General features: G+C 46.2%; 1 protein-coding gene across 1 annotated transcript; it reads right to left on the bottom strand.

Moving 5' to 3' along the window:
- Positions 1-66,042: 66,042 nt before the first annotated feature.
- LOC122945382 (putative methyltransferase DDB_G0268948) lies at positions 66,043-210,192 on the bottom strand. The gene is made up of 6 exons (XM_044304455.1): positions 210,045-210,192; positions 157,718-157,881; positions 157,413-157,626; positions 156,934-157,037; positions 111,840-111,977; positions 66,043-66,130 (listed from the first exon to the last, which is right to left on the bottom strand). The coding sequence occupies exons 1-6, from the start codon at positions 210,153-210,155 to the stop codon at positions 66,043-66,045; spliced, it is 819 nt and encodes a 272-aa protein (XP_044160390.1). The 5' UTR covers positions 210,156-210,192.
- Between the last annotated feature and the right edge of the window lie 78,166 nt (positions 210,193-288,358).

The following is a 288,358-nucleotide window of genomic DNA, read 5'->3' on the forward strand; positions in this document are numbered from 1 at the left end:
GACTGCAAAAGTAGTCCGCATAGCGTTCCCAAACAGCTAGTCCAGCTGTTCCAGGTCTTCCATGTCGGACTTGTTCAAAATTGACAGGTGTGGTAGTCAGGTTTTGAAGCTGTTCTGCATCCAAGGGAACATCGTGGATCCTGGTGAAATTGTGTAAAACGACACAAGCTTGGATCACCAGGGTGACATTTTCCGGATCCATTTGTATTGATGACATGAATACTCTCCACTTAGCAGAAAGTATACCAAATGCGCACTCAACATACCGATGGGCACGAGTCAGTCGGTAATTGAATATGCGCTTTCGGTTGTCTAAATCGCGTCTGGGGAAGGGGCGCATCAAATTGGGTGATAATGCAAACCCTTCAGCAACAATTACAAATGGAACCGGGGGACCTGCTGATCCGGGTAGTGTTCTGGGCTCTGGTAGGGCTAACTGATTGGCGCGAAGTCGCTCACCCATTCTGGAGGCACATAAGATGCGGGAGTCTGATGTACTTCCATAGGCCCCGATATCGACAATTACGAACCTGTAATTACTGTCAGCCAAGGCTAACAGCACCACAGAAAAGTACTGTTTGTAATTAAAGTACCGCGACCCTGAGTGAGCAGGCTTCTTAACACGTATGTGTTTGCCATCAAGTGCCCCTACGCAGTTTGGAAATTGCACAGAATTTTGAGAACCCTCGGCGATATGTAGCTAATCTTCCGCCTTGGGGGTGGGCATCACCGCTTCCCGGAGATTTTGCCATAAGACTTTACAGGTTTGGATGACTATCCCCGAGATAGTAGAGACTCCCAGCAGGAACACAAAGTGAAACGAGGCGAATGAGTTGCCAGTAGCCAGGAATCTGTAAGATCTAAAAAAAATAAAAAATTACATTCATGTTTCCGGTAATGTTTCATCATTGAGGCTGAATTCAGAAAATAACAAAAAAAAAAAAAATTCACAATACATTATGAATAGACAGAATTCTGTTCAGGATGCATCAGGATGCCTTCAGTTCCATTACCGTCAGGCATTTTGGATGTAGAAAATACAGCAGCATTCTGTGGTAGTATCTTACTCCAAAATGCCAAAAAACCATCTATAAATCCTGAACACATAACAGAATGCCGGATCTGCCATTACTTTAAATTGCAATGAATTAACTGCTGGATCAGGCAGTAAATAAAGCTCAATGACGGATCCTGCTTTATAGTCTGCGCATGAGCATAACTTTTCAAAGGTCAAAAATGTATTGACTGATCCGTCTGTCCACATGAGAAGCACAGAGATGGATCCACATTTGCAAGGCATTTGTGAGATGGATCCATATCTGGATCCGTATACAAATGCATAATGTCCTCAGGCAGATTGCAGGATTCCCTCTGCCACTAGTGTAAAAGTACCATTATAATATCATAAATCCAGATTAATAATATCATAAACCAATTATAAAAAATAAAAAAAAATTACATTTATTACCTCAAAGTGACAATGAGTCTTTCTTCCGGTCCAATGCTGCGCCTCATATTCGTATCCTGAAAGGTTAGTTACGGACGAAGAGATGCAAGCAGGCGATCGAATGAATCTACAGACATACGACAGAAGTTTTGAAATTTGGTAGGGTCCTGCCGCAGGTCTGCATACAACGTATGGAAGTGTCCCTTCCTGAGCCTTTGTGAGACAATAGGATGCACCCATTGCCTCCTTCTCCTCCTTGGTTCTTCTTCAATAATTTGCGAATGACTACCAAAGCGCCGAGAAAGGAGCCAGCGTAGAAGCAGTTCACATTCAAAATAATTTGCCATGATTGTCGCACAGAAAACAGTAAGAATCTTATACCAGCAAGGCACAAGATACCCACTAAGCTGTATCCGACTAGCAAAGCACATAAAAATGGCCCCTGAATAACTGAACATGTGACTTTTCTACATTTGTTTCCTTGACAACTATGAATATATTATCATCTTTTAAACCTCCTTTTTTTTTTTCGTCCGTTTTTTGCGGACCGCAAAAAACGGATGAAAAACGGAAGCCATTTTTCCGCAAATCGCAGTCATACGGATCTGTTATTTGCGGACCGCAAAACGGAAATAAAATAAAAAGGTTGTGTGAATGTACACTTATTATAAGAGATTCTTACCACTGCTCCAGACCCCACTAGCTAAAGCACTCAACATACTCAGCACAGGGCATCCACTCCCTGCAGACATGTCACATGCTCATATCACCATTATACATAAGGAAGGAAAGGACCCCACCCTATGCGGCAACTATCGTCCCATTTCACTCTTAAATGTTGACCTTAAGTTGTTCGCTAAAATACTGGCCACGCGGATGGTCCCGCTGCTCTCTGATCTCATACACAATGACCAGGTGGGTTTCATTCCGTTGCGTGAGGCAAGAGATAACACCACTAAGGTTCTCAATCTGATTCATCATGCCAGAATCCGAGATACCCCACTCTGTCTCTTATCCACGGATGCTGAAAAAGCCTTTGACAGGGTGGGGTGGCCTTGGTTGTTCGCGGTGTTACGTTACGTCGGCATCACCAGTCCTTTGGCGTCATGGATCAGAGCCTTATATGAGTCTCCCTCTGCGGCCGCAAAGGTGAATGGTGTGTTTTCTCCGTCCTTTGCGATACGGAATGGGACCCGCCAGGGATGCCCCCTCTCCCCATTGATCTTTGTTCTTACTCTGGAACAGCTCCTGCGGACAATCAGACAGAACCCAAATATATCGGGACTCTCGGTTGGGGGTAAAGAATTTAAGATAGCAGCTTATGCGGATGATCTGATGTTTACACTGACTAACCCCAAGATTTCTTTCCCGAACTTGATGGCGGAATTTCACACATTTCACGGCCTCTCGAATCTGAAGATTAACTTTCAGAAATCAGAGGCCTTGAATGTTTCTCTACCGGACATGCTTGTGTCCAACCTAGTTGCTTCCTTCCCATTCAAGTGGGCCTCTGGTGCAGTGAAATATCTAGGCACATTTATCCCCTCGGATCTGAAGGAGGTGTACCACAAAAACTTTATCCCTCTCCGGGACCGGATCAGGGAAGATCTTAAGAGGTGGTCGAAAGGGCTGCACACATGGTTTGGACGATGTGCTATTTTCAAAATGAACATCCTCCCACGGGTGTTATACCTCTTTCAGACCCTCCCCATCAAACTCCCCTCTAGTTTCTTCAACAGGATCCATGGGGACTTATTCAGATTTATTTGAGCAAAGGGTAGCCCGAGACTCGCCAGATCTCTGTTACACATACACGTGTACCTGACCTGCGTAAATATTACTCAGCCTCCTTGCTCCAAAGGATAGTGGACTGGTGTCGGCACACACAGCTTAAGCAGTGGGTATCGGTTGAGCAACTCTGTTCGAACTGTCCGCTGGCCTCCCTGCCCTGGGTAGATTTGAAACTCCCCTCAGTTCTTTCTAATCATCCCACAATTGGTCCCACCATTTCACAATTCCATAAAGTCAAAGATAATCCTCTGATCTCGCCCTCCCCCTCACCATTATTCCCCATTTTGGGAAATCCCAATTTCCCAGCGAGTTGTAGGGGGGGACCGTTTTTGCAATGGCGGGCAAATGGTAGGTCCCGTGCTCCCTTTTTCAGAACCTCAGGCAGATGGCTCACCTATGACGAGATTTTGAAAATAACAGATCCCTGCCCTTTGGGATTCTGGAGATCCAGACAACTGACGCATTTTTTATCCTCTATTCTGGCCTCCACAGGGTTTGACAGGGCTCTTACCTCTTTTGAGAAAATTTGTGTTGGGTTGGGCGCCTACAGACATTCCCTATCTGAATGTTACCAGTTCTTGGTGGCCCCTCGGCAGGACTATCTACCACCATATGTGGCTAAATGGTCTCAAGACCTGGGAGTGGACATCCCCCCTGATCACTAGTCAAAACTTTTCTGCCTGCTCTACTGGTCATCCATGGCAAGTAGGTTCCAGGAGGCGGGTTATAAGATAATGTTCAGATGGTATTATGTTCCAACTAGATTACAGAAAATATTCCCATCCGCGTCCCCTGTTTGCTGGCGCTGTGACTCTGCCATGGGTTCCATGTCACACATTTTCTGGGAGTGTCCAAAAATTTGTCCTTTTTGGCAGTTGGTCCATAAAACGTTGTCCTCGATTTTCCGGTTTATGATACCATATACTCCTGGTTTCTTTTTATTATTCCTTTCGGATCTTCTAATGAGTGTGCTTCGTAAGTCCTGTCTGTGTTCCCTGGTGATCCCTGCGAGGTGGAAGCTCTCTTTGCCTCCGACAATTAGGTACTGGATCCAAAAGGTGGAGGAATCCCGAGAATGAAGGAACTTACCTCGCAGTTGCGAGCCAAGCATAAAGCTTTCCTTGATTCTTGGTTTTCTTTTCAGGAATCTCAGGAGTTTCAGAACCTTCTGGCCTAAGATACTGAACTTACCCTGTACTCTGCTGTGGTACCCCCCTCTATTGTCCCATTTTGTGTTCATTGTCTGTTCTCTTCTCCTTCTGTTGTTATTTGTTTAGTGGATACACCCTTCTATATTTTTACCAGAAATATGTTTTCACTGATTTCTCCCCACAAGGCCATTGATTAGTCAAAATGGATCCTGCTCTGACGAGGTCCCTCACTTTATTCTACAGTTGCCAGCAGGCGTTGTTATGATGACTGGAATATGAAGATAGTGCTTTATCGTTGATATACTGGCTGTACTGTACTGACTTTGCTGATGCACGGTTTGTCATCCGCATACATTTAAATAAAGAATAAAAAAAATAAAAAAGTATGGCTCTCAGAAAATGGAGACACTAAAACATGTAAGAAAAAACCGTAAGAAAATTAAATAAAAACGATGTAAAAAAGGTGTCACGGTGCGGGGACGGCCGTGGCGCGCTCGCATCATCAGCGCGCCCGGCGTCGCCCGTTCCCGTGGCAACCGCAAGGTCACGGGGCGCTCTTGCTGCTCACTCGGCGCTCGGCTGTATTGGTATTTTGGAGTCATGTGACGCTGGTCATGTCACATGACTCCACTAGCGCCCTATTTAAAGGGCTTCTGTCACCCCACTAAAGTGATTTTTTTTTTTTGGGCTAGTGAAATTAGTTATATTGCGATATATGACAATATAATTGTGTTACTTACTTTGATCCAGCAGTTTCTGCAAAAAACGAAGTTTTAATATATGTAAATTCGGTCTCTACCAGCAAGTAGGGCGGCTACTTGCTGGTAACTGCTGCAGAAATCCGCCCCCTCGTCGTGTTGATTGACAGGGCCAGCCGGGATCTCCTCCTCCGGCCAGCCCTGTCGGCATTTCAAAAATCGCGCGCCTGTGTTGATTCGGTGCAGGCGCTCTGAGATGAGGAGGCTCGTCTCCTCAGAACTCCCTCAGTGCGCCTGCGCCGATGACATCACCGAAATAGAAGACGTCATCGGCGCAGGCGCACTGAGGGAGTGCTGAGGAGACGAGCCTCCTCATCTCAGAGCGCCTGCGCCGAATCAACACAGGCGCGCAATTTTTGAAATGCCGACAGGGCTGGCCGGAGGAGGAGATCCCGGCTGGCCCTGTCAATCAACACGACGAGGGGCGGATTTCTGCAGCAGCTACCAGCAAGTAGCCGCCCTACTTGCTGGTAGAGACCGAATTTACATATTATAAAACTTCGTTTTTTGCAGAAACTGCTGGATCAAAGTAAGTAACACAATTATATTGTCATATATCGCAATATAACTAATTTCACTAGCCCAAAAAAAAAAATCACTTTAGTGGGGTGACAGAAGCCCTTTAAACAGGCAATCTGCGGGCCACAGATTGCCTGTTATTGAGGTCCTTCCTGTGTTTTACTTACCTGGTGTTTTGATCATCTACTCGTGTTTTGAATTCCCAGCTGTCTCATTCCTTGGTCTTGGCGTTCCCTCCTGGTTTTGACTTCGGCTCCTTCCTGACGATCCTCCGCTTGCTCCTCTGGTACCGTGCTGCTCTCTTGGTTTTGACTCTGCTTGTTTTACGTCGCTTGTATGTTTGTCCGTCTTCCCTGCACTTACCTAAGTTAGGGTTTGTCAACCAGTTGTCCCTTGTCTCTAGGACTTGGGAGGCAAGTAGGCAGGATCAGAGGTGCGGGTTGAGCTCAGTGGTCACTTTCCCACACCCTGTGTGCGTGACAAAAAGCTATTCTTTGTCACTTTACATCACAAAAAGTTGTAATAGCAAGCTATCAAAAAGTCATATGCACCCAAAAGTCATTCTAATCAAACCATCATCTCATCCCACAAAAAATGACCCATCACCCAAAAAGTAAAAAAAAAAACTATGGCTCTCAGAATATGGAGACACTGAAACATGATTATTTCTGTTTCAAAAATGCTTTTATTGTGTAAAACTTAAATAAATTTAAAAAAGTATACATATTAGGTATTGCCACGTAACAAAAAAATCCAGCTATATGGTACAATTGGTATGGTAGAGTTATACAAAACAACAATAGGTCCAGCAGAAAAAACTAACTTTTTACAAAGTTTACTTAATCTTATTAAAAATGGGATAAAGTCCCAATGATCCATATGTAAGGGTGGTCAATAGTGTATGAATCTTACAGACCAGACATACAAACAAAAATGTGACCTCACAGGTGCATGCAGGATGAGGAAAGGGGGGATGAGATAAGTGCGGATGTGGGGTTGGAACTGAACAGCCCTTTGCTTCCCCTATCTATCCCTTTGCCCAGGGAAGACCCTGGATGGTAGAGCCCCCCTGTCCTCGTGCCTAAAACTATATGTGCCCTGGTTGTCCCTATGCTATATATAGCTCAATGATATCCTAGCTGTGCTGGCAAAGTCCCCGTCAGAATATTCTAGCGTTGACCGACCAACACAGATAGGTATTACTTCAACAAGTTTCACCCTGTATAGAGGGCTCCTCAGAAGGTCGTGCTAATGAATCACTAAAAAGCAACAATGATAATAGATAGATAAACTAATATCACAGAATCATGTTAGTTGTGGTAATAACAATCGTGAACTCCACAACATCGCAGCAATGACGATCATACATTATAACGACGTCTTCTACAAATTACTGCAAATGTCTAGCCCTTCCTGTACTGTCAAGAGAAAGGCACTGGTATGAACCCTTAGATGATGGTTCCCCCAGTATCACACTCATATGACCATAATATCTGGTTAAGAATAGATTATGATGTTCTCAATAAAGGAACCGCAATCAGTCAAGGGCACCACTTTCTTAAGTTCACCACCCATCCTAGATGTAAGCTGCAGGAATTCTAATCAAGCATCCAAACGTGCTATCTCCATAGGATACGTCAGGGACACGTATTTCCTTGTGCTTTGACAACCTATAGATAGAAACCACACAGTGACCTAAGGGTTCACAAATAGTGTTGATCACGAATATTCGAATTTCGCGAATATTTCGAATATAGTGATATATATTCGTAATTTCGAATATTGGATTTTTTTTTAAATCAGTACACATGATCCCTCCCTGCTTCTAGCTTGTGGGCCAATGAGAAGGCTGCAGTATATTTGACTTTAGGAGTAGTGTTGTTTGCGAATTTTCGTAATGCGAACTTTTATTCCGAATTTTTCAACTTACAACTACTAGACAAAGAAGATTATAGCACTATATTAGCTAAATTGCTCTATATTTGTTTTTTGTTTTTTCGAATATTCGCTATATTGCTATAACTTCGTTTTTTCGAATATTCGTAATATTCTAAAACAAGAATGTATAGTAATATAGCGAATATTCGAAAAAAAAAAACAAATATAGAGCAATTTAGCTAATATAGTGCTATAATCGTCTTTGTCTAATAGTTTTCTTTTTTTTCTCATCTGAAGTTCAGATTGGAAAAAAATTACAACTATTAAAAAAATAAGATTATAGCACTATATTAGCTAAATTGCTCTATATTCGTTTTTTTTCGAATATTTGCTATATTGCTATATATTCTTGTTTTAGAATATTACGAATATTCGAAAAAACGAAGTTATAGCATTATAGCGAATATTCCAAAAAAAGGAATATAGAGCAATTTAGCTAATATAGTGCTATAATCTTTTTTTTTAATAGTTTTAATTTTTTTCCAATCTGAACTTCAGATGAGAAAATAATTACAACTATTAGACAAAGAAGATTATAGCACTATATTAGCTAAATTGCTCTATATTCGTTTTTTTTCGAATATTCGCTATATTGCTATATATTCTTTTAATATATAGCATTTTTTAAAATATTACGAATATTCGAAAAAATGAAGTTATAGCAATATAGCGAATATTCGAAAAAAAATATATATATAGAGCAATTTAGCTAATTTAGTGCTATAATCTTCTTTGTCTAATAGTTGTAAGTTGAAAAATTCGCAATAAAAATTATGAAAATTTGCATATTACACGATCATTACCTTGCCGATTTTTCGAGTAAAAAAATATTGTAGAATATAACGAATATTCTAATTTGCGAATATTCGATGAATATTCGATGAATATTCTACAAAATATTCATGAAATATCGCGAATTCGATTATGACCCCTGCAGCTCATCACTAGTCATATTCAGTGAAGCCCACTGTGCGAATCTGGATTCCTGGTTGGCCAACAAAGTCAGGAATCAAGGGCTCAAAATCCTCTGGGGTACTCCAGCCAAGTTCACCGGTAGAGGGCTCAGGTGAACTTGCCTGGTGGGCCGGAAAACTAGTACGCGGGTCCCCGGCATGGTGGGCTCCTGGCTCCGCCGCCTTGGGGGCTCATCATCATCACTAGATGATGAGGAGAACGAGGATGACAACAGGAAAGTGGGGTCATCCTCGTCCTCACTGGGGCTCTCGGAGTCGGAGAGCAGCTGGGCGTATGCCTCCTTGGCCGAGAACTTCCGGCAGGCCATCTTACAACGCTAAAGGGGAGTGCGTGTGTATGTAAAATTTTATTTAGTGTGTGGGGTGTGGTGTGTTTTTATGTATACCCTACTCTAACCCAACCTAACCTAACAGAATCCCTGAAAAATTGCTCACAGCCCCAAAACTCGCTGACCAGCGGTACCAAGCTGATCAGTGGTGGGGTGGGCGATGCGCTAACAGTGGCCAGGCGCTCTTTTACGGCTAAGAGTGCCGGCCACAGTCAGCGCACCTATAAAAAGAAAAAAAATGAGCTTGCGCCCCAAAATATGTGGGGGGCAAGCTGCGTCACCCCTGGGGGGACGGGGGTCGCACAAGGTGCTGTGGATCTCAGACACCCTCAGATCCGGGTGCTGCACACAAAAAATAACTTCTTTTTTTTCACTACCCCTGCCTAACCTAAAGCTCTCCCTAAATGTTTATATGCCAGATGGTACTTTATGGGGTCTCAGGGGCCACAGATGGTGGCGGATCGTGTGGGATGCAATTGGACCGACATAGGGCTCCTCTCTCCTTGCTCACACAGAAGTCTGTGGGCAGGGAGAGCGGAGCTCCAGGACGTTATCTCCAGGTCAGTCCCTTCAGCCAATCACAGGCGATCCTCACCCTCAGTCACCGCCGCCTCACAGGATCTACGGAGGGTGATTGGTGGTGTATATTACACCACCGATCACCCTCCTATTCCAGGTCACCGGAGACCTGAATGACCCGGAAATGCTGCAAACCGCAGGTCTGAATTGACCTGCGGTTAGCAGCGATCGCTGATACGGGGGGGTCACAGGACCCCCCCTCGGCATTGTCACAGGGTGCCTTCTGAATGATTTCAGCAGGCACACCGTTCCGATCACTGCCCGCCGCACAGCGGTGATCGGAAATACACAGGTACGCCCTGTGTCCATAAGAGGTTAAAGAGGCTCTGTCACCAGAATCAACCCTATTAGACCATACATACTGCCTGGTAGGGCTCATTATGCTGATTATGTATGATAAATCGCTGCAGAGATATCTGTGTTTTAATTAATTTGCAAATAAACAATTCGAGCACTCAGAGGCGGGGCTGAATATTCTGAGCAATGCTCTGTAACACCCCCTGTGCTCTGCACACATGTAGTGTCCCACTAGGTAGGGGTGGGCACTACACAAGGGTCAATTGGTGTGCGCGTTACTCCTACTCACAAGGGACAGAAATGTCATATTTAATTGTGCATTTAATGTGTTTTCTAATGTGTTTTACATGCAATGTTTCCCCTGTATGATGCAATAGCAGGCCTAGTTGGGTGTAGTTAGACATCCCAGACACTAGAGGGAGATAGGGAGCCCCTAGTATAAATGTCCAGGCCTAGACAGGGAGGGTTAGTGTGTGCAGAGTCAGGAGTCTGAGAAGACAGAGGTTAGAAAGCCTGCTCCTGACATGCAGCATGCAGCCTGCCTGAAACCAAGAGAGCCTTAGTTAGCTCTGAAGATACCACAGTTGCAGGACAGAACCTCCTGGGAGAAACCCACAGTCAATCACCAGCCAAGTCAGGAAGATCCAGGGAAAGATAAGTAACCCTGATGGGCAGATGCAAATAGAAAGGAAAGCAAGGATTTAATTAATACCAGAGGAAGATATAGTGACCAAGGATTTAAGCCACCCTTTAGGCATCCGGGCCTTGGGATATAAAGCCAGAACAGGAAATCTAGAAAGGACAGTGTATGCTATTTCTGAGGAAAGGTACAACCTGATTCTGAGTGCATTGTGAATTTACCCTCTGCGTATCTTGCATAATTAACCACCTCCGGACCGCCTAACGCACATGTGCGTTCCGGAGGTGGCAGCGCTGCGCACAGTCGCGCATATACGCGTCATCTCGCGAGACGCGAGATGACGCGAATATGCGCGCGCGCATGCGCAGTTCGCGCCGGCATTTCGCACAGCAGTATTTCGTCAGCAACCTGCCAGCCAATGATCGCGGCTGGCAGGTTGCTGATTTTTAAAAAATCCAATCAAAGTGCCAGATAGCAGATCATATTAGTAAATATGATCTGTTATATGGCTGCCTGCTCCTCTGCTGGTTCTTTTCGTCGGTTGGATCCAGCAGAGGAGCAGGCTTCACAGTGAGTACACCAAACACTACACTATAGCCCCTGATCACCCCCCTGAACCCCAATTAACCCTTTGATCACCCCTTTGATCACCCCTGTCAATCACAAGTGAAAAGAAAAAAGTGATCAGTGCAAACTGTCACTTTTATTTTTCACTGTTATTGACCGTTAGGTTTTAGGTATAGTTTAGGTCCCTTGGTTAGGTAGTTAGTAGAGTTGAGCGAACACCTGGATGTTCGGGTTCGAGAAGTTCGGCCGAACATCCCGGAAATGTTCGGGTTCGGGATCCGAACCCGATCCGAACTTCGTCCCGAACCCGAACCCCATTGAAGTCAATGGGGACCCGAACTTTTCGGCACTAAAAAGGCTGTAAAACAGCCCAGGAAAGAGCTAGAGGGCTGCAAAAGGCAGCAACATGTAGGTAAATCCCCTGCAAACAAATGTGGATAGGGAAATGAATTAAAATAAAAATTAAATAAATAAAAATTAACCAAAATCAATTGGAGAGAGGTTCCATAGCAGAGAATCTGGCTTCCCGTCACCCACCACTGGAACAGTCCATTCTCAGATATTTAGGCCCCGGCACCCAGGCAGAGGAGAGAGGTCCCGTAACAGAGAATCTGTCTTCATGTCAGCAGAGAATTAGTCTGCATGTCATAGCAGAGAATGAGGCTTCACGTCAGCCACCACTGCAACAGTCCATTGGCATATATTTAGGCCCAGCACCCAGGCAGAGGAGGGAGGTCCCGTAACAGAGAATCTGTCTTCATGTCAGCAGAGAATTAGTCTGCATGTCATAGCAGAGAATGAGGCTTCACGTCAGCCACCACTGCAACAGTCCATTGGCATATATTTAGGCCCAGCACACACACAGGCAGAGGAGAGAGGTCCCGTAACAGAGAATCTGGCTTCATGTCAGCAGAGAATCAGTCTGCATGTCATAGCAGAGAATGAGGCTTCACGTCAGCCACCACTGCAACAGTCCATTGGCATATATTTAGGCCCAGCACACACACAGGCAGAGGAGAGAGGTCCCGTAACAGAGAATCTGGCTTCATGTCAGCAGAGAATCAGTCTGCATGTCATAGCAGAGAATGAGGCTTCACGTCAGCCACCACTGCAACAGTCCATTGGCATATATTTAGGCCCAGCACCCAGGCAGAGGAGGGAGGTCCCGTAACAGAGAATCTGTCTTCATGTCAGCAGAGAATTAGTCTGCATGTCATAGCAGAGAATGAGGCTTCACGTCAGCCACCACTGCAACAGTCCATTGGCATATATTTAGGCCCAGCACACACACAGGCAGAGGAGAGAGGTCCCGTAACAGAGAATCTGGCTTCATGTCAGCAGAGAATCAGTCTGCATGTCATAGCAGAGAATGAGGCTTCACGTCAGCCACCACTGCAACAGTCCATTGGCATATATTTAGGCCCAGCACACACACAGGCAGAGGAGAGAGGTCCCGTAACAGAGAATCTGGCTTCATGTCAGCAGAGAATCAGTCTGCATGTCATAGCAGAGAATGAGGCTTCACGTCAGCCACCACTGCAACAGTCCATTGGCATATATTTAGGCCCAGCACCCAGGCAGAGGAGGGAGGTCCCGTAACAGAGAATCTGTCTTCATGTCAGCAGAGAATTAGTCTGCATGTCATAGCAGAGAATGAGGCTTCACGTCAGCCACCACTGCAACAGTCCATTGGCATATATTTAGGCCCAGCACCCAGGCAGAGGAGGGAGGTCCCGTAACAGAGAATCTGTCTTCATGTCAGCAGAGAATTAGTCTGCATGTCATAGCAGAGAATGAGGCTTCACGTCAGCCACCACTGGAACAGTCCATTCTCAGATATTTAGGCCCCGGCACCCAGGCAGAGGAGAGAGGTCCCGTAACAGAGAATCTGTCTTCATGTCAGCAGAGAATTAGTCTGCATGTCATAGCAGAGAATGAGGCTTCACGTCAGCCACCACTGCAACAGTCCATTGGCATATATTTAGGCCCAGCACCCAGGCAGAGGAGAGAGGTCCCGTAACAGACAATCTGGCTTCATGTCAGCAGAGAATCAGTCTGCATGTCATAGCAGAGAATCAGGCTTCACGTCACCCACCACTGCAACAGTCCATTGTCATAAATTTAGGCCCAGCACTAGTGTTGAGCGGCATGTCCCATATTCGAATTCGCGAAATTTTGTGAATATTCGAAAGAATATTCGTAAAATATTCGCGATTATTCAAATTCGTTATTATTTCGCATATGCGATAATTCGAATTATCGCATAATACATATGCTATGCAAAATTCACATGTGCGCTAATGAAATCGCCTTACGAAGATTCGCAACTCAATTCAATCACTAATGTATGAATGCAATGCCCTTTGCCTCTGTTCTGGGACAAGTGTAGATATTCGCATGTGCGCTAATAAAATCGCCTTACGAAGATTCGCACCTCAATCACTTTCTAGGGAATGTGAGACTTTTGGGAATCAATCGAGATACAGTGGGGGGTGATGACAGTAGTTGACAGAGTACAGATCAATGTAATCTGTAAGGTGGAAAGTAAAATAAAAAATACGAATATTCGTAAATCGACTTTTACGAAGTTCTACGTATTCGCGAATATGGTGCTATACTATATGAATGCACAGGCCTTTGCCTCTCTGTTCTGGGGACAAGTGTAGATATTTGCATTTGCGTTAATAAAATCGCCTTACGAAGATTCGCAGCTCAATTCAATCACTAATGTATGAATGCAAAGCCCTTTGCCTCTGTTCTGGGACAAGTGTAGATATTCGCATGTGCGCTAATAAAATCGCCTTACGAAGATTCGCAACTCAATTCACTAATGTATGAATGCAAAGCCCTTTGCCTCTGTTCTGGGACGTGCCGATATTCGCATGTGCGCTAATAAAATCGCCTTACGAAGATTCGCGCCTCAATCACTTTCTAGGCAATGTGAGTAAGATCTGAGCTGTTGGACCTTTGGGAAACAATCAATTATATGTGTACTGTAATTTTGTGGGGGGGGGGGGGGGAAACAAAAAACGAATATTCGTTTTTACGAATATATAGCACTATATTCGAAATATTCGCGAAATCGCGAAGTTGCGATATTCGCGAAAAAAATTTGCTTTTCGAATATTCGCGCTCAACACTACCCAGCACCCAGGCAGAGGAGAGAGGTCCCGTAACAGAGAATCTGGCTTCATGTCAGCAGAGAATCAGTCTTCATATCATAGCAGAGAATCAGGCTTCACGTCACCCACCACTGTAAGAGTCAATTTTCATAAATTTAGGCCCAGAACCCAGGCAGAGGAGAAAGGTCCCGTAACAGACAATCTGGCTTCATGTCAGCAGAGAATCAGTCTTCATATCATAGCAGAGAATCAGGCTTCACGTCACCCACCACTGCAACAGTCAATTGTCATAAATTTAGGCCCAGCACCCAGGCAGAGGAGAGAGCTCCCGTAACAGAGGATCTGGCTTCATGTCAGCAGAGAATCAGTCTGCATGTCATAGCAGAGAATGAGGCTTCACGTCACCCACCACTGCAACAGTCCATTGGCATATATTTAGGCCTAGCACACAGGCAGAGCAGAGAGGTCCCGTAACAGACAATCTGGCTTCATGTCAGCAGAGAATCAGTCTGCATGTCATAGCAGAGAATGAGGCTTCACGTCACCCACCACTGCAACAGTCCATTGGCATATATTTAGGCCTAGCACACAGGCAGAGCAGAGAGGTCCCGTAACAGACAATCTGGCTTCATGTCAGCAGAGAATCAGTCTGCATGTCATAGCAGAGAATGAGGCTTCACGTCACCCACCACTGCAACAGTCCATTGGCATATATTTAGGCCTAGCACACAGGCAGAGCAGAGAGGTCCCGTAACAGACAATCTGGCTTCATGTCAGCAGAGAATCAGTCTGCATGTCATAGCAGAGAATGAGGCTTCACGTCACCCACCACTGCAACAGTCCATTGGCATATATTTAGGCCTAGCACACAGGCAGAGCAGAGAGGTCCCGTAACAGACAATCTGGCTTCATGTCAGCAGAGAATCAGTCTGCATGTCATAGCAGAGAATGAGGCTTCACGTCACCCACCACTGCAACAGTCCATTGGCATATATTTAGGCCTAGCACACAGGCAGAGCAGAGAGGTCCCGTAACAGACAATCTGGCTTCATGACAGCAGAGAATCAGTCTGCATGTCATAGCAGAGAATGAGGCTTCACGTCAGCCACCACTGCAACAGTCCATTGGCATATATTTAGGCCTAGCACACAGGCAGAGCAGAGAGGTCCCGTAACAGACAATCTGGCTTCATGACAGCAGAGAATCAGTCTGCATGTCATAGCAGAGAATCAGGCTTCACGTCAGCCACCACTGCAACAGTCCATTGTCATAAATTTAGGCCCAGCACCCAGGCAGAGGAGAGAGGTCCCGTAACAGAGAATCTGGCTTCATGTCAGCAGAGAATCAGTCTTCATATCATAGCAGAGAATCAGGCTTCACGTCACCCACCACTGTAAGAGTCAATTTTCATAAATTTAGGCCCAGAACCCAGGCAGAGGAGAAAGGTCCCGTAACAGACAATCTGGCTTCATGTCAGCAGAGAATCAGTCTTCATATCATAGCAGAGAATCAGGCTTCACGTCACCCACCACTGCAACAGTCCATTGGCATATATTTAGGCCTAGCACACAGGCAGAGGAGAGGTTCATTCAACTTTGGGTAGCCTCGCAATATAATGGTAAAATGAAAATAAAAATAGGATTGAATGAGGAAGTGCCCTGGAGTCCAATAATATATGGTTATGGGGAGGTAGTTAATGTCTAATCTGGACAAGGGACGGACAGGTCCTGTGGGATCCATGCCTGGTTCATTTTTATGAACGTCAGCTTGTCCACATTGGCTGTAGACAGGCGGCTGCGTTTGTCTGTAATGACGCCCCCTGCCGTGCTGAATACACGTTCAGACAAAACGCTGGCTGCCGGGCAGGCCAGCACCTCCAAGGCATAAAAGGCTAGCTCTGGCCACGTGGACAATTTAGAGACCCAGAAGTTGAATGGGGCCGAACCATCAGTCAGTACGTGGAGGGGTGTGCACACGTACTGTTCCACCATGTTAGTGAAATGTTGCCTCCTGCTAACACGTTGCGTATCAGGTGGTGGTGCAGTTAGCTGTGGCGTGTTGACAAAAGTTTTCCACATCTCTGCCATGCTAACCCTGCCCTCAGAGGAGCTGGCCGTGACACAGCTGCCTTGGCGACCTCTTGCTCCTCCTCTGCCTTGGCCTTGGGCTTCCACTTGTTCCCCTGTGACATTTGGGAATGCTCTCAGTAGCGTGTCTACCAACGTGCGCTTGTACTCGCGCATCTTCCTATCACGCTCCAGTGCAGGAAGTAAGGTGGGCACATTGTCTTTGTAGCGTGGATCCAGCAGGGTGGCAACCCAGTAGTCCGCACAGGTTAAAATGTGGGCAACTCTGCTGTCGTTGCGCAGGCACTGCAGCATGTAGTCGCTCATGTGTGCCAGGCTGCCCAGGGATAAGGACAAGCTGTCCTCTGTGGGAGGCGTATCGTCATCGTCCTGCCTTTCCCCCCAGCCACGCACCAGTGATGGACCCGAGCTGCGTTGGGTGCCACCCCGCTGTGACCATGCTTCATCCTCATCCTCCTCCACCTCCTCCTCATCCTCGTCCTCCTCGTCCTCCAGTAGTGGGCCCTGGCTGGCCACATTTGTACCTGGCCTCTGCTGTTGCCAAAAACCTCCCTCTGAGTCACTTCGAAGAGACTGGCCTGAAAGTGCTAAAAATGACCCCTCTTCCTCCTCCTCCTCCTCCTCCTCCTGGGCCACCTCCTCTTCCATCATCGCCCTAAGTGTTTTCTCAAGGAGACATAGAAGTGGTATTGTAACGCTGATAACGGTGTCATCGCCACTGGCCATGTTGGTGGAGTACTCGAAACAGCGCAACAGGGCACACAGGTCTCGCATGGAGGCCCAGTCATTGGTGGTGAAGTGGTGCTGTTCTGTAGTGCGACTGACCCGTGCGTGCTGCAGCTGAAACTCCACTATGGCCTGCTGCTGCTCGCACAGTCTGTCCAGCATGTGCAAGGTGGAGTTCCACCTGGTGGGCACGTCGCATATGAGGCGGTGAGCGGGAAGGCCGAAGTTACGCTGTAGCGCAGACAGGCGAGCAGCAGCAGGATGTGAACGCCGGAAGCGCGAACAGACGGCCCGCACTTTATGCAGCAGCTCTGACATGTCGGGGTAGTTGTGAATGAACTTCTGCACCACCAAATTCAGCACATGCGCCAAGCAAGGGATGTGCGTCAAATTGGCTAGTCCCAGAGCTGCAACGAGATTTCGCCCATTATCACACACCACCAGGCCGGGCTTGAGGCTCACCGGCAGCAACCACTCGTCGGTCTGTTGTTCTATACCCCGCCACAACTCCTGTGCGGTGTGGGGCCTGTCCCCCAAACATATGAGTTTCAGAATGGCCTGCTGACGTTTACCCCGGGCTGTGCTGAAGTTGGTGGTGAAGGTGTGTGGCTGACTGGATGAGCAGGTGGAAGAAGAGGAGGAGGAAGCCGAGAAGGAGGAGGTGGCAACAGGAGGCAAAGAATGTTGCCCTGCGATCCTTGGCGGCGGAAGGACGTGCGCCAAACAGCTCTCCGCCTGGGGCCCAGCTGCCACTACATTTACCCAGTGTGCAGTTAGGGAGATATAGCGTCCCTGGCCGTGCTTACTGGTCCACGTATCTGTGGTTAGGTGGACCTTGCTACAGATGGCGTTGCGCAGTGCACACTTGATTTTATCGGATACTTGGTTGTGCAGGGAAGGCACGGCTCTCTTGGAGAAGTAGTGCCGGCTGGGAACAACATACTGTGGGACAGCAAGCGACATGAGCTGTTTGAAGCTGTCTGTGTCCACCAGCCTAAATGACAGCATTTCATAGGCCAGTAGTTTAGAAATGCTGGCATTCAGGGCCAGGGATCGAGGGTGGCTAGGTGGGAATTTACGCTTTCTATCAAATGTTTGTGAGATGGAGAGCTGAACGCTGGCGTGTGACATGGTTGAGACGCTTGGTGACGGAGGTGGTGGTGGTGGTGTTGGTGGTACATCCCCTGTTTGCTGGGCGGCAGGTGCCAACGTTCCTCCAGAGGCGGAGGAAGAGGCCGAGGCGGCAGCAGCAGAATAGGCCGAGGCGGCAGCAGCAGAAGAGGTAGCAGGGGGAGCCTGAGTGACTTCCTTGGTTTTAAGGTGTTTACTCCACTGCAGTTCATGCTTTGCATGCAGGTGCCTGGTCATGCAGGTTGTGCTCAGGTTCAGAACGTTAATGCCTCGCTTCAGGCTCTGATGGCACAGCGTGCAAACCACTCGGGTCTTGTCGTCAGCACATTGTTTGAAGAAGTGCCATGCCAGGGAACTCCTTGAAGCTGCCTTTGGGGTGCTCGGTCCCAGATGGCGGCGGTCAGTAGCAGGCGGAGTCTCTTGGCGGCGGGTGTTCTGCTTTTGCCCACTGCTCCCTCTTTTGCTACGCTGTTGGCTCGGTCTCACCACTGCCTCTTCCTCCGAACTGTGAAAGTCAGTGGCACGACCTTCATTCCATGTGGGGTCTAGGACCTCATCGTCCCCTGCATCGTCTTCCACCCAGTCTTGATCCCTGACCTCCTGTTCAGTCTGCACACTGCAGAAAGACGCAGCAGTTGGCACCTGTGTTTCGTCATCATCAGAGACATGCTGAGGTGGTATTCCCATGTCCTCATCATCAGGAAACATAAGTGGTTGTGCGTCAGTGCATTCTATGTCTTTCACCGCTGGGGAAGGGCTAGGTGGATGCCCTTGGGAAACCCTGCCAGCGGAGTCTTCAAACAGCATAAGAGACTGCTGCATAACTTGAGGCTGAGACAGTTTCCCTGGTATGCATGGGGGTGATGTGACAGACTGATGGGGTTGGTTTTCAGGCGCCATCTGTGCGCTTTCTGCAGAAGACTGGGTGGGAGATAATGTGAACGTGCTGGATCCACTGTCGGCCACCCAATTGACTAATGCCTGTACCTGCTCAGGCCTTACCATCCTTAGAACGGCATTGGGCCCCACCATATATCGCTGTAAATTCTGGCGGCTACTGGGACCTGAGGTAGTTGGTACACTAGGACGTGTGGATGTGGCAGAACGGCCACGTCCTCTCCCAGCACCAGAGGGTCCACTAACACCACCACGACCATGTCCACGTCCGCGTCCCTTACTAGATGTTTTTCTCATTGTTATGGTTCACCACAACAACAAATATATTATTTGGCCCAATGTATTGTATTCAAATTCAGCGGGATATAAATTTGAGGCCTAGTATTTAGGCGCTGGGTGACCGGTATGGATTTAGTGACAGAATTAGACTTGGAAATGCACAGAAGCGTGTGTGTGTGAAGTTATTCTGAATGACCCAATGTGCACCTTGAATATTATATACCCTTTTAGGGATAGATTTCAAATAGCTCTGATATAGCAGAAACCACTAAATTATGAAATTGCTAAATTGGGAATTGTACTTCAACCCAGAACAAAAAATGTGCTTTGACGGACACTAAATATCTTGCCCAGCAACAACAGTACAACGGTGGGTAACGAGAGATTTAGAGGGAATTAAATTTGAGGCCTAGTATTTAGGCGCTGGGTCACCGGTATGGATTTAGTGACAGAATTAGACTTGGAAATACACAGTAGCGGGTGTGTGTGAAGTTATTCTGAATGACCCTATGTGCACCTTCAATATTATATACCCTTTTAGGGATAGATTTCAAATAGCTCTGATATAGCAGAAACCACTAAATTATGAAATTGCTAAATTGGGAATTGTACTTCAACCCAGAACAAAAAATGTGCTTTGACGGACACTAAATATCTTGCCCAGCAACAACAGTACAGCGGTGGGTAACGAGAGATTTAGAGGGAATTAAATTTGAGGCCTAGTATTTAGGCGCTGGGTCACCGGTATGGATTTAGTGACAGAATTAGACTTGGAAATACACAGTAGCGGGTGTGTGTGAAGTTACTCTGAATGACCCTATGTGCACCTTCAATATTATATACCCTTTTTGGGATAGATTTCAAAGAGCTCTGATATAGCAGGAACCACTAAATTATGAAATTGCTAAATTGGGAATTGTATTTCAACCCAGAACAAGAAATGTGCTTGAACGGACACTAAATAACTCGCCCAGCTACAGCACTAGGGACAGATTTAGCTGGATATAAATTTGAGGCCTAGTATTTAGGCGCTGGGTGACAGGTATGGGTTTAGTGACAGAATTAGACTTGGAAATACACAGTAGCGGGTGTGTGTGAAGTTATTCTGAATGACCCTATGTGCACCTTCAATATTATATACCCTTTTAGGGATAGATTTCAAATAGCTCTGATATAGCAGAAACCACTAAATTATGAAATTGCTAAATTGGGAATTGTACTTCAACCCAGAACAAAAAATGTGCTTTGACGGACACTAAATATCTTGCCCAGCAACAACAGTACAGCGGTGGGTAACGAGAGATTTAGAGGGAATTAAATTTGAGGCCTAGTATTTAGGCGCTGGGTCACCGGTATGGATTTAGTGACAGAATTAGACTTGGAAATACACAGTAGCGGGTGTGTGTGAAGTTATTCTGAATGACCCTATGTGCACCTTCAATATTATATACCCTTTTTGGGATAGATTTCAAATAGCTCTGATATAGCAGGAACCACTAAATTATGAAATTGCTAAATTGGGAATTGTACTTCAACCCAGAACAAAAAATGTGCTTTGACGGGCACTAAATAACTTTCCCAGCTACAACAGGACAACGGTAACGAGAGATTTAGAGGGATTTAAATTTGAGGCCTAGTATTTAGGCGCTGGGTGACAGGTATGGGTTTAGTGACAGAATTAGACTTGGAAATACACAGTAGCGGGTGTGTGTGAAGTTATTCTGAATGACCCTATGTGCACCTTCAATATTATATACCCTTTTTGGGATAGATTTCAAATAGCTCTGATATAGCAGAAACCACTAAATTATGAAATTGCTAAATTGGGAATTGTACTTCAACCCAGAACAAAAAATGTGCTTTGACGGACACTAAATATCTTGCCCAGCAACAACAGTACAGCGGTGGGTAACGAGAGATTTAGAGGGAATTAAATTTGAGGCCTAGTATTTAGGCGCTGGGTCACCGGTATGGATTTAGTGACAGAATTAGACTTGGAAATACACAGTAGCGGGTGTGTGTGAAGTTATTCTGAATGACCCTATGTGCACCTTCAATATTATATACCCTTTTTGGGATAGATTTCAAATAGCTCTGATATAGCAGGAACCACTAAATTATGAAATTGCTAAATTGGGAATTGTACTTCAACCCAGAACAAAAAATGTGCTTTGACGGGCACTAAATAACTTTCCCAGCTACAACAGGACAACGGTAACGAGAGATTTAGAGGGATTTAAATTTGAGGCCTAGTATTTAGGCGCTGGGTGACAGGTATGGGTTTAGTGACAGAATTAGACTTGGAAATACACAGTAGCGGGTGTGTGTGAAGTTATTCTGAATGACCCTATGTGCACCTTCAATATTATATACCCTTTTTGGGATAGATTTCAAATAGCTCTGATATAGCAGAAACCACTAAATTATGAAATTGCTAAATTGGGAATTGTACTTCAACCCAGAACAAAAAATGTGCTTTGACGGACACTAAATATCTTGCCCAGCAACAACAGTACAGCGGTGGGTAACGAGAGATTTAGAGGGAATTAAATTTGAGGCCTAGTATTTAGGCGCTGGGTCACCGGTATGGATTTAGTGACAGAATTAGACTTGGAAATACACAGTAGCGGGTGTGTGTGAAGTTACTCTGAATGACCCTATGTGCACCTTCAATATTATATACCCTTTTTGGGATAGATTTCAAAGAGCTCTGATATAGCAGGAACCACTAAATTATGAAATTGCTAAATTGGGAATTGTATTTCAACCCAGAACAAGAAATGTGCTTGAACGGACACTAAATAACTCGCCCAGCTACAGCACTAGGGACAGATTTAGCTGGATATAAATTTGAGGCCTAGTATTTAGGCGCTGGGTGACAGGTATGGGTTTAGTGACAGAATTAGACTTGGAAATACACAGTAGCGGGTGTGTGTGAAGTTATTCTGAATGACCCTATGTGCACCTTCAATATTATATACCCTTTTAGGGATAGATTTCAAATAGCTCTGATATAGCAGAAACCACTAAATTATGAAATTGCTAAATTGGGAATTGTACTTCAACCCAGAACAAAAAATGTGCTTTGACGGACACTAAATATCTTGCCCAGCAACAACAGTACAGCGGTGGGTAACGAGAGATTTAGAGGGAATTAAATTTGAGGCCTAGTATTTAGGCGCTGGGTCACCGGTATGGATTTAGTGACAGAATTAGACTTGGAAATACACAGTAGCGGGTGTGTGTGAAGTTATTCTGAATGACCCTATGTGCACCTTCAATATTATATACCCTTTTTGGGATAGATTTCAAATAGCTCTGATATAGCAGGAACCACTAAATTATGAAATTGCTAAATTGGGAATTGTACTTCAACCCAGAACAAAAAATGTGCTTTGACGGGCACTAAATAACTTTCCCAGCTACAACAGGACAACGGTAACGAGAGATTTAGAGGGATTTAAATTTGAGGCCTAGTATTTAGGCGCTGGGTGACAGGTATGGGTTTAGTGACAGAATTAGACTTGGAAATACACAGTAGCGGGTGTGTGTGAAGTTATTCTGAATGACCCTATGTGCACCTTCAATATTATATACCCTTTTTGGGATAGATTTCAAATAGCTCTGATATAGCAGAAACCACTAAATTATGAAATTGCTAAATTGGGAATTGTACTTCAACCCAGAACAAAAAATGTGCTTTGACGGACACTAAATATCTTGCCCAGCAACAACAGTACAGCGGTGGGTAACGAGAGATTTAGAGGGAATTAAATTTGAGGCCTAGTATTTAGGCGCTGGGTCACCGGTATGGATTTAGTGACAGAATTAGACTTGGAAATACACAGTAGCGGGTGTGTGTGAAGTTACTCTGAATGACCCTATGTGCACCTTCAATATTATATACCCTTTTTGGGATAGATTTCAAAGAGCTCTGATATAGCAGGAACCACTAAATTATGAAATTGCTAAATTGGGAATTGTATTTCAACCCAGAACAAGAAATGTGCTTGAACGGACACTAAATAACTCGCCCAGCTACAGCACTAGGGACAGATTTAGCTGGATATAAATTTGAGGCCTAGTATTTAGGCGCTGGGTGACCGGTATGGATTTAGTGACAGAATTAGACTGGGATATGGCCAAAAAATGAACAGACTATTGCTGGTTAAATGCACTTGGTGTGACAGCTTCACCCTGATGTAGGCTTTAGCCAAAAAACAACCACACCATTGAGGGTTAAATGCACTTGGTGACAGGCGCAGCTTGCCCCTGATTTTGTATATGGCCAAAAAATGAACAGACTATTGCTGGTTAAATGCACTTGGTGTGACAGCTTCACCCTGATGTAGGCTTTAGCCAAAAAACAACCACACCATTGAGGGTTAAATGCACTTGGTGACAGGCGCAGCTTGCCCCTGATTTTGTATATGGCCAAAAAATGAACAGACTATTGCTGGTTAAATGCACTTGGTGTGACAGCTTCACCCTGATGTAGGCTTTAGCCAAAAAACAACCACACCATTGAGGGTTAAATGCACTTGGTGACAGGCGCAGCTTGCCCCTGATTTTGTATATGGCCAAAAAATGAACAGACTATTGCTGGTTAAATGCACTTGGTGTCACAGCTTCACCCTGATGTAGGCTTTAGCCAAAAAACAACCACACCATTGAGGGTTAAATGCACTTGGTCGCAGCTTGTGCTGGCGCACCACAAGACACAAAATGGCCGCCGATCACCCCAGAAAAATGAGACTGACAAACGGTCTGTGCAGCCTAAAAACAGTGAGCAATTGAGGATCAGCAGCTCAATGATCCACAGCTGCAGATCGATCAGTTAATCAAGTCCTTTGGAGGAGTTAATCTGCCTAATCTCGCCCTACTGTCGCAGCCGCAACCTCTCCCTACGCTAATCAGAGCAGAGTGACGGGCGGCGCTATGTGACTCCAGCTTAAATAGAGGCTGGGTCACATGGTGCTCTGGCCAATCACAGCCATGCCAATAGTAGGCATGGCTGTGATGGCCTCTTGGGGCAAGTAGTATGACGCTTGTTGATTGGCTGCTTTGCAGCCTTTCAAAAAGCGCCAAGAAAGCGTCACAAAAGCGCGAAGAAAGCGACGAACACCGAACCCGAACCCGGACTTTTACGAAAATGTCCGGGTTCGGGTCCGTGTCACGGACACCCCAAAATTCGGTACGAACCCGAACTATACAGTTCGGGTTCGCTCATCCCTAGTAGTTAGCGATCAGTTAGCGCCCAGCCCACCGCACCACAGTCCGTTATTCGCTGATTAGCGTATCGCTAATCAGCATTTGTACTTTTATAGTATCTGGAAGTGATCAAAACTGATCACGGTCAGATCTATAATTGTATTAGTGTCACTTTAGTTCGCCCTCCACCCAAAACGCAGTGTTTGCCCGATCAGGCCTGATCAGTCGCCCACACGTGCGTTCGCCCACACCCGCCCCACCGCAGTGACAAAAAAAAAATTTTTTTTTGATCACTGCACATTCACTTTACACGCACTGCGGCGATAAAAAAAATCAGTTTTGATATTTTTTATCAACCGCAGCGGCCTCCGGTACTTCGCTAGCCTCCCCTTTGTAAGACAGGCTTGCTTTTTTTTTCTTGGGTAGTCTCAGGGAATACCCCTAAATTTAGTTGCCCACATGTCTAACAGGGGGTATTCCTCTGAAGAGGCCTACAGGCTTCTGACCCAGTCGGATGAGGAGTGGGAACCCTCATCTGATGAATCCAGCGGGTCAGAATACGAACCTGTAGAAAGCAGTGGCTCTCTGACCCAAAGTTCGGACGAGGAGGCTGAGGTCCCTGATACCACCAGGCGTACCCGGCCCCGTGTCGCTAGACCGCAGGTTGCGCAGGATCCGCTTCAAGAGCAGCAGAGTGGGGCTGGTGCTGTCGGATTACGTGGTGAGGCATACACCAGCAGCCCAGCCCTCCCTGGACCTAGTACCAGCACTGCCGTACAACCTGGTGAAGTAGCGAGCACCAGAAGGGCAGTTGAAGCTGGTACGGTGGCACGTGCAGTAGTGACCCCGTAGAGCCCCTAGAATCCCAGAGGTGCTGGCAAACCCTGATTGGCAGTCCCCAACTTCAGCCGCACCTGTAGTTTTCCCTTTCACTGCCCAGTCTGGAGTTCGGGTTGAGACGGCTCAGATCGGTTCGGCCCTGGGATTTTTTGAGCTGTTCTTGACTGCGGAGCTTTTAGACATAGTTGTGGCCGAAACAAACAGGTATGCCACACAATTTATCACCGCTAACCCGGGAAGCTTTTATGCCCAGCCTTTCCGGTGGAAACCAGTCCAAGTTTCCGAACTTAAAACTTTTCTGGGCCTCCTCCTCAACATGGGCCTGACAAAAAAGCATGAATTGCGGTCATATTGGTCCACGAACCCGATTCATCACATGCCCATGTTCTCTGCTGCCATGTCCAGGGCACGTTTTGAGGCCATCCTGCGGTTCCTGCACTTTAGTGACAACACCGCCTCCCGTCCCAGGGGCCACCCTGCTTTTGACCAGCTCCACAAAATTCGGCCCCTCATAGACCATTTCAACCAGAAATTTGCAGATATTTATACCCCAGAGCAAAACATCTGCATAGACGAGTCCCTGATACATTTTACCGGGCGCCTTGGCTTCAAACAATACATCCCAAGCAAGCGCGCCCGGTATGGGGTCAAATTGTATAAGCTCTGTGAAAGGGCCACAGGCTATACCCACAAATTTCGGGTCTATGAGGGAAAAGATCAGACCCTGGAGCTGGTCGGTTGCCCTGACTACCTGGGGAGCAGTGGGAAGACAGTTTGGGACTTGGTGTCACCCTTATTCGGCAAGGGGTACCATCTTTATGTGGACAATTTTTACACAAGTGTGGCCCTCTTTAGGCATTTGTTTCTAGAACGGATTGGCGCCTGTGGTACCGCGCGAACTAGTCGTGCGGGCTTCCCCCAACGGCTCGTTACCACCCGTCTTGCAAGGGGGCAGAGGGCCGCACTGTGTAACGAAGAACTGCTCGCGGTGAAATGGAGAGACAAGCGTGACGTTTACATGCTCTCCTCCATTCACGCAGACACGACAATACAAATTGAGCGAGCAACCCGTGTCATTGAAAAGCCCCTCTCAGTCCACGACTATAACCTCCACATGGGAGGGGTCGACTTCAATGACCAGATGTTGTCTCCGTATTTAGTTTCCCGACGCACCAGACGCTGGTATAAGAAGGTGTCTGTATATTTAATTCAATTGGCTCTGTACAATAGTTTTGTTCTCTACAGTAAGGCTGGGAGAACTGGATCCTTCCTCAAATTTCAGGAAGAGATCATCGAGGTTCCGTGGCCCCAACCACCAGTGTAGTTAGCCGTCTACACGAGCGACATTTCCCCAATGTCGTTCCTGGTACCTCAACCCAACAGTCACCCCGAAAAAGATGTTGTGTCTGTAGCAGGAGTGGAATAAGGCGTGACACCCGCTATTTCTGTCCTGACTGTCCGGACCACCCTGCCCTATGCTTTGGAGAGTGTTTCCGGAAGTACCACTCACAGGTACACTATTAGCATAGGGATCATCTCACCAGGACAGGCACACAGGGCTATTAGGGCCCATTCACTCACTGCTGCTGCAAACGTCTCCATTCACATGGGACAAAGTGCATAACGCACTTCGCCACATCTTTGGGCGATTTGCGCTTTGCACATTGACCCATGGGGAAGAAGAGGTTTGTTCTATAAAGGTAAAAAAAAAAAAAAAACAGTAAGCAAACACGTTAATGTTCAGTTAAAAAAGTTAAAGTTTATATGTTCTGTTGCAAAGTTAATAAAATTATTGCCTGGTTTTTTCTTTTTTTACCTTCCAGGTGGACCAACCGATTGACTAGCTGCAGCACCGATGTGCATTCTGACAGAAGCATTGCGCTGCTGTCAGATTACACGCAAGTCGGTGTATGCGGCGCTGCAAGACGGGATTTTCTCCTCTGCAGTGACAGATACGTTTGCCGAGGCATACGAGCTGAGGAGGAGGCGGCGTTCCTATGCTTTGGCAAGCACTTTGTATATATATATATATATATATATATAAAAAAATAAAAAAAATCCCGGCAATGATTTATTCATCCACATCGATTGATGTGAATGGAGAAATCTGGTTTGCCAGGGCATACGAGCTAAGTGGGTATGGATGTAGGGCGGAGCTCCTATGTCCTGGCAGACGCCTTTCCCCTCCATTTTTTTTTTTTTGGCAGAGATTTTTTCATCCACATTGATCGATGCGAATGAAAAAATCTGTGCCGTTCATTTTTTTCTTTCAGCCCAGAGGCTGAACGGAAAAAAAAATCTCATTACCTGTATGCTCAATATAAGGAGAATAGCAGAAACTCCTAATGCTGGCCATACATGTAATGATTGCGGAGACCCTCAAATGCCAGGGCAGTACAAACACCCCACAACTGACCCCATTTTGGAAAGAAGACACCCCAAGGTATTTGCTGAGGGGCATATTGAGTCCATGAAAGATTTAAATTTTTGTCCTAAGTTAGCGGAAAGTGAGACTTTGTGAGAAAAAAAAAAATAATCAATTTCCGCTAACTTATGCAAAAAAAAAAAAATTCTATGAACTTGCCAGGCCCCTCATTGGATACCTTGGGGTGTCTTCTTTCCAAAGTGGGGTCACATGTGGGGTATTTATACTGCCTGGCTTTTTAGGGGCCCTAAAGCGTGAGAAGAAGTCTGGGATCCAAATGTCTAAAAATGCCCTCCTAAAAGGAATTTGGGCCCCTTTGCGCATCTAGGCTGCAAAAAAGTGTCACACATCTGGTATCGCCGTACTCAGGAGAAGTTGGGGAATGTGTTTCGGTGTGTCATTTTACATATACCCATGCTGGGTGAGAAAAATATCTTGGTCAAATGCCAACTTTGTATAAAAAAATGGGAAAAGTTGTCTTTTGCCAAGATATTTCTCTCACCCAGCATGGGTATATGTAAAATGACACCCCAAAACACATTCCCCAACTTCTCCTGAGTACGGCGATACCAGATGTGTGACACTTTTTTGATGCCAAGGTGGGCAAAGGGGCACATATTCCAAAGTGCACCTTTCGGATTTCACCGGTCATTTTTTGCAGATTTTGATTGCAAAGTACTTCTCACACATATGGGCCCCTAAATTGCCAGGGCAGTATAACTACGCCACAAGTGACCCCATTTTGGAAAGAAGACACCCCAAGGTATTCCGTGAGGGGCATGGCGAGTTCCTAGAATTTTTTATTTTTTGTCGCAAGTTAGTGGAATATGAGACTTTGTAAGGAAAAAAGAGAAAAAAAAAAAAAAAAAACATTTACCGCTAACTTGTGACAAAAAAATAAAAAATTCTAGGAACTCGCCATGCCCCTCACGGAATACCTTGGGGTGTCTTCTTTCCAAAATGGGGTCACTTGTGGCGTAGTTATACTGCCCTGGCAATTTAGGGGCCCAAATGTGTGAGAAGTACCTTGCAATCAAAATGTGTAAAAAATGGCCTGCAAAATCTGAAAGGTGCACTTTGGAATATGTGCCCCTTTGCCCACCTTGGCAGCAAAAAAGTGTGACACATCTGGTATCGCCGTACTCAGGAGAAGTTGGGGAATGAGTTTTGGGGTGTCATTTTACATATACAAGAGAGAGAGAAGAAAGCAACAAAGTTGCGGCACTCACCAGGATACAAAAAATCTTCTTTATTGAAACTTCCTTGGAAGTAGATACATCAGGGGTCCAGGGGCGGACACAGTGTTTGCAGCGGCGACGGCCGTTTCGCGCGTAAGAATGCGCTTCCTCAGGCCGCTCAATACGTCACGACGCAAAGGCGTCCTTTTATGGGGGCGGGCAGAGGACGGCCGGCGCCGCTACCCACAGCTGCGCGCTCCTGAATTCAAGTGACATATTAAAAACATACGTGCAGCAAAAGTAAAGTGCAAATATAATCGACTAAAGATGCGAAAATTAAAACATACAATAGTTCATACTGTGCATGATCATAAGTAGACGGCATAAACGTTGTTAGAGGGTAATATATATAATATTCTATAAATGGCAATTTAATACAGAATATGGGACTACAACTGGTTCTTGAGTAAATGAGGGCACGTTCCGTTGGATCTAAAAACAATTAATCTGCCTGAATCGTGATGAGACATAGAAAGATAGATAAATAAACCGCGACTCACGGACACGTGTCATCATACGTGCAGCGCTTCAAGTTGCACTCATCAATCACAGGAAGACAGACATGTCATTCCTGTCATTCATGCCAGCCGGGCCCATGGCGCCTGTCTGCATGATCCACCTTGCCTCCCTCTGCAGGAGTAGGCGGTGCCGGTCACCACCGCGAGCGATGGGACCGACATGCTCCACCCCGGCAAAGGAGAGGCACCGAGGATGTGCACCGTGGGCATTACAGACATGGTCCATGAGACGCGGACTACCTCTGCCTGAGCGTATGGAGCCTACATGCTCACGAATACGCTCAAACAGAGGACGTATTGTCTTACCTATATAAAAGCGCCCACAAGGGCAGAAGACCACATACACCACATATGATGTTCGGCAGTTAATAAACTCCCGTACTGTGTGTGTCACCCCCCCCCAGGAGTAAATACTTGCTACAAGTATTGAGTGAACAAAAAGAGCAATGACCGCATCTAAAGTTGCCTTTGGGCTTCCCTAACCAGGTCCCGCCCTTCGGTGTCGAATAGACACTCCTTACAAGTTTATTCTTAAGTGTGGGGCATCTCCTAAATGCGATCAGAGGTCTTTCGTCCGTAATACTGTTAAGAGAGGGATCTCCTCTCAGGAGGTCCCAATTTTGGTTTATCACCTGTTTAACGGTGTCTGCGGCAGTGCTGTGAAGAAAAGAGAATGCAAACCGTGATTGCACGGTGTTTGTGTCTCTCTCCCTTAATAGGGAGGTGCGGTTAAGTTTGGCGGCTTTGCGGAGAGCCGCTGAAACACCTTTCGACGGATAACCCCTATCCAAGAGCCTATTACGAAGTTCTCCAGCTTGTTTCTCTTCTCCCTGCGTTCATTTTACATATACCCATGCTGGATGAGAGAAATATCTTGGCAAAAGACAACTTTTCCCATTTTTTTATACAAAGTTGGCATTTGACCAAGATATTTTTCTCACCCAGCATCGGTATATGTAAAATGACACCCCAAAACACATTCCCCAACTTCTCCTGAGTACGGCGATACCAGATGTGTCACACTTTTTTGCTGCCAAGGTGGGCAAAGGGGCACATATTCCAAAGTGCACCTTTTGGATTTCACCGGTCATTTTTTACACATTTTGATTGCAAAGTTCTTCTCACACATTTGGGCCCCTAAATTGCCAGGGCAGTATAACTACCCCATAAGTGACCCCATTTTGGAAAGAAGACACCCCAAGGTATTCCGTGAGGGGCATGGCGAGTTCCTAGAATTTTTTATTTTTTGTCGCAAGTTAGTGGAATTTGAGACTTTGTAAGAAAAAATAAAAAAAATAAAATCATCATCATTTTCCGCTAACTTGTGACAAAAAATAAAAAGTTCTATGAACTCATTATGCCCATCAGCGAATACCTTAGGGTGTCTACTTTCTGAAATGGGGTCATTTGTGGGGGTTTTCTACTGTTTGGGCATTGTAGAACCTCAGGAATCATGACAGGTGCTCAGAAAGTCAGAGCTGTTTCAAAAAGCGGAAATTCACATTTTTGTACCATAGTTTGTAAATGCTATAACTTTTACCCAAACCATTTTTTTTTTTGCCCAAACATTTTTTTTTTTATCAAAGACATGTAGAACAATAAATTTGGCGAAAAATTTATATATGGATGTCGTTTTTTTTGCAAAATTTTACAGCTGAAAGTGAAAAATGTCATTTTTTTGCAAAAAAATCGTTACATTTTGATTAATAACAAAAAAGTAAAAATGCCAGCAGCAATAAAATACCACCAAATGAAAGCTCTATTAGTGAGAAGAAAAGGAGGTAAAATTCATTTGTATGGTAAGTTGCATGACCGAGCGATAAACGGTGAAAGTAGTGTAGTGCCGAAGTGTAAAAAGTGCTCTGGTCATGAAGGGGGTTTCACCTAGCGGGGCTGAAGTGGTTAATACCTGCCATTTTGTGGAGAAAGCCTACTTGTGAAGCTGTGATCTAAGAGACTGTGTTACCATCTGATGTACAAAGTTGGACTGTTTAGTAAAGCAACGTTTGGTTTACTATACTACCTGTGTACCTCAATTATTCCAACTATCAACCGGTGTGCCACCGTCAAAGGCACTGGCGTCACGAACCTTAAAGGGACCTTGCCCCAGGCACTCAAAATACCCGTAACATCCAGGGCACCTCATCCACCATCAGGCCTGGTCCCTACATACAGAGTGTGCCCCAGAGGAACCGTGTCTACCTCTCCTTCACCGCTACATGCCTGCCCAGGGTTCTCCAATACAGTGAGTAACCCTCGTGTGCCCATTACCATGACCTCACTTCGCTATACCCTGCAGGTCTGGCGTGTTGCACACACACCCCTCCCCCCATTGACTGACAGGGCTAGACAGCAGGCTGATGTCACAGCACCACGGGGACCCGATGGACACCCTGCAGCCAGCAGGATACCGCACATGCAGCCGTCAGCGCTGACCGTGGCAGTGCAAGGATTAATGAGCCGGTATCAGTGTTTTCACCGATGCCGATGCATACAGCAGGGGTCCAACTATCAGTGACTGCCGGACCCCTGCAGCTGATCGGGCAGGAGTAGCTCCTGTGGCCGCCCGATCAGAGTGCTGTACCTGAACGGCGTCGTTTTTTTTTTTTACTGTGTTTCCAGCGCCATACATGTACAGCGCTGGTATCCTACGGGTTAATGACATATTTATTATAGTATATGCTAATAAAGAAAAAAATATATGTCTTTCTGGGGACTTCAACATGCGAAGCCATTAATGTAACCTCCAAGCTATAAGATTACCACATAGGGACATTACCACATGGTTTTTCTTTATTTAGAAGCTATCACATAGTACTGCGATCTGTATGATCATATATTGTGTCTGTAGGTAAAGCAATAATATGTATATCGGCTTTCTGAGCAAATCTCAGTGTGGTGAAGCTATAGCACACTGTGTGTATAATACACATATATACAGTAGAAATGTATAATCCAGGACACAGCTCTGTATACAGGGCCCCTTTTACTATAGTGCTACCCATGTACTCTTCATAAAATAAAAAAGGACTACTTACATCACACAGCACTTGAATTTGTCTCTGATCTAGAGCTCAATAAAATATAAAATATTAATTTTATTAAAAGCCTGAGTGGGGTTTTGAACCCATGAACACTACATGCAAAGCAAGTGTCTTAACACTGAGCTATAGCTTTCAACCTCAAAGGTGATGATTTTTTTGATCTATGAGATGTAGTATACCAAAAAACAGTAAACCTAAAATCCTTTGTGACCCTGACAAGTGAAGGAAGTTTATCAGAGTCACACATCATTTAAATTTGCCTCTTATCTAGGGCTTGATAAAATATAAAATATTTTTAGATCCTGAAAGGGGATTTGAAAACAGAAAGCCTGGACATGGGGCAATGGCATTACCACTGAGCTACCAGCTTGCCTTGTATAAGCTTGGGATTTTTGTTCATCTATGTGATGTAGCATACAAAACCACAGTAAACCTAAAATCCTTTGTGACTGACAAGTGAAGGAAGTCAGATATCAGCGTCACACATCAGAGTCACACATCATTTAAATTTGCCTCTTAAATAGGGCTTAATAAAATGTAAAAAAATTTTAGATGCTGAAAGGGGTTTAGAACACAGAAAGCCTGGACATGGGGCAATGGCATTACCACTGAGCTATCAGCTATGCACTCATATAACACTGTAATGTGTTAGCTTACAGCATTTTAGGCACAGAGCTATAAGCTCAGCAATAGACATGCTTTGGTTGTGTAATTTAGCATACAAATACATAGTATATCTACAACTCATTCTCACTTTGACCCTGACCTATGAAGAGCAAAAGTCAAACTTAGATGTGAGAGTCAGAAGTGAGGGTCAGGTGTGAGGGTCAGGTGTGAGGGTCAGGTGTGAGGGTCAGGTGTGAGGGTCAGGTGTGAGGGTCAGGTGTGAGGGTCAGGTGTGAGGGTCAGGTGTGAGGGTCAGGTGTGAGGGTCAGGTGTCAGGGTCAGGTGTCAGGGTCAGGTGTCAGGGTCAGGTATCAGGGTCAGGTATCAGGGTCAGGGGTCAGGTATCAGGGTCAGGTGTCACATTGGCATTATTTTGATACTTGACTATGATATCTGACCGTGTCCTGAAATGAACACTGTATTTTTGTCCTTGGTTATTGTGGGCAGCTTGTAGCTTGTGATTTCAGGGAGAGAATAGGAGAGAATCTTTGATTCAGAACGTGAATCTAACTCAGCTATCGACATACATTAAGTTGTGTGGGTGCAGGGCACAATCTTTTTACCCTGGCCTGAGCCCAGTGACTGAAAAAAAAACCTTTTATCCGGTTAGGTGGGCGGCGGCAGCGGGCATTTTATGCAAGCTCAGTGCACCAGCACTGCATCTGAGCTTTTGTGACATTGAAATCCAATCTTTAAAAACTGCACTAATAATCAGGTTGTAAAAAATAACCCTTTTTGGCAATATACAACATATGGTGCATTTGCAGAATTAGTCAGTGTGCAATTTAAGCTAGAAATACAGCCCTAATTTCTGGGTTTTTTAAAACACCCTTTTTGTGCAAAATACACTATTTTACATCCCTAGCTGCATCTGGACGTGTGAAATTCAAACAATATATACAGCTTTGATATTCTGTTAGTAGAAAAACACACTTTTTATGCAATATACAACATCTGGATTAGTCAGTGTGCAATTAAAGCTAGAAACACAGCCATAATTTTGTGGGTTTTTTAAAACACATTTATTTGCCAAAATACACCATTTTACAGCCCTTGCAGCATTAGCACGTGTTAAATTCAAGGGTTATATACTACTGTCATATGTAGAGTTGAGCGGACACCTGGATGTTCGGGTTTGACGGGTTTGGCCGAACTTAAGAAAAAAGTTTGAATTCGGGACCCGAACTTGACCCTGAACCCGAACCCCATTGAAGCCAATGGGGACCCGAACCTTTGAGCACTAAAATGGCTGTAAAAATGTAATGGAAAAAGCTAGAGGGCTGCAAATGGCATCAAAATGTGGTTAAGAGCATGGCAAGTGCTTTGCAAACAAATGTGGATCGGGAATAGACTTTAAATAACATAAAATAGGTAAAAATAAAGGAGGCGGTGGATGTGGCGGTGTAGGTGGAAGCGTCGGTGGAGGAGGAGGTAGCCTACACTGCTTTTTGGTTTTAAATTTTATTTTGAAAATTAGGGTACACCCCAAAACATTGGGAAATATAACCTGTGATAACCCCCTCCAGTCATGCTAAACACACGTTCAGACAATACACTGGCTGAGAGGCAGGCCAGCACCTCCTAGGGGTAAATGGCAAGCTCAGGCCATGTGCCCAATTTGGAGACCCAGAAGTTGCATGGGCTGACCCCTGTCAGTCAGTTCGTGTAGGCGTGTGCACACTTACTGCCCCACCATGTCGCACGTCCCGTGATGTTCACGATCCAATTTGATATCTGCTCTATCAACTTTCGATGTTCTTTTATGCGTCTACCATGGTGATCACGGGTGGCGGGAAATCAGGGTTCCAGGCCAGAGAGGGAGCGTGAGAAAGAGAGACCACATCCAAGGGAGGATACATTTTTTCAAATTTAAAATTATAGAGTTGAAATATGGGAGAAATTATTAAAGCATAAAAGTGTGACAACTTTTCAAAGTTTAAGCATTGAATGAAAGGATGTGGCGCGCATTAATTACTGAATAATTTCTGAAATTTTATTCCCTGTCACCTATGCATAGCAGGTGTTTATTCAGGTCTAAAATTGTATAATGTCAACCCAAGAATGTAACAGAAAAATTACAGAAATTTATTAAGCTGTCAACTAGGTAGAGGGAGGGGTATATTACACCCAAAATGGTGAATATCACCAAAAAATGTAATGGAAAATTCACCACTAGGAAATAGTGACCATAAATTAATAACCTTCCAATTATCATTCAAAAGAGCGTTTCTACAGGGAGGAACAAAAATACCAAACTTTAAAAAAGCTAAATTTAGCCAACTAAGAGAGGCCATAGGCCGAACTAACTGGGACAAAGTCCTCAAAAATAAAAATACAGCCACAAAATGGGATAGCTTTAAAAACATCCTAAAATCTCATTGTGAGAGGTACATACTGTATGGGAATAAAAGGTTAAGGAACAAAAAGAAACCAATGTGGATAAATAGAACTGTAAAGAAAGCAATAAATGACAAAAAGAAAGCATATAATTCACTGAAACAGGAGGGTAGCACGGAAGCACTGAAAAACTATAAGGAAAAAAATAGAACATGTAAAAAACAAATAAAAGTGGCCAAACTAGAGACCGAGAGATTAATTGCCAAAGATAGTAAAACTAACCCTAAAATGTTATTTAATTATGTAAATGTTAAAAAGTATATATCTGAAGGTGTCGGCCCTTTAAAGAGTAATGAGGGGGAAGTCGCAGAGAGCAATGAGGAGAAAGCAAAGCTGTTAAATATTTTTTTCTCCAATGTATTCACTGAGGAAAATAAACTGTCAGATGACATGCAGAATGCAAAAATAAATTCCCCATTAAAAGTGTCCTGTCTGACCCAGGAAGAAGTACATCAGCGACTTAAAAAGATTAAAATAGACAAATCGCCAGGACCGGATGGCATACACCCCCGTATCCTAAAGGAATTAAGTAATGTCATAGCCAGACCCTTATTTCTGATATTTGCAGACTCTGTACTGACAGGGAATGTCCCACAGGATTGGCGCATGGCAAATGTGGTGCCAATGTGGTCCAAAAACAGAGCCTGGAAACTATAGGCTTGTCAGTTTAACATCTGTTGTGGGTAAACTGTTTGAAGGTTTTCTGAGAGATGCTATCTTAGAGCATCTCAACGGAAATAAGCAAATAACGCCATATTAGCATGGCTTCGTGAGGGATCGGTCATGCCAAACTAATTTAATCAGTTTCTATGAGGAGGTAAGTTCTAGACTTGACAGCGGCGAATCAATGGATGTCGTATATCTGGACTTCTCCAAAGCATTTGACACTGTACCACATAAAAGGTTAGTATATAAAATGAGAATGCTCGGACTGGTAGAAAACGTTTGTATGTGGGTAAGTAACTGGCTCAATGATAGAAAACAGAGGGTGGTTATTAACGGTACACACTCAGATTGGGTCACTGTCACTAGTGGGGTACCTCAGGGGTCAGTATTGGGCCCTATTCTCTTCAATATATTTATTAATGATCTTGTAGAAGGCTTGCATAGTAAAGTATCAATTTTCGCAGATGACACTAAACTGTGTAAAGTAATTTACACTGATGAGGACAGTATACTACTACAGAGGGATCTGGATAGATTGGAGGCTTGGACAGATAAGTGGCAGATGAGGTTTAACACTGATAAATGTAAAGTTATGCACATGGGAAGGAAAAATGCAAGTCACCCGTACATACTAAATGGTAAAACACTCGGTAACACTGACATGGAAAAGGATCTAGGAATTTTAATAAACAGCAAACTAAGCTGCAAAAACCAGTGTCAGGCAGCTGCTGCCAAGGCCAATAAGATAATAGGTTGCATCAGAAGGGGCATAGATTCCCGTGATAAGAACATAGTCCTACCACTTTACAAATCGCTAGTCAGACCACACATGGAGTACTGTGTACAGTTCTGGGCTCCTGTAAACAAGGCAGACATAGCAGAGCTGGAGAAGGTCCAGAGGAGGGCATCTAAAGTAATAACTGGAATGGGGCAATTACAGTACCCTGAAAGATTATTAAAATTAGGGCTATTCACTTTAGAAAAAAGACGACTGAGGGGAGATCAAATTAATATGTATAAATATATCAGGGGTCAGTACAGAGATCTATCCCAACATCTATTTATCCCCAGGACTGTGACCTGTGACGAGGGGACATCCTCTGCGTCTGGAGGAAAGAAGGTTTGTACACAAACATAGAAGAGGATTCTTTACGGTAAGAGCAGTGAGACTATGGAACTCTCTGCCTGAGGAGGTGGTGATGGTGAGTACAATAAAGGAATTCAAGAGGGGCCTGGATGTATTTCTGGAGCGTAATAATATTACAGGCTATAGCTTCTAGAGAGGGGTCGTTGATCCAGGGAGTTATTCTGATTGCCTGATTGGAGTCGGGAAGGAATTTTTAATTCCCCTAAAGTGGGGAAAATTGGCTTCTACCTCACAGGTTTGTTTTTTTGCTTTCCTCTGGATCAACTTGCAGGCTAACAGGCCGAACTGGATGGACAAATGTCTTTTTTCGGCCTTATGTACTATGTTACTATGTTACTAAACCTGTCTACTAGGTATAGCAGTGGTACATCACACCCAAAATTGGTGAATTTCACCAGAATATATAACTGACAATTTTTATTTTATTTTTTAACGGTTTACTAGGTATAGCAGTGGTACTATACACCCAAAAATTTGTAAATTTCACCAGAAAAATCTAACTGACAATTTTTTTTTACCGGTCTACTAGGTATAGCAGTGGTACTATACACCCAAAAATTTCACCAGAAAATGTAACTGACAAAGTAGTGAAATGATATTAAAAAAAAAACGTACAAATAAAAAAAAAATTTGATTTATGAGGTGGAGTTCCATATGGAGTAGGAGTTAGAGGAGGCAGTGGACGTAGCGGTGTAGGTGGAAGCGGCGGTGGAGGAGGACGAGGTAGCCAACACAGGTTTTTGGTTTTAAATTTTTTTTTATTTTTTAATAGGGTACACTCTAAAATAGTGTGAAATATCCAAAATACAAGAATGAGCAATTGCGCTGCAGGATAACAATGGCTGGTTATAACCGGTATACATGTCTATTCTGCACAAGGTATGGACAAGTCCTGAGGGATCCATGCCTGGTTCATTTTAATGAACGTGAGCTTGTCCACATTGGCTGTGGACAGGCGGCTGTGCTTGTCTGTGATGACGCCCACTGCCGTCTTAAACACACGTTCAGATAATACAATGGCTACAGGGTAGGCCAGCAACTCCAAGGCATAAAAAGCAAGCTCAGGCAATGTGCACAATTTGGAGACCCAGAAGTTGAAGGGGGCAGACCCGTCATTCAGTACGTGTAGGCGTGTGCACACATACTGCTCGACCATGTTGCTGAAATGCTGGCTCCTGCTAAGACGTTCCATATCAGCTGGTGGTGCTGGTTGTTGTGGCGTGCTGACAAAGCTTTTACACATTTCGGCCATGCTAACCCTGCCTTCTGAGCAGTGGCGTACACACAATCCATGGAGCCCCGGTGCAAAACTGATCCATGGGCCCCCCCCCCCGGTCTCGGGAGGGGCGTTTCCCCGGGCAATAGGAGATAATGGGGCCCCTGTGTCCCCACACGCCCTCACCCACACACAGCCCCACCCATAAATCGCGCCCTTACCTCTTACATCCAGTGAAGTCTACTTCGATATAGATGTTCTCTGTCCTCATCTTCTCCTTTCAGACCAGTCCACCATTTTTACGCCGTTTTTAATCTCTGCAGTTTGACAAAAAAAAAAAATCTTACTTTACTACTTTTCCATCATCCCACCATCTTCTGGATAAAACATCCTACTACCCCAGTACTGTGCCCTGTGGTCCCCAATAGTGCCCCCAATAATGTGCCAGTAACAAGTGCCTCTCTCCCCCCCATGTGCCAGTATCAAGTGCCAACCCTCCATGTGCCAGTATCAAGTGCCAACCGCCCCATGTGCCAGTATCAAGTGCCAACCCCCCCTCATTTGCCAGTATGAAGTGCCAACCCCCCTTCATTTGCCAGTATGAAGTGCCAACCCCCCCTTCATTTGCCAGTATGAAGTGCCAACCCCCCCTCATTTGCCAGTAAGAAGTGCCAACCCCCCCTCATTTGCCAGTAAGCGCGCCAACCCCCCCTCATTTGCCAATAAGTGCCAACCCCCCTCATTTGCCAGTAAGCGCCAAGCCCCCTCATTTGCCAGTATGAAGCGCCAACCCCCCTCATTTGCCAGTATGAAGTGCCAACCCCCCCTCATTTGCCAGTAAGCGCCAACCCTTATCATTTGCCAGTAAAAAGTGCCAACCCCCCCTCATCTGCCAGTATGAAGTGCCAACACCCTCTATTTGCCAGTATCAAGTGCCAACCCTCCATGTGCCAGTATCAAGTGCCAACCACCCCATGTGCCAGTATCAAGTGCCAAAACCCCTGTGTGCCAGTATCAAATGCTAAACCCCCCGTGTGCCAGTATCAAGTGCCAACCCCCCCTTCATTTGCCAGTATGAAGTGCCAACCCCACCTTCATTTGCCAGTATGAAGTGCCAACCCCACCTTCATTTGCCAGTATGAAGTGCCAACCCCCCCTAATTTGCCAGTAAGAAGTGTCAACCCCCCTCATTTGCCAGTAAGGAGTGCCAACCCCCCCTCATTTGCCAGTAAGAAGTGCCAACCCCCCCTCATTTGCCAGTAAGCGCGCCAACCCCCCCATTTGCCAGTAAAAAGTGCCAACCCCCCCTCATCTGCCAGTATGAAGTGCCAACCCCCCTCTATTTGCCAGTAAGAAGTGCCAAGACCCCCATTTGCCAGTAAGTGCCAAGTTGCCAACCCCCCCATTTGCCAGTAAGAAGTGCCAACCCCCTCCCCCTCATTTGCCAGTATAAAAAGTGCCTCCTCATGTCCCAGTAAAGTCCGGTATATAAAAAAAATAATAAACCCTTATACTTACCTCCTTAGCAGCGATGCGATGCAGCCTCTTCTGGCCTGTGCCCCACGCTGTACGGCTCAGGCGGCGCGATGACGTCATTGCGCCGCCTGCACCGCTCTGATAGGCTGCCAGCACAAGGCCCGCAGCCTATCAGAGGAACAGGGAAGGGAGACGCCTCCCTCCCCTGCCCAGCCGCAGCACAGCTATCTGTATCGCAGTCCTGAGGACGGCGATATAGATCACTATGGAGATGAACGCTTCCACAATGGAAGCGTTCATCTCCCTGTCACCTGCCGCTGCCGCGGGCCCACACTTGAGTTTAAGTGGCACTACTGCAGGGGCCAGGGGTCCACAGGTGGCCGGGCCCCCTGGAGTACCGGGCCCGGTCGCAACTGCGACCCCTGTATGTACGCCACTGCTTCTGAGGTGCTGGCGGTGCCCCAGCTGCGTTGGCAACCTCTTCCTCCTCCTCTGCCTTCACCTTGTGCTTCCACTGTGCCCCCGCTGTCAGGCGGGAATGCCACCAGTAGCGTGTCTACCAGCGTGTGCTTGTACTCGCGCATCTTACGATCACGCTCCAGTGACGGAATTAAGGATTGTACGTTGTCCTTGTAACAGGGATCCAGCAGCATGGCCACCCAGTAATCAGCACAAGTTAGAATGTGGCAACTTGGCGGTCATTGCGGAGACACTGCAGCATGTAATTGCTCATGTGTGCCAGGCTGCCCAGAGGCAACAAAAACCTGTTCTCTGTGGGATGTGTATCGTCTGTGTCCTCTGTATCCCCCCAGCCACGCACCAGTGATGGCCATGAGCTGGTCTGGGTGCCACCCTGCTGTGAACATGCTTCCTCCTCCTCTATCTCCTCCTCCTCATCCTCCACCTCCTCATCCTCCAGAACTGTGCCCTGGCTGGACAATTGTGTACCTTGGGTTTGTGGGTGCAGGAAACCACCCTCGGAGCCACTTGGGAATGACTGGCCGGAAACCCTACGAAATGATCCCTCTTCCTCCTCCTCCTCCTCCTGTGCCACATCCTCTTCCATCATCGCCAGGAGCGTTTTTTCAAAGAAGGCATAGAAGTGGGATAGTAACACTGAGAACGGCGTTATCGGCACTGGCCATATTGGTGGAGTACTCGAAACAGCGCAACAAGGAACACAGGTCTCGCATGGAGGCCCAGTCATTGGTGGTGAAGTGGTGCTATTCCGCCGAGCGACTCACCCGTGCGTGCTGCAGCTGAAACTTCATTATTGCCTGCTGCTGCTCGTACAGTCTGTGCAGCATGTGCAAGGTGGAGTTCCACCTTGTGGGCACGTCGCAGATGAGGCGGCGAGCAGCAGCAGGGTGAGAACGCCGAAAGCACTTTATGCAGCAGCTCTGACATATCGGGGTAATTTATAAGAAATCTCTGCACCACCAAATTCAACACATGTGCCGCGCAAGGGATGTGCGTCAAACCGGCTAGTCCCAGAGCTGCTACGAGATTTCGCCCATTATCGCTCACCATCAGGCCGGGCTTGAGGCTGACTGGCAGAAACCACTCATCGGTCTGTTCAAGGCCCGTCCATAGCTCCTGCGCGGTCTGGTGTTTGTCCCCCAAACAGATACGTTTTAAAACTGCCTGCTGACGTTTACTTCTGGCTGTGATGTAGTTGGTGGTGAAGGTGTTACGCTGACCGGATGAGGAGCTGGTAGAGGATGAGGTAGCAGAGTAGGAGGAGGAAGCAACAGGAGGCAAACTGAAGCGCCCTGCAATCATCGGTGGTGGAAGGACATGCGGCAAACTGATATCCGCCTCAGGCCCAGCCGCCACTGCATTTACCCAGTGTGCTGTTATGGAGATATAATGGCCCTGACCGTGCTTACTGGTCCACATATCGGTAGTCAGGTGCACCTTGCCACAGATGGCGTTGCACAGTGCACACCTGATTTTGTTCCCTACTTGGTTGTGCAGGGAAGGGATGGCTCGCCTTGAAAAGTAGTGGCGGCTGGGCACGACATACTGTGGGACAGCCACCGCCATAAGGCCTTTAAAACTATCCGTCTCCACCAGACGGAATTACAGAATTTCAAAGGGCAGTAATTTAGAAATGCTGGCATTTAGGGCTAGTGATCGCGGGTGGGTAGAGCGGGTACTTCCTCTTCCTCTCCAGCGTTTGGGAGATGGAGAGCTGAACGCTTCCGTGGGACATTGTGGAGATGCTTGGTGACCCAGGTGTTGGTGTTGCTGGCAGATGCACTGTTTGCGGGGTGGCAAGAGGCAGTGTCACTCCACAGGTGGATGAAGAGGCCGAGACTGGAGCAGAAGAGGAAGCAGGAGGAGCCAGAGACCTTTATTGGTTTTTGAGGTGTCTACTCCACTGCAGCTCGTGTTTTGCACTTAAATGCCTGGTCATACAGGTTGTGCTCAGGTTAAGAACGTTTATGCCTCGCTTCAGACTCTGATTGCACAGCGTGCAAACCACTCGTGTCTTGTCGTCAGCACATTGTCTGAAGAACTGCCACGCCAGGGAACTCCTTGGAGCTGGCTTTGGTGTGCTCGGTCCCTTGCTGCGGTGGGCAGTAGCAGGCGTACTGTCTAGAGGACGGCCGCTCGGCTTTTGCACCCTGCCCCCTCTTCTGCTGTGCTGGTGGCTCTGTGCGACCACCGCCTCTTCCTCCGAACTACATCGGTCACTCGCATGACCTTGATTCCATGTGGGGTCGAGGACCTCATCGTACTCCACATCATCTTCCACCCAGTCTTCACCCCTGCCTTCCTTGTCGGTCTGCACACTTTCGAAAGTGTGGCCCTGGGAAACCCTGCTAACAGAGTCATCAAAAAGAGACTGCTGCATGACTTGGGGCTCAGACTGCTTGGCTGATTTGCAAGGGGGTGAAGTGAAGACTGGACATCGGCTGCAGGTTCCAACTGTGGTCTTTCAGCAGGAGACTAGGTGGGAGACAATGTGAAGGAACTGGATCCACTGTCAGCAACCCAATCTACTATCGCCTGTACTTTCTCAGGCCTCACCATTCGTAGAGCCGCATTAGGCCCGCCCAAATACCGCTGCAGGTTCTGTCGCCTACTCGCACCTGAGGAAGGGTTTTCACTTGTGCGTGTAGCTGGTACAGATCGACCACGTCCTCTCCCTGCAACAGGAGCTCCACCAGCAGCACCACGACCTGGGCCACGTCCCTTATTTGACGCTCTCCTCATATTTCTCAAATTTAGGATCTTGCCCTAAATGGGTGTTTAATTAATAGTAGACTATAACAAAAGTATGTAAATGGTGTTTCTCACACGGCCTGAACCAGACTAGGCCTCAATAAAAGATTTGTTTGCCCAAATTGGCTGTATTTCAAATACCTGAAACCAACCCCTGTATTTAAAGGGTGTATCTCACGGCCTGACCCACAGTAGGCCTCAATTAAATATTTATTTAAACCTATAAATGCTGCTATAAAAACAACCATAGAATGCCCAGTAGAAATATAAATACTTTATTAGATCATCAATGGATCACCAAAATTCATAAAATATTTTTTACACAGATATGCTATGGAGAATAATCAGCAAAACAGACTGGAAACAATAGTCCCCCCCCGTCGGTGCCTCAAACACCCACCAAGCAGATGAAAAACATGTCAGTGTGATGTGCAGTGAGGTGATTCACCAGTAGAGAGTGTCAGTAAACATCCACTACAAGTGTCTGTGATATTCAACTCACTGCACAACCCAGGGAGAGGTTATAGTGTGAAAAAATACAGCAAAAAATGATGATACAATGGAGCACAAAGTCACATAACATCCATCAGATACGTCTAGATGCAGTCTGCCCATATACAATAAATCAAGGATACCAGGCTGTACAATCAAACTCCCACACAAAAGATATCCACTGGGGACGTGAACATACCCACAGACATGATGGAGGGTGGAAGCACCGAACACAGGGCAAGCAAATTAAATATTTGCTTGCCCAAAATGGCTGTATTTCAAATACCTGAATCAAACTACTGTATTTAAAGGGTGTATCTCACACGGCCTGAACCAGACTAGGCCTCAATTAAAGATTTGTTTCCCTGAAATGGCTGTATTTCAAATACCTGATTCAAACCCCTGTATTTAAAGGGTGTATCTCACACGGCCTGACCCACAGTAGGCCTAATATAAAGATTTGTGCACCAAATGGCGGTATTTCAAATATCTGAATATAACCTAAATGTATAAAAAGTGTATCTCACAATGACATATGCAGCAAAGGCTGCCAAATAAACTTTTTTTGCCCAAACGGGTGTTTGTTTATTAACTGAATATGGCAGCAGTATATAAGCCAGGAATTTCAAACGTCAAGATGCTGCAAGGCCTGAAATATTGTGTATTTTGCCCCAATACTAATGGCATGGCTGTGATTGGCCAGAGCAGCATGTGAGCCAGGCTCTATATAAGCTTGGGTCACGTAGCGCTGCACGTCACTCTGCTGTAACAAGTGTAGGGAGAGGATGCTGCTGGACTTGTGATTTCAGCGAGAGCATAGGAGAGAATCTAACTCAGTGATCTACAGACAAATAGTTGTGTGGGTGCAGGGCACTATCGTTTTACCCTGCCCTGAACTCATTGACCAAAAATACTAACTATTAGAATTCTGTTAGGAGTCACGACCATGACCAAGGGTCGTGACATACATACAGGGGTTTGATTCAGTCATTTGAAATACAGCCGTTTGAAATACAGCCGTTTGAAATACAGCCATTTGAAATACAGCCATTTTGTGCAAAGAAATCTTATTGAGGCCTAATCTGGTTCAGGCCATCTGAGATGCACCCTTTAAATACTGTCGTTCTTTTTTATTATTAATTAAACACCCATTTAGGGCAAGATCCTAAATTCAAAAAATATGAGGAAAGCGTCAAATAAGGGACGTATCCCAGGTCGTGGTGCTGCTGGTGTAGCTCCTGTTGCAGGGAGAGGACGTGGTCGATCTGTGCCAGCTACACGCACAAGTGAAACCTCTTCCTCAGGTGCGAGTAGGCGACAAAACCTGCAACGGTATTTGGTCGGGCCTAATGCTGCTCTACGAAGGGTGAGGCCTTAACAAGTACAAGCGATAGTAGATTGGGTTGCTGACAGTGGATCCAGTTCCTTCACATTGTCTCCCACCCAGTCTCCTGCTGAAAGACAACAATTGGCACCTGCAGACCATGTCCATCAGTCCTTCACCTCACCCCCTTCCAAATCAGCCAAGCAGTCTAAGCCCCAAGTCATGCAGCAGTCTCTTCTGCTTTTTGATGACTCTGTTAGCAGGCTTTCCCAGGGCCATCCACCTAGCCCTGCCCCAGAAGTGGAAGAGATTGAGTGCACCGATGCCCAACCACTTATTTTTCAAGATGAGTACATAGGAGGACCATCGCAGCACGTCACGGATGATGACGAAACACAGGTGCCAACTGCTGGGGCTTTCGAAAGCGTGCAGACCGACAAGGAAGTCAAGGGTGAAGACTGGCTGGAAGATGTGGAGGACGATGAGGTTCTCGACCCCACATGGAATCAAGGTCATGCGAGTGACCGATGTAGTTCGGAGGAAGAGGCGGTGGTCGCACAGAGCCACCAGCACAGCAGAAGAGGGAGCAGGGTGCAAAAGCCGAGCGGCCGTCCTCTAGACAGTACGCCTCCTACTGTCCACCGCAGCAAGGGACCGGCCACACCAAAGCCAGCTCCAAGGAGTTCCCTGGCGTGGCAGTTCTTCAGACAATGTGCTGACGACAAGACACGAGTGGTTTGCACGCTGTGCAATCAGAGCCTGAAGCGAGGCATAAACATTCTCAACCTGAGCACAACCTTCATGACCAGGCATTTAAGTGCAAAACATGAGCTGCAGTGGAGTAGACACCTCAAAACCAAGAAAAGTCTCTGGCTCCTCCTGCTTCCTCTTCTGCTGCAGTCTTCATCTACCTCTGGAGTGACAGTGCCACCTGGCACCCCACAAACAGGGGATCTGCCAGCAACACAAACACCTGGGTCACCAAGCATCTCCACCATGTCACACAATAGCGTTCAGCTCTCCATATCCCAAACGCTGAAGAGGAAGAGGAAGTACCCCCCTACCCACCCGCGATCCCTAGCCCTGAATGCCAGCATTTCTAAATTACTTGCCTTTGAAATGCTGTCATTCCGTCTGGTGGAGACGGATAGTTTTAAAGGCCTTATGGCGGTGGCTGTCCCACAGTACGTCGTGCCCAGCCGCCACAATTTTTCAAGGCGAGCCATCCCTTCCCTTTACAACCAAGTAGGGGACAAAATCAGGTGTGCACTGCGCAACGCCATCTGTGGCAAGGTGCACCTGACTACGGATACGTGGACCAGTAAGCACGGTCAGGGCCGTTATATCTCCATAACAGCACACTGGGTAAATGCAGTGGCGGCTGGGCCTGAGGCGGATAGCAGTTTGGCGCATGTCCTTCCAACACCGAGGATTGCAGGGCTCTTCAGTTTGCCTCCTGTTGCTTCCTCCTCCTACTCCGCTTCCTCATCCTCTACCAGCTCCTCGTCCGGTCAGCGTAACACCTTCACCACCAACTTCAGCACAGCCAGCGGTAAACGACAGCAGGCAGTTTTAAAACTTATCTGTTTGGGGGACAAACCCCACACCGCGCAGGAGCTGTGGATGGGCCTTGAACAACAGACCGAAGAGTGGTTTGTGCCAGTCAGCCTGAAGCCCGGCCTGGTGGTGTGCGATAATGGGTGAAATCTCGGAGCAGCTCTGGGACTAGCCGGTTTGACGCACATCCCTTGCCTGGCTCATGTGATGAATTTGGTGGTGCAGAGATTCCTTAAAAATTACCCCGACATGTCAGAGCTGATGCATAAAGTGCGGGCCGTCTGTGCGTGCTTTCGGCATTCTCACCCTGCTGCTGCTCGCCTGTCAGCGCTGCATATGCGACGTGCCCACAAGGTGGAACTTCACCTTGCACATGCTGGCCAGACTGTGCGAGCAGCAGCAGGCAATAGTGGAGTTTCAGCTGCAGCACACACAGGTGAGTCGCTAGGCGGAACAGCACCACTTCACCACCAATGACTGGGCCTCCATGCGAGACCCGTGTTCCTTGTTGCGCTGTTTCGAGTACTCCACTAACAGGGCCAGTGCCGATAACGACGCTTTTAGCGTTACTATCCCACTTCTATTCCTCCTTTTAAAAAAAAAGCTCCTGGCGATGATGGAAGAGGATGTGGCACAAGAGGAGGAGGAGGAGGAAGAGGGATCATTTCGTAGGGTTTCCGGCCAGTCATTCCCAAGTGGCTCCGAGGGTGGGTTCCTGCACTCACAAACCCAAAGGTACACAATTGTCCAGCCTGGGCACAGTTCTGGAGGATGACGAGGTGGAGGATGAGGAGATGGGGGAGGAGGAACCATGTTCACAGCAGGGTGGCACCCAGACCAGCTCATGGCCATCACTGGTGCGTGGATGGGGGGATACAGAGGACGCAGACTATACACCTCCCACAGAGGACAGCCTGGCACACATGAGCGATTACATGCTGCAGTGTCTCTGCAACTTACCGTTCTTAATTCCGTCACTGGAGCGTGATCGTAAGATGCGCGAGTACAAGCGCACACTGGTGGCATTCCCACCTGACAGCGGGGCACAGTGGAAGCACAAGGCGAAGGCAGAGGACGAGGAAGAGGTCGCCAACGCAGCTGGGGCACCGCCAGCACCTCAGAAGGCAGGGTTAGCATGGCCAACATGTTGAAAAGCTTTGTCAGCACGCCACAACAACCAGCACCACCAGTTGATATGGAACGTGTTAGCAGGAGGCAGCATTTCACCAACATAGTGGAGCAGTATGTGTGCACACGCCTACACGTACTGAATGACGGGTCTGCCCCCTTCAACTTCTGGGTCTCCAAATTGGGCACATGGCCTGAGCTTGCCCTTTACGCCTTGGAGGTGCTGGCCTGCCCTGCATCCAGTGTATTATCTGAACGTGTGTTTAGCACGGCAGGGGGCGTCATCACAGACAAGCGCAGCCGCCTGTCCACAGCCAACGTGGACAAGATTACGTTCATTAAAATGAACCAGGCTTGGATCCCACAAGACTTTTTGTAATTTTTAGTAATTTTATTTTAAGTTCTTTCCCTATCCACATTTGTTTGCAGAGCAGTTGCCATGCTCTTAAACACATTTTACTGCCTTTTACATCCCTCTAACCTTTTCAAGGACAATTTTATAGCCATTTTAATGCAAAAAAGTGCCAATTTTAGTGCCCTAAATAGAAAAAAATCTTATTTTCAATTGTCGGGTGACATTTTACCATTTACCACTGCTGTGCCTGAGTGACAGGGGCCTAAATCTCTCAAAATCGTCTCTTCTATTGCTGGGTGACTGCGGAACAGCACCACTTCAACACCTTTTGCCGTGAATGAACCCCTGCTCTGCATTGCTGACAGGGAACTAAATTTAGTGAAAACATCTGTTACTGATCGGAAGATGCGCGAATACAAGCGCACGCTGATGATAGCATTCCTACCTACTGACAGCGGGGGCACAGTGGAAGCACAAAGCGAAGGCAGAGGAGGAGGAAGAGGTTGCCAACGCAGCTGGGGCACCGCCAGCACCTGAGAAGGCAGGGTTAGCATGGCCCAAATGTGGAAAAGCTTTGTCAGCCTTGGAGGTGCTGACCTGCCCTGCAGCCTTTGTATAGTGTGAACGTGTGTTTAGCACGGCAGAGAGCATTATCACAGGCCGCAGCCAATGTGGACAGGCTTATGTTTATTAAAATGAACCAGGCATGGATCCCACAGGACTTGTCCGTACCTTGTGCAGAATAGACATTTATTCCAGCCTCGACCTATCATTCTTGTATTCAAGTGCACTTATTCTCTGTTTTATTTTGTTATATGTCCCAATATTTTGGGGGATACCCCAATTTAAAAATAAAAAATAACACAAATCAGTGTTGGCTACCTATTCCTTCTTCACCGCTTCTTCCACCTACACCACCACATCAACCTACACCGCCTCAACCTCCTATTCCTAGATCCAGATTGTTATTTTTTTTATTTTTCTGTATTTTATGTTATTTTAAGTCATTTTCCTATCCACATTTGTTTGCAGAGCAGTTGCCATGTTCTTAAGCACATTTTGATGCCTTTTGCATCCCTCTAGCCCTTTCCAGGACTATTTTAGAGCCATTTTAGTGCCCAAAAGTTTGGGTTCCCATTGACTTCAATGGGGTTCGGGTTACGGGGTCAAGTTCGGCCGAACTCGTCGAACCCGAACATCCAGGTGTCCGCTCAACTCTAAATATAAGCCCTGTATATACAGGGTGTATCTCACACGGCCTGACCCACAGTAGGCCTTAATTAAAGATTTGTGCACCAAATGGCGGTATTTCAAATATCTGAATATAAGCCCTGTATATACAGGGTGTATCCTACACGCCCAGATCCACACTAGGACGCAATTAAATTTGTTGGCCCAAAATGGCTGTATTTCAAATACCTGAATAGAACCCCTGTATTCAAAGGGTGTATCTCACACGCCCTGATCCACACTAGGACGCTATGAAAGAATTGTGCCCAAAATGGCATTATTTCAAATAACTGAATAGAAAGACAGTATGTAAAGGCTGTATCTCACAATGACATCTGCAGCAAAAGCTGCCAACTATTTTTTTTTTCCCAAACGGGTGTTTGTTTAATAACTGAATTTGACAGCAGTATATAACCCTGTAATTTTACACGTGCTGATGCTGCAAGGCCTGAAAATAGTCGTTTTTGGCAAAAAAGTGTGTTTTTAAAACCCCAGAAAGTGATGGCTGTATTTCTTTTTTTTTTTTTTTTTTTTTGAACAATAATTTTTATTAAGGAGTTTTAAAACAATAGGTTACATAGCAAGTGAAAAGCAATCACATGTGCATCATGTAATAGGTAACATTATGGCATATATGTAGCTAATATATAGATACATTGTTTTCACAGCATACGGTTGCAAATGTTAAGCTTGAAAAAGGTAGAAAAGCTATATGGGTACAAATAAAGGCGAGCAAAGAGAGAAGACAATGGAAGGGAGTAGTTACTTGGTAAAGCTATAGCTAAGATAAGCATGAGTCAAAAAAAAACACCTTACATTCTAATGGAGACACTAGGAGGAAGGTTACATCTTTTGTGGTTCAACCAAACTTCCCATCTCTTCAGAAATGTATTTTTCGTATTATTAGAAGATGCCCAAAGACCTTCATATAAGCAGCTATTATCTAGGGATCTGCAAATCCTACTAACGTTGGGAAGGTTCCCAGATTTCCAACAAGCAGCTATTTTCAATCGAGTTATAAATATTAAGTGACTAGCTATGAATCTAAAGTGATACGGAAGATCTATCAACCCTACAGACAACAGGGCAATCCTAGATGAAGGTTCAATGGGGTAGCAAGCTAATGATGAAATAAATTTAAATATTGAGATCCATAGAATTTTAACAGTCGGGCAATCCCACCACATATGTAAAAAACTACCTGGAATATGACCGCATCTCCAACACTCTAGGGATGAATCGGGAAAGATTTTGTTAAGATATATAGGTGTTCTATACTATCTATAGAGTATTTTTCTCGCCCCTTCTAAATGATCAGAGCATTTAGACAGCTTGGATACAGAGGTAAAGGCTTCAGACCACTCTGAGTCCGATAAGGAAGAACCCAATTCCTGATTCCAGAGGTCTAGGATATGCTGTAAGGGATTAGCGCATGACTCTTTCAGTAAGGTATAACCTTTAGTAATGCCTTTGTCCAAACTTTGGGCCATGTGCATCCATTGTAAGAAAGCTTGGTTGTTTGTATTATGTGTAAAACATTGTGGGGATTTCAGTAAGTGTCTTAATCTTAGATATTTGTAGAAATCTGAATTGGGGATATTAAAGTTTTTACGTAGTTGGGCAAACTCTACAAACACATCATCCTTCCATAGCTGTTTGATTTCAGTAATGCCCAACCCCACCCAATTGTCTAGTTTAATGTCTGGGACGGCTAGCTCACTAACCTTCAGGGGCATTGCGAAGGTAGAGGTACTAATTAATTTATCTATTCTAGCAACAGAATACCAGGTGTTTAGTATTGTTGTCAAGGTTAATAATGGGGAGTTATGTTTGATACCAAAAGCCGCAACTGCGGAAAGGCGCATATTTATATTGTGGGGACCCATAATAGTTTTTTCTAATGCTACCCATTTTTTTGTGGAGTCATCCTTGAGCAAATATCTCAGTTGGTCAAGTATAGATGAGGCATGATACTGCTTAATAGAAGGTACATTAAGGCCTCCTGTTTTGAGTGGTTTGTTAAGTATGAGGGTTTTCACTCTGGGTCTAAGTTTACCCCAAATGTGACGATTAATTAGTGATTGGAGCTTACTTATGTATCCAGAGGGAATAGATATAGGGATATTACGAAACATATAGATAATTTTGGGTAAAATAACCATTTTCACAGCAGCTATTCTCCCTAGCCAAGAAATGGAATCCATCCTTAAGCTATTCAAGGAGCTATTAATTTTATCATATAAGGGCCAAAAATTGACCTTAAATAGTTTGTTAGTCGGAAAGGCAAGTTGAATACCCAGATATGTCAAGGTCTCCTGTGCCCAGGGAAATTTATATAATCTGGAAATTAGACGCTTAGTAGAAGGGGGTAAACCCAAGTCCAGAATTTGAGATTTATTTACGTTTACCTTATAGAAGGAAGCTTTGCCGAATTTAGAGATGATGTCATTGATGGCAGGTAAAGCTATAGTTGGGTTTGATGTGATAATTAAGACATCGTCTGCAAAGAGACCTATGCGATGGTCTACTTCTCCTACTTTTATCCCTTTAATAAGCGAAGAGGATCTAATATGTTCTGCGAAAGGCTCCATTGCAAGCGCAAATATCAAGGGTGACATAGGGCATCCCTGTCTGGTTCCATTGTTGATATTAAAAGGGGCGGAAAGAAAACTGGACGAGTATATAGAGGCACTTGGATTAGAGTACAGAGACATTACTGCAGATAAATAAAAGTCCCCAAACCCAAACTTTTTCAATGTTGCGGAAATATAATCCCAGTGTATTCTGTCAAATGCCTTCTCTGCATCCAAGGATAGAAGCAGAGAAGGGGTTCGAGTATAATGTGCCACATCCAGTAAATCTATAAATCTTCTAGTACCATCTGATGATTGCCTATTAGAAACAAATCCTATCTGGTCATTGGAGATTAATGAGGGTAAGATATTGGACAGCCTTTTTGCTAGTATTTTCGCAAAAATCTTAATATCGGAATTTAAAAGTGATATGGGTCTGAAATTAGCAGGAGTGTCTGCTGGTTTACCAGGCTTTGGTAGAGTTATGATCAGTGCACTTAACATGTCTTTTGGGATTGACTTTTGTGCTGCTATTGAGTTAAAGGTTCTATTTAGGAAAGGGTTTAAAATATGCGAAAGAGTCTTATAATACTCATTTGTGAGGCCGTCTGGTCCAGGGGATTTGTTATTTTTGAGGGAATGGATTGCTTCTGAGATTTCTGATTGCGTAATTTCAGCATTTAGAGATTGATTTTGACTTGATGATAATGATGGGAGGGAAACACCGTCAAGGAACTCGTTAATATAATTAGATGTGGGTTGAAGAACGTCTGTTGAGTTTCTTAAGTTGTATAAATTTACATAGTAGTTTGCAAATTCATCTGCTATTTGTTTGGGGTTGAATAATTTTTGCTTTGAGTGTCATACAAAAAGGGGATTCTAGTTTTAACTTCTCTCTTTTTTATTCTCTTTGCTAGGATTTTTGAAGCCCTGTTGCCTTGTGAGTAATGGTCTGCTTTGATTTTACGTAAGTGGAATTCATGCTTCTCATGTAAGTAAAGGTATAGGTGGTGTCTGGCCGTTTTTAACTTGCTAAGGATTTTCAGGTCTAGAGAGGATTTAAATGTATCCTCAAGGGATTTAATATCAGTTAATAGTTTATCCAAGGTTTTCTTTCTATTTCTTTTTTGGATGGCCGCGTGTTTTAACAGTATCCCTCTTATGAACGCCTTGTGTGCACTCCAAAGTGTAGTATCTGATGTCAGGTTATTATCATTAGTCCTAAAGTATTCTTTAAGCGAATTTTCCACATCCACACGAATACTCGAATTCTGGAGTAGTGAGTTATTGAGTCTCCAAGGGGAATAAACTCTATTGTTGTACATATCATCCAGTATAAGGGTTGTAAATGCATGATCTGACCATGTTATATTAGAGATGGATACTACTAATACTTTTTGGAGAAGCCATTTATCTGAGATAAACAGATCAATTCTAGAGTATGCATTACGTGGATGTGAAAAAAACGAAAAGTCTTTTTCATTTGCATGGTGTACCCTCCAAATATCATGTAGACCTTCTTGAAATAAAAAATCTTGTAGACGAGAGGATTGTATTTCTAGCTTAAATTGCACACTGAATTAGGGTCCATTCACACGTCCGTTGTTTCTTTCCGGATCCGTTCCGTTTTTTGCGGAACGGAGGTGGACCAGTTGCATACCCATTCATTTTCAATGGGTCCCCAAAAGATTCGGACAGCACAATGTGTGCTGTCCGTTTCCGTTGTTCCGTTCCGCATGTCCGAAAAAATATAAAACTTGTCTTATTATTATCATCCGCAAAATCGGATCCTGGTACAATACAAAGTCAATGGATCCGCAAAAAACTGATGACATACGGAAACATTTTCAGGAACAACGAATCCGCAAAAAACCGACCGCAATTCGGGATATAGAAAATTTACTGACGTGTGAATGGACCCTAATCCAGATGTTGTATATTGCCCAAAAAGTGTTTTTTTGGTAACAGAATATGAAATCTGTAGATATTAAACTTGAATTTAACACTTGCAGATCTGGAAAATAGTTTTTGGGCACAAAATGTGTGTTTTTAAAAACCCAGAAAATGATGGCTGTATTTCTAGCTTAAATTGAAGCCTGCAAATGCACCAGATGTTGTAAAATGCCAAAAAAATTGGATTTTTAATGTCCCAAAAGCTCAGATGCATTGCTAGTGCACTGAGCTTGCATAAAATGGCCGCCGCTGCCCACCTAACTGACTTATTAAAGTTATTTTTTTTTGGTAACTGGGCTCAGGGCTGGATGAAAAAATTGTTCCCTGCACCCACAAAACACAATGTATGTAGAGCGCTGAGTTAGATTCAGATTTTGAGCAAAGATTTTGTCCTATTCTCTCCCTGAAATCACCAGCAGCATCCTCTCCCTACACTAAGCACAGCAGAGTGATGTGCAGCACTACGTGACTCCAGCTTATATAGAGGCTGGGTCACATGTTACACTAGCCAATCACAGCCATGCCATTAGTATGCATGGCTGTGATGGCTTCTAAGGTCAGACAGTTAACCGCTTGTTGATTGGCTGCTCTGCAGCCTTTCAAAATGCGCCAAGAACGCGCCGAACACCGAACCCGAACTTTTACTGAAATGTTCGGGTCTGGGGTCCAAAAATCCTAAAGTTCGGTACGAACCCGAACTTTACAGTTCGGGTTCGCTCAACCCTAGTTATATTCAGTTATTAAGCAAACATCCGTTTTGGCAAAAAAAGTTTATGTCATTGTGAGATACACCCTTTATATACAGGGGTTCTATTCAGGTATTTGAAATACAGCCATTTTGGGCAAACCAATTTAATTGAGGCCTATTCTGGATCAGGGCGTGTGAGATACACCCTTTATATACAGGGGTTACATTCAGTTATTTGAAATACAACCATTTTGGGCACAAATCTTTAATTGCGGCCTAGTGTGGGTCAGGGGAGCCTTTCAAAAAGCGCCAAGAAAGCGCCGAACACCGAACCCGAACTTTTACTGAAATGTTCGGGTTCGGGTCCGGGGTACAAAAATCTTAAAGTTTGGTACGAACCCAAACTTTACAGTTAGGGTTCACTCAACCCTAATACTAATGCATACAGTCACCTACCCGTCTCTGATTCACACAAATAAATCCCTCATAATCTATAAAATATAATGCAACATAATAGACATATTATTTCCAAAACCTGTATTTCTTACACAGTGATCCATAGATAATGGAGTCCATGGTCTGGACGGGATGGGCAACGGAAGTAGAGATCCGGAAGGCAGAGTATGTGTCACCTTAGTACGTGCACAGGTACTACACGCTGACACATAGTCCTCAACACACTTGCGCAACCCTGGCCACCAGAATCTACGAGAGAGGAGGTCGGCAATGGATCTACTCCCATTGTGTCCCGTAAGAACAGTATAGTGATGTTCCTCAAACACCTTGTGACGCAATTCCGATGGCGCAAAGAGTTTCCCAGAGGAACAAGGATCTGGTGCGTCTACCTGGGCCTCTAACACCTTCACCTCTAGGTCAGGGTAAAGAGCGAATATCACTACCCCTTCCGACAGTATAGGGCTCGGATTTTCAAAATCACCACCTCCAGGAAAACTATGTGACAAGGCATCTGCCTTGACTTTTGTAACCCGAGGACGATAGGTTACAATGAAATTGAATCTAGTGTGGGGATTCGCTCTGGTAGGCAGGGTAAGCGGACGCAGTACAGAGGCAAGAACACGGTAGTAAAGCAAAAGTCAGTGTTTATTCACACAACAAGGGAAAAAAATAACACAAACACTTGGCAGAGTCCTGGTGTTAATTCACACCACAGAAATTCCCCATGTTATTTCACATGGCCAAAGTCCACAGAACTCAAAACGAACACGTCACCTGAATATCCACAGCAGGCTTTAGGGTGCCTGGCTTCCAGCTGGTGGCTCTCATGCAGCTCCCCAAGACACAGAGCCTTCACAGCACCACTTTTACTTGGAGGAACATACCACACCCAGCTGAGCTGCTGGCTGGGTTTTTTAAACCCCAGCCCAAAACCTGGCCTGGACGTGGGGAACAGCCACCCACCCTGCTCTTTGGCTGCTCCCAATAAGAACCGGCCCGGATCGGCTTTTCAGCCACACTAAGAATAAACAGTGTCAGCGACCACTAGCTGCGGCTGACACATAAAATAACCGGTTCTTATCTCACCGAGGCCAGGAACCTCGGTGACACGTACCTGCCGTCAATGACTGACCCTTGCACCTTCCTACATACCTCCCCCCTTTGTTCAACCCTGAGGGGGTGAACACACGCCAGACAGTGTACTCGGGACAGGGCATCCGCGTTTCCCTGTAACCGGCCTGCCCTGTGTTCTACTGTGAATTTAAAGTTTTGCAGCGATAAGAACCACCTGGTGACCCGAGCATTCCGCTCCTTGGCCTGGCTCATCCACTTGAGAGGGGAGTGATCGGTCACCAGACGGAATTTCCTCCCCAACAGATAATAGCGGAGAGACTCGAGTGCCCACTTGATGGCCAGGCACTCTCTCTCCACTATACTGTACCGGGTCTCCGCTGGAGTGAGCTTACGGCTGAGGAAGACAACGGGATGCTCCTCCCCGTTGACTTCCTGAGACAGTACCGCCCCGAGGCCTACTTCGGAGGCATCAGTCTGGACCACAAATTCCCTCTTGAAGTCGGGCGTCACCAAAACTGGGGACCCACACAGGGCCGACTTCAAAGCGGAGAAAGCCTCTTCCGCCTGGTAATTCCAGCGGACTATCACGGACTTCCGTCCCTTTAAAAGCCCTGTCAATGGAGCCGCTAAAGTGGCAAAATGGGGAACGAACCTCATGTAATAGCCCACCATTCCCAGGAATGACCTTACTTGTCTAGAGGTGGCAGGTCGGGGCCAATTCCGTATCGCCTCTATTTTGCTCACTTGGGGTTTAATGACTCCACGTCCAATGACATACCCAAGGTATTTAGTCTCCTCTAACCCTATTGCACATTTCTTTGGGTTAGCTGTTAGTCCCACCTTTCTAAGGGAGTCCACTACAGCCTGTACTTTAGGTAGGTGACTTTCCCAGTCGGTGCTATGGACAACGATATCGTCCAGGTACGCCGAAGCGTATCGACGATGTGGACGGAGTATAATATCCATTAGCCTTTGAAACGTGGCGGGAGCGCCATGTAGACCAAAGGGTAGTACCTTGTACTGATAAAGCCCCTCTGGCGTGACAAAAGCCGTTTTTTCTTTGGCAGCCTCTGTCAAGGGTACCTGCCAGTACCCTTTGGTGAGGTCCAACACAGAAAAATACCGGGCTTGGCCCAACTTTTCAATAAGCTCATCCACTCGGGGCATGGGATACGCGTCAAATTTGGACACCTCATTAAGTTTGCGGAAGTCATTACAGAACCTCAACGTCCCATCTGGCTTGGGTATTAATACTATCGGACTGGCCCACTCACTTTTAGACTCCTCGATGACATCCAGCCGCAACATAAGTTGCACTTCCTCCGAGATGGCTTTTCGCCGAGCCTCCGGTACTCGGTATGCTTTTAACCGGACTTTTGCCTGAGGCTCGGTGACAATGTCATGTTGGATTACGGAAGTGCGTCCAGGGAGGTCTGAGAACACATCCGTGTTCCGACTAACAAACTCCCTGGTTTCCTGAGCCTGTTTAGAGGAGAGGCTGTCAGCAATTTTTATTGTGGCAACCGCTTCCCTTGCATCAGACTTAGGAGCCGGAACCTCTTGTCCAAGAAAGCCCGGTCGCGGGCTGTCTTCCGTACAGGTTTCCCTATCCTTCCAAGGTTTTAGCAAATTAACATGGTAAACCTGCTCCGGCTTTCGCCTCCCCGGCTGGTGTACTTTGTAATTTACCTCTCCTATTTTTTCACGTACCTCGTAGGGCCCCTGCCACCTGGCTAGGAACTTACTGTCCACTGTCGGCACCAGAACCAAAACCCGATCACCCGGGTTAAAGTTCCGGACCCGAGCCTGCCGATTATAGATCCGACTCTGGGCTCGCTGAGCGGCCTCCATATGTTCCCTGACAAGAGGCAAAACGGTCTCTATCCGCTGTTGCATTTTGGTAACATATTCCAGGACGCTTTTATGCGGAGTGGGTTGTTCTTCCCATGCCTCTTTGGCTACGTCCAACAAGCCACGAGGATGTCTGCCAAATAGCAATTCGAAGGGCGAGAACCCAGTATAGGCCTGGGGCACCTCTCGCACTGCAAACATGAGATAAGGCAGAAGAAGGTCCCAATCCTTTCCATCTTTGGTCACCACCCTTTTTAACATGGTTTTTAGAGTTTTATTAAACCTTTCCACTAGTCCATCCGTTTGTGGATGGTACACAGACGTCCGTAACTGTTTTATACGCAGCAACTTGCAGAGTTCCCTCATGACCTTGGACATAAAAGGGGTCCCCTGGTCAGTCAGGACCTCTTTAGGTAGCCCCACTCGGGAGAACATCTCCATTAGCTCTTTAGCTATAAGTTTTGCAGAAGTATGTCGCAGTGGCACTGCCTCCGGGTACCGAGTAGCGTAATCAAGGACAACCAAGATGTGTTGGTGTCCCCTGGCGGACTTTGGTACAGGACCTACTAGGTCCATAGCGATTCGCTCAAACGGTACCTCAATGATCGGGAGGGGTACCAAGGGACTGCGAAAAAGGTGCTGGGGGCTAGTTGCCTGGCAGGTCGGGCAAGACTTACAGAACTCGTCCACCTCTTTAAACACACTGGGCCAGTAAAACCGTTGTAGTATCCGGTCCTGTGTTTTCTGCATTCCCAGATGACCCCCAAGAACATGCTGGTGTGCTAACTCTAACACGAGTTTGCGATAAGCCTGAGGCACCACCAACTGTTCAATGGACTCACCTCGCAGCTGATTTACCCGATACAACATATCCTGCTGGACCACAAAACGGGGGAACACCGACTCTGCCCCTGGTTGTTGTGGTTCACCATCTATTATTAGCACATTTTCCCAGGCCCGGGATAAGGTTGGATCCTGGTGTTGCGCGGTACCAAAATTATCCCCAGAGACATTGAGGTCTGCCAGCTCAGGCCCCGGCGGCAAGTCCTCCATGTCTCCCACCATTACACTCAGTGGGGTTGTCTCCTCCTCTTCCACCGAAGTGGCGGTCACCCCTACCGCGGGACCTTTAGACTCAGGTTCCCAGGGTTCTGGTCTCCCGCCTGAGCCGGGCCATTCTGCTAGGGTTACACCTGTATCATGCATATCAGTCACTCTCGGAACCGGCCACAGTGCCGTGAAACCCGGGAAGTCTCTCCCTAGTATAAGTTCATAGTGGAGATGGGTTGCAACAGCCACCTCGTGGATCCATCTGCCGGAAACCGTAGACAGAGTCACTATAGCAGTAGGATAGTCTTTTAAGTCCCCATGGATACACATGACTCCAACTTTACGGCCGGTGTACTCAGCGGAGCGTACCAGGGAAGCCCTTACCAGGGTCACCAGACTTCCTGAGTCCAACAGAGCCTCCGCTGGAGTGTCTCCCACCTCAACCTGGCACAGGTGGTTCAGAGACTCCGAAGCACCCACTGCACACAGTTTCCCGGCATATAATGAATGACGGAAGCCACAGTTCGTGTCCATGGGTTCCCCCTGACGTGGACAGTCCGCTCGAACATGACCTGGCTCCCGACACCGCCAGCAGATTATTGGAGCAGGGTCCACAGGGGTTATATCCCGGGCAGGTTTGATGGGCACCGGTTGTTGGGTCCGGGGTGGAGAGTTACGGGACCTGACTGCCCCCCTCCCAACAGAACCCCCCTGTAAGTTCCGGGTGGCCTCATAGCGCTCCACCAGGTCGACCATCTCCAGCGCATTCCCTGGGGAGACCTGGCCAATCCATTGCTGGAGAGGGGGTGGCAGAGCCCTCCAGAACCTGTCTGCTAATAACCGGTCCAACATAGCAGTGGGGCTCAACACGTCAGGTTGTAGCCACTTTTGTAACAGGTTAAGCAAGTCATAATACTGGGGTCTCACGGGCTCCGCCGGGTTGAACCCCTACTGATGCACCCGCTGGGCCCGGACCAGTACATTCACCCCCAGTCTTGCCAAGATCTCCCCCTTTACCTTTGGGTAGTCGGCTGCTTGATAGTCAGGCAAGTCAAAAAACACCCGCTGGGACTCTGACGTCAGAAACGGAGCGACGATCTCAGCCCACTGGTCTTGGGGCAGCTTTTCCCTGGTGGCCACTTTTTCATACATCGCCAGGTAGGTCTCGACGTTGTCTGCAGGGGTCATTTTAGGGATCGCTGCACGTACTGCTTTCCGGGCATCATGTAAGCTTGGGGTTGCTCCTGCTGACTGTAATGCCATTACATGTTGTAGCAGCAACTGGTTGGTCTCCTGCTGCTGCTTATTAGCCTCGCGTTGCTGCAGGTTAGCTTCCACGAGGGCCTTCATAACAGCCTCCATTTTGTCTCTTGACACCGGTTTAAATCTAGCCGGTTTGATAAATGACATACATCCGTGAGAGAAAAAAAAATTTGGGCGTTCACGCCAGCCTCACTGCGCTTGCCCGCTCCAAGCCACCAATTGTGGGGATTCGCTCTGGTAGGCAGGGTAAGCGGACGCAGTACAGAGGCAAGAACACGGTAGTAAAGCAAAAGTCAGTGTTAATTCACACCACAGAAATTCCCCATGTTATTTCACATGGCCAAAGTCCACAGAACTCAAAACGAACACGTCACCTGAATATCCACAGCAGGCTTTAGGGTGCCTGGCTTCCAGCTGGTGGCTCTCATGCAGCTCCCCAAGACACAGAGCCTTTACAGCACCACTTTTACTTGGAGGAACATACCACACCCAGCTGAGCTGCTGGCTGGGTTTTTTAAACCCCAGCCCAAAACCTGGCCTGGACGTGGGGAACAGCCACCCACCCTGCTCTTTGGCTGCTCCCAATAAGAACCGGCCCGGATCGGCTTTTCAGCCACACTAAGAATAAACAGTGTCAGCGACCACTAGCTGCGGCTGACACATAAAATAACCGGTTCTTATCTCACCGAGGCCAGGAACCTCGGTGACACGTACCTGCCGTCAATGACGGACCCTTGCACCTTCCTACACTAGTCAAAAACAAAGACCATCTGGCCTGCCTCAGGTTCAGTCGTTTAGCCGACTCCAGGTAAGCCAGGTTTCTGTGATCTGTGAACACAGTGATCGGATGAATCGCCCCTTCCAACCAACGCCAAATGTCAACTTAATGGTCAGTAACTCTGTTACCCACATCATAATTAATTTCTCTCTCTGCAGAAGTTTTTTTTTTTTTTTTTGAAAAAAAGGCACATGGATGCCATTTACCAGGCGACAGGGCCCTGCGATAAAACTGCTTCTACCCCCACCTTGGACGCGTCCACTTCCACATTGAAAGGTTGTGATATATCTGGCTCCATCAATATTGGGGCAGAAGAGAAGCATTCCTTAATTGTAGAAAAAGATCACAACACCGAATCAGACTACACTGAGACATCTGTCCCTTTCTTAGTCATGTCAGTTAGGGGTCTTATTTTGTCGAACAATACATTTTTAGTATTAGTTGGTGAACCCCGAAAACCGCATGAGAGCCTTCAGATTTTCGGGTCGATCCCAGTCCAATACAGCACGCACTTCCTCTGGATCCATTCAAAAACCTGAAGATGACAGCAGATAGCCGAAAAACTGCACCTCGTGTACAGCAAAAACACACTTCTCTAATTTTTCGTACAATTTATTGTCCTTTAGGATGTGTAACAACTGTCTAATGTGATCCTGATGCGTTTCCACATCTGGAGAATAAATTAGAATGTCATCCAAAAATACACGACTACAAACCTCCCCACAAGGTGATGAAAAATGTAATTCACAAAATGCTGGAAAACTGCAGGAGCATTGGTCAACCCGCAAGGCATGAGCAGGTTCTCAAAGTGCCCCTCAGGAGTATTAAAAGCTGTCTTCCATCCATCCCCTTCCTTGATCCTAACCAGATTATATGCCCCGCTTAAGTCCAACTTGGAGAACACCTTGGCACCAATATTGGTTAAACATATCAGGAATCAAAAGGAAGGGGTAAGGATCACGGACAGTAATCCGATTGAGTTCACAGAAATCCAGACATGGCCGAAGACCTCCGTCCCTTTTTTTTTTTTTACTTGGAAGGTCTTATGTGTCCTTTAGCCAAACTTTCGGTAATATACTCTCTCATGGCCAGTCTTTCATGTTCAGAAAGGTTATACAACCTAGATTTTGGCAATTTAGCTCCAGGAATAAGATTGATAGGACAATCATATTCCTGATGCAGAGGTAAATCCTGGCATCCACTCTCAGAAAACATGTCGGCAAAAACACATATAAAAGAGGATAATGTCTTAGTAGTTAAACCAGAAAATGATGTATTCAGACAATTGTCAATGCAATAATCACCCCAATCCAGATTCTGTCTAGCTTGCCAATCGATGGTTGGATTGTGCTTGATTAACCACGGTAAACCGAGAACCACCAGAGCAGGGAGACCCTCCAACACAAAACACGAGATAAATTGTTGATGAAAGTCACCCACTCTTAATCTGATATCATGCACCACTTGAGCTAAACACTTCTGAGTTAGAGGTGCAGAATTAATAGCAAAAACAGAAATGTTTTTTTTCTAATGCACTCGGTGACAACCCGTGCATACGGACGAACTGAGCATCAATAAAGTTCACCCCGCCCTGCTGTCGATAAACACTTCAATCCCCACAGTTTTTTACTCTAGCGCCACCTCAGCAGCCAGGAGAAATCGGGTACTACCAGTAAAAAATAAATGCGCATTTTCTGACTCTCCTCCAAGAGTCAGATGGTTATTAAATGTGCCTCTTTTTTTCTTTTTGCCGTTGAATGTATCGACATACTCTGATAAAATGTCCCTTTTGTCCATATAAATACCAAAATATCAGAGGAGGATGATACATCATGTGATAGTACGTCCTGAGAGTGGGGGCCCCTAGATCTCTCTCAGGCGTCTATCCATGAGTATAGCCAGAGACATAGCAGCCTCCAGAGACACTGGGGTTTCATGAAAAGCCAAGGCGTCCTTCAGCCGCTCTGATAACCCTTGACAAAACTGGCTTACAGAGGGCAGGATCATTCCACTCCGTATCCGTAACCCACCTTCTAAACTCGGAGCAATAAATCTCAGCGGAACGATCACCTTGAGGAAGGCCACGCAGCTTGGTTTCGGCTAGAGAGGTCCGATCCGGATCATCATAGAGAAGACCCAAAGCTTTGAAAAATTCATCCACCGACCGGAGAGACTGCGATCCGATCAGCAGAGAAAAAGCCCATGACTGCGCATCCCCCTTAGGCAAGGAAATAACCACACCGACTTGCTGTTTCTCACCCCTAGATGAGTGTGGATGTAGCCTAAAATACAGTTTGCACGCCTCCCTAAACAAAATGAAATTATTACGTCCCCCAGAGAATCTGTCCGGAAGGGCAACTTTAGGTTCAAGACAGGCCTGGTAACCACCATCACCACTAGGACCAGCAGCCTGTGGTCTCTGCATCTGCGAGACGGTCGTGCGGAGGTCAGCTACCTCCAAAGACAGCCCTTGCAGCTGACCTGCAAGTGCAGCAATAGGGTCCATGGCTGCACACAAACAAAAAATGACGGTTTTGGCGGTTTATAATGTCACGCTTCGTGTGGGAAGGAAACGCCACACCGAGCATAAGAGGGAAGGGGGGAACAGAAAATCAGGTTTGATAACTAGGGAAGTAAAATAGACACCTCTTAGTGAAAATCCTAACCAAAATCCTGACTGATTACCAGTATGAACAGACCCCAGATGTAGGTGTGTTCATACGTAGGAATACATAGAGTCCTATCTAGCCCTATAGGACCCTAGTACTAATGGCAGGGATGAGACTACCTGTTCCTCCAAAAGGAAGGACGAACATCAGTCTTCTTCAGGCCTAATTTAAAAAAATAGGGAAATGCAACACACAGAACCCAAAGAAAATACAAAAGGGAAAGGAAAGACTTAACCTCAAAGGAGCAATGGAAGCACCAGGAACTCAGCCGAGATCCTACCACAATCTATCCAAAAGTCCAAACAGAAGCTATAAACAGCACAGCATTGTGGGATAAGCAACTATAAATAAGGAAGGTTAAATAACCACATTAGCAACACCTGAGGCAAGGGGTGTGGCCATTACCAGAAACAACACAGACACCTATTGATCCACAAGGAAACCTGTCAGATTAAACCACGTGTTGCCAGTCTCACTGATCTTCTGCCACCTGTCGGGGGTACGTCCGTGACATAAGCTAAAAGATTAGAGTGGTGATCCGTTCTTCTAAATGACAATGAAAGGAGCCTTAGCAATTTTGACCATGCAAGACTGTTGATGGCATTAGACAGTGGCAAGAAGGACAAGCATGCCTTTGTGGAGCTTTTATTATCAGGAGTAGTGTGAAAATAACTTTTATTCTGCCAGGATCTGCTCCTGCAATTGCCCAGGAGGTGGTGTTTCACTGTGAGGTGATGCATTCTCTTTCATAGCCTAATCCTCTACTCTGAGTCACATCTGTACCATCCAACCACCAGACAATTATAGCTGTTATTCCTTGCTGGGTCTGTGAAGCAGCTCAATGCAAAAGGCACTTCACAGTAAACATTCTCCTCCTGAGCACTTGGGGGAGCAGAAACTGGTAGAATGAAATTAATATTCAAACTACTAATAAAATAAAAGTACGGTAATCTATATATATAAAAAAGGACTTATATATATGTTTGTGTGTATGTATGTACCGCAATCACTCAAAAACGCAACCATCGATTTCAACAAAACTTGGTATACACATCCCTTGCTACCTGTAAAGAAATCTTGTGGGGGTCTCAGCTCTCTAGGATGTACCGTTCTCGAGATATTCCCAAAAAATGCACTCCATTAGCCAATATAAGTCTTTCTCTTCATATGCCAACTGCCATACACGTGGTCACATGTCCCTTATCAGCCAATAGAAGCTTGCAGGCCCTTACTCTTCACACACACACAGCTTTACTCCAGGTTTCCATAACAACCCAGCCAACCCAAGTCGCACGACACATAGGGAAAAACTACACTGCTAGATGCATCCATCTTCAATGGATTTTTTGCAACTGTCGTGTCGCAGTCGCAACATGTTGCATGTCGCAGTGCGACACCATAGACTATCATTATTAAATTTGTTGAGACAAAATGTCGCACAACACATGCCGTCATGTACCCCTAACCTTAAAGGGGCACGGCCCTGTGGAGGTCACTGTAAAGGGGCAGGCACTGTGGAGGCCACTGTAAAGGGACGGGCACTGTGAGCCCACTGTTAAAGGGGCGGGTACTGTGGAGGTCACTTTTAAAGAGGCGGGCACTGTGGAGGTCACTTTTAAAGGGGCGGGCACCGTGGAGGTCACTTTTAAAGGGGCGGGCACTGTGGAGGTCACTTTTAAAGGGACGGGCACTGTGGAGGTCACTGTTAAAGGGATCGCCACTGTAAAGGTCACTGTTAAGGGGGCGGGCACTGTGGAGGTCACTGTTAAAGGGGTGGGGTGCTGTATAGGTCACTGTTAAGGGGGCGTGCCCCTGAGAAGGTCAATGTCAAAGGAGTGAGGTCCTGTGAAACTCACTGTTAAAGGGTTGGGCTGCTATGAAGCTCAAAGTTAAGGGGACGAGCTGCTGTAGACAACCGATTGTAAGGTGGTGGGGCACTATGGAGGGGTCAATGTTAAGGAGAGAGGGGCAGTGGAGTTCACTGTTAAGAGGGCAGGGTGCTGTAGAGGTCACTGTTATGGGGGATACTGTGGATATCTTTAACGACACACAGAAACATCAAATGAAATGGATGAAGTATACCCGTGCAAAGCCGGGTCCTTCTGCTAGTGAACTAATAAAAGCTCCACAAAATGTCTCATTGGACTGCTCTCCTAGGAATGTAGCCGGTTTGCGATAGTCAAAACTGCTGACACATGCTCTTTAATTATATTTTTATTTTACTCATATTAATTCTGTTCAGGATAATATGAAAAAAGAAAACCTCTTATTTATACATTCAGCAGGTCTCCATCTTAATGTTTGCAAGCAAAGACACAGTAGTGTTTTACAAGCACATTCAGCCGGACAGAATCAGCCTCTTCACCAATTATCTCTCGGAATCTGTAACAATAAGATTTATTCAGCAACATCATAGAAATGGCATCAGTATCTTATACATGCTTATTAAACTTTTTACTGTGATGTAGGTCTTCCAAAAGAAAATGTATCTTTCTTTATACGTTATTTTTCATATACAAGCAAACTGCTTAATAGTAAATCTGTTTTAGTTGTTAATAGCAACCAATCTGAGCTCAGTTTTCATTTTTTCAGAGCCTTGGAAGAACTAAAAGCTGAGCTCCGATTGGTTGCTATAGGCAACTAAGGCTGATTTATTATTCAGTTTAATAAAAGTGGCCTATTGTGTCAGAAAGATGGTGTTCTCCCAGCAAATAGTGATTGTGGAAGGCTATGTGCGAAGCAGATAGATTAAGGAAACGCAAGAGACCTTTGCCGATAAGAACCCAGCAACAAAACCAGCTAAACATGGTATTATTCAGAAATGGCGCCAAACTGGCTCTGTTGCAAACATGAAGAAACCAAGACCTACATCGATCAGGACAGCTTAAGTTGTGCATAAAATTCAGCAGCAGATTGCATGTAGCCCCCAAAATTCAACTCAAAGACAGTCTCAGCAAGTTGGTGTATCACAAACGGCATGTCAGCAAGTGCAGAAATCTCTGAACCTGAAACCGTGCCGAATAACGTGTGTGCAGGAACCGAAAAAGTCTGACAAAGCTAAACGTGTAAATTACTGAACTTGGTTGCTGACAGACATTTGGACCCACTGCTGTACTTCATGACCGACAAAGCTTAGTTAAGTTTATCAAGTCACGTGATATCCCAAAATACGAGGTTTTGGTCTGCTGTAAATCCCCATTTGACTCACGAAACACCACTTCATGACCAGAAAACTGGCATTTGGGGCTTAGTGTCAGGAACACGAATGGTGGTCCCAATTTTCTTGTAATCAACGGTGAATGACGCAAATAAACCTGGACATCTTTGAACAGTTTTACAACAAACTAACACCAAAAGAAAAAATGACTTGCGTTTTCGAACAAGATGGGTCAACATGTGTAACACCCCAGAGTGGTGTCACCACTACTGCACCCTGCTACTATCTCTAATGGGCTAATATAATGTCATCTTATGTATATCTGTCCAGGTCCTATACACTGTGCATTCCTAATCTGTCTTAGATAGAATGGAACTTACCATTAGATTCTAACCCCCCTCTGGAGATAAGTGGGCTAGTCCTACTTCCTGCAGGAAGGGTGTGAACCAGTTAGAGTTAGTCTAGTTCACCCCCATCTAGGGGAAGGGTGTGCAGGGGCATGTCTCTGCTGGGCGTGCCCATGCCAGCAAGAGCACCCTAAGCTCTGCTGGCCATGGAGGCTGAAGCATAGAAGCCTTAAGAGCCCAGGGATTAGTTCCTCAGCTGAGACTAAGTCCAACTACAGAGAAGAAGTGCAGCATACAAAAGAAGCTGAGTTATACAGCCAGCCTGTCAGTACAGCAGAGTCAGAGAGAAAGAGTTGAGTTTGCCTGCCAGTTTAATGCTAAAGCCTGCTGGAACCAAGACAAAGACTGAAACTGTCTGGAGAAATGTTTATTCATGTAAAGCTGCCATTGAACTTCATCTCAAGGTCTAGACTCAAGTTATTTTTTCAAATGCCTCAATTATTCCCCCTATTTATTGCTTCTGACCGAAAGCCTGGGTTCCAGCGGTATTCAGGTAGGAGAACCGTGACACACTTAAAGAGACATATTAGGCCGCAACATACAACTCGACATTTTCTACACCTGGGACGCGTGATATAGAGGGCCCTGGGGGGGGGAAGGGGCGCCCGTTGCACATGTCGCATCTCACAGAACTCACTGGCACCGGTTCATGAACTGCTTACGGAGAAGCGAACTGTGAGCAATGGGTTATACCCACCACGTTCCCCAGATTTGTATACATGTGATTTTTATATATGGGGAAATTTAAAATAGAAAGTGTCCGCTAACCATCCACATCCCCTGGATGAACTCAAGGAGAACATTACAAACACTATCCGCAACATCACAAGCAGTATCAGCCAACAGAATCCGACCAGCCCAAAGATGAATAGACATGAACAGGGACCACTTTCAGCATCTTTTGTGACTTTTGGGCAATTAAAAAAACCAATCCACTTGCTCGTTCATCTGGTCATATCATCACTGCAGGCAGGCTACTTTATTGTAGGACACCCTGTAGTATTGTGCAACCTGATGATTTTCCTAGAAATTTACATTTGCAAACACAGGGTTTTTTAAGAGAGGATTTTAATGCATTATGTCCACTACAAATGGACAAATTCCCTTCTTCCCATTCTATCCCCCATTACATTCTTCCAGCCTTCTACTGTATGATATCACACAAGTTTACATATGGCCGTTTAGGAATTAGTAATTTCTATAATTAATTTAGTAGCCTCAGTGGTGGTGTGTTCTTAGGAGGCATATGGCTGCCTCAGTGCTGAAACAAACCAGTGGGGAATAGGTGCGTGGAATTTTTTTTACCCTCTGTTAATCTTTTTCTGGGTTCTAATTAACATTTGGTTTAAGGGTCAGAAATAGAGTTGAGCGGATACCTTGAAGTTTGGGTTCGATGGGTTCGGCCGAACTTTGCAAAAAAGTTCGAGTTCGGGACCCGAACTAGACCCCGAACTTTGGAGCACTAAAATGTCTCTAAAAAAGTCATGGAAAGGGCTAGAGGGCTGCAAAAGGCAGCAAAATGTGGATAGGGAACTGAGTTAAAATAACATAAAATACGTAAAAATAAAAAATAATAATCTTGATCTAAGAGGAGGAGGTCCGAATGGAGTAGGAGGTTGAGGAGGCGGTGGATGTGGCGGTGTAGGTGGAAGCGGCGGTGAAGTAGGTAGCCAACACTGGTTTTTGGTTTTGTTTTTTATTTTATTTTATTATTTATTAACAAATTTTTCTGTTTAAATTTGCTTAGACACCAAAACATTGGGAAATATAAAAAATAAAACAAAGATAAAGTGCGCTGGGGTACTACAATGGCTGGGTGGGGCCAGTATACATGTCTATTCTGCACAAGCTACGGACAAGTCCTGTTGGATCCCTGCCTGGTTAATTTTAATGAACGTGAGCTTGTCCACATTGGCTGTAGACAGGCGGCTGCAATTGTCTGTATTAACCCTTCCTGTCGTGCTATACAAACGTTCAGACGTTCCATATCAGCTGGTGGTGCTGGTTGTTGTGGCTAGTGTTGAGCACGAATATTTATTTTTTTCTCGAATATCGCAATTTCAAGATTTCGCAAAAATTTCGAATATAGTTCTGTATATTCGCGAAATCGAATATTCATGTTTTTTTTATTTTTTATTGTTATATTTTTTTCTTTCCCACTTCCCTAAAGTTGTTCTTACCTGTCCTTTGGATTCCTCTGGCTTCTTAGCTGTCCAGTCAGTGCCCATTGCCGCTTCTGCCGACTTCCGTGCTCATGGAGCGTCCCCATCACCATGGGAACGTCTCCAAATACTAGAATGTACTGTCGGATTTGAGAATTAAGTTGAAATCGCAATTCGATTAATTCAAGTTATAATAATCGAATTGCGATTTCAACTTAGCACTGCTATATTCTATATTAGCTAAATTACAATCTATATGGGTATTTTAAGAAATTTCGTAATATTGCACTAACTTCGTCTTTTAGAATATTCGTAATATTGCTCTAACTTCGTCTTTTAGAATATCCGTTATATTGCTCTAACTTCGTCTTTTAGAATATTACGAATATTCTAAAAGACGAAGTTAGAGCAATATTAAGAATATACGTAAAAAGTTGAAATCGCAATGCGATTAATATAACTCAAAGTAATCGCATGGCGATTTCAACTTAGCACTGCTATATTCCATATTAGGCTAGAATTAATTAATATGGAATATAGCAGTGTTAAGTTGAAATCGCAATTCGATTATTATAACTTGAATTAATCGGATTGCGATTTCAACTTAACACTGCTATATTCCATATTCGTTAATTCTAGCCTAATATGGAATATAGCAGTACTAAGTTGAAATCGCCATGCGATTACTTTGAGTTATATTAATCGCATTGCGATTTCAACTTTTTACGTATATTCTTAATATTGCTCTAACTTCGTCTTTTTGAATATTCGTAATATTCTAAAAGACGAAGTTGAGCAATATAACGGATATTCTAAAAGACGAAGTTAGAGCAATATTACGAATATTCTAAAAGACGAAAGTTAGAGCAATATTACGAAATTTCGTAAAATACACATATAGATTGTAATTTAGCTAATATACTGCTATAGTAATTTTTTTAATAGAGTACATATTTTACAAAACTTAAGTTCAGAAGAGGCAAAAAAAATTAGAGAAAAAAAAAAGGATTATAGCTAAATTACAATCTATGTGTATTTTACGAAATTTCGTAATATTGCTCTAACTTCGTCTTTTAGATTACAAATATTCTAAAAGACGAAGTTAGAGCAATATTACGAAATTTCGTAAAATACACATATTAGCCTAGCCATAGTCAATTAGCATAGGAACGTTGCCTTATACTATCAAAAGAAAAAAATCGCAATACGCGATTAATTAAATCGCATATTATTCGCGATAATTGGAATAATTACGAATATTCGATTTCGACGAATATAACACGAATATTCGTTCGAATATTTGCGAAATATCTCGAATTCGAATATGGTACCTCCCGCTCATCACTAGTTGTGGCGTGCTGAGAAAGCTTTTCCACATTTCGGCCATGCTAACCCTGCCTTCTGAGGTGCTGGTGGTGCCCCAGCTGCGTTGGCGACCTCTTCCTCCTCCTCTGCCTTCGCCTTGTGCTTCCACTGTGCCCCCTCTGTCAGGTGGGAATGCCAACAGCAGCGCATCTACCAGGGTGCGCTTGTACTCGCTCATCTTACGATCACGCTCCAGTGACGGAATTAAGGACGGTACGTTGTCCTTGTAATGGGGATCCAGCAGGCTGGCCACCCAGTAATCAGCACAAGTTAGAATGTGGGCAACTCGGCGGTTGTTTTGCGGAGACAACGTAGCATGTAATCGCTCATGTGTGCCAGGCTGCCCAGAGGCAACAAAAAGCTGTCCTCTATGGGAGGTGTATCGCCTGTGTCCTCTGTATCCCCCCAGCCATGCACCAGTGATGGCCATGAGATGGTTTCGGTGCCACCCTGCTGTGAACATGGTTCCTCATCCTCCATCTCCTCCTCCTCATCCTCCACCTTGACATCCTCCAGAACTGTGCCCTGGCTGGACAATTGTGTACCTGGCGTTTGTGGGTGCAGGAACCCAACCTCGGAGCCACTTGTGAATGACTGGCCTGAAACTCTATGAAGGGATCCCTCTTCCTCCTCCTCTTGTGCCACATCCTCTTCCATCATCGCCAGCAGCATTTTTTCAAGGAGGCATAGAAGTGGGATAGTAACACTGAGAACGGCGTCATCGGCACTGGCCATGTTGGTGGAGTACTCGAAACAGTGCAACAAGGCACACAGGTCTCGCATGGAGGCCCAGTCCTTGGTGGTAAAGTGGTGCTGTTCCGCAGAGTGACTTACCCGTGCGTGCTGCAGCTGAAACTCCACTATCGCCTGCTGCTGCTCGCACAGTCTGGCCAGCATGTGCAAAGTGGAGTTCCACCTTGTGGGCACGTCGCATATGAGGCGGTGAGCGGGAAGGCCGAAGTTACGCTGCAGCGCTGACAGGAGAGCAGCAGGAGGGTGAGAACGCCAAAAGTGCGCACAGATGGCCCGCACTTTCTGCAGCAGCTCTGACATATCAGGGTATTTTTTAAGGAACCTCTGCACCACCAAATTCAGCACATGTACCAGGCAAGGGATGTGCGTCAAACCGGCTAGTCCCAAAGCTGCTACGAGATTTCGCTCATTATTGCACGCTACCAGACAGGGCTTGAGGCTCACTGGCACCAACCACTCATCGATGTTGTTCATGCCCGTCCACAGCTCCTGCGCGGTGTGGGGTTTGTCCCCCAAACAGATACGTTTTAAAACTGCCTGCTTTCATTTACCCCTGGCTGTGCTGAAGTTTTTGATGAAGGTGCTACGCTGACCGGATGAGGATGCGGTAGAGGATGAGGAAGCGGAGTAGGAGGATGAAGCAACAGGAGGCAAACTGAAGCGCCCTGCAATCCTCGGTGGTGGAAGGACATGCGCCAAATTGCTATCCGCCTCAGGCCCAGCCGCCACTGCATTTACCCAGTGTGCTGTTAGGGAGATACAACGTCCATGACCGTGCTTACTGGTCCACGTATCCATAGTTAGGTGGACTTCGCCACAGATGGATTTGCGCAGTGCACACCTGATTTTGTCCCCCACTTGGTTGTGCAGGGAAGGGATGGCTCGCCTGGAAAAGTATTGGCGGCTGGGCACGATGTACTGTGGGACAACCACTGTCATAAGGCCTTTTAAAACTCTCTGTCTCCACCAGACAGAATGACAGCATTTCAAAGGACAGTAATTTTGAAATGCTGGAATTCAGGGCCAAGGATCGCGGGTGGGTAGGGGGGTACTTCCTCTTCCGCTCCAGTGTTTGGGAGATAGAGAGCTTAACACTTCCATGGGACATTGTGGCGATGTTTGGTGACCCAGGTGGTGGCGTTACTGGCAGATCCTCTGTTTGCAGGGTGGCAGGTGCCACTGTCACTCCAGAGGTGGATAAAGAAGCCGAGGCTGCAGCAGAAGAGGAAGCAGAAGGAGCCAGAGACCTTTCTTGGTTTTTGAGGTGTCTACTCCACTGCAGCTCATGCTTTGCACTTAAATGCCTGGCCATGCAGGTTGTGCTCAGGTTGAGAACGTTTATGCCTCGCTTCAGGCTCTGATTGCACAGCGTGCAAACCACTTGTGTCTTGTCGTCAGAACATTGTTTTTAGAACTGCCACGCCAGGGAACTCCTTGGAGCTGGCTTTGGTGTGCTTGGTCCCTTGCGTCGGTGGGCAGTAGCAGGCATACTGTCTAAGGGATGGCAGCTACGCTTTTGCACCCTGCTCCCTCTTCTGCTGTGCTGGTGGCTTTGTGCGACCACCGCCTCTTCCTCTGAACTACACAGGTCACTCGCATGACCTTGATTCCATGTGGGGTCGAGGACCTCATCGTCCTCCACATCATCTTCCACCCAGTCTTCACCCCTGCCATCCTTGTCAGTTTGTTTTTCGTCATCATCCAAGACGTGCTGCTTTGGTTCTCCCATGTACTCATCCTGAAACATAAGTGGTTGGGCATCGGTGCACTCAATCTCTTCCACTTCTGGGGTAGGGCTATGTGGATGGCCCTGGGAAACCCTGCTGGCAGAGTCATCAAAAAGCAGAAGAGACTGCTCCATGACTTGGGGCTCGGACTGCTTGGCTGATTTGCAAGGGGGTGAGGTGAAGGACTGATGGACATGGGCTGCAGGTGCCAACTCAGATTTTTTAGCAGGAGACTGGGTGGGAGACAATGTGACGCAACTGGAGGCACTGTCAGCCATCCAATCTACTATCGCCTGTACTTGTTCTGGCCTCACCATTCATAGAACCGTATTCGGCCCTACCAAATAACGCTAAAGGTTCTGTCTCCTACTCGCACCTGAGGAAGGTGTTTTACTTGTGCGTGTAGCTGGCACAGATCAACCACGTCCCCTTCTGCAACAGGAGCTCCACCAGCAGCACCACGACTGGGGCCACGTCCCTTATTTGACGCTCTCCTCATTCTTTGCGTTAACCCACCAAACTAACAGATGGTTTATGTCAGGCAAAAAATGTAACCGCCAATAGTCAACAATTAAGTTCACTGAGAGTAAGGCAGTGCCGGTGTCATGAAGAGGAAATATTTCTTGAAGTCACACAACAGTGTGACAGGCAAATTTTATACAATTACTTTTACGGTCACAAAAAATGTTAATGTGAAGAAAATAGACTTTATTCGGTTTTTACCTTTTTGTGAATTGATCGATCGCACACGCGGAATTCATGGAACTGTTTTGGGCAGGAGCCTCGTGTGTGGTCGGTAACTTTTGACTTCCATGTTTTTTAAGAACCCCTGAACCAATCTGGGTGAAATTTGGATATGTTGGTCCCCCAGATCGGGGCTATCAGGGGATATGTAAATTGTGGGGAAAAGGGTGTTCCAATGTTTGGGAGAATTGTGTGCTCTCTGCCTGGAGATAATTGGTTTATCCCTTAACTTATCTCAATAGCTCCCAGGCAGAGAGAGGGCGGGTGTTACTGTAAGGCCCCTTTCACACGGGGGCGTTGCAGATTGGGGCCGGATGCGTTCAGGGTGCGATCAGTGAAACTCGCACCACTTTGCAAGTAAGTTCACTCAGTTTTGTCTGCGATTGCGTTCAGTTGTTCAGTTTTTTCCGCGCGGGTGCAATGCGTTTTGATGCGTTTTTCACGCGCGTGATAAAAAACTGAAGGTTTACAAACAACATCTCTTAGCAACCATCAGTGAAAAACGCATCGCACCCGCACTTGTTCGCGGATGCAATGCGTTTTTCACGCAGCCCCATTCACTTCTATGGGGCCAGGGCTGCGTGAAAAACGCAGAATATAGAACATGCTGCGATTTTTACGCAACGCAGAACTTATGCGTGAAAAACAACGCTCATGTACACAGACCCATTGAAATGAATGTGTCAGGATTCAGTGCAGGTGCTATGCGTTCACGTCACGCATTGCACCCGCGCAGAAATCACGCTCGTGTGAAAGGGACCTAACTCTGTATGTTAATTGATTATTGACCTTTGTTTACTGTGGGAGATCCTCTTGCAGAAGGATTTCTCATAAAAGCCAGTGTGTTATCAATAAAAAGTTTTCCTGTTACACCCTTCATGAAGTCTAGGCTCATGGTTGGGGAATATTCCATTTGCTGGGGAGAATCATCTTGGAAGTTGCATTCATCGACCCGATCCCCCTATTTCCTATGGTAGCTATAATCACATATGCTCAGCTATTGGGAAAGGAATAGAAGGCTTCAGTACCATAACCACTGTAGGTCCTAACAGTTAAGTGGCAACCAACAATGTAACTGCAGTATTGAGTGGTTGTATTTCACTGTGACAAATGCAGCAAAGGCCCCAGATGTAGGGTCTTTCCAAAAATGGGTGTTTTTTTAAACCCAGAATATAATTGCAGTATTTCAAGCTTATATTTCACAGTGAAAAATGCAGCAAAGGCCCCAGATGTAGGGTCTTTCAGAAAATGAGTGATTTTTAAAACCCAGAATATAATTGCAGTATTTCAAGCTTGTATTTAATAGTGACAAATGCAGCAAAGGCCCCAGATGTAGGGTCTTGCAAAAAATGGGTGATTTTGTTTAAACCCAGTGTGAGGCAGGGACATGCCTCATGGTTGTTAGGGGAGATATATGGCAGGATTTGCTGTGTCTTCCCTCAGAATCGCCAGGTCTGAAGAAAGACCAGGTGCAGTAATCACCTGGGGATAAAGGAATCCTCAGAGTGAGAGGGGGTGGGGGACTTGCACACAGAAGGCTGGAGTGGCTCTGTGTGGTCTGAGTAGAGAGGGCTGAGAGACCTCTATCCCCAAGGAGACATTGTTGTGGGAGCAGCCAGGAGGCTGTGGGACATTGGCTGACAAAGCCGCATGGGTTCACAGGGTGTGGACTGTGACTTAGGTGAGTCAGGAACGTCATGTTTAGTTAGAGCCCAGCCGGGCAGGTGTTTATTTTGTATTTATGTTTGGTTTGCTGAGGGGCAATAAATGCACTGTTTGGACCTGAAACCTGGTGTCCTGAAGCCGTATCTGTGAGAATGACCCCGAAGAAGAGCTAAACCCCCACAATTGGTGTCGGATGCGGGCAGGTGTCCCTGCTGATAAGTAAAAGTGCTGGAAGCCTGCTAGTTTGCAGAGCAGAGACTGCTGGTGTTAAACTGGACGTTTTTTTTTCTGTGGTGCAAACAGTGCAGGACTTAAAGGGCCAGTAGTCGAGTAAAAGAGACTGATCAGTGGAAATGGCTGCAAAATGGTATAGCCCGTGGGAGAAATTCTGCGAGTTAGTGATCGGCGGAATCCCGCTGGGGGTCATTCTAGACTCCCGCCAGCAAGTGTCTCGGGTCCTGCCTGTAATTCTGGACTTTGTAACAAGGGGGCCAGAGACAAAAACTACGGTGTCACTGACCTTTGTGACGGACTATGGCTCTGTGCAATGGGAGCTGTTAAAATGTGAGACACTGGAAGTGGAGTTTGTACTGGGCAAGGACTTTCCATTGTTTGGGCAGTTGTGGAGCGGAGTTACTGATAAAAGGCAAGGATATGCTGTTGCCAAGGGCAACCGTCGGGAAGAAAAGGAGGTGAAGAGCGGTGCGGTTCTCGGGAGTGCATATCTTCCCTGCGACTGTGCCCGGAGTCCTAGAGAGGAAGTGCGGAGGTGCGGTAAAGCTGTTGCTAGGAGCAACCACAACCTTGATGAGTCCGCGGGAGAGAATGTCACTGCTTTACCAGAATGGTTGATTACAAAGGGTAAGACTGTTCCTGTTATTAACTGTGTGGCAGTCCCAGTGACAGTGAGCCAGCGGCAGGGGATATCTGCTGGGCCGGTAGGTGATAAGTCAAACAGAGAAAAAACTGTGTCTGAACAGGCGGATAAGCCTGCTGTGATTGCTCCCTCGCAGAAACCTGCAGGGGAGAAGGTTTCTGTGTTTCCTCAGTTGCCCATGACCAAAGCTAGTTTTGGGATGACAAGGATCCGGGATCCCATGCTAGCCCGGGTAAGAGGTAGCACAATATTGAAACCTGAGACTGGTAAAATAATAAAGGTGCTGGACAGTCGTGCGGAGAAGGACTATGCACTGATTTTCACTGAGCGTGAGACTCCAATGAGAACAGAGACTGATGAACTTGATGTTACAGATAAGCTTATGCATGAGGGAGTGTTGGGGTGCACTTTTCCCTTATGCTGGGAGTTGTGGAGTAATGGAGACACTTCTGCAGAGAGTGCAAAAACTCCTGCAGAACTTGTACCTGTACCTTTAAGTGAGGATCTAAGGGAGCTGCACTTTGACCTGCATGGGAAAAGCATATTGACCATTGGAAACAATGGTGCTGGTCAAATACAAAGTGATGGTGACAAAAGTGCGGAAATGCATAAGGAAAATGTGATGTCATATGAAATATGTGATAATAATGACATGCCTTTTCCTTTGCAGGCTGTGATTGAGGAAAAAGCTCCCCCTGTGGGTAAACATGTGTCTGATATAAAAGTGTTGATAAATGTTGAAGAAACACCGCTAGGAGACCCCATTGTAGACAACGTGGCGGGGCTAGAGGGTGTGCCACACGGACCAGAGGTGGATGTGCAGTATCCACAGGTTTCTATGATTAATAAAATGTCCCAGGTGGGGATTGACTCAGGGGTGCCCCTAGAGGCCAGGGTTAATAATGACACGAGCCGTATAAGTGGCCTATGTGCCGTGACAGTTAGCAACTCTGAGAGTGAGGCTACCATGTCAAGACCCAGCAAAACTAAAGTCGTTACTAGTAGCAACCAGGTGACAGTTATATCTGACGAGACGAGAGTTCAGTCGGGTGACAGTCTAGTGTCTGAAGCTCATATCCTGACAGTTGTATATGACCTGACAGGACAGTACAGCTACAAACTTGATGTTTTCGCTCGCTCTGCACAGTCCCTAGATACACTAGAGACGGGGCTAGCGGTTCTCGCAGAGCAACTGCAGGAATCTCCAGAGGAGTCATAGAAAGAGATGAATGAACTGAAGGAACTAGAGTCACTAATAGAAGCGGAAATTCTCCAACTTCAAGAGGAACTTGCAGTTTCTGAGCAATCCAGACTTCATGCAGAGCAGGAAAGAGATGAGCTGGCTGATGAGGTTCTAAACAGCGCCTCAGAAAAATCTGCTCTCTTGGAGGAGAAAAGACATTTGGAAGCCAGGATGGCTCAACTTGATCAAGAGTTATGTGATCGCATGGTGGACCTGGACCACCAAAGACAAACTGTGTCTAGATTGGAGAAGAAACAAAAGAAGTTTGACCAGCTCTTGGTTGAAGAGAAATACATATCGGCTCGATATGCCGAAGAACGCGACCGAGCGGAGGCTGATGCTTGGGAGAAAGAGTCCAAGACCCTCTCCTTGGCTAGAGCCCTTGAAGAAGTGCTTGAGGAGCGAAATGAATTAGAGAGGCTGAACAAGCAACTCAGAGCAAAGATGGAAGCTCTCATGAGCTCAAAAGATGTCGTCTATGAGGTGGAGAAGCCTAAGTGTGCTCCTGCACAGCAGGTGGAAGAAAGTGAGAAACCAGAAGAGGAAGATCCTCTGGAAGGTGCCAAGAAGTCAGAGCCTGGTAAGAGTGGGTCTGGAGATGGTGGTGCCAGGGTACTGGCCAAGGCAGAGAAGGTGGAAAAGGTATCAGCTGAACCAGTTGATGGGGCTGATGTCGATGCAGAGGCCAAGAGTCTCATGACAGTGTGTAACCAGGACCAGGTCGCAAAAGACATCCCCTCCACCTACAAGGCCTTCCAAGTAGCCAGCTGCCTGCTGGGGAAGAAATATGAGGAGACGGACGACGAGTATGCAGATCCGGGCTATTGCGTTGGGCTGTCTCTCCTGACTCCTCCCCAAAAGGAGACCAGTGTCCTGGGGAAAACGCCAGAAGACAAGAAGTATGCTGAAGACCCCAGTGCCTCCAACCTTGATGCGAAAGGGAAGGAGGAATTAAGAAACCAAGGATATGATGCCATGTCCCTGAATGGGGAGAAGGCTAATAAAGTAAAGGCCAAAGAGACAGAGGCCAAGGAAGCTAAGGCTGAGCTCTTGAAATGGGAGAAAACTTTGGATGTCCCAGAGACCAAGGTTAGGGCGGAAAGAGCGACTGCTGAAGTGGGAAAAGCCACTGAAGACGCAGAAGACTCTGAAGCTGGCTCCAAAACACCTGCTGAGAATAATAGTAAAGGGGTCCAGAGGTGTGGAAAAGGAGCGAGACATAAGAAACCCGCTCTGCTGAAGGAGCCCTGCAAGGCAAACGAGAAAGGGTTAGGACACGACCATGACTGGGACCAGTTCAGTCAAGAGTTGCCGCAGTCCAAGAAAGGACGTGAGGGGCCGGTGGAGAAGCCAGGAAATATAAAAAGACAGTACCTGCTCATGAGATGGACAAGAAATACCCAGAGGCCTTGTCAGCTCTGTAATAAACTCATGAGGGTGACAAACCAAGCGCTGTTGTCCTGGGTCTGGCAGAATAAGGTTACTTTCACACTTGCGCTTGATCGGATCCGATCATATTAATGCAGACGGAGGCTCCGTTCAGTACGGATCCGTCTGCATTAATAACTTAGAAAAATTTCTAAGTCTGAAAGTAGCCTGAGCGGATCCGTTCAGACTTTCAATGTAAAGTCAATGGGGGACGGATCTGCTTGAAGATTGAGCCATATGGTGTCATCTTCAAGCGGATCCGTTCCCATTGACTTACATTGTAAGTCTGAACGGATCCGCTCGCCTCCGCACGGCCAGGCGGACAGCTGAACGCTGCAAGCAGCGTTCAGGTGTCCGCCTGCTGAGCGGAGCGGAGGCTGAACGCCGCCAGACTGATTCAGTCTGAGCGGATCTGCTCCATTCAGACTGCATCAGGGCTGGACGGAGGCGTTCGGGTCCGCTCGTGAGCTCCTTCAAACGGAGCTCACGAACGGACCGACGAACGCAAGTGTGAAAGTAGCCTAAGGGGAAGACTGTAGGCCAGATTAATGCCAGTTCACGTGCATCTGGATTTGATGCTAGTGTTCACCCCTACAGGCTTGAACAAAGGGGGGAGGTATGTGAGGCAGGGACATGCCTCATGGTTGTTAGGGGAGATATATGGCAGGATTTGCTGTGTCTTCCCTCAGAATCGCCAGGTCTGAAGAAAGACCAGGTGCAGTAATCACCTGGGGATAAAGGAATCCTCAGAGTGAGAGGGGGTGGGGACTTGCACACAGAAGGCTGGAGTGGCTCTGTGTGGTCTGAGTAGAGAGGGCTGAGAGACCTCTATCCTCAAGGAGACATTGTTGTGGGAGCAGCCAGGAGGCTGTGGGACATTGGCTGACAAAGCCGCATGGGTTCACAGGGTGTGGACTGTGACTTAGGTGAGTCAGGAACGTCATGTTTAGTTAGAGCCCAGCCGGGCAGGTGTTTATTTTGTATTTATGTTTGGTTTGCTGAGGGGCAATAAATGCACTGTTTGGACCTGAAACCTGGTGTCCTGAAGCCGTATCTGTGAGAATGACCCCCGGAGAAGAGCTAAACCCCCACACCAGATTATAATTGCAGAATTTCAAGCTTGTATTTGACTGTCACAAATGCACATATGCTGTGCTGGTGCACTGAACTTGCATAAAATGGCTGCCAACGCCCAGCTAACTAACAGACGGATAAAAGTTCTTTTTCTGTGTCACTGGGCTCAGGGTAGGGTAAAAAAATGGTGCACTGCACCCACAAAACAAAATCGCTGTAGATCACTGAGTTAACAAGCACTTCTAATAAAAGATTCTGTCCTATTCTCTCCCTCACAGCAGCAGCATCCTATCCCTACACTAATAAGAGCAGAGTGACGTGCCTTGCTACGTGACTCCATCTTATATAGAGGCTGGGTCACATGCTGCACTGGCAAATCACAGCCATGCCAATAGTAGGCATGGCTGTGATGGCTTCTAAGGGCACATGAGTTAAACGCTTGTTTATTGGCTGCTCTGCAGCCTTTCAAAAAGCGCCAATAACTCGCCAAACACAGAACCCAAACTTTTACTGAAAGGTTCGGGTCCGGGGTCCAAAAATCCTAAAGTTCGGTACGAACCCGAACTTTACAGTTCGGGTTTGCTCAACCCTACCAGTATAAAATACCCCTTCTTAGTGCCCCCATAGTGTTCCTCTCCCTCCTTATGTGTCCCAGTATAAAATGCCCCTATACAGAGCACCCCAGTAGATGCCCTCCATAATGTGCCAGTATAATACCCTTTCCATGCCCCCAATAGATGCTCCCATAGTGCTCCTCTGCCCCTTCCCCATAGTGCCCCCCATAATGTGCCAGTATAAAATACCCTTGTAGTGCCCCCAACAGATGCTACCATAGTGCTCCTTTCCCCCTTTCCTATAGTGTGTCCCCATAATGTACCAGTATAAATACCCTCTTAGTGCACTCAATAGATGCCCCCATAGTGTTTCTCTCCCCCTTCCCCATATAAAATACCCCTTCTTTATGCCATTAGTGGATTCCCCCATAGTGTCTCTTATGATGTACCAAATAAGAAGTGCCCCTAGATGCCCCCATAGCACTCTTTTCCTGCATTGTGTTCTATATAAAAAAAATATACTTGCCTCAATGAGGCTGGCAGCGATGCGATACAAGCCTCTTCTGGCCTGTTTCTCGCGCTGTACGGCTCAGGCAGCACGATGATGTCATCGCGTCACCTGAACCGGCCTCTGATAGGCTACAGGCCTAGTGCCTGTAGCCTATCAGAGGAATGGGGAAGGGAGACGCCTCTCCCCTGCCCCACCGCACCATTCATCTGTATCACTGTCCTGAGGACGGCGATACAGATGAATATAGAGATGAGCGCTTCCACAATGAAAGCACTGATCTCCATTCCTGCTGCCCTGCTGCTGCCACTCCCTATTTGTCACCAAGGCTGTGCCTCCTGAAAAGATCGCCTCACTTAGCCTAATTAGCGGTGCAGCCCTGCACATAGCCGTATGAGAGCTTATTGTTTGCTGGAAAAGTTGTACTTTTACATGTGACCATTTTCTATTGCATATAATTAGAGATGAGTGAATCGAAATTGACGAAGTGGAATTCGATCCAAATTTCAGGAGAAATTTAATTCGTACCGAAGTTGAATTTCCTCACGCTTCATGGTAACAAATCGCATTTTTTTCCTAAAATGGCTGCTGGAACATGGAGCTAAGAACTCTGGGAACGAGAGATCACCCACAATGCCATGCATGCAGCCAATCAGCAGCCAGCCCATGTGATGTCACAACCCTATAAATAGCCTCAATCATCTTGGTTTCTGCCATTTTCCAGTGTACTTAGTGCAGGGAGAGACGTGACAGGAGCTATGACAGTGTTAGGAAAGACTTTATTCTGCAAAAAAAATGATTGAGAAGTTCAGGGAAAGATTAGTGTTGATCGAGCACCAAAGTGCTCGGGCCGAACACCTCAGGATGCTCGGGTGCTCTACCGAGCACAATGGAAGTCAATGGGAGAACCCGAACAGTGAACCAGGCACCCCCTGCTCTGAAGAGAGGAGGGTGTCTGGTTCATACGAACAGGTCTGAAATTGATGGAAACACCACTAAAATTGTTCGGGAAAAGCATGGGGAGGATGTCTGGATGCATCTTGGACTCCCAGGTCGCTGCTGGGATCGATGTTGTCCGAGCAGTACTGACAATAATACGCACGAAACCGAAGATAAAAACCGATTTTAGAGGAAAAGTTGTTAGGAAACATTCTTTCCTGTATATTTACTTGTATATAAAGTGCAAGTTCTGCCAAAGATTACAAGGAAGAGGCACTCAGATACAACCTGTATATCACATAAAGGAGGGCCTCATTCACATTGTGGTACAATTGTTCAGGTAGTGGGACTCCTACACTCATAAAGCCTATGCACTATGTGAAAGGGCTGCCAAAAATTACAAGGAACCGGCACTCCAATACACCCTTTATTACACATAAAGGAGGGCATCATACACCCTTGAAAAATTATGATTGATGGCCTGCTGGTGAGCTGACCCTGTAAAACATTATATGCGAGGGCCTGCAGGTGAGCTGACCCTGTAAAAGATTGTTGGCGAGGGCCTGCTGGTGAGCTGACCCTCTAAAAAATTATATGCAATGGCCTGCAGGTGAGCTGACCCTCTAAAAAATTATATGCGATGGCCTGCAGTTGAGCTGACCCTCTAAACGAAAAAATTATATGCAAGGGCCTGCAGGTGAGCCGACCCTGTAAAAGATTGTAGGCGAGGGCCTGCTGGTGAGCTGACCCTCTAAAAAATTATATGCAATGGCCTGCAGGTGAGCTGACCCTCTAAAAAATGATATGCGATGGCCTGCAGGTGAGCTGACCCTGTAAAAGATTATATGCGAGGGCATTATATGCGATGAATAAGCTTGTTGATATGATAAAAGAGGAGGATGAGAAAAGGAAGATTCAACCATATACCATTGTTTGTGGTGGAAGGTGCATGCGAATACAGTGTATTTAGTACATTATAAACAACACATTTAAAGTGCCTTTATGTTCCTCAGCTTTCCTCTGGTGGAGTCGAGAAGTCATGGACAATCCAGGCCTTGTTCATTTTTATAAAAGTCAACCTGTCAGCATTTTCATTTGACAGGCGGCTATGCTTATCTGTTATAATGCCACCAGCAGCACTAAATACCCGCTCAGACAAAACGCTGGCAGCAGGGCAGATCAGGACCTCCAAGGTGTAGAGCGCCAGTTTGTGCCACGTGTCCAGCTTGGACACCCAGTAGTTGTAAGGCACTGAGGGATCATTGAGGACGCAGACACGGTCTGCTATGTACTCCTTTACTTTCTTTCAAAATATTCCCTCCTTGTGACAGTAGGCCGCACATCAGGGTGAGTGTGCTAGCAGGGTGTCATGAAACTGTCCCAGGCTTTGGAGAGTATTGCCCTGCCTCTGTTGGAACTGCTGTGTGTTCCCCTTGTCTCCCCTCCTCGGTTGCCTAATGAACTACGGACTCTGCTACCAGCGTTGTCAGATGGAAAATTTTGGAGCAATTTTCCAAGGACCTTCTGGTATTTTCACAGTTTTGCTCGTCCTCTCCACCAGAGGAATGAGAGATGTTCTCTTTGTAGCGTGGGTCGAGAATGGTGAACAACCAGTAAGCCGTGTTGTCTAAAATGCGTATAACGCGTGGGTCGCTGAAAAGGCAGCCTAACATGAAGTCAGCCATGTGTGCCAGAGTACAAACAGGCAAGACTTCACTGACATCATCAGGAGTATGACTCTCAATCTCCTCATCCTCTTCCTCCTCTTCTGCCTATCAACGCAAAACAGATGGAATTAAACTTCCATGGGTACTACCCTCTGTAGCGGAGGAAACCGTCTTCTGATCCTCCTCCTCTTCATCGTGCAATTCGCGCTGAGAAGACGAACTGAGGGTGGTCTGGCTATCACACAGTGTAATGTCTTCCCCTATTTCCACCTCTTCCACATGCAAAACGTCGTCCTTAATTGTAAGCAGCGAGCGTTTGAGTAGACACAGAAGTGTGATGGTTACGCTGATAATAGTGTTATCGCTGCACACCATCTGTGTGGATTCCTAAAAGTTTCTTAAAACCTCACAGAGGTCAGACATCCATGCCCACTCCTCGCTTGTAAATAGCGGAAGCTGACTGGAAAGGCGACGACCATGTTGCAGCTGATATTCCACTACTGCCCTCTTCTGCTCACAAAGCCTAGCCAACATGTGGAACATCAAGTTCCAGCACGTGCTCACGTCGCACAACAGCCGGTGAAGCTGAAGCTGTCGATGACTTGCGGAAATGTGCACACGTGGCACACCTTCACCAGTAGCTCAGGCAAATTGGGGTAGGTTTTGAGAAACTGCTGAACCACAAGTTTGAACACGTAGGCTAGGCATGGGATGTGTCTGAGCTTGCCGAGCTCCAAAGCCGCCAAGTTACGGCCATTGTCAGACACAACCATGCCTTGTTCTAGGTTGAGTGGTGAGAGCAGGGCCGCCATCAGGAGGGTACAGCCGATACCCCAGTAAGGGGCCCGGACCCCAGAGGGGGCCTGGCCAGTCCAGAGCCTTTTTTTTCTTTCTGTGAGTCAGTCAGTGAGTGATAGGCCGCGTCGCTACAGGTAATCCGTATCCTGCAGTAACGTTAAATCAGTGCTCATCTCTTTACTACCTTACACTAAGATCCGGTAACAAGCAGTGCTGGCGGCGCTGACTCACTGACGTCACGCACCTGCTCCTCCCACTAGGCGGCGCAGGCGCGTGACGTCAGTAAGTGAGTGCTGCCGCCCGTACTGCCTGTTACTGGAGCTGAGTGTAAGGTAGTAAAGAGATGAGCGCTGATTTAAAGTTAAAGTTACTGCAGGATACAGATTACAGTTTATAAATGTATACTCCTGTGAGCGGCGGGGAGGGGGATCTGTGGATGTCGGCACTGTTATAGGGAGGGGGATCTGTGGATGAAACTGTTATGAGGTGGATCTGTGGATGACACATATAGCATAAGATGCTATATACGGCATGTGTCATCCACAGATCCCCCATGACAGTGTGTCATCCACAGATCCCCCATGACAGTGTGTCATCCACAGATCCCCCATGACAGTGTGTCATGCCACAAACCCTTGCACCAGTCCTGTTCGCGCGCCGCCGCCTGCCAGTCAATTCTGGTTTGCAGGTGCGACGGCGGGAAGTTGAAGCCTTAGCCGGACTAGGAGGAACCAGACCGAGGCTAGACCAAAGACCAGAGTCCACAGACTGGAGCGCAGACTGGGGTGGGTCCTTGGGGGTGGAGGGGGGGCTGGGAGGTGGACTCAGGACAGATTCTAAAAGGAAGGAGTAGGAGCGGGCCACGGAGGGGGGGGGGGCCCAGGCCTTGAGCTGTGTAAGGGGCCCCAACATTTCTGATGGCAGCCCTGGGTGAGAGCCACAGCTTAGTCTGGTCTCTTATCCCCAACCACAGCTCAGCGGCGGTGTGATATTTGTCACCAAACAGATCAGCTTAAGCACGGCCTGTTGACGCTTCCCCACTGCAGTGCTACACTGCTTCCAGCTACCGACTGATGGCTGACTGTTGCTGCACGAGGATAATTCAGAGGTGGAAGTGGAGGAGGAGAAGAAGTGGGGGTTGGAGCCACTAACGTAGGTGGTGGCGGAAACCCTGATGGAATTAGGGCCTGCAATCCTTGGCGTCGGTAGCACCTGTGCCATCCTAGAGTACGACTTGCTCCCGACCTCCACAATGTGCACCCAGTGTGTTGTCAGTGAAATGTAGCGTCCCTGGCCACAAGCACTTGTCCATGTGTCAGTGGTTAAGTGGACCTTCCGTGTAACTGCGTTGGTCAGGGCATGGTTGATGTCTCGGGACACATGCTGGTGTAAGGCGGGCACAGCACGCCGTGAAAAATATTTTTTTAAAGGGAATGTCACAGGTATTTGGGATGAGGAAACGTTATACAGGAGAAGTACCACTGGTAATGTCACTGTCAGAAGCGGACACTGTCTATTGAAAAAGTACACTGTATGACACAGATATTTTTTGGATGCGCACACTTTACACTGGAGATGTAGCGCAGCTAATGTCACTGTCCGCAGCGGACACCGTCTGCAGAAAAAGGACACTGGATGTCACAGATATTTTTTGGATGCGCACATTTTACACTGGAGATGTGGCACAGCTAATGTCACTGTCTGCAGCAGCCCAACTATCGCACGCTATTTAGTGTAGCATGCACTAAAAATAGATATTGCTGCCACACACAACAGTCTTTAAAAGCACTTTTGGGTCTGTAAAGTATTAGCTATTTAGCGCAGTTTGCGCTAAAACTAGATATTGCTGCTGCCACACACAACAATAGTCCTTAAAAGGACGTTTGGGTCTAAATATTCCTATATCACTCCCTACACTGTCTGTTCCTTCCTCAGCACAGCTCTCCCTGACTAAGATTGAGCTGAACACACGTCATCAGGTGCTATATAGCACATGATGACGCGTTACGGCCAGCCAATCAATTTAATGCCAGTAACCAACATGTGAGTGCAGTACTCACCTGCACGTTTTTTTAGGTGCGGGGAGGAGATTTGAGCATTGCTCTCGAGCACATGCGGTATTCGGCCGAATACCGCAATGTGCCGAGCATCGAGATGCTCGAGTCGAACTGGTGTTCGGCCGAGCATGCTCGATCAACACTAGGAAAGATCATTCAAAGTGTGGGAAAAGGATAGAAAGGCATTATCTACACTACAGGGAGAGAGCAAGGACCAATAGGGGAGTGTAAAGCATGGGTAATAGGAGCGATTACTATTACACTTTGTTGCACTAATTGGGGATCCAAATTGCACTATATGATAGCTCAATAATTCCAGCAAACCTTGCTTGTTATGTGGGAAAAGTGCAGTGTGATACAAACTGTTTTGGGGTGTATTAATAGGAAACAGAAGTACATGTTATTAGCCGTTCTGCAGTGAATTTACACTGGGATACAGCCATTGTTGGGGTGTATTAAATTAATAGGTAATATAGCTACGTGTCATTAGCCGTTCTGCTGTGAATTTACATTGAGATACAGCCATTTTTTGGGTGTATTAATAGGAAATGTAACTACGTGTTATTAGCCGTTCTGCGGTGAACTCACATTGTGAAACATCCATTGTTGGAGTGTATTAATAGGAAATATAACTACTGTGGGGGTCGCTCTGGTAGACACTGGGGAGCTGTGCAGGAAGCAGGGACACAGACAGGATTAAATCCGATTTAAGCATTTTTATTTCACACTTCTATATTTAAACATAAGCATAGCCTTTACTAATAAGCTTAAACAAATCTTGCTTTGTTGAGCAAATACCTAATACAAAAGACAACCCCTGACTATAAGTGGTATCGGCTACCCAGCCCACGGGTACAAATGGCAAGTATTGGGTGGCACATGCAATACCTTCTGTAGTTTAGCAGTCAGCTTCTCCAGGTATGGTCACACTGCTCAGCTCGAGACTGAGCTTTAAATTAGGCCCCAACGACCCATGTGACCAGCAGCTGTGGGCTATGGAAGCCCAGGACCGAAGCCCCGGTGGAGTGAGCGTCCCACTGCCAACCTCACTTACTCCATTATAGGCAGGTCCCAGTACGTATTTTACAATCTGTCTATGTTAGCTATAGCTAACTTAGACAAAACAGACTATCAACCCTGCTTATCTGGGGTCTGGGTTAACCTCTCGGTTCTCAGAGACACACCCAAGGCTTATCACTAGAGTTCAGCGTACCCGAACTGTAAAGTTCGGGCTCGTACCGAACTTTAGGTTTTTCGGCACATTTACGTAAAAGTTCGGGTTCGATGTTCAGCGCTTTCTTGGCGCTTTTTGAAAGGCTGCACAGCAGCCAATCAACAAGCGTCATACTACTTGTCCCAAAAGGCCATCACAGCCATGCCTACTATTGGAATGGCTGTGATTGGCCAACTGCAGCATGGGACCCAGCCTCTATTTAAGCTGGAGTCACGTAGCGCCGCCCTTCACTCTGCTCGGCTTAGTGTAGGGAGAGGCTGCAGCTGCTGTGAGGGAGAGATCAGGGAGAAATCTTATCAAGAACTGTTTTTTGTACTCAGCAATCTACAGCAAATGTGTTTTGTGGGTGCAGTGCACCATTTTGTTAAGCCTGCCCTGAAACAACTATTGATGAAAACAAACTTTTTTTTTCTTCAGTTAGTCAATATCCATACATAATCGGCAGCCATTTTATGCAATGATAGTGCACCAGCACAGGCTATCTGCAAGTCCAGAAATACAGCTTTTTGCTTACTGGGGTTAAAAAAATACATCTGTTAATTATAGTGCACATCTGGGATTACACGTGCATAAGTGATTGTCACATTTAGGACAGAAATACAGCTTTTTGGTTACTGGGGTGAAAAAACCCTCTAATATACTGCACATCTGGGATTAGACAAGCATAAGTGACTGTCACATTTAGGCCAGAAATATGGCTTTTTGATTACTGGGGTGAAAAAAGCCTCTAATATATTGCACATCTGGGATTACACGTGCATAAGTGACTGTTACATTTAGGCCATAAATACGGCTTTGGCATACTGGGGTGAAAAAAGCCTCTGATATACTGCACATCTGGGATTACACGTGCATAAGTGACTGTTACATTTAGGCCATAAATACGGATTTGGCATACTGGGATGAAAAAAGCCTCTGATATACTGCACATCTGGGATTACACGTGCATAATTGACTGTCACATTTAGGCCAGAAATACGGCTTTTTGGTTACTGGGGTGAAAAAACCCTCTTATATACTGCACATTTGGGATAAAACGTGCATAAGTGAGTGTCACATTTAGGCCACAAATACCGCTGTCATATAGAGTTAAAAAAATAAATAATTGAGTGCAATACCCTACATCAGGGTTTTTATTGGCGGTTAATTATTTTTAACAGACTTAACCACTTTTTACTTTGCTTTGTAAACGCTAACTATGAGGCAAACATCTAATAAGGGACGCGGTCATGGTCGTGGTGTTGGTGGAGCCTCTGGTGCAGGGAGAGGACGTGGCCATTCTGCCACAGCTACACGTCCTACTGAACCTACTACCTCAGGTCCCAGTAGCCGCCAGAATCTACAGCGATATTTGGTAGGGCCTAATGCCGTTCTAAGGATAGTAAGGCCTGAGCAAGTACAGGCGCTAGTCAATTGGGTGGCCGACAGTGGATCCAGCATGTTCACATTATCTCCCACCCAGTCTTCTGCAGAAAGCGCACAGGTGGCGCTTTAAACCCATGCCCATTAGTCTGTTACATCACCCCCGTGCATATCGGGGAACCTGTCTGAGCCTCAAGTCATGCAGCAGTCTCTTATGCTGTTTGAAGACTCTGTTGGCAGGGTTTCCCAAGGGCATCCACCTAGCCCTTCCCCAGGGGTGGAAGACATAGAATGCAGAAGATGCAGGGTACGATAAGGTCCTAGACCCCACATGGAATGAAGGTCGTGCAACTGGCGGGAGCAGGGTGCAAAAGCAGAACAGCCGTCGCCAAAACAGTTCACCTGCTACTGGCCACCGTCACCAGGGACCGAGCACACCAAAGGCAGCTTCAAGGAATTCCCTGGCATGGCACTTCTTCACACAATGTGCTGACGACAAGACCCGAGTGGTTTGCACGCTGTGCCATCAGAGCCTGAAGCAAGGCATTAACGTTCTGAACCTTAGCACAACCTGCATGACCAGGCATTTACATGCGAGACACGGGCTGCAGTGGAGTAAGCACCTTTAAAACCAAGAAACCAAGCCGCCACTACTTCTCCAGGAGAGCCGTGCCCTCCCTGCACAACCAAGTATCGGATAAAATCAAGTGTGCACTGCGCAACGCCATTTGTGGCAAGGTCCACCTAACCACAGATACGTGGACCAGTAAGCACGGCCAGGGACGCTATTTCTCCCTAACTGCACACTGGGTAAATGTAGTGGCGGCTGGGCCCCAGGTGGAGAGCTGTTTGGCGCACGTCCTTCCACCGCCAAGGATCGCAGGGCATCATTCTTTGCATCCTGTTGCCCCCTCCTCTTCTACCACCTCCTCATCCGGTCAGCGACAGACCTTTACCACCAACTTCAGCACAGCCAGGGGTAAACGTCAGCAGGCCGCTCTGAAAGTGATGTGTTTGGGGGACAGGTCCCACACCACGGAGGAGTTTTGGCGGGATATAGAACAACGGACCGACGAGTGGTGACTGCCAGTGGGCCTCAAGCCCGGCCTGGTGGTGTGCGATAATGGGCGAAATCTCTAGCCATTTTGACACACATCCCTTTGCCTGGCGCATGTGCTGAATTTGGTGGTGCAGAAATTCATTCACAACTACCCCGACATGTCAGAGCTGCTGCATAAAGTGCGGGCCGTCTGTGCGCGCTTCCGGCGTTCTCATCCTGCCGCCGCTCAGCTGTCTGCTCTACAGCATACCTTCGGCCTTCCCGCTCACCGCCTCATATGCGACGTGCCCACCAGGTGGAACTCCACTTTGCACATGCTGGAGAGACTGTGCGAGCAGCAGCAGGCCATAGTGGAGTTTCAGCTGCAGCACGCACGTGTGAGTCGCACTGTGGAACAGCATCACTTCAACGCCCTGTTGCGCTGTTTCGAGTACTCCACCAACATGGCCAGTGGCGATGACGCTGTTATCAGTGTTACAATACCACTTCTATGTCTCCTTGAGAAAACACTTAGGGCGATGATGGAAGAGGATGTGGCCCAGGACGAGGAGGAGGAAGAGGGGTCATCTCTCACTTTCAGGCCAGTCTTTTAGAAGTGGCTCAGAAAGAGGATTTTTGCTACAGCAGAGGCCAGGTGCAAATTTGGCCAGCAAGGGCCCACTACTGGAGGACGAGGAGGAGGATGGGGATGAAGCATCTTCACAGCGGGGTGGCATCCAACGCAGCTCGGACCCTTCACTGGTGCGTGGCTGGGGGGATACGGAGGACGCAGACGATACGCCTCCCACAGAGGACAGCTTGTCCTTACCTCTGGGCAGCCTGGCAGACGAGCGACTACATGCTGCAGTGCCTGCGCAACGACTGCAGAGTTGCCCACATTTTAACGTGTGCTGACTACTGGGTGGCCACCCTGCTGGATCCCCGTTACAAAGACAATGTGCTGTCCTTAATTCCCTCACTGGAGTGTGATCGGAAGATGCGCGACTACAGGCGCACGCTGGTAGACGCGCTCCTGAGAGCATTCTCGACTGACGCCGGGGGACAAGTGGAAGCACAAGGCGAAGACAGGGGAGGAGGAAGAGGTCACGCACGCAGCTGTGTCAGCGCCAGCACCTCAGAAGGCAGGGTTAGCATGGCCGACATGTGGAAAAGCTTTATTACCTCGCCGCAACAACCGGCCCCAACTGCTGATATGGAGCGTGTTAGCAGGAGGCAGCATTTGAACAACATGGTGGAACAGTACCTGTGCACACGACTACACGTACTGACTGATGGGTCTGCCCCATTCACCTTCTGGGTCTCCAAATTGTCCACATGGCCAGAGCTTGCCCTGTATGCCTTGGAGGTGCTGGCCTGCCCTGCAGCCAGTGTACTCTCTGAACGTGTATTTAGCATGGCAGGAGGCGTCATTACAGACAGACGCAGCCGCCTGTCCACAGCCAACGTGGACAATCTCACGTTCATTAAAATGAACCAGGCTTGGATCCATCAAACATACATTCTTGTACTCAAGTCAAGTGCAATGATTCTTTGTTTTCTTTTTTTTTATTTGTCACAATATTTTGTGGGCTACCTACCCCAATAAAAAATAAAAAAAAACATTGTTGGCTACCTCCTCCTCCTCCATTGCTGCCTCCACCTACAACACCACATTCACCACCTCCTCAACCTCCGACTCCATATCCACCTCCTTCTCTGAGTTGCAGGTTAATAATTTGTAATTTTTAGTTATTTTATTTCATTTTAAGTTATTTCCCTATCCACATTTGTTTGCAGAGCAGTTGCCATGCTCTTAAGCACATTTACTGCCGTTTACATCCCTCTAGCCTTTTCAAGGACTATTTTAGAGCCTTTTTAATTTAAAAAAGTGCAAATTTTAGTGCCCTAAATTGAAAAAATTCTTATTTTCAATTGTCGGGTGACATTTTACCATTTTTGGTGTATACAAACCCCTGCTGTGCCTGGGTGACAGGGGCCTAAATCTCTAAAAATCCTCTGTTCTATTGCTGGGTGACTGCGGAACAGCACCACTTCAACACCTTTTGCCGTGAATGAACCCCTGCTCTGGGAACTAAATTTAGTGAAAACATCTGTTACTGATCGGAAGATGCGCGACTACAAGCGCACGCTGCTGATGGCATTCCCACCTGACAGCGGGGGCACAGTGGAAGCACAAGGCAAAGGCATAGGAGGAGGAAGAGGTTGCCAACGCAGCTGGGGCACCGCCAGCACCTGAGAAGGCAGGGTTAGCATGGCCCAAATGTGGAAAAGCTTTGTCAGCCTTGGAGTTGCTGACCTGCCCTGCAGCCAGTGTATAGTGTGAACGTGTGTTTAGCACGGCAGAGAGCATTATCACAGGCCGCAGCCAATGTGGACAAGCTTACGTTTATTAAAATGAACCAGGCATGGATCCCACAGGACTTGTCCGTACCTTGTGCAGAATAGACATTTATAGCAGCCTCAACCATCCATTCTTGTACTTAAGTGCACTTATTCTTTGTTTTATTTTGTTATATGTCCCAATATTTTGGGGGATACCCCAATTTAAAAATAAAAAAATAACACAAGTCAGTGTTGGCTACCTATTCCTCCTTCACCGCCGCTTCCACCTACACCGCCACGTCAACCTACACCGCCACATCCACCGCCTCCTCAACTTCCTACTCCTAGATCCAGATTGTTATTTTTAATTTTTCAGTATTTTATGTTATTTTAAGTCATTTCCCTATCCACATTTGTTTGCAGTTGCCATGCTCTTAAGCACATTTTGATGCCTTTTGCAGCCCTCTAGCCCTTTCCAGGACTAATTTAGAGCCATTTTAGTACACAAAAGTTCAGGTCCCCATTGACTTCAATAGGGTTCAGGTTCGGGGTCAAGTTCGGGTTCCGAACCCAAACTTTTTTTTCAAGTTCGGCCGAACCCAAACATCCAGGTGTCCGCTCAACTCTACTTATCACACACAGTTTAACTATTTCAATAGCAGATATCAGTTGTCCCAAACCATACCCTTCTCACACTTCGTTATTAGCCATTCTGCGGTGAATTTACCCAACTGTAAAATAACCAGTCTCTACACCGTGTGACAATGGAAAAGGTTGGCCACAGCAGCCTCTTTATTAATGAACATGTTATAAACATCATGAACATCATGAAACATATTAAACCCAGACAGGTTGTCAGGAGAGGAGGTCATGGTTACCCTAATATCCCCAGTCGCAGCACACCGACTCGGGGATAATAACTTCCGGAAACCGATTCCTTACATAACTCGTTGTTGGTAAGGAGGGGGGGGGGGGGGCATCTCTCCACTGGTTCCCCAACTACTAGCTCAATCCCTTCAATGCATGACCTTCTCCTCACCAAAATTCCACACAAATATAAACAAAAGACCCACACCCACAAGCCATGTAACAAGAGGGAGGGCGGGTGGGCCGTTCCCAGGTCCTGCTCCAGACGACTATCTGCCCTTTGGCCGGATGTCACGTACCCCTCTCCTACTAACTCCTCCCAGGCCCATGTAACCTTGCTTGACCCAATCCCTAACCCCCACAGCCCTAACACCACTTCTTTTAACTATTAACCCCTTCCGTTCCTACTCTCCCCTGCAAACCCTCTCATGTCGGGCCTTCAGTAGCTTCGCCCTTTTTGGCCCTCACTTGACTAGGGTATTGCAGCGTAGGAGAATCTACCTAACTGTAAAACAACCAGTCTTGACACCGTGTAACAACGGAAATGGTTGACCACAGCAGCCTCTTTATTAAACATGTTATAAACATCATGAACATCATGAAACATATTAAACCCAGACAGGTTGTCATGGGAGGAAGTCATGGTTGCCCTGACATCCCCAGTCGCAACACACCAAATCAGGGATGATAACTTCCGGTATCTGGAAACCGATCCCTTAAACCACTCGTTGGGGGGGGGGGGCACCATCTCTCCAATGGTTCCCCAACTACCACCTCAATCCGTTCAATGCATGACCTCCTCCTTGCCAAGAAGAGCAGACACGACCCCTGGTGCCTGCGAATCCCGCCACACCCCGACAGCCATTTCCACCCCTTCCTGTAAACCGAGATTCCAAATGTCCATGCCCACCTCATTCAAATGTACACAATCTGATCTCATCATAGCTCGATCAGGCACTTCAAGGTCTCTGTGGCGAACCACCACCCCACCGTTACGGGAAACAAAATGGGACACCTTATTAATCCTACCCCTCGCTCTGTTCAGTTTCTCCACTGAACGAGCATATGTACCTCCATGGCAAACGGGCTACCATTTCCGACCATACCAACAAGATACCTGGAAACAAGGATAACAATCTCAGAATATCGAACTTGATATCCCAGATCAGCTGCCTGGAAGACCGAACGTCGAGGTCATTCCCCCCAGCATGTAAAACCAAGACATTAGGTGCCCTGTCTAACCGGGAGTAAAAATGCAACTCTGGAAGCACTCCACCCCATAACAAGCCTCACACTCCGATCCAACGCAGGCACACTCTGATCCAACGCAGGATTCCCCAGTATACATAGGAGTGGCCCACGATCCAAACTAGGCAATGTCCAGAGGCTAAAAAGAAGAAAAGTTAAAATTAAATCCAGGAACAGAATATAATGAATATACAAACTAGACAGACGCACATAGGACCGGAATCTCTCAGACTCCCACCTACCAATCCTGTCGTACAAACCCCATCTAGCCACTTCCGTGGTGGCCCCAATCCTGAATGAATGAGAATTATACTCCATAATATTCAGGCCATGCCTAGTAATACACTTTTTAAAAACCACCACAAATTGAAAACGGGAAAGGGCCCTACTGTCGTCATCAGTACAAGGAGCCCCAATGGAGTTCCGGTCGGACCGCCAAAAACTCCCGGACACATAGCACAGGACAGACGCACAAACCATTGATAGCAAACAGCTCAATCATACGCCCCCTTCCCTGCTGATCGGACTTACCGTATTTTTCGCTTTATAAGACGCACTCGATGATAAGACACACCCCAGATTTTAAAGTAGGACTTTCTTCGTACTACCTATTTAAGAAAAGTGCTAAACGCCTCAAAGTACAAACAGAAACTGGAGCAACCCATGGGCAGACATCAATCGACATAAAAACGGTCATCCCACATGCAACCCAAAAGGTGAAAACTCTCAGGATGCACTGGTAACAAACGGAAAGCCGCTTCAATATCAGTCTTGGCCATAAGGGCTCCCACACAGACATACCCAATCCACCACCCGGTCAAAAGAAACATCCAATTGACGGAAACCCCCCTCCCCCGATTAGGACAAATGATGGATCAGTCAGAATTTATTGGGTTCCTTTTTGGGCACCACTCCTAAAGGAGAGACCCGCAAGTGGGGCCACGGTGGGTCAAGAAACTAACCCGCCATTCGTCCCAAGGTCATCTCCTCTGCCAACTTAGTCAGCTGTCGGGCTGACTTCAGGTTCCGAGGATGAAAAACTGGTGCGTTGGGCACAAAAGCGAGTCCCTGTCTGGATAATCACTTAGAAACTGGAGCATCGCTTCGAGTCTCAGAGTCGTCGTCCCTTTTTCCAGCAGAATCGCCGGGACGAGGCCTTGCGTTGCGCATAAAACACTTTGCTTGCGCGTGCATTCCTCCGCAGGTCGCACACTCGTGCTTAAAACGACACGAGACCCCGAAGCTGCAATGTCCCACATTGAACTGCCAGCAATGACTGGGTCGCTGGTTAGCCGGGGACCCAGCCACTGAGGGTGAACCCCCGGCCCCTGAACGAAAAGGCTGTGCAGGAACCCGCACAGCCACCATCAAACGCATCCACAAGGAGATATCCTTGTGGTCCCACCGCAAAGAGGGACGGACTGCCTTGTGCTGCCGGAATTGCTCATTGTACCGGAGCCAGGCCACGCCACCATAAACCCGCTAAGCTTCGCCTTTCAAGTCCATGTAACAAAAAAGGGCTGAGCAATTCTGAGGAGCACGTTCACCAATAACACTGGCCAGTATGGCGAACGCCTGAAGCCAATTGGAAAAAGTGTGTGGTATTAAACGATACCGACGCGTTTCCTCCTCTTTCTTACTGTCGTTTTCCTCTGTCCAAATAAAAATTTTCAAGGGGGAGCAGGGTAAATATCTCGACATACTCGTCTTTCCATATTTTCTCCCTCACTTCCTGCTTTAAATGGGCCCCAAGCGGACCGTCAAAACAAACAAACTCCGCCATGGGCCGCATCCACCATATCCACTGAAGGGTTACTCACTCCCTTTGAGGCCCCTACCGATTCAAAATTAGGCTGAACCTCCCCACAAACACCCGCAGCAACTGCCGGAACATTAACTGCTGTGGCGGACCCATCCTAAGTGGTTCACCTCACCTGGTGCAGTACCCAACCACGCCGACACCGACGAAATCTGAGGCTGGAGAACATGGGGCCTAAAGCTTGAAATTCCAGCTAAAAATTGCGCAAAAGCCTCCCCAGTCTCACGCCAACTCCCCATTAAGTGTGGCGCAAGTGACAACCCCAACACATTCAACAAAGACAAAATAGAAGAGGATATATAAAGGGGAAGAGACACCCCAGCGGACTCACCTGGCTGACTCGGGACAGGATTCGGAACAGCCGTCAGGTCAGATGGCGGACGCAAAGGTCGCAGCTCTCCATCTTTCAGACTGTTGGCATCGTCGTCAGGCGACGTCATCTCCACAGCAACTGCACGGCGCTCCGCAGGGATGCTGGCAGCAAGTTGTGGTTCCTCCTGCCCTCTAGTGGTCTGTGCTGGTATTGCCACCTCCTGTGAACAGGAAGCTGAAGGAGGAGGAGGCAGCACAGGCTCTTGGAGGCAGAGGCATTGCAGGCTGCCCCCGAACAGGGAGAAGAGAGGGCACAGCAGACACTGGTCTAGGTGGGGATGTGGCTGTTAGGGGTGTATGCCGGCAATACAGAGGCACGGGGATCAGAGGACACAGAAGAGCCTTGGGCACCACATGGAGCAGGCCCCCGCCGTGTATGATGAATCCTCCCAGTCCTGGCTAAGGGAAAGGAACCAGGTCCTGCTCCAGACGACTAACTGCCCTTTGGCTGGATGTCTCGTACCCCTCTCCTACTAACTCCTCCCAGGCCCATGTGACCCTGCTTGACCCAATCTCTACCCCCACGTCCCCAACAACACTGACTTAAAGGGATGGAAGAACTATTACGGGCTAAACGTCACTAAAACCTGTCCCTAATCCCAATACCCACAAATGACACGGAGACCTTCTGTGGTAAAACGGGCCGTGGCATAACTTTATTAACCCAACATGTTCACATGTTTCTTTTAATCAAACAATTATGCATTTCCATAATAACATATATATAACATATATATATATATATACCCAACATAACATGACCACGGCCAACCAACCCGACACTGCAACCCCTTGCATTGTAGAAGGACCCCGGAAGGCAACCAATCAAGCTGTACTCTTACCCGTCATTTTCACTTGTATCGCCACCTTACCCCTGGCCGCGCTCACCGACCCAAGGGCACCAATATTTCTTAGTTCCAGTAAATAACCCTGTAGGCCCAGTTTCCCAAACAGGGGCACCCAGCGTACAGCTTCAAAAACACCTGAGTTGCACATTTTCACATGCAGTGCATCATTTTCACCCTTGAATTACCTTCCAGGATCCTTCCCCCTGCCTGCCACAGATGACCAGAGGTGACACCTCACCTATGGGCGTCTCGCCAAACTCTCAGGGCTGTCTCCAAACCCTCCTGCACACCTAACGCCCACAAATCAGCCCCCACATCATTGAGGTGAACACCATCAGACCGTAGGAACTGAGGCGAAGCCGCCTCCAGATCTCGATGACGCACCACAAAACCTCCCAAACGCTTCACAAAACGGCCCACCTCCTTATTCAGCTTAGCGCGGGCCCTATTCACCCTATCCACAGATCTCGCAAGCCGCCAACTCCGTCTGGCAACCACATCGGACCACACCAGCAACAAACCCGGGAAATCGGACAATAACCGCAACAGGTCCAATTTAATATCACGAATTACATCTCGCGAACTCCGAACACCTAAGTCGTTGCCACCAACATAAACCAATATGTCTGGAGGTCTATCCAATGCCACATTAGCCTGCAACTTGGGCAAAACCCGCCCCCACATAAGACCCCGCAAGCCAATCCACCTAACCTGCAACACGGCCGGATCAAAACCCAACTGTCTTCCATTCCGCCGCACATCCGCCCGACAAGCCCCCCAATACACGTACGAATGACCGAATATCCAAGCCAGACAACCGTCAGACCCTATAAGAAAACAGAACAAAAAGAAAACCACATTAACAGACCTCCTAAGAACCCCATGCCACAATATCAACTTACACAAGATGAGGACGAATATAGGACCGGAAGCAAGACGGCTCCCAGCGACCTATCCGCTTTATAACATCCTCACCCAAACCCCACCTGGCCGCTTCTGTTGCAGCACCTATGCGAAACGAATGGGCCGCATAATCCAGAGCCGGTAAACCCACCGCCGCCAAGCACTTCCTAAAAATCGCCACAAACTGAAACCTCGACAGCACCGACCCATCCTGGTGATCAGTCTTAGACCGGCATATCAAACAACACAAACCATCCTCACTCACGCACACATCCTCCCGCAGCAAACCTCCCCCACAAGTTTTGCTGCAAGCCAACAATTCGGAGATCCGAAAAGCCCCAAAAAATGCCAGCAAAAAGGCAGCACGGAACAAGCACACCTCAAAAATAGAACAACACACCAACGCTGCCCCATCCCATAACTTCCGCAGTACCTGAAATGAAACCGGGCGCTGCGTGTCACGACGCACAGCCCCGCGGCGATAACCCTTCAAAGCCTGCCGCACCAAGAAACTTCTGGACACATCCGGCAGCCCCCGGAGTCGCAACCAAAACCCCACAGCCGCAACGCGTTTAGACACCACCGAGAAAGAAACCTGGGAAGAAAAAGACTCGCCCAACCAATAAACCAACAACGTCTGAAAATCACCACACAGATCACTCCCACCAACCTGATCCAGCAACCACTCCCACAAGACCCATACAGCCGAATAAGCAGACCACGTGCTGGCACTCACGGACCGCCGGATCAATCCCCAGGACAACCCAAGGCCACGCGCCAGAGCCACTGGGGACAAGGCAACCCCCGGACCTCCTCTCCTGGAACCAGCTGCCGAAAATGATCCCACTGGAAACGAGAAAGGGAGTCCACAATTGAATTATCCACTCCAGGCACATGAACTGCCACAAAACAAGCATTCAACTCCAAACCCCTAAGAACAAAATGCCGCAGCAGCCGCAAAACCGGGGGAGAACTAGCCGTCTGTTTGTTGATCACTTGAACCACACCCAAATTATCACAATAAAACCTCAACCGCTTATTTCGCAACACATCACCCCACAACTCAGTCGCCAAAACAATAGGGAACAATTCCAACAATACAAGGTTACCCAACCAACCGGCCGACCTCCACTCCTCCGGCCAAGACCCAGCACTCCACTGCCCTTGACAAAAAAAAACATAACCGCAAGAGCCCGACGCATCCGACCAAAGCTCCAAGTCCACACTAGTAACCGGTTCCTCCATCCACACCGATTTACCATTAAAACCAGTAAGAAAACCCCCCCAAACAGCCAAGTCCGCACGGACTTCAGCCGACAACCGAACATAGTGACTCGGAACCGTTACACCCGCCGTCGCCATAGCCAGACGCCGACAAAAAACCCGCCCCATGGGCAATATGCGGCAGGCGAAATTCAACTTGCCCAAAACAGATTGAACACGATGAAGCTGCACCTTCTTCAATCGTCCTAACAAAGCCACCTCATTACGCAAATCCTCGACCTTGTCAGCAGGAAGCCGACACTCCATCGCCATGCTATCAATCTCAATGCCCAAAAACCGAATCAACGTGGAATGGCCCTCAGTCTTTTCGGGGGCCAAGGGAACCCCGAACCGAGCCGCAACCCGCTCCATAGTCCGCAACAAAATTGAACAAACCCGTGACCCCCCTGGACCCAAAAACAAAAAATCGTCCAGGTAGTGCAACACCGAATTCCACCCTGCCTCCTGTTTCACCACCCATTCCAAAAAGGAACTAAACGTCTTAAACAACGAACAAGAAATGGAGCAACCCATTGGCAAACAACAATCAACATAAAACTGGTCTTCCCACTTAAAACCAAGCAAGTGAAAACTGTCCGGGTGAATGGGAAGCAGACGGAAAGCCGCTTCAATATCCGTCTTGGCCATCAAAGCTCCCTGCCCCATCAAACGCACCCACCGAACTGCCGCATCAAAGGAAGTGTAAGAAACCGAACACAAGCCCTCATCAATGCCATCATTCACCGACCCCCCATGCGGATAAGAGAGGTGATGAATAAGCCTGAATTTATTGGGCTCCTTTTTAGGAACAAGCCCCAAAGGAGACACCCATAAACCCGGCAAAGGACACTCAACAAAAGGACCAACAACACGGCCCGCTGCCACCTCCTTAGCAATCTTCTCACTAACGACAACCGGGCATCACAAGGCCGACCTCAAATTACGGGATGCCACCACCGGCCCCACCGCAGTGCATGGGATCCTGAACCCATCCGTAAAACCGGCGAACAGCAAGTCCATCGCCTCCCTATCCGGGTAATCACTTAGAAAGGGGGCCATCTCGCCCACCTTCACCGGCGTCACCCCTCTTCTGCCCAGTCTCAGAATTCTTTCCTCTACCCCGTTTAAAACATCGCGACAAACTGTGGGCACCGCCGCAGCCTGAGCACTCGTGCTTATACCTGGCAGTCCGCGAAGAACTTGCAATATCCCTCATTATATAGCCAGCAACAACCCCTCCTACTGCTACCCTGGGAGTCCGAGGCCGAGGAGCCCCCGGCCGCTCCCCGAAAGGGCTGCTGCCCCACCTTTGGCGCCGACATCAGCCGCATCCACAAACTAATGTCCTTGTGATCCCAACGAATGTTAGGCCGGACCGCCTTTCTCTGCCTAAATTGCTCATCATAGCGGAGCCACGCAGACCCGCCATAAACCCTGTACGCCTCCCCAATCGCGTTCATGTAACAAAACAGGGCCGAACAATGCTCCGGCGCCTTCTCCCCAACAACACTCGCCAAAATTGCAAATGCCTGCAACCAGTTCATAAAAGTATGAGGAATCAACCTGTATCGCCGTTTTTCCTCGTCCTCCTTCTTGCTCTCATCCACTCTACCCCTGTCTAGATTAAACTTCTCCAAAGGCAATAAAGAAAAAATCTCCACATACTCGCCCCTCCAGATTTTTTCCCTCACCTCCATTTTCAAATGGGCCCCTAAAGGCCCCTCAAAACATACATAAATCTCCCCTCTTGCCGAATCCGCCAGCCTCACATCCTCAACGACCGCCCCTTTATCAACGCCCACGGCACCACCGCCAACCGCCCCTGCGGGCACTGCTACCGCCGTGCCCGGCAAACCAAACCCCCCAGTCGCCTACGGCAAACAAGGTGCAGATGCCCAGACCACCCAGACCGCCGCTGGGGATGCCCCAGTTCCAGAACCCGCCCCCACCACTAAGGACAATATACTCGCCAGCATTTCCCTAGCAAAATTCTCAGAACCCAAACCCGGCAAACAAACCCCACCCCCCACCCCAAGAACACATAAAGCCCCAGTCGTCTCCATACCTGGCCGTCCCTGGGTGGTCAGCCCAGCAGCCGCAGATCCTCCGGAAGTTGCCCAGGACCGCATCTCACCAGCAGGGGCGCAGGAGGACACTCCAGGCGCGGAGCCAGCGCTGACACTGCTCCACATCGCCACAGCCGCCCGCCGACCAGATCGTCCAACAGAGGTACCGGTAACCCGGCGTGCCCGTCGCCGCTCCTCCTCAGGCCGGACATCGCGATCCCTGAGCTGCCGACCTGCACCACCAGGCCGCAGCCGCGCCGCCGCAGCTCCCACCGCCACATGAAGAGGGCCCGCACCGCTCCCACCTGCAGCCGGACGCACCGCCGGCTCATCTGGCTCCACATCCCGGACAGGTAGGACGCGCCGGGCTCGCTAACCCCGCGGGACATCTCGGGGGGAGGACGCCGCTCCAGCAGAAGCACCCCCACGCCGATGAAGGGAAACAGGCCGGGCAGGGGACCCGCCTTCTCCCGCAGGCCTGCCGCGCCGGGCAGGATTCCTCCCGCTGCGGCGGGGTGAGGCAGGCAGCGCCTGCACCGCCGACCGCAGCTGAGGGTCCCCGGAGGGGCTGCTTAGGCGCCGACGAGCCCTGGGGGTAGCATCAGGGCTCCAACGTTCAGGGGGCGCAGATCTACGCGACCGAGGCCGCACAGGGGGATCCTCCGGGCAAACGACAGGGACACCTAACGTACCCATCAGATTCTGCTGCAGCCACTCCATGCCCCGTTGTTCGGCCGCAGCCCGAACCGCAGCCAGCATATCCTCCAAGGAGGCCATGACCCTTCAATCCAACTTCCACCAACTTCCCTCAGGCTACTAACTGGTCAGATGGACCTCCCACTAAAAACCCTGCACTTTATACTGCCCGGGAAAATGTACCTAAACACCACACCCCCTGCCCTGCGCCTGACCTCCCCAGACACACAAAATCATTAACCCTTTAATGCCCTATGTCTTCCCCCCAAGTCAAGCCGCACTTCACTACGGCTACGCCCCGCTCCATTGCTCTTCTTCTTTTGACTATTAATCCCTTCCGTTCCTACTCTCCCCTGCAAACCCTGTCATGTCGGGCCTGCAGTAGCTTCGCCCTTTTTGGCCCTCACTTTACTTTTAATTTAATTCCTTTAATTTACAGTATGTCAGATAGACATGTGACAGGCCCTTCAAAGGGAACGGCCAGTGGCCAAAATGTTTCTGCCACAGGAAGAAGTAGAAGCAGAAGAAGGGGGGGGGGGGGCAGCAGTAGTCGCAGCAAGGAGGTAAACATGGCTATTTGCCGAATCTGTGGTTAGAAGGTGAAGCGTGGCTAGGGTGCCATAGAGTGGCCTGGGAGAACTGTGGCTCCGATTACCAACACTGCCAGAGCAACCGCTACATCAACCAGTGGCCCGCAACCCTTTTTCTGCAGTCAAGGCTCCACTACCTCAGCCAAAGGGAGCTGTCTTTCCTTGCCATCATCTACTGGTCCTGATGCTCCTACTCCTCCTATTTCCCATCAGTCATTTAGTCAGCAATCGATCACTGAAGCGATTGCAAAAAGACAGTAGTATGTGTGCACTTGTAATATCCCAGAGGTGCATTACCACCTTTTAAACCCCCCACTATCTTCTATGGTTGATTTAATGTCATCATGCGTATTTATTCCAGGTCCTGCACATTGTGTATTTGTATTCCTGATTTTGTAACTGTTAAAATGTAATGTGCCTGGTTCACCAGCAGAGCTAGTTTACCTGGAATGGAGCTTTTCTTTCCATTCTAGTCCTCTCTAGAGAGGGAGGAGTTTTAGTTAGGGAAGAGCAGTTGAGAGTACCCCCTCTAAGGGTAAGGAAGCAGGCCCTCGTCCCAGCTGGACGGGCCCTGCTAAAGCCAGCAGAGCAACATCAGCTCTGCTGGACCTGGAGGCCCAAGCTACAAGCCTCAGGAGTAAAGAAAGAGAGAAAGTGTCAGACTACAGAAAGCTAAGTACAGAAGAAAGGAAAAGTTTCTATTTAAACCTGTCAGCACAGCAGAGCCAGAGAGCAACTGATGTAGCAAAGCCAAGTGTGCTTGCCTGCCAGAATTAATTCCAAAGCCTGCTGGTGACCAAGACAAAGCCGGAAGATTGTTTCCTGATGAACGTTTATGCAAGTAAGGCTATTTTTAACACTGGCGTTTCTGGGTCTGCTTGTGAGAACCATTTCAGGGCTCTCACAAGTGGCCCAAAACAGATCAGTTCAGCCCCAATGCATTCTGAAAGGATAAGGATCCGTTCAGAATGCATCAATTTGGCTGCGTTTTGGTCTCTGTTGCGCTTTTGAGGCGGACACTAAAACGCAGCTTGCAGCGTTTTGGTGTCTGCCTTATGATGCGGAGCCAAACTGATCCATTTTCACTGACACAATATGGTGCAATTGAAAACGGATCCGTCCCCCATTGACTTTCAATGTAATTTAAGACGGATGCATTTTAACTTTTTTTATGAATATTGCAAACGTAACCCTTATGAACGGATACAAGCGTTTGCATTATCGGTGCGGATCCGTCTGTGCAGATACAAGACGGATCCGCACCGAACGCCAGTGTGAAAGTAGCCTAAAGCTGTTGCTCAACGTTATACCAAGTCTGGACTCCATTTCATTCTCCATTCCTTCCACCAACTACCCCTTGACTTTGTTTTGCACGACTGCGCCTGGGATTCTAACGTATCAAGGTAGGAGCACCGTGAAAAGTGCAACACCTTTAAGGGACATAAGGCCCCCCTACACTACTCTGTCATTCCTACCCTGGGTACTATCCACATCACTAAAAGGGGACTCTGTCCCTTGTTTCTTCAATGCAACTGGCGTCACAACAAACACTTATACCATCTTAATGGAATCCCATGGACGTTAACCCCTGTGTGCTGCACCAGCGGCGCAGAAACTGAACGCGCTCCTGGCCAAGTGGCTGGTACTGCAGTCCCTCCCTTTCCAAGTGGTGTCCAGTCCTTGAGCCTGTCTGTGTCCGCAAAAGTTCACGGCAGCACCAACGTGTGGTGGAGCTATAACTACGGTCAAGGACAATATGTGTCCTTTACGGCCCACTGGGTAAATATAGTTCGTGCCCAGCCACACCAGCAACTTAGCTAGGTGACACCACTGCCCCCTCCACGTTCTCAAGCTGTGGGTCCTGCGCCAATGTCCGCCTCTGCCTCCTTATCCTCCACTGTGTCCTCAGCCTCCACTGCAGGGACAATTCACAGTGCTCCTCCATTATACCACATGTGCAGGGCCCGGCGGTGTCACACTGTTCTGCACCTAGTTTGCCTAGGCGAATGGAGTCACATAGGGGAGGAACTGCTCCATGTCCTCCATCAAGAAATTGAATCCTGGCTTTCTCCTCTCCAACTCAAAATCGGAACCATGGTCACCGACAATGGGAAGAACATGGTGTTGATGCTGCATCAAGGAGGGCTGAGCCAAGCGCCCTGTATGGCGCAGGTGTTTAATCTAATTGTAAAGAGGTTCCTGAAGTCTTCCACCCATCTGCAAGACATCTTGAAAATGGCCAGTAAAAAACTGCATGCACTTCAGCCACTCTTAAACTGCAAAGCACACCCTTCTTGAGCTACAAAGGCAGAATGGTGTTTCCCAGCTCTATATATAATCAGCTCCCCTGATTGCCTTGCGATGGAGCAGTCTTGGTCCCAGGAGTTCAGTGCTCCCAGGAAAAAACTGCCTCAGATGTTGTGGGCATAATTGACCATCTGAGGGGTTAAATGTCTGTCATCGGCATTATCGCCAATCATGGCCATTAGCCCCGGGTGTCTGCTGTTTAGAACAGCAGAAATACAGTGGCTATGGCACCGCTGTGCTCTGGAGAGGGTGCCATTCTTAAGCAACTTTAAAGGGATTCTGCCACCAAGATTAACGATATGTAGATTATATGTGCCCATTAGTCTCCATGCAGTGTTTACAATGATCCCTCTGTTTATGCTCTGTGTGCCTTATATTCTTATAAAAAGCAATCTTATTGATATGTAAATCACCTCTGTCAGGAGCCCAAGGGGTAGTCCCACGATCTCTTGGAGCCCAGCCGCGCCCATCGATCCGGAACCCAGCACCGCCTATTACTTAATTTATTCACTCCACTATCCTGACGGCAGTTCATCTCAGCTCCGTAGTCTCGCGCAGGCGCAGTGGACACTGTAGTCTGCGCCCGTGTGGACTACTGGCTCCGGCTTTGACTAGTCCACTGCGCATGCGCCGGCTCCCTCGTCGAAGCCGGTGCCAATAGTCCGCACGGGCGCAGACTACAGTGTCCACTGCACCTGCGAGAGACTACGGAGCAGAGATTACATGACGTCAGGATAGTGGAGTGACTAAATTAAGTAGTAAGCGGTGCTGGGCTCCAAGAGATCGTGATGACAGAATCACTTTAAAAGAGAGTATTCAAGATGCTAAACTCAGTTTTGTGTGGCTATAATTTGTGGCACATTTTCCAATTGTTACACAATGTTTGGTAAGCTCGATGCAGCTTTAAATGTCACACTTCTGTCTTGGGATGTTACTCCAGTTTTTCTGTCACTCTTTTGCTGGAGTAAGATTGTAGCAATTTTGGTGACTTAGTAATAGTAAATGTCATAGTTGAATCTGCCTTCACTCAGCTGGACAGGCTAATTACTCCTACTTTCCCACACACTTTTCAAAACTGGATTGAGTGGTGTAAAAATGTAAAATGTCACAATATTTTTGCTGAAATAAGCCCCGAAGTAACAAAGCCCTATCTTGAGACTTTTTGAGGGCAGAGTTATGGAGTGTAGGGCTTGATACATTTCCTCCAAAGTCTTTTGTGATTAAATAAACATGATTATCCCGGATTTACTAATCGTATAGATAAGGTAAACTTACACAGACTGTCTAGACCTGCACCAGACTTATCACAGGAGCTCAGGCTGGATGATAAACGTGGTGCAGACAGACACTTTTTTACTTTATTCCAACTATTTGATGGTTTACTTTGAGACAGCATTGTGGAGCAAAATGGCTCATATTAGCCTCCAACTCTTTTTCGTGAAGCTCTGCCTCCAGTCTTGTGCCCTTGTCTTGCAGGTCAGAAAAATGTGCAGAAATTTTAGATGAACCAAATAATGCGGCATTTCTAGGCAACTGTGTTTTTAGTTAGTGCCTTTTAATGAATTCACATATGTATGCTTCATCAGTAGTAATAACAATTATTTTTTTCTTTGTCATTCCTCCCAGAGGAGACCCATGACATAGGAAAACCAAAAAAATAAGTGACCAGTAAAATGAGATAGGTGACAAATTATCATTAAAAACATAAAATGTTAGGGGCGTTGCTAGGGTCTCAAAAGATCCGGGGCCCAAGTACCAATGACTATGGCCCAGTTCTCTGTCACCCCCCCACACACACCGCATTTTGCTGTACTTGCTATATAGCAGCACATTCCTGTCACATCCAGTGTCTTCAGGTGACATCTCCTCCGATGTAGATCTTCTCTCATTATTAGAGATGGGACGACGAATCCCTCGAATCCACGAATCCCTTGAATCTTCGTGGATTTGAATCCGACGAATCCACGTTGCATCTCCATAGTAATCTGTATCGCCGTCCTCAGGACAGCGATACAGATGCCTGTACTGCGGCGGGGAGGGAGAAGCGTGTTCCTTTACCTATTGCCTGCAGCCTATCAGAGGCCGGCACAGGCGGCGCGATGACGTCATCGCGCCGCTTGAGTCGCACAGCGCGGGACACAAGCCGGAAGAGGCCTGCATCGCATCACTGTCATAGACGTAAATATAAGTGATTATTATTATTTTTTAAATGGGCTTTTGTTACTGGCACATTGGGGGGCTTATTACTGGCACATGATGGGGGGGCTTATTACTGGCACATGATGGGGTGCTTATTCCTGGCACATGATGGGGGGCCTTATTAATGGCACATGATGGGGGGCTTTTATTACTGGCACATGATGAGGGGCTCTTATTACTGGCATATGATGGGGGGCTCTTATTACTGGCACATGATGGGGGGTTCTTATTACTGGCACATGATGGAGGGCTTATTACTGGCACATGATGGGAGGCTTATTACTGGCACATGATGGGGGCTATTATTACTGGCACATGATTGGGGGCTATTATTGCTGGCACATGATTGGGGGCTATTATTACTGGCACATGATGGAGGGTTCTTATTACTGGCACATGATGGGGGGTTCTTATTACTGGCACATGATGGGGGGTTCTTATTACTGGCACATGATGGGGGGCTTATTACTGGCACATGATGGGGGGGCTTATTACTGGCACATGATGGGGGGCTTATTACTGGCACATGATGGGGGGGGCTTATTACTGGCACATGATGGGGGGGGCTTATTACTGGCACATGATGGAGGGCTTATTACTGGTACATGATGGGAGGCTTATTACTGGCACATGATGGGGGCTATTATTACTGGCACATGATTGGGGGCTATTATTGCTGGCACATGATTGGGGGCTATTATTACTGGCACATGATGGAGGGTTCTTATTACTGGCACATGATGGGGGGTTCTTATTACTGGCACATGATGGGGGGTTCTTTTTACTGGCACATGATGGGGGGCTTATTACTGGCACATGATGGGGGGTTCTTATTACTGGCACATGATGGGGGCTTATTACTGGCACATGATGGGGGGGGCTTATTACTGGCACATGATGGGGGGGCTTATTACTGGCACATGATGGAGGGCTTATTACTGGCACATGATGGGAGGCTTATTACTGGCACATGATGGGGGCTATTATTACTGGCACATGATTTGGGGCTATTATTGCTGGCACATGATTGGGGGCTATTATTACTGGCACATGATGGAGGGTTCTTATTACTGGCACATGATGGGGGGTTCTTATTACTGGCACATGATGGGGGGTTCTTATTACTGGCACATGATGGGGGGCTTATTACTGGCACATGATGGGGGGGGCTTATTACTGGCACATGATGGGGGGGCTTATTACTGGCACATGATGGGGGGGCTTAGTACTGGCACATGATGGGAGCTTATTACTGGCACATGATGGGGCACTATGGGGACATTAGCTCAACTGGGGGCATTACAAGGGGGTATTTTTTGTTACTGTCACATTTTAAGGAGAATTATTTCTACTGGGGGGGGGCATTATGGTGGGCTTTATTACTCCCCATGGTTTGACCCCCTAGTAGCAGCACCAGCCTCTCCCTGCTCTGCTATACCTCTGCCCCTCCAAATCCTTATTATGAAATCTTTCTCATTAAGATGAACCACAACATCAGCTCCATCGAGCCCCCCAGCCAAAGTGTTGAAGTAGTGTCTGAGATCCCCAAGGGCCAAGCCAAGTAATTGTAAGTTTTCATGTGAAATATGTTTGTTATGTACAGGATTCAAAAATTGGATTCGTCCCACCTCTACCATTATCTTCTCCATTTCGTCCGCACAACTTCTTTCAGCCGCGCCTTGTCTCTGCAGAGTGTGACACACAGACATCTTAGCTTCCTCACATTTCTATCATCATCTCCCAACTTTGAGTCCCCACAGTGTTATCCTGCTGATCGCTGTGCTCCCCAATACTATCCTGAAGAAAAATGTGTGCCCCCATAGTAATAGTGCTCCCAGGGCCGGTGCAAGGATTTTTGCCAACACAAGCGAAGCTACATTTTGGCGCCCCCCTCCCCCCACGCTTCTCCTCTCTGTGGTCCTGGTATCTTCTCTCTGCTTCAGACAATGGCTGGTTTAAGGACCATATTTTTCGCCCTCTAAGACACACCAAGGTTTCCATTACACCTCAGGTCAGACCAGCAATCGGACCCCCAATGTTAATCAGACCTCAGCACACAGCCCCAATCAGACCCCCAATGTTAATCAGACCTCAGATCAGAACCCCATGTCAGACATCATCCCCCAGCCATCAGCCCCCAATGTCAGCCATCAGACCCCCATGTCACATTTCTCCCCCTCCATGTCACATTTTTCCGCCCTCCCCCAAGGTGCGCCCTAAGGCGGCCGCTTGGTCTGCCTTATGGTAGCACCGGCCCTGAGTGCTCCTTATAGTCCCACCAATAGTAGTTCCCTTCTAGAATGCCCTCATTAGTAAAACTGCCCCCTACAGTGCCCCCAACAGTGATAATGCTTCCCAAGAATGTCCCCATTAGTAAGACTGCCCCCTATAGTGCCCCCAACCTTGATAACCCTCCCCAAGAGTGCCCCCATTAATAGAAGAGCCCTCCAGTATTAATAATACACTCACAGAGCCCCAAGTAGAAATACGGCCCCCCTATTGTTCCCCCAGTGGTAATAAAGCTCTCTTCAGACACCTCAATAGTAATAAAGCCCCCCATAGTGCTCTTAGTAGAAATAAGGCAAATCTACAAGTCCCTCCTATAGAACCCCCAGTAGTAATAAGAACGCCTATAATGTCCCCTAAAATTATAATACCCCTACAATGCCCCCAGTATTTATACTGCCCCCTAATTTTATAATGCTCACCCTGAGTGCCCTAAGTACTTATAATGCCCACTGCAGTGCCAACCGTAGTTATATTCTTCCCTCCGCCATAGAGTCCCATGTAAATAACATCACACCATCTCTCCAGCCCCCTCCGAAATACAGTTCCATGTAAATAACATCACCCCCTTCCCAGCCACCTTCAACATACAGTCCCAAGTAAATAATATCACCCCCTCCCCAGTCGCCTCCAACATGAAATCCCATGTAAAGATCACCCAACATTCAGGCCCATGAAAATGACATCACTACCCCAGACCCCTGTAACATTCAGTCCCATGTAAATAACATCACTGCTTCCCCCAGCCCCCTCAGACATACATTCATATGTAAATAACATCACTCCCTCCCACAGCCACCTTCAACATAAAGTCCCATGTAAACATCAACCTGCCCCAGCCCCCTCCAACATTTAGTCCGATATAAATAACATCACTCCCTCCTACAGCCACCATCAATATACAGTCCCATGTAAATAACATGACCCCCTCCAACACACAGTCCCATATAAATAACTTCCCTCCCTTCACCCCTAACATACAGTCCCAGTTTAATAACTCCCAGCATTGCTCTGCCTCTTCCCTCACTTACCTCTCCTCATGTAGCAGTCATCAACACAGCTTGTTTCTCCAGGTCTTCTTCTCTTCACTGCTGTCACTGCACTGGTCACATGATGGTGACATCATCGCAGGTCCTTCTCAACCACTGCCTGTTTTACTTGTCACATGACCTATGATGTCGTCACAGGTCTTTTAGCTTTTCCAGTGCATTAGTTTCAATGTTGTAATGTCATCCTGAGGAAGGCAATACAGTTGTATCTAGCTGCCCCGAATGTTTTAACATAGCAACGCCCCTGGGGTATGGCCACACAGTCAGGATTCTGCATGTAGTTTTGAAAGTCAAAACAAGGAATTAATAAAATAAAAAAAATAAAAAATAAAAAGAAAGAAGTTGTATCTGTCCTTTATACTTTCTCTCCTTTTGTTATTCACTCCTGATTATGGCTTTCAAAATTTGGTTCAGGAAACCTGAATGTGTGGTCGTACCCTTGTAAGGAAACAGAAAGCACATATTTATACTGCACCTTTTTCCAGTCTGTATAAGAAACTGTTCTGCTTTTTTCGCATCTTTCTCCATGAATGCCTCATACATGCAAATTGACTGGATAAATCCAATAATTTCAGAAATGGACATCTGCATTGTGTCCGGTATATCCGTGATCCTGTCAGAAAAAAAAAAAAATGTGCTTGCAACATACACTGTGGTATCTTATTAAAAATAAAAATGAATGGTAAGAATTTTTTTAAAATAGTACAAACACAATGTTTTCCTTCAGCAGATTTGCAACTAATTAATTACCCTTTAAAGGGAACCTATCACCTCCAAAAATCATCTGAAGCTGCCAGCAGTACCTGAGAGTAGCGAGCAGTGTGTCTGACGATTGTATTCTTCCTGAAGGTAGATGCGGCAAAAGCTCTGCCCCTGTGACTGACAGCCGGCAGTTTGGCTGGCTTTGCCGAACTCTCTGCATCCATCCATCCATCACAGCAAAGGGGCAGGGAAGGGAACGTGGTTACCTTGACTTACCTTGACTTCAAGCATGTCTAAACAAGCGTGCCGGCAGGGGATAAAGGAAGGTTTTTCAGAGCTTTTGCCGCATCTGCCTTCAGAAACAAAACAATCGTCTGAAACACACTGCTGGCTACTCTCAGGTACTGCTGGCGGCTTAAGATGGTTTTTGGAGGTGACAGGTTCCCTTTAAGTGTGCCTTTGCATGCTTGTGAATTGGATTAAGAAATCTCAGGTACTGAAAATTATTTCCATTCATTTGAATTAGGGAGAAAGCACATGGATTTTTGCAAGCCCCGTTCGGGTGAGTGGAACTGATTTTCAGTCACGGAAATTTCTGCAACAAAATCTGCAGCGTGTGAAGGCTACATGTAGTCTAAATACTACAGATAAAAATATGTGCTTGCATTATAGCTATCTTAGTAAAAATTAAAATGGATAAAAATAAATATTTTTGAAAATGTAACAAGATACAATATTTCCCTTCAGCAGATTTATAAGCAATGAATTATGCTTTAAGGATACAACCACATGTTGTATAAATACTGTGGATTTTCTGCAGCAAATTTTCATTAAGAAAAACCACAACATTTGAAAAACCAGCAAAGTAGCTGACATTCCAGATCTCTCATCCATGTGCTGCTGAGAAAACCCACTGCGCAAGCTGACATCTACTGCGTGCACTGGTGAACTGAACAGTGCTACAAACAGGGTCAATGTTGAAATAGTACAGTAATAAAAATGTATCTGTTTATGTATCACATCTGTGTTATGTTAAAACCATAGAGAAAACTTTGAGAAGGACTTTTTGTCCCATCTAAAATAACAGATCCTCTGCCAGAACTGACAAAAATGGATGGAAAATGAGCACAACAGATGCTCAAAATAAAGGATTTTTTTTTTTTCAAATTATTCTGTTCTGATAGATCAGGAGAACAGAAAACATTTATTAAGACAGACATTTAGACTGTCTCCTACCACTGAGCACAAGCCTGACCAGGGTGCCAACCATTAACTTTTAATAAGACTGGGCATGTTTGCAGATGATTGACCGATGCAGACTGAAGGAGGACATCATTTGGAAAACAAGAAAATATCTGCACTCATGTGACAGACAGTACATGCTATGAAACACAAGTCACCTGTTTTGTCACTAAAAGTGGCTTTAAAAAAAGGTTTTGCATAAAACATTTAAAGCCTATGCAATGTTATGTTAACAACTATTGTGTGACCTTATGTGCTTTGGGTCAGAGAGGTTATCTTATCCCATTTTGACAAAAAACATAGTGCCATGGGTTCTACATGTAGAATAAGGCTATGTTCATGTGTCACATTTTCATATTGCATATGCTCCACAATTTTTTACTACAAGATAACGTACAAGATAACAGGTAAAGCGTGGCTGTTTTAGTTGAGCCAGCCAGTAGGTAAATTAACTCCTTTACCTTCAGCATCCACAAGAGGGCGCCACGCTGTGCAGCACAAGGGTCTAAGCCATCTGGCTGGGTGTATGTAAATTTTAATTATGCGTTACCAGCATCTGTAGTCGTGCGCATTACCACGTTTAAGTTTTGTCAAAGCTGGTGTTGGAGTTACTTTCCTCGTTCGTGACTTTGCTGTATCCTGGGGAGCCCACCCCAGTAGACGGCTTACATAGACACTCAAGCATGTGCAGTGTTGAATGCCAGAGAATTGGAACGTCACAGATTAAGCGGTGCAGCTGCTTCTCATTCAGACACTGCAAGTCCAGGAGAGTGTTTCTCACCACATGAGAATGGCTGAAAAGAGGGACAGTCTACTAGACACTGTCAGCACCTTGTGCAAGCCAGTGCATTTTTTTTTTTAAAAGACCATGCAGGGAAAATGTGTTTTTCCTCCAGGTTCTGGGCAGCCAGGAAGTTGTGCCCATTGTCACTGACCACCTTGCTCAATTGTGGTTGGCAGGGTGACAGCCAGCGGGATGTTTAATGCTCGGTGTGTCAACTCTTTCCCAGGCCAATCAGCTCAGCGTGGAAACACTTCACACATGTGCAAGGAAGGATGGGTAGTGTGAGCGACGCTGTGCCCTGCTGCTGTTGAAGACAGGACCGTATCCATGGAGGAGCAGGTGGACGAGGCAGGTAAGTGTCTGCTGTGGGAGCCAGCCCCATGATATGATGGGAAGGGGTCAAAATGACCTGGGTATGGTGCTTGGGTGCAGATTCTCCACTGCTGCAAAAACATTGACCCAGTGGGCTGTGAAAGGCATGTACTTGTCCCTGTCCATAAAAACTGCTCCAGGTGTCCACCGTGGAGTGCAGATGATGCACAGTAAGAATCGCAAGGAGTGGCCCGCATTCTCTGCCAAGTGAAAGTACAAGGCTCTACTACAATGGTACTACAGCCACTGCACTGCCAGCAACATGGTCACAAGCTAATTTCTGGTGGACAAAAGTTTTTTCATGGCCTAACATTTCGTTAGGAAAAGGAGAAGTCTTAGCAGGAGAAGAAGAAGGTGATGATGATGACAAAGATTCCGTATTGCTTGGGGATGCAGGTTGGCTGATATAAAGAGGACCAGGAGAAACAGGACAGACTTGTTCTGATTGGGAAAATACAACTGGCCAGCATTCCCAAAAAAGCAGATTTCACCTCAAGTGCTTCAATAGACCTCTGGTACCTAGAATTGTGTTTGAACGGCCATGGCTTATTTTGATCCTGCAGATCTTGCAACCACTGTGGTTTTGTGTGCATGCTTTGTGGAGAAAAAGCGCCATATGGGAGTTGCTCGCAAAAAGCTACAGGCAGCCAAGCTGGGCTTAGCTCTGGCACCTTTTGGGCCTAACCCACCCACTCAATCAGCGGCATCACCAGATCCCAAAGAAGACATGGCCCTGGCTATTCTTTGAGAGGTACTTTGCCTCAGCTCTTTATTGCTGCCGCCAACACCCATCTCTACTGATGTTTCCTTCTCCTCAGCACCCTGAATCAACTCCCAGGTAATGTCCACTGTCCAGCACACAATCATCATCTGAGTTCTCACCCTGCAGCTTTTATCAGACAGATATCATGATGGGCTTCTGGGCCCCCCTGTGTTTTCCCCGACTGCCACTGTCAATGCCCCCAACATCAATACAATGGCTACAGGTGCCACTATTACCACCACCATCAACACAAGTATGCATGGGATCACCAGCCTCCTCCCCAACCTCCTCCTTAAGGCAGCCCAAATGGTGAGGGCGCTCACAAAAGTTTTCAACAGGGAGACTCTGCCATAGGCCTCATGCACACGACCGTTGTTGTGTTCCATTCTGCAAAATGGGTTCCATTGTTACGTGATCCGTTTCAGTTTTTGGTTCTGTTGTGTTTCTGTGCGTCTTCCGTTTTTTTTGGCAGACCGTCAAAAAAAGGAAGGGAAAAAAAATATGTAATTTTAATATCTCCACCCAGGATACTGGTATATATGCTGGTCACCTGAGTTTGGTTTGGTGGCCATTTTCTGTAGTCTTTACAGGGTACAGAGGTTTGTTTGGTTGCGGCGTTTTTGGGTCCATCCGATTGTTTCACAACGCTACCAGAAAGGACACGTTCAAACCCTCTACCAAGATCTTCGGCATCATCCAGAGAAGTTTTTTTCCTTCTGTCGGATGTCAGTATCTACATTTGATCGCTTGCTTTCGTCTTTACTGTCCTTACCTTCACCAATATGAGGCGCAGCATTTCTCCAGAGGAAAGGCTCATCATCACATTGAGGTAAGCAATATCTTACTTATAGTTTAAACAGTAATGTGCACTGCTTCTTGCAGGAGGAACATGTTTCTGGAAATGGCTGGTTTCACACATGTGCTAATGTTTGCTGAAGTAACCTTTCTTTGTACTTAATGTTTTGCGCTAATAATAAGCTCTCTTTTTTTGTTTAAATCCCTGACACATAATATGGCAAGATTAAAGGTATTTTTTTTATTTTTTATTAGGTTTCAAATTTGTGGTCCTCTAACGTCATCATCAGAGTGTTCAAATTATCCTTTAAGTCACCCATACCTTCGGCATGGAAATGGCGTAAACACAGTTGTTGGAACTTAGATGTGGGAGTACTGCCCACACCCCAATTGCTGCTACTTTTTGTTTAATACACACATATTCACGTGATATATTTATATAAATACGTGAATGGACATAGATTGTTTAAACACACGTCTCGTATACAAAATTTTTGGTGATTCATGTATGGGATGTTCCCTTTTATTTGCTGCTTACTGATATGGTTTTTATTTCTTTTTCCTACAGATTCCTTGCAAGTGGGAACGATTGGGTTCGGATCGCTGAGGGATTAAATCTTTCAGCGCAGTTTCCCAACTGCATTGGGGCAATGGATGGCAAGCACATCCATGTGAAGAAACCTCCTCACTCAGGGTCCCGATTCTTCAATTATAAGCAATATTTTTCAGTAGTGCTTATGGCTGTTGCTGACAGTAACTACCGGTTTAGAATGCTTGATATTGGGGTCTATAGTGCTTCTAGAATGGGTGAGCGGCTTCGTGCCAACTAGCTTGCCCTGCCTGAGTCCAGAAGACTGCCCGGATGAGCTTGTCCGCCGACTCCATTTGTCATCGTGGCGGATGAAGGGTTTGCATTTACTCCCCATGTTATGAGGCCCTTTCCAAAGCGTGGATTGGATGTCAGGAGACGTATTTTCAACTACCGGTTGACTCGTGCCAGTCGGTATCTTGAGTGCACTTTTGGAATACTCTCTAGCAAGTGGAGGGTGTTTTTGTCATCGATACAGATGGATCCGGAGAATGCTACCCTGGTGATTCAAGCTTGTGTTGTTCTACACAACTTCACCAGGATTAATGAAGCTTCCTCTTCTGTTGACATGGAAGATTTTCCTACGTCATCAGGTTTGGGTTTGGAAAGGACCCTGCATAGACGACCTGGGACTGCAGGCATTGCAGTTCGGGAACTCTATTCAGACTACTTTTACAGCCCAGAGGGGTCCTTGCCATGGCAGAGGGACGCTATTTGTGGCAGTTTTTGAAATCTTCTGGGCTCTTTAGTTTTTTATTATTTTGCAGATAGATTATGTAAATGTATTGTGGTAGTTGAGTGTAGGGACTCGCAAGAGAATGAGGACCCTTGATGTGGGCATGCGGGCTGAGGTTTTTTGGCCATCACGTAGTTAAAAGTATTCACAAAATGGAGGGCACTCAGGTGGCTGGGTATATATATGAGAAGTCTGGTTGCATATATGGTATATAACCTGTTCTTTATTGCTTATTATATAAAATTGCACCATTCAGTATATCAATAAAGTAATAAAATCCCACTCAATATATCAATCGTGGTGATATAATAATCACAGATTAAGGTGAATATCAATGTATATGTCCTTATATAGCTGGAGAAATCCAAAAATAACGTACATTAAAAGGAGAAGACCTACTTATGCAGGTGATCAGTCTGCATATAGATCTTGTATGGGTGTGCACTATGAAATAAAATCAATTAAAACTTGTGCTGATGTGGGTCCGCTTGTATCCTAAAGGAGCAGTCACCTTGAAAAAGGGGGAAGGAGAAATCCTGTATGGCGTTGGTGCGCACGTGGTCCTCCGCGTCTTCTTCTGCTACGGCTTCCTGAGTCTCTGCGATGTTCCCCGCAATGCAGGAAGTGACGATTCTATGACCGGAAGTGACGGTCTGTTGTTCCGATCAGCTGACCGATTTTGTCAGCGAACTGTATGATGAATATTCACCTTTAGTTTTTCTTTATGTAAAGGGCTTTCTTAATTCAGAGTCCATGTACTATTCTTTGTCAAACCAAACGCGTTTCGGTGCACTCTTGCACCTTCATCAGTGGTGAATAGTACTACTGATCTCCTTCCTTTTATAGGGGAGGGATCATTGAGGTATCTGGGTTAGATTAAAACCATGGAATGGATGCAATTTAAACATACTAGGCCAATCATGGTTAACTCTCATATCAACTATAAGATCATAAAGTTGAGATCATAAAAATACAGTTATATAAATAATAGGTTCCAATCAATATAAATGATCTTAAAACTACTAGATGCCATAAAACAATTAATAGAATATATAGTATATATAATATAAAACAATGATAAGGTATATAATAATAGGGGTACATCGTTACCATAAAAATATATGTTCAACATCATAAATATCAAAAAGATATAACAATATAAATATCAGTATAAAAATCATAAAATTTGATAGAAAATGTAATAAATCATAACATGATTAATCAAGGATAATCTTCTTCTTGCTGGTCAAGACTTGGTCATATGTATGTATTGGTTTCAAATATATATATATAAATGTGTGTGAATGGGGAGAGGGGCCCAGCGGGGAGAGGCCGTCGAGATGCTGATGGACAGCCAGAACTCGACAGACTGTCCCCGGAGGGCACATCTCCCTATAAGAATCCAAACAATTCTAATTCTGCGTTTAGACCAGCGGGGGTGATGGTTTCAAATTCAAAGATCTTACGAGATTCTGCTCTGGACATGCTTGATATATGATTGCCCCCTCTCCAAGATTTGTGATTTTTTTCAAATGCTAACGTAGTTAAAAGTAAATATCAATACTAATGATGTTTTCCACAAAATGTCAACGACATTAACATTATTAGTATTTAGCGTAATGGTCCAAAAAATCTTCTAATACCTCATGTTCACATTACCCAAATACAGATTATGTTCCTCAAAATAAATAAAAATGTACATTGGGAACTGGTGTGCGTGTATATGTGTTTATGAAATGTGTTGAAGAACTGTAAAAGTTTGGTGTATTTTAAAAATTAACACAAGCCAATTAAAATTTTGAAATCAAAATTTTTATTTAGAAACATGTAATGAAATAAAGGATACACGAACAATCAAAAATTTTCACATTTTCAGAGCATCTGACATTAAATATCAAAAAGGTCTGGTGTAAACGAGCCATGACCATAGGATGATTGTGGCCGTACATGGCCAGGATCAGTGGCCCCAGTTGCAAAACTTTGTGGGTATGTAGGTGTTGCCGCCGGGTCTTGGGACCGTTGGTAAGTTGGTTGGGGGGGGAGATGGCCCTTGAGGTGGGTGTAGAGGCTGGTGGTAGCTGCGTCCATGCTGCTGTGGGGGGATATTCAAGATCTGCTTGCGCAGATCAGAAATTTGGGAGTGTATGTCTCCCTGGTAACGGGAGGCATACATTTTAAGAACAAGGGCCATTGAAGCCACACATTCGTGATGCCCATCACTGGGCACTGGCTTCAATAAAGGAGCAAGGCCCCTCAGCATTGACTCCTTAATGCCATCACTCCTCTTTTGGGCAAGGAATTCAATGACTCGGGCAGCTATCATCTCCCGAGTCGGTTGCCCAGAGGAAGATTGAGGGACATTGCGGCAACGCCTGGGCTGCGGCTGCTGGACTGGTGAAGGGCTCCGCAGAGATAGGGTGGACTCGGCCTCTGATGGCTGGTCCGGCTCCTCAGCGGGCTTTGGGGCAGAACTAGTTGCTGGGGTAAACACTGCCGGCGTAACACTTAGGGCCGTCTCGGAGTCTTCAGGCTCATTCAGACTGTCCACAGTACTGTATAGAAAAATGACATAAAAACATATATTACATCATTTGCCTACTACATTACAAAAGTAGTTAATGTTTTCTAAATAAAAACAACTGTGTGTGAACTACATATACGTTGTGCATGCATACATCACAGATTTGATCATAATTGTGGATTATCACCTTCAATGTGAATTTTCCTTTGAAAAAAACCCAATCATAAACATTTTTATTGTTAATTAGCTCACAACGCCAAATGTTAAACTATTTGTAAAAAATTGATTGCCGTTTGGATCAGTCCAGCACAAAACGAGGTATACACAAAAGCAGTGCTGATTTTCTGTCAGTCTCTTCTGTATCTGGCCTGCTTAGAACATCCTACCATCTGTATGTAATGTAAACCAAAAAGAACATCATTTCCTACTGAACAACATGGACCACGCATCACAAGGCCATGTTGGTAGTAGTAGTTACTATTCAGCTGTACGGACACTGTTGGAGCATCATTATACTCTATTAAAAGCGGATTCTGTATGTGTCATTTTATATAGTTGAACTTTGAAGACTCCATGTTCAGGTTTATAAGCAAACATTAAAACTATGTAAATGTACAATGACAGTACCAAATCCTAAAACCACCATAATACAATTAGCGTGTATGTTCCACAAATTATGAACATAACAAAACATACCCAAATGGGTACGCTATTCAGGGCCACAAAAAAGCAACAGACTTTTTCATACCTGCCTCATCATACAGCTCATCATCGGTGGTGGCCGGTGTTAATACCCCACAAAAATGATTTGGTTCACCGACACAAAGGATAGGTCAACAACTGTACAACGCCACACAACCCCTTACATTCTTTACCACTATGGCTAAACCAAAATTAGGAACTAATAATTACCAGGAAATAAGGTTTTTTGCACAACAAAAATACTTACGGCCTCAAATCCATCACCGGACGCAAAAACTGCAATTGTGCAGTGTAAAGATATGGCCTCTTTTTGGAGCTTCCTTCCCCACTCTGGCCTTTATTAGTCAGATCCCGGTGGAATTGGTCCCGGCAGCTGTTCCACCTTGTTTTCGTCTGTTTCACTGTAAAGAAATTAAATATAGCAATTACTGTAAAAAAATGTCAGCCCAAATTTTTTTTTTTATATCATTAACAATTGGCAAAGCGAAAAGTAAAAGCTAAATCAAGTTGACAACTCTGATGAATGTATGAATTGGCCGGATTATACAGCACATGGTACAGTACTGCAGGTGTGGGGATACTAATGTACAATAAGTTCATGAAGGAGGAGATTAGTCGTGCAAGCCATTTGGACTAAAAGTCTTTATAATATGACATGGTGACAACTATAGGATGCTCAATAACAAAAGGGACACGTGTCACGAAATAAAAAGTGCACATACAGGTTTTAGACATGACTACTGTTTGCTGGAGCAAAGGGAGGGTCAGCCATTTAATGCAAAAAAATGATGGGGTATGGTATTTAGTGCACGACTCTTCCCAAAACCATATACAGGTTTTATGCCAAATGAAGCAGGCCCACAAAATATACATTCTTCTGACCTCAATGAATTTATAGCTACATCATTTTAGGGACAGATAGGGCAAGGACAGTACAACGACATTGCTGTAACTTACCTAAAGCTGCACGGCCTCGGCCATCTGCTTTGGACCATTCGGCCCGCTTCATGCTACGGGCCACTTGCTCCCAAGCCGACTCCTTGGGAACTCGGTCCTGATAAATATTGGACCGGGTGTCCCATAGTTCAGGCCTCTCCTGCACCAAACAAATCAGTTTCTCCACATTCCACGGGGAATCTTAGTTGGCAAGAAATATACTAGCTAGCCACTCACTGCCACACCACTCTAGTGATTTGCTGTATCTTTTTTATTTTTATTTTATTGGCACAAGTTCTGGCAGACAGTTTTGCCATGGCAAATGATAGAAATAAAATGGATGCGGACACGGATGACAATCGGATGTGCCTCCGCGTTTTTTAGCGGTCCCATTGACTTGAATGGGTCCGCGAACCGTTTTCCGCGGGCAAGAATAGGACAGGTTATATTTTTTTGACAGACTGGAACCACGGATCATGGATGTGGATGGCAAACGGTGCACTAACCGCATTTTCAACGGCTCCATAGAAATTAATGGGTCTGCACCTGAAACGCTAAAATCGGCGGAACAGACGCGGAAGCAAACAACGGTCGTGTGCATGAGGCCATAGGCTGTGGTAGGGTTTTCTTGCCACTTCTTAGGAAAAAGAAATGCGCCCTGCTGGTAAGGGGCAGTGAAGACAGAGAATTTCACTGGAAGTCTTCTTTGGGGCTGCAAGGAGGAGGAGCAAGAGAAACGTTGTGACCCCTGGCTCCACGGCACGGTATCGGACTCTGAAGTCATCTCCACGTCATCCTGCTGCGACAGAGGAGAAGTGGGCCATCCAATCCACAATCTCATCCCCTTTCTCTTCAACTATAATGTTGCACCTTTCTGAAGCCAGCAGAGACAACCGTGGCCTACTAATACTATCAATACTTCTGGCCGGATAGATGGTGCTGCTACCCACATTTTAGCTCTGGGTCTTTCGTTTGGAACCCTTTCGTAGCCCATACATTTTTGGGCTTCTCAGATAATGGTGTGCACCACCTTGTGTATTGTTGTAGTAAATATATATATATGCTGCTAGTTTGAATATAATCAACAACCCCTTAAAAAAATTATAGAGTATAGGGAAACTGATTTGGGCCCAAATTTATTTCACTCCCAGATACTTTTGTGTGCTTGATTACAAATTCATGAAAAGGTAGGCTCACCTATTTCATCTATTTTTTTTTTATTCTATTGGGGATATACAGTGGGGCAAAAAAGTATTTAGTCAGCCACCAATTGTGCAAGTTCTCCCATTTAAAAATATGAGAGAGGCCTGTAATTTTCATCATAGGTACACTTCAACTATGAGAGACAGAATGGGAGGAAAGAATACAGGAAATCACATTGTAGGATTTCTAATGAATTAATTGGTCACCTATAGGGTTGAGTGAACCCGAACTGTAAAGTTCGGGTTCGTACCGAACTTTAGGATTTTTGGACCCCGGACCCGAACATTTCAGTAAAAGTTCGGGTTTGGCGATTTCTTGGCACTTTTTGAAAGGCTGCAGAGCAGCCAATCAACAAGCGTTTAACTCTGTGCCCTTAGAAGCCATCACAGCCATGCCTACTAATGGCATGGCTGTGATTGGCCAGTGCAATATGTGACACAGCCTCTATATAAGCTGGAATCACGTAGCGCTGCACGTCACTCTGCTGTGCTTAGTGTAGGGAAAGGATGCTGCTGCTGTGAGGGAGAGAATAGGAAAGAAACTTTAATCAGAACTCCAATTGAACTCAGCGATCTACATAGATTTTGTTGTGTGGGTGCAGTGCACAATCTTTTTACCCTGCCCTGAGCCCAGTGACAGAGAAAAATAACTTTAACCCGTCTGTTAGTTAGGTAGGCGGCGGCGGCCATTTTATGAAAGCTCAGTGCACGAGCACTGCATATGTGCTTTTGTGACATTGAAATCTAAGCTTGAAATACTACAATAATAATCTGGGTTTAAAAAAACACCCATTTTGCGAATATCCTACATCATTAGTCTTTACAGCATTAGTCAGTGTGCAATTTAAGCTAGAAATACAGCTATAATTTTCTGGGTTTTAAAAAACAACCTTTTTGGGCAAAATATTAAATTTTACAGCCCTTGCTGCATCTGTACGTGTGAAATTCTAGGGTTATATACTGCTGTCATATTTGGTTATTAAAAAAAACACCCTTTTTGGGCAAAGTACTTAATATTGCAGCCTTTGCTGCATCTGTTATTGTTAAAACAAGCTTGAAATACAGCTATAATTTTCTGGGTCTTAAAAAAACACCCTTTTTGGGCAAAATACTCAATTTTACAGTCCTTGCTGCATCTGTACGTGCGAAATTCAAGCATTATATACTGCTGTCATATTCCGTTAGTAAAAAAACACCCATTTTGGGCAAAATACTTAATTTGCGGCTTTGTCTGCATCTGTACGTGTGAGATACAAGCTTTAGATTCTGTTGTTCTATTCTGCTATATAAAAAACACCCATTTAGGACAAAAATAATAATTTTGCAGCCTTTGCTGTATCTCTCATTGTAAGATACACCCTTTACATACTGCTGTGCTATTCTGGTATTAAATAAACACCCATTTTGGGAAAAAATCTTAATTTTGAAGCCTTTGATGCATAGGTCATTGTGAGATACACACTTTAGATACTGTTGTTCTATTCTGGTATTAAAAAAACACCAATGTTGGGGAAAAAATCGTAATTTGCAGCCTTGTCTGCATCTGTAGGTGTGAGATACACCCTTTAGATACTGCTGTGTTATTCTGTTATTTAAAAAAAACACCCATTTTGGGCAAGATCCTAAATTTGAGAAATATTAGGAGAGCGTCAAATAAGGGATGTAGACCCAGTCGTGGTGCTGCTGGTGGAGCTCCTGTTGCAGGGAGAGGACGTGGTCGATCTGTGCCAGCTACACGCACAAGTGAAACACCTTCCTCAGGTGCGAGTAGGCGACAGAACTTTCAGCAGTATTTGGTCGGACCTAATGCGGCTCTACGAATGGTGAGGGCAGAACAAGTACAGGCGATAGTAGATTGGGTTGCTGACAGTGCCTCCAGTTCATTCACATTGTCTCCCACCCAGTCTCCTGCTGAAAGAGACAAAGTTGGCACCTGCAGCTGATATCCATTAGTCTTTCACCTCACCCCCTTACAAATCAGCCAAGCAGTCTGAGCCTCAAGTCATGCAGCAGTCTCTTCTGCTTTTTGATGACTCTGTTAGCAGAGTTTCCCAGGGCCATCCACCTAGCCCTGCCCCAGAAGTGGAAGAGATTGAGTGCACTGATGCCCAACCACTTACCATATGTTTCAATAGGAGTACAATCGCAGCACGTCTCGGATGATGACGAACCGCTGGGGCTTTCGAAAGTGTGCAGACCGACAAGGAGGGCAGGGGTGAAGACTGGGTGGAAGATGATGTGGAGGATGATGAGGTCCTCGACCCTACATGTAATCAAGGTCATGCGAGTGACCTGCGTAGTTCGGAGGAAGAGGCGATGGTCGCACAGAGCCACGAGCACAGCAGAAGAGGGAGCAGGGTGCAAAAGCAGAGCGGCCGTCCCCCAGACAGTACGCCTGCTAATGCACACCGCAGCAAGGGACCGAGCACACCAAAGCCAGCTCCAAGGAGCCAAGGAGTTCCCTGGTGTGGCAGTTCTTCAGACAATGTGCTGACGACAAGACACAAGTGGTTTGCACGCTGGGCAATCAGAGCCTGAAGCGAGGCATAAAAGTTCTCAAACTGAGCACAACCTGCATGACCAGGCATCTAAGTGCAAAGCATGAGCTTCAGTGGAGTAGACACCTCAAAAACAAAGAAAGGTCTCTGGCTCCTCCCGCTTCGTCTTCTGCTGCAGTCTCGGACTCCTCATGGAGTGACAGTGCCACCTGCCACCCCGCAAACAGAGGATCTGCTGGCAACACCAACACCTGGGTCACCAAGCATCTCCACAATGTCCCACGGGAGCGGTTCAGCTCTCCATCTCCCAAACACTGGAGTGGAAGAGGAAGTACCGCCCTACCCACCTGCGATCCCTGGCCCTGAATGCCAGCATTTCAAAATGACTGTCCTTTCAAATGCTATCATTCTGTTTGGTAGAGACGGAGAGTTTTAAAAGCCTTATTATGGTGGTTGCTGTCCCACAGTATGTCGTGCCCAGCCACCACTACGTTCCAGGCGTGCCATCCCTTCCCTGCACAACCAAGTGGGGGACAAAATCAGGTGTGCACTGCGCAACACCATCTGTGGTAAGGTGCACCTCACTATGGATACGTGGACCAGTAAGCAAGGTCAGGGACGTTATATCTCAATAACAGCACACTGGGTAAATGCAGTGGCGGATGGGCCTGAGGCGGATAGCAGTTTGGCGCATGTCCTTCCACCACCGAGGATTGCAGGGCACTTCAGTTTGCCTCCTGTTGCTTCCTCCTCCTATTCCGCTTCCTCATCCGGTCAGCGTAACACCTTCACCACCAACTTCAGCACAGCCAGGGGTAAACGACAGCAGGCAGTTTTAAAACTTTTGTTTGGGTGACAAACCCCACACCGCGCAGGAGCTGTGGACGGGCCTTGAAAGACAGACCAATGAGTGGTTTGTGCCAGTGAGCCTCAAGACCCGGTCTGGTGGTGTGCGATAATGGGCGAAATCTCGTAGCAGCTCTGGGACGACCCGGTTTTACGCACATCCCTTGCCTGGCGCATGTGTGGAATTTGGTGGTGCAGAGATTCCTTAAATGTTACCCCGATATGTCAGAGCTGCTGCATAAAGTGCGGGCTGTCTGTGCGCGCTTTCGACGTTCTCACCCTGCTGCTGCTCGCCTGTCAGCGCTGCAGCATAACTTTGACCTTCCAAATCACTGCCTCATATGCGACGTGCCCACAAGGTGGAACTCCACCTTGCACATGCTGGCCAGACTATGCGAGCAGCAGCAGGCAATAATGGAGTTTCAACTGCAGCACGTATGGGTGAGTCGTTCTGCGGAACAGCACCACTTCACCACCAATGACTGGGCCTCCATGCGAGACATGTGTTCCTTGATGCCCTGTTTCGAGTACTTAACCAACATGGCCAGTGCCGATAAAGCAGTTCTCATCGTTACTATCCCACTTCTATGCCTCCTTGAAAAAATGCTGCTGGCGATGATGGAAGAGGATTTGGCACAGGAGGAGGAGGGATCATTTCATAGGGTTTCCGGCCAGTCATTCACAAGTGGCTCTGAGTGTGGGTTCCTGCACCCACAAACCCATGGTACACATTTGTCCATCCAGGGCACAGTTCTGGAGGATGACGAGGTGGAGGATGGGGAGGAGGAGATGGAGGAGGAGGAACCATGTTCACAGCAGGGTGGCACCCAGACCAGCTCATGGCCATAACTGGTGCGTGGCTGGGGGGATACAGAGGACACAGACAATACACCTCCCACAGAGGACAGCTTTTCGTTGCCTCTGGGCAGCCTGGCACACATGAGCGATTACATGCTGCAGTGTCTCCGCAACGAACGCCAAGTTGCCCACATTCTAAATTGTGCTGATTACTTGGTGACCACGCTGCTGGATCCCCGTTACAAGGACAACGTACCGTCCTTATTTTCCTCACTGGAGCATGATCGTAAGATGCACGAGTACAAGCGCACGCTGGTAGACACGCTGCTGGTGGCATTCCCACCCGACAGAGGGGGCACCTCAGAAGGCAGGGTTAGCATGGCCGAAATGTGGAAAAGCTTTGTCAGCACGCCACAACAACCAGCACCACCAGCTGATTAGCAGGAGGCAGCATTTCAACAACATGGTGGAGCAGTATGTCAGTACACGCCTACACGTACTGAATGACAGGTCTGCCCCCTTCAACTTCTGGGTGTTCAAATTGGGCACATGGCCTGAGCTAGCTCTTTACGACTTTGAGGTGCTGGCCTGCCCTGCAGCCAGTGTATTATCTGAACGTGTGTTTAGCACGGCAGGGGGGCGTTATCACAGACAAGCGCAGTTCATTAAAATGAACCAGGCATGGATATCACAGGACTTGTCCGTTCCTTGTGCAGAATAGACATGTATACCGGCCATAACCAGCCATTGTTATACTACAGTGTAATTGCTCATTCTTGTATTTTGGATATTTCACACTCTTTTGGAGTGTACCCTAATTAAAAAAAATATATAATAAATTAAAACCAAAAACCAGTGTTGGCTACCCCGTCCTCATCCACTGCTGCTTCCACCTACACCGCTACGTCTACCGCCTCCTCAAACTCCTACTTCATATGGACCTCCACCTCATAAATCAAGTTTTTAAAAAAAATTTATTTGTACGTATTTTATTTTATGTAATTTAACTAATTTTTCTGTTACATTTTCGGGTGAAATTAACCAATTTTTGGGTGTGATATACCACTGCTATACCTAGTAGACAGGCAAAAGAAAATTAAATAATTTGTCTGTTACATTTTTCGGGTGACATTCAAGGTGAGCGGACACCTGAATGTTCGGGTTCGACCGAACTTCGGAAAAAAGTTTGAGTTCGGGACCCGAACTTGACCCCGAACCCCATTGAAATCAATGGGGACCCGAACTTTTGAGCCATAAAGTGGCTGTAAAAATGTCATGGAAAGGGCTAGAGGGCTGCAAATGGCGTCAAAATGTGGTTAAGAGCATGGCAAGTGCTCTGCAAACAAATGTGGATAGGGAAAGGACTTTAAATAACATAAAATACGTAAAAATAAAAAAATTATAATCTTGATCTAGGAGGACCAGGTCCATATGGAGTAGGAGGTTGAGGAGGCAGTGGATGTGGTCTCGGTGGAAGAGGCGGTGGAGGAGGAGGTAGCCTACACTGGGTTTTATTTTTCCATTTTTATTTTTAAAATTAGGGTACACCCCAAATCATTTTGAAATATAACCTGTGATAACCCCCTCCAGTCATGCTAAACACACGTTCAGACAATACACTGGCTGCAAGCTCAGGCCATGTGCCCAATTTGGAGACTCAGAAGTTGCAGGGGCTGACCCCTGTCAGTCAGTTCGAGTAGGCGTGTGCATACTTACTGCCCCACATGTCGCACTTCCCTGTGATGTTCACGATCTAATTTGATATCTGCTCTATGAACTTTCGATGTTCTTTTATGCGACTAACATTGCAAATACGGGTGGTGAGGAATCAAGTGTAGAAAGGCACAAGGGACTATCATAGATGGAAGATATGTGTCACCGAGGATCCTGGCCTCGGTGAAGTAGGAGCCAGTAGTGTATATGTCCGCAGCAGTTGCTGATGGACACTTTGATAGTTAGCATAGCTGTGAAAAGCTATTCCGGGCCGGCTCTTACTGGGAGCAGCCAAAGTGCAGGGGGGGTTGGCTGTTCCCCATGGTCCCGGCCGGGTTTTGACAGGCTTATAAAAAGTCAGCCAGCAGGGTCAGTGGTGTGATTACCTGGCTGATGGTGGAGCTCTGTATAGCCGTGTGTTTTTGGAGCCGAGTGAAAACCAGAGGGTCTCTGCCGAGAGACAAAGGACAAAGCAAGGTTCCCATCCACTCCGTGGGGAGTACGGTACTGTGCCTTAAAACTTTCTATCTGATTTTTCAGATTCAAGACTGAACTGTTTTTCTTTAAGTGTCAGCTGAATTAAGCTGATCACTACCGCCTGTTGAATTGTGGTGTGCCAACAATAAAATACATTTATTACTTTGATTTCCACCACTAAAAGGCTACTGTGTATTTATCTGAAGGCTACCATTTGGGAAATCCCTACAATTGGTGTCGGATACGGGCACACCCAGGATTGCTTGAAGCAGCAACAAGTTAAATGTCAGAACTTAGAAGCAGTTTTTTTCCCCTCTGGTTGGACTCTTAAAGGGCCAGTAGCCTAAATTACTGAATGGATTTTTTTGTTGAAAGGAAGTTTTTCAATTGATGTCCTGGGTTAAAGCAGAAGCAGAGCTTCAACAAGAGTCAATGAAAATGGAGGATCTTATCAAGCAGATGGTGCAGAGCAACCTACAGCAGCAACAGGCATTGGAGGAACAATGGCAGGCTAATGCCCATCAGCAGAAGACGAACCGCCTACTGACGGAGCAAATTGCAACTCTAAGAGAGAGGGTGGCAGCACAGATTGTTGGCGTAAGAAAAAAACGTGCAATCTGCCTTACAAAAAATGACCGCAGAGGATGACGTAGAAGCCTTCCTCACCGTCTTTGAGCGGGTTGCTGAGCGTGAGAGTCTACCAGCTGAGCAATGGGCCGAGATGCTGGCCCTCTTCCTCTCAGGCGAACCCCAGAAGGCGTATTATGACTTATCATTCCAGGATGCACGGGAATACTCCCGACTAAAGGCAGAAATATTGGCACGTCTGGGGGTAACCATCACCGTCTGAGCTCAGAGGGTGCACCAGTGGGGGTTTCAGAGAGGCAAGCCTCCCAGGTCCCAAATGTTTGATCTACTGCACCTCATCCAAAAAATGGCTACAGCCGGATGTCTGTTCCCCAGCCAAAATGGTGGAGCGGGTCGTAATGGACCGATTCCTGCATGCTCTCTCTAAGCCGGTACAGTGCTGGGTTGCACAAGGAATTCCGCAGACTGCAGATGACTTAATAGGTTTGGTAGAGAGGTACTATGCCGTAGAGCCAACCATAGCTGCCTCAGGATCCTTGAACTCCCCCTACTAGAAGGCACGGGTTGACACTGAAGTGCAGAAAAAGGGACTAAACCCCTCCCCCCCGGGTGGATTTTATAAGGCCAAGAGTCTATCAGAACCAACGCCACGACCATCCTTAACCCTAAGTTCACACCTGAGCGTTTTACAGCGCGTTCCTACGCGCTGTAAAACGCTCAACAAGGAGAAACCAATGCTTCCCTATGGGATTGGTTCTCACCTGGGCGTTTTACAGCGCGTACGATCGCGCTGTAAAACGCCCGATGCTCAAACAAGTTCTTGAGCTTTTTTTGGGGGCGTTTGTCGCGCGTTCCCGCACATAGATATTCGGGAACGTGCGACAATGTGTGCACGCCTGTCTCTGTATGCGCGATTGTAAACGCCCATACAATCGCGCATACAGAGCGCTCGTTTCAGAACGCTCAGGTCTGAACCCAGGGTTAGAGAGGTCATCTGCTGGAGGTGCCGTGGCCTGGGACATATGGCAGCCCAATGTCTCATCAGCCCAGAACAAATGGACTGTTCTGTGGGGAGACGAACCTCACTGTTTGCGTGTAGTGCGGTTCCTTATGTTGAGGGAGGACTCCCTTTTTGTACAATTAATGTGAATGGCAACCCCACAAAGGGACTTCTGGACTCGGAGAGCCTGGTCACGCTCCTAACGGCCCGTATTCCTCATAAGTTGGTTCCTGGGAAGACCTTGGGAGTCGCCTGCATTCATGGTGATACCAAGGTCTACCCAATAGCCCAGGTGACCTTAAAAACAGAAGAGTGTATGGTATACCACCAGGTAGGGGTAGTGCAGGGGTTGATGCATGAGATGATCATTGGCCGAGACTGTCCTGTGTTCTGGGACCTGTGGGCCAAGGCAGTACCGCAGCAACACCCTGGTGCTGTAGACAGACCCTTGCTCCTTGACCCTGAGATGGTCCCTGACTTTCTGTTCTCGGCCATGGTAGGTGAGAATGAGGAAGAGTCTACCCTTGAGAAGATGGTCCTTGACTTAGAAATGTCTCGGGGAAACTTTGGGACTGCTAAGTTCTGAGATGAGACTCTAAAAGGGACCTTAAACAATGTGGGGGTAGTAAATGGGGCACCTCAAGAGCCAGGGGCAGACGAAAGGTACCCTCACTTTGTAATGAATGAAAACTTGTTGTACCGGGTGACTAAAATCCGGGAAGAATTAGTTGAACAGCTCGTGGTTCCTAAAGCATACCGACGCATGGTAATGGACCTGGCACATAGCCATGTATTAGGGGGACACTTAGGGGCTGATTGACTCTTGAAAGGGTTTTGCAGAGGATTTATTGGCCCGGGTGTTACAGAGAAATTAAGGATTACTGCCAATCCTGCCCCACGTGCCAAGTAACCTCTCCAGCAGCAAACTTCCGCAGCCCTCTCATACCATTACCAATTATCGAGATACCATTCGAGAGAATTGCGATGGATTTAGTCGGGTCTTTGGTAAAATCCGCAAGGGGGCACCAATATACAGTACAGACCAAAAGTTTGGACACACCTTCTCATTCAAAGAGTTTTCTTTATTTTCATGACTATGAAAATTGTAGATTTACACTGAAGGCATCAAAACTATGAATTAACACATGTGGAATTATATACATAACAAAAAAGTGTGAAACAACTGAAAATATGTAATATTCTAGGTTCTTCAAAGTAGCCACCTTTTGCTTTGATTACTGCTTTGCACACTCTTGGCATTCTCTTGATGAGCTTCAAGAGGTAGTCACCTGAAATGGTCTTCCAACAGTCTTGAAGGAGTTCCCAGAGATGCTTAGCACTTGTTGGCCCTTTTTCCTTCACTCTGCGGTCCAGCTCACCCCAAACCATCTTGATTGGGTTCAGGTCCGGTGACTGTGGAGGCCAGGTCATCTGGCACAGCACCCCATCACTCTCCTTCATGGTCAAATAGCCCTTACACAGCCTGGAGGTGTGTTTGGGGTCATTGTCCTGTTGAAAAATAAATGATGGTCCAACTAAACGCAAACCGGATGGAATAGCATGCTGCTGCAAGATGCTGTGGTAGCCATGCTGGTTCAGTATGCCTTCAATTTTGAATAAATCCCCAACAGTGTCACCAGCAAAGCACCCCCACACCATCACACCTCCTCCTCCATGCTTCACGGTGGGAACCAGGCATGTAGAGTCCATCTGTTCACCTTTTCTGCGTTGCACAAAGACACAGTGGTTGGAACCAAAGATCTCAAATTTGGACTCATCAGACCAAAGCACAGATTTCCACTGGTCTAATGTCCATTCCTTGTGTTCTTTAGCCCAAACAAGTATCTTCTGCTTGTTGCCTGTCCTTAGCAGTGGCTTCCTAGCAGATATTCTACCATGAAGGCCTGATTCACACAGTCTCCTCTTAACAGTTGTTCTAGAGATGTGTCTGCTGCTAGAACTCTGTGTGGCATTGACCTGGTCTCTAATCTGAGCTGCTGTTAACCTGCGATTTCTGAGGCTGTTGACTCGGATGAACTTATCCTCCGCAGCAGAGGTGACTCTTGGTCTTCCTTTCCTGGGGCGGTCCGCATGTGAGCCAGTTTCTTTGTAGCGCTTAATGGTTTTTGTGACTGCACTTGGGGACACTTTCAAAGTTTTCCCAATTTTTCCGCTGACTGACCTTCATTTATTAAAGTAATGATGGCCACTCGTTTTTCTTTACTTAGCTGCTTTTTTTCTTGCCATAATACAAATTCTAACAGTCTATTCAGTAGGACTATCAGCTGTGTATCCACCTGACTTCTCCACAACGCAACTGATGGTCCCAACCCCATTTATAAAGCAAGGCATCCCACTTATTAAACCTGACAGGGCACACCTATGAAGTGAAAACCATTTCAGGTGACTACCTCTTGAAGCTCATCAACAGAATGCCAAGAGTGTGCAAAGCAGCAATCAAAGCAAAAGGTGGCTACTTTGAAGAACCTAGAATATGACATATTTTCAGTTGTTTCACACTTTTTTGTTATGTATATAATTCCACATGTGTTAATTCATAGTTTTGATGCCTTCAGTGTGAGTCTACAATTTTCATAGTCATGAAAATAAAGAAAACTCTTTGAATGAGAAGGTGTGTCCAAACTTTTGGTCTGTACTGTATATTAGTGGTAATTGATTATGCTGCCCAATACCCTGAGGCGGTGCCCTTGAGGAAAGCTACCTCTAAAAGTTATAGCCAGAGAACTGTTTCAGATTTTCTCCAGAACAGGGCTGCCCAAGGAGATCCTGACTGACCAGGGGACCCCGTTCATGTCCAGGGTCATGCAGGATCTCTGTAAAGTAAATTAAAAATTAACCAGTTGCGTACCTCGGTGTACCACCCACAGACAGATGGCCTGGTGGCCATGTTGAAAAAAGGCCATGTTGAAAAAAGTGGTTGAGAAAGATGGCAGAGATTGGGATTACCTGTTGCCTTATCTACTGTTCTCAATCAGAGAGGTACCCCAAGTGTCAACAGGTTTCTCGCCTTTTGAGTTGTTGTATGGAAGGCATCCATGAGGTCACGCCTTACAAAAGTGTAATTGAACATGTGACTACATTGCTGGAGCGAATAGCTCAAATGACACCTATTGTGAAAAAGCATATGCTCCAGGCACAGGAGGCACAAGCGAACGTATACAACAGGACGGCCCATCTTAGACAGTTCAGTCCTGGGGACCGTGTTTTAGTCTTAGTCCCCACAGTGGAGAGCAAGTTCCTGGACAAGTGGCAAGAGCCCTATGAGATAACTGAGAGGGGAAATCCCTACACAGGGTTCCAGGCCGGAGAGGGAGCGTGAGAAAAAGGAGACCAAATTTAAGGGAGGATCTATTTTTTCCAATTTAAAATTGGAGTTGAAATATGGTAGAAATTAATAAAGCATAAAAGTGTGACAACTTTTCAAAGTTTAAGCATTGAATGTAAGGATTTGGTACGCATTAATTACTGAATAATTTATAAAATTTTATTCCCCCATCACCTATGCATAGCAGGTGTTTATTCACATCTAAAATTGTATAATGTCAACCCAAGAATGTAACAGAAAAATGTATAAAATGTATTTAAGCCGTCAACTAGGTAGAGTGGTACATCACACCCAAAAATTGGTGAAGTTCACCAGAATATATAACAGGTAAAAAAAAATGAAAATCAGTCTACTAGGTATAGCAGTAATACTATACGCCCCAAAATTTATTTCGCCAGAAAATGTAACTGACAATTTTAATTTTAAATTTTTTTTTTTACCGTTCCACTAGGTAAAGCAGTGGCACTATACACACCAAAATTGGTGAATTTCACCCTAAAATGTAAAATGACAATTTTTTATATTTTTTTTGGGCCTACTAGGTATAGCAGTGGTACTATACACCAAAAAATTGGTTAATTGAACCTGAAAAAGTAAATGACAATTTAAATGTTTTTGTTTAACCTGTTTACTAGGTATAGCAGTGGTACTATACACCAAAAAAAAATGGATTTATGATGTGGAGTTCCATATGGAGTAGGTGTTTGAGGAGGCGGTGGATGTAGCGGAATAGGTGGAAGCGGCGGTGGAGAACGAGATAGCCAACACAGGTTTTTGGTTTTAATTACATTTTGTAAAATTAAGGTACACTTCAAAAGAGTGTGAAATATCCAAAATACAAACATGAGCAATTGCGCTGCAGTATAACAATGGCTGCTTAGTGCCGGTATACAGGTCTATTCTGCACAGGGTACGGACAAGTCCTGAGGGATCCATGCCTGGTTCATTTTAATGAACGTGAGCTTGTCCACATTGGCTGTAGACAGACGGCTGCGCTTCTTTGTGATGACGCCCCCTGCCGTGCTAAACAAACGTTCAGATAATACACTGGCTGCAGGGCAGGCCAGCACCTCCAAGTCGTAAAGGGCAAGCTCAGACCATGTGCCCAATTTGAAGACCCAGAAGTTGAAGGGGGCAGACCCGTCATTCAGTACGTCTAGGCGTGTGCACACATACTGCTCCACCATGTTGGTGAAATGCTGCCTCCTGCTAAGACGTTTCATATCAGCTGGTGGTGCTGGTTGTTGTGGCATGCCGACAAAGCTTTTCCACATTTTGGCCATGCTAACCCTTCCTTCTGAGGTGCTGGCGGTGCCCCTGATGTGTTGGCGACCTCTTGCTCGTCCTCTGCCTTCGCCTTGTGCTTCCACTGTGCCCCCGCTGTCAGGTGGGAATGTCAGCAGCAGTGCGTCTACCAGCGTGCGCTTGTACTCGTGCATCTTACGATCATGCTCCAGTGATGGAATTAAGGACGGTACGTTGTACTTGTAACGGGGATCCAGCAGCGTGGTCACCCAGTAATCAGCACAAGTTAGAATGTGGGCAACTCTGCTGTCATTGCAGAGACACTGCAGCATGTAATCGCTCATGTGTGCCAGGCTGCCCAGAGGCAACGAAAAGCTGTCCTCTGTGGGAGGTGTTTAGTCTGTGTCCTCTGTATCCCCCCCATCCACGCACCATTGATAGCCATGAGCTGGTCTGGGTGCCACCCTGCTGTGAACATGGTTCCTCCTCTTCCTCCTCATCCTCCACCTCGTCATCCTCCAGAACTATGCCCTGGCTGGACAATTGTGTACCTTGGGTTTGTGGGTGCAGGAACCCACCCTCGGAGCCACTTGGGAATGACTGGCCAGAAACCCTATGAAATTATCCCTCTTCCTCCTCCTCCTCCTGTGCTACATCCTCTTCCATCATTGCCAGGAGCGGTTTTTCAAGGAGGCATAGAAGTGGGATAGTAACGCTGAGAACGGCGTTATCGGCACTGGCCATGTTGGTGGAGTACATGAAACAGCGCAACAAAGAACACAGGTCTCGCATTGAGGCCCAGTCATTGGTGGTGAAGTGGTGCTGTTCCGCCGAGCGACTCATCCGTGCGTGCTGCAGCTGAAACTCCACTATTGCCTGCTGCTGCTCGCACAGTCTGGCCAGCATGTGCAAGGTGGAGTTTCACCTTGTGGGCACATCGCATATGAGGCGGTGAGCGGGAAGGCCGAAGTTACGCTGCAGCGCTGACAGGCAAGCAGCAGCAGGGTGAGAACGCCAAAAGCGCACACAGACCGCCCGCACTTTATGCAGCAGCTCTGACATGTCGGCGTAATTTTTAAGGAATCTCTGCACCAACAAATTCAGCACATGCGCCAGGCGAGGGATGTGCATTAAACCGGCTAGTCCCCGAGCTGCTACAATATTTCGCCCATTATCGCACACCACTATGCCGGGCTTGAGGCTGAATGGCCCAAACCACTCATCTGTCTGTTGTTCAAGGCCCGTCCACAGCTTGTGCGCGGTGTGGGGTTTGTCACCCAAACAGATACAGTGGGATGCTAAAGTTTGGGGAACCTTGTTAAGTCATGATTTTCCTGTATAAATCGTTGGTTGTTACGACAAAAAATGTCAGTTAAATATATCATATAGGAGACACACAGCAATATTTGAGAAGTGAAATGAAATTTATTGGATTTACAGAAAGTGTGCTATAATTGTTTAAACAAAATTAGGCAGGTGCATAAATTTGGGCACTGTTGTCATTTTATTGATTCCAAAACCTTTAGAACTAATAATTGAAACTCAAATTGGCTTGGTAAGCTCAGTGACCCCTGACCTGCATACACAGGTGAATCCAATTATGAGAAAGCGTATTTAAGGGGGTCAATTGTAAGTTTCCCTCCTCTTTTAATTTTCTCTGAAGAGTAGCAACATGGGGGTCTCAAAACAACTCTCAAATGACCTGAAGACAAAGATTGTTTACCATCATGGTTTAGGGGAAGGATACAGAAAGCTGTCTCAGAGATTTCAGCTGTCTGTTTCCACAGTTAGGAACATAATGAGGAATTAGAAGACCACATGCTCAGTTCAAGTTAAGGCTCGAAGTGGCAGACCAAGAAAAATCTCGGATAGACAGAAGCGACGAATGGTGAGAACAGTCAGAGTCAACCCACAGACCAGCACCAAAGACCTACAACATCATCTTACTGCAGATAGAGTCACTCTGCATCGTTCAACCATTCGGCGCACTTTACACAAGGAGATGCTGTATGCGAGAGTGATGCAGAGGAAGCCTTTTCTCCGCCCACTGCACAAAAAGTGCTGCTTGAGGTGGGCTAAAGCACATTTGGACAAGCCAGCTTCATTTTGGAATAAGGTGCTGTGGACTGATGAAACTAAAATTTAATTATTTGGCGTTATGCATGGACGAAAAAGAACACGGCATTCCAAGAAAAACACCTGCTACCTACAGTAAAATATGGTGGTGGTTCCATCATGCTGTGGGGCTGTGTGGCCAGTGCAGGGACTAGGAATTGTCATGGTCTTACCTCCTTGCTGTTCCCTTCGTTTGACATGTGCTGGCGGCCATCTTGGTTTCTGGGTTTTCTTGTAGCCTCCCACCCTGCGGCTCCTCCTTCCCACTGGGAGGAGCTGGATGCCCAGCTCATATATATAGGAGGTCTGTGGCTTCAGTTCCTTGCTTGGTCCTCCTGTGTTCACATGCTTCCAAGACTGCTGCTGCTTCTGGTTCCTGATCCTGGCCTCGTCTGACTACCCCGTTGGTTCCTGATTCCGGCTTCGTCTGACTACCCCGTTGGTTCCTGATTCCGGCTTCGTCTGACTACCCCGTTGGTTCCTGTTCCTGGCTTCGTCTGACTACCCTTCTGGTTCCTGACCTCTGTCTCCGCAAGACCCTGCTTCGGTTTAGCCATCCGTTCGGACTTTGCTACGGCTTGCTCTTCAATAAAACCTTCTTATTTTCCACTTATCTCTTGTTGTACGTCTGGTTCATGGTTCCATGACATTAGGACCAAGCCATGAATTCTGACGGTACAGGGCCACCCTCGCTACCTACGCTGGTTGCCAGACTTGATCAGCAGGATCACCTGTTGGGTCGGTTCGCTGTGGCGTTGCAAACCCTGCTTGAACGCACGGCTCATTTAGCTTCCGTTGCCGATGGGTCGGTTGTCGCTCCTGGGCCCGCTCCTACTGCCGCTCCGGTTGTTGCGCCAGAGTCTACCCTGACACCTGTTGCTGCGCCTGTGGTGTTTCAGGGTATGACCGGTTCTGCCCCCCTTCCACAGCGCTTTGGGGGAGAGCCAACTCAGTGCCGAGGTTTCCTTAACCAGGTGGGCATTTACTTCGAGTTGCTGCCACATGCCTTTCCTACTGAGAGATCAAGGGTGGGCTTCTTGATCTCGCTGCTCTCGGACAAGGCCTTGGCCTGGGCCAGCCCTTTATGGGAGAACAACAATCCGGTGGTTGCCGAGTTTTCCGGTTTTGTTGCTTCTCTTCGGAAGGTATTCGATGTGCCGGCTCGTGCTGCCTCTGCTGCGAAGCTCCTTATGTCCATCAGACAGGGTTCACGATCCATAGCTGAATACGCCATTGAGTTTCGTACCCTGGCAGCAGAGGTGGGCTGGAATAATGAGGCTCTGGTCGCTGCTTTCTCTCATGGTCTCTCGGATGTCTTGAAGGATGAGATTGCAGCTAAGGACCTACCAGTGGAGCTCGAGTCTCTTATTTCTTTCCTGATTTTGATTGACACCAGACTCAGGGAGAGACCTTCCTTTAAGGAGAGCCTGCGGAGGTCTCCTAACAGATTGGCGCCTACGTTTGCTGTCCCACCCGTGCCTCCCTCTCCTCCCACGCCTCCTGGGGATGACTTGTCTGGGGGTGAACCCATGCAGCGGGGGTTTGCTCGCCTGTCTGAGGGGGAGAGGGTACTCCGGAGACGCGAGGGCCGATGCATGTACTGTGGTCTCGGTGGGCATTTTCGGTTGGCATGTCCGAACCGTCCGGGAGAACGCTCGCTCCTGAGGTCCTGTCGGGGGCAGATCTTGGGTGGAGTCTCCTCGTCCCCGGTTTCCCGTGTTGACAAACCACTGATCACGGTTGTCCTCTCCTGGGTCGGGGGCTCGGTGACGACCCAGGCGTTGGTGGACTCTGGTGCTGGTGGTTTGTTCATTGATAGAGTGTTCGTTGCCGCCAATTCCATTCCTCTGCAGCCTCGAGGTTCCCCACTGGCTCTTGAGGCGATAGACGGCAGACCCCTTCTGCCGCCACACGTGACTCATGAGACCCTTCCAGTGGGGATAGCCATTGGTGCCGTTCACAGAGAGTCGGTCTGTCTCCAGGTTATTTCGTCTCCACACTACCCGGTGGTCTTGGGGTACCCCTGGCTCCAGAAGCATAATCCGACTTTCGATTGGAGATCGGTCGAGATCCTCTCGTGGTCACCGCAGTGTGGGGCTAGTTGCATCCATGGGCCTGTCAAGTTGCTGTGTACTTCCTCGGACTCTCTGTTGCCTCCTGAATACGAAGAGTACCGGGATGTATTCGATAAGGTGCGCGCGGTTGCCCTACCTCCGCACCGCCCATACGATTGTGCCATAGAGTTACAATCCGGTGCCGTTCCTCCTCGTGGTAAAGTCTATCCACTGTCGGTAGCGGAGAATGAGGCCATGGAGGAGTACGTGAGGGAGGCGCTTTCACGCGGACACATTCGCAAATCCTCGTCCCCGGCAGGGGCTGGATTTTTCTTTGTGAAAAAGAAGGGCGGCGAGTTGAGGCCTTGCATCGATTACAGGGGTCTCAATCGCATCACGATCAAGAACGCTTACCCGATACCCTTGATTTCCGAGCTGTTCGATCGCCTCAAAGGGGCCACGGTCTTTACCAAACTCGACCTGAGGGCGGCATATAACCTGGTAAGGATCAAGGCGGGCGATGAGTGGAAGACCGCGTTTAACACCAGGACCGGTCATTATGAATCCTTGGTTATGCCCTTTGGGTTGTGCAATGCGCCCGCAGTCTTCCAGGAATTCATCAACGATGTTTTCCGTGACCTGTTGCAGCAGTGTGTGGTGGTCTATTTGGATGACATCTTGGTATATTCTGCATCCATGGAGGCCCACATTCTGGATGTCAGACGAGTGTTGCAACGCTTACGAGAGAACAAGCTGTTCGGTAAGCTTGAGAAATGCGAATTTCACCGATCCCAGGTAACCTTCTTAGGTTACATCATTTCCGCTGAGGGGTTCTCCATGGATCCTGAGAAGGTTTCGGCTGTCTTACAGTGGCCCCAGCCCAGTGGGCTTCGTGCCCTGCAGCGCTTTTTGGGCTTCGCCAATTATTATCGGAAGTTCATCAGGGACTTTTCCATGCTAGCCAAGCCTCTCACGGATCTGACCAGGAAGGGCAGTAATCCTCAGGTCTGGCCGCTCGAGGCCATCCGAGCTTTTGAGGCTCTAAAGTCCGCCTTTGTGTCGGCTCCGATTCTGTCGCATCCCAACCCTGGGTTGCCTTTTGTCCTCGAGGTGGACGCGTCTGAGACGGGAGTAGGCGCCCTCCTGTCTCAGCGTAGAACACCAGAGGGTCCTCTGCTTCCTTGTGGGTTTTACTCCCGGAAACTGTCTTCCGCGGAGTGCAACTATCAGATTGGTGACAGGGAGTTATTGGCCATCGTGCAGGCCCTTAAAGAATGGAGGCACTTGCTCGAGGGCTCGGTGGTTCCGGTTCTCATCCTGACGGACCACAAGAATCTGACCTACCTCTCTGAGGCCAAGAGATTGACACCACGTCAGGCCAGATGGGCTCTGTTCTTGTCACGTTTTAATTACGTGGTCTCCTACCTACCCGGCTCCAAGAACATCAGAGCGGATGCCTTATCACGGCAGTACTCCGAGCTGTCCGGGGAGGAGTCGATTCCGACTACGGTCATACCCCCGAATCAGATCCTGGCCGCTATTCGCACCAGCCTGACTTCTCCTCTGGGTGAGCAGATTTTGGCGGCTCAATCTGGTGCTCCCTCTGGGAGACCCAACGGCAGATGTTTTGTGCCTGAGGAGTTGCGCACTCGGTTGTTGCGAACCTACCATAACTCCAAGGCCGCGGGGCACCCTGGAAAGAATCAGCTGTCCTGGGCGGTTTCACGTCTGTTCTGGTGGCCTTCTCTACGTTCCGACATCGCCGCATATGTAGCGGCATGCTCCGTTTGTGCCCAGAGTAAGTCCCCTCGGCACCTTCCGTTGGGCCTTTTGCAACCCATAGCCACCGGGGAGCGTCCATGGTCACACCTGGGGATGGATTTCATTGTGGACCTCCCTGCATCCCGAGGCCATACGGTCATTCTCATGATTGTGGATCGGTTTTCCAAAATGTGCCACTGTGTTCCTCTCAAGAAGTTACCCTCTGCACAAGAGTTGGCCTCGATTTTTGCCAGGGAGGTCTTCCGGTTGCACGGTTTGCCCAAGGAGATTGTGTCGGATCGGGGGAGTCAGTTTGTGTCCAGGTTCTGGCGCGCCTTTTGCTCCCAGTTGGGGATTCATCTCTCTTTCTCCTCGGCCTACCACCCTCAGTCCAATGGGGCCGCAGAACGATCCAATCAGGCCTTGGAGCAATTCCTTCGTTGCTATGTCTCCGATCACCAAGACAATTGGGTTGACCTCCTGCCTTGGGCTGAGTTTGCCAGGAACACGGCGGTGAACTCTTCCTCTGGGACGTCTCCCTGTTGAAGCCACTGGTGTGTAATCGTTTCACTTCCTCGATTCCTCGGCCTCGTCCGGTCCAAGTGGGCAATCGTGAGGAGTATGAGGTGAGCAATATCCTGGACTCACGCCTGGTCCGCGGCCGGGTGCAGTTTTTGGTCCATTGGCGTGGTTATGGTCCAGAGGAGCGTTCCTGGGTTCCCTCCGCAGATGTCCATGCTCCTGCTTTGCTCCGAGCCTTCCACGCACGCTTCCCTCAGAAACCGTTCCTTACTCCGCGGAGGAGGGGCCCTTGAGGGGGAGGTACTGTCATGGTCTTACCTCCTTGCTGTTCCCTTCGTTTGACATGTGCTGGCGGCCATCTTGGTTTCTGGGTTTTCTTGTAGCCTCCCACCCTGCGGCTCCTCCTTCCCACTGGGAGGAGCTGGATGCCCAGCTCATATATATAGGAGGTCTGTGGCTTCAGTTCCTTGCTTGGTCCTCCTGTGTTCACATGCTTCCAAGACTGCTGCTGCTTCTGGTTCCTGATCCTGGCCTCGTCTGACTACCCCGTTGGTTCCTGATTCCGGCTTCGTCTGACTACCCCGTTGGTTCCTGATTCCGGCTTCGTCTGACTACCCCGTTGGTTCCTGTTCCTGGCTTCGTCTGACTACCCTTCTGGTTCCTGACCTCTGTCTCCGCAAGACCCTGCTTCGGTTTAGCCATCCGTTCGGACTTTGCTTACGGCTTGCTCATCAATAAAACCTTCTTATTTTCCACTTATCTCTTGTTGTACGTCTGGTTCATGGTTCCATGACAGGAATCTTGTCAAAGTTGAGGGACGCATGGATTCCACTCAGTATCAGATTCTGGAGACCAATGTCCAGGAATCACTGACTAAGCTAAAGCTGCGCCGGGGCTGGATCTTTCAACAAGACAACGACCCTAAACATTGCTCAAAATCCACTAAGGCATTTATGCAGAGGTACAAGTACAACGTTCTGGAATGGCCATCTCAGTCCTCAGACCTGAATATAATTGAAAATCTGTGGTGTGACTTAAAGAGAGCTGTCCATGCTCGGAAGCCATCAAACCTGAATGAACTAAAGATGTTTTGTAGAGAGGAATGGTCCAAAATACCTTCAACTAGAATCCAGACTCTCATTGGAACCTACAGGAAGCGTTTAGAGGCTGTAATTTCTGCAAAAGGAGGATCTACTAAATATTGATTTCATATTTTTTTTTTTTGTGGTGTCCATATGTATGCACCTGCCTAATTTTGTTTAAACAATTATAGCAGACTTTCTGTAAATCCAATAAACTTAATTTCACTTCTCAAATATCACCGCGTGTGTCTCATATATGATATATTTAACTGACATTTTTTATCGTAACAACCAACGATTTATACAGGAAAATCATGACGATTAACAAGGTTGCCCAAACTTTCGCATCCCACTGTAAGTTTTAAAACTGCCTGCTGTCGTTTACCCCTGGCTGTGCTGAAGTTGGTGGTGAAGGTGTTATGCTGACCGGATGAGGAGCTGGTAGAGGATAAGGAAGCAGAGTAGAAGGAGGAAGCAACAGGAGGCAAACTGAAGCGCCCTGCAATCTTTGGTGGTGGAAGGCATGCGCCAAACTGCTATCCACCTCAGGCCCAGCCACCACTGCATTTACCAAGTGTGCTGTTATGGAGATATAACGGCCCTGACCGTGCTTACTGGTCCACGTATCCGTAGTCAGGTGCACCTTGCCACAGATGGCGTTGCGCAGTGCACACCTGATTTTGTCCCCTACTTGGTTGTGCAGGGAAGGGATGGCTCGCCTTAAAAAGCAGTGGCGGCTGGGAACGACGTACTGTGGGACAGTAACCGCCATAAGGCCTTTAAAACTATCAGTCTCCACCAGACGGAATGACAGCTTTTTAAAGGAAAGAAATTTTGAAATGCTGGCATTCAGGGCTAGGGATCGCGGGTGGGAAGGGGGGTACTTCCTCTTCCTCTCCAGCATTGTGGAGATGCTTGGTGACCAAGGTGTTGGTGTTGTGGGCAGATCCTCTGTTTGTGGGGTTCCAGGTGGCACTGTCACTCCAGAGGTGGATGAAGAGAAAGCAGGAGGAGCCAGAGACCTTTCTTGGTTTTTGAGGGGTCTACTTCACTGCAGCTCGTGCTTTGCACTTAAATGCCTGGTCATGCAGATTGTGCTCAGGTTGAGAACGTTTATGCCTCGCTTCAGGCTCTGATTGCAGTGTGCAAACCACTCGTGTCTTGTCGTCAGCACATTGTCTGAAGAACTGCCACGCCAGGGAACTCCTTGTAGCTGGCTTTGGTGTGCTCGGTCCCTTGCTGCGGTGGGCAGTAGGAGGCGTACTGTCTAGAGGACGGCCGCTCCGCTTTTGCACCCTGCTCCCTTTTCTGCTGTGCTGGTGGCTCTGTGCGACCACCGCCTCTTCCTCCGAACTACATAGGTCAATCGCATGACTTTGATTCCATGTGGGGTCAAGGACCTCATCATCTTCCACCCAGTCTTCACCCCTGACTTCCTTGTCGGTCTGCACACTTTCGGAAGCCCCAGCAGTTGGCACCTGTGTTTAGTCATCATCCGAGACGTGCTGCGATGGTCCACCCATGTACTCATCTTGAAAAATAAGTGGTTGGGCATCGGTGCACTCAATCGCTTCCACTTCTGGGGCAGGGTAGGTGGATGGCCCTGGGAAACCCTGCTAACAGAGTCATCAAAAAGCAGAAGAGACTATTTTTCAAATTTAGGATCCTGCCCTAAATGGGTGTTAAATTAATAATAGAACGACAGTATGTAAAGGGATATAAATGTAAAAACACAAAATGCAATCGCACACTGCAACCAGCACTCTGCCCTGCCTTTATGCTGGATGTTGAATAAGGCATTGGTGTACATTTTGGCCAAAGCGTAATAAGCCACTCACCACGTCAAGGTCGCCTTCATGAGTGGTCCCTAACACTAGTTCCTACCTTTTATGGGCCATGACAGCCAAATAAAGTCCAGGGAGCGCAGGTACAGCATGCACGCCAAGCACACTCTGCTTTTCACCCCGTCCGGTGCCATTACAGCTTTCATCGGATCCAGGGATGCAAGTACTCACATGCATGCTGAGCCCACTTTATACTTCTCCTGGAGCCTAATGGCTACTGGTAGGTGCTGTATAAGCAGACTCAGTTTTATACTGACTTTAAAACCAGCCTCCAGGGGGCAGATTAACTGGACAGGTGTGCTTGACTGCTTGGAGATCGCCACGCCTCCAATACGTACTACAAAGAGAAAAATATGGAAAATTTCAGCCCGCACAACCCCTAGCAGGTGCAGATTGCTGTGGCGAAATAGAGATATAAATGTGAAAACACAAAATGCAATCGCACACTGCAACCAGCACTCTGCCCTGCCTTTATGCTGGATGTTGAATAAGGCATTGGTGTACATTTTGGCCAAAGCGTAATAAGCCACTCACCACGTCAAGGTCGCCTTCATGAGTGGTCCCTAACACTAGTTCCTACCTTTTATGGGCCATGACAGCCACATAAAGTCCAGGGAGCGCAGGTACAGCATGCACGCCAAGCACACTCTGCTTTTAACCCCGTCCGATGCCATTACAGCTTTCATCGGATCCAGGGATGCAAGTACTCACATGCATGCTGAGCCCACTTTATACTTCTCCTGGAGCCTAATGGCTACTGGTAGGTGCTGTATAAGCAGACTCAGTTTTATACTGACTTTAAAACCAGCCTCCAGGGGGCAGATTAACTGGACAGGTGTGCTTGACTGCTTGTAGATCGCCACGCCTCCAATACGTACTACAAAGAGAAAAATATGGAAAATTTCAGCCCGCACAACCCCTAGCAGGTGCAGATTGCTGTGGCGAAATAGAGATATAAATGTAAAAACACAAAATGCAATCGCACACTGCAACCAGCACTCTGCCCTGCCTTTATGCTGGATGTTGAATAAGGCATTGGTGTACATTTTGGCCAAAGCGTAATAAGCCACTCACCACGTCAAGGTCGCCTTCATGAGTGGTCCCTAACACTAGTTCCTACCTTTTATGGGCCATGACAGCCACATAAAGTCCAGGGAGCGCAGGTACAGCATGCACGCCAAGCAGAGTGCTGGTTGCAGTGTGCGATTGCATTTTGTGTTTTTACATTTATATTTATATTTCGCCACAGCAATCTGCACCTGCTAGGGGTTGTGCGGGCTGAAATTTTCCATATTTTTCTCTTTGTAGTATGTAAAGGGTGCATCTCACACGGTCTGAACCATGGTAGGCCTAAATTAAATATTTCTTTGCCAAAAATGGCTGTATTTCAAATGGCTGTATTTTTCAAATCCTTGATTCAAACCCCTGTATGTAGAGGGGGTATCTCATATGGTCTGAACCAGTGTAGGCCTGAAGTAAATATATCTTTGCACAAAAAGGCTGCATTTCTAATGCCTGATTCAAACCCCTGTATGTAGGGGGGTATCTCACATGGTCTGAACCAGTGTAGGCATGAAGTAAATATTTTTTTGCACAAAATGGCTTTATTTCAAATGGCTGTATTTGAAATCACTGAATCAAACCCCTGTATGTAGAGGGGGTATCTCACACGGTCTTAATCACTTTAGGCCTGAAGTAAATATATCTTTTCACAAAATGGCTGTATTTCTAACGCCCGATTCAAATCCCTGTATGTAGGGGGGTATCTCACACGGTCTGAACCACTGTAGGCCTGAAGTAAATATTTATTTGCCCAAAATGGCTATATTTCAAATGGCTGTATTTCAATGCCTGATTCAAACCCCTGTATGTAGAGGGAGTATCTCACAGGGTCTGAACCAGTGTAGGTCTGAATTCAATATTGGTGCACCAAATGGCGGTATTTAAAATCTCTGAGTGTAATCCAAATGTATTATAGGTGTATCTCACAATGACATCTGCATCAAAGGCTGCCCAAAAATTTTTGGGTGCCCAAATGAGTGTTTGTTTAACAACAGAATTTGACAGCAGTATATAAGCCTTTAATTTCACACGTGCTGATGCTGCAAGGCCTGAACATTGTTTTGTTTTTTTGTCAAAAAATTGTGTTTTTCAAACCCCAGAAAATAATGGGTGTATTTCTACCCTAAATTGCACACTGACTAATCAAGATGTTGTAGATTGCCAAAATTGTGGTTTTTTTTGGGTAACAGAAATATGAAAGATGTATATATTACACTTGAATTTAACACTTTACGATTGGGAAAATACTGTTTTTTGAAAAAAGTGTGTTTTTCAAACCCCAGAAAAATGATGGGTGTATTTCTACCTTAAATTGCACACTGACTAATCCAGATGTTGTAGTTTGCCCCAAAAAATGGTGATTTGCAATGTCCCAAAAGCGCAGATGCAGTGCTGGTGCACTAAGCATGCATAAAATGTCCACCGCCGCCACCCACCTAACTGACAGAATTATAAAAGTTATTTATTTTTTTGGTCAATGGCCTCAGGGCAGGGTAAAACGATTGTGTCCTGCACCCACACAACTATTTCTAGGTAGATCGCCGAGTTAGATTCTCTCCCTGAAATCACAAGTCCAGCAGCATCCTCTCCCTACACTTGTAACAGCAGAGTGACATGCAGTGCTACGTGACTCAAGCTTATATAGAGCCTGGGTCACATGCTGCTCTGGCCAATCACAGCCATGCCATCAGTAGGCATGGCTGTGATGGCCTCTTGGGGCAATTAGTATGACGCTTGTTGATTGGCTGCTGTGCAACCTTTTATGGAAATGTTCGGGTCCGGGGTCCAAAAATCCTAAAGTTCGGTACGAACCCAAACTTTACAGTTCGGGTTCGCTCAACCCTAACATTCAACAATTTTTGGCTTTGATAGACCCCTGCTCTACCTAGTAGACAGGTTAATAAATTAAAAAAAAAATTCTGTTACATTCTTGGGTTGATATTTTACAATTTTTGCCGTGAATAAACCCCTGCTCTGCATAGGTGACAGGGACCGAAATTTTTAAAAATAATCTGTTCCATTGGTGGGTGACATTAACCCATTTCTGGCCATGAAAAACCCCTGATCTGCATAGGTGACAGGGACTTAAATTTCTAAAAATTTGTCTTTAATTGGCCCTTTCATTCGATCCTTCTGCTTTAATAACTTGTCCCACATTTCCACTTCATCCCATTGCAGCCATTAACCTCCCTTGGATGAGGTCTCCCTTTCTCACGCTCCCTCTCCAGCGCGGAACCCTGATTCGCCGATAACCATGATCATCATGGTAGGCTCAGAAAAGAACATCGAAAGTTGATAGAGAAGATATCCAAATGGATCGTGGACATCACAGGGACGTGCAATCAGGCAGAAGTTATCTAGAGTCAACAAAGCGGCAGAAGGGCCTCTCCTGGCTAACGTTTACAAATCCAAAATACCCCAGTGACATTCTCTATAATTTTGTATTAATCATTCCAATAACAGGGCATCTTAAGAGTCCTGTATTGTTATTTATCGTGACTACCCGCCCTAATCGGGAGTGGGTAATTGCCTCGCGCCCCCTCCTTAACTTGGAAGCTTATGCTTCAATACTTTGTCCCACATTTTTGCTCAATTAGATTTATTTCATCCATTGACCTTCCTTGGATGTGGTATTCCTTTCTCAGGCTCCCTCTCCGGCCTGGAACCCTGATTCCCCGCCACCTGTGATCACCATGGTAGGCGCATTAAAAGAACATCGAAAGTTGATAGAGAAGATATCCAATTGGATCGTGGACATCACGGGGACGTGCGACATAGTGGAGCAGTATGTGTGCACACGCCTACACGTACTGAATGATGGGTCTGCCCCTGCAACTTCTGGGTCTCCAAATTGGGCACATGGCCTGAGCTTGCCCTTTACGCCTTGGAGGTGCTGGCCTGCCCTGCAGCCAGTGTATTGTCTGAACATGTGTTTAGCACGACTGGAGGGGGTTATCACAGGTTATATTTCCCAATGTTTTGGGGTGCACCCAAAATAAAAAATACATTTAAAACCAAAAAGCATTGTAGGCCGCTTCCACCTACACCGCTACATCCACCCCCTCAACCTCCTACTCCATATGGACCTCGTCCTCCTAGATCAAGATTATTATTTTTTATTTTTATGTATTTTATGTTATCTAAAGTCATTTCCCTATCCACATTTGTTTGCAGAGCACTTGCTATGCTTTTAGACAAATTTTTATGCCACTTGCAGCCCTCTAGCCCTTTTCATAACATTTTTACAGCCATTTTAGTGCTCAAAAGTTTGGGTCCCCATTGACTTCAATGGGTTTTGGGTTTTGGGTTCGGGGTCAAGTTCGGGTCCCGAACTCAAACTTTTTTGTGAAGTTCGGCCGAACCAGTCGAACCCGAACATCCAGGTGTCCGCTCAACTCTAGTCACCTATAAACAAGCAAGATTTATGGCTCTCACAGACCTGTAACTTCTTCTTTAAGAGGCTGCTCTGTCCTCCACTCGTTACCTGTATTAATGGCACCTGTTTGAACTTGTTATCAGTATAAAAGACACCTGTCCACAACCTCAAACAGTCACACTCCAAACTTCACTATAGCCAAGATCAAAGAGTTGTCGAAAGACACCAGAAACAAAATTTTAGACCTGCACCAGGCTGGGAAGAATGAATCTACAATAGGCAAGCAGCTTGGTTTGAAGAAATCAACTGTGGGAGCAATTATTAGAAAATTGAAGACATACAAGAGACCTGCAGAGAGCTGGGACCAAAGTAACAAAGGCTACCGTCAGTAACACACTACGCCACCAGGGACTCAAATCCTGCAGTGCCAGACGTGTCCGGGCCCGTCTGAAGTTTACTAGAGAGCATTTGGATGATCCAGAAGAGGATTGGGAGAATGTCATATGGTCAGATGAAACGAACTAGAACTTTTTGGTAAAAACTCAACTCGTCGTGTTTGGAGGAGATAGAATGCCGGGTTGCATCCAAAGAACACCATACCTACTGTAAAGCATGGGGGTGGAAACATCATGCTTTGGGGCTGTTTTTCTGCGAAGGGACCCGGACGACTGATCCGTGTAAAGGAAAGAATGAATGGGGCCATGTATCGTAAGATTTTGAGTGAAAACCTCCTTACATCAGCAAGGTCATTGAAGATAAAATGTGGCTGGGTCTTTTAGCATGACAATGATCCCAAACACATCGCCCAGGCAACGAAGGAGTGGCTTCGAAAGAAGCATTTCAAGGTCCTGGAGTGGCCTAGCCAGTCTCCAGATCTCAATCCCAAAGAAAACCTTTGGAGGGAGTTGAAAGTCTGTGTTGCCCAGCGACAGCCCCAAAACTCTAGAGGAGATCTGCATGGAGGAATGAGCCAAAATACCAGCAACAGTGTGTGAAAACCTTGTGAAGACTTACAGAAAACATTTGACATCTGTCATTGCCAACGAAGGGTATATAATAATGTATTGAGATTAACTTTTCTTATTGACCAAATACTTGTTTTTCGCTATAATTTGCAAATTCTTAAAAAATCTGACAATGTGATTTTCTGGATTTTTTTTTTTTCTCATTAGGTCTCTCATAGTTGAGGTATACCTATGATGAAAATTACAGGCCTTTCTCATCTTTTAAGTGGGAGAACTTGCACAATTGGTGGCTGACTAAATACTTTTTTGCCCCACTGTATGTGTTAATAAGATCTCAATATATTACATTATATTCAACTATTTTTTTACTCCAAAGTATGAATATATATATATTTATTTACATAGTTAATACGGTGGAAAAAAGACAAACATCCATCAAGTTCAACGAAGGGATAGGTGGGGATGCGAATCCCAGAAGGAAGTGAGACTCAGATTTCCACATTTATGTTTTTTACTTTTAAGAATTAGTCTAAACCCTTTTTGAAACTGTCCACTGTTCCTGCTGTGACCACGTCCCAAGGAAGTCTATTCCACAGATTCACAGTTCTTACAGTAAAGAAGCTTTGACTCTTCTGGAGACTGAACTTTTTCTTCTTCAGTCGGAGGCAGTGCCCCCTTGCCTTTTGAGCACATTTTACATGGAACAGCTTTTTGCCGTATATTTTGTATGGCCCATTTATATACTTGTACAGGTTAATCATATCCCCCCCAGACGTCTCTTCTCAAGACTAAATAAATTCAATTCTTCTAATCTTTCTTCATAACTAAGACCCTCCATGCCCCTTATCATTTAAGTCGCTCTCCTCTGTACTTTTTCCAGCTGCAGTGCATCCTTTCTATGTACTGGTGCCCAGAACTGGACTGCGTATTCCAGATGAGGATGCACCAGCGCTTTGCAAAGTGGTAGTATTACATCCCTGCCCCACGAGTCCATGCCTCGTTTAATGCATGACCATATCCCAGTGGCCTTAGAAGCAGCTGATTGATATTGTATACTATAAATTAATCTACCATCCACAAGGACATCCAAATCGTTCTCTATAAGTGACTCTCCCAGTGCTACATCACCTAGGACATATGAAGCACAGAGATTACTACCAAGATGTATAACTTTACATTTGTCCACATTGAACCTCATTTGCCAAGTTAATGCCCAATAACTCAGAGTGTTCAAGTCAGCTTGTTGTTTGTGGACATCTTCCATAGACCATACAGTTCTACACATTTAAGTGTCATCTGCAAAAATAGATATGGTGCTATTAATCCTGTCCTCAATATCATTAATAAATAAATAAAATAATAAAGGGCCCAGCACTAAACCCTGGGGTACACCACTTATAACCTGGGACTATTCTGAATAGGAATCATTGACCACAACTCTCTGGACACAGTCCTTCAGCCAGTTTTCAATCCAATTACAAACTATACCCTGAAGACAAGTGTGAAAGAGGCAATTGTGGGTGCGGATGGTGAAGATGTGGGATAGAAAAACTGAAAAAATAATACTTGGTGCAAAGATAAAAACATCCTGCATGGTATGATATATAAATGTGCGGATGTCCATGGCCATATTATTGAAGAAAATCACTGAAATAAGATAATAATGCACTTAGTAAAGTAGATCCAAGCATTATATATAGACAAAGTCCTCACTCTGATATGATAATATCTGAGACACTTAGCCAATATATTTTGATCAAAACACATCTGTGCCCGCCTACCAAGAGCCAAGGTGGTCTCAGGTCAGGCGGGTCCTACGCTAAACCTACCTAAGCCATTGGGCTTCTATGTTTATGAGCGCAGACGCCGCACATATGGTGGTGCTGCTCCTAGTCACCTCCATGTGTATCATAGGAGGTGACTAGGAGCAGCACACCATATGTGTGGCGTCTGCGCTCCTGAACATAGAAGTCCAATGGCTTAGGTAGGTTTAGCGTAGGACCCGCTTGACTTGAGACCACCTTGGCGCTTGGTAGGCGTGCACAGATGTGTTTTGATCAAAATATATTGGCTCAGATTTTATCATATCAGAGTGAGGTCTTTATATAATGCTTGCATCTACTTTACTAAGTGCATTATTATCTTATTTCTGTGATTTTCTTCAATCTATAGACCCCCTAACATCACAGAAGAGATAGAAATGCAACTGTATAACCAAATAGAGCAGGCGGCACAGGCTGGTACAGTGGTCATAATGGCAGATTTTAACTTCCCAGATATTGACTGAAGTCATGGTTCTGCCTCAACCGCAAAGGGGAGAAAATGCCTCAACTTGATGTAGGACCACTTTATGGGCCAGTTTGTAAAGGCTCTCACTAGGGTCGATGCTCTGTTGGATCTGGTGATTTCTAATGATGCAGAGCTTGTTGTTATTGTTACTGTTTTAGAAACACTAGGTAATAGTGGCCACAATATAACTATATTCCCCCTAAACTATAAAAAGCAAACTCTGTCAGGCAGAGCAAAGACACTGAATTTCAAAATTCAGCATTTCAGGGCCTAGACTGGGAGCAGCTACTGTCACATAATAATACAGAGGATAAATGGGAGAGCTTCAAATCCACATTGAGTAATTGCACTAAAAAATGTATCCCTTAAGGTAACAAGTATAAACGGCTAACATGAGAAACATGAAACCCCCCCCCCATGGCTTACAGCTACTGTAAAAAGGGCAATAAAAGACAAAAAGAGGGCATTTAAAAAATACAAATCTGAGGAGTCAGCTGTAGCGTTTGAAAATTACAAAGGGTCTAAAAAATAAAATAAAAAAAATCTACAAAAAAGGAGATAAAATTAGCAAAGAATACAAAACGAACAGCAGGTAGCAAAAGAAAGCAAATCAAATCCCAAAAAGTTTTTTAAATATATAAATGCTAAAAAACCTAGGTCTGAGCAGGTAGGGCCCCTAAATAATGGTAAAGAGGGGGTAGTCACTGAAGATAAGGAAAAGGCAGAGTTTCTTAATAGCTTTTGTAGCTCTGTATATACAAAAGAAGAGAAAGGAGCTGATATCTGTGGCGCTCTACATCCAGTGATATACTCAATTGGCTAACTGTAGATATGGTCCAAGAGAAGTTAAATAGGGTAAATGTGAACAAGGCTTCGGGTCCAGATGGATCACACCCAAGAGTGCTTAAAGAGCTCAGTTCAGTCATTACTGTGACTCTGTTTATAATTTTTGAAGATTTTATAGGTACTGGTACAGTGCCAAGTGATTGGCGCAAGGCAAACGTGGTGCCCATATTCAAAAAAGGATCAAGGTCCTCCACAGGTAATTATAGACCAGTTCGTTTAACTTATGTTGTGGGAAAAATGTTTGAAGGAGTCTTAAGGGACTATATACAGGAGTATGTAACTATAAATAATATTATAAGTTATAACCAGCATGGGTTTACCAAGGACAGAAGTTGTCAGACTAACCTGATTTGTTTTTATTAGGAGGTGAGTAGTAGCCTGGACAGAGGGGCGGCTGTGGATGTAGTGTTTCTGGATTTTGCAAAGGCTTTTGATTCGGTCCTTCATAGATGCCTAATAGGTAAAGTAAGGTCTATTGGCTTGGAAAGTATAGTTTGCAATTGGATTGAAAACTGGCTTAAGGACCGTGTCCAGAGAGTTGTGGTCAATGATTCCTATTCAGAATGGTGCCAGGTTATAAGTGGTGTAGCTCAAGTTTCAGTGCTGGGCCCTTTATTATTTAATTTATTTATTAATGATATTGAGGATGGGATTAATAGCACCATATCCATTTTTGCAGATGACACTAAGCTGTGTAGAACTGTAGAGTCTATGGAAGATGTCCATAATCTACAAGCTGACTTGAACACTGAGTGATTGGGCATTAACTTGGCAAATGAGGTTCAATGTGGACAAATGTAAAGTTATGCATCTTGGTAGTAATCTTTGTGCTGCATGTGTCCTAGGTGATGTAGCACTGGGAGAGTCACTTATAGAGAAGGATTTGGGTGTCCTTGTGGATGGTAGATTAAATTACAGCATACAATGTCAATCAGCTGCTTCTAAGGCCACTAGGATATTGTCATGCATTAAACGAGGGATGGAGTCGCTGCGGAGGGATGTAATATTACCACTTTACAAAGCGTTGGTGTGGCCTCATCTGGAATATGCAGTTAAGTTTTGGGCACCAGTATATAGTAAGGACACACTGCAGCTGGAAAAAGTACAGAGGAGAGCAACTAGACTGATAAGGGGAATGGAGGGTTATGAAGAAAGATTAAAATAATTGCATGTATTTAGTCTTGAGAAGAGATGTCTAAGGTGGGACATGATTAACCTATACAAATATATATGGAGTTTGCTCGGCGGCTTCTGCGGTCCCCGCTCTGAAGCGCTGCGCTGAACAGTGCCCTGCGCATGCGCCGGATCTTGTGAAGTCGGGGACAGTAAGCGCCGCCCAGCGAAGTGAATATTGATGAGCTGGGCGGCGCTTACTGTACCGGACTTCACAAGATCTTAACTGCAAACAAAACAAAACAAAACAAAAAAAACACACAACATACTTACCTAATCCATTTGCTCGCAATGGGCCATCCACTGCCATCTTGATTGTATGAAATCCCGTATGGGCTGTGTGAGATTTCGCGCTAGATCTTCAATCAAGATAGCCGGGTCTTCACAAGCAAATAGATGAGGTTAGTGAATTATTTTTTTATTTAACACTCTGTTTTATGCTTCCATCAGCCATGAACGCGATATCTGAGGGATACAATGATGGTGAGGGATACAATGATGGTGAGCGGCACAATCGCCACTCCATGTCATTGCACCAGATACTTACAAAGAAATGCGCTTTGTGATAAAGTAATTCGTCACAAAGCAAATTTTTTCGTAAAATTCGGCAAAGCAGACAAATCTTTTTTTTTTTATTTTTATACTTGGACTACCAACCACCACCTACCACCATTAGTACTACTCCTAAACAGCCAATCTACTGTCTTGTCTGTGTAACAATGTGTGGGGGAAAATGCTAGAAAGGGAGTATATTTCACCCAGAATGGATCAGAAAAGGAATCCAGAAAGCCAAGTTGTCTCACCCAAATCCTTCTCTATAAGTGACAAAGCCAAGTTGTTTGTTGAAACAGGTTATTTAAAGGGACACTGACAGGGCCAATAAGCATATTGAGGTATATATATGGCAGTACAGGTCTTATAATGGGTATTACAATCATCTAAGTATCCCCCCTGTCCACATTATACATACAGTAAACTTAAGTTTTATAACCTGCTCCAACGGTCTTCAATCTTCCCAAGGGGCGGCGTTTCACCTCTCTTGCGCCCAGCCAGCCTCCCCCAACTGCCGCTTTGAAGCGCCGCCCAGCTCATGAATATTCAGTTTGCTGGGCGGCTTCTGCGGTCCCCGCTCTGAAGCGCTGCGCTTAACAGTGCCCGGCGCATGCGCCGGATCTTGTGAAGTCCGGTACAGTAAGCGCCGCCCAGCTCATCAATATTCACTTCGCTGGGCGGCGCTTACTGTCCCCGACTTCACAAGATCCGGCGCATGCGCAGGGCACTGTTCAGCGCAGCGCTTCAGAGCGGGGACCGCAGAAGCCGCCGAGCAAACTGAATATTCATGAGCTGGGCGGCGCTTCAAAGCAGCAGTTGGGGGAGGCTGGCTGGGCGCAAGAGAGGTGAAACGCCGCCCCTTGGGCAGATTGAAGACCGTTGGAGCAGGTTATAAAACTTAAGTTTACTGTATGTATAATGTGGACAGGGGGGATACTTAGATGATTGTAATACCCATTATAAGACCTGTACTGCCATATATATACCTCAATATGCTTATTGGCCCTGTCAGTGTCCCTTTAAGCATTTATGGGCTGGACTCAAATGTAGTGGCATACAGGTTTGGCAGTGGATATGCCACTCCCTCCCCATACAGTACATCACTTTTCCCAGCCTGAGGCAATCTCAAGTGCGTCTTCAGGGATCATTACCTCATTACTGGTGAATAAATAGAAGCCTCAGTCAGTGTAAGAGCATGGTGGCTGTTTGACCATGTGGTTGTGCAAAGTCAGATACATTCACCTCCCCGACATGCTGAAGGTATAGAGAAATTCTCTATATAGTTAGAGCCCCAATGGGCAGGTGCTCATTTGATGTTTTTTTTTTGTTATGCTTTATGTGCTGTGTCTTCATCCCAAGGGACAGTTAACTTGGAACCTGTATTGTGTTGTGATGGATGAAAAATAAAACCCCATTTGGACTATTAACCACTGAAGTCTGAGAGTCTACTGTTGCAGCAACATGCCACGATTACCCTTTCCACATCTACACTGTACTCCTGCAGGGAGAATTTTTCTAGACTTGTGCATAATGAGCCACTCTATCTTCTGACAATTAGCACTTGTGCATGTATAGATACAGGCAAGCATGCTGCCCCCATTAACGTATAATTTTTGGATACCTGTTCCCAAAAAGCCAAGTAACACTTGTGCGTGTTATATGGGCAGGCATTCTACCCCCATTAAGGTGTAATTTCTCATAACACCGTAGTTGTATTTAATAATTATCTGCCCCCAATACATTTTTTTTTTATAATTTTTGGAAGCTTTTTATTATGAAAAGGCATAACATATGTGATGGTGCAGTGTGTTGTTAAATAATCTGTTAACACCATCAACCATGCGTATACCCATAGCTATGTATGTCAGTCAGTCATTCAGACATGATTTACTATTGGGGTCATTGAATTCAAGAGTCCTAGGAGATTAGATGGAACCATATAACAATTTTCAGGGCAATTGGAGCAACTTTGGATTGGGTAGAAATCAAACTTTTTGAAAATGTCGCCAAAACTGAATCAAACCGAATCGCAAAAGGTTCACTCATCTCTGCATTAAATATGTAAAAACTTACAATTCCTTGTCCTTTAGTGGAATAGCCTCGTATATACTTTGGTACTGACAAAGCATGTGCTGTGTCATGCTTTTTTGACCATGCTGGAGCAAAGTATCCCATACCTGCAAAAAATAAAATCAATAAAAAAATTTAATGAATGATGACTTTCATGAGGGTTGGACTGATCCGCAATCCTTTAGTGAGCCAAGGCCCTGACACAATATATCAGGTCTCCAAAGCTACAATAAAACCTCATTGGTGTCATTCACAAATAACCTATTAGACCTTATTGATATAATGCACAACCTATGATAACAGATTGCAATTAAACATGGACACATGTTCTGTATAGGTGGAGGATGTACCCTCAGAATCAATTGCTCTGGTGGGCCCAAGAATCCTAAGTCCATATACAAATACAGCACAGAATTCTACTATACACAAAAAAGATGTACAAATTATATCTGCATTATCACTAATATTCATCGGCACGTTACCTCTGACATTACTGCGCTCAGATCACGTGACAAATCCTTGTATTCAATCTCAGTGGCCAGATAAAAAGCATGTAAAGCCAGGCATCCATTTGTCTTCAGTACTCGAACTGACTCATTGAGAAACTTGTCTATTGTGAACCAATGTGCAGCAAGTCCGGCATGCACCAGGTCCACAGAATCATTCTTTACAGGTATCTTCTCCGCTGAAGCCACCCTATAGACAGAAGAGAGATTCCCAGGGTGACTGAGGCCATCTAATCCTCTCATTATATTAGCAGAACTAGTAATGCCAGCGCAGTACTCACATGTACGACACATTGTTTGCAGATGTACTTTGTTTAGCCAAATTCATTTGGGATTCACTAATGTCTATTCCCAGGACATTTTTGAAGTGAGGAGCTAGAGGTAAAGTGTAGCGTCCAGTTCCACAGCCAACATCCACCAGCATTTCAAGGGGCTGCCCATTTGTCTGTAGAGAAGGGAAGAGGATATTTTGTAAAAGCAGAATTTTTTTCTAAACACATTGGGGCAGTTTTACTAATCATGTGTAGTCAAAAAATGCAACAGATTAATCACATTTGTTGATGCGGGATGTAGAGGGAAGGGTGATATTTGAATATATATATATATATATATATCTAACTATATATCAGCCTGGTTCTAATAATTCACAAAAACCCTATTGTGAAGGAGCAGCGTTAAGAATTACCATTGTAGTTTAGGCTGTATTATTTATTGTACTTAATAAAACCTACTATATCAATGAGAACCTATAGTTAAAACTTTCAGGGTGAGCTCTAATCTCACTGAATTCAGTATTCTCTTGAATAGCGTCTGTGGCTGCGTACTCACACTGACTCCTCTATTCTAGTATCCTATAGGTATATTCATTCTCATAGTGCTCACTTCCTGGACTAAAACTGTAACTTAGAATCTGCCCCCGACATGTTTCGCCGAGTACCGGCGTCTTCAGGGGCTGGGCAGTCTATGACTCCAAGTACAAGAACTTGATCTTTTAATACCTCTGTTTATGACGTCATTCGTAGTGGGCAATAAACATCGCTTACTCTCAGTCATTCTCCCTTGCCCATCTATTCTTCCCCCCTTATTGGTTGATAGGCAAGGGAGAATGACTGAGAGTAAGCGATGTTTATTGCCCACTACGAATGATGTCATAAACAGAGGTATTAAAAGATCAAGTCCTTGTACTTGGAGTCATAGACTGCCCAGCCCCTGAAGACGCCGGTACTCGGCGAAACATGTCGGGGGCAGATTCTAAGTTACAGTTTTAGTCCAGGAAGTGAGCACTATGAGAATGAATATACCTATAGGATACTAGAATAGAGGAGTCAGTGTGAGTACGCAGCCACAGACGCTTTTCAAGATCATACTGAATTCAGTGAGATTAGAGCTCACCCTGAAAGTTTTAACTATAGGTTCTCATTCATATAGTAGGTCAGCCTAGTTCTGTTATGACGTGGGCATGTGTGATACCATGGTGTGGCATCTGGGGGGTTGCTCTCATTTACACTTTGGGCAGGAAATCCTTTGATTCCTTTGTCTGTACCGATCCTGAGCTAGCCTCAGGGGGCCAACTGGCAGTTCAAGCATTCCGTCACACTCCCATGATGATGTCATCACCGTCCTGTTGAAGAGGGGGGAGGTGGGCTACTTTTGGGCTTATATTAGCCCAAGCCAGGACAAAGGCTCTCTGTCTTGGGACAGCCATAAACAGACACATGGGAACAACTCCATGAAGGAAGATGGACCAAACAGCTTCCTGAAGGAAGAGGGGCAGAGCCCCACATGCCCCTGGAGATTGCTGAGTAGCCCTTTCCCTCCAGCACTACAGTACCCCTAATACCCCTGCCCCGATTTACCCCTATTCACCCCTGGCCTGCATTGGGTTAACCCTAACCCCGGCATTTAACCCCTTTTCCCTATACCACCGATAACCCCTGCATTAACCCCTGCTCCACCAACCATCCCCTAACCTTGGCTGCTGAACTCCTGCAGTCAGTATTTAAACTCAGCCCTGTCTGCCCCCACCCATTGACCCTTGAGGCAGCCCCAGTTACCCCTGTAGCTGCCCTGTAATCCTTTACCCCTTCACTGCTACCTTGCCTACCCCAGCAGCAGCTGAGTGTGTGTTAACCCTTTGTTTCTCCCATAGGGATAGCTTAGAGCCAGTTTGGGTGGGCTGCTAATGTGTATGTGAGTGTATTGTATAGATAGTGTGTGTGGGGTGGAATTGGGAATTGTGTAGTGTAGGGTTAGGTTTGTATTGTGTTTAATAATATTGTTTATTGTAGTACTGTTACTTTGCTATGGTGTGCGCGTCTATATGTATATATATATTTATATCCATTGATCTATAAATATATATAGATATAGCGTATGCAGGGCAGTCTTTTAATATTGATTGGACCCTGGGCAAAATTTTAACTTGGGCCCCCTGGATCCCGCCTTCCCACACCTTATCAGGCAATCACGCCCTCCACCACAACACACACACAAAAAATCCCCACATCTGGTAGAGTCCAGTGAATGACTGACTGTAAATACTTCAGTTCTGAAGACTCCAGCAGCTCAGGATGAGTGCTCTGGGCAGCTGGGCTCAGGCTGGAAGTGGGCACCGCACTGCAGGAAGGAGACCAGGGCTTGGCTCACCCTAGTGTTACAGTGCACCCCAGCACCCCACAGTATGCAGTATAGTACCCTATAGTATACAGCAACCCACAGTATGCAGTAAAGCACCCTATAGTATATAGCACCACACAGTATGCAGTATAGCACCTCACACTATACAGTACCCCACAGTATATAGTAGAGCAGTATAGCAGCCCACAGTATACAGCACCCCACAGTATACAACACCTCACAGTATAGCATCTCACCGTATACTGCACCCCAAACTATACACGATACAGCCCCCCACACTATACACTACAGCAGTATAGCACTCCACAATATACAGCACCCACAATATACAGCACCCACAGTATACAGGCCCCCACAGTATACAGTAGTTTACAGTATATTAGCATAACACAGCCCCTGTCACCTTTTCCTGATGTAATCTTCACAAAAAAAGCTCCACAGTTAAGGCAAACTTCTCCTGGTAGGACCTTGATGACCTCATAGCCATGTGACCAGTAATATTGCTAGGTTACTGGTCACATGGTGATGATGTCATCTAAGATCCTAGAGATTCACAGCTCTCACAGTTCGCTGTCTGGAGTGCCGGCAGGCATGGCATGGCAGCACCCACTGTGTAGCTGACAGCCTGACAACTGGGGCAGTAGCTAGCAGGGCTCAAGAGGCAGCTACCTTGGGCCCCCCAGGAGCAACTGGGCCCAGGGCAGCTGCCCCTTTTCCCCCTTGTTAAAGACGGCCCTGAGCATATTATTGGAAATGTATAGTTGTATTGTGTAATAAATACTTTATTGTTTATAATACAGCCTGTAGTGTTTTTAGTAGTCACCGCCCTAGTATAGTGACAGTAAGTCACATGTAGTGTAGTTCAGTGTAGTGTATATGCAATCAGAGGTAGTTAGCTAGTTAGTTAGCTAGAGAGTATAGTTAGGTATCTATTTTAGGTATAAATAGGCAGAGTCATCACTAGACGACTCACGCCTATTTATGAATATGAATTATTAGTATTATCTAAAATATCATTAGGTAATATTTTCTTTAACATAATTAACATAGGCAATTAGCTGACTAACATAGATAGTTTTCATTTAGGCATAAATAGGCAGAGTCATCACTAGACGACTTATGCCTATTTATGAATATTAATTATTGGTATTATCTAAAATATCAATAATTAGTATTCCCTTCAACACAGGATGATCAATCCAGCTCACCTTTAGACTATCTAGGCTGAGTTTATCCCATCCATTATCTTACCTCATGCCACAATTTAGCAAAAAACAGATTTCAAGTAAATACTGTATGCAAAACTAGTGATATCAGTTCTTGCCCCTGCACTGTCCTACAATCCTCCTCGTCAGTGTTTGCTTTCCTGGGTGCAGCAGTGACATCCCGCACACCCGACATCACCACTGCAGCCAATTTACATAGTGTGTTCTGTATGGGACATCACTGCTGCAGCCACGAAGATGACATTTATCGGTGTAGGACCAGAGCACAATGCTGGATTAGGCGGGAAAGAAAAAATGGTGAGCATCAATTCTTCCTTCTATTACTTTTATCACATTTACTATTGGAAAAGTTTTAATTGAATGTAGACAATCCCTTTAATATATGTGGTGCCCAGCAGGTAAGCCATTTTTTTTTTTTTTTTTTTTTTTTTTTACAAATGTTGGTGCATAAATCTCCCACATTATGTTTATTATAATGATAGCAGTACATAGAAACATAGAATGTGTCAGCAGATAAGAACCATTTGGCCCATCTAGTCTGCCCAATATACTGAATACTATGAATAGCCCTTGGCCCTATCTTATATGAAGGATGGCCTTATGCCTATTCCATGCATGCTTAAACTCCTTCACTGTATTTGCAGCTACCACTTCTGCAGGAAGGCTATTCCATGCATCCTGTCCAGTACATACAATTGTCCTTTGGTTTGTGTCTGTCCACTTCCATACATTGTATTTCATTTGAGAACATTAGGGCGCATTTGTAAAGAAATGTCTGTTTACACAAAAGAGCATTAATAATCCCTTCAAGTCATTTTTCATCCTCCTGTATCCTGACCCTGGTTTATCAGGTTTGAACTTAATGCTTTATCTTTTTTAAATACAAAAATTATAGAAAATTTGGAAAAAATTACCAGTTTTCAATATTTGAGTTTCTCTGCTTTTGAGACTGATACTGCAGCAAGCCCTGGAGGAGCTGGTGTGGAGGATGGGAGTATAAGTGTCCCTGATGAAGTATAAGGCCTCATTCACACATGTGGTTTTTACAGACCACAGTCCGTGAAAATCCGGCCTGTCGTCCTGCTGAGTGCAAGGCGTCATTGGTTGCTATGACACCATGCGCTTCGTGCCACCACCGTTGTACAGTAAAACACTCGTATAGATCATACGAGTGCATTACTGTACAGCGGTGGCACGAAACACACGGCGCCATAGCAACCAATGATGCTGTGCGCTCGTGTACTTAGCAGGACGGCAGGCTGGGTTTTCACGGACCGTAGATTCAACAAAGTCTTTATACTAAGTGCAACGTAGAACTTCAAATGCATTCTGTAGCAGCAGACTAAGTGCAAATCTTCTCTTGCACCAGCAAAGATTAGAGGAAGGTTGGATGGTGACAATTTAGAACTTAGGTTTTACTGACTTAGTATTGTTTTAGGTATTGTTTGAGATTCCTCTCCGCTCCATCTCTCGACAGAAACTCCCCCCTCCTGGCAGAAAGCAGTACCAGCCCACCCCTACCAAGAGGGGAGGGACAGGGTGGTTAGCCCTGTTCATTGTTAACCCTTTGCCATCCATATCCTGCTGTAGCATACAGTCATAACAATAAAACAATACAAAATACATAATGCAAGCTTTATGCAAAATGTAGTACCCCCAAGGTCTGCTGTGCTACAATACTCCATAAAATAATTACTTCGCAATCACCATATTTATACTTTATGTTGGCATCATTTTGTAAATGTAATTTTATTTTTTTAGGATGTTAGATGGAAGGCTTAAAATTTTAGAAGCAATTTAAAAAAATTCCAGAAAATATCCAAAACCAAATTTTTAAAGGACCATCTCAGGTATGAAGTCATTTTGTGGGGCTTACAACATAGAAACCACCCATAAATGACATTTTACTACACCCCTCACATTATTCAAAACTGATTTTGCTAAAACTTTATTAGCCCTTTAAGTGTTCCACAGGAATTAAAAGGTAAATAAAGGTGAAATTTCAAAATGTTCTCCATTTTAATCCATTTTCTAGTAACACTTTTTGTGTTAGCCAAATAAACCTCAATATTGATTAATCATATGTTTTTGGAGGGAAGATTTCATTGGAATCATTTTCAGGCACCATGTCACATTTGAAGACACTCTGAGGTGCCCAAAAAGTGAACCCATTTTGGAAACTACACCCCACACAAAATTTGTAAAGGTATGTAGTGAGTAGGGACAAGCGAACCCAAACTGAAAGATTCAGATTCAGACCAAACATCGGGGGTTCAGGCATCTGAAACCAAATTTTGTCACTGAAGTGCATGTTTAGTGTTCAGAGGCTGAATAAAGTTTTTGGAAAGGCTACAGCACAGCCAATCAACAAGCTTTTTAGCTGTGGGTACTTCAAAGCCATCACAGTCATGCCTAGTATTGGCATGGCTGTGATTGGCCCACGCAGCAAGTGACACGGCCCGTATAACTGCCAATTCACGTGTGGCACTGCCATTCTGCTCTAAATAGTGTAGAGACAGAACACAGCTCGAGTGGGGCACAGTGTTAGGCAATAAGGCTCTGGGTGCAGTCAGGAATAAGGCTCTGGATGCAGTCGGCTATAAGGCTGTGAAGGGTCAGTCTGCAAAACCGCTTTGTAGGGAGAGTGTGCAATAATGTTCTGGCTACATGTTGCCATATGAGCAATACTCGTTATATAAATAAAATAATTACTCAATAATCTTATACTAATAAATAAACACAAACCAAAATTGTGGTAGAAATTGGCCGTGGTCTTTTATTAAGGGTTACATCAATATAATACTATAAACACCATAATAATTAAATAAATAAATAACCAATAAATAAATACTCATTTTAAAAATTCATTGAGTCCACCAATTATCCCCCCAGCAAAGCTGGGTGACTAACCCCCTTCAATAACAGACCACGACTTCTACTTCCTAAAACAAGGGAGGGCGGGCGGGACGACGTCCTCTTCATCCAAGCTCCGCGGCGGACAAGCTCCGGACCCGCTGCGATCCTCTTTAAATATTCAATTTTCCCGCCCAAGAATATCAATCACCAATCAGGAGCCGGCAGAAAACAGGTACCTCAGCAACAGGTGAGCAACCAGGTACCAATCAGAATCCTCACTTAGAAATCACCTCAGAGAATGTAAAGGAATCGTATATTAAAATACAAAAGGCGGGAAAATAGTAAAGACATAACTGAAATTAACCCTTACCCTAATGCTCAATGGCACCATGGTGAGCATTCAGTATAACTTCTGTGCCCACTATCATGTTGCCATATGAGCAATACTCGTTATATAAATAAAATAATTACTCAATAATCTTATACTAATAAATAAACACAAACCAAAATTGTGGTAGAAATTGGCCGTGGTCTTTTATTAAGGGTTACATCAATATAATACTATAAACACCATAATAATTAAATAAATAAATAACCAATAAATAAATACTCATTTTGAAAATTCATCGAGTCCACCAATTATCCCCCCAGCAAATCTGGGTGTCTAACCCACCAGACATGAGGGAATTATCCCACATGTCCCCCCCTAAAAACCACGGCCTTCTCTATCATGTCCTGCAAACTTGAATTAAAAATATCATTTCCTATATCAGACAAATGTACCAAATCATTCCGATAAAGGCCTGTAACAAAACCTTCAAGTTCAGTATGTCTTATGGACCATCCATTCAGTTTGGGAAGAAATTTTTCCAAGTTTCTATTAATCCTTTTCCTTTTTCCATAAAACCAAACTGCTCCCCTCTCCAAATCAATCTTGGTATAATTTCCGAGAATATCAGTGTTACATCAGGCAACATAAATTTAATACATAACATATCTGATTTCATATGATCCAGCAAATCCAAGGTCTTAATTTTGCCCAAATCATTACCACCAGCATGAATTATTAAAACATCTGGATATGGTAATGAAACCAACTCGCCCCTCAAAATCGGAATGATTTGGTACCATTTTAAACCTCTGAAACCCAACCAAAAAATGGAAATAACACAAGAACCAAAACAGTTATTCTTCAAATAATTACGCTCCGCAGCCCTTCTTTCTGCCCAGAACACAAAAGAATGGCCCAGAATCCAAATAACCATCTTCTTTGGACCTGAAAAAGATCAAAATCATTAAAGAACCAAATTAGGCCTAACATACAATTTAAATCTGTTAGATTCCCATCGACCAATTCTCTTAATTATCGCTTCATTTAATCCCAGACCGGCAGCAACCGTTGCCGCGCCAATTCGGAAAGAATGAGACGAATAATTCTCTTTACCTAGATTCAGTAATTCCAAACATTTTTTTAATACAGCATTAAATTGATAAATTGTTAACACTGACCCATCCTCATGAATTAAAAACGACCCTTTGTTCTGAGGTCTAACTCTGAACCGTGATTAGTTCAACATAGCTAACTTAATCCATGTGCCTCTTGCCAACTGATCCGTTTTTGATTTTTTAATAAAAATGTGAACTGAATTAACAAATAAATTAACATCGCTAACCTCTAATGGTGACACAGACCTTCTATTGGCTGCTACTAGCTCTACTATCCGCAATGCCCCAAAAAATAACACCACAAAAGCAGTTTTAAATAAAATCGCTTCAAAAATTGAATATGTACATCCTTCTAATACTGACATTAAAAAAGAATGACACACCTGCAACTGATGAATGTAAAACTGAATAACCGAAACCTTTATCTAATAGAGAACAAAGAAACTGAAAAAATACATCCAAATCAAAATTAAAATATGAAACATTACTAACTATACAAAACTGATACCATCTCTTCCAAGCTAACGAGTATACTTCCCATGTACGCGGAGCTACAGACTTCTTAATAAAACTGTTGATTACATCCGGATAAGATTCCAAACTTGCTTTGGGCACGGAATTCCAGTTTTCTCTGCCTGCTGTGGTACTAGATAAAAGAATCTTTCCCACTGCGCGCGGGAAAGTGAATCAGCTATTTTATTATCTTTACTAGGAATATATTTAGCTTTCAACCAAACATTCAGCTCTAAACAACAATAAACCAAATAACGTAATAATCTAACAACTACTTCTGAATGAGAAGACAAGAAATTAATTGCAAATAGCACACCCTTGTTATCAGTATAAATTAAAACTCTCTTATTCCTAAAAACATTACCCCAAATGACCAATGAAACTACTACCGGGAACAATTCTAACAACACTAAATTTTTATTCAAACCTAACTCCACCCACCAATCCGGCCATGGTTCAGCAGACCACTGGCCATTTAAAAATGCACCGTACCCCCATGGACCTGAGGCATCCGTAAATAAACCTAATGAGCCTGCCTCCCGGAATTCTTCTTGCCAAGCACAACGACCATTAAAATGAATTAAAAATTCATCCCATACTGCTAAATCGTCTTTAAGGACTCTTGTGATCCTAACATGCGCATATGGAGATTTTAACCCTTTCGTCGCCATATATAACCTACGGGAAAAAACACGACCTACCGGAATGACCCTTGACGCAAAAGCCAGCACACCCAATAAGCTCTGTACCTCCTTCAGCTGGGCTTTCTTTACTGAAACAATTTTATTAATTAACAATCTCGCCTTTTCAATTTTCTCCATAGGCAACCTGACTTCCATATTAACTGAATCAATTATAATACCTAAAAACTCAATCACCTGACCAGGCCCTACTGATTTTTCCTGTGCTAATGGAATACCAAAATACTGACAAATTTGTGAAAATCCTTCACATAAACAAGAACACTCATTAAAATTACCAACAAATAAAAAATCATCTAAATAATGTATAACATTCATAGAACCCAACTCTTTAATAACAACCCAATTCAAAAAGGAAGAAAATGACTCAAAGTAAAAACAAGACCAAGAAAACCCCATTGGCAAACATTTATCAAAGAAAAATTGACCGTTGAACTGAAAACCTAACGAATTAAAACCTATTGGATCTACTGGCAAAAGACGAAAAGCAGCCTTAATGTCTGCTTTCGCCATAAAACACCCTTCCCCAACTGAACAAATAAGAGAAACAGCATCATCAAAAGAAGTATATGCTACCGACGCTATATCTTTATCTAAAGAATCATTCAAAGACTCTTTAGCAGGATATGATAAATGGTGAATCAATCTAAACTCATTGGGATTTTTCTTTGGCACAATTCCCAAAGGAGATACCCTAAAATCAGAAAAAGGCGGGGAATTAAAAGGACCAGCTATCCTACCCTCTCTCAACTCTTTAACAATCTTATCCTCAACAATATCGAAATGCTTCCTAACCGACGGCAAATTATCATTTAATAAACAACCTTTACCAGTAAATTTTGGTACATAAAAACCATTAACAAAACCTCTATGAATTAGCTCCGCCTTCAGACGGTCTGGAAACAGATCTAGCCATGGAAGCATTTTTACCCAATTCACTGGTGTCTGCGCTTTTTGAAAAATCTCTGTTTGATTGATTTTGTACAGCGGTTTGGTTAGATTTTTTAAAACACCGAAAAACAGGGTAAAAACAGGAGCAAAATGAACACTCGTGCCTGTATCTACAATTGTTCAGCCACCTGCACGCAGACTCGTTGTATGCAAAAGAAACACCTTTTTTCGTAACAGCGCCAGACACTATTGAATTAAATGGCCTACTCTGAAAAACGCTTTTTTGCGGCAACATTAGACTAAGCCAAAGGCCCACGTCCTTGGATCCCCAACTCATGTTACTATGTACCGCTAATTTCTGACGAAAAGTTTCATCATATGTAAACCATGCGAAGCCCCCAAAATTGCGGTACGCCTCTAAAATGGAGTCCATATGCTGAAACAGACCAACACTACTATTAGGATGCTTTGCACAAAATACTGAAGAATAGATAAAAAAAGGCCTGCAGTCAATTATTAAAAAATCTTGGCGCAACCCTCTTCCTATCTTCCTCCTTCTCAAATGCTTTCTTCTCAATTTTAAATGAATCCTTTGCAGAAGGAAGTAATGATAAAATATCAATGTACTCCCTCCTCCAAATTTTCTCTTTTACTGACTGAGCCAAGTGAAACCCCAAAGGAGAGCCGTCACATGTCAACGCTTCCTTTAAACAAGTCTCACTTATGCCAACTCCATTATCTAAAACTAAAGTATTAGCTACCTTATTACTATTTACAATATCAGCACCTGCATCAGCTGAAATATCCTTCCACACTGATGCAGGCTGATCTACTGCAATAGGCGCACTAGCTGCAGCCCACTCAGAAAACAATTTAGCTAAACTATTTAACAATTTACTGTCATTGTTTCCTATGTCGGTAGGCAAAGCAAAGCTCTGCTCACACATCTTCTCACCAGTTTCCGGTCCTTGGTCCATGCTGGGAACGCTAGAGGCCGGCAGTTGCGCTTGACTCAAAACCCCAGGTTGCGATACCGCACATCTGGAGGAGGAGCGCACACTGCTACCTTTCCTGGAACTTGCATCCAATGGCGAATAAGCCCTCTTCGGCCGCTTGATCTGCTTGGAAGAACGCGATTCAGCGCACTGGGACGCGCTCCCTGATGACCTCACAGACGCAGAGGCCGTCGCTACTTCCTCGACGTCATCACGCAGCGCGACGTCACGTGAGCGCGCTTCTTTTTCCTCAGCCGAACAGCCGTCCGCCAAACACCGCTGAAGCCACGCCTCCCCTCCTCTTGACTCGGCGCGATGAATCAGCTTCTGCAGGAGCTCTTCCATCGGGAACGGTGAGTACGCTTTCTTTCTAGCTGGACTGTAAGGGACTGTCTTCGACTACTTGAAGCTCTTGACTCGGCGCTGCTTTACTTCCACAAGCGCCACACTGCCACTTGACTCCGCTTTACTTTACTCTTCAGTCCGCCGCTACTTCTCCGCTTCTTTATCGCTAACTCGGCTCTTGCCCCGCCGCCGCTTACTTCGCCTGGAAATGCCGACGAAGCTAAATAGCTCTTTTGCAGCTACGCCGGCAATATACCAGGGCTTCAGACGACTATCTCTTCATCCAGGCTACGACGTCCTCTTCATCCAAGCTCCGCGGCGGACAAGCTCCGGACCCGCTGCGATCCTCTTTAAATATTCAATTTTCCCGCCCCAGAGAATATCAATCACCAATCAGGAGCCGGCAGAAAACAGGTACCTCAGCAACAGGTGAGCAACCAGGTACCAATCAGAATCCTCACTTAGAAATCACCTCAGAGAATGTAAAGGAATCGTATATTAAAATACAAAAGGCGGGAAAATAGTAAAGACATAACTGAAATGAACCCTTACCCTAATGCTCAATGGCACCATGGTGGGCATTCAGTATAACTTCTGTGCCCACTATCATTCTGCAATAAGGCTCTGCACTTGTAAAAAAAATACTATTGTTCATCTTTATGTTAATTCTGTGTGTGACTTATAGACATTTTTGGGGGTGAGATACACCTCAATTGCACCCGTGACACAAAAATACAATTGTTAGTCTGTCTGTCAATATTGTGGGTGACAAATAAGGAACGTGACCGTGGTGCTGCTGGTATTGGTGGAGCTCCTGCTGCCAGGAGATGACGTGGTTGAGCTGTGCCAGCTACGCGCTAAATTGAAACACCTTCCTCTGGTGCATGCATCATTTTGTAGGCCCAAGTACCGCTGTACGAATGGTGAGGAGAGAACAAGTAGAGGCGGTATTAGATTGGATGGATGAGAGTGCCTCCAGTTCTTTCACATTATCTTCCAGCTAGTCCACTGCTGTAAGTGCACAGTTGGCACCAGTGGCTCACGGCCATCAGTCTTCCACTTCAACCCCTTGCACATCAGCACGGGTGGGGAGTGGGTGACAGATGATGTGGAGGAAGAGGTTGTGGTCATGCAGCACCAGCCGCACAGCAAAAGAGGGAGTATGGTGCAAAAGCACAGTGGCTGGCCCCTAGCCAGTATGCATGCTACTGCCCACCGTGCCGAGGTACTGAGCACACCAAAGCCAGCTCAAAGGAGTTCCCTGGCACGGCATATCTTCAGGCAGTGTCTGATGACAAGACATGGGTGGTTAGCACGCTGTGCAGTCAGAGCCTGAAGCGAGGCATAAAGGTTCTAAACCTGAGCACCACCTGCATGACCAGGCATCTAAATGCAAGGCACCTGCTGCAGTGGAGTAAACACCTGAAAAACCACAAAAGATCTAAGGGTCCTCCTGCGGTCTGGGCCTCTTCATCCCCCTCTTGAGTAATAGGGCCACCTGGCTCCCTGCAAAGAGAGGAAGTGACAGCACACCAGCAGTGTCACCTAGCATCTTCACACTGTCCCATGAAAGCGCTCAGCTGTCCATCCCCCAAAGGGTTCATACACATGAACGTATTTTCTTTCCATGTCTGTTTTTTTGCGGACCGTATGCAGAACCTTTTATTTCAATGGATCCACACAAAAAAAAGGAAGTTACTCTGTGTGCATTCCGTGTCCTATTATTGTCTGCATTATGGACAAGGATAGTACTGTTCTATTAGGGGCCGGCTGTTCATTTCCACAAAATACTGAATGAATATGGATGTCATCTGTATTTTCAGGGGATCCGTATTTTGCGGACCGCAAAATACATACGGTTGTGTGCATAAGCTCAAACACTGTGTTAGGCCCCTTTCACACGGGCGAGTTTTCCGTGCGGGTGCGATGCGTGCGGTGAACGCATTGCACCCGCACTGAATCCTGACCCATTCATTTCTATAGGGCTGTGCACATGAGCGGTGATTTTCACGCATCACTTGTGCGTTGAGTGAAAATCGCAGCATGCTCTATATTGTCCGATTTTCACGCGACGCAGGCCCCATAGAAATGAATGGGAAGCGTGAAAATCGCATAGCATCCGCAAGCAAGTACGGATGCGGTGCGATTTTCACGCACGGTTGCTAGGAGACCCTAGAAGACCCTAGGAGTTGCTAGGAGACCCAATCATTATTATTTTCCCTTATAACATGGTTATAAGGGAAAATAATAGCATTCTGAATACAGAATGCATAGTAAAACAGTGCTAGAGGGGTTAAAAAATAAATAAAAATTTAACTCACCTTCGTCCACTTGATCGCGAAGCCGGCATCTCCTTGTGTCTCCTCTGCGCTGAACAGGACCTGGGGTGAGCTGCTGCATTAAATACCGGTTAAGGACCTTTGATGATGTCACTCCGGTCATCACATGGTCTTTTACCATGGTGAATCACCATGGTAAAAGATCATGTGACGTACCATGTGATGACCGGAGTGACGTCATCAAAGGTCCTTAACCGGTATTTAATGCAGCAGCTCACCCCAGGTCCTGTTCAGCGCAGAGGAGACACAAGGAGATGCCGGCTTCGCGATCAAGTGGACTAAGGTGAGTTAAATTTAAAAAAAATTTTTTAACCCTTCTAGCACTGTTTTACTATGCATTCTGTATTCAGAATGCTATTATTTTCCCTTATAACCATGGAACCAGGAAAGTAATACAATCTTCAGAACATCAATCCCAAGCCCGAACTTCTGTGAAGAAGTTCGGGTTTGGGTACCAAACATGCGCGATTTTTCTCACGCGAGTGCAACGCATGACAATGTTTCGCACTCGCGCGGAAAAATCGCGCATTTTCCCGCAATGCACCCTGTTCTTATCCGAGCAAAAAAACTGACGCCCGTGTGAAAGAGGCAGGGCCGTTTCTAGGGGCGGGCGGGACGGGACGGGAGTTTTTTTGACACTCGCCCTGAGAGAAATTTTACCTAGAAACTGCACTGGAAAGAGGCCTTAGTGTTTTGACTAATGGAGCGCCAAGTCATAACCGATCAGGTTATAATCCTGGCACTCCATGCACTTACCAGCATAGGGATGGTCGACCTGTTGTGGACTTGTCCCTGCCTACTTGCAGAGCAAGCCCTAAGCTGCAGTGGGTTGGGTACAAGTTAGAGTTGTGCTTGATATTGCAGCTCAGCTCCATTCACATGTCTTCATTTGGCCTAGGGAAAGCAGAGAGAAAGCCACAATCACGGGAGCACCGCTACCTTCTCAAAGAGCTGATTGGCAGGGTTCCCGGGTGACAGACCCCCACAGATCAGATACTGAATCTATCCAGAGGATAGGTCATTAGTAAAAAAATAAAAAATCTCGGAAAACACCTTTAAAGGCTATGTACATTTTTGGGGTCAATATTTTTTTATGATTGCATTTAACTTATTTTTAGCTAAAAATCATATTTTCAATTGGCCTTTATTAAAAATATTGTGCTGTTTAGTCACAAAGGGTTAACTGATTTTCTAATTGTGTGACTGTTAGGCCTCATGCACACGACAGTTTTTTTTCACGGTCCGCAAAAACGGGGTCCGTGGGTCCGTGATCCGTGACCGTTTTTTCGTCCGTGGGTCTTCCTTGATTTTTGGAGGATCCACGGACATGAAAAAAAAAGTCGTTTTGGTGTCCGCCTGGCCGTGCGGAGCCAAACGGATCCGTCCTGAATTACAATGCAAGTCAATGGGGACGGATCCGTTTGACGTTGACACAATATGGTGCAATTGCAAACGGATCCGTCCCCATTGACTTTCAATGTAAAGTCAGGAGTCCCTTTACTTTCACACTTGCGTTCATATAATGCAGACGGTGGCTCCGTTCAGAGCGGATCCGTCTGCATTATATTGTTAAAACATTTCGAAGTGTGAAAGTAGCCTCAGACGGATCCGTCCAGACTTTACATTGAAAGTCAATGGGGGACGGATCCATTTGAAAATTGAGCCACAGTGTGTCATCTTCAAACGGATCCGTCCCCATTGACTAACATTGTAAGTCTGGACGGATCCACTTGCCTCCGCACGGCCAGGTGGACACCCGAACATAACTTGAAGCATCCCCATCACCATGGGAACGCCTCTATGTTAGAATATACTGTCGGATATGAGCTACATCGTGAAACTCATTTCCGACAGTATATTCTAACACAGAGGCGTTCCCATGGTGATAGGGACGCTTCTAGTTAGAATATACTACAAACTGTGCACATCACTGCCCCCTGCTGCCTGGCAGCACCCGATCTCTTACAGGGGGCCGTGATCAGCACAATTAACTCCTCAGGTGCCGCACCTGAAGGGGTTAATTGTACTATCATATCCCCCTGTAAGAGATCAGGGCTGCCAGGCAGCAGGGGGCAGACCCCCCCCCCCCCCCAGTTTGAATATCATTGGTGGCCAGTGCGGACCCCCCTCCCTCCCTCTATTGTAATAAATCGTTGGTGGCACAGTGTGCGCCCACCATCGCCCCCCCTCCCTCCCTCTATTGTAATAAATCATTGGTGGCACAGTGTGCGCCCACCATCGCCCCTCCCCTCCCTCCCTCTATTGTAATAAATCGTTGGTGGCACAGTGTGCGCCCACCATCGGCCCCCCCTCCCTCTATAGCAGTAACAACATTGGTGGCAGTGTGCGGCCTCCCATCTCCCCCCCCCGATCATTGGTGGCAGCGTAGTTCCGATCGGAGTCCCAGTTTAATTGCTGGGTCTCCGATCGGTAACCATGGCAACCCGGAAGCTACTGCAGCCCTGGTTGCCATGGTTACTTAGCAATAGTACAATAGTAGAAGATTCATACTTACCTGCTTGCTGCTGCGATGTCTGTGACCAGCCGGGAGCTCCTCCTACTGGTAAGTGACAGTTCTTTAGCAATGCACCGCACAGACCTGTCACTTACCAGTAGGTGGAGCTCCCAGCCGGACACGAACATCGCAGCAGCAAGCAGGTAACTATGAATCTTCTACTATTGTACTATTGCTAAGTAACCATGGCAACCAGGACTGCAGTAGCGTCCTGGTTGCCATGGTTACCGATCGGAGCCCCAGCGATTAAACTGGGACTCCGATCGGAACTACGCTGCCACCAATGATCGGGGGGGGGGAGATGGGAGGCTGCACACTGCCACCAATGTTGTTACTGCTATAGAGGGAGGGGGGGGCGATGGTGGGCACACACTGTGCCTCCTACGATTTAATACAATAGAGGGAGGGGGGGCGATGGTGGGCGCACACTGTGACACCAACGATTTATAACAATAGAGGGAGGAAGGGGGGGCCCGATGGGGGGCGCACACTGTGCCACCAACGATATTCAAACTGGGGAAGGGGGGGGTCTGCCCCCTGCTGCCTGGCAGCCCTGATCTCTTACAGGGGGATATGCCGCACCTGCAGGGGTTAATTGTGCTATCATATCCCCCTGTAAGAGATCGGGTGCTGCCAGGCAGCAGGGGGCAGTCTTGTACAAAGTTTGTAGTGTATTCTAACTAGAAGCGTCCCCAAAACTTAGATCTGAAAAAGCTTTTATGCAGACGGATCTTCGGATCTGTCTGTATGAAAGCAACCTACGGCCACGGATCACGGACACGGATGCCAATCTTGTGTGCATCCGTGTTCTTTCACGGACCCATTGACTTGAATGGGTCCGTGAACCGTTGTCCGTCAAAAAAATAGGACAGGTCATATTTTTTTGACAGACAGGATACACGGATCACGGCCTCGGCTGCAAAACGGAGCATTTTCCGATTTTTCCATGGACCCATTGAAAGTCAATGGGTCCGCGAAAAAAACCGGAAAACGGCACAACGGCCACGGATGCACACAACGGTCGTGTGCATGAGGCCTTACTTTCATCTTCAGCTGGTCATCTACTAAGCCTTATCTCTAAACTACTGAGAGGTCATAAACCCTTATATGAGCGTTAATGAGTGTTTATAATGTCAGAGAGCAGAGATAAGAAGTCCATCTACTCAGTGTCTGACTGGGGTGCCTAGGGTCCACCAGTAAAATTTATTTTGGGGTCCCACCATAAGGATACATTCAAACATTACCTGCTCACACAGCAGGAAGATGCTACCAGATGACTGATTATGGGAGTCCCTGCAGCAACTTTGAGAAGGTAGGTACTGAGGAGAAGAGGACACTGTCTAGCTTTCTTCTATACCTAGAAGTCCTCTCAGCTCTGATTGTGTCTATTATAATAAACTGGGGAGCTTCTTTAACCCCTTTATGACATAGTAATTTTTCACCTTAAAGGACCATGCCAAATCTTGAAAATCTGACATGTGTCGCCTTATGTGGTAATAACATTGGAACACTTACAGGCCATTCTGAGATTGTTTTCTCATCACATATTGTACTTTATGACAGTGGTAAATTTCAGTCAAAATATTTCACTTTTAATTATAAAAAGATAAATACAAAATTTGCAAAAGATTTGGAAAAATTCACAAATTTCAATTTCTCTACTTTCAAAATAGATAGTAATACCTCCAAAAAAGTTATTACTTTACATTCACCATATAGGTCTACCTAATGTTTGGATCATTTTTAAAATAAAATGTTCTGTTTTTGGGACGTTAGAAGGCTTAGAAGTTTAGAAGCAAATCTTGAAATTTTTCAGAAAATTTCCAAAACCCACTTTTTAAGGCCCAGTTCAGGTCTGAAGTCACTTTGTGAGGCTTACATAATAGAAACCACCCAAAAATGGCCCCATTTTAGAAACTACACCCCTCAAGGTATTCAAAACTGACTTTACAAACCTTGTTAAGCCTTTACGTGTTCCACAGGAATTAAAGAAAAATGTAGATGAAATTTCTAAATTTTGGGCAGATTTTCCATTTTAATCAATTTTTTCCAGTAACAAAGCAAGGGTTAACAGCCAAACAAAACTCAATATTTATTGCCCTGATTCTGTAGATTACAGAAACACCCCATATGTAGATGTAAACTGCTGTATGGGCACAAGGCAGGGCACAGAAGGAAAGGAAGGCCATATCGTTTTTGGATTGCAGATTTCACTGGGATAATTTTAAGCTGCCATGTCACATTTGAAGACCCCCTGAGGCACCCCTCGAGTAGAAACTCCAAATAAGACCCCATTTTGGAAACTACAGTATAAGGTGGCAGTTTTTTTGGTACTATTTTAGGGTACATATGATTTTTAGTTACTCTATATAACACTTTTAGTGAGGCAAGGTAACAAAAAAATAGCTGTTTTGGGACCGTTTTAATTTTTTGTTATGTACAGTGTTTATCTGACAGGTTAGATCATGTGGTATTTTTATAGAGCAGGTTGTGACAGACAAGACTATAACAAATATGACAACTTTTTTAGTTGTTAGATTCAGTTTTACATAATAAAGCATTAAAAAAAAAAAACATTTTTTGTGTCTCCATATTCTGAAAGCCATATTTTTTTTGTTTTTGAGCGACTGTCTTATGTAGGGGCTCATTTTTTGGGGGGTATGAGATGATGGTTTGATTGATACTCTTTTGGGCTGCATATGACTTTTTGATCGCTTGGTATTACACTTTTTGTGATGTAAGGTGACAAAAAATAGATTTTTTTTTTTACTGTGTTCATCTGAGGGGTAAGTTCATGTGATATTTTTATACAGCAGTTTCTTACGGATACGGCAATACGCAATATGTATATACTTTTTTTTTTTATTTCACTTTAACACAATAACAGCATGTTAGAAAAAAATATACATGTTTGTGTGTCTCCATTTTCTGAAAGCCATATTTTTTTTCATTTTTTGGGCAATTGTCTCATGTAGGGGCTAATTTTTTGCAGGATGAGGTGACGGTTTGATTGGTACCATTTTGGGGTACATACAACTTTTTTGATCACTTTTAATACCTTTTTTTGGGAAGTGAGGTGGGAAAAATTAAAATTCCATCATAGTTTTTCTTTTTTTTTGTGGCATTATCCGTGCGGGGAAAGTAACATGACCGTTTCATAGATCAGGTTGTTACGAACTCGTGATATCAAACATGTGTAGTATATTTTATTTTTTAAATGTTTAATCAATTATTAATGTGCGGCTATAAGAAATTAGATTTTTTTTTTTTTTACCACTTTTTTTTAATAATATATATATTATACATACACACACATATATATAACAAGGTTCTGATGCCCACAGTCACAGACTGTGGGCATCTGAACCTGACAACCAGCATTAGAATCCTCATATTGTACAGACTAGCCTGTCAGAGCGATTGCCGGCCCGGGACCGCCCTCATTGGTCCCAGGCAGTTTAGCTGAGATCCCGGGCTGTATGTAACAGCTGGGGTCTCAGCACTGTCACCATGTCTGCAGACATTGTGACAGTTTAATGCCATGGCGTGTATACTCGTCATGGAGCGCCAAGTAGCAGTGCTCCATGATGAGTGTACACGTCAGAGTTAATAATCTATCAAGTTTTTTTTTTTTTATATGAACATAGGCTGGTCGTGGTGCTGTACACTGGATAGATGTATATAGTGCAGGAAGTCTACTGTGTTATGTGCTACTTGTGCAAGGGGTGAGAGACTAGGGACCCAGCTTGCTCAGGGGGCCACTGGGGATTTCACCTATACCCCCTGTGGGACAGTCCGAGCCTGAATCTACTCCTCAGATGAGGGAAAAAGGCAAGAAAAACAACAGGCAGCTAATAGAGCATGTCAGCTCTGTACACAAAAAAAGGATTCCATATTGTTAATAAAGACCAACTTAACTCCTTAACCGCCTCCGGACCGCCTAACGCAGGATCGTGGTCCGGAGGCGGCTGTCTCAGGCAGAGTGACGCATCTATGCGTCATCTCGCGAGACGCGAGACTTCCTGTGAACGCGCGCACACAGGCGCGCGCGTTCACAGGATCGGAAGATGAGCGAGTGGATCTACAGCCTGCCAGCGGCGATCGTTCACTGGCAGGCTGTAGATGCGATTTTTTTTAACCCCTAACAGGTATATTAGACGCTGTTTTGATAACAGCATCTAATATACCTGCTACCTGGTCCTCTGGTGGTCCCTTTTGCTTGGGTCGACCACCAGAGGACACAGGCAGCTCAGTAATAAGTAGCACCAATCACCACACTACACTACCCCCCCCCTGTCACTTATTAACCTCTTATTAACCCCTGATCACCCCATATAGACTCCCTGATAACCCCCCTGTCATTGATCACCCCCCTGTAAGGCTCCATTCAGACGTCCGTATGTGTTTTACGGATCTGTATGATCCCTATATCCTGAGAGTGCCCAGTTCATTTATCACAAGTTTGACATCCCTCTTGTACTTATATCTGACCAGCAACAGGTTTCCAGTGGTAAGGGCATGGGTCTAACCCCTGGGGATAGGTACCTGGAGAGGGTGGGCAGGGGGGCCGCTTTGATTTTTCCACACGGTCCCACAAGCAGACGTGGATCTGGCATTGATGGACTGGAATAAGGGGATACTAGTATAAAAGTTATCCACGTACAGGTGGTAACCCTTTTCTAGCAGTGGGTGCATAAGGTCCCACACTAGTTTCCCGCTAACACCCAGAGTGGGGGGACATTCTGGGGGTTGAATACAGGAATCTCGCCCCATGTACACACAAAACTTTTAAGTGTAACCTGAGGTACTCTCACAAAGTTTGTACAGCTTCACGCCATACCTCGTCCGCTTTGAGGGAACATACTGGCGGAAAATGAGTCTCCCCTTGAACGCAATGAGAGACTCATCAACCACGACCTGCCTTCCAGGCACATAGGCCTGTACAAATTTGGCCCCAATGTGATCAATGACTGGCCTGATTTTGTACAGGCGCTCATAGGCAGGATCACCTTGGGGGGGGGGGGGGGGGACATGCTGCATTATCTGAATAATGCAGGCATTTCCGGATGGCCTCAAACCGGGTACATGTCATGGCTGTACTGTAAAGTGGGGTCTGGTAGAGGACGTCCCCACTCCAGTAATGCCTGACACTAGGTTTCTTGACTAGGCCCATGTGCAGGAGAAATATGTAACAGCAAATCACAGGGTATTCTTCAAGGGGCTCAATTATTTCATCGAGTCTGGACGTCCGGGCAAGCTTCTAGCTAGAATAATTTCGCAACAAGATAAGAAAAAACAATCTATCATCTCAATTCGTAATGTAGAGGGCGAAACCATAACAGACCCAGAGGGAATTGGGAATATTTTTCTACAATATTTTGCTCAGATATATAGATCTTCCCCTGGACTGTCGTCTGAACTGGTGATGCGGTTCCTGTAGAAAATTCCACTTTCTACGTTAAATGAAACTCAAAAAGAATATCTGGAGGAGGAGCTCTCTCTTGCTGAGTTACAGGAGGCCCTTGGGTCCGTCTCGGGGAACTCATCGCCAGGAACAGACGGCCTTCCATATGAGGTCTATCGCAAGCATAGTGAGGTGATCCTCCCCCAGCTGCTGGAGGTTTTTTCCCAAGCAGCACAGGGAGGGAGATTACCGCACTCTATGATGGAGGCCCTTATTGTTCTAATTCTAAAAAAGGATAAAGATCCGGCCGAATTGAGCTCCTATAGACCAATCTCCCTATTAAACACAGACGCTAAGTTACTATCAAAAGTCCTTGCTAGGAGGCTCTCGCGGGTTATCCCTACGATTATTCATCCGGATCAAAACGGCTTTATGCCAAACAGGGGCACCCATCACAATTTGCATAGGCTATTTATGAATATTCAATCCCCGGGGCGTGGCGCCCGCTCCATCCTGTCGTTGGATGCTACTAAAGCCTTCGACAGGGTGGAGTGGATTTTTCTTTGGGAGGTAATGAAAAAAATGGGCTTTGGCCCAAAATTTATGGCAATGGTCCAGCTACTCTATAACTCCCCAGTCGCCAGGATTAGGATCAATGATTTGATGACAGAGAGCTTTATTCTGGGAAGAGGCACCCGCCAAGGCTGTCCCCTTTCTCCCCTTTTATTTAATATGTATATCGAACCCTTAGCGGCCATGATACGACATGATTCGGAGGTGGCCGGTTTTGGCATAATGGGGAAGCATGACCGTGTGTCCCTCTACGCAGATGACATTCTGGTTTTTATTCATCAAACAAATACCACCCTCCCTCGCATAATGGATCTGGTCGGTCACTTTTCCGACATATCCGGTCTTGAGATCAATTGGGAGAAGACCGTACTTCTCCCGATAGACGAGCTGCGAGGCGAATTAAATAATCAGATAACGATCTCTGATTCAATAAAATACCTGGGGATAATAATTTCCGCCAAACCTCAGGAATATCTACAGCTTAACCTGTTCCCCTTGCTGATGAAGTTGAGAGCAAAAATTAAGATATGGCAGAAAATTCTGCAAGCAAGAGCGGATAGAATTTCATTAATAAAAATGGTAGTGCTGCCCCAGGTTCTTTATGTCCTGCGCAACTCGCCTATATGGATTACAGACAAGCATTTCAGATTGATAGAGCGGATGCTTAATGACTTACTATGGGGGAGGAAGCGTGTGAGACTGAAGGCACTTTATTTCTCCATGCCTTACAGGCGGGGAGGTCTTTTTTTTTTTTATATTGAAAATTTTTATTGTTTTCAATTTTTTCAAGGCAAAGTACATTATCCAATAAGTAAGGCGTACAACAATACATGTGACATAATCATAAGCGAAGATCACCTACAGCAAGGTGTCACATACAAAAACAATAAACCAAGGGGCTGTTAAGCCAAAACTTGACAGGTATCAGCAAGAAATATAAACTTGACAGCAAAGTCAAGTTAAGCATAAAATTGCACAAATAAAGGTAACAATTCTATATTCCATGTGCGCAGGTGGGGGGGGGGGAGTGATATGAATTGAAAGCACTTTGTTACCTGGAGGGGTGTATTAGAGAGGGTCATGAAAGCTATGAAAGCTTCAGGGAATCAATACCTAGGAGAAGTTTCTGTAACGCTTCCAGGGTGTCCAAGTTTTTAGAAAGGAAGGTCTAGATTGTGCCTCCCAGTGTGAAATTTCCTCTAGTCTATAAATCTGGTCGACTTTATTCGTCCAGTGTTCAGTACTGGGGATTTCAGAGGATAACCAGTGAGTAGGTAAAAGCAATCTAGCCGCTGCCAAAAGGAGAGTGAAGAGGGTTTTACTATGTTTGTCTAGATTTTCCACCCCTAAAGATAACAGTGCCAATTCAGGAGAACAAGGGAGGGATGACCCACATATCTGGTTACATATTTTGATGATTGTGTGCCACCATGGGTTAATCTTTTCGCAAGCCCACCAAATATGTAAGAAGGTTCCTTTGGTGTTATGGCATCTCCAACACAGATCAGAAGCTGACGTACTATATCTATAGGTTTTATCTGGGGTTCTATACCATTGCATAAGAATCTTGTAACCGTTTTCTTGGACACGAATGCATCTAGATACTTTGTGAGGTAGGATTAAGATTCTTGAAGTTTCTTGAGGTGTCAGTGATCTTTGTAGATCTTTTTCCCACTTGCCTACTATTGCTGGTTTAACAAAGGAGGTAGGGGATTTCAGGTGCCTATAAATTGTGGAGATGGGTTTAGGAGGGTAACCCTTGCTGGTTAGCATTTCCACCAACCATTTTGTTTCTTCCAATACTTGAGAATGTTTAACCCTACTGAGTGTCTCGGTCTTAAGAAAGCGCAACAGGGTGGGATTGTGGATCTGTGTCCCCAGAAGTTTGCATATTTCCGAATCAGAGATGATACATCCTTCTGTATCTAGGAGATGGGTTATGGGGACCGATGAGGACCTAATAAGCACCGGGCAGCTATCTCTCAATTCTTTGGGGGCCAAGCTAATTATGTCTTTTATGAGCATAAGCGAGGTGAGAGATATTGGAGCTCCGCTGATGGACGAGAGGCCACCCCAGACCCTTAAGGTGCTGCATACAATAGGGTTAGGTATTGAGGACTGGGACGGGGGTAGCCTGTCAGCCAGCAACAAAGCCCTGGGGGAGGAGGGGAGGAGAGCAGTCTCTAGCGTAAGCCAGGATTTATGTGTGGGCTCCCTAATCCAATCAATAGCTCTGGAAAGTTGAATGGCTTGCATATAGGATTTAGGATCGGGAAGGCCAATACCTCCTCTGGTTCTGGGTTTAGTTAAGGTATCGAAGGAGATACGGGGGTTTTTGCCTTGCCAGATAAATTTACGGATATGCTTGTTTAAGGAAGCAAAATATGAATTGGGGATACTGATAGGGAGGACTTGCATCAGATATGTAAGTTTCGGGATGATCAGTGACATAAGAATATTCTTCCTTCCAAACCATGAGAGGTAGGGAGAGTCCAGGGAGTCCATTTGAGCTATCATAGAGGCTAAAAGGGGTTTATAATTCAATTGGAATAGGTCAGGGAGATTGGAGGACAATTTTATCCCTAGGTAAGTTAATTGTTGGGTTTGCCAATTAAAAGGGGAGTTAAACTGGAGGGAGGCAAGACTGGCGGAGGATAGACCTATGTGTAAAACCTGTGATTTAGAAGGGTTGACCTTAAAGTTGGAGAGAGAGCCAAAGAGGTCAAGTATCGAGAGGATCCTGGGCATAGATCTCTGTGGATTAGTGGTGATGATCAAGAGGTTGTCGGCGAAAGCCGCTAATTTAAACTCTTGCTTCTCCACCCTAAGGCCCTTAATGTCACCGTCTTGTCTAAGGGCTTGAAGGAGGGATTCCATTACGAGGACAAAGATGAGTGGAGAGAGGGGGCACCCCTGCCTCCTTCCGTTTCTAATGGGGAAAGGGGAGGAAAGAAGTCCGTTTACTGACACGGACGCCGAGGAGCAAGTGTACATGGAGAATATAGAGTAAATATACTGCTCAGGAATATGGAATTTGGCCAGGGCTAATCTAATATAAACCCAATCCACTCTATCAAATGCTTTCTCGGCGTCCGTGCCAAGCAAGACCAGAGGACAGGGCTTATGCGAGGCATAGAACAGGGCATCCAAGATTTTTGTGGTGTTATCCTTTCCTTCCCTACCTTTAACAAATCCCACCTGATCGGGCCGAATAAGTTCAGGGAGTAAGCTCTGGAGCCTAGTGGCCAGCATTTTTGCTAAGAGTTTAAGATCCACATTAAGTAAGGAAATCGGGCGATAATTGGAGCAGCTCGAGGGATTACCGTAATGACTGCTTTGGTCATATCGGGAGAGAGTGGTGTATTGGCCAATGAGAGATTACATATACGGAGTAAGTGGGGTAGAAGGATACTTTGAAAGGATGAATAATAAGTTATGGGGAGACCATCGGGGCCAGGGCATTTGCCTCTAGGGGTAGCTTTAATGGCAGTAATTAATTCTGGGATAGTGAATGGTGTAGTCAGAGAGTTTTGTTGTGTCAAAGTTAATGCTGGGAGGTGAAGGGTCTCCAGAAACGAGTTGATATTGCTCTCTCTGCTTAAGGTGGGGTTCGGGAGATTAGAGGCCGGGAGATTATATAAAGATCTGTAGAACAGTCTAAATTGTTCAGCAATTTCATCAGCTTTGAATAGCTGAGTACCCTGGGGGGATTTGATGGACTGAACGTAGCGGGAGACTCTCCTCTGCTTGATACGGCTCATAACATACTTTGAAGCCTTATTCCCATGAGCATAAATCTTCTGCTGGGCGGACAGGAAAAATTTGGCTGAACGCTCATTCAGAAGGTTTTTCAGCTGAGTTCTAAGAGAAGAGAGTTCCGCAAGTTTCTGTGCCAACAAACATTGTTTATGAGCTTTTTCTACCTGATGGATTTGCAAAAGCAGGGTGTTGAGTTTCTTCTCTGACTCTTTCTTTAAGAAGGAGCAAAGGCTGATCAATCTTCCATGTATATAGGCTTTATGGGCGTCCCAGACAACCTGGGGGGCTACCTCAGGGGTGTTGTTAATTAGAAAATATTCTTCTAGATAAGAAGAGATTTGGGCAGTATGTTTCGCATTACTCAAGAGGGATTCATTAAATCTCCAATTGGGTTGCTTAGCGCTTTTTATATCCGGGGATATGGTACAGAAAATTGGAGAGTGGTCTGATAGAGTGATGTCCCCTATCTTGGGTACAGTACAGTACTGTATTTTCTCCTTTGGGACCAGAATATAATCAATTCTGCTATAGGAGTTATTAGGGGGCGAGTAAAAGGAGTAGTCTATTAAATCTGGGTTATGACAACGCCATATATCTATAATTCCCAGTTTGTGTAGCGCATTATGTAGCCGTCTGAGATTTTTTGTGGAGATAGGGGATTTTTTAGAAGATGTGTCTAGTAAAGGGTTAAAAGCGATATTAAAGTCTCCTGCGACAAGCAAGAAGCCCTCTCTCTGCTGCTCTATTAAGGAAAAAATATTAGTAAGCCATTCAAGTTGGTCAGTATTAGGGGCGTAAACATTTACAAATGTAAACATAGACTGTCCTACCAGACCCTTAAGGATTAAATACCGACCATCAGGGTCCTGGATGTGGGACTTGTATTGGAATGGAAGGTCTCTGCGGAAGCCTATGCTGACTCCCCTCGAAGCTGCGCCCCCAGCCCCACAGTGATACCAACAAGGGAATCTGGAAAAGGAAAGGTTAGGATAGTTATTGTGCTTAAAGTGTGTCTCTTGGAGAAATATCACTGAGCATTTTTCCTTGTGCAGGAGAGATAGGATCTGGCACCTCTTTGAGGGGGATCTCAGCCCCTTTACATTATAGGAGGCTAATTTAAAGTCCGCCATAATTTTTCAGTGGGGAGGGCCGGCCCTAAGCTGTAAGTGACAACACCACTAAGTAATTGAAAAACCAGGTACACCATGAGGCGGAGAGCACAGCCACGAGAGGATCCGCAAAGCACCCATCCCCTAAGATTTTTCCCTTCAAAATGCCTCCCTTCCGGTGGGGGTCCCTGCTTCCATATTGAAAAGGGTATTGAATCATTATTGAAGTACCTGTCAGAGTTAGAACCAGAAGAACAGTAACTAAAAAGCATAAGTAAAAACAATAAGAGGATGAATATCCTCCAGACAAGATAAGGTGTATACATACTCTGTTTGTCTGAGAAAACAGAACCAGTAACAGGGGGGAAAAGGGTAGTGTACCCAGAAGCACCTTCCCTCTAAAGTAATAAGGATACCAAAAGCATAGTGAGTTTATACGGCATTAGTAAGGGGAGAAGGCTGGGGAATTTTTCGGTTGCTGCAACAACTCTTGAATTGTTAAACGGAAAACATACTAGAAAGGCGGCACATTTAACTTTCCCAATATATTAGAGATTATGCAGATGGGAAGGAACAGCAGTGCAAAAAACAAAATAAAATTGAATATAGCATGACTAGCCTGGCATTCAAACAGATGAGAAATCTCCAAGGAGAAATCCCCACTGTTTCTACGTCTACTGCTCAGTGAAGAGCAGGGCCCGAAAATATGGCGGACCCAGCTCCACACCAAGCGTATAGCACGCAGTCACAAAATCAAACGTAAAATAAAAACTCAGCTGTGTTGAGTCCCATCTGATGCTTTTCTAGGTCACCTAGATCCTAAGTTGAGAAAGAGAGGAGGAAGAAAGGGTTAATTAGCTGTCCGCCATGGAGAGACGCTTTGGGGTGGAGAAGGAACCTCTTCTTTTGCCATTTCTTTGTGGCTTTGGGGTGCGTTGGGGCTCCCAGGGGATGGTCTTGGGTAATTCCGGAAGAGAGTTCAGATTCTGGACCATGTCCCAGTTAGCAATAGGCAATGGGGGCAGTTGAAGGAGATCGTAGGTCTTGTCCAGATCTGCAAACGACGAGACATGAATACGACGGCCATCATGAAGGAAGGATAAGCCAAAGGGAAATGTCCATCTATAGATAATCCTTTTCTGTCTTAGCCAATCCGTAAGAGGTTTTTAAGCTTTGCGTTTTCTGAGAGTTGATTGTGACAGGTCTTGGTAGATGGAAATGCTGTTGTTCTCCCATTGTACTGAATTAGAGCTCCTTGCGCCAGTCAAAATGGCTTCTTTTACTGGAAAATGTAGAAATCTGCATATTATATCTCTGGGCGGTTCGTCATCTCTTGGTTTTGGTCTAAGGGCTCTGTGCGCCCGTTCAAGCAGCACTTCGTGTGCCGAGTCAGGGCCCAGGATTTTAAGGCATACTTGGATTATCGTTTCCGGAATGTCTACTGCCATGACGGTCTCAGGAATCCCTCTGAAACGCAGGTTGTTACGCCTGCTTCGGTTCTCCTGGTCTTCCATAGCTGTGTACAAGGCATTTAAATGACACTGTGCAAGCGACAGGCTAGATGAGACCTCCCTTTGATGCTGGAGGGTTGTGGCCTGCGATTCCTCTAGTGCCTCCACTCTCCTACCTATGTGCCTGATGTCTTCTTTTATAGAAGAAATGTCCACACTAATGGGGTTCAGAGCCTCTGCTAGCGCTTCCTTCAGAAAGGCCCTAGATATCGGCAGGCATTCCGCTTCGCTGGGGTCACTTCCTACCTGGTCATCACTACAGGCGGATGGTTGTTTGTGACCGGAGCGTGGGGTGCCGGGTGCCATCTTAGAATCTCGGCTCCCAGCAGCAGCGGCGGCTTTTTTCATAAATCGCTCGATTTCTCCCGCTTGGTTCTGGGGGCGATTTCCTCCTGGCTGGTCAGTGGGCTTTTGGCCCCCTATTTTAACCATTTTCTGGCTTTGGTAGGCTTAAGATAAGGTGCTACGAGGGATGTGCAGGCAGGAGAGCAGCGCTCTACACGTCCATCCGGATCAAGCGCTGGCTCCGCCCCCCAGGCGGGGAGGTCTTAATCTCCCATATTTTAGGGGTTATTTTGTGGCCTCCCAACTCTGCCTTTTTAGTGACTGGGAAAATAGTCCTTTCTGCAGTAAAGTGGTGAAGGAGGCAGGTTTTTCAGATTTCTTCACTGTACTGGAATCCGATTACCTATTAAATATACTGAGCGGGTACACACTTTTCTGCAGAATGGCTATAAAGACCTGGTCGGTTATAAGGGCTTGGTGCGCAGTTAAGGCATCGCTTATCTGCACCCCATTATGGCACAATCCGAAACTTCTTAATCTAAACGATTTAAGTTGCAGTCAGTACTGGAGGACTAAAAATGTGCAGTACTTACATCAAGTAGTCAGCGGTGGACAAATTCTGCCCCTTATGGAACTAAGGGCAAAATTAGGTGAGGTGGCCTGGTTCGCATATTTTCAATTGAGGTCAGCACTCTTTAGCACTTTGAACAGTCACCTTTTTATTATAGACACTCCTTTATTTTTACAGGATTTAATTTGTAAGAAAACTGCCACGAGAATTAAAGTATCTTACTGTTATAGACACTTAATGGATAATTTTTTTCGGGATGTTCTTTCTCCAGGACAGAGAGCCTGGTCTTCTCTTCTCTCAGAGGAGGGTCCCCCAAACTGGGAGAATATAGGGGAAAGCTTAAAATTGGTTTCACACAATTCTAATCACATTGTTGTTCAATTTAATATTCTGCACAAAATTTATGCGACACCTATATGGCTATACAGAAGAGGACTCCGGACCTCCTCTAACTGCCCCCGCTGCGGCGATCCCGGGGCAGATCATCTACATCTGTTCTGGGAATGCCCAATGGTGAGGAGGTACTGGAGCTTGGTCCAAAAAAATCTGACGCGTAAACTTAAAATTGTTGTTCCTCTGTCTCCTAGGATATGGGTCCTGGGAGATTTATCTGAGGTCAATCATCAACCCATAAAAAGTCACTTGTTGATCAAGGTGATGTTCTTGGCGAGGCTTCTGATTTCTAGATCCTGGTTTTGCTCCTCTGCCCCAGATTGTAAGACCTGGCTGGGTTTGGTGGAGAAAGTGAAAAGCTATGAGAGGATCCTGTACAAACAAAGAGGATCCTACTCAAAGTGGAATAGTCTATGGAAAGATTGGGACACGGCTAATTAATTAGGATCCCCTTCTTTTTTTTTCTCTCATTTTTTTTTTTTTCCCCCTGCAGGGTGGGGGGGGGGGGGGGGGGGGGGGTTGGTGGGAAGAGACGGGGAAAATGCTATCTGTCCGGCTTTTCAGCATTTATTCTAAAGATGTAGAATGTGAAGGTTCAAATGTCGACACTATTATGTATATTCGTATGAAATTATTGTCAACCACGTTCACAGATTAGAATTGGCGGACTTATGGATCTTATAATGTTAATTATGTAATATGTATTTAAGTTTTTGTATCACAATAAATAAAATTTAAGGAAAATAAAAATAAAAATGTGCAATACATTTATCAGCATTGTTTTAAGTGAAAATAAATACTCTTACAACATACAGTCAGGTCCATAAATATTGGGACATCGACACAATTCAAACATTTTTGGCTCTATGCACCACCACAATGAATTTGAAATAAAACAAACAATGTGCTTTAACTGCAGACTGTCCGCTTTAATTTGAGGGTATTTACATCCACATCAGGTGAACGGTGTAGGAATTACAACAGTTTGTATTTGTGCCTCTCACTTGTTAAGGAACCAAAAGCAATGGGACAGAATAATAATCATAAATCAAACTTTCACTTTTTAATATTTGCTTGCAAATCTTTTGCAGTCAATTACAGCCTGAAGTCTGGAACGCATAGAGATCACCAGACGCTGGGTTTCATCCCTGGTGATTCTCTGCCAGGCCTCTACTGCAACTGTCTTCAGTTCCTGCTTGTTCTTGGGGCATTTTCCCTTCAGTTTTGTCTTCAGCAAGTGAAATGCATGCTCAATCGGATTCAGGTCATGTGATTGACTTGGCCATTGCATAACATTCCACTTCTTTCCCTTAAAAAAACTCTTTGGTTACTTTTGCAGTATGCTTTTGGTCATTGTCCATCTGCACTGTGAAGCGCCGTCCAATGAGTTTTGAAGCATTTGGCTGAATATGAGCAGATAATATTGCCCGAAACACTTCAGAATTCATCCAGCCATACATGCCCACGCCATGACACTACCACCACCATGCTTCACTGATGAGGTGGTATACTTAGGATCATGAGCAGTTTCTTTCCTTCTCTTCCAATCACTCTGGTACAAGTTGATCTTGGTCTCATCTGTCCATAGGATGTTGTTCCAGAACTGTGAAGGCTTTTTTAGAGGTCGTTTGGCAAACTCTAATCTGGCCTTCCTGTTTTTGAGGCTCATCAATGGTTTACATCTTGTGGTGAACCCCGTGTATTCACTCTGGTGAAGTCTTCTCTTGATTGTTGACTTTGACACACATACACCTACATCCTGGAGAGTGTTCTTGATCTGGCCAACTGTTGTGAAGGGTGTTTTCTTCACCAGGGAAAGAATTCTTCAGTCATGTTTTTAGTGGTCTTCCGGGTCATTTGGTGTTGCTGTGCTCACCGATGTGTTCCTTCTTTTTAAGAATGTTCCAAACAGTAGTTTTGGCCACGCCTAATGTTTTTGCCATCTCTCCGATGGGTTTGTTTTGTTTTTTCAGCCTAATGATGGCTTGCTTCACTGATAGTGACAGCTCGTTGGATCTCATCTTGAGAGTTGACAGCAACAGATTCCAAATGCAAATAGCACACTTGAAATGAACTCTGGACCTTTTATCTGTTCATTGTAATTGGGATAATGAGGGAATAACACATACCTGGCCATGGAACAGCCAAGAAGCCAATTGTTAAGGTACCAAAAGTAATGGGACAAGTGGGAGGCACATATGCAAACTGTTGTAATTCCTACACCGTTCATCTGATTTCGATGCAAATACCCTCAAATCAAATCTGACAGTCTGCAGTTAAAGCACATTGTTTGTTTCATTTCAAATCCATTGTGGTGGTGTAGTGTCCCACTAGGTAAATGTGGGCACTACACAAGGGTTAATCTGACATTTGTGTTGATATGATGTTTTATGCACATTTTCCTGTTTATCTGTATATCAGGCCTATTAGGGTGTAGTTCAGCCTCCTAGACGCTAGAGGGAGCTAGGGAACCCCTAATATATATATAGTTAGGCCCAGACAGGAAAGAGTCAGTGTAGTCCAGGAGGCTAGTAAGTGCAGTCTAGCCTGCCTGAAGTTCTTGAGCCAGAGTTGGCTCAGAAGATTCACCCCAGGAGAAGGGTTTGCCTCCTGGGAGAAACCAAGTTCCCTAACCAGAGCAGTGCCATTATACTAGCCAGACAAGTAAGCTGAAGGGCAGAAGGATTATTAACCTCAAGTAAGGGATATATACCTAAGGAAGATTGCTACCAAGGATAAAAGCCAGCATTGGGGCATACGGGCCTTGGGATACAGACAGCCAGGACTTCTGAGGAATAGTGCACAGGATTTCTAAGGAAGAGTGAAGCCTGGTCTGTAAGTGTTGTTTTTACCCTCTGAGTATCTTGCAAAGAACATTGTACCTGCCATTGATGTGAAAGCCTGCTTATTACTGCTGCATTACCTGGAACTTGCAAAAGACTGTATAAAGTTAACCGTTTCCAGTAAAAGAAGTTTGGTTCACCTCAACATCGTGTTCCTCACTTATTACTACTATAAAATCGGTGTGCCACCGTTACAGGCACTGGCATCACGAATCTTAATGGGATCTTGCCCCAGGCACATTAAACATCTGCAACATCCAGGGCACCTCACCCAACATCAGGCCTGGTCCCTACATACAGAGAGTGCCCCAGAGGACCCCTGTGCCAGCCTCTCCATCACTGCTGTACGTCTGCCCAGGGTCCCCCTACAAACTGTGAGTAACCCAGAGCAACCCTCATTTGCCTATTAACCGTGACCTCACATCGCAATACCCTGCAGGTCGGTGTAATGCAGTGGTATATAGAGCCAAAAATGTTACAATTGTGTAGATGTCCCAATATTTATGGACCTGACTGCATGTGTGTATTTAACACAAGTGCTGTATCTGCGGCTCTCCCTTCGATACATGGAGGGGGAGTGTTGACCACCGCTCCGGTCACAAGGAGATCTGGAGTACCGTACAGGAGATCGTGGAGGATCCTATCGGCCGGACCCCCCCCCCCCCCCAATAAGACACTTATCTCCTATTTATTTTCCTATCCCAGAGTACCCCTTTTATATGCAGTGACATAACAGTAAAGGGTTAATATGCACAGTGACAACACAGTACAGGGCTTATATTCACAGTGCATATTAACACTTTGCATTAACCCTGGCTATACTGAGATGTCACAGTGTATATTAACCCTTCACTGTGATGTCACATTGCATATTAACCCTGGCTGTACTGTATGTTACATCACTGTGCATATGTAAAAGGCAGCCCTGAATCAACCAGCAGCATTCCCAGCACTTATATCTATGCAGAATGTCATGTTTCCCTCCGGCCACCAGAGGCCACTGTGACTGAACAAGAACCTGAGTTGTGCTGGCCAGAGGCTAAGAAAGAGTTAAGAAGTTTTTCCCGGGCTGTGGGAGAAGTTGCTGGAACCTGTCTGAGAGAACAGTGAGAGATGGACTGCTGAGAGATAACAGAAAAAGACTGTAGCAGCAGGAGGCTATAATAGCTGAGATTTTCCTGATAGCTGTGGAGCTGCACACAGAGGACTTCACTGTGTGTTCCAGAGAAGTGGGACCGTGTCCAGAGGCCAGACGGATCCCTCCTGCCAGAGGTGGAGAGCTGCATCTGTTGTGACCAGAGAGAGAGAGAGAGAGAAAGACAGACAAGCAAGCGACCGGACCTGGAGCCAGACTGCATCTTATTGGATCCAGGAGAATCTGCAGAACTGTGAGTGGCACCGGTGCTTATCTGTGATAGGTTATAGAGTCAGGGACTTAGCCAGTGCACTGTAGAAACGTCCCCTGGGTAGCAGGGCTAGATACGGAATAAGTGTTGAGAGTAGGTTGTAAGCTGTTTGCTGTTTAGCTTATTCTGTGTATATGCAAAATCCCATTACCACTGTTGTTGTTTTATGTTCACATGTTAATGCCATTACTGTATTGTTACTCAGGTTTTCCGGCAGTTTCATTTTGCTCCTTAATAAAGCCGGCTTTTGCTTCAGTCTCCTTGTCCGCAGTACTGTACTTGAATCCTGCTTTGCGGTCTCTCCCTCCTCTGACCGCTACACATACTAACCCTGTACTGTGACTAACAGTATAGAGTTAACATGCACAGTGAGTGACATCACAGTACAGGATATACACAGTGATGTCACAATCGGGGTTAAGCAGCTGCATGCTTGCAGCACATAGTACAGGGTGATCTTGTATGGCATGGGATGGCCCAGGCTAGCTCCAGGGATAACTTACTGTCTGGTACCAGTAAGTTATTATCATTAGAGTTGAGCGGACACCTGGATGTTCGGGTTCGAGAAGTTCGGCCAAACTTCCCGGAAATGTTCGGGTTCGGGATACGAACCCGATCCGAACTTCGTCCCGAACCCGAACCCCATTGAAGTCAATGGGGACCCAAACTTTTCGGCACTAAAAAGGCTGTAAAACAGCCCATGAAAGGGCTAGAGGGCTGCAAAAGGCAGCAACATGTAGGTAAATCCCATGCAAACAAATGTGGATAGGGAAATGAATAAAAATAAAAATAAAATAAATAAAAATTAACCAATATTAATTGGAGAGAGGTCCCATAGCAGAGAATCTGGCTTCACGTCACCCACCACTGGAACAGTCCATTCTCAGATATTTAGGCCCCGGCACCCAGGCAGAGGAGAGAGGTCCCGTAACAGAGAATCTGGCTTCATGTCAGCAGAGAATCAGTCTGCATGTCATAGCAGAGAATCCGGCTTCACGTCAGCCACCACTGCAACAGTCCATTGGCATATATTTAGGCCCAGCACCCAGGCAGAGGAGAGAGGTCCCGTAACAGAGGATCTGGCTTCATGTCAGCAGAGAATCAGTCTGCATGTCATAGCAGAGAATCAGGCTTGTCATAGCAGAGAATCAGGCTTCACGTCAGCCACCACTGCAACAGTCCATTGTCAGATATTTAGGCCCAGCACCCAGGCAGAGGAGAGAGGTCCCGTAACAGAGAATCTGGCTTCATGTCAGCAGAGAATTAGTCTGCATGTCATAGCAGAGAATCAGGCTTCACGTCAGCCACCACTGCAACAGTCCATTGGCGTATATTTAGGCCCAGCACCCAGGCAGAGGAGAGAGGTCCCGTAACAGAGGATCTGGCTTCATGTCAGCAGAGAATCAGTCTGCATGTCATAGCAGAGAATCAGGCTTCACGTCACCCAACATTGGAACAGTTCATTGGCATATATTTAGGCCCCGGCACCCAGACAGAGGAGAGGCTCATTCAACTTTGGGTAGCCTCGCAATATAATGATAAAATGAAAATAAAAATAGGATTGAATGAGGAAGTGCCCTGGAGTACAATAATATATGGTTAAGGGGAGGTAGTTAATGTCTAATCTGCACAAGGGATGGACAGGTCCTGTGGGATCCATGCCTGGTTCATTTTTATGAACGTCAGCTTGTCCACATTGGCTGTAGACAGGCGGCTGCGTTTGTCTGTAATGACGCCCCCTGCCGTGCTGAATACACGTTCAGACAAAACGCTGGCCGCCGGGCAGGCCAGCACCTCCAAGGCATAAAAGGCTAGCTCTGGCCACGTGGACAATTTGGAGACCCAGAAGTTGAATGGGGCCGAACCATCAGTCAGTACGTGGAGGGGTGTGGACACGTACTGTTTCACCATGTTAGTGAAATGTTGCCTCCTGCTAACACGTTGCGTATCAGGTGGTGGTGCAGTTAGCTGTGGCGTGTTGACAAAAGTTTTCCACATCTCTGCCATGCTAACCCTGCCCTCAGAGGAGCTGGCCGTGACACAGCTGCCTTGGCGACCTCTTGCTCCTCCTCTGCCTTGGCCTTGGGCTTCCACTTCTTCCCCTGTCACATTTGGGAATGCTCTCAGTAGCGCGTCTACCAACGTGCGCTTGTACTTGCGCATCTTCCTATCACGCTACAGTGCAGGAAGTAAGGTGGGCACATTGTCTTTGTACCGTGGATCCAGCAGGGTGGCAACCCAGTAGTCCGCACACGTTAAAATGTGGGCAACTCTGCTGTCGTTGCGCAGGCACTGCAGCATGTAGTCGCTCATGTGTGCCAGGCTGCCCAGGGGTAAGGACAAGCTGTCCTCTGTGGGAGGCGTATCGTCATCGTCCTGCATTTCACCCCAGCCACGCACCAGTGATGGGCCCGAGCTGCGTTGGGTGCCACCCCGCTGTGACCATGCTTCATCCTCATCCTCCTCCACCTCCTCCTCGTCCTCCTCGTCCTCCAGTAGTGGGCCCTGGCTGGCCACATTTGTACCTGGCCTCTGCTGTTGCCAAAAACCTCCCTCTGAGTCACTTCGAAGAGACTGGCCTGAAAGTGCTAAAAATGACCCCTCTTCCTCCTCCTCCTCCTCCTGGGCCACCTCCTCTTCCATCATCGCCCTAAGTGTTTTCTCAAGGAGACATAGAAGTGGTATTGTAACGCTGATAACGGCGTCATCGCCACTGGCCATGTTGGTGGAGTACTTGAAACAGTGCAACAGGGCACACAGGTCTCGCATGGAGGCCCAGTCATTGGTGGTGAAGTGGTGCTGTTCTGTAGTGCGACTGACCCGTGCGTGCTGCAGCTGAAACTCCACTATGGCCTGCTGCTGCTCGCACAGTCTGTCCAGCATGTGCAAGGTGGAGTTCCACCTGGTGGGCACGTCGCATATGAGGCGGTGAGCGGGAAGGCCGAAGTTACGCTGTAGCGCAGACAGGCGAGCAGCAGCAGGATGTGAACGCCGGAAGCGCGAACAGACGGCCCGCACTTTATGCAGCAGCTCTGACATGTCGGGGTAGTTGTGAATGAACTTCTGCACCACCAAATTCAGCACATGCGCCAAGCAAAGGGATGTGCGTCAAACCGGCTAGTCCCAGAGCTGCAACGAGATTTCGCCCATTATCACACACCACCAGGCCGGGCTTGATGCTCACCGGCAGCAACCACTCGTCGGTCTGTTGTTCTATACCCTGCCACAACTCCTGTGCGGTGTGGGGCCTGTCCCCCAAACATATAAGTTTCAGAATGGCCTGCTGACGTTTACCCCGGGCTGTGCTGAAGTTGGTGGTGAAGGTGTGTGGCTGACTGGATGAGCAGGTGGAAGAAGAGGAGGAGGAAGCCGAGTAGGAGGAGGTGGCAACAGGAGGCAAAGAATGTTGCCCTGCGATCCTTGGCGGCGGAAGGACGTGCGCCAAACAGCTCTCCGCCTGGGGCCCTAGCTGCCACTACATTTACCCAGTGTGCAGTTAGGGAGATATAGCGTCCCTGGCCGTGCTTACTGGTCCACGTATCTGTGGTTAGGTGGACCTTGCCACAGATGGCGTTGCGCAGTGCACACTTGATTTTATCGGATACTTGGTTGTGCAGGGAAGGCACGGCTCTCTTGGAGAAGTAGTGCCGGCTGGGAACAACATACTGTGGGACAGCAAGCGACATGAAGCTGTCTGTGTCCACCAGCCTAAATGACAGCATTTCATAGGCCGGTAGTTTAGAAATGCTGGCATTCAGGGCCAGGGATCGAGGGTGGCTAGGTGGGAATTTACGCTTTCTCTCAAATGTTTGTGAGATGGAGAGCTGAACGCTGCCGTGTGACATGGTTGAGATGCTTGGTGACGGAGGTGGTGGTGGTGTTGGTGGTACATCCCCTGTTTGCTGGGCGGCAGGTGCCAACGTTCCTCCAGAGGCGGAGGAAGAGGCCGAGGTGGCAGCAGCAGAAGAGACCGAGGCGGCAGCAGCAGAAGAGGTAGCAGGGGGAGCCTGAGTGACTTCCTTGGTTTTAAGGTGTTTACTCCACTGCAGTTCATGCTTTGCATGCAGGTGCCTGGTCATGCAGGTTGTGCTAAGGTTCAGAACGTTAATGCCTTGCTTCAGGCTCTGATGGCACAGCGTGCAAACCACTTGGGTCTTGTCGTCAGCACATTGTTTGAAGAAGTGCCATGCCAGGGAACTCCTTGAAGCTGCCTTTGGGGTGCTCGGTCCCAGATGGCGGCGGTCAGTAGCAGGCGGAGTCTCTTGGCGGCAGGTGTTCTGCTTTTGCCCACTGCTCCCTCTTTTGCTACGCTGTTGGCTCGTTCTCACCACTGCCTCTTCCTCCGAACTGTGAAAGTCAGTGGCACGACCTTCATTCCATGTGGGGTCTAGGACCTCATCGTCCCCTGCATCGTCTTTTACCCAGTCTTGATCCCTGACCTCCTGTTCAGTCTGCACACTGCAGAAAGACGCAACAGTTGGCTCCTGTGTTTCGTCATCATCAGAGACATGCTGAGGTGGTATTCCCATGTCCTCATCATCAGGAAACATAAGTGGTTGTGCGTCAGTGCATTCTATGTCTTCCACCGCTGGGGAAGGGCTGGGTGGATGCACTTGGGAAACCCTGCCAGCGGAGTCTTCAAACAGCATAAGAGACTGCTGCATAACTTGAGGCTCAGACAGTTTCCCTGGTATGCATGGGGGTGATGTGACAGACTGATGGGCTTGGTTTTCAGGCGCCATCTGTGCGCTTTCTTCAGAAGACTGGGTGGGAGATAATGTGAACGTGCTGGATCCACTGTCGGCCACCCAATTGACTAATGCCTGTACCTGCTCAGGCCTTACCATCCTTAGAACGGCATTGGGCCCCACCAAATATCGCTGTAAATTATGGCGGCTACTGGGACCTGAGGTAGTTGGTACACTAGGACGTGTGGCTGTGGCAGAACGGCCACGTCCTCTCCCAGCACCAGAGGGTCCACTAACACCACCATGTCCGCGTCCGCGTCCTTTACTAGATGTTTTCCTCATTGTTATCGTTCACCACAACAACAAAAATATTATTTGGCCCAATGTATTGAATTCAAATTCAGGACTTTTTTTTACATACACCTAACACTATCTGGCTATCTATTTAGGTACCGTATTACACTAATACAGGCACAGCAGTAACCACAGATTTAGCTGAATATAAATTTGATGCCTAGTATTTAGGCGCTGGGTGACAGGTATAGGTTTACTGACAGAATTAGACTTGGAAATGCACAGTAGCGTGTGTGTGAAGTTATTCAGAATGACCCTATGTGCACCTTGAATCTGATATACCCTTTTAGGGATAGATTTCAAATAGCTCTGATACAGCAGAAACCACTAAATTAGGAAATTGCTAAATTGGGAATTGTATTTCAACCCAGAACAAAAAATGTGCTTTGACGGACACTAAATAACTTGCCCAGCCACAACAGTACAGCAGTAACGACAGATTTAGCTGTATATAAATTTGAGGCCTAGTATTTAGGCGCTGGGTGACAGGTATAGGTTTACTGACAGAATTAGACTTGGAAATGCACAGTAGCGTGTGTGTGAAGTTATTCAGAATGACCCTATGTGCACCTTGAATCTAATATACCCTTTTAGGGATAGATTTAAAGTAGGCCTGATACAGCAGAAACCACTAAATTAGGAAATTGCTAAATTGGGAATTGTATTTCAACCCAGAACAAAAAATGTGCTTTGACGGACACTAAATAACTTGACCAGCCACACCAGTAACGACAGATTTAGCTGGATATAAACTTGAGGCCTAGTATTTAGGCGCTGGGTGACAGGTATACGTTTACTGACAGAATTAGACTGGGATATGGCCAAAAAATAATCATACTATTGATGGTTAAATGCACTTGGTGTGACAGCTTGCCAACCACACTACTGAGGGTTAAATGCACTTGGTGACAGGCGCAGCTTGCCCCTGATGTAGTATATGGCCAAAAAATAAACAGACTATTGCTGGTTAAATGCACTTGGTGTGACAGCTTGACCAACCACACTACTGAGGGTTAAATGCACTTGGTGACAGGCGCAGCTTGCCCCTGATGTAGTATATGGCCAAAAAATAACCAGACTATTGTTGGTTAAATGCACTTGGTGTGACAGCTTCACACTGATGTAGGAATTAGCCAAAAAACAACCACACCATTAAGGGTTAAATGCACTTGGTCGCAGCTTGTGCTGGCACACCACAAGACACAAAATGGCCGCCGATCACCCCAGAAAAAAGTGACTGACAAACGGTCTGGGCAGCCTAAAAACAGTGAGCAATTGAGTATCAGCAGCTCAATGATCCACAGCTGCAGATCGATCAATTAATCAAGTCCTTTGGAGGAGTTAATCTGCCTAATCTCGCCCTACTGTCGCAGCCGCAACCTCTCCCTACGCTAATCAGAGCAGAGTGACGGGCGGCGCTATGTGACTCCAGCTTAAATAGAGGCTGGGTCACATGGTGCTCTGGCCAATCACAGCCATGCCAATAGTAGGCATGGCTGTGACGGCCTCTTGGGGCAAGTAGTATGACGCTTGTTGATTGGCTGCTTTGCAGCCTTTCAAAAAGCGCCAAGAAAGCGACGAACACCGAACCCGAACCCGGACTTTTACGAAAATGTCCGGGTTCGGGTCCGTGTCACGGACACCCCAAAATTCGGTACGAACCCGAACTATACAGTTCGGGTTCGCTCATCCCTAATTATCATCATTCATGACCAAGTCATGACTCACTGATAACAGCCTGTCACCGGCAGCTGCAGGCCCTAAGGTTCACAGTAGCCAGCCAGCAGGCAACAGGCTGCCTGCCTGCTGCACTGTTTTTGACTGCTGCTGTGGCCCGACCAGGAGTGGGCACTGGGCAGGGCGGCAGCAGTGAGACACACACACACACACCTTGGGCTTATATTCACTGGTCGGGCACCACTGTCTGTGGGCGACAGCCAGACACTGACTGAGGTGAGGGCGCTGGCTTCTTCTTCTCCCCTGCGTGGCTGCACAGAGTTCTGGGGGCGGGGCTGGCAACGTTCAGTAAACGTGCCCATTCAGCGGCATGCTCCGAGCCCCAGCAGCCACTGCTCTCTTAAAGAGGCAGAGAGGGGCTCAGAGCGGAAATGGGCCCCGCTGTGGCTCTTCCATTAGTCCGCTTAGGCCACCCACCACCAACGGAAGACAAAAATTGTACTTGCGGCGGTGTCGGGTGGGAGCCACACCAAGGCCCCCAACAGCGCGAGGCCTTAGGCGGTGGCCTAATGGAAGAGCCGCCTCTGGTGTTAGGAATCTGGCTATTTGTTCTGTGGTGACCTACAGTATAATGATTTTTTGTGCGTGCAATGCACCAGCTTTGCACCCCTGACACAGAAATATAATTAATCTAGCTGTTAATTCTGTGGGTGACCTATAACAATTTTTTGTGGGTGTAATCCACCCTCTTTGTACCCAGACACAAAAATATAATAATTCATCTGTCTTAGTTCAGTGAGTGACATATTCCCATTTGTTGTGTGAGGTACACCTACACGGCATACCTGACAGGGAAATTAAATATAGTTAGTCTGTCTGTTAGTTCGGTGGGTGACCTCAAAGAATGAGGAGAGCATCAAATAAGGGAGGTGGCCCAGGTCGTGGTGTTGGTGAAGCCCCTGTTGCAGGGAGAGGACATGGTCGATCTGTGTCAGCTACACGTCCAAATGAAAACACTTTCCTCAGGTGCACGTAGGCAACAGAACATTCAGCGTTATTTTGTAGTCCCGAATACTGATGTACGAATGGTGAGGCCAGAGGCGGCAGTAGATTGGGTGGCTGACAGTGCCTCCAGTTCCTTCACATTGTCTCCCACCCGGTCCCCTGGTGAAAGCCCAGAGTTGGCACCTGCAGCCCATGGGAATCTGCCTTTCATGTCACCCCTTACAAATCAGCCAAGCAGTCTGAGTCCAAAGTCATGCAGCAGTCTCTTAAAATTTTTGATGACTCTGATGGCAGGGTTTCCATGGGCCATCCACCTAGACCTGCCCCAGAAGTGGAAGAGATTGTGTGCACTGATGCCCAACCACTTATGTTTCAGGATGTTATCAGGACATGGGAGGACCACCGCAGCATGTCTCTGATGAGGACAAAACACAGGTGCCAACTGCTGCGGCTTTCTGCAGTGTGCAGACCAACAAGGAGGGCAGGGGTGAAGAGTGGGTGGAAGATAATGTGGAGAATGATTAGGTCCTAGACCCCACATGGTATCAAGGTCATGCGAGTGACATGTGCAGTTCGGAAGAAGCGGTTGTCACACAGCGCCAGCCGCACAGCAAAAGAGGGAGCAGGGTGCAAAAGCAGAGTGGCTGTCCCCTAGCCAGTACGCCTTCTACTGCCCACCGCTCCCAGGGACTGAGCACACCAAATCCAGCTCCAAGGAGTTCCCTGGCGGGGCAGTACTTCAATGTGCTGACGACAAGATGCGAGTGGTTTGCATGCTTTGCGAGGTATAAATGTTCTAAAACTGAGCACCACCTGCATGACCAGGCATCTAAAAGTCAGGCCGGACATGCAGCGGAGCTTTAGGGGGGGCCGCTCATGAAGAGAGTTGGCGTGAGGGGACAGGCAGGTAAGGGGTTAAGGATCGGAGGAGGGGTTAGGTAATGGCGCGTGTCGCCATGCGAACGGGGGAGGGGCTATGCGGCAGAGCGAGGGGGAGGCGGTGTTAGTGGCATTCGGCCAGGGGAGACGAACGGAGGAGCATGGCGGCGCCGGCGTGGTCTGTGGAGGAGATGCTGGAACGGCTGCGCAGGGAGGCGGAGGTGCGGGGGCCTGGCTGATTGCAGGAGCAGGTTGGTGCGTGTGTCTTAGCTCCTGCTCCTGCAGCTACCCCCAATGTACGGGCGGTCCGGCCACGGCGGGGCATCCCGCCGGCGCGCCTTAGTCCGGAAAGCACTCCCAGGGTCCGGCGCCGAGTAGGGAGCCCCTCAAGGGACCCTCCGCGGCGGAGGGGGTCTGCCCGGTCTTCTGCGAGGCCCTCTCGTCGCGGGAGGAATCCCACCACACGGCGGGACCCGGAGCAGAGCGGGACGCCCCTTCCCCCGCTCTCTGCTGCCAGTCGTGGGGATGCAGGACCAGGAATGGTGGACCGGCCCAGCCCAGGTCCCAGCGGGCGGTCTACTCGGCTGTGTGAGGAGTTCCAGGCGGTTCGGGCTGCGCGGTGTGTGGAAGAAGAGCCGTGCAGGCCCAGCGAAGTTCCAGGCGACGGGGGAGCCGTGTCAGCGTGCCAGAGGCCTGCCAGCGTTGTCCAGAGGGCCGTGCCAGTCGTCCGGGAGGAGTTACCGTCGACGTCCAGGAGCAGCGCAGAAGGAGAGTCCGTGCGGCGGGAGTCAGGATTGGCGGCAGCGGGAGTAACAGCGCCCGTGGTGCCTGGTGAGCTTGCTTTGGGTCCCTTGTTAGCGCACGGCTTCCCGGCGGGGGGTGCTGGGGGGGGGTGGCCATGGGGGATTTAGGTAAAGGATTGGGGCAGTTGTTGGGGGGTTTGGCGGGTTGGTTGGCTAGTCTGGGGTCAGGTGGGGTGTCTCCGTTGCCGGCATGGGGGGTGCCGCCGGGACCGGTGGCGGGGTCGTGCGGGGGTGCGGTGTCTGTGGAGACTCAGGCTGGGGGGGAGGAGGAGGTGCAGAGGTTGGATGATCGGGCGCGTGGTGAAGTGTATGTGTGCTTTGAGGGTCCGTTGGGGGCCCATTTGAAACAGGAGGTTAAGGAAAAAATCTGGAAAGGGGAGTATGTGGAGATATTTTCACTGCTCCCGTTGGAAGCTCCCGTTTAATTTGGATAGGGGTAAGAAGGATGAGGGGAAAAAGGAGGAGGAGGAGAAGCGGCGGCATAGGTTGATTCCCCGCACATTTGCTAATTGGCTGCAGGCGTTTGCCATATTGGCAAGTGTGATTGGAGAGCGGTCCCCGGAATGTTGTTCGGCGTTGTTTTGCTACCAGGATGCTATAGGCGAGGCGTATAGGGTGTATGGCGGGGTGGGGTGGCTTCGTTATGACGAGCAGTTTCGGCAGCGGAAGGCGGTGAGGTCAGATATTCGGTGGGACCACAAGGACATTGGATTGTGGTTGAAGATGACGGCACCACCTAGGGTGGGGCAGTCCTTTCGGGGGGAGCCCGGAGGGTCGTCTTCGGGTGCCTTGGCAGCGGCTTCAGCAAAAGGGTTGTGTTTCCTCTTTAATGAGGGGAGCTGCAGATTCGGTGCTAAGTGCAAGTTTAAGCATGAATGCACGGGGTGTGGGGGGGCCCATGGAGTTAGTCGGTGCTTTAAGGGGGGTAGACAGAGGGGCGGTGATGGCGCTGGAAAAGGGGCGGACGCCGGTGCGGGTGGAAGAGATGCAGGGGTTCCTAGATAGGTACCCGGATCGGGCGGCGGCCAGGTTGTTGGGGGATGGTTTTAGGTTTGGTTTCCGCATTCCTTCGGTGGTAACGGCGGGGCCTAGGGTTCATAAGAATCTTAGGTCTGCGCTTGATCATGCTGCGGTGGTGACGGAAAAGTTGAGGAAGGAGGTGGAGTTAGGGCGAATGGCGGGTCCTTTTAGGGCGCCGCCGATTCTGGACCTTATGGTGTCTCCGCTCGGGGTGGTGCCGAAAAAAGAGCCGAACAAGTTTCGGCTCATCCATCATTTGTCTTACCCAAAGGGGGCGTCGGTCAATGATGGTATAGATCCCGAACTTTGTTCGGTGGTGTATACGTCATTTGATGCGGCTGTGCGCTGGGTGCGACGGTGTGGGCGGGGTACGTTGTTGGCGAAGGTTGATGTTGAGGCGGCGTTTCGGCTGCTTCCGGTTCATGTGGAGAGCATGGGTTTGTTGGGTTGTTGTTGGGAGGGGGAGTATTTTGTGGATCGGTGTTTGCCGATGGGGTGTTCTCTCTCGTGTGCGTACTTCGAGACGTTTAGCTCTTTTTTGGTGTGGGTTGTGCGGGAGGTTTCGGGTTGTTCTTCAGTTATTCATTACTTAGATGATTTTTTGTGTCTGGGGCCGGCGGATTCTCGGGTGTGTTCGTTGTTGTTGCACACAGTGCAGTCTGTGTTTGCCCGTTTTGGGGTGCCGTTGGCGGGGGAAAAGACAGTGGGTCCGGTGACGGAATTATGCTTCCTGGGGATTGTGATAGACACGGTGGGGATGGAGTGTCGGCTTCCGGAGGACAAGTTGCGGGATTTACGGCAGGAAATTGCTAGGGCCATTGGGCGGGATAAGATTAGGTTGAGGGATTGGGGAAGCTTAACTTTGCATGTCAGATTATGCCAATGGGTAGGATTTTTTGTCGGAGGTTGGCTGCTGCTACGGCTGGGGTGTCTGCGCCTTATCATTTTGTTAGGTTGCGGAAGGAGTTAAAAGGGGATTTGAGGGTTTGGGCGGAGTTTTTGGGACAGTATAATGGGAGGACATTGGTGATGGGGGAAGTTTGTGATTCCGCGGATTTTGAGTTATATACGGATGCGGCCGGGGGTGCTGGTTTTGGCGCGTATTGTCAGGGGCAATGGTGTGCGGGCGGGTGGCCGGAGTCTTGGGTGGTGCGGGGTTGGGTGAAGAATGTTGCTTTGTTGGAGTTGTTTCCCATTGTCGTGGCGGTTGTGTTGTGGGGGGGACAGTTTGAGAATAGGAAGGTGCGTTTTCATTGCGATAACTTGGGGGTAGTTCAGGCTATCAACAGTTTGTCGGCATCTTCTCCTCCAGTGGTGCGGCTCTTACAGTTTTTGGTATTGCGGTGCTTGTCATTGAATGTGTGGTTGGTGGCGGAGCATGTCGCGGGTGTGTCTAATTCTGTGGCGGATTCTCTTTCTCGTTCACAGTGGGAGCGGTTCCGGCTTCTAGCGCCAGAAGCGGAGTTGGAGGGTCTGGAGTGTCCGTCATGGCTGTGGGGGATCTTGGAGGAGAGGTGATGGGGTTGCTTAGGGATTCACTGAGCCCGTGTACGTGGAGGGAGTATGGTAAGGCGTGGGGCGTCTGGGAGGAGTGGATCGGGGGCTGGGGAGTCGGGGAGGAGGATGGGTGTGTTAAGATGGTGATGTTGTTGGGGCATTTGAAAAGTGAGGGTTGGTCGGTGTCTAAGGTGAGTCGTTTTGTTGCAGGGGTGGCGTTCGGTTTCAAGATGCGGGGATTGGTGGATTTGACGAAGGGGTTCTTAGTGCGACAGGTGTTGAGAGGTTGGCGTAGGGGGGCGGGTAAAGTGGCTGATTGGCGGAGGCCGGTGTCTTTTGAGTTGCTGATGCGGTTGGGCGAGGAGCTGAGCGCGGTCTGTAGTTCTGGGTGGGAGTTGAGGTTGTTTAGGGCGGCGTTTGCGTTAGCGTTTTTTGGGGCGTTCAGGTTGGGGGAATTGGTGTGTGGTAGTGTCAACCGAGCGGGGGGGTTGGCGAGCGAGGATGTGGAGTGGGGTGGGGACCGGGTTGTGGTTCGGATTCGTAGGTCGAAGACTGATCAGGAAGGCAGAGGGCAGCGGTTTACGTTGTTTCCTGTTCCAGGGTGCGGCATGTGCCCGGTCAGGTGTGTGGGGGATTATCGAGTGGGTGTGGTGCGGGATTCATTGCCGTTTTTCCGGCATGCGGATGGTTCCTTTTTGTCCAGGTTTCAGTTCGTTGCTGTTTTTCGGAAATGTTTGAGGGCATTGGGGGTTCGGGAGACAGAGTATTCCGGGCACTCATTTCGGATCGGCGCTGCGACTGAGGCGGCCAGGTTGGGGGTCAGTGATGAGGTTATTATGAGGATTGGGCGTTGGGAGTCGGTGCGATTTCGGTCTTATGTTAGGCTGGGTTTTTTGTAGTAGGGGCACAGTGATATGGGTTGGTGTTAATTGTGTTTTTGTTTGTTTGCAGGTTTGCCGGCGGCTTTGGTGTGGATTTTAGGTCATTCCTACGTCTTTTGGAGGGCGCTCCGGGCGGATGTGAGGCCGAATGGTCGGCAGCTGGGGTTGAGTGCTGAGGTGGCTACGGTGAGGTGGTTGGGGGTTAGAGGGATGCTTTGGGGGGGGGGGGGTGTTGCGGGAGGTGCAGAGGTTTGCTCGGTTGGATAGGGCCCCGGATGTGTTGGTGCTTCATGTTGGGGGAAATGACTTGGGGAGGCGCCCTTTTCGGGAATTGATACGGGATGTTAAATTTGACTTGTTGAGGATCTGGGCGTTGTTCCCCGGGGTGGTTACGGTTTGGTCGGACATCGTGCCACGTAAGTCGTGGAGGGAGGCACGGTCTGTGGAGAGCATTAATAAGGCCCGGATTAAGGTGAATAGGGCGGTAGGGCCGATTTATGGCAAGGAATGGGGCTGTGGCGGTGCGGCATGAGGAGTTGGAGAAGGGTGTTGGTGCATTTTGGAGGATGGATGGGGTGCATTTGAACGCGGTGGGGACGGATTTGTGGTCGTTGGGGATTCAGAATGGAGTGGAAATAGCGTTACAGATGTGGAGGGACGCGCAGGTTTGAGGAAGTCAATCTGCGCGTTCTTGGAGGCGGGGGAGGTCCTTGAAGTGGAAAAAGATGGTGGTATCTGAGGATGGGAGGGCCCCGCGGGAGGGGCTGGACTCTCATGGAGGAGCTGGGATTAACGAACTAGGCGTCCATCAGTTGCTGCCTCCGAGCTGGGTTCAACGGCTGGGGGCAAGATGGAGTCGCAGGGTTTTTCCCGGTGTTTATGAGGCTATTGGGGCTTCTAGGACCTCCCTCGTCATGGGTTAAGTTATGTTAATTTATGTTAATTATGTTATGTATTTATTTAATAAACGGCTGCTGTGGCCGATTAAATCCAAGCAGTAGCGTTGTGTGGTTATTTATGGGAGGGGAGAAAAGAAGCAGGTAGTAAGAATTGAAGGAACCGAACGAGTAGCCAATTCCCTCTTCATGCAAAGCACGAGCTGCAGTGGAGTAAACACCTCAAAAACCACGAAATATCTCAGGCTCCTCCTGCTTCCTCTTCTGCTGCAGTCTCGGCCTCTTCCTCCCCCTCTGGAGTGACAGTGGCACCTGCGACCCCGCAAACAGGATGTGGCCACAACGCCACCACCTCCATCATCATAATCAAGCATCTCCACACTGTCCCATGGAAGCGTTCAGCTGTCTATCTCCCAAACACTGGAGAGAAAGAGGAAGTACCCCCCTACCCACCTGGGATCCCTGACCCCGAATGCCTGCATTTCAAAATTCCTGGCCTTTGAAATGCTGTCATTCCGTCTAGTAGAGATGGAGACTTTTAAAAGCCTTTTGGAGGTGGCTATCCCACATTACGTGATTCCCAGCCATCACTACTTTTCCAGGGGAGCCATCCCTGCCCTGCACAACCAAGTGTCGGACAAAATTAGGTGTGCACTGCGCAACGCCATCTGTGTCAAGGTCCACATAACCACCGATACGTGGATCAGTAAGCACAGGCAGGGACGTTATATCTCCCTAACGGCACACTGGTTAAATGCAGTGGCGGCTGGGCCTGAGGCGAATAGCAGTTTGGTGCATGTCCTTCCGCCACCGAGGATTGCAGGACGTTTCTCTTTGCCTCCTTCTCCTATTCCACTTCCTCCTCTACTGCCTCCTCATCCGGTCATCATAACACCTTCACTATCAACTTCAGCAGAGCCAGGGGGAAACGACAGCAGGCAGTTTTAAAACTAATCTGTTTGGGGGGAAAAAAAACACACCGCGCAGGAGCTGTGGATGGGCCTTGACACAACAGACCAATGAGTGGTTGGTGCCACTGAGCCTCAAGCCCGGCCTGGTGGTGTGCAATAACGGGGGGGGGGGGGGAATCTCATAGCAGCTCTGGGCCTAGCCGGTTTGACGCACATACCTTGCCTGGTGTATGTGCTGAATTTGGTGCTGCAGAGGTTCCTGAAAAATTACCCCGATATGTCAGAGCTGCTGCAGAAAGTGCAGGCTGTCTGTGGACGCTTTTGGCGTTCTCACCCTGTCGCTTCTCGCCTGTCTGCACTGCAGAGTAACTTCGGCCTTTCCACTCACGACCTCATATGCGACGTACCCACAAGGTGGAACTCCACCTTGCACATGCAGGAGAGACTGTGCGAGCATCAGCAGGCGATAGTGGTGTTTCAGCTGAAGCACGCACGGGTTAGTCGCTCTGCGGAACCGCACCACTTCACCACCAATGAGTGGGCCTCCATGCGAGACCTGTGTGCCCTGTTGCGCTGTTTCGAGTACTCCACCAACATGGCCAGTGGCGATGACGCCATTATCAGCGTTACAATACCACTTCTATGTCTCCTTGAGAAAACACTTAGGGCGATGATGGAAGAGGAGGTGGCCCAGGAGGAGGAGGAGGAGGAGGAGGAGGAAGAGGGGTCATTTTTAGCACTTTCAGGCCAGTCTCTTCGAAGTGACTCAGAGGGAGTTTTATTTCAACAGCAGAGGCCAGGTACAAATGTGGCCAGCCAGGGCCCACTACTGGAGGACGAGGAGGACGAGGATGAGGAGGAGATGGAGCACGCACGGGTGAGTCGCTTTGCGGAACAGCACCACTTAACCACCAATGAGTGGGTTTCCATGTGAGACCTGTGTGCCTTGTTGCATTATTTCGAGTACTCCACTAACATGGCCAGTGCCGATTACGCCGTTCTCAGAGTTACTATCCCACTTTTATGCCTGCATGAAAAAACGCTGCTGGCGATGATGGAAGAGGATGTGACACAGGAGGAGGAGGAAGAGGGATAATTTCGTAGGGTTTCTGGCCAGTCATTCACAAGTGGCTGCTAGGGTGGGTTCCTGCACCCACAAACGCCAGGTACACAATTGTCCAGCCAGTGCACAGTTCTAGAGGATGACGAGGTGGAAGATGAGGAGATGGAGGAACCTTGTTCACAGCAGGGTGGCACCCAGACCAGCTCATGGCAATCACTGGTGCATGGCTAGGGGGATACAGAGGACACAGACGATACACCTCCCACAGAGGACAGCTTTATGTTGCCTCTGGGCAGCCTGGCACACATGAGCGATTACATGCTGCAGTGTCTCCGCAACGACTGCCGAGTTGCCCACATTCTAACTTGTGCTGATTACTGGGTGGCCACGCTACTGGATCCCCGTTACAAGGACAACGTACCGTCCTTAATTCTTTCACTAGAGCATGATCGTAAGATGCGCGATTACAAGCGCACGCTGGTAGATGGGCTGCTGATGCCATTCCCACCTGACAGCGGGGGCTCAGTGGAAGCACAAGGCGAAGGAAGAGGAAGAGGTCGGCCAATGCAGCTAGGGCACCACCAGCGCTTTAGAAGGCAAAGGTTAGCATGGCCGAAATGCGGATCAGCTTTGTGAGCACGCCACAAAAACCAGCACCACCAGCTGATATGGAACGTCTTAGCAGGAGGCAGCATTTTACCAACATGGTGGAGCAGTATGTGTGCACACGCCTACACGTACTGAATGATGGGTCTGCCCCCTTCAACTTCTGGGTCTCCAAATTGGGCACATGGCCTGAGCTTGCCCTTTACGCCTTGGAGGTTGGAGGTGCTGGCCTGCCCTGCAGCCAGTGTATTATCACGTTCATTAAAATGAATCAGGCATGGATTCCACAGGACTTGTCCGTACCTTGTGCAGAATAGACATGTATACCGGCCGCCACCATCACCAACAAGTGGGCCTCCATGCAGGAGGTGAGTGCCGTGTTGCACTGTTTTCAGTATTCCACCAACATGGCCAGGGCCGATGACGTCCTCAGCGTTAGGCCGAATGCACACGGCCGTTGTTCACGGCCGTGAGCAGTCCGTGGAACCGCGGCCTGGATTCCTGCTGAGTGCAGGAGCACACGGCGTCATTGGTTGTTATGACGCCGTGCGCTCCCTGCTGCCGCCACAGTACAGTAATACACTGGTATGATCTATACCAGTGTATTACTCTACTGTGGCGGCAGCAGGGAGCGCACGGCGTCATAGTAACCAATGACGCCGTGCACTCCTGCACTCAGCAGGAATACAGGCCGCGGTTCCACGGACCGCTCACGGCCGTGAACAACGGCCGTGTGCATTCGGCCTTACTATACCACTTGTATGTCTCCTTAAAAAAACACTTAGAGTGATGATGGAAGAGGATGTGGCACAGGAGGAGGAAGAGGGATTATTTCCCAAGGTTACCAGTCCAGTCATTTACAAGTGGCTCGGAGGGTGGGGTACTGCACCAAAATAGGCCAGGAACACAACTATCCAGCCAGGGCACAGTTCTGGAGCATGAGGATGATGAAGAGGAGGAACTTTGTTCACAGCAGGGTGCCGCCCAAAGCATCTCATGGGCATCAGAGGACACAGACAATGCATCTCCCACAGAGGACAGCTTGTTGTTGCCTCTGGGCAGCCTGGCACATGAGTGACTACATGCTGCAGTACCTGCGCAAAGACCTCCGAGTTGCCCACATTCTAACCAATGCTAATTACCGGGTGGCCACCCTGCTGGATCCCCGCTACAAGGACAGCGTGCCATCCTTAATTCTGTCACTGGAACGTGATTGGAAGATGTGCGAGTACAAACGTACGCTGGTAGACGCGCTGCTGATTGTGTAAGACCGTATTTAAAGGGGACCTGTCATCACGAAATGTAGTACAATCTGCACGCAGCATGCTACAGAGCAGGATGAGCTGAACAGATTGATATATAATTCTGTGTTTGACATCTTTATTCATGTAATTCTTGAATCCACTATCTGAAAAGCTAAATTTGAGATCTAGGTGACAATACTACGCCGAGAAAAAGATTTGAGCATAATCTCAAAATATCGTATACAAAACATTAATAGAACATTAACAAAACCAAAAAACTGAAAATAATTTCAATAATGTCTTCCCAACATCCACCGTATACCATATAGATGGCACTATTTGGAAGACGTTCCCAATGTGCCACACATATAAAGGTAATCTATACACGCTGTGCAGCAATTGAAATTGAGGTAACACTGATCCCACCGTTTAGTCTGTTTGATGCCTTGGTCAATAGGAATCACGGCATTAAATGGTTTTCAGAGAGGGGGCTCACCTTGTCAACCAATCCAGACCTAGTGATTAGCAGGTATGTGGAACACCACCACCGCTGCCACTGTGGCAGGCAGTGATTGGCTGTAGGTGTCATCTGCCATGTACTGGCAAGTCCCAAATATAGTTTGGAATCAAGCAGCGGCTGGATGGAATGAACCAGCCCTGGTCCGGAAACATCCGTTTAAACAGACATACCTGGGGACGACTAGTCCTCTTAAACTACATTACAAATAAATAGGCTTGTAATAATCCACTCAATAACATATCTTACTTTTGCTTTCATGTAGGATAGAATCATATTACAGATGTCGTTGGAGGCAGGAATCATATATTTTTGATACACAGAAGAGAATGTCGTCTTCTGAAACACTTCGACTGCCATGGTGATATGCGCTTTGGCTGTTGCAGTTGTAACGTAAAAACCTGTCAAATAAAAACAGTAATTTTTGCCACAATATTTAACATTCAATGGTATTCCTTATAAACATCACCAATGTACATTGAAAGGCTCAAATTCAATAAAATGTCTGCACCTAGAATGTGTCTAAAAAGTGGCACAACTAGGATTTACATACTCTTTTCTGACTTGTCCAAAAAGAGATTGGCCTGTCACACACATGAGACAGTTAGATGCCTGGACGCCATGCAGAACGGATGCATGGTGTTCAGAGACAGAGCTGCTCAGACATGAGACAGGCAGATGCGTGGACCCGATGTAGAATGGATGCGTGGCGGTCATAGACAGAGATGCTCAGACATGATGCAGTCAGATGCTTGGACCCCACGTGGAACAGCTGCATGGCGGTCATTGACAGAGCTGCACAGACATGACACCTAAACCGATGCAGAATGGATGCATGGCATTCCCAGTCAGACAAGGCTAAAGAAACTGTGACAACTAGAGGTGAGCGAATCGAAGTTGACGAAGTGGAATTAGATCCGAATTTCAGGAAAAATTCGATTTGCACTGAATCAAAATTTCCTCACGCTTCATTGTAACGAATCACATTTTTTTCTAAAATGGCTGCTGCACGTGTAAGGACATGGAGCAAGGAACTCTGGGAACACGGGATCACCCATAATGCCATGCATGCAGCCAATCAGCAGCCAGCCCTGTGATATCACAGCCCTATAAATAGCCTCAGTCATGTTGGATTCTGTCATTTTCCGGTGTACTTAGTGCAAGGAGAGACATCAGGCGCTAGGGACAGTGTTAGAAACGACTTCATTGTGCTAAAAAAAAAGGATTTACAAGTTCAGTGATAGATTATTCAATGTGTAGGGAAAGTATAGGTAGGAATCATTCCACAGCATTTATGTAGAACAGGGTTCAGTACGGGAGGTGACAACCTGGGTAATAGGAACAATCCTATTACACCTTGCTGCACTGACTGGGGATTCAAATTGCCATTATACAGCTCTGTAATTCCAGCAAACCGTTCTTATTATTGGGGTGCAAGTGCTGTTTGATACAGCCATTAACAGGGTTTCTTACAAATAAATATTTCAGTTTGGCATTCAGTGGTGCAGTTATATGTTCTAAAGCCCTTTTGGTTGTGTATTAGTGGCAAAATAAAAATATATTTGACGTTCAGCGGTGCAGCTATATGTTCTAAAGCCTTTTTTTGAGCATATTAATGGCACAAAAAAAGTATTTGCCGTTGTGTGATGAAGCGAGAAAATTACAGCCCTTTTTGTTGTGTATTAGTGGAAGAAGAAAAAATGGACTTATTAGCTGTTGTGTGGTGAAGTGAGAAAATTACAGACTTTTTTGGGGGTGTTTTTAATTTCCTTTTTATTTATTTATCTGATCTAACAGTATGTCAGACAAAGAAGTGCCAGGCCCTGCACAGGTAAGAGGCAGAGGCCTAAATGTTTCTGGCGCAGGCACAGGTCGCAGCAGAGTAAGAGGGCATGGCAGCGGGAGTCGCAGCGAGAGGCCTGACCTCCCAGAGTCATCTAGCAGTCGTGTATTGACCAGCAACCCAGCGGTTCTTGAATGGTTGACTCCGTAATTTCTGTTTTGGATCCACTCCTGTTTTTGGGGGGCATTTGCAATACCGATGGATTACTGACCAATAGTGATGGATGAACATTGGCCGGAACGATTCGCGAATGAGCCCCATTCACTTTATTGGCAAGCGAAAATAAAAAACATTCAGGTCATATTTGCAGCCACCAAATGCTTAGAAGAAGTGCACAAATCGTCCCACAACATGGACAGTGACATACCAGAGGGGAAACAATAGCAAAAATTCCACCGAAAAAATACGTATTTTAATCAGGGGCCATTTTTATGCATCATAAAGGGAAACTCTCAAAAATGTGCCCTGCTGGAGCCTAGAAAAATTTCATTTTAGGCCACGGGAGTACGGTCCTTAAAAATAAGGCATTCACCTGACATAGAAGAAATTGTGATTACGTGGCTCGAGGTACATTATGCGGTCAATGGATAAAAATTTTAGTGTAGACCACTGGAGTACTGGCCCCAAACATTAGGCATTCACCGAACAGAAAAGAACAAGTAATCATGTGGCAGGAGGTATATTATACGGTCATTGGATATCAATTTTACTGCAGACTAGTACAAATAGATTTCAAATACATATGTTTAAAAGAACAAAAAAAAATCTAAAATTGGATTAAAAACATGGCTAACAAAATCCCCCCTCTTGAAAAGAAAAAACATGTCCGCCATTTTGTGTTTGTACTGGGAGTTTAGGTATGTCTAAGTACGTTACCACCCAGTACTGGTCCTTGCCCTTTATGCTTTTTATACGGGGGTCCCTCTTCAAACACTGGAGCACGAAGGCCCACATTTGCACCAAATTGGAAGCTCATCGCCCAGGAGAATGTCGTCCTCGGTCTCCTCCCCCCATCCATGGACAACACCAGAGATCCGTAAAAAGTTTTAAAGCCTGCTCTTCTTGCTCCTCCTCCCCCCTCCCCCCAGCACCATCCTCCTCGGACTCCTCTTCAGACTCCTGCTGACTTGTCTCAGATGGAGTAGCCACCCTGGGAATTCATTCAGCATTGCGACTTCCTCATCCTCCTTTTCCTGCTCCTCGATGGCTTGATCAATGACAACCCAATGCACACTCCAGAAATAAGGCATAATGTACGTGGTCACTGATGGCGCCCTGGATGCGACTAACCAGTTTGGTGATCTCATCAAATGGCCGCAGAAGTCTGCATGCATCGCGCATGAGCAGCCACTGTCGCAGTGAAAAAAATAAAAATAACACACACAAGCTCCCCAGAACCTGTCCTACCACAGGGTTCATACAGGTAGTCGTTTAAGGCACATTTCTGCTGGAGAAGCCTATCAAGCATATACAAGGTGGCGTTCCAGTGCGTCGGGCAGTCACAAATTAGACGTCTGATGGGCAAGTGGTGTCGCCGCTGAACATCAGTAAGGCGAGCCATGGCCGTGTAAGATCTTCTAAAATGATTTTCCTGGCCTGCCGCAAGATGTCCTGGACCCCGGGGTATTTGGCAACGAATTTCTGCATGACTAAGTTCAGGACGTGTGCCATGCACGGCACGTGTGTCATTTTGCCCTGTTTCAGCGCAATCAGCAGATTGGCACCATTGTTGCACACCACTTTACCAACTGTCGAATTGAGCGGGGTTAGCCACTGATCAGCCTGTGACTGCAAAGCTGAAAGGAGTGCAGGACCGGTGTTGCTCTTGGCTCCCAGGCACAACAGCTTCAGCACAGCAAGTCAACGTCTCAGGTGAGTGTTGGGCTTACCGCGACTTATGCGTTGACAGCACAGGCTGCAGATGACAACACTATCAACAGCTGACACGTAAAAAAAAAAGCCCACACTGCGGAGCCATGTGCCGGCGTCATGGGAGTGTAAGATGTGACTGTGCATGGTGGATGGCTCGCTCCAGATACATTTGTAGTCTGCTTTTTGCCTCCTAGTTATCTGCTGCTCCGTCTCTCCCTCTGAACTCCTTCTCTCTTGTGGGCACCAACATGACGTCCTTCAACACGTCCTCATCGTCACCTTCACCACCACCAGGGCCGTCTTTAATAATGATTGGACCCTGGGCAAGAATTTACTTGGGCCCCCTGGATCCCGCCCCGCACTTTGCTGTACTTGCTATAAAGCAGCACTTACCTGTCACGTCCAGGGCCTCCATGTAAAGTCTCCTCTCTGTCATAATCTTCTCTGTAGATCTTCTCCACTCGGTCTGGACAACTTCTCTCAGCCTCCTCGTCTCTGCAGAGTGTGACACACAGACATCTTAGCTTCCTCACATTCTATCATTATCCCCCAACTGGAGTCCCCACAGTGTTATCCTGCTGCTTGCTGTGCCCCCCCCCAGCCGTGTAGCTATAGGGGGTGCAGAGGTAGCAGTCTCTACCGGGCCAGGAGCATGAAGGGGCCCAAAGACACTTGTGCCGCATAAGAAGACACACAAAGGACTGAGGGAAGGGGGGCCCAAGCTGAACTCTTGCACCGGAGCCCATGAACCTTTAGTTACACCCCTGCCCCCCCAATACCCCCAAATACTATCCTAAAGAAACATTACTGCCCCCCATAGTAATAGTGCTCTTCATATTCCCACCAATAGTAATTCCCTTCTAGAATGCCCTGATTAGTAACACTGCCCCAACCGTGATAATGCTCCTCAACAATGCCCCCATTATTAGAAGAGCCCTCCCATATTAATAATACCCTCACAGAGTCCCCAGTAGAAATAAGGCCCCTATTGTTCCCCCAGTGGTAATAAAGCTCCCTACAGACCCCTCAGTAGTAATAAGGCCCCCGTAGTGCGCTTAGTAGAAAAAAGGTGGATCTATAAGACCCTCCTATAGAGCCCCCAGTAGTAATAAGACCGCCTATAATGTCCCCTCGATCTGCAGTGCCCTCTGTAGTTATACTCCTCCCTCCACCATACAGTCCCATGTAAATAACATCACCTCCTCCCCAGCCGCCTCCAACGCACAATCCAATGTAAACATCACCCCCTAAGGCTACTTTCACGCTTGCGTTCATGTGGATTTGTCCTGTACTTGTAACGGACGGATCCGCACTGATAATACAAACAATGCATCCGTTCAGGACCAATACGGATCCGTCCTGACTTACATTGAAAGTCAATGGGGGACGGATCCGTTTACAATTGCACCATTTTGTGTCAATGCAAAGGGATCCGTCCCCATTTACTTACATTGTAAGTCAGGACAGATCCGTTTGGCTCCGCAAGGCCATGCAGACACAAAAACGCTGCTTGCAGCATTTTGGGGTCCGCCTCCAAAACGGAGCGGGGGGCCGTACGGAGCCGAAAGAATGCATTCTGAATGGATCCGCATCCATTCAGAATGCATTGGGGTTAAACTGGTGCATTTGGGGCTGCTTGTGAGAGCCTTGAAACGGATCTCACAAGCGGATCCCCAAACGCAAGTGTGAACTTAGCCTAAACATTAAGTTCCATGTGCATAAACATCATTCCCCCCCCCCCCCACCATCCACTTTCAACATACAGTCCCATGTAAATAACATCACTCCCTCCCCCAGCCACCTCAAGCACACAGTTCCATGTCAAGAACATCCCTCCCTTCAGCCCTAACATACATCCCAGTTAAATAACTACAACTCCCAGCATTGCTCTGCCTCTCCCTTCTCTTACCTCTCCAGTCCTCCTCATATACAGACATCAGCATTAGGCTCCTTGTCCTCTTCACTCCGGTCCAATCCTGCACTGGTCACATGATGGTGACATCATCCAGGTCATCCTATCACAGCCTGTTTTGCTGATCACATGACCTGTGATGTCACCACAGGTCCTTCACCTCTTCCCAGTGTATTAGATTCAATTGTATTGCCGTTCTGTGTACAGCAATACAGTTGTATCTAGCAGGCAGGCAGGACATTCGGGGCCTGGGACAATGGGACAAAACATCTGGGGCCCAGGCCCTGAATGTTTTAATCTAGCGATGCCCCTGGACTAGTCAATGGGAGTCGGGAAACGGAGCTCCCTTGGGCCCCCAGGAGCAACTGGGCCCAGGGCAGCTGCCCCTTTTGCCCTGCGGCAAAGACGGCCGTGACCACCACTGACATTAGAGATCTCGAAGTAGGTAGCCACAGCGGGGACCACCCTCCTTGGGCTGATCTTTGTACTGTCGTCAGACTGCTGGGTGGCGGCCGTTGTTACCTCCTCTTTCTCATCCGATGCAAGAATGGCTGAGCATCGGTAAGGTCTGGGAATGGATGGGAAAATAATTCCTCTGACTCGAGTGAAGGGGCTATGGTGGTGGAGTCTTTGGGGTGCAGACAGCAGAGAGTGAGACACTCAACCAAGTCTGCTGCGTCCTTTCACGTAATCGCACGCACCATCTGCGACTTCCCACTTAGGCTCCGGCCTTGTGCACCTGCCCGACCCCTACCACCCCTATGGAAGGGTCTGACTCTTCCTCTACCTGTCATTTTTTAAATGACCCTGTAACAAAATTCTCTCTAGAAGAGCAGTATTTGTGGAAAAAGGTATATAACACCCCTGCTTCAATCCATTTTTTTAGGGGCCAACTGGTGTATCACACCAGTTTAAATTATTTTTTCCAATACCGTTTATCACTGTGTGTAGCAGAGGGAACTCAGCAAAACCGCAAACAAATGCTGCTGTAACCAAATGCACTATGTAGAAAGTATATTATTGGTATATAACACCACGCTTCTATCAGTTTTTTTGGGGGGCAACTGGTATATCACACCAGTTATAATTATTTTTTCTAATTGCTTTTGTCACTATGTGTAGCTGCAAAACCGCTCACCACTGCTGCACAATACAAATCCAATATAATATGTAGGGCTGCAACGATTAATCGATGTAATCGATAATAATCGATAACTGGATTCGTTGCCGACGAATCCAGTCATCGAATAATCGTCCGATTCGTTGCTATGCGGGCGGGCGGTTTACTTTAAATCACTGCATCTTTATTTTACCTTACAATGACACTCCAGTAACAGGCAGAGCAGACGGCGGCGTAACGTCACTTACTCGTGTGACGCGCCTGCTCCGCCTCCTTCATTCATAAAGTGGGCGGAGCAGGTGCGTCACACGTGAGTGAGTGACGTTATGCCGTCATCCGCTCTGCCTGTTACTGGAGCATCATTGTAAGGTAAAATAAAGATGCAGTGATTAGTCTGCTGTGAGCAGCGGGGCCGGGGCTGTTATGGAGAGGGGGATCTGTGGGTGGCACTGCTATGGGGAGGGGGATCTGTGTATGGCACTGCTATGGGGAGGGGGATCTGTGCACTGTTAAGGGGAAAGGGATCTGTGCACTGTTATGCCCATAGCAGTGCACAGATCCCCCTCTCCATAACAGTGCCACCCACAGATCCCCCTCTCCATAACAGTGCCACCCACAGATCCCCCTCTCCATAACAGTGCCACCCACAGATCCCCCTCTCCATAACAGTGCCACCCACAGATCCCCCTCTCCATAACAGTGCCACCCACAGATCCCCCTCTCCATAACAGTGCCACCCACAGATCCCCCTCTCCATAACAGCGCCACCCACAGATCCCCCCATAACAGCGCCACCCACAGATCCCCCATAACAGCGCCACCCACAGATCCCCCCCATAACAGCGCCACCCACAGATCCCCCCATAACAGCGCCACCCACAGATCCCCCCCATAACAGCGCCACCCACAGGACCCCTCCATAACAGCGCCATCCACAGGACCCCTCCATAACATTGCCATCCACAGGACCCCTCCATAACAGTGCCATCCACAGGACCACTCCATAACAGTGCCATCCACAGATCCCCCATAACAGTGCCATCCACAATTTGTTTTAATATGGCATTTGAACATAATTTTTCAAGTAAAATCATATAAACCTCTTTGTTTTGTAATTTTTGTGTTTTTTTCCCCGATTAATCGATTATCAACAACTAATCGATTATTCAAAAAATCGTTAGCTGCAGCCCTAAACCTCTCCCTACACTGGCAAAAAACTGAATGTAAAATGGCGGCCAGATTGGGTTTATTTATAGGGTAGAGGGTGTGTCCATGTGCTGAAATGTCTCAATTGGCTGTTCTGTCCCACCTGATTGATGCGTCATGGGTCAAAGTTCTGCACAATGCAAAGAATATGGCGCCGGTGGACATCGCCATACGTTCGCCTGTTTGGCGAACAGCGAGCGAGCAAAGTTCGCCGCGAACTGCAAGCTATCTCAACTGACCAACTGCTAAAGGCGAATGCTCAATAGACAGGATCTGTTTCTTGAGGGTTATTGTTCTGACCGATCAGAGGAAAGGCAAAATAATCAGTGACGTCAACACAAACTTACTGGTGACACCCTCTCCACTCTGTCGGGGAGCCCTACTTGTATAACCGTTTAATACAACAGGTTCTGTAGACATCTATGTGGAATCATCTGACGACTGTGTAAGAGGAGTGCGCTTCTTCTTTATGCTAACATCGACCTGTAAGGCCTCATGCACACAGCCTTTTTAGTCCCCATCCAAGCCGCAGTTTTGGTGGCTCGGATGCGGACCCATTCACTTCAATGGGGCCGCAAAAGATGCGGACAGCGCTCAGTGTGCTGTCCGCATTCGTTGCTCCATTCCGTGGCCCGCAAAAAAAATATAACCAGTCCTATTCTTGTCCACGTTTTGCGGACAAGAATAGGCAGTTGTATTAATTGCTGTCTGTGCCGTTCCGCAAATTGTACATGAGGCCTAAGGCTGTTTATAGTTATTTGGTCAGTTTTGGCACCTTGACTACACAAATAATTAAAGTGTGCAGTGATTCTAAGAGCGACGCCTGTCATCTGGAAGTCATACGGACTCACAGTATTATTTCATAGCACAGCAGACTCCCTATGTGTGCTACTGCAAGGTACAGTGTTCTACACCACTATAAAAGCTCTCTGTAGCCAGGAAATAGCTGTCGCCGCGAATACATTTGGATCAAACCAAATTTTTTTCAAAAAATTCGCCGATCCAACAGAATCAGATTTTTGAAAAATTTGCTCATCTCTAGTGACAACAATGAATTACCTGGCGACCACACAGATCAGGGTAGAATGGCAAACACCCAGGTCAGGAGAATACACCCTGCACATAGCAAAGTTGAAGACAGTCTGCCTCAGTCATGCATGTCACAGGACTAGAAAGCTGGTTAATGAGCACAACTGACCAACTGGTAATCAGGCACACACAGACCATAAACGCAGAGCACACAGGTCACAGGAGACAGTTCACACATCGCCACAGAACACTGCAGCCAGCACGCACCATACAAACAACCAGCACACAAAATAGAATAATCAACTGCAGCCAGTATAGGCATCCAGCCAACATGGCAACACAGTGTGATGTGTGTCACATATACACTATGCAGTCACCCCTACTGTCACATATACACAATATACACTATGCAGTCACCCCTACTGTCACATATACACTATGCAGTCACCCCTACTGTCACATATACACAATATACACTATGCAGTCACCCCTACTGTCACATATACACTATGCAGTCACCCCTACTGTCACATATACACAATATACACTATGCAGTCACCCCTACTGTCACATATACACTATGCAGTCACCCCTACTGTCACATATACACAATATACACTATGCAGTCACCCCTACTGTCACATATACACTATGCAGTCACCCCTACTGTCACATATACACTATGCAGTCACCCCTACTGTCACATATACACAATATACACTATGCAGTCACCCCTACTGTCACATATACACTATGCAGTCACCCCTACTGTCACATATGCACTATGCAGTCACCCCTACTGTCACATATACACTATGCAGTCACCCCTACTGTCACATATACACTATGCAGTCACCCCTACTGTCACATATACACAATATACACTATGCAGTCACCCCTACTGTCACATATACACTATGCAGTCACCCCTACTGTCACATATACACTATGCAGTCACCCCTACTGTCACATATACACAATATACACTATGCAGTCACCCCTACTGTCACATATACACTATGCAGTCACCCCTACTGTCACATATACACAATATACACTATGCAGTCACCCCTACTGTCACATATACACTATGCAGTCACCCCTACTGTCACATATACACAATATACACTATGCAGTCACCCCTACTGTCACATATACACTATGCAGTCACCCCTACTGTCACATATACACTATGTAGTCACCCCCACTGTCACATATACACTATGCAGTCATCCCCACGTCACATAAGCACAGTGTAGTCACTCCCCTCCCATATACACTATATACACTATATACACAATGCAGTGTTCCCCACCTTGCTCTTCCTGGCAAACCTAAGAGCCCAGGCAGAAGCATGTGTTTTTACTCTCTGTTATGAACTGCAGACAGGGAGGGTCTTACATCTGATTGGCTGTCCTGACTCGCCTTCTCTCTTTTATTGGCTGAGCTGCTCGCCTTCGTCATTCCTGCTGCCCTAAATCACAGAAATACAGCAAGTGGCAGCATCTCGGTAACCCTTTCCTTTCCAGATCAGAGCTGTCCTGTTAACTCTTTCAGTGCAACACAGGGGCTTAGTAACCTGTTTTGCACAGTTATACTACTAGTACTATCGGCCCTGCTGTGCTGTCTAGGGATGAGCGAATCGACTTCGGATGGAAAGTCCGAAGTCGATTCACATAAAACTTGGTTTCAATACTGTACGGAGCTAGCGCTCTGTACAGTATTAGAATGTATTGGCCCCGATGAGCCAAAGTTATTACTTTGCGAAGTCTCGTGAGACTTTGCGTAATATCTTAATAAATTGATTTCTACTGTAAAAAAAACATTTCCCGAACTCGGGTTCGGTTCCAAGGTGCTACTTCAATTTATGGAGCTATTACGCAAAGTCTTGCGAGATTTCGCAAAGTAATAACTTCAGCTCATCGGAACCAATACATTCTAATACTGTACGGAGCGCTCGCTCAGTACAGTATTCAAACAAAGTTTTATGAAAATCGACTTCGGATGTGTCATCCGAAGTCTATTCGTTCATCCCTAGCGCTGTCCTTATCATACACACTGTATGGTAATGACAGCCCTGGCCGGCCCTGCTGTGCTATTGTTATGATAATGAGAGCGCAGCAGAGCCGGCAGCCTGCGATGTGTATTACAGACTGCAGCACACAGCGCAGGCCAGGGTTGTCTTTATTGTTCTGTCTTCATACACGTTCACACAGTGTGCAGTCAGAATAAACCATTCCTGTCTTCCAAATAAGAGGACTGTTCTTTGTAGTCTAATCACATTAGCATTAGGGATTCCGTTATGGCTTTCCGTTATAACATGGTTATAACGGAATGCCCAGACAGAATGCAAAACGGAAGCCTTTTGCATTCAGTTTGCTTTCCGTCCTAATAGAAGTCTATGGGAAAGCATAACGGATACGTCTGTTTTCCGTCTTGCATAACAGGATCCAAACAGATCCATTTTGATTCCCATAGACTTCTATTAGGACGGAAAGTAAACAGAATGCCTTTTAAAGGCTTCCGTTTTGCATTCCATCATAATACAAGTCTATGGGCAGAAGAACGGATCCGTCCTTCCGTCTTATGGATTCCGTTATTTTCCAATATAACCATGTTATAACGGAAAGCCATAACTGAATCCCTAACGCTAGTGTGAACCCACCCTTACTTGTTTATTGGTCAACAGGTCACACATATGTATTTGATTGATTATATACGATTGATTGATTTATTGATTGGTAAAAGAAAATTGTTTGGTAAATCTAGAAAAATAACATGCATAAGTATTAACTTCTTAAGGACCTGCGCTGTACATGTACTGCGCTGGTGGAAAAGACTTAAGGACCAGTGCCGTACATGTACGGCGGGCTGATCTGGCGGGTGCAGGAGCTGCGCCTGCCCGATCAGCGGCACAGACCCGGCAGTCACTGACAGCTGGGCCTCCGCTGCATATGCCGGCATCAGTGAAAACACTGATTCCAGCATATTCAGGGCTTGCATGCTATGGAAGCCTGTGAGATGCAGCCCTTAGGTTGGGTCTCACAGGCAGGCTGTAAGCCAATGCATTACAATACAGGTTATATTTAGGGATGAGCGAACCCGGACTGTATAGTTTGGGTTCGTACCGAATTTTGGGGTGTCCGTGACACGGACCCGAACCCGGACATTTTCGTAAAAGTCCGGGTTCGGGTTCGGTGTTCGTCGCTTTCTTGGCACTTTTGTGACGCTTTCTTGGCGCTTTTTGAAAGGCTGCAAGGCAGCCAATCAACAAGCGTCATACTACTTGCCCCAAGAGGCCATCACAGCCATGCCTACTATTGGCATGGCTGTGATTGGCCAGAGCACCATGTGACCCAGCCTCTATTTAAGCTGGAGTCACATAGCGCCGCCCGTCACTCTGCTCTGATTAGCATAGGGAGAGGTTGCGGCTGTGACAGTAGGGCGAGATTAGGCAGATTAACTCCTCCAAAGGACTTGATTATTGATCGATCTGCAGCTGTGCATCATTGAGCTGCTGAAATTCAATTGCTCACTGTTTTTAGGCTGCCCAGACCGTTTGTCAGTCACTTTTTACTGGGGTGATCGGCGGCCATTTTGTGTCTTGTGGTGTGCTAGCACAAGCTGCGACCAAGTGCATTTAACCCTCAATGGTGTGGTTGTTTTTTGGCTAATTCCTACATCAGGGGGAAGCTGTCACACCAAGTGCATTTAACCAGCAATAGTCTGGTTATTTTTTGGCCATATACTACATCAGGGGCAAGCTGCGCCTGTCACCAAGTGCATTTAACCCTCAATGGTGTGGTTGTTTTTTGGCTAAATCCTACATCAGGGTGAAGCTGTCACACCAAGTGCATTTAACCAGCAATAGTCTGTTTATTTTTTGGCCATATACTACATCAGGGGCAAGCTGCGCCTGTCACCAAGTGCATTTAACCCTCAGTAGTGTGGTTTGTCAAGCTGTCACACCAAGTGCATTTAACCATCAATAGTGTGGTTATTTTTTGGCCATATCCCAGTCTAATTCTGTCAGTAAACCTATACCTGTCACCCAGCGCCTAAATACTAGGCCTCAAATTCATATCCAGCTAAATCTGTCATTACTGCTGTAGCTGGGCGAGTTAGTTAGTGTCCGTTCAAGCACATTTCTTGTTCTGGGTTGAAATACAATTCCCAATTTAGCAATTTAAAAATTTAGTGGTTTCTGCTGTATCAGAGCTATTTTTAATCTATCCCTAAAAGGGTAGATCATATTGAAGGTGCACATAGGGACATTCAGAATAACTTCACACACCCGCTACTGTGCATTTCCAAGTCTAATTCTGTCAGTAAACCCATACCTGTCACCCAGCGCCTAAATACTAGGCCTCAAATTCATATCCAGCTAAATCTGTCATTACTGCTGTAGCTGGGCGAGTTAGTTAGTGTCCGTTCAAGCACATTTCTTGTTCTGGGTTGAAATACAATTCCCAATTTAGCTATTTAAAAATTTAGTGGTTTCTGCTGTATCAGAGCTATTTGAAATCTATCCCTAAAAGGGTAGATCATATTGAAGGTGCACATAGGGACATTCAGAATAACTTCACACACCCGCTACTGTGCATTTCCAAGTCTAATTCTGTCAGTAAACCCATACCTGTCACCCAGCGCCTAAATACTAGGCCTCAAATTTATATCCAGCTAAATCTGTCGTTAGTGCTGTAGCTGGGCGACTTATTTAGTATCCGTTCAAGCACATTTCTTGTTCTGGGTTGAAATACAATTCCCAATTTAGCAATTTCCTAATTTAGTGGTTTCTGCTGTATCAGAGCTATTTGAAATCTATCCCTAAAAGGGTAGATCATATTGAAGGTGCACATAGGGACATTCAGAATAACTTCACACACCCGCTACTGTGCATTTCCAAGTCTAATTCTGTCACTAAACCCATACCTGTCACCCAGCGCCTAAATACTAGGCCTCAAATTTATATCCAGCTAAATCTGTCGTTAGTGCTGTAGCTGGGCGAGTTATCTAGTGTCCGTTCAAGCACATTTCTTGTTCTGGGTTGAAATACAATTCCCAATTTAGCAATTAAAAAATTTAGTGGTTTCTGCTGTATCAGAGCTATTTGAAATCTATCCCTAAAAGGGTAGATCATATTGAAGGTGCACATAGGGTCATTCAGAATAACTTCACACACCCGCTACTGTGCATTTCCAAGTCTAATTCTGTCACTAAACCCATACCTGTCACCCAGCGCCTAAATACTAGGCCTCAAATTTATATCCAGCTAAATCTGTCGTTAGTGCTGTAGCTGGGCGAGTTATTTAGTGTCCGTTCAAGCACATTTCTTGTTCTGGGTTGAAATACAATTCCCAATTTAGCAATTTAAAAATTTAGTGGTTTATGCTGTATCAGAGCTATTTGAAATCTATCCCTAAAAGGGTAGATCATATTGAAGGTGCACATAGGGACATTCAGAATAACTTCACACACCCGCTACTGTGCATTTCCAAGTCTAATTCTGTCACCCAGCGCCTAAATACTAGGCCTCAAATTTATATCCAGCTGAATTTGAATACAATACATTGGGCCAAATAATATTTTTGTTGTTGTGGTGAACGATAACAATGAGGAAAACATCTAGTAAGGGACGCGGACATGGTCGTGGTGGTGTTAGTGGACCCTCTGGTGCTGGGAGAGAACGTGGCCGTTCTGCCACATCCACACGTCCTAGTGTACCAACTACCTCAGGTCCCAGTAGCCGCCAGAATTTACAGCGATATTTGGTGGGGCCCAATGCCGTTCTAAGGATGGTAAGGCCTGAGCAGGTACAGGCATTAGTCAATTGGGTGGCCGACAGTGGATCCAGCACGTTCACATTATCTCCCACCCAGTCTTCTGCAGAAAGCGCACAGATGGCGCCTGAAAACGAACCCCATCAGTCTGTCACATCACCCCCATGCATACCAGGGAAATTGTCTCAGCCTCAAGTTATGCAGCAGTCTCTTATGCTGTTTGAAGACTCTGCTGGCAGGGTTTCCCAAGGGCATCCACCTAGCCCTTCCCCAGCGGTGAAAGACATAGAATGCACTGACGCACAACCACTTATGTTTCCTGATGATGAGGACATGGGAATACCACCTCAGCATGTATCTGATGATGACGAAACACAGGTGCCAACTGCTGCGTCTTTCTGCAGTGTGCAGACTGAACAGGAGGTCAGGGATCAAGACTGGGTGGAAGACGATGCAGGGGACGATGAGGTCCTAGACCCCACATGGAATGAAGGTCATGCCACTGACTTTCACAGTTCGGAGGAAGAAGCAGTGGTGAGACCGAGCCAACAGCATAGCAAAAGAGGGAGCAGTGGGCAAAAGCAGAACACCCGCCGCCAAGAGACTCCGCCTGCTACTGACAGCCGCCATCTTGGACCGAGCACCCCAAAGGCAGCTTCAAGGAGTTCCCTGGCATGGCACTTCTTCAAACAATGTGCTGACGACAAGACCCGAGTGGTTTGCACGCTGTGCCATCAGAGCCTGAAGCGAGGCATTAACGTTCTGAACCTTAGCACAACCTGCATGACCAGGCACCTGCATGCAAAGCATGAACTGCAGTGGAGTAAACACCTTAAAACAAGGAAGTCACTCAGGCTCCCCCTGCTACCTCTTCTGCTGCTGCCGCCGCCTCGGCCTCTTCTGCTGCTGCCGCCTCGGCCTCTTCCTCTGCCTCTGGAGGAACGTTGGCACCTGCCGCCCAGCAAACAGGGGATATACCACCATCTCCGTCACCAAGCGTCTCAAGCATGTCACCCGGCAGCGTTCAGCTCTCCATCTCACAAACATTTGAGAGAAAGCGTAAATTCCCACCTAGCCACCCTCGATCCCTGGCCCTGAATGCCAGCATTTCTAAACTACTGGCCTATGAAATGCTGTCATTTAGGCTGGTGGACACAGACAGCTTCAAACAGCTCATGTCGCTTGCTGTCCCACAGTATGTTGTTCCTAGCCGCCACTACTTCTACAAGAGAGCCGTGCCTTCCCTGCACAACCAAGTATCCAATAAAATCAAGTGTGCACTGCGCAACGCCATCTGTGGCAAGGTCCACCTAACCACAGATACGTGGACCAGTAAGCACGGCCAGGGACGCTATATCTCCCTAACTGCACACTGGGTAAATGTAGTGGCAGCAGGGCCCCAGGCGGAGAGCTGTTTGGCGCACGTCCTTCCGCCGCCAAGGATCGCAGGGCAACATTCTTTGCCTCCTATTGCCACCTCCTCCTACTCAGCTTCCTCCTCCTCTTCTTCCACCTGCTCATCCAGTCAGCCACACACCTTCACTACCAACTTCAGCACAGCCCGGGGTAAACGTCAGCAGGCCATTCTGAAACTCATATGTTTGGGGGACAGGCCCCACACCGCACAGGAGTTGTGGCGGGGTATAAAACAACAGACCGACGAGTGGTTGCTGCCGGTGAGCCTCAAGCACGGCCTGGTGGTGTGCGATAATGGGCGAAATCTCGTTGCAGCTCTGGGACTAGCCAGTTTGACGCACATCCCTTGCTTGGCGCATGTGCTGAATTTGGTGGTGCAGAAGTTCATTCACAACTACCCCGACATGTCAGAGCTGCTGCATAAAGTGCGGGCCGTCTGTGCGCGCTTCCGGCGTTCACATCCTGCCGCTGCTCGCCTGTCTGCGCTACAGTGTAACTTCGGCCTTCCCGCTCACCGCCTCATATGCGACGTGCCCACCAGGTGGAACTCCACCTTGCACATGCTGGACAGACTGTGCGAGCAGCAGCAGGCCATAGTGGAGTTTCAGCTGCAGCACGCACGGGTCAGTCGCACTACGGAACAGCACCACTTCACCACCAATGACTGGGCCTCCATGCGAGACCTGTGTGCCCTGTTGCGCTGTTTCGAGTACTCCACCAACATGGCCAGTGGCGATGACGCCATTATCAGCGTTACAATACCACTTCTATGTCTCCTTGAGAAAACACTTAGGGCGATGATGGAAGAGGAGGTGGCCCAGGAGGAGGAGGAGGAGGAGGAAGAGGGGTCATTTTTAGCACTTTCAGGCCAGTCTCTTCGAAGTGACTCAGAGGGAGTTTTATTTCAACAGCAGAGGCCAGGTACAAATGTGGCCAGCCAGGGCCCACTACTGGAGGACGAGGAGGACGAGGATGAGGAGGAGATGGAGGAGGATGAGGATGAAGCATGGTCACAGCGGGGTGGCACCCAACGCAGCTCGGGCCCATCATTGGTGCGTGGCTGGGGGGAAAGGCAGGACGATGACGATACGCCTCCCACAGAGGACAGCTTGTCCTTACCCCTGGGCAGCCTGGCACACATGAGCGACTACATGCTGCAGTGCCTGCGCAACGACAGCAGAGTTGCCCACATTTTAACGTGTGCGGACTACTGGGTTGCCACCCTGCTGGATCCACGGTACAAAGACAATGTGCCCACCTTACTTCCTGCACTGGAGCGTGATAAGAAGATGCGCGAGTACAAGCGCACGTTGGTAGACGCGCTACTGAGAGCATTCCCAAATGTGACAGGGGAAGAAGTGGAAGCCCAAGACCAAGGCAGAGGAGGAGCAAGAGGTCGCCAAGGCAGCTGTGTCACGGCCAGCTCCTCTGAGGGCAGGGTTAGCATGGCAGAGATGTGGAAAACTTTTGTCAACACGCCACAGCTAACTGCACCACCACCTGATACGCAACGTGTTAGCAGGAGGCAACATTTCACTAACATGGTGGAACAGTACGTGTGCACACCCCTCCACGTACTGACTGATGGTTCGGCCCCATTCAACTTCTGGGTCTCTAAATTGTCTACGTGGCCAGAGCTAGCCTTTTATGCCTTGGAGGTGCTGGCCTGCCCGGCGGCCAGCGTTTTGTCTGAACGTGTATTCAGCACGGCAGGGGGCGTCATTACAGATAAACGCAGCCGCCTGTCTACAGCCAATGTGGACAAGCTGACGTTCATAAAAATGAACCAGGCATGGATCCCACAGGACCTGTCCATCCCTTGTGCAGATTAGATATTAACTACCTCCCCTTAACCATATATTATTGGACTCCAGGGCACTTCCTCATTCAATCCTATTTTTATTTTCATTTTTCCATTATATTGCGAGGCTACCCAAAGTTGAATGAACCTCTCCTCTGTCTGGGTGCCGGGGCCTAAATATATGCCAATGGACTGTTCCAATGTTGGGTGACGTGAAGCCTGATTCTCTGCTATGACATGCAGACTGATTCTCTGCCGACATGAAGCCAGATTGTCTGTTATGGGACCTCTCTCCTCTGCCTGGGTGCTGGGCCTAAATTTATGAAAATGAACTGTTACAGTGGTGGGTGACGTGAAGCCTGATTCTCTGCTATGACATGAAGACTGATTCTCTGGTGACATGAAGCCAGATTCTGTGTTACGGAACCTCTCTCCTCTGCCTGGGTGCTGGGCCTAAATTTATGAAAATGGACTGTTACAGTGGTGGGTGACGTGAAGCCTGATTCTCTGCTATGACATGAAGACTGATTCTCTGGTGACATGAAGCCAGATTCTGTGTTACGGAACCTCTCTCCTCTGCCTGGGTGCTGGGCCTAAATTTATGAAAATGGACTGTTGCAGTGGTGGCTGACGTGAAGCCTGATTCTCTGCTATGACATGAAGACTGATTCTCTGGTGACATGAAGCCAGATTCTGTGTTACGGAACCTCTCTCCTCTGCCTGGGTGCTGGGCCTAAATTTATGAAAATGGACTGTTACAGTGGTGGGTGACGTGAAGCCTAATTCTCTGCTATGACATGCAGACTGATTCTCTGCTGACATGAAGCCAGATTGTCTGTTACGGGACCTCTCTCCCCTGCCTGGGTGCCAGGGCCTAAATTTATGACAATGGACTGTTACAGTGGTGGGTGGCGTGAAGCCTGATTCTCTGCTATGACATGAAGACTGATTCTCTGGTGACATGAAGCCAGATTCTGTGTTACGGAACCTCTCTCCTCTGCCTGGGTGCTGGGCCAAAATTTCTGAAAATGGACTGTTGCAGTGGTGGCTGACGTGAAGCCTGATTCTCTGCTATGACATGCAGACTGATTCTCTGCTGACATAAAGCCAGATTCTCTGTTAAGGGACCTCTCTCCTCTGCCTGGGTGCTGGGCCTAAATATATGACAATGGACTGTTGCAGTGGTGGATGACGTGAAGCCTGATTCTCTGCTATGATATGAAGACTGATTCTCTGCTGACATGAAGCCAGATTGTCTGTTACGGGACCTCTCTCCTCTGCCTGGGTGCCAGGGCCTAAATTTATGACAATGGACTGTTACAGTGGTGGGTGACGTGAAGCCTGATTCTCTGCTATGATATGAAGACTGATTCTCTGCTGACATGAAGCCAGATTGTCTGTTACGGGACCTCTCTCCTCTGCCTGGGTGCTGTGCCTAAATTTATGAAAATGGACTGTTACAGTGGTGGGTGACGTGAAGCCTTATTCTCTGCTATGACATGCAGACTGATTCTCTGCTGACATGAAGCCAGATTCTCTGTTAAGGGACCTCTCTCCTCTGCCTGGGTGCTGGGCCTAAATATATGACAATGGACTGTTTCAGTGGTGGCTGACGTGAAGCCTGATTCTCTGCTATGATATGAAGACTGATTCTCTGCTGACATGAAGCCAGATTGTCTGTTGATTCTCTGCTATGACATGAAGACTGATTCTCTGGTGACATGAAGCCAGATTCTGTGTTACGGAACCTCTCTCCTCTGCCTGTGTGCTGGGCCTAAATTTATAAAAATGGACTGTTCCAGTGGTGGGTGACGTGAAGCCTGATTCTCTGCTATGGGACCTCTCTCCAATTGATTTTGGTTAATTTTTATTTATTTAATTTTTATTTTAATTCATTTCCCTATCCACATTTGTTTGCAGGGGATTTACCTACATGTTGCTGCCTTTTGCAGCCCTCTAGCCCTTTCCTGGGCTGTTTTACAGCCTTTTTAGTGCCGAAAAGTTCGGGTCCCCATTGACTTCAATGGGGTTCGGGTTCGGGATGAAGTTCGGATCGGGTTCGGATCCCGAACCCGAACATTTTCGGGAAGTTCGGCTGAACTTCTCGAACCCGGACATCCAGGTGTACGCTCAACTCTAGTTATATTGAAATGCATTGCAGGGGGATCGGACCCCAGAAGTTTAAGTCAAAGCGTAGGACAAAAAAAAAAAAGTCTAGAAAAATAAAATATAAATGTTTTTCATAAAAAATAGCTTAAAATAAATAAAATAAATAAAACACATTAAATTGTAAAAAAGAGAAAAACAGACTTATTAGGTAATGCCGCGTCCGTAATGACCGGCTCTACAAAAATCCACCCCCTTACCTGAACGACATAGAAAAAATAAAATAAAATCTGTGCTAAAACAATCATTTTTTGTCACCTTCCATCACAAAAAGTGCAACACCAAGCGACATAAAAGTTGTATGCCCCCCAAAATATTACCAATCAGACCATCACCTCATTCTGCAAAAAATTAGACCCTACATAAAACAATTGGCAAAAAATAAAAAACAACTATGGCTCTCTGAATATGGAGACACTAAAACATAATTTTTTTGTTTAAAAAAGGCTGTTATTGTGTAAAACTTAAATAAATAAAAAAAGTATACATATTAGATATTGCCGTGTCCATAAGAACCTGCTATATAAAAATATCACATGAACTAACCCTTCAGATGAACACCGTACAAAAAAAAAAACTGTAAAAAAAAGCCATTTTTTTGTCACCTTACAGAACAAAAAGTGTAATACCAAGCAAACAAAAGTCATACGCACCACAAAATCATACCAGTCAAACAGTCATCTCATTCCACACAAAAAAGAGACCCTACCTAAGACAATGTCCCAAAAAATAAAAAAAACTATGGATCTCAGAAAATGGAGACACTGAAACATAATTTCTTTAATAAATTAAAGTATACATATTAGGTATTGCCACATCCATAACAACCTGCTGTACAAAAATATCACATGAACTAACCCTTCAGGTGAAAAAAAAGTGTAAAAATGTCATTTTTGGTCGCCCTACATCACAAAAAGTGTACCAAGCGATCACAAAGTCATACTCACCCCAAAATCATACCAATGAAACAATCATCACATCCCGCAAAAAAAGAGAAGCCAACTAAGACAATCGCCCAAAAAATAAAATAAAAAAAACTATGGCTCTCAGAATATAGACACTGAAACATAATTTTTTTGTTTGTTTCAAAAATGCTGTTATTGTGTAAAACTTAAATAAATAAATATATTTATTAGGTATTTCTGCATTTGTAAGAACCTGCTGTAAAAAAACATATCACATAAACTAACCCCTCAGGTTAACATCAAAAAAAAAAAAAAAAAAAGAAAAAAGCCATTTTTTTTCTCACCTTATATCACAAAATATGTAATACCAAGCGATCAAAAAGTCATACGCACCCCAAAATTATACCAATCAAACTCATCTCATCCCGCAAAAAATAAGAAACTAAGACAATTGCACAAACAAAAATAATATGGCTCTCAGAAAATGGAGACACTAAAACACGAAAAAGTACACATACTGTACAGTATTAGGTATCCCAGCATTCATAAGAACCTGCTATATAAAAATATCACATGAACTAGCCCCTCAGGTGAACACCGTGAGAAAATAAAATAAAAACGGTGTAAAAAAGCCATTCTTTGTCGCCTTTCAGCACAGGTTGTATTGTAATGCATTGCAGAGGGGATCAGACCCCAGAAATTGAAATCATAAATAAATAGTTTCGAAGAAAAGAAAATCCCAAAATAAAACATATAAAATTGTAAAAAAAAAATGTAAAAAAAGAAAACCAGATATATTGGGTATTGCCGCATCCATAACGACCGGCTCTACAAAAATATCACATGATCAACCCCCTCACCTGAACTACAGAAAAACTAAAATAATAATAATCACAAAAAGTGCAACACCAAGCGACATAAAAGTCGCATGCCCCTAAAATATTACCAATGAGACCATCACCTCATCCCGCAAAAAATTGGACCCTACATAAAACAATTGGGAAAAAAAATAATAATATGGCTCTCAGAATATGGAGACACTAAAACATAATTTAAAATTATACATATTAGATATTGCCGCATCCATAAGAACCTGCTATATAAAAATATCACATAAACTAACCTAACTTCAGGTAAACACCGTAATAAAATAAAAATAAAAACTGTAAAAAAAAGCAATTTTTTGTCACCTTACAAAACAGAAAGTGTAATACCAAGCGATCAAAAAGTCATACGTACCCCAAAAAGATTACTAATCAAACCATTATCTCATCCCACAAAAAATGACACCCTACCTAAGACAATCGCCAAAAAAGTAAAAAAAAATATGTCTCTCAGAATATTTAGACACCGAAACATGATTTTTTTTTGTTTCAAAAATGCTTTTATTGTGTAAAACTTCAATAAATTAAAAAAGGTATAAATATTAGGTATTGCCCATCTGTAACAACTTGCTATATAAAAATATCACATGAACTCCATAAAAAAAAAAATGTAAAGCAATTTTTTGGTCACTTTACATCACAAAAAGTGTAATACCAAGCTATCAAAAAGTTATATGCACTCCAAAATCATTCCAATCAAACCGTCATCTCATCCCGCAAAAATGTAGACCCTAATTAAGACAATCGCCCAAAAAATAAAATAACTATGACTCTTAGAATATGGAGACACTGAAACATGATATTTTTTTTTCTTTCAAAAATGCTGTTATTGTATAAAAACTTAAATAAATAAAAAAAATACATATTAAGTATCGCCGTATTCGTAACAACTTGCTATATAAAAAAAATCACATCAACTAACCCCTAAGATAAACACCGTAATTTTTTGTCACCTTGCATCGCAAAAAATGTATTACCAGGGGGGCGGAGCTTGACCGCGGACTGGATGGCAGCTTGAGAGAGCTCTCTCCTGCCACGTACTTGCACTAACATTGAAATACCCCATCAAATCGCCTTAATCATGGGCAAAATTGGGAGATACCAGCCGAGAGAAGGTGAAGGGACCGCCAGATCGAAGATGAATCAAGCAGCGGTGACAAAACTCTTTGCAAAGCGTCAGACGCACTCTCCCGCCTCACAGGCTAAGATGGCGGCGGAGCCCACTGAACAACGGGAGTCTGAGGAGGAACATCACTCCAGCAGTGAAGACGAACACTCTCCTGATGAGACGCTTACTGCGACAGTGCTGAAGAAGACCTTAGCCCAGGCACTGAGACCGGTGAGAGACGACTTAGCCGACATTAAGACAGACTTACATGTCCTCGGTTTCCGAACGGAGGTTCTAGAGTCGACGTGCTCAGAGCTCACTGCTCACGCCTCAGGGCTAGCAGCCAGAACAGAGCAGTTAGAAGCCTATGTGAATACGGCGTTCACACGAATAGAAGATCAAGAAAACAGAAGCCGTCGGAAAAATATTAGAATTAAAGGGTTACCGGAATCCTGGTCTGGAGAAGCGCTCCCTAAAGTCGCGCAAGAAGTATTTGCTGGGCTCTTGGGTCCAGAATTCGCCATGGCGGTTGTAATAGAGCAGATACACAGGGCTCTCCGCTCGAAACTAAAACCCAACAAACCACCGCGGGACATAATATGTGGCCTGTTATCGTTTGTGGACACAGCGGCAATACTTCGTTTGGCTAGAGAAAAGAGTCCTATCAGTTATGAAGGGGCCGAGATCTCCCTCTATCAGGACATTGCTCCCTTCACCCTCCAGAAACTGCGTATGCTGCGCCCGCTGCTAGATAAACTGCGAGCAAAAAACCTCCAATATGCCTGGCTATTCCCCTTTGGAATCTCTATACTAAAGAATGATAAGCGGATCATCATAAAAACCCCAGCAGATTTGGAAACCGCATGGTCTATTCGGGGTATAGAACCAGTGGAGATTCCATCATGGTCGCCGGTAGCGGATTTAGTGAGACTACCTTCTTTGCCACAGTTAGAGGAATGGCATACTTCATCTCGTCCGAAACCCCAGAGAACCAAGAGATCATCTACTCAGAACAACTCGACCCTTCGTTGACCACAGGAACTTTCTGCGTTGATTTTGTCCTGAATCGGATTAGATCGTGTCACATGCGACTTCATTATAGTTGGTGACGTCATGTCTTTTCCGATGCAAGTTGAACTGTACAATCAGTATAGAAGAAGTTCTCCTAAGGCGAACATTCAGCTTACCCCTGAATTATTTGAGCTTTTCCATCTTTTATCCTTCTCCTTCTTTGTCCCCCCCCCCCCTCTTTTTATGTTTGTTTTTCTCTAGGTTACATGCAGAGTGCTACTGGATCTTTCTATACAAGAGCTCATAAGAGCAGATCTCTGGTCAATTTGGTTTATGTGTTACAAGCATTTATAGAATCCCCTCAACCTGGAGTTAGAGGGAGGGTGTTTGAGGAGACGAGGTTTCGCTTGCCCCACTCCTCTATATTGTATAGATCTGTTGAGCGATAATAACATAGCATATGATAATAGCTCGCTAGTATGGCATGATTGCTAGACGATCTATAGATTAAGGTTATGATTCTACCTATTAGTGGAGCGGGCAAAATATCAGGCCTGGGTTGTAACCACAGTTTTTATGTGTCTCAGAAGAAATTCCTTCTCACCCCCCCCCCCCCCTTCCTCCATCTCTCTTTTTCATGTGTTTTATTCCAGGTTAACTACAGAGCGTTACTGGACTTTTCAAGCAGGAGTTCATAAGAATGGAAATCTGATCGAACTAGTTATGATACTACATGCGTTTATAGACATTCCTCAATGTGTGATTAAGAGAAGGGTATTTGAATGAAGTGAGGTTTCATTTGCCCCATCCCTCTAATTTGCCTAGATCCACTGAGCGACAGTGACAAAGTGTATGGAAATAGCTCGCTAGTGGGACGTAGTTGGCCAAAAGATCAAGGTTATGTTTTCTTCCCTATTGGTGGAGTAAACGAAACATCGCGACTATGTTGGACAACTGTTTCTGTCCCCCCAACCCCCCCTCCCTTTCCAAATCCAGCCGGTTTATATCTTCCTGGAGTAATGCTGATCCTATAGCTAAGGTTTATACTAATTTGGCGAGTTGTTATTTTTGTTATGCATAATGTTATGTGTCTGTACACCACAGGTCAAGGCTTGTTCACAAATTGAACACTTAATTCACCCCCACCCCTGAGTCCTTACTCACTAATTTTCCACTAATTGGCTTCGAAGTTTGAAGCCCATCTCTTACTTTACCCATCTCACCCATCTCATCCTTCCCCTGTTACCCTTACTGGCCTCTGCACTACTTGGGTGCTGAGACTAGTATACTCTACTGTTATTAATACCCCCCTCCCCTTTTGCCCTTACTGCACTGTTCCTAGGTTAGTCAGGAGGAGTATCCGCGACTATGAGCGAAATCAGATGCGCAACCTTCAATGTGGGGGGCTTAAATACCCCTAACAAAAGACATCATGTACTGGACATGCTCAGAAAACTTAAAGCCTCCATTCTCTTCTTGCAAGAGACTAATTTCAATAAAAATAAAATCCTCAAGCTACCCTCCAAATACTTTACGAATTGGTTTCATTCTTGTCATGCTACTTCAGCTTCTAAGGGAGTCTCTATCGCAGTTCACAAATCCATCCCTATCAAAATGCTGCAACAGTTTGCAGACCTGGAGGGAAGAATATTATTCCTGAGGGTTCAAATATATAATACCAAGCTTACTTTAGCAAATGTGTATGCCCCCAACCATGCGCAGGTTCCTTGGCTCTTAGACACCTTAGACAAACTTAAACTTTTTGCGGATGGCCCGATAATTTTGGGAGGAGACTTGAATGTCACATTAAATCCTTCCCTGGATTCCTCAACTAATAAGTCTGGTGTTTCTCAACGTGCATTAGCTAAATTGCGCTCTAAACTTTCTGAACTTTCTCTTTCAGACATCTGGCGGCTGCAGAACCCCTCCGCTCGGGACTACTCATATTTCTCTTCAGTGCATAACTCGCATCAAAGGTTGGATTATTTAATGATCCATACATCTCTACTACCATGGGTAACGACCACAGGTATTTCGGCTATAACTATATCGGACCATGCTCCGGTCCATTTATCCCTCACTTTAGCTGACGTTGCTCCCACATCATGGAGATGGCGCCTTAACGAGCAGATTCTAGAAAACACTAAAGCATTTATGGATATACAAATGCAACTTTCCGTCTTTTTCGAGCTAAACAAAAACTCAGGCCCGACGTGCCCAATAATATGGGAAACTCATAAGGCCTTTGTTAGAGGCATATTTTGTCTCTTGGGGTTCCAAATTAAAGAAGGAAAGGCAAAAAGTCATAGATGAGCTATTAGAACAAATAACCATACTAGAAAAGGAACATAAAAACTCCAGCTCACGGGTAATGCAAGAGAAACTGAGAGTCTTGAGAGAGAAGCTCCTCACTCACCTACAAAATAAATCAGCCAAAGCTTATCTGCACTTTAGACATAAGATATATGCCCATGGTAACAAAGGAGGGAAGCTTTTGTCAGCTTAACTCAAGAAGGAGAAAGCTAAGCAGCACATTCATGAGATTAGAGCTCATATGGGTAAGACAACTTCATCTCTTCCGGAGATGGCAGAGGCGTTTCACAAGTATTATTCAGCATTATACAACATAGATAAAACAAATAAGACACATGACGAGGATCAGAAAAAAGTCTTGATAGATAACTTTCTACGGGACATTTCCCTGCCAAAATTGGACCAAGCTATGATAAATTCCCTTCTTGCCCCTATCACACATAAAGAAGTATCCATGGTCCTTGCCTCCTTCCCTCCAGGTAAAAATGATTATTTATCTCCTCCCTTCGAGATAACGAACGGCACCAGGCAGGGCTGCCCTCTCTCCCCTACTCTATTTGTGCTAGTAATGGAAACTTTGCTGCAAAGAGTAAGACAACACTCATGCATTAAGGGCTTTCCTACTCCTGGAGGGGAACTGAAAGTGCTGGCCTTTGCAGATGATCTACTGTTCCTACTACCTGATCCAGAGGTGGGGCTTCCCTTTCTGGTTGATCTGTTTGCGGCTTATGGGGAGGTGTCAAACTTCAAAGTGAATATCACGAAATCGGAGTTACTAAATATATCCCTTACCAAACAAAGTTTACAGAGAGTCAAGGGTGTCTCACCGTTTGTGAGGTCCCCTTCTTCCCTCAAATACCTAGGAGTACATATCCCCTCATCCATACATAAATTATTTGACATGAACTTCCGTCCACTCCTTGCGGAAATCCACAAAATCCTATCAGATTATGATATCCCTCTAATCTAATGGTTTGGTAGGAAAAATGTCATACAAACATATATTCTTCCCAAAGTCTTATATAAACTGCAAATGCTGCCGATTGCTTTACCACAAGTCTTCTTTACCAAAATAAGATCACTCTTCTCGAGGTATTTATGGAAACAGAAGCGTCCTCGTTTATCACATGATCTCCTAGCTAGACCTTCAGCGAAAGGAGGTATAGGTTTGCCAGATGTACAAACATTATAAAAGGCGATTCAATTGAGAAGATGGATCAATTTGACTGGATTTGCTGATTCGCAAAATTTATCCCGCTGGTCTGCAAGGGCTTATAAAGGAGACTTATTACGGGATATGTGGATTCCCTCTAAAGTGCGCAATAAGTATAACCCACTTGATTCTAACCTGCTTTTTAAAGGTGCCTCTAATACCTGGGCTTCATTCTCGTCTTTTCTAGCTCTAAAAATCTCGCCATTATTGCCCTCCAGCCTAATACCTGTGGTCGTTGGTAGAGAATCTCTAACCTTTAAACCCATGTGGGACCAACTTGCACATGTGACAGTTTCAAACCTACTCCCGAGCGGAGGGAATCCCGGCTGTATGGAATTACAAGAATTGCTTCCAAACTTTACTCTCACCTTTTTGCATCTCTCACACTTTAACAGGTGCTGTGCTGATTTCCTACAAGTCAGTTATCCCTTCAGAGAGCTTACTGACTTTGAATCAGATCTATCATCCATTGTCCCCAGGTTTGGGAGACTCTCTAAAGTGTTATCGGTGTTGAGAGAAGTGAAACACTTGAGTGGCCCTGGGTATATTTTATCCTGGGAAAAGGAGCTGGGTCTTTCCTTTACTGAGATGGAAATAACAAAAATCCTTCAGAATTCCCATGGCTACTCAAAATGTGTTTGACTGCAAGAAACACATTACAAAATTCTTGCTCGCTGGTATAAAACTCCTGAGTTTCTTTATGCACATGGCCTCTCCCCCACTAACCAGTGTTGGAGATGTAATTCTATGGTTGGTACACATACTCATATATGGTGGGACTGCCCAATTATACGCCCCTTTTGGTCTGAAATTGAACGTATAGCAAGTGAGATTTTGGGTTCACAACTAACGTTGACTCCGGCCCTGGTCTTACTTGGATCTCCTTCGTCGGGGATGAGCCAACACTCTTTGTCATTGATTACCCAATTTTTGGCAGCAGCCAAATCTCTAATTCCCCTGAAATGGCTAAATACTGTTCCCCCCACTGCTAGCTAATGGATCGAAAAGTTACATCAAATTTGTAGGTTTGAAGAGATGTCCAGCAGGTCATGTCGCACCCATCAGAAGTTTCTCAAAAGCTGGGATGCTCGGCTGAATTTTTTGTATTGCAGATAACCTCGTGCTAATTTCTCCTCCTGTACATTTAGTGAAATAGTTTCCTGAAATAACCACCCTCCCTCCCTCCAGCCCCTCTCCTTTCCCACATTAGCCTAAATATATCTTCTCTTATGGGTATACTAAACCTCTAGGCTAGTCTAAGGTTATGGTTATAAATCAAGTTTGTTACCCATTAGGATGTCAACAGGATATGTAACTTAGTATGAGGTAATACTAGTCATATGCTGTATTGTTAATGTGTCATGTTACTCACTGATGTTCATGACCCCAAATGGCGTATGTTTGTATTTTGTCATGACCATATTGGATATCTTCTTTTAGCTATCCAAAACAATAAAAACACAGATGACAAAAAAAATGTAATACCAAGCGATCAAAAAGTCATACGCACCCCAAAATCAAAGCAATCAAAGCATCATCTCATCCTACAAAAAAAAAAGACCTTAATTAAGACAATTGCCCCACAAAAAATATGGCTTTCAGAATATGGAGACACTGAAACATAATTTATTTTTTGTTTCAAAAATGCTTTTATTGTGTAAAACTTATTTAAATAAAAAAAATATACATATTAGGTATAACCATGTCTGTAACAACCTGCTGTATGAAAATACAACATGAACTAACCCCTCAGGTGAACACCTTAAAAAATCTAAATAAAATAAGAACAGTGTAAAAAAAGCAATTTCTTTTCTCACCTTACATCACAAAAAGTGTAATACCAAGCGATCAAAAAGTCATACGCATCCTAAAAACATACCAATCAAACAGTTATCTCATCCCGCAAAATATGCGACCTTGCCTATGGCAATTGCCCAAACAATAAAAAAAATGGCTTTTAAGAAAATGGAGACACTAAAACATGATTTTTTTTTTGTTTCAAAAATGCTGTTATTGTGTAAAATTTTAAAAAATACACATACAGTATTAGGTATTCCCGCATCCATAAAAACCTGCTATATAAAAATATCACATGAACTAACCCCTCAGGTGAACACCGTAAGAAAAGAAAAACGGTGTAAAAAAAGTGTCACGGTGCAGTGACGGCCGGGGCGCGCGCACATCATCAGTGCACCCGGCGTTGCCCATTCCCGTGGCAACTTACTTACCTGGTGTTCTGATCATCTGCTCGTGTTTTGACTTCTCGGCTGTCTCATCCCTTGTTCTTGGCGTTCCCTCCTGGTTTTTTGACTTCGGCTCCTTCCTGTCGATCCTCCACTTGCTCCTCTGGTACCGTGCTGCTCTCTTGGTTTTGACTCTGCTTGTTTTACGTTGCTTGTATGTTTGTCCGTCTTCCCTGCACTTACCTAAGTTAGGGTTTGTCGACCAGTTGTCCCTTGTCTCTAGGACTTGCAAGGCAAGTAGGCAGGCACAGAGGTGTGGGTTGAGCTCAGTGGTCACTTCCCCACTCCATGTGTGCGTGACAAAAAGCCATTCTTTGTCACCTTACATCACAAATGGTGTAATACCAAGCGATCAAAAAGTTATACGCACCCCAAAATCATACCAATCAAACAGTCATCTCATCCCGGGAAAAAAAAAGAAACCCTAACTAAGATAATCGCGAAAAAAAGTAAAAAACAAACAAAACTATAGCTCTCAGAATATAGAGACACTGAAACATGATATTTTTTTGTTTCAAAAATGATTTTATTGTGTAAAACTTAAATAAATTTTAAAAAGTATACATATTAGGTATTGCCACGTAACAACATGCTGTATAAAAATATCACATGAACTAACCCCTCAGGTGAACACCAGAAAAAAAAACACTAGGTGTCTGTAACTTTATTCAGAGCAGGGCATGAATTATTTTTAGCCGGCAGATCAGACTTTTTAATGTGTGGCTTGCAACAGCTGCTGAACAGATGGTGATACCAGTGTAAGTGTTTGAGCAATGTGTGTTCCCCCGTGTATTGGATTATACGTTGGCACAGAGTTTTGGGGCCATGTGCATGGGGGACGCCTACTGCTACATTGTTGCAAACCACACTTGTGATATTTATTAGTGACATGGCCTATCATTTTTAATAGGACCTTAGGTCACTTTTTTCAGCAATTGATACAGGGGTTGAATTCAGAGAGCGTTCCTTGCTGTGTTCTACACACGGTGACTCTCTGTTTTCTTCCCCTGTCTCATATGTTTTGCTATTTCCCCTTCATCGCTTTATTAAAAAATGTATATTCATTAAAACATATTTGTTTTTTGTTTTCAAGCAACTATTTTTTGCTGGAATATTTATTTGCTATATAATAGGGTTGCATACCTGTCAATTTGTGTATTTTTGTAAACCCTAAATTTTTTTTAATAAAAACTGTGTAAAAATTATTATTTTTTGGTCACCTTACATCACAAAAAGTGGTATGCCAAGCGATCAAAAAGTCATACGCACCCCAAAATCATAACAATCAAACTGTCGTCTCATCCCACAAAAAATGAAACTCTACCTAAGACAATCGCCTAAAAAGTAAAAAAAAAACATGGCTTTCAGAATATGGAGACACAAACATGATTTTTTTGTGAACACCATAAAAAAAAAAAGAAAAAAAAGGTGTAAAAAAGCAATTTTTTAGTAGTAATACCAGTGTAATACCAAGCAATTAAAAAGTATTCATATTAGGTATTTGCCGCATCCGTAACAACCTGCTGTATAAAAATTTCACATGGACTAACCCCTCAGGTGAACACCATAAAAAAAATGACATAAAATAAAAACTGTGTAAAAAAAGCCATTTTTTTTCACCTTACATTACAAAAAGTGTAATACCAAGCGATCAAAAAGTTATACGCATCACAAATTCATACCAATCAAACCGTCATCTCATTTCGCAAAAAATGAGTCCCTAGCTAAGATAATTGCCCAAAAAGTTAAAAATCTATGGCTCTCAGAATATGTACACACTGAAACATGTTTTTTTTTTGTTTCAAAAATGCTTTTATTGTGTAAAACTTAAATACATTAAAAAAAGTATACACATTAGGTATTGTCGCGTCTGTAACAACCTGCTGTATAAAATTATCACATGAACTAACCCCTCAGATGAACATCGTAAAATAAATAAAATAAAAACTGTATAAAAAAAGCAATAATTCCAAGCGATCAAAAATTCATAAAGCACTCCAAAATCATACCAATGAAATAGTTATCTCATCCTGCAATGCAAAAAATTAGACCCTACCTAATTAGAGATGGCCTTGCCTCCGAGTTCGAGAGTCCCAGTTAGGACGAGGATGACCCCACTTTCCTGTTGTCATCCACGTCCTCCTCCTCATCTAGCGATGATGATGAGCCCCCAAGGCGGCGGAGACGCAATGCTAGGGACTCTGGGGCCCACCCTAGTATGAGCAGCTCTGGGGCTCGTACTAGTTTTCCGTCCCACCAGTGAAATCCACCGACAACCCCCCCCCCCCGGCGGTGAACTTGTCTGGTGTACCCCAGAGCAATTTGAGCCTGTGATTATTGAGTTTGTAGGCCAATCAGGAATCCAGATTTCCACAGTGGACTTCACTGAATATGACTTTTTTTGTCTTTTTTTTTTTAGTGACCAACTGGTAAATCTAATGGTGGAGCAAACAAACCTGTACGCCCAACAGTTTGTTGCTCAACATCCGGGCTCCTTTTTGGCTAGGCCCGGTGGCTGGACCCCGGTCAGTGCAGCTGAGATGAGGACATTTTGGGTCCTCGTGCTGCATATGGGCGTAGTCAAGAAACCTAGTGTCAGGCATTACTGGAGTGGGGACGTCCTCTACCAGACCCCACTTTACAGTACGGCCATGACACGTACCCGGTTTGAGGCCATCCAGAAATGCCTGCATTATTCAGATAATGCAGAATGTCCCCCCTAAGGTGATCCTGCCTATGACCGCCTGTACAAAATCAGGCCGGTCATCGATCACTTTGGGGCCAAATTTGGCCTATGTACCTGAAAGAGAGGTTCTGGTTGATGAGTCTCTCATTGCGTTCAAGGGGAGACTCATTTTCCGCCAGTATGTTCCCTCAAAGCGGGCGAGGCATGGCGTGAAGCTGTAAAAACTTTGTGAGAGTACCTCAGGGTACACTTAGTTTTGTGTGTACGAGGGGCGAGATTCCCATATTTAACCCCCAGAATGTCCCCCCACTCTGGGTGTTAGCGGGAAACTAGTGTGGGACCTTATGCACCCACTGCTAGATAAATGTTATCACCTGTATGTGGATAACTTTTATACTAGTATCCCCTTGTTCTAGTCCCTCTCTGCCAGATCCACGTCCGCTTGTGGGACCGTGCGGAAAAATCAATGCGACCTCCCTGCCCACCCCCTCCAGGTACCTATCCCCTCCAGGTACATATCCCCGGGGGTGAGACCCGTGCCCTTACCAGTGAAAACCTGTTGCTGGTTAGATATAAGGACAAGAGGGATGTCCTTGTACTGTCCACAATTCATGGTAACGGCATCACCCCTGTGCCTGTGCAAGGTACCGCGTCAACGGTCCTCAAGCCTGATTGTATCGTCGACTACAATCGGTATATGATCAAGTCCTCAAGCCATATCATGCCATGCGCAAAACCCAGGCATGGTACAAAAAAGTTGCGGTCTATTTGGTGCAGGTTGCCTTGTACAACTCTTTTGTGCTGTTCCGGAGCGCTGGAAACACAGGGACATTCCTTCAGTTCTATGAGGCAGTCCTCAAGGCCCTGATCTTTTCGGACAGTGAAAGAGCAGGCCGGAGTACCTCAGGAACTGGAGGCACCTGGATCGTCCCTGGCCAACACTTTCCAGGTGTGGTCCTCCATACTGGAAAGAAGGGACGAACCAAAAAAAAGTGCAGAGTGTGTCTCAGGAGGGGGATACGGAAGGACACCACTACTCAGTGCGACACGTGCCCTGATCATCCGGGCCTCTGCATTGACGGTTGCTTCAGGGAGTACCACACTTCCATGGAGTACTAAATTTATATCCCAATTTAGTCACTAGGGATCGACCGATTATCGGTTTTACCGATATTATCGGCCGATATTGAGGATTTTGACTGTTATCGGTATCGGCATTTATTTTGCCGATATTCCGATAACTTATTGGGAACATGGATCGCTCTGCTCTCAGCGCTCTCCGTGTTCCCTCAGCAGCGCAGGGGAGAAGGAAGCAGTGTCTCCCTCCCCCTGTGCTGCTGCTGCCGCTGCAGCCGATGGGAGGACAGGGGACAAGAGAAGGGGAGGGGCTGTGGCCACTGCGCCACCAATGAAGACAAATCTCTCATTCATTCAAATTGAACAGGAGGCGGGAGCTGCAGAATGACATAGCCGGCTCCCGACCTCTATGAGCTGTAGCTGCGATCTGCGGTAGTTAACCCCTCAGGTGCCGTGGATCGCAGCTACCGCTCATAGGAGGTCAGGAGCCGGCTATGTTATTATGCAGCTCCTGCCTCCTGTATATGAATAAATGAGAGATTTAACTTCATTGGTGGCGCAGTGTGCCCCCCCAAGCCCCCCCAGTATTAATCATTGGTGGCACAGTGCGCCCCCCCAAGCCTCCCCAGTATTAATCATTGGTGGCGCAGTGTGCCACCACATTAAAAACATTGGTGGTGCAGTGCGCCCCCCCACCCAAGCCCCCCCCTCCAGTATTAATCATTGGTGGCAGTGGCCACAGGATCCCCTCTCCCCTCCTCCTCCGATCGGAGCCCCAGCAGTATAATCCTGGGGCTCTGATCGGTTACCATGGCAGCCAGGACGCTATTGAAGCCCTGGCTGTCATAGTAAGCTCCATGCTGCTGTGTGCACAAAGCACAGAGCAGCAGGGACAGTGTGAGGTCCTATTTACCCTGATAGAGCTCTATCAGGGTGAATAGGACAAGGGTTCTAGTCCCTAAGGGGGCTAAAAGTTAGTTAAAAAAACAAACAAAATAAAAAGTTTAAAAAATAAAAATAAAGCACCAAAATATTAAGTATAAATGAAAAAAAGATTTACAAAAAAAAATACACATTAACAATAAACATTAATTTTCAGCAGATTTGTGTAGGAATTTTTTATTTAAAAAAAAAAAAAAAAAAATTCCCAGAATATTGGTATAAATTATCGGCTATCGGCCTGAAAATTCACAAATTATCGGTATCGGCCCTAAAAAATCAATATCGGTCGATCCCTATTAGTCACTGACAATCGGATAAAAAAACTGGTTCTCAGACTTGACACCAAAAAACATAATATTTATTGCCCTGATACTGCAGTTTCCAGAAACACCACATTTGTGGTCGTAAACTGCTGTATCATTAAAAGGCAGGGCGCAAAAGGAAAGGACCGACATGGTTTCTTGAAGGCCGATTTTGATGGCCTTTTTTATTGACACCATGTCCTTTTTGAAGCCCCCTGATGCACCCCTAGAGTAGAAACTCCCTAAAAGTGACCCCATCTAAGAAACTACACCCCTCAAGGTATTCAAAACTGATTTTACAAACTTTATTAACCCTTTAGGTATTCCTCAACAGTTAATGGCAAATGGAGATTACATTTCAGAATTTCAATTTTTGGTAACCTTACCTCACAAAAATGTAATATAGAGCAAACAAAAATCATATGTACCCTAAAAATAGTCCCAACAAAACCGCCACCTTATCCCGTAGTTTCCAAAATGCGGTCACTTTTAGGGAGTTTCTACTCCAGGGGTGCATCAGGGGGGTTGAAACAGGACATGGTGTAAATAAACCAGTCCATAAAAATCAGCCCCCCAAAAACCACACGGCGCTCTTTTCCCTCTACACCCCGCCGTGTGGCCATACAGTAGTGTACGACCAAATATAGGGTGTTTCTGTAAGCGGCAGAGTCAGGGCAATGAAGATACAGTCTTGTTTGGCTGTTAACCCTTACTTTGTTAGTGGAACAAATAAGTTAAAATGGAAAATTTGGCAAAAAATCTAAATTCCGAAATTTTATCTCCATTTGCCATTAACTTTTGTGGAACACCTAAAGGGTTAACTACGTTTGTAAAATCAGTTTTGAATAGTTTGAGGTGTGTCGTTTCTAGAACCACCATTTTTGGGTGGTTTTTATTATATAAGCCTCACAAAGTGACTTCAGACCTGAACTGGTCCCTAAAAATTGGGTTTTTGAAAATTTCTGAAAAATTTCAAGATTTTCTTCAAAACTTCTAAGCCTTGTAACATCCCCAAAATATAAAATATTATTCTCAAAATTATCCAAACATGAAGTAGACATATGGGGAATGTAAAGTAATAACTATTTTTGTAGGTATTACTATGTATTATAGATATCTACAGCACCTGTTCTATTAAAGCACAGAAAAAAAAGAGTAGTTCTGAGCAGTCTCTACTTATGGTTAGTCAGTCATTGCATGTGATGTGCAATCTCACAGAAATCCTTCCTCAAATAGGTCTGTGAGATTGTGCAGTCTCAGACGTGTATGAGGAAGGATTTCTGTGAGATTGCACATCACATGCAATGACTGACTAACCATAAGTAGATACTGCATGGAAATACACTTTTTTTCTGTGGTTTTACAAGTGGAGTTTCGTGATTACTCTTTAGTTTCCACTACATCACACATATACTGGATTGAATATCCAACTTCTTTATTTGCTGTTCTATTAAATGCTTATACAAGTAGAGCCCCCCTAACAGAGTGGAGAGGGTGTCAGCAGTAAGTTTGTGTTGACGTCACTGATTAATTTGCACGTTCTCTGATCCGTCAGAACAATAACCCACAAAAAACGGATCCTGTCTGTGGAGCATACGCCTTCACTCGGTCAGCATTTGCTCAATAATCCATCAGTATTGCTAATGCCCAAAAAAACAGGAGTAGATCTAAAACAGAGATGACATTTGAATGGCATATTTGCATGTCTTTTGTGTTTTGTACCCACTCCTGCTTTTGGCTACCAAATCATACGCCAATTCTGATGAGACCATACAGGCCTGACAGCTGTTACACAGACAGGATCCATTGTGCATCTCATTTTTCCTTCCTTCTGACAGATCAGAAGAAAGGCCAAATAAATGAGGATGTCAGACAGGCCGAAAGCCAAAATAGTGGACCAGTCATGAAGTGGGGAGGGTGGGAACAGCATGAGAAGTCCACAGAGTGGACCTATGACTAGGGAGGAGGGAAGAAGGAAGAAAGAGGAAGAAGGAAGAAAGAGGAAGAAGGAAGAAAGAGGAAGAAGAAGGAAGGAAGAAGGAAGAAGACTCTCCGTCCTTTTTAGGGGGGTTGGCTTTTATTTGGGCTCTGCACCACTTTTTCAGTGTGCGAGCTGTGACTGGCAAGTGCTGATCAGCACTTGTGTTTTTTTGGTGCTAGCTATATATCACTTTTAGTTAGTAGTATCTTTGAACTTTGAACCCGCACACGTGCCGTCTGCGTGTGTGGGTCCTGCACCTGCTGAGCGCCGGTCAGTACTGACAATTACTGACTGTCTGCTCAGGTTTAGTGCCTTTTTTTTTTGTAGCCTTTTTCCTAAATTTTTATCTTTTTTCTTTCTTCTTTATCATAAATTGTATTTTAATTAATTCATCACAAGTCCCCTCACGTGTAAAATCACTACATACACCTGACACTTTTCACTTTACTTACACCAATACAAATAAAAATGTCCAGTTCATCCCAGAGAATGTACTCTGCTAAAGAGTCATACGCCATCCTTGCCTCTAAAACGGAGTCTGCAAGTGAGGGAGAAGAGGATGCCACATTCCTCTACTCCTCAACTCCTTCATCATCATCGTCATCCGGTGATGAGGGACCCTCAAGGAGACGCCCCAGGAGAGATGAAGTAGCCTATGGTCCACACCACCTGAGGATTATGAGCCCCAAATTCCAGAGTTTGTGGGAAACTCTGGAATCCAGATTGACTGCACGGGCTTCACAGAAATTTTTTCAAAATTAATTTCTCTGACGAATTAATACATTTGATCGTGACCCAAACAAATTTGTATGTCCAGCAGTTTATTTCTCAAAACCCTACATCCTCATATGCTAGACCCCTAGGTTGGACCCCTGTAAATGCAGCAGACATTATGACGTTTTGGGGGCTGGTGCTGCATATGGGCCATGAAAAAAAAACCTGAAATGAGACAATATTAGAGTTCAGATGTCTTGTACAACACTCCAATTTACAATATGACCATGTCACGCTCAAGATTTAAATCCATTTTAAAATTCCTACATTACAATGATAATGCACAGTGCCCTTCCAAAAAAAATGACCCCAATTTTGACCGTCTATTCAAAATAAGACCTCTCCTGGAGCACCTCAACTAAAAATTTACAGAGGTGTTCACCCAAGCAAAAGAAATTAGCATAGACGAGTCCCTTGTACATTTCAAAGGAAGGGTTACATTTCGCCAGCACGGTACAGAATAAAAATGTACAAGCTGTGTGAGAGTACCTCTGGGTACACCTACAGGTTCCGGGTGTATGTAGGGAAAGATTCCCAGATACAACCCCCTGAATGCCCCCCGTCCTAGGAGTTACTGTCAAGATTGTGTGGGACTTACTGCACCCACTTCTGTATAATGGTTATCAACTCTACGTAGATAACTATTACACCAGTATACCCCTATTCATGTCCCTAAAAGCCCGAGGCACTGTGGCTTGCGGCACAGTGCGAAAAAATCAGAGAGGGCTCCCTAGATGCCTGGTAGGGCAACTACTACGAAAAGGTGACAGTAAGGCTCTCCTCCATGAGAACATGCTGGTGGTTAAGTACAAGGACAAGAGGGATGTCCTTGTACTAACCACCATTCACACAAACACCAGTTCTCTTGCTCAAGTACGAGGTACCACTACCCCTGTCAACAAGCCTGACTGCATCCTTGATTACAACAGGCACATGGATGAGGTTGATCTGTCCGATCAAGTTCTGAAGCCCCACAGTGCCATGCGTAAAACTAAGGTGTGGTACAAAAAGCTTGCCATATACATTGTGCAGATGGCAATGTACAATGCATACATTTTGCATAGAACTGCAGGCCAGACAGGAACTTTCCTTCAGTTCCAAGAGGCGGTAATCAAGACTACTTCAGGAGGTCATGGTGCCCGTGTTGTACCAGGACAACATTTCCCTGGTGAAGTCCCACAAACAGCAAAGAGGGGAAAGACCCAAAAAAGATTTTGGGTTTATTACAAAAGGGGAATATGAAGGGACACCATTTATCAGTGCGACACCTGCCCTGATAAACCTGGCCTCTGCATGAAAGAGTGCTTCCGAACCTACCACTCATCCATGGAATTTAAATTTCATCCTTTATGCTCCCTGTAATATTTCCATATCTCTGATTTAGTCCACCTCACTTGCACACCCACTTTCCAACAACCACTACATAATCCATTCTGTGAGACACCTGTTTGGTAAAAAGTATCCTTTCCACCACTTAAAATGTCCGTACGGGGGTGTTCTTGGGGTTTTTCATATCTGGGGACCTCTGGAAATTTTTTAAATGCGACATGGCAGCTAAAATCCATGTCTGCCAATTCAGGCCTGCAAAAAACATATTTTGTACTTTGCTTGTAGCGGCCTGCTGTGCACCAATACAGCAGGCTATGAGCACATATGGGGTGTTTGCAAAATGGGTAGAAAATGGGGAACATATACTGGAGTGCATTTTCTCCTTTAACCCCTTGTGAAAGTAAAAAATTGGGGTCTGCTAGTAATTTTTACAGATGTGTGCTATGAAATGCTTGTCTCAAGTAATTCTGCCTTCTGTGAGATACCCGTTTGGTAAAAAGTACCCTTCCCACCACTTAAAATGTTTGTACGGGGGTGCTCTTTCCGAAATGGGGTCACTTTTTGGGATTTTTTATTTCCGGGGACCTCTGGAAAAAAAATTAATGTGACATGTCAGCTAAAATCCATGACTGCCTATTCAGGTCAGCAAAATCCATATTTAGCTGTTTGACTCTAGAACCCTGCCATGCACCGATACATCATTTTATGAGCACATATTTGGTGTTAGCGTATTCGGGGGGAAATGGGGAACAAAATATGGGGTGCATTTTGTCCTGCTACCCCTTGTGAAAATGAAAAAGTGTTTCCTAATTCTGTGGAATGCCCGATAAGTCTAAGTGCTCACTACAAACATTTAAATATTCCTTAAGGGGTTTAGATTCCGGAATGGGGTCACTTTTTGGGGATTTCCACTTTCGGGGTACTTCAGGGTGTCTTTATATGCGACATAGTTCCCAAAAGCCAATCCTGATAAATCTGTCCTCCAAAAGCCCTATGGCGCTACTTCCCTTTTGGACCCTGCCATGCACCCATATATCATTTTATGAGCACATATTGGGTGTTGGCGTATTCGGGGGGAAATGGGGAAAAAAATGTGGTGTGCATTTTGTCCTGTTTCCCCTTGTGAAATTGAAAAATGCGGGTGTAAAGCAACTTTTTAAGGAAAAAATAATAATTTTTCATTTTCACAGCCAAGCGTTTCCTAATTCTGTAAAATGCTCGATGGGTCAAAGTGCTCACTACACACCTTGGAATATTCCTTGAGGGGTGTTGTTTCCAGAATTGGGTCACTTTTTAGGGGTTTCCACTCTAGGGTTACCTCAGGGTGTGTTTAATTGCAAGATGGCGCCTGTGAATTATTCCCGTGAAATCTGCCTTCCAGAAGCCATTTGGTGCTCCTTTCCTTCTGACCCCTGTGGTACGCCCATATAGCAGTATAAAAGCACATATGGGGTATTGCTGCAATCAGGAGAAAATGGGCAATAAATTAGGGGGTACATTTTCTCCAGTGCCCCCTTTTGAAAGGGAAAAAATTGGGGCTAAAGTCAATTTTTCTTGAAAAAAATAAAATTTTTCATTTTCACAGCAAATTCCATGTTTTACCTTTTGAGGACAAAGTTCTCACTACACATCTTGAAATATTCCTTGAAGAGTGTAGTTTCCAGAATGGGGTCACTTTTTGGGGATTTCAACTGTAGGGGTACCTCAGGGTGTCTTTATATGCAACATAGTTCCCAAAAGCCAATCCTGCCTGCAAAATCTGTCCTCCAAAAGCCCTATGGTGCTACTTCCCTTTTGACCCTGCCAGGAACCCATACATCATTTTATGAGCACATATTAGGTGTTGGCGTATTCGGGGGGAAATGGGGAACAAAATGTGGGGTGCCTTTTGTCCTGTTACCCCTTGTGAAAGTGAAAAAAATAGGTGTAATTTTTCATTTTCATAGCCAAGCGTTTCCTAATTCTGTGAAACGCCCGATGGGTCAAAGTGCTCACTACACACCTTGAAATATTCCTTGAGGGGTGTAGTTTCCAGAATAGGGTCTTTTGGGGGGTTTCCACTGTAGGGCCACCTCAGTGTCTTCACATGCGACATAGCTCCCAATTACAATTCCAGCTAAATCCGCTCTCCAAAAGTCATATGATGCTCCTTCCACTATGAAGCCTGCTGTGCGCACATACATCAGTTTTTGAGCACACATGGGGTGTTTATGTAAACCCCAGATTCAGGGTAATAGATTTTTAGCTTTGTTTGGCTGTTAACCCTTGCTTTTCTACTGGAACAAATGGATTAAAATGAAAAATCTGCCAAAAAAGTGAAATTCTGAAATATCATCTCCATTTGCCATTCACTCTTGTGGAACACCTAAAAGGTTAACAAAGTTTGTAAAATCAGTTTTGAATACCTTGAGGGGTGTAGTTTCTAAAATGTGATGATTTATGGGTGGTTTGTAATATGTAAGCCCTAGAAAGTGACTTCATAACTGAACTGATCCTGAAAAAGTTTTGGAAATATTGTTAAAAATTTTAAGATTTGCTTCTAATCTTCTTAGCTTTCTTTTTTTTTTTTTTTCCTTTTATAATATTTTATTGTTTTAATACAAAATTAATAACCATATTACATATCTAATATTTTATAGTCCATAAGTCCGTCAAATCTAGTCTATGGACGTAATTAACAATAATTGCATACAAATGTCCATAATTATGTGAAGATTTTAAAAAATCAAGTGACTTCATAACTGAACTGATCCTGAAAAAGTTTTGGAAATATTGTTAAAAATGTTAAGATTTGCTTCTAATCTTCTTAGCTTTCTAACGTCCCAAAAATATAAAATGTCATTTTCAAAATGATCCAAATATGAAGTAGACATATGGGGAATGTAAAGTAATTACTATTTTTGGAGGTATTACTATCTATTATAAAAGTAGAGAAATTTAAATTTGGAAATTTTATTTATAAAACAATAATTTCTTACTCCATTTCACTAGTGTCATGAAGTATGATTCTCAGAATGGCCGGTACAAGTAAAAGCGTTTTAAAGTTATTACCACATAAAGTCACACATGTCAGATTTTCAAAAAATGGCCTGGGCAGGAAGGTGAAAACAGGCCCGGGGTTGAAGGGGTTAAAGAAAGTAGAGATTTAATAAAAGTGATTATCTGAATGATCTCCAACTGAAGATGCAGTCAAACATTTATGTCATTTAGGTCTGAGTGCTCGGCCAAATACTGCGGGTGCTCAAGCATAATTTAATACAATGAAAGTCAATGGGAGACCCGAGCATCAAACCAGGCACCTCCTGCTCTGAAGAAGAGAGGGTGTTTGGTTCATTAAAAAAAAGGCTAGAAATTGATGGAAATCCCATCAAAATGGTTTGGAAACAGCATTAAGAGGATGGCTGGATGCATCTTGGACTCCTATTATCTAAGACATACAATAGACAACCACACAAAGGCTATATGCCAAAAACCACGTATGTGCAAGCCATCAATCTATCCATGAGACAGATAACAGGCTTTGTCAGCATACCTTTCAATGGCAGCCTTGTGCACTATGAGACATTTCAAACCAGCTCTCATCTGACTGAGAGCCAGCCTCAAAGTTACTTCAGATTTGTTGGATGGCTTAGGTGGACCTGTGCACCTAGATCAATATCATTAGGGAGAGAAAAAGTTTTCTGTTTTATTGTCCTAACATAATATTCAATAACCTTTCTATACAGTTTTGTCATGTAAAAACGAATTTGCATAAACATGGACATATGGGAAAGACATGCAAATGAGCAGAATCTGCCTAGTTTTTCACCTGAAAAACCATTTGCATGGAAAATTCGCAATCTACACTACTAATGAATAGCGCCATCTATTGGTTTCATAATCTTATGACAAGACTATTATTGTAGCCTTTTGCATGGAAAATTTGCAATAAAAATTATATTCGCGAATATTCGCGATCTACACTACTGAGGAACAGCGCCATCTATTGGTTTCATAGTCTTATGACAAGACTATTACTCTTGTCATAAGACTATGAAACCAATAGATGGCACTGTTCATCTTGTTGGGGCGCTAGTAAGTGGGGCATACTGCTCAACAGAGTCCACACACAATGTAGCACTCAGCCTATAATGACCTGCGCTAACACTGAGGTGTATATCGGATTGATGCTATCATTCACACATCTTCTAGCACTTTATCTGTGGTAATATAAGCTTGATAGGTTATTGAATATCATGTTAGGACAATCTGAAAACTTTTTTTGTCTCCCTAATGATATTCATGATCAAGGTGCACAGGTCCACCCAAGCCATCCAGCAGATCTGAAGTAACTTTGAGGCTCTCAGTCAGATGAGAGCTGGTTTGGAATGTCTCATAGTGCACAAGGCTGCCATTGTAAGATATGCTGTCTAAGCCTGTTATCTGTATCATGGATAGATTGATTGCTTGCACATATGTGGCTTTTGGCATATAGCCTTTGTGTGGTTGTCTATTAAAAGTCGTAGATAAGAGTCCAAGACGCATCCAGCTATCCAAACCATTTTGATGTGGTTTCCATCAATTGCTAACCTTTTTTTTGTGAACCAGACACCCTCTTCTCTTCCGAGCAGGGGGTGCCTGTGGCTCTCTCATTGACTTCCATTGTGCTCGGGTGCTTGGTAGAGGACACGAGCATACGGATGTGTTTGGCCAGAGCACACGAGCACTTTGGTGCTCGATCAACACTAGTCATTAACTCATTAAAAACACAATCTGAAATGAGCATCTTCTTGGCTATACGCTTAGACCGTCTCCTTAATCTTAACTGTCGGTGCTATCCGCATACTTGTCTTCCTTAATAGTGATGGACGGACATCAGCCGGGACGATGCAAACTGCAAGTTCGCGGCGGGCCCTACCACATCTCAGTTGGAGTTCCTGAGAAGCTGTGAACAGGTGATCCCTTTGCACCAGTTCACATGCGGCGCTGGACGGTGGCCGTCGCTGCTTCTGTGCTGTGCTGGTGGAGTGATGGGATCCGAGGCCTAGGTGGCTCTGCCGCACGGTGGGGCCGCGGTGTGGCTGTCAGATCCCGTTGCCTGCTGGAGCGGTGTGGAGGCGCGATGGTCGCCGCACGGCGCCGCGCTATGGTTAGAGTAGGTCCCCACTTAAAAAGAGGCAACCTTGTCGCGGTAAGTGGGCCTATGCTCTTTGATCAAACTGTATACTAATGCCTCTTAATAGTGCACAGCAAATGATTGATACTAGTGCTGTATAGCCATGTTTTATCAAAAGAAATGCTGCAAGTTGCAAACAGTTGTCATATCAGAAGTATAGGAATGAGGATGTGCAATTTAGATTCTCTCTACATAATACAACAGGAGTACAGGCCCCAAACATTAGGCATTTACCGGACAGAAAACATCAAGTGATTATGTGGCTTAAGGTATATTAGATGGCCATTGGATATCAATTTTATTGCAGGCCAGTGGACTACAGGCCCCAAAAATTATTAATTCACCTTACAGAAAAAAACAAGTGATTATGTGGCTGGAGGAATATTAGACGGTCAATGGATAACAATTTTACTGCAGGCCAGTGGACTACAGGCCTCAAAAATTATTCATTCACCGGATAGAAAACATCAAGTGATTATGTGGCTAGAGGTATATTAGATGGTAATTTGATATCATTTTTACTGCAGGCCAGTACAAATACATGTCAAAACATATGTTTAAAAGAACTAAAAATATGAAATATGATTAAAAACATAGCTAACCAAATCCCTAGGCTTGAAAAAAAAAAAAAAAAGATAATAGTTGACATTCGATAACACGTGGTCGTCACAGGTGTTGTATTCCTCCGTGGCCCCAAACATTAGGCATTCACCAGACAGAAAAGGCCTTTTATGCCGCTGTATTTACCTAAGACAGGGACCATTATTTGTTCTGAGTGGTGGCGGCGGATATTTGTTGTCTTTCATGAGCAAATTCAATTAAACGTGGTCATCACAGGTGTTGAATTCCTCCGAGATCCATGCCTCATTCATTTTTAGAAATGTGAGGTAGATAACACTGTCATGAGCTAGGCGAGTGCACTTATCGGTCATGATCCCCTCTGCTGCACTGAATGTCCTTTCGGACAAGACACTGGACGAGGGGCAAGCCAAGAGTTCCATGGCAAATTGCCCCAGCTCTGTCCACAGATCAAGCCTGCACACCCAGTAGTCCAGGGGCTCCTCGCTTCTCAGAGAGTCTACACCGGCTGTTAACCCCACAAAAAACGGAACAGATCAGGAAAGAAACAACGGATGTGTGAATGGACCCTTAATTTGAGTGTTGTGATAGTAGGAGTAATGGAGGAATTTTGCAGCAGAAATGATGTCCAGACCTTTAGATGAAGTTCAAACATTTCTTTACTGAAGATAACTTGTATCCAAGCAGTATACAGCTTTGGTCTCTGGTCCCAGCAGGTTTCAGAAACATAGAATGTGTCGGCAGATAAGAACCATTTAGTCTGCCCAATATACTGAATACTATGAATAGCCCTTGGCCCTATCTTATATGAAGGATGGCCTTATGCCTATCCCATGCATGCTTAAACTCCTCCACTGTATTTGCAGCTACCACTTCTGCAGGAAGGCTAGCCCATGCATCCACTACTCTCTCAGTAAAGTAATACTTCCTGATATTACTTTTTAGCCTTTGCCCCTCTAATTTAAAACGATGTCTTCCTGTAGCAGTTTTTCTTCTTTTAAATATTCTCTCCTCTTTTACCTTGTCGATACCCTTTATGTATTAAAAAGTTTCTATCATATCCCCTCTGTCTCGTCTTTTTTTCAAGCTATACATGTTAAGGTCCTTTAATATTTCCTGCAATCCATGTACTAGTTTAGTAGCTCTTCTCTGAACTCTCTCCAAAGTATCAATATCCTTCTGGAGATATGGTCTCCAGTACTGCGCACAATACTCCAAATGAGGTCTCACTAGTGCTCTGTAGAGCGGCATGAGCACCTCCCTCTTTCTACTGGTAATGCCTCTCCCTATACACCCAAGCATTCTTTTAGCATTTCCTGCTGCTCTATGACATTGTCTGCCTACCTTTGACTCTTCTGAAATAATGACCCCCTAAATACCTTTCCTCAGATACTGGGGTTAGGACTGTATCGCTGATTTTATATTCAGCTCTTGGGTTTTTACGCCCCAGGTGCATTATCTTGCACTTATCAACATAAAATTTTAGTTGCCAGATTTTTGACCATTCCTCTAGTTTTCCTAAATCCTTTTCCATTTGGTGTATCCCTCCGGGAACATCAACCCTGTTACAAATCTTTGCGTCTTCAGCAAAAAGACACACCTTTACCATTGAGGCCTTCTGCAATTTCGCCTATAAAGATATTAAACAATATGGGTCCCAGAACAGATCCCTGAGGTACCCCACTGGTAAAAAGACCATACTCCATTGACTACAACCCTCTGTTGTCTGTCCCTCAGCCACTGCCTAATCCATTCAACAATATGGGAGTCCAAGCACAAAGACTGCAATTTATTGATAAGCCTTCTATGTGGGACAGTATCAAAAGCCTTACTAAAGTCTAGATAAGCGATGTCTACTGCACCTCCGCCATGTATTATTTTAGTCACCCAATCAAAAAAATCTATAAGATTAGTTTGACATGATCTCCCTGAAGTAAACCCATGCTGTTTTTCATCTTTAAATCCATGGGATTCCATTAATTTCTCCACTATTGATGTCAGGCTTACTGGCCCGATTCCTCCCTACTACCTTTCTTGTGAATGGGCACAACATTTGCTAATTTCCAATCTTCTGGGACGACTCATGTTACCAGTGATTGGCTAAATAAATCTGTTAATGGTTTTGCTAGTTCACCGCTAAGCTCTTTTAATAGCTTTGGGTGTATCCCATCAGGCCCCTGTGACTTATTTGTATTAATTTTAGACAGCTGACTTAGAACCTCTTCCTCTGTAAAGACACATGCGTCAAAAGATTCATTAGTCTTCCTTCCTAACTGAGGTCCTTTTCCTTCATTTTCCTTTGTAAAAACTGAACAGAAGTATTCATTGAGGCAGTCAGCTAGTTCTTTATCTTCTTCCATATATACCTTCCTTCTTTTGTTTTTAATTTGGCAATTCCTATTTTTAGTTTCCTTTTTTCATATTATGTATCTGAAGAATGTCTTCGCCTTTTCTCACTGACTGAGCTAATCTCTCTTCTGCCTGCACTTTAGAAGCTCTTATAACTTGTTTGGCCTCTCTGCCTAATCTTATAAATTTGCCTGTCATCCTCGTTTTTTTTTATTTTTATAATTACTAAATTCTATCTTTTTTGTTTTTAATGATTTTGGCCACTTCTACTGAGTACCACAGTGGTCTCTTCCTTTTTTTCCTTTTACTGACAAGCCTAATGCAATTTTCTGTTGCCTTCAATAGCGCCACTTTTTTAAGTAGTCCCATTTCTCCTGGACTCCATTGAAACTGTTCCAATCTGATAGGGACTCATATACCACTAATTCAATTTTAGAAAAGTCAGTTTTTCTAAAATCTAAAACTTTTTTTTGTTTTTGTGTGGTGTGACTCAGTCACTGTACTTATAGTAAACCACACTGACTGGTGATCACTAGATCCCAAACTTTCCCCTACAGTAATATCAGATACCAAATTCCCATTTGTGAATACTAAATCTAAAATGGCCTCCTTCCGGGTTGGCTCCTCAACTACTTGCTGTAGAGATAATCCCAGTAGGGAATTTAGACTATCTGTACTTCTGGCAGAACTAGCTATTTTGGTTTTCCAGTTTACATCAGGAAGATTAAAGTCTCCTATAATGATAACTTCCCCCTTCAATGTCATTTTAGCTATTTCCTCAACTAGTAGATAATCTAATTCTTTGACTTGGCTAGGTGGTCTATATATCACACTTACACTAGTTACCTTATGATTTTCAAGCTGTAAGGTAACCCAAACTGACTCTAAATTGGTCTCACTAACTTGTATTAAATTAGATTTTATGCTATCTTTCACATAAAGGGCCACTCCTCCCCCTTCTTGCCTTCGCTGTCTTTCTTATATAGAGAGAACCCTGGTATTGTTATATCCCAGTCATTACTCCCATTGAACCACATCTCGGTTACAGCCACAAAATTTTCTCAGATGCCATTATAGCCTCAAGTTCATTGATCTTATTCCCTAAACTGCAAGCATTTGTAGACAAGACTCTGAGCTTGTCATTTCTTAACCTATGTGCTACTGGCATCTTCTGGCATTGTTCTGTGGAGCAGTCGGACTGCTGGATTATCACTCTTTTGCCCCTCTTTCCTAGTTTAAATGTTCCTTAGCAAATACTTTGAACTGTTCTCTGAGGACATTCGTTCCCTTGAGAGAAAGATGCAAACCATCTTTCTTGTGCAGTTCTTTTCCATTCCAACTAGAGCTAACATGAGACACAAAGCTAAACCCTTGGTTCAGACACCATTCACCAAGCCATACATTGAATTCCTTAATGTGCATCTTCCTGTCATGCTGAAGTTTATGCACAGGCAAAACTGAAGAGAATGAAACAGTTGATGCAACTGCTCGTATATCATTTCCAAGTGTGTGAAAAGCTTCCTTTACCTTTAAAACCTCATTGCAAGCCAGATCATTTGTCCCAAGATGGAGCAGCATATCAATCATATACAAGGTGGAGTTCCAGCGTGTCGGGCAGTCACAAATCAGACAAGTGGTGTCGTCGCTGATTGTCAGCAAGGCGAGCCATGGCTGTGTAAGATCTTCTAAAATGGCCAGATATTTTCCTGGCCTGCCGCAAGACGTCCTGGACCCTGGGGTATTCGGCAACGAATCGCTGCATGACTAACTTTAGGACGTCTGCCATGCATGGCACATGTGTCATTTTGCCCTGTTTCAACGCGCTCAGCAGATTGCCACCGTTGTTGCACACCACTTTACCAACTGTCAAATTAAGTGGGTTTAGCTACTGATCGGCCTGTGACCGCAGAGCTGAAAGGAGTGCAGTACCGGTGTGGCTCTTGGCTTCCAGGCAAAACAGCCGCATAACAGCATGGCAACGTCTCGCCTGGCACGTCGAATAGGTTCTGGGGAGCTGGGGGGCTGCAGCAGAAGAGGCGGTAGCAGTGGAAAAGGAGGAGTCAGCCGAGGAGGAGACGGAAGATGGAGTAAGAGGAGGAGAAGAAGAGGCAAAACTGCATGTAATCCGTGGTGGTAAAACCAAATCCACATGGGTGCCACGGGTTGCATGCTTTGCAGCCATCAGAAGGTTCACCCAGTGGTACCTTCCCTGCCCGTGTTTGCTAGACCACATTAATTCATTGGCCCACAAGCAACTTAAGCAGGGAGGAATCATGACTTCAGATGGAAAAAAATGACGAATATTCTAAAAACAATATATAGCACTATATTCTATGGTGCTATATATTCTTTTTCATCCCACGTCTGTATTGATCGCGTAATATTCACATATTACACGATCATTACCTTGCCAATTTTCAAGTAAAAAAAAAAGTGTAGAATATAACGAATATTTGATTTTACATATATTCAACAAATATTCTACAAAATATTCACCAAATATCACAAATTTTAATATAACCCCTGCCACTCATCACTACTCCTAAAGTCAAAGATATTGCAGCCTTCTCATTGGCCCACAAGCAAGAAGCAGTGAGGGATCATGGATACTTATAAAAAAAAATCTAGAATATTCGCGATTACGAAGATATAGCACTATATTCTAGATATTCGCAAATTCTCAAAGTGCCAATATTCACAATAAAAATTTGCGATTAGAATATTCACGATCAACACTACTGGTCACCACAGAGGGGCAGCTTTATGGAGGTTTTTGGTTCCGTATATTTGGAGCAGTATATTGTGCTGCACTGAACCAAATTAAAAATTGCAGCACAATATACCTCTCTTTCTATAGCCCCCTACTTGAGTTGACCCTTCCTACTCATGTTTGCCCCAGCTTTTGTCAATTTGGGCCCGCCTACAACATAGGGCCACTTTAAAATCCCCATTTGCTCCTGATGCCACTAATGCCTCAATCACCAGTAATGATATTCAGTTGTCACACAATTGGAATCAGTGGCATAGTATGGGTTTCCAGGAGGTGTAGTATGGGTGTCTGAGGCAAGACATGTATTTTGTTCCCCCCAAACCTTTTTACAGAGAATGCAGTGCATGTCATCTGCAGTCCTATGTAACACCACAGATAACACAGAATAACTGTGTTATCTACTGTACTGTAGTAGATGGGTGGGAGGCCCTAATATTTAGAACACGCACAGTATGAACTGAAGTCTGGAGACGGTCTGCAGCTGTATCAGCAAATTCTCAATCCACCCCAAACCATACATCTTTACGAAATATAGAGGAAAATACATCACCAAAGTCCTCTTATATCCAGCGACATACAGTTGTGTTCAAAATAATAGCAGTCAGACATCACTAACCGGATCAATCACTGTTTTTGGTAGAAATGATATTTCTACATGGCAAATAATTTACTAGTAGGTGTAGTAGAGTAATAGAAATCCAACAGACCTGACAGTCATGACATGCATGCTGCTGATTCTCTGTAATTCAATCAATTATTGAAGGGGCATGTTCAAAATAATAGCAGTGTGGAGTCCAATTAGTGAGGTCATTCATTCTTTGAAAAACAGGTGGCAATTATTGCCGTTATATAAGGAAGAAAGGCAGCAAATGTTGTATTTGCTGGTTACAGTGCATTTCTCTCTGAAATTCTGAGGAAATGAGAAGTTCAGAAGAACAGCGTACCTTGATTAAAAAGTTGATTGGAGAGGGGGAAACATATAAAAAGTGCAGAAAATGATAGGTTGCTCAGCTAAAATGATCGCAAATGCTTTAAAATGGCAACCAAAGCCTCAAGGACGTGGAAGAAAGTGAAAAACTACCATTCGAATGGATAGAAGAATACCCAAAATGGCAAGGACTCAGCCAACAATCAACTCCAGGAAGATCAAAGAAGGTATAAAGTTACCTGTGAGTACTGTTAAAATTAGAAGACGCCTATGTGAAGCCAAGCTATCTGCAAGAAGCCCCCGCAAAGTCCCACTGTTGAAAAAAAGACATGCTGAAGAGGTTACAATTTGCCAAAGAGCACATTGACTGGCCTAAAGAGACATTTTGTGGACTGATGAAAGTAAGATTCTTCTTTTTGGGTCTAGTGGCCGGAGACAGTTTGCCAGATGACCCCCAAACACTGAATTCGATCCACAGTACACTGTAAAGACATGCGCAAGCATCATGCTATGAGGACGTTTCTCATACTAAGGTGTTGGGCCTATTTATCGCATACCAGGGATCATAGATCAGTTCAACGGAATACTTAACCACCTCAGCTCCCCTAGCTTAAACACCCTTAATGACCAGACCACTTTTTACAATTCTGCACTACACTACTTTCACCGTTTATTGCTCGGTCATACTTACCACCCAAATGAATTTTACCTCCTTTTCTTCTCACTAACAGAGCTTTCATTTGGTGGTATTTCATTGCTGCTGGCATTTTTACTTTTTTTGTTATTAATCGAAATTTCACAAAATTTTTGCAAAAAAATGATATTTTTCACTTTCAGTTGTAATTATTTTTTTTTTAAACGACATCTATATTTAAAATTTTCTCTAAATTTATTGTTCTACATGTCTTTGATAAAAAAAATGTTTGGGTAAAAAAAAAAAATAGTTTAGGTAAAAATTATAGCGTTTACAACCTATGGTACAAAAATGTGAATTTCCGCTTTTTGAAGCAGCTCTGACTTTCTGAGCACCTGTCATGTTTCCTGAGGTTCTACAATGCCCAGACAGTAGAAAAACCCCACAAATGACCCCATTTCGGAAAGTAGATACCCTAAGGTATTCGCTGATGGGCATAGTGAGTTCATAGAACTTTTTATTTTTTGTCACAATTTAGCGGAAAATGATGATTTTTTTTTTTTTTTCTTACAAAGTCTCCACTACATATTCCACTAACTTGTGACAAAAAATAAAAACTTCCATGAACTCACTATGCCCATCACGAAATACCTTGGGTGTCTTCTTTCCAAAATGGGGTCACTTGTGGGGTAGTTATACTGCTCTGGCTTTTTAGGGGCCCTAATGTGTGAGAAGTAGTTTGAAATCAAAATGTGTAAAAAATGCCCTGTGAAATCCTTAAGGTGCTCTTTGGAATGTGGGCCCCTTTGCCCACCTTGGCTGCAAAAAAGTGTCACACATTTGGTATCGCCGTACTCAGGAGAAGTTGGGCAATGTGTTTTGGGGTGTCATATTACATATACCCACTCTGGGTGTGATAAATATCTCGGTCAAATGCCAACTTTGTATAAAAAAATGGGAAAAGTTGTCTTTTGCCGAGATATTTCTCTCACCCAGCATGCACTTTTTTGCAGCCAAGTCAGGCAAAGGGGCCCACATTCCAAAGAGCACCTTTAGGATTTCACAGGGCATTTTTTACACATTTTGATGTGTTTTGATGTGTTTTGCGGATCCGATCTATGGATGCGTGGAGCCGTAAAACACATACGGACGTCTGAATGGAGCCTTACAGGGGGGTGATCAATGACAGGGGGGTGTTCAGGGAGTGTATATGGGGTGATCACCCCCCTGTCATTGATCACCCCCCTGTAAGGCTCCATTCAGACGTCCGTATGTGTTTTGCGGATCCACGCATCCATGGATCGGATCCGCAAAACACATACGGACGTCTGAATGGAGCCTTACAGGGGGGTGATCAATAACAGGGGGTGATCAGGGAGTCTATATGGGGTGATCACCCCCTGTCATTGATAACCCCCCTGTAAGGCTCCATTCAGACGTCCGCATGTGTTTTGTGGATCCGATCATGTATCCATGGATCCGTAAAAATCATGCGGACTTCTGAATGGAGCCTTACAGGGGGGGTGATCAGTGACAGGGGGGTGATCACCCTGATCACCCCCTGTCATTGATCACCCCCCTGTAAGGCTCCATTCAGACGTCTGTATGTGTTTTGCGGATCCGATCCATGGATCCGTGATCTGCAAAACACATACGGACATCTGAATGGAGCCTAACAGGGGGGTGATCAATGACAGGGGGGTGATCAATGACAGGGGGGTGATAAATGACAGGGGGGTGATCAGGGAGTCTATATGGGGTGATCAGGGGTTAATAAGTGATCAGGGGGTGTAGTGTAATGTGGTGCTTGGTGCTACTTCACTGAGCTGCCTGTGTCCTCTGGTGGTCGATCCAAGCAAAAGGGACCACCAGAGGACCAGGTAGCAGGTATATTAGACGCTGTTATCAAAATAGCGTCTAATATACCTGTTAGGGGTTAAAAAAAATCACATCTACAGCCTGCCAGCGAACGATCGCCGCTGGCAGGCTGCAGATCCACTATCTTACCTTCCGACGCGTATATGCGTCACTCTGCCTGGGACAGCCGCCTCCGGACCGCGATCCTGCGTTAAGCGGTCCGGAAGCGGTTAAAGAGGTCATGCTGCCTAATGCTGAAGGGGAAATGCCCTTGAAATGGGTGTTCCAACAAGGCAATGACCCCAAACACACCAGTAAACGTGTAACATTTTAGTTCCAGACCAACAAGATTGACGTTATGGAGTGGTCAGCCCAATCCCCGGATCTTAATCCAATAGAAAACTTGTGGGGTGACATAAAAAAATGCAGTTTCTGGGGCAAAACCAAGAAATAGAGAAGAACTGCGGAATGTAGTCAAATCATCCTGGGCTGGAATATCTGTTCACAGGGGCCAGAAGTTGGTTGACTCCATGCAGCACAGATGTATAGGAGTTCTCAGAAAGAGTGGTTATATAACTAAATATTAGTTAAGTAATTCAAAGGAAAGCAAAATCTTTAAACATTTGTCAGTTTATATAGTGAATGTTTGAGTTTGTAAAGAAGAATGCAAACAATGCTATTTTTTTTGAACAGTCTAATATTCACTTTTCTTCAATTAATTTTTTTAGAGGAACAACACAATTTTGATATATTTTTCTTCATGTTTTGATTTGGAATAGAATGTGTAGTGTTCCCAATGCATTTGTGTGTATGGAAATAAAAGCTATTCGAAGGATTTTGAGCTTTATTCACTTTTTTTTTTTTTAACACATTGCTATTATTTTGAACACAACTGTATACTCTGATGTAGACTATTTCCTTAATGTCTCCATTAGGAAATAAGACCACAATGATACCTTCTTTCAGCTGCATCTCGGCTTTGCAGAGTTTAACACACACACATTTTAGATACCTCCCTTTACTATCATCTTTACATACAGATAGTCCCCCAAAATAATATGCTTCCAAACTGTCCTCAATGGTAATAGTGTTCCCTACAGTACCCCCAAATAGCAATTAGCAACCCCATTAGTAGTAATGTCCTCCATATTGTGCTCAATTATAATGCCCCGCAGCAACATCAATGTTAGTAATGCCTCCCATAGGGTCCCTAATAAAAAATAAGGCCTCCTATAGTGCCCCAGCAGTAACAAGACCTCTCTATAAGGCACCCCAATAAGAGCCTGCAGTAGTAATAAAGTCCCCTATAGTGTCTGCTGTAGTTATAATGCCTCCTATAGTGATCCAAGTATTTATAAAGACCCCTGTAGTAGAACCAATATTTATAAAGACCCACTGCAGTGCCCCATGTACTTATAATGACCCTCTGTAGTGTACCTGTAATACCCCAGAGTGGTATTACCATTTCTTCACCCTGCTACTGTCATTGATTGCTACAAATAATGTCATCTATGTATTTATTCCAGGTCCTCCTGCATTGTGCATTCTTAGTGTTGTTATGAAGCTGTTTTGTAAATGTTGTGTGCCTGGTTCACCAGCAGGTGGCAGCAGATATATGGGAGAGAGGTCTTTAGATAGAATGGAACATACCATTCCATTCTCCCCCTTTTGGGTAGAAGTGGGCTAGTATTATTTCCTACCAAGGGAGAGGCAGCAGGAAGTGTCTATCCAGTCTAAGCCAGGGGGGCAGATGTGCTCAGGATGTACCAGCTAGGGGTGTAGCAGCTTGGGTGTGCGAGGGAAACGCCACACCGAGCATAGGAGGGAAGGGGAAAACAGGGAATCAGGCCTCAGAACTAGGGAAAGAAGATGGACACCTCCTAGTGAAAACCCTAACCAAAATCCTGACTGACTACCAGTATGAACAGACCCAAAAGGTAGGTGAGTAATACCTAGAGTCCTATCTAGCCCTATAAAACCCTGGTACTAATGGCAGGGATAAGACTACCCGTTCCCCAAAAAGGAAGGACAAACAGGAGTTGCCTACAGGCCTAATACAAACAATAGGGAAATGAAACACACAAAAGCCAAACAAAATACAAAAGGGAAAGGAAAGACTTAACTTCAAAGGAGCAATGGAAGCACCAGGAACTCAGCCAAGATCCAACCACAATCTATCTAAAGGTCCAAACAGAAGCTATAAACTGCACTGCATAGTGGGAGAAGCAACTATAAATAGAGAAGGTTAGATGACTCGAATAGCAACAACTGAGGAAATAAGGTGTGGCAAGCACCAGAAACAACACAGATGTTATTTGATCCAAACTGAAAACATGTCAGATCAAACCACGTGTTGCCAGTCTCACCGATCTCCTGCCACCTGTCGCGGGAACGTCCGTGACAGAAACAGCTCATAGAGCACCCTGACTTCTTGCATATTCACCTACAGAGTGTCACAAGGGGTTCAACAGCCAAAGGCACCCCACTCCAGAGAGGCCAGAACAGTCCTAAAGTCCAGCTGCTAGAATACAGCAGAGTTTAGCACAGCAGAGAGAAAAAGTAAGTTCGCCTGCAAGTTTATGCAAAATCATGTAGGAACTAAGAACCCTGCTTGAACGCACGGCTCATTTCGCTTCCGTTGCCGATGGGTCGGTTGTCGCTCCTGGGCCCGCTCCTACTGCCGCTCCGGTTGTTGCGCCAGAGTCTACCCCAACACCTGTTGCTGCGCCTGCGGTGTCTCGGGGTATGACCGGTTCTGCCCCCCTTCCACAGCGCTTTGGGGGAGAGCCAACTCAGTGCCGAGGTTTCCTTAACCAGGTGGGCATTTATTTCGAGTTGCTGCCACATGCCTTTCCTACTGAGAGATCAAAGGTGGGCTTCTTGATCTCGCTGCTCTCGGACAAGGCCTTGGCCTGGGCCAGCCCTTTATGGGAGAACAACAATCCGGTGGTTGCCGAGTTTTCCGGTTTTGTTGCTTCTCTTCGGAAGGTATTCGATGTGCCGGCTCGTGCTGCCTCTGCTGCGAAGCTCCTTATGTCCATCAGACAGGGTTCACGATCCGTAGCTGAATACGCCATTGAGTTTCGTACCCTGGCAGCAGAGGTGGGCTGGAATAATGAGGCTCTGGTCGCTGCTTTCTCTCATGGTCTCTCGGATGCCTTGAAGGATGAGGTTGCAGCTAAGGACCTACCAGTGGAGCTCGAGTCTCTTATTTCTTTCCTGATTTTGATTGACACCAGACTCAGGGAGAGACCTTCCTTTAAGGAGAGCCTGCGGAGGTCTCCTAACAGATTGGTGCCTACGTTTGCTGTCCCACCCGTGCCTCCCTCTCCTCCCACGCCTCCTGGGGATGACTTGTCTGGGGGTGAACCCATGCAGCGGGGGTTTGCTCGCCTGTCTGAGGGGGAGAGGGTACTCCGGAGACGCGAGGGCCGATGCATGTACTGTGGTCTCGGTGGGCATTTTCGGTTGGCATGTCCGAACCGTCCGGGAGAACGCTCGCACCTGAGGTCCTGTCGGGGGCAGATCTTGGGTGGAGTCTCCTCGTCCCCGGTTTCCCGTGTTGACAAACCACTGATCACGGTTGTCCTCTCCTGGGTCGGGGGCTCGGTGACGACCCAGGCGTTGGTGGACTCTGGTGCTGGTGGTTTGTTCATTGATAGAGTGTTCGTTGCCGCCAATTCCATTCCTCTGCAGCCTCGAGGTTCCCCACTGGCTCTTGAGGCGATAGACGGCAGACCCCTTCTGCCGCCACACGTGACTCATGAGACCCTTCCAGTGGGGATAGCCATTGGTGCCGTTCACAGAGAGTCGGTCTGTCTCCAGGTTATTTCGTCTCCACACTACTCGGTGGTCTTGGGGTACCCCTGGCTCCAGAAGCATAATCCGACTTTCGATTGGAGATCGGTCGAGATCCTCTCGTGGTCACCGCAGTGTGGGGCTAGTTGCATCCATGGGCCTGTCAAGTTGCTGTGTACTTCCTCGGACTCTCTGTTGCCTCCTGAATACGAAGAGTACCGGGATGTATTCGATAAGGTGCGCGCGGTTGCCCTACCTCCGCACCGCCCATACGATTGTGCTATAGAGTTACAATCCGGTGCCGTTCCTCCTCGTGGCAAAGTCTATCCACTGTCGGTAGCGGAGAATGAGGCCATGGAGGAGTACGTGAGGGAGGCGCTTTCACGCGGACACATTCGCAAATCCTCGTCCCCGGCAGGGGCTGGATTTTTCTTTGTGAAAAAGAAGGGCAGCGAGTTGAGGCCTTGCATCGATTACAGGGGTCTCAATCACATCACGATCAAGAACGCTTACCCGATACCCTTGATTTCCGAGCTGTTCGATCGCCTCAAAGGGGCCACGGTCTTTACCAAACTCGACCTGAGGGCGGCATATAACCTGGTAAGGATCAAGGCGGGCGATGAGTGGAAGACCGCGTTTAACACCAGGACCGGTCATTATGAATCCTTGGTTATGCCCTTTGGGTTGTGCAATGCGCCCGCAGTCTTCCAGGAATTCATCAACGATGTTTTCCGTGACCTGTTGCAGCAGTGTGTGGTGGTCTATTTGGATGACATCTTGGTATATTCTGCATCCATGGAGGCCCACATTCTGGATGTCAGACGAGTGTTGCAACGCTTACGAGAGAACAAGCTGTTCGGTAAGCTTGAGAAATGCGAATTTCACCGATCCCAGGTAACCTTCTTAGGTTACATCATGGTCACACCTGGGGATGGATTTCATTGTGGACCTCCCTGCATCCCGAGGCCATACGGTCATTCTCATGATTGTGGATCGGTTTTCCAAAATGTGCCACTGTGTTCCTCTCAAGAAGTTACCCTCTGCACAAGAGTTGGCCTCGATTTTTGCCAGGGAGGTCTTCCGGTTGCACGGTTTGCCCAAGGAGATTGTGTCGGATCGGGGGAGTCAGTTTGTGTCCAGGTTCTGGCGCGCCTTTTGCTCCCAGTTGGGGATTCATCTCTCTTTCTCCTCGGCCTACCACCCTCAGTCCAATGGGGCCGCAGAACGATCCAATCAGGCCTTGGAGCAATTCCTTCGTTGCTATGTCTCCGATCACCAAGACAATTGGGTTGACCTCCTGCCTTGGGCTGAGTTTGCCAGGAACACGGCGGTGAACTCTTCCTCTGGGACGTCTCCCTTCATGGCCAATTATGGGTTCCAACCTGCCGTGTTACCGGAGGTATTCTCTCCCCAGGATACTCCGGCTGTGGAGGATCACCTTTCCGTCCTACGTACTTCTTGGGTACAGATCCAGAGGTCCCTTGAGGTCTCTGCGCAACGCCAGAGACTCCAGGCTAATCGCAGACGAGCGCCTGCTCCTTCCTACCAGGTCGGAGACCGTGTATGGTTGTCCACCCGCAACCTCAACCTTCGAGTGCCCACTCCCAAGCTGGCGCCTCGCTTTGTTGGTCCCTTCCGAGTGCTTCACAGGGTAAACCCGGTAGCCTATGCCCTTGCGCTTCCTCCTGGCATGCGGATCTCCAACGTGTTTCATGTCTCCCTGTTGAAGCCATTGGTGTGTAATCGTTTCACTTCCTCGGTTCCTCGGCCCCGTCCGGTCCAAGTGGGCAATCGTGAGGAATATGAGGTGAGCAATATCCTGGACTCACGCCTGGTCCGCGGTCGGTTGCAGTTTTTGGTCCATTGGCGTGGTTATGGTCCAGAGGAGCGTTCCTGGGTTCCCTCCGCAGATGTCCATGCTCCTGCGTTGCTCCGAGCCTTCCACGCACGCTTCCCTCTGAAACCGTTCCTTACTCCGCGGAGGAGGGGCCCTTGAGGGGGAGGTACTGTCATGGTCTTACCTTCTCACTGTTCTCCTTCGTTTGACATGTGCTGGCGGCCATCTTGGTTTCTGGGGTTCTTGTAGCCTCCCACCCTGCGGCTCCTCCTTCCCACTGGGAGGAGCTGGATGCCTAGCTCATATATATAGAAGGTCTGTGGCTTCAGTTCCTTGCTTGGTCCTCCTGTGTTCACATGCTTCTAAGACTGCTGCTGCTTCTGGTTCCTGATCCTGGCCTCGTCTGACTACCCCGTTGGTTCCTGATCCTGGCTTCGTCTGACTACCCCGTTGGTTCCTGATCCTGGCTTCGTCTGACTACCCCGTTGGTTCCTGATCCTGGCTTCGTCTGACCACCCTCCTGGTTCCTGACCTCTGTCTACGCAAGACCCTGCTTCGGTTTAGCCATCCGTTTGGACTTTTGCTACGGCTTGATTTCCAATAAAGCCTTCTTATTTCCACTCATCTCTGTTGTACGTCTGGTTCATGGTTCCATGACAATATCAGTGGGCAGAGCGGCGCCCAGGGGTCCCCCTGCACTTACTAGTATGTCTGGGTGCCACTCCGTTCGCCCGGTATAGGCTCCGGTGTCTGCAGCTCCGTCTGTTGTACTGGACTGATTTTTTGTATGAGGCGTGTCCCTTGCTGCAGCGCTGGCCAATCGTAGCGCACAGCTCATAGCAAGGCAGGTCAATGCCACACAGAGTTCTAGCAGCAGACATATCTCTAGAACAACTGTTAAAGGGCTTCTGTCACCCCACTAAAGTCAATTTTTTTGGGGGGGCTAGTTAAATTCCTTATACTGCTGGTAGCCGCCGCAAAAAACCGCCCCCTCATCCTGTTGATTGACAGGGCCAGCCGCGATCTCCTCCTCCGTCCGGCCCTGTCAGCATTTCAAAAATTGCGCGCCTGTGTTCATTCGGCGCAGGCGCTCTGAGATGAGGAGGCTCGCCTCCTCAGCACTCTCTCAGTGCGCCTGCGCCGATGACTTCTTCTCTTTTGGTGATGTAATCGGCGCAGGTGCACTGAGGGAGTTCTGAGGAGGCGAGCCTCTTCATCTCAGAGCGCCTGTGCCGAATGAACACAGGCGCGCGATTTTTTAAATGCTGACAGGGCCGGCCGGAGGAGGAGATCGCGGCTGGCCCTGTCAATCAATAGGACGAGGGGGCGGTTTTTTGCGGCGGCTACCAGCAAGTAGACGCCCTACTTGCTGGTAGAGACCTCATTTACATATTATAAAAGTTCGTTTTTAGAAGAAACTGCTGAAGGAAAGTAAGTAAGAGCATTATATTTTCATATATCGCAGTATAAGGAATTTACCTAGTCCCCCCCAAAAAAATGACTTTAGTGGGGTGACAGAAGCCCTTTAAGAGGAGACTGTGTGAATCATGCCTTCATGGTAGAATAACTGCTAGGAAACCACTGCTAAGGACAGGCAACAAGCAGAAGAGACTTATTTGGGCTAAAAAACACAAGGAATGGACATTAGACCAGAGGAAATCATTGCTTTGGTCTGATGAGTCCAGATTTGAGATCTTTGGTTCCAACCACCGTGTCTTTGTGGGACCCAGAAAAGGTGAACAGATGGACTCTACATCCCTGGTTCCCACTGTGAAGCATGGAGGAGGAGGTGTGATGGCGTGGGGGTGCTTTGCTGGTGACACTGTTGGGGATTTATTCAAAATTAAAGGCATACTGAACCAGCATGGCTACCACAGCATCTTGCAGTGGCATGCTATTCCATCCATTAGTTGGACCATCATTTATTTTTCAACAGGACAATGACCCCAAACACACCTCCAGGCTGTGTAAGGGCTATTTTACCATGAAGGAGAGTGATGGGGTGCTGCGCCAGATGACCTGGCCTCCACAGTCATCGGACCTGAACCCAATCGAGATGGTTTGGGGTGAGCTGGACCGCAGAGTGAAGGCAAAAGGGCCAACAAGTGCTAAGCATCTCTGGGAACTCCTTCAAGACTTTTGGAAGACCATTTCAGGTGACTACCTCTTGAAGCTCATCAAGAGAATGCCAAGAGTGTGCAAAGCAGTGATCAAAGCAAAAGATGGGTACTTTGAAGAACCTAGAATATGACATATTTTCAGTTGTTTCACACTTTTTTGTTATTTATATAATTCCACATGTGTTAAATCATAGTTTTGATGCCTTCAGTGTGAATCTACAATTTTCATAGTCATGAAAATAAAGCAAACTTTTTGAATGAGAAGGTGTGTCCAAACTTTTGGTCTGTACTTTGTGTGTGTATATGTATATGTATATATATATATATATATATATATATATAATAATATATATATATATATATATATATATATACACACACACACACTAGCAGAAGGACCCGGCTTTGCACCGGTATATTTCATCTATTTAATGTTTGTGTGTGTGTCATTAAAAGATAGACAGTATCCACTATAACAGTGACATTTACAGTACCCTGCCCCTTTAACAGTGACCTCCACAGCGGCTGCACCTTTATTAGTGACCTCCACAGTACCCCGCCTCGTTAAGTGATTTCAACAATAACCCGCCCCCTTAACAAGGATCTCTACAGAGCTCTGTTCCCATAAAATGTAACCTCCACAACACCCCGCCCCATTAAGAGTGACCTCTACAGCACTCCGCCCCTTAACACTGACTTCTATAGTGGACCATCCCCTTAACTGTGATCTCCACAGTTCCCTGTCCCCTTAACAGAGACCTCCACATCATCCCGCCCCTTTAACAGTGACCTCCACAGCATCCCACCCCCTTAACAGTGACCTCCATAGCGGCTGCCCCTTTATTAGTGACCTCCACAGTACCCCATCTCCTTAACAGTGATTTCCACAACACCCCGTCCCCTTAACAGTGGCCTTTACAGCAATCTGCTCCTCAACACTGACCTCCATAGCGGACCGTCTCCTTAACTGTGACCTCCACAGCAGCCTGCCCCTAGGGTGGCCAAAGGTCCGGTTTTAGGCCGGACAGTTCGGCTTTCAGACTCCCTGTCCTCTGTCCGGCGCAGGGTCTGGACGGACACAGGGATTTCCTTTTGAACAGCTCACTCTCAGACAGCAGCACTGTGCTGTCTGAGCGTGAGCTGCAGGGAGAAAGTCACCATCCCTCCCATCCCTGCAGCTGACAGAAGTTGATTGCGGTGTGGGAGGGGTTGTGGCTTAGCAGAACCAGGGGGCAGGGTTTTTAAGTCACTTTTTTTTAGGGTGGTCTGAATGCCCACCCTACCTGCCACTGAACTATGACCTCCACAGCATTCTGCTCCCTTAACAGTGTCATCCACAGCACAGTGATGTCTGGGGTAAGCTGCAGGGAGATAGTTGATTTTTACTTTCATTTTTTTCAATCCCCGTCAGCTGTGGAGCTGGAGGTGGCGTGACCTAACCGGATCGGGGATGTGACTTAGCGGGACCTGGGGGCAGGGTTTAAGTCTGTCTTTTGAGGGTGGCCTAAATGGCCACCCTATCTGCGTCTGATCTGGGATCTCCACAGCACTCTGTTCTCTTAACAGTGTCGTCCACAGCGCCCTGCCCCTTTAAAGCTGATCTGCAGCAGTGAAGAAAATTGGCTGGATTGTTATTAAAACCTGGAGTAAAACTGTGTATGTGGAGACTAAGGACCTATTAGCTTCTATTGGCTGATAAGGGGCATGTGATGAAGAGAAAGACCTGCAGACTTCTATTAGCTAATGTAGGTCATGTGATGTGCCATATTTGTATTTGTGGTCGTGGCAACCAAGAGAATGCACCCCGTCCCACCTGAGACTACCTTGCCCCTAAGCGGTTAGAGTTATGCCGCAACCGCGCCGTAGTAGGGACACCTGAAAGAGGGCAAAAGACATACTGAGTAGCAGGAGTAATTATTACAGCATAGATCACAAAACCAGACTTTGGAAAGCCATTGACATCTTAGTTTTGGGGTAAGGTATATAGCGGCTAAAAACACGAGGAGCGCCAACGACCCAACTTCTGGATGGCATGCACTGGTACCTGATTCTTGTAGGCTGTGGATGCTGCACCTATACAAATAGATGTCCTGAGATCGTAACTGGGTCACCGCCCAAACTGGCAACTAAGGAGCGTATGTGAGACACGAACTGGTGAGAAGCGAGCGGTACCACCCCGAATGGCAATAGAGAACTATCTGGCCTGAACCCGGCTAAGGCTGCCTGCAGCTGATGAAGAACTCTGACAGGGCACCATCGATGAGACATAGGGAACTAGGACGTTGGGACTGGGGGACCTGTCTGCGAGGTCTTGGATGTCCTCAGCAGCAGCAAGTAACCCTCGGGACCCTGGACCAACTGGCTGACTGTGAGAAACTTGCTACTATAGGGGTAAAAGTAAACTCCCCAGGCCTCAAGAAACCATAAAAGGCTAAATAAACAGCGGATATAAGCACCAGGCTGGGCAAAACCCTGAAAGAGTTCCTATCCAGGATGTCAGATAGGTTACGAAAAGCAGTCCAGTAACAGCTTGTCTGCGTACTTGGCCTCCTGGTCCGCATCTGCTCAAACCCCTCAACGTAGCTTTGACAGCATGCACAGAGAACGCAGATGCCCGTTCAGGATGACTGACAGAGAGGAAATGCTGCACCCCCGACAAGTACGACTTCACCATGTTGTGGGACAGCTTAAGCTCCGAGTGGCAGTAGCCAATGAAGGCAAGGATGTATTCAACAAAACTGGACTCCCTTTGAGGGCATATTCCCTAAAACCTGCAAATGCCCTCCACCCAGTGCGATACGCCCTAGTTGTATACGGCGAAAGGGGCTAGGCTAGTAAGGAGTGGGCCGTCTCTAGGTGACCAGTTAAACCAGTATTAGTGACTCGTGAAGGGGGACGGTAGCGCCCACAACATCCGCCTATGGCATGACCTGCGAAAAGGGAGAAATTAGCCCTCGATAAAGCTGCCACATTTTGAGAACCTGGCACATGCGTACTACTAACACAAAAATGATGTCGCAAGGAGAGTTGAACTAGACGTCTTGAGAGACATATGACATAAGACGACTTAGACAACTTATTGGTTAAGATATCTACCACCGCAGCGTTGTCGGTTACAAACAAAACAGTGCGATTTACCCAGCTGCTGCCCCAAACACGGGCGGCTACCACAATGGGGTACAGCTCGAAAAGTGCTGAGGTTTGCAGGAAACCTGGGATTTGTCTCACCTCAGCAGGCCATTCGCCTGCGACCAAGTGGGTGCCAAAATAGCAGCAAAACCTGAGCTAGCAGGTCTCTTGGGGGAGACCGGGACACCTAACTGGGAAAGCAGCTCAACAATCTCCCCAGCCCTAAGGGGGCTGACCCTGGCCTCTAGATCAGCAGGAAGTCATCTAAATAATGAATAACAAATTCAGAGCGTACCTTATATTCTAAAACCCAATGGAGGCCTGAGCCAACTGATCAAAGAGCCACGGGCTGCTCCTAGAACAGAAAGTGAGTTTGGTGGAAAAGTAGTATCGGACCCTCCACTTATCAATAGAAGAATACCTCATGCCCACTTCCTCTGAAGGAATGAGGGAGTTAAGACTAAGGACGTGGGAACCATGTGGGGCTGACAGGTCAATGATAAGTCTCTCCTTCTTGCTAAACTTACCTGTGACCACCCCATCGGGACTAACTCTCCACTGCTGAAAGAGGGGCACTGCAAATGGACCGATCAAAACCCTTATCCAACTCGGTTTCAAGAACAGACACCCAGAAAGTAACACCCAGAGGGTGACCATGCACTTACCTGCTCAGAATACCTACGGACTGACAACCGCAGAACGGTAGTAACACAGCACGACCTGGACGTGAGACGGTGCATGAGACACAAACCAAGCTTCCTCCCCCCTCCCCGACGTGTACCCCTACTACCTTGCCGATGAGCCAAAATTCAGGATGTAACTTGACAAGGTTTGGACCTAGAAGCAAAACAATTAAGGCATCAACACTGGATTGTGCACATGTCGTGAGGAAACCCTGCGAATGTGTAAAACGTGAATGATGGAACAAGAGCAGCATTTTTTTTTTTTACAAATTAACCCTTTACCAATTAAAATTTACTTAACCTGGAAACCTAGGGAGGGTAAAATACCGCGACAAGCCGCTTCTACTAAGCCCCCGTACTGGCTTAACACTGACACCAGCGAACCTAGGCCCCTGACCTGCAGCCTCCGCTAGGATTGCTCACAGCGGACCAGGCCTGTAGACCCTGGAGACCTTGCTTCGCCAACTATGAATTCCCTTCTTTTTTTTTTTTTTTTTTTTAAACCCGTCCCTACTAAACCAGACCCAACACACCCGTCTAAGATCCCTGGTAATCACCTGCATGGATTTAATAACACCCTGTACCTAAATAACCCCCTTAGAAACCTTATGTACGGGCAGCAGAAGGAAGCCAGCCACCGCCTATGAGCTGTTCCCCCTGACCGAGCCTAGTTCTCCCAGCCACGATCCCTGCCTAACTAACTTGTTGAAGACAAGGAGCGGGGACATGCTGTCCCTTGTACTTTTACGCAATTGCCGCGTGGGGAGCTTGCGCTGCTCCATGGCAGAGTGCAAGACGTGCGGGCAGCATTATTAGCTTTATTATTTTTTTTTTTTTTATGAAATCAACCCTTTGCAAATTAAAATAAATCATTTGCATCTAAATAACCCCCTGGGAAACCTTATGTACGGCTGAAGCAAGGCAGCCACCATCTATAACGTGCTCACCCTGACCAAGCTTAGTTCTCCCACCCCTGAAACCTGCCTAACTAACGGCATGGCGGCCCGTGCCAGACTTTTGTGAAAACCAAGCTTGTGACTTCTCTCCTCCCCCCCCCGTCAATGTACCCCTAGTACCTTGCTGATAAGCCACAAATCAGGGTGTAGCCGGGGCAAGTTAGGACCTAGAAGCAAAACAATCAAGACATTAACCCTGGATTGTGCATTCGTCGTAAAGAACCACGTAAACAAGTAAAAAAATAAAAATATATATATTTTTTTTTTTTTTTTTTTTTTTTACCATTAACCCTTGCCAATAAGAATTGCCTAACCCGGGGGGGGGGGGGGGGGGAGCTACCACCGCAAGCTGCGCCTACTAAGCCCCTGTACTGGCTTGACACTGAGACGAGTGAACCTCAGCTCCTGACCAGCAATCCCAGCTAGGATTTACTACGGTGGACCAGTAACCCACCCCTCCCCGGAGACCTAGTACTCACCTGTATGGACTAATTAATCCCCCGTGCCTAAATGACCCTCTTGGCGACCTTGTGTGCAGCCGGCAGAAGAAAGCTAGCCACCGGCTATGACCTGCTCCCGCTGAACGGCCTGTTTCTCTCATCCCTGATCCCTGCCTCACTAACGGCACGGCGGCCCGTGCCAGACTTTAACGAAGATAAGGAGCTGGGTCACGGTGTCCCCTGCGTCCCTACACGATAACCGTGTGGGGAGCCGCGCAGCTCCCTGGCAGAGTGCACCAGTGCGGGGGAAGCCCCATCAGCCAGGGGCCGACCCACCGCCGGCTGGACACTCCTGCCGCGTGGGGAGCCGCGCAACTCCCTGGCACCATGAACCGGGCCAGGGGGAGCCCTTCATACATCGTGGCCCCCGCCCCCCATCAGCAAAATTTGTGTGCCGCGTGGGGAGCTCATGCTGCTCCCTGGCAGAGTGCACCAGTGCGGTGGTTCCCCCCATCAGCCAGGGGCCGACACACCGCCGGCTGGTCACTTCTGCCGCGTGGGGAGCAGTGCAGCTCCCTGGCATTATGAACCGGGGCAGGGGGAGCCCTACTTCCATCAGGGGCTCAGCCCCCCACCGGTTTTGAAGTCGATGCCGCGTGGGGAGCCACGAAGCTCCCTGGCAGAGTGCACCAGTGCGGGGGTGCCCCCCATCAGCCGGGGGCCGACCCACCGCCGGCTGGTCACTCCTGCCGCGTGGGGAGCAGCGCAGCTCCCTGGCATTATGAACCCTAGCATTTTGAATTTGATGCCGCGTGGGGGGCCACGAAGCTCCCTGGCAGAGTGCACCAGTGCGGGGGTGCCCCCCATCAGCCTGGGGCCGACCCACCGCCGGCTGGTCACTCCTGCCGCGTGGGGAGCAGCGCAGCTCTCTGGCATTATGAACTCTGGCATTTTGAAGTCGATGCCGCGTGGGGAGCCACAAAGCTCCCTGGCAGAGTGCACCAGTGCAGGGGAGCCCCCATCAGTCAGGGGCCGACCCACCGCCGTCTGGACACCCGTACCGCGTGGGTAGCCACGCAACTCCCTGGCATTATGCTCCGGTGTGGGGGAGCCCCCCCTCACCTAGGGGAACGAGCCCCCCGCCGGCCGGACTCTAACACTGTGCGCTGCAGAGAAGCAGCTTCTCACCCTCACCGACGTCAGGATATCCAGGTATGCTGAACTCCTCTCACTGGGAAGCCAGGTGTGGCTCATCAAACGCTGTAACGACGTACAGAGTGAGAGGGACGCTGGCTGTTGAAGTAGGCAGCCATGCCCCTCCCACAAATACAGGCCAATGAATCGGCCTTACACATATCTCAGGAATGGTAGGTGCCAAATTTCGTGATTGTAAATGCGACGATGCAGATTCCTATATATATATATATATATATATATATATATATATAGATAAGCCCCCTCTGTATTATTAGAATATATAATTCACCCTGTAATATCAGTATATATAACATCTCGCTCTGTATTATAAGACTAAATAATAGCCCCTTCTGCATTATTAGTATGTATATATAATGGCCCCATCTCTATCTATATATAAGTCAATAATTTATTAGTATGTAAATAGTTAATAGTTGTATATTGGGTGGATAGTTGTTTTAAAATATACTTGAGGGTATAGTTGTTTAATGTGATAGTGGGGGATCACCTACTTAGTAGTAAGTACTTTATATACAAACAAGAAGTATAAAAGTGTATCAAAATAAAATAAAAAGTATAATATGAGTATATGCTAGATTGTCAAGTAGCAGAAGCAAATAAAAAAATCAGGTAAAAATCCGGAATAAAAATGCAGTCTGTAAAGGCTTTCAAATATATATGCAATCTGTAAAAGCTTTCAAAAAAATATTTTCATATACTAGTGGCCACTATTTAGAGGAAAAAAGTCAATAAAATAGATAGATAAAATTGATGAAGGTATCTTCAATGATGAGGCAGTCCTTTGTGGAGGTAAAATCAATTCTGAGCAGAGAATGACTACGCGTAATCCAGGATGAGTATTGTGATGTTACAATGGAGTAGTAGGCATAGGTATACATTTGTAATTCTTTAGACAGTCTGATAAATTGTTAAATTAATGTGCCAAGCTGTGGAGTGAAGTGGAGCTTTGTGCCTGAGTGCGGCGTCCCGCACTGTCTCTGGCGTCAGAGATCACTTACCCCTCCCAGCGCTGGCTGTATACCTATGCCTACTACTCCATGTGAAATACATTGTATCACATTAAACAACTATACCCTCAAGTATATTTTAAAACAACTATCCACCCAATATACAACTATTAACTATTTACATACTAATGAATTATTGACTTGTACCCGAATTGAGTGTGCCTGCTTACCCTTACCATTCCTGTAACTATATGCTCCTGACTGGGTGAGTCAGACAAAGCTGTCCTTGCACCTCTAGCATTTGCCTAAGTGGTAGAGCCGTCTATCCTATCTACTTATCTATCTATATATAGTAGCCCCCTCTGTATTATTAGAATATATAATGCCCCCCATGTATTATTAGTAAAGATAATGGCCCCCCTCTGTATTATTAGACTATATTATTGCCCCCTCTGTATACAGTGAGGAACAGAAGTATTTAAACACCCTGCGATTTAGCAAATTCTCCCACTTAGAAATCATGGAGGGGTCTGAAATTCACATTGAAGGTGCATTCCCACTCAGAGACAGAATTGAAAAAATTCTAATTCAGGAAATCACACTGTATGATTTTTAAAGAATTTATTTGTCTTGCACTGCTGAACATATAAGTATTTGAACACCTGAGAAACAGCAAGAATTCTGGCTCTCAAAGACGGTACTGTGTCTTTAAAAAGTCCACCTCTATTCCACTGATTAATCTAACTTAGTAGCTCTTTAAAGACACCTGTCTATCTCAAAGTTAGCCAACTACTACCATGGGTAAGACCAAAGAGCTGTCAAAAGACACTAGAGACAAAATTGTGGACCTCCACAAGGCTGGAAAGGGCTACGGGGCAATTGCCAAGCAGCTTGGTGAAAATAGATCAACTGTTGAAGCAATTAGAAAATGGAAGAGGCTAAAGACGACTGTCAGTCTCCCTCAGAGTGAGGCTCCATGCAAGATCTTACCTCGTGGGGTATCACTGATAATAAGAAAGATGAGGAATCAGCCCAGAACTACAAGGGAGGAGCTGGTAAATGACATGAAGAGAGCTGGAAAAATATGAGATCTGCACACCCTAGATGGTGGGTGCTCGTAGAGGACAGGCGTCAATAGATTCACGGGAGAAATCCACGGCACACCAAATGCATTAAATTAATTAATCGTTTTTCATTTATTGTATTTTATACATCATTTTTTTGTTCCATCCAGAGCAATTGTTCGAGCAATATAATTAGTTAAGCAATACAACCCCAACGTTTCGGTCGGTGTCGACCTTTATCAAGGGATCTCTCCTGGTGCCAAATGTCTTTCAGTTGACGAGAAAGACACTATAAAATACTATGAATTAAAAACGATTAATTGATGTAATGCATGAAGAGAGCTGGGACACCAGTTTCAAAGGTCACGGTTGGTAAAACACTGCACCGTCATGGTTTCAAATCATGCATTGCACGGAAGGTTCCCCTGCTCAAGTCATCACATGTCCAGGCCCGTCTAAAGTTTGCCAATAGTGATGGACGAACATAGGCCGGTACGATTCGCTTTAATGGCAGACAAGCCTGAAAAGCCTTCAGGTCATATTTGCAGCCACTAAATACTTACTAGAAGTGCAGAAATAGTCCCACAACATGGACAGTGACATACTAGAGGGGGATCAATGACAAAAATTCCCACAAAAAAATTGTATTTTAATCAGAGGCCATTTTTATGCGTCTTAAATAGAGTTGAGCGGACACCTGGATGTTCGGGTTCGAGAAGTTCGGCCGAACTTCCCGGAAATGTTCGGCTTCGGAATCCGAACCCGATCCGAACTACGTCCCGAACCCGAACCCCATTGAAGTCAATGGGGACCCGAACTTTTCGGCACTAAAAAGGCTGTAAAACAGCCCAGGAAAGAGCTAGAAGGCTGCAAAAGGCAGCAACATGTAGGTAAATCCCCTGCAAACAAATGTGGATAGGGAAATAAATAAAAATTAAATAAATAAAAATTAACCAATATCAATTGGAGAGAGGTCCCATAGTAGAGAATCAGGCTTCACGTCAGCCACCACTGCAACAGTCCATTGTCATATATTTAGGCCCAGCACCCAGGCATAGGAGAGAGGTCCCGTAACAGAGAATCTGGCTTCATGTCAGCAGAGAATCAGTCTGCATGTCATAGCAGAGAATCAGGCTTCACGTCACCCAACATTGGAACAGTCCATTGGCATATATTTAGGCCCAGGCACCCAGGCAGAGGAGAGAGGTCCCGTAACAGAGAATCTGGCTTCATGTCAGCAGAGAATCAGTCTGCATGTCATAGCAGAGAATCAGGCTTCACGTCACCCAACATTGGAACAGTCCATTGGCATATATTTAGGCCCAGCACCCAGGCAGAGGAGAGAGGTCCCGTAACAGAGAATCTGTCTTCATGTCAGCAGAGAATTAGTCTGCATGTCATAGCAGAGAATCAGGCTTCACGTCACCCACCACTGTAACAGTCCATTGTCAGATATTTAGGCCCAGCACCCAGGCAGAGGAGAGAGGTCCCGTAACAGAGAATCTGGCTTCATGTCAGCAGAGAATCAGTCTGCATGTCATAGCAGAGAATCAGGCTTCACGTCAGCCACCACTGCACCAGTCCATTGTCATATATATAGGCCCAGCACCCAGGCAGAGGAGAGAGGTCCCGTAACAGAGAATCTGGCTTCATGTCAGCAGAGAATCAGTCTGCATGTCATAGCAGAGAATCAAATAAAGAAGAAAATCCACAGCACTCCTCAGTTCTGGTGAATAAGCTGGTTACTTTATTGGTAACAGCAGCATTGGAATAGCAACGTTTCAACCATCTCTGGTCTTTATCAAGCTATGAAATCATATAGTGACATGTGCCTTTAAATAGTGACTCAATGGGTGTGTCTCCCATCAATAGAACAGCAAAAATCAACATGTGAGATAACTTCAGTGTTTAAGATTCAGCCTATCAGGTGGCTGGGTGTAGTTAATTGAATCATTAACTTATCGTTTATGCATAAAATAACATAATACTTACTGGTGGGGGAGGGACCATGTGAAAACCGCGCTCAGTCAGGAGGTGAAATGGCGCCAAAAACCGGCATGTTCCAATTCCATATGCGCCTGCGCCGAGTCCCCACATCCACAGGGGGAGGGATTCTAAGCCGGCCAATAGAAAAATTGGATGCCCGTGACGTCTGCTGTTGCCGGGGGCGGGGGGCAGATCCCAGTGAAGGGAATGTCCTCCGGCCGCGGCGCCAATCAGAGCACAGGCACCGATGACGTCTATTGTTGCTAGGGAGAGTCAGCAGTCCAAAGCTGAGCTAGGATCGCTTTCCCTTCACAGCAACTGTACATGCCATACATATATGCAACTGGGGGAGAACCGGGGTGATGATAGCATATTAAGCCTGAGGATCCCATCTGGCTGGGATCGTTGTTTAGACAATTCCAGCTGTCACTTGGGTACTCATACTAGGCTGTGGCCCCTACATGGACGTGGCCAACACTAGGTTAGCCATCAGTCCCTAGAAGAGGGGCCACAGGCCGACATTCATACATCCCCCATCTGTGTACAGCATAAACCACAGAATTCCTTGAGTGTGTTTATTCTGTGACAGGGGTTGCTTAACATGGTAGTGTCCCCCCGGCCACTCATTGTTTAGATGGCGACCGGGGGCGACGCCACCCTGTTCATACATACTCATTAAAGGGCTGCTAATGCATCAAACTTACCCCCGCGGTTCCCGTGTAGCCGCTGAAGGAGTATGACAGTGATAGAGGTCTTGGTCATTGTGGAATCTGTGTAGGCGCAGCTGGAGAGGTAGTCGGGTGAAGAAACTAATAAAACCTGGTTTCACATGGAGGACCCCCTGTAAGGTAAAGGTGGAAAAGGTGACTAAAGTGATTAAAATAAACACAACAATTATCTATTGTTGGGCACTCTACTTATGATAAAATCGTCCGTAGCAAAGTCATGAATAGAGATTGGGCAGGACATAACCTGGGGAAAAAAATAATTAATGTAAGAAGATGCTCAAATTAAAGTCCCTATTGAGTCCCTTCGGTTCCAGTGTGTCAAGTCTGTGGATCCATTTTAGTTCTAATTTCTTAAGTAGAGTCTCTCAATCCCCACCTCTCCTCAGTTGTGGGACTCCATCGATGACTTGAAATCTCAACTGTGAGATATTGTGTCCGGTTTTTACAAAGTGTTCTGGGACAGGTAGTTCAAGGACGTATATTATAGAGCTGAGCGCATCCCCAGAGGACTTAGATCTCACCTTAGACCTATCCTATTACCAAACAATAGTGACTTCTGTGCCAAATTTGAACTCATCTCCAACCGATACTCTATGGATATCATGCTGCTCAATATGGAATATCTCCAGATTGAAATTCAGGAACATAGAAAAGAGATTGACAGACTTGAAGACCAAATAGGATCACTATTACCTAAAGCGGAAGCTTCAGCCCTTAAAGATAAACTTGACTCTGACCTGCAGAAATACCGCAACAACATTGAGACCACCAAAAGACAGAAGTGGCATAGAGACATGGACGACTATACCAAAGGCGACGTATACAGGAAACAACCAGATGGACGACAGAGAAGTCAATCAAGAACAAAACCCAGATCCCGACGCCCAAATAATAAGAGGAGAGACGCTGGGAACACAGCTACAGAGTCTTCAGAGGATCTTAGCGACGACATTCATTTTTTAGGACAAGGTGCAAGCAATACCGACAGAGGAGGGGGGGACGAAAACACAGACGATGGAGGAAAAACCAGGGTAACCAGATCCAGGAAGCCACCTTTGGGTCCGACCCCCTCTGGACAAACGAATATACCGAAAGACTTCTTCCTGAAAAAACCATGAGGGACACACTGGTGGTAAATATATCATCACATATGTTTTCTGACTCAGAACTCTCTCTCCTTGAAAGGGGACTGTCATATTGCCCTACGACACAAATTGACTGGTTTAACTATGAAGTCGACCTGTTCGCCTTCTTTAGGCGACTTAGACTCAAAGCCCACTTCATGGATCAACCACAGGGGGACACGATAAAGACGGCCCAGCCTAGCAACAATGACATAATGACACAAAAAAATCTTAGTCTACCCACTAGGAGCACTTTTAGTCCACCCCCGAACAATAATGTGATCGAGGCATATATAGCCCTAGTACAAAAAGATATGGCAAAACTTAGGGCCCAAACCCCACACCCTAAATCTAAATCAAACCTAACAAAAGATGAGAGAGAGACCTTAGAACAACTGAGCAACATGAAAGACATCACCATTAAACCGGCCGACAAGGGGGGTGCCATGGTCATCATGGACACTGTTAAATACGAACTAGAGGTCACACGACAGCTTAATGACACTTTAGTATACCAAAAAGTCGACCACGATCCCAAATTTGATTTTATGCAGAGAATCAAATTATTAGTTGACGATGCATTTGCTGCAGACATTATTGACAGATCCCTCCATGATTACCTGATTGCAACACACCCCACCACACCGGTTCTCTATATCCTACCAAAAATACATAAGGATAGAACCAACCCACCGGGACGCCCGATTGTATCAGGGATAAATTCAATTTTTTCACCGATAGTTGTCTTTTTAGACAAGATACTCCAGGAATTTGCAACCACGGCCACCTCCTTTGTCAGAGACACCTCCCACTTTCTCCTTAAACTAGAGGAACTTGAATACACAGAAGGTAATCTACTAGTTTCATTTGACGTGGTGAGTCTATACACCAGCATAGAACACCAGAAAGGACTAGAAGCTGTACAACACAGACTCGACCATTCCAACTACACACCACAGAAGGTACAATTGATTCTCTCCCTTTTGGAAGTCGTACTGACTTGCAATTACTTTCTGTTTAAAGACGATTTCTATGTCCAGTGTAGAGGAACCGCAATGGGATCTAATGTGGCGCCAGCCTACGCAAATATGTATATGGCAGATTTTGAGGAGGCCCACATATATCCATCCAGCTTCTTCCAGTACGTGAGAGGCTGGATGAGATATATCGATGATATCTTCTTCATCTGGACAGGAACTATACCTCAATTGCAGAGATTCAATGACTACCTCAATGGGATACACCAGGAATTACAATTCACAAAGGTATATTCAGCTGAACAACTACAATTCCTGGACGTGAGGGTATATACGGAAAACAATACTCTACAAACAGATTTATTCCGCAAGGAAACTGACAGAAATAACCTCCTGCGTTTTGACAGTGCACACACACGCGGGATGGTAAAATCGCTCCCATACAGCCAATTCCTACGGGTTAGGAGGGTAGTGAGTAAGGAACAGAATACACATACCCGACTAAAAGAAATGACACAAAAATTCACAGAGAGAGGGTATCCCCCTAAACTGGTCCAAAAACACAAAGACAGAGTACAGTGTATGTCCAGACGGGAACTGATTGAAAAAAGAAAACCTAGAGAACAACTCAAAAAAATCCCATTTGTGTCTACATATACCCCCCTGAGCAACCAAATCTCATCCATCATTAAAAAGAACTGGAAACTCTTAACCCAGGCCTTTCCAGAAACTCCTGAGTTCCAGAATCCCCCCCTATTTTCCTACAAAAGGGGAACGAACCTACGAGACAGGTTAGTACATGCAGATGCACATACCCCAAAACAACAAAATAAAAGAACGGGCAGCTTCCCTTGTCTAGGATGTTGCCATTGCAACAGCATGATGAAGGGCAGTACATTTGTACATCCCCGGACAGGTACTAGATACCGTATTAAACAGCTATACACATGCAACTCGTCATTTGTTATCTATATTCTACAATGTCCCTGCGGACTGCTATATGTGGGCGAGACTACACAGGAGATCAAAAAAAGACTCACCCAACATAAATCTAAGATACGCAAACACGTCCTTGAACTACCTGTCCCAGAACACTTTGTAAAAACCGGACACAATATCTCACAGTTGAGATTTCAAGTCATCGATGGAGTCCCACAACTGAGGAGAGGTGGGGATTGAGAGACTCTACTTAAGAAATTAGAACTAAAATGGATCCACAGACTTGACACGCTGGAACCGAAGGGACTCAATAGGGACTTTAATTTGAGCATCTTCTAACATTAATTATTTTTTTCCCCAGGTTATGTCCTGCCCAATCTCTATTCATGACTTTGCTACGGACGATTTTATCATAAGTAGAGTGCCCAACAATAGATAATTGTTGTGTTTATTTTAATCACTTTAGTCACCTTTTCCACCTTTACCTTACAGGGGGTCCTCCATGTGAAACCAGGTTTTATTAGTTTCTTCACCCGACTACCTCTCCAGCTGCGCCTACACAGATTCCACAATGACCAAGACCTCTATCACTGTCATACTCCTTCAGCGGCTACACGGGAACCGCGGGGGTAAGTTTAATGCATTAGCAGCCCTTTAATGAGTATGTATGAACAGGGTGGCGTCGCCCCCGGTCGCCATCTAAACAATGAGCGGCCGGGGGGACACTACCATGTTAAGCAACCCCTGTCACAGAATAAACACACTCAAGGAATTCTGTGGTTTATGCTGTACTTAGATGGGGGATGTATGAATGTCGGCCTGTGGCCCCTCTTCTAGGGACTGATGGCTAACCTAGTGTTGGCCACGTCCATGTAGGGGCCACAGCCTAGTATGAGTACCCAAGTGACAGCTGGAATTGTCTAAACAACGATCCCAGCCAGATGGGATCCTCAGGCTTAATATGCTATCATCACCCCGGTTCTCCCCCAGTTGCATATATGTATGGCATGTACAGTTGCTGTGAAGGGAAAGCGATCCTAGCTCAGCTTTGGACTGCTGACTCTCCCTAGCAACAATAGACGTCATCGGTGCCTGTGCTCTGATTGGCGCCGCGGCCGGAGGACATTCCCTTCACTGGGATCTGCCCCCCGCCCCCGGCAACAGCAGACGTCACGGGCATCCGATTTTTCTATTGGCCGGCTTAGAATCCCTCCCCCTGTGGATGTGGGGACTCGGCGCAGACGCATATGGAATTGGAACATGCCGGTTTTTGGCGCCATTTCACCTCCTGACTGAGCGCGGTTTTCACATGGTCCCTCCCCCACCAGTAAGTATTATGTTATTTTATGCATAAACGATAAGTTAATGATTCAATTAACTACACCCAGCCACCTGATAGGCTGAATCTTAAACACTGAAGTTATCTCACATGTTGATTTTTGCTGTTCTATTGATGGGAGACACACCCATTGAGTCACTATTTAAAGGCACATGTCACTATATGATTTCATAGCTTGATAAAGACCAGAGATGGTTGAAACGTTGCTATTCCAATGCTGCTGTTACCAATAAAGTAACCAGCTTATTCACCAGAACTGAGGAGTGCTGTGGATTTTCTTCTTTATTTGTATACTTATGGGACCCTTAGCCAGGATCCTGATCCGCGAGCACCAACCTATCCAGGTTTCTATTGGCAACTGTCCCTATATTGGGACCTGGAGTGCTGCTTAACCCTCTTTTTTAATAGCAGAGAATCAGGCTTCACGTCAGCCACCACTGCAACAGTCCATTGTCATATATTTAGACCCAGCACCCAGGCAGAGGAGAGAGGTCCCGTAACAGAGAATCTGGCTTCATGTCAGCAGAGAATTAGTCTGCATGTCATAGCAGAGAATCAGGCTTCACGTCACCCAACATTGGAACAGTCCATTGGCATATATTTAGGCCCCGGCACCCAGACAGAGGAGAGGTTCATTCAACTTTGGGTAGCCTCGCAATATAATGGTAAAATGAAAATAAAAATAGGATTGAATGAGGAAGTGCCCTGGAGTACAATAATATATGGTTAAGGGGAGGTAGTTAATGTCTAATTTGCACAAGGGATGGACAGGTCCTGTGGGATCCATGCCTGGTTCATTTTTATGAACGTCAGCTTGTCCACATTGGCTGTAGACAGGCGGCTCCGTTTGTCTGTAATGACGCCCCCTGCCGTGCTGAATACACGTTCAGACAAAACGCTGGCCGCCGGGCAGGCCAGCACCTCCAAGGCATAAAAGGCTAGCTCTGGCCACGTGGACAATTTAGAGACCCAGAAGTTGAATGGGGCCGAACCATCAGTCAGTACGTGGAGGGGTGTGCACATGTACTGTTCTACCATGTTAGTGAAATGTTGCCTCCTGCTAACACGTTGCATATCAGGTGGTGGTGCAGTTAGCTGTGGCGTGTTGACAAAACTTTTCCACATCTCTGCCATGCTAACCCTGCCCTCAGAGGAGCTGGCCGTGACACAGCTGCCTTGGCGACCTCTTGCTCCTCCTCTGCTTTGGCCTTGGGCTTCCACTTGTTCCCCTGTGACATTTGGGAATGCTCTCAGTAGCGCGTCTACCAACGTGCGCTTGTACTCGCGCATCTTCCTATCACGCTCCAGTGCAGGAAGTAAGGTGGGCACATTGTCTTTGTACCGTGGATCCAGCAGGGTGGCAACCCAGTAGTCCACACACGTTAAAATGTGGGCAACTCTTCTGTCGTTGCGCAGGCACTGCAGCATGTAGTCGCTCATGTGTGCCAGGCTGCCCAGGGGTAAGGACAAGCTGTCCTCTGTGGGAGGCGTATCGTCATCGTCCTGCCTTTCCCCCCAGCCACGCACCAGTGATGGGCCCGAGCTGCGTTGGGTGCCACCCCGCTGTGACCATGCTTCATCTCCATCCTCCTCCTCCTCCTCCACCTCATCCTCGTCCTCCAGTAGTGGGCCCTGGCTGGCCACATTTGTACCTGGCCTCTGCTGTTGCAAAAAACCTCCCTCTGAGTCACTTCGAAGAGACTGGCCTGAAAGTGCTAAAAATAACCCCTCTTCCTCCTCCTCCTCCTCCTCCTCCTCCTGGGCCACCTCCTCTTCCATCATCGCCCTAAGTGTTTTCTCAAGGAGACATAGAAGTGGTATTGTAACGCTGATAACGGCGTCATCGCCACTGGCCATGTTGGTGGAGTACTCGAAACAGCGCAACAGGGCACATAGGTCTCGCATGGAGGCCCAGTCATTGGTGGTGAAGTGGTGCTGTTCCGTAGTGCGACTGACCCGTACGTGCTGCAGCTGAAACTCCACTATGGCCTGCTGCTGCTCGCACAGTCTGTCCTGCATGTGCAAGGTGGAGTTCCACCTGGTGGGCACGTCGCATATGAGGCGGTGAGCGGGAAGGCCGAAGTTACGCTGTA

The sequence above is a fragment of the Bufo gargarizans genome, chromosome 8 (genome assembly GCF_014858855.1).
Source record: "Bufo gargarizans isolate SCDJY-AF-19 chromosome 8, ASM1485885v1, whole genome shotgun sequence".
NCBI classification, from domain to species: domain Eukaryota; kingdom Metazoa; phylum Chordata; class Amphibia; order Anura; family Bufonidae; genus Bufo; species Bufo gargarizans.

Excerpts from the sequence above, each read along its gene's own strand:
- LOC122945382 (XM_044304455.1), bottom strand. The coding sequence starts at position 210,155 with ATGGCAGTCGAAGTGTTTCAGAAGACGACATTCTCTTCTGTGTATCAA. Across the intron at positions 157,882-210,044 it reads TATCCTACATGAAAGCAAAA|ACAAATGGGCAGCCCCTTGA; the intron begins GTAAGATATGTT and ends CCTTCTCTACAG. Across the intron at positions 157,038-157,412 it reads TGAGCGCAGTAATGTCAGAG|GTATGGGATACTTTGCTCCA; the intron begins GTAACGTGCCGA and ends TATTTTTTGCAG.